General features: G+C 37.9%; 3 protein-coding genes across 4 annotated transcripts; all 3 read right to left on the reverse strand.

The window, feature by feature from the left end:
- Window positions 1-1470: 1470 nt before the first annotated feature.
- On the reverse strand, window positions 1471-174124 carry LOC150079833 (uncharacterized). 2 transcript variants are annotated; one of them, XM_090382470.1, is made up of 13 exons: window positions 173587-174124; window positions 107871-107995; window positions 91651-91724; window positions 81747-81855; window positions 76241-76265; window positions 70449-70530; window positions 63314-63399; window positions 47055-47199; window positions 34945-35120; window positions 28448-29019; window positions 23794-23847; window positions 11287-11372; window positions 1471-1978 (listed from the first exon to the last, which is right to left on the reverse strand). In XM_090382470.1, the coding sequence occupies exons 1-13, from the start codon at window positions 173604-173606 to the stop codon at window positions 1730-1732; spliced, it is 1803 nt and encodes a 600-aa protein (XP_090238596.1). In that variant the 5' UTR covers window positions 173607-174124; the 3' UTR covers window positions 1471-1729. The 2 variants fall into 2 exon arrangements, with proteins under 2 accessions (XP_090238596.1, XP_090238595.1); XM_090382469.1 differs by having other exon boundaries at window positions 70449-70533.
- Window positions 174125-212191: 38067 nt separating this feature from the next.
- On the reverse strand, window positions 212192-217942 carry LOC150079834 (uncharacterized). The gene is made up of 4 exons (XM_090383618.1): window positions 217895-217942; window positions 216673-216897; window positions 215254-215301; window positions 212192-212896 (listed from the first exon to the last, which is right to left on the reverse strand). The coding sequence occupies exons 1-4, from the start codon at window positions 217902-217904 to the stop codon at window positions 212277-212279; spliced, it is 903 nt and encodes a 300-aa protein (XP_090239744.1). The 5' UTR covers window positions 217905-217942; the 3' UTR covers window positions 212192-212276.
- Window positions 217943-240583: 22641 nt separating this feature from the next.
- On the reverse strand, window positions 240584-252524 carry LOC150079835 (dnaJ homolog subfamily C member 24-like). Its single transcript, XM_090383750.1, has 4 exons — window positions 252421-252524; window positions 248486-248603; window positions 244511-244579; window positions 240584-240722 (listed from the first exon to the last, which is right to left on the reverse strand). The coding sequence occupies exons 1-4, from the start codon at window positions 252505-252507 to the stop codon at window positions 240586-240588; spliced, it is 411 nt and encodes a 136-aa protein (XP_090239876.1). The 5' UTR covers window positions 252508-252524; the 3' UTR covers window positions 240584-240585.
- Window positions 252525-262803: the final 10279 nt, after the last annotated feature.

Raw genomic sequence — 262803 nt, forward strand, 5'->3', positions numbered from 1 at the left:
AATCTCAGCGATCATCAGTGAGGATGAAACTTGGCTGAAATGCACAGCATTCCCAAATGTTGCATTAAAATTGATTGACATGTCCCATAAGAAATACCAATTTCATTAGCAACTTCACGGATAGTTAAACATCGATCACTTTGGATCAATGTTTAACAATGATTAAAGGAGAAATTTAATCATTGGTTTTTGAAGTTGAACAGAGGGTGGTTAGATCTGTATCTTTGATGGACTTGTCTTCTTATATACTCATCTTCGATGGACAAGAGGTCCTCTTTAAACTTTGCAAATTGCCATAAAGTCTTTGAACGAGGCATAACATCCTCTTCAAAAGCTGTTTTTAAATGTTTTGTGCCTTTGCATTGCACTTTTCCCTAATTTGAAACAAAATTTGATTTTTAATAAAATCATTCCTTTTAAAATGCACCATCAATTGAATCATTGGTTTTTGAAGTTGAACAGAGGGTGGTCAGATTTGTGTATCTTTGATGAATTCATCTTCTTCAATACTCATCTTCAATGGACAAAAAGGTCCTCGTTAAACTTTGCAAACCACCAAAAAAGTCTTTGAATGAAACATAACATCCTCTTCAATAGCTTTTTTTAAACATTTTGTGTTTCCATTGCACTTTTCCCTAATTTGAAACAAAATTCGATTTTCAATAAAATCATTCATTTTAAAATGCAACAAACAAAAAATAAAACACCTTCTAATGCAGATAAACAGGTGAGTCATGCATTGCTTTGTAAAGTTGAGTCACTGACATATGACAAGTCACAATTTGCTACGCCACAATTTCAAGATACAAACTCACTCTCCAAGCTTTTTGATCACACCTCATAAATTTCACATTAAAACTCTGAAGGCCAAAAGATAATAGACATCTTGAAAGTGCCTCACATAATGTGACACCAGCTTCAGAAATAATTCTGCATTTAATATTTCCACAACAATGATTAAAGTTCAACAGTTAAGACACGGGCACATACACAGATCTGACTTCAACTAATATTTACACATTCAAGAGATGATAAATGTACACAAACTGTAAATGAGACCTCATAAGAAATGCCAAACAGGGCTCTGGGGTCAGAAATTTTAGTATACAACATTAAGAGAAGAATACTACATCCTTAGGTTGTTTAACAACTTTTGCACAAGACTTCAACATTTACATAAAAGAAGACTAAATATACAAACTCTGGCTTGCTTATATATGTATAATATGTAATATAGCTATATAACACATATATTTAAATCTGCTGCCAACATTATACACAAAGTATATCTATCAGGAAATTTAATGGAAGATTAATTTGTTAAAACACCATCAGAAATCTTTTAAATTTGCATAACAGTCTGTTTATATTTTTTATTAATTTAACTAACCAACATTTATTTACAACAAATCTTTGAAATTTGTACATGATAATAAAATATCGCATGATATCTTAAATTTTCCTATTGGTGTATAACAGTATATATATCTCTATAACGTATATGCATCATTTATATTACTCTAAATATACAGATCTGTAACTGAAAACAGCAAGATATAATTTTTTTAAACATATAAGATATGCCCTCACAAAAATATACAATAGCTATCAACATTACTTAATATTAACATCTCTCTCTCTCTCTCTCTCTCTCTCTCTCTCTCTCTCTCTCTCTCTCTCTCTCTCTCTCTCACTCACTCACTCACTCACTCCCTCCCTCTCTCTCTCTCTACAAACGTGTATTCCAAGGAGAGATTTCAACAAAACTGCTTGGTTCGGAACAGGACTGCCGACCTTCACAAAAAGGTTTCCTAGGTGGTAAAATGTCAGGTTCGTAGGTTATTCTAAATGATACACTACCACTGCTAGTCAGGCTATCTTCCTCCTTAAGTGTAGAATTCTCATAGGGTGGTTGATGAGAATTACTCTTAAGCCTTGAAGAAGGCTGTTTGGATGTTGATGGTCTACTTAAAGTCAACTGAAAAAAAAAAAAGTATTTACTTTAAAATCATTATAGTTGAATAATTAAATAACAACTAGTTATTATAGCTAGTGGAATTGGCACTTTCTATGGCTTTGAGGTGTGGACACTGAAAGAGGGTGATAAAAAGAAGCTTAGGGCCCTAGAGATGGACTACCTTCGTCAGAGTGCTAGAGTCTCTAGGCTAGAGAGACTAACTTACAAATGAAGAAATAAGAAGACATATTCACACAGATAAAGATATTATAAAATGAATAGAAAATAGGAGGTTAAGATGGTTTGGACATCTTCTATGCATGAATGAAGAGAGGTGGCCTAAAATTATGTATGAGTGGATACCACAAGGGAGGAGAAGGCTAGGATGCCCTAGGAAAACATGGAAGGAAGGTGCACTATCAGCCATGAGAAAGAGAAATTTGAAAACTGAAGATGCCCAGGTCCGGAAACTTTGGAAAATGGGAACGACAGGGTGGTAATTTGTTGTTTAAAGTCCAACATAGATAGAAATAATAACTAGTTACTGTTGTATTAAAATGCTAGAAGCTATACAGGAACAAAGTCCACCCATGTATCAATGCCACAGGTGTAACGAGAATACTACTATCGACTCGAAATTTTTCCCTCTCAAATATTGGTGTTTTACTCCAACACATACACAGAGAGAGGGGGGGGGGGATCACCAAGAAAGAAAAAAGCTCAGGACCCTGGGTGTGCCAAGCCCATACTCACCAGATGTTAGTCCCTAATACCTCGGCAAATCGTGAATGTTGATTCACGATGTGAGATACAATTACAGATCACTACAAGCAAAACATAGTGCAAAAGCACTGACTGTTTATTAGTGAATCTTAATTGACATTGTAGAACACAATGGATTACAAATGTGGGTCTTACTGTCGGTCATGGAGGATGTAATATTATCATTTAGGAAACAGTAGGGGTCAAACAGTGGATATAACCCACTTTTCATCCCCACATGGACAAAAAAAGTGGTTGTCTGTGGAAAAGACCATTCAAAACTCTTGAATGCCGTGTTTAATTTTTATTGGCTTTTTTTTGAATGTGGCTGAATTAGTATGTTTCGTGCAAGGATTGCTTGGTTTTTATCTCCCCAAAGCTTGTGATTTTTCTTTCAGCAAACAGGCGTTTTACAGACAATACACTGAAGCCTCATAATGCTTAAACGCACACACAAACAAACTGTATATAAAGGTGAGTGGAAAGGTGCATCTGTTTTTAAATTCTGGGAATTCTTTCACCTAGGGATAGAGAAAATGTGACCAGTGACAGTGACTAAAAAGGGAAGCACCTCTACATACAGAAATGAAAGTAATTTTTAAAGGCATGAATGCACATTCATTATTTTCTAGATTTTAACAGCAGTGATGGTCTTCTTAACCCATTTATGCCTAGCATCCTTTGTATAGTCCACCTAAAAAAATATTCATAGAAAATGTGCCCACATAGAAAACAGAAAACTACTATGTCTATGTGTTCCAGGAGTCTTTGGAGAAAATATACTCATTGTTGTTTGTGGCTTTTAAGTTATAGGTTTGTTGTGGCACTTTTTAAGTAAGCAAAATTTTTGAGTTTCAATTTCCACACAAACCCTATTTACAGAGGAAGTGTTTTGATATTTGTCAGCAGTGGCGGATTAAGGATAGTTGGGGCCCCTAGGCAAATTATATTTGGGGAAAAAAATAATAATAATAAAAAAAAAGAATAAAAAATAAATAAAAGTTAGGTGGCAAATAAATGAAATTTTGTACTTTTGAATTTTTTGCTTAAATTTTCACTTAAATTAATCAAAATTTTTATGATGTTTACTGAAAACATTAATCTATTTTAGAACACTATAGGAAAATGTCTTGGCTTGGGGGCCCCCAAAGCCCGGGGAACCCTAGGCACGTGCCTCATTGCCTTAATGGGTAATCCGCCACTGTTTGTCAGTTCTCAAACTATCATTTTTTAATGTTTATTTTAATCAAAAAGCATGACATTTTAACCAGTATAAGTTTCAAGTTTACCAACTGAAATGTGCTTGAGTTATATGCATTTAGAAATCAGTGCCCTATATTTAGGATAAGGCATTTGCATAGAAAAATGTCTGATGGCAAGGATAATATGACTGTGATTCATTTAGTTTGCACATATATGCAATACAAGATATATATTCATTCTTACCTATATACATACATAGATATGTACATACTTATGATACATTCACGTGTACGTACTTACTGTTTTTTTTTCTTCCCCAAGCAGAATGGACCCCAAACAGTTCTACAAGCAAATCCAAAATTCCCTTAAAACTAAATGACATTTTGGATTCAGCTGAATATGGCTCTCTGTCCATGAAGGATAAAGAAAAAGAATTTTTTATTATTATATTTCCATCCGAGAATGCAACCAGGAATGATAATTAATTTGCCTCGAAGCATGCTAAATGCTCAAGCTGCTTTAGACGATTCTTCAATTGAAGATGAGAAATCTAAATCCCCTCAGAAGGAAAAAAGGAAGAAATATCTATGGAAGTGTAAATGGTCCTTGACGTTGTCACAGACATTCTCTTAGATATGCCAGACAAGCTGTTGTTATTTGGTTTTTAGGAGCATTAGCAACTAAGGCCATATTGCTCCGGGATATGCGGTGGTCATTCCCCGACCTTTCCGCATCCTCCGTATTTGGTGGTGACGGGCTCGAACCCCGGTCTAATCAAGAAGCGTGTGCTACACACTGCTGCTCCTTCCCACCTGGCTATGGAGGTGCCACCCAGACAAGCTGTACTTGCTACCTGGGAGTCTAAAACGCTGATGGAACTGATATTCGGGTGACACTCACGTCAAGTGGACCCAATTTCGGCGAAGTCCGGACAGTCTGTGACAGCCAAATCCTCTGCTTGCACCTTCACGATGGTGGGACTGTTAGTAATCCTGGGTGTAACCTCCATGCACAAGTACGTGGCGGGTGACCACCCAGGTGTGAACCAACGTAAGCAGGGGTCGAGGTGTGGTACCCACACCACATGGAGGAATGCGGCCCCTCTATGTTACCAGGCAGTACTAGGTGGTAGATGACTCTCATCAACCGGTGCAATACCACCACTTTGCTTATTTTGGAGGCTTGAAGTGGTGGAACCCATGTTTAGTTTCTAGAGCTAAGTTCTGGTCAACCCTTCCCCATTTCTTCCATCATGCAGTATGACTGATGACTTTTGAGGTTATGATGAACATTGTGGTGAGATCCAATATTCCTTCCATTTCGAGGGTACAGCTCTAAAACGGTGTTCGCAGGCCGGCCGCTAGTTAGTACACCGGACCGAACCTATTGGTAACTCTTTAGGAGGCTTTCGGATCAGCTAGTGTATAATCTTGCTACCTCTACTCTGCCAGATAGTGACTGGAGGGAGTCCGCATAGTGTGTATGCGGGGAGCATTGTCGAGGCCACTTTATGTCAAGGATCTGGGTATATTCTTACCATGTGTATGCCATATCCAAAAATTTCATTACTTCATACAGCTTGTCCCACCCAATTTTTCTTACTATTGAATACACCATGAATTGTCAAACTAATAGAGCAAGTTTATCTGCGAAAAGATCTAAACCTCCCAAACACTTCCTAATTCATTTCACAAATATACGTGGTCTCAATTCTAATCTCAATGATGTCCATTTCCACTTGCAGTCTGCCAAACTCTATGTACTTTTTCTGACAGAATCTCAGTTATCGGTTGATTCAACTACTGCTCATCTCAGATGCCAAAATTATTCGTTGTATGATTCCTTTCGCCTCAATGGTGGTACTTGTGCATATGTCCGTTTTGAAATTCCCTGTCAGAGACTTGGCAATTTGGAATCTCCTCTCTTTGATCTTCTCTGGCTTAAAATCTCTCTACCTCATTGTGTCAAATTCATCTGTTGTCTCTACCGTTCTCCCAACTCCACTAATCACTTGGAGCTCTTTGACTTCCTCTCTTTGCAACTTGACTTTCTCCAGTCCAACTTTCCTAACAGTGAGGTAATTTTCCTTGGTGATTTTAATGTTCACAACTCCAGCTGGCTTCGGTTTTCTAGTCACACTGACCCAGCTGGTCGAGATGCTGAGGCTTTTGCAATTACTAACGAACTTGCACTGGTTGTTCATTTACCTACAAGAATACCGGACAATCCTAATCATACAGCCAGCACGCTTGATCTTTTTCTCACAAACAACCCCTCTAAGTACACGGTCGAAGTGAGAGGTCCTTTAGGCACTTCAGATCACAACTTGGTGATTGTCTCTTCTCCAATGGAGCCGTTATCTCATGGCTATTCCCAACCTCGTGTTATTTGGCATTACAAGAATGCAAAATGGGATGACCTGTGAGATTTCTTTTCTTCTTTACCTTGGTCGGATTACTGTTTCAAAACTTCTGATGTCAACGTTTGCTCAGATCGTGTCAGTGAAATTATTCTTGCAGGAATGGAATCCTTTATCCCACACTCCACTTTGAAATCTCGTCCTTTATCCAAACCTTGGTTTTCCAATAAATGTGCTAAGGCTGTTCAAGAGAAGAATGTTGCATATCGTAATTGGCTTGTTTCTAATTCTCCAGTTTCATTTTCTGCCTACACAAAAGCTCGCAACAATTGTAAAGCAGTTATTAATCAGTCCAAACTAGAGTTTGAACAGGCTAAGAGTAGAAAACTTGCTTCTTGCCCTAATGGTAGCCGAGCATTCTGGTCTCTTGCCAAAGCTATTGGCCGCAACTTTTGCCCATCTCTGCTCCCACCTCTGTCCAAACCAGATGGTTCTGTTGTCACTTCGGCCAAGGATAAAGCTGACCTGCTAGCATCCCATTTTTCTTCCAACTCATGTATTAATGATCTTGGTAAAACACCTCCCACCATTCCCAACATGCTCCATTCAATGCCCCCCCCCCCCCCCCCCGGTCTTCCATCAAAAGGATGTCAGAAAGATTTTGACGAATCTTGATGCTAAGAAAGCTCCAGGTCCCGATGGTATTTCTCCACTTGTTCTCAAAACCTGTGCTCCTGAATTTACTCCTATTCTTTGCCACCTCTTTTTCACTTTCTTATTCCAAAGGTGTTTTTCCTTCTGCTTGGAAATTTGCTCATATCCAGCCAGTTCCTAAAAAGGGTGACAAATCCCTCCCATACAATTATCGTCCCATTGCAATTACTTCTACTCTTTCTAAAGTAATGGAGAAATCAATTAACCGTCAACTCTTAAACTATCTAGAAACCTTCCATCTGATCGACGATCGCCAGTATGGATTCCGTCAGTGTCGATCCACTGGTGATATTCTGGCTTATGTTACCCATTTATGGACTAATTCAATGGAAAGGTTCGGTGAAACACAAGTAGTTGCTCTTGACATCTCAAAGGCTTTCGATCGTGTTTGGCATAAAGGTCTTCTAAACAAGCTTCCATCTTATGGTTTGCCAACTGTTTTTTGTAATTGGTTATCCAGTTTTCCCTCTGATCACTCACTGAGGGTGATGGTAGATGGCTCTCTGTCTTCTAACTTCTCCACTAATGCCGGTGTCCCCTAAGGTTCAGTTCTTTCCCCAACTCTTTTCCTTTTGTATATTAATGACCTTCTTCCATTGACTGGAAATCCTATCCATAGTTTTGCCGATGATAGCACATTGCATTTCACTTTCCAATTTGAGAAACCTTACTCTGCTCAATCAGCTTCAACTTCTCGAAAATCTGCTACCAATTCCTTAAATGCCGATCTTCAGGTAATTCTCCAGTGGGGCAAAGACAACTTAGTTGATTTCAACCCTTCTAAAACTCAGTCTTGTCTTATATCTCGCAAAAAGGATTCTTCTTTCTGCTCCTATGCTTATCTTTAGTGACACTCCGATTTCTAGGCAAAATGATATATTTTTTTTGGGGATTACCCTGATTTCTAATCTCTCTTGGCACAAGCACATTATAAATATTGCTTCCTCTGCATCTAAAAAACTTGGTTTTCTCTTTTGCTCTCAGCATTACTTTTCTTCCAAACAGCTGCTCATTCTGTATAAATCGCAAATCCGCCCTGGCATGGAATATTGTTCCCACAGCTGGGGTGGTGCCCCCAAAACCTCTCTCAGGCTTCTTGATTCCATTCAGAAGAGGGAAGTTAGGTTAATTAACGATTCATCTCTAACAGAGTCTCTCCACTTGCTGTCTCATAGACGTACTGTTTCTGCTGAATGCCTCTTCTACAGATACTTCCATGGGCACTGTTCTTCTGAATTGGCTTCTATAATTCCCGCTCTCTCTTTCAAAACAGTCCGAACACGTGCCGCTATCAGCCAACATCTATTTACTGTCCAACTTCAAACTCACAGAACCAACTTTTCATCTTCCTCGTTTATTCATTCAACGTCTGTTTTCTGGAACAACCTTCCTTCGTACATATTTCCTGAAAATTACAGTCTACAGAAGTTCAAGTCCAATGTTAACAAATATCTTCTTTCGTCTTCTCAACCTCCAACCCAAGCATGGTATTAAGTACTACAGGTTCTAATACCTCTCGTGTTTGGGGTTTACATTAAAAAAAAAAAAAAACACTGAAAGGACAGAATTTGTGGGATACCTGGTTCCTGGGCAATGCGATGCTGTCACCCCTCTTGCTAATGGACGAACCCACTGCTTGGCAGGTATATAGGTACACAGCATAACTGCATTCATGTAGATGGTAATTCAGTGTCAGTATGGATAAACGTCATGACTTAACCAAATTTGAAAGAGGGATGATAGTGGATGCCTGATGCATAGGTCACTTTATCGCAGAGGTGGTACAGAAATTGCACTATCCCCATTCAACAGCATCAAGAGTGTATCGGGAATATGCCATTTCTAGAATAACATCTCATCGTGGACAGTGCTGTGGGCGGAGAAAGGTGGTGGTTATTGTTATTGTTATTTGGTTTTTTTAGGAGCATTAGCAACTAAGGCCATATTGCTCCGGGATATGCGGTGATCATTCCCTTTCCGCATCTTCCGTATTTGGTGGTGACGGGCTCGAACCCCGGTCTAATCAAGAAGCGTGTGCTACGCACTGCTGCTCCTTCCCACCTGGCTACGGAGGCGCCGAAAAGGTGGTGGATGAATGTGGCCATTGACGTCTGTCTCACATTGTTTCAGCCAATCCGAGAGGCGACAGTGGCACAAATTACTGCTGATTTCAATGAGGAAGGTGCCAGAAATGTTTCTAGCAAAACCATCAGGTGATCATTGAGTGCAATAGGTTATGGGAGCTGTAGAACCACCAGAGTCCCATTGCTAACACCACGGCACAGGACTTTACACCTTAACTAGGCAAAAGAACATTGGCACTGGACCTTGAATGATTGGAGACGGGTCTTCTGGTCCAATGAGTCCTGTTTCCAGTTATTTAGAGCGGACAGGAGGGTACATATCTGGTGGAAACCACATGAAGCTATGCACCCGTCATGTCAACAGGGAACTGTTCAGGCAGGTGGACAGTCAGTATTGGTTTGGGGCAGGTTCAACTGGCACACGTTTGGACCTCTGGTATGTCTAGATGCATCTCTAAACAGTCCAGGTTACATGTTCATCCTTGCAGACCATCTGCATCCCTTCATGGTCATCGTGCACCCACAGGGCAATAGACTCTTCCAGCAGGGCAGTGCACCTCTCCACAGAGCCGTGGTGACTAGAACATGGTTCGAAGAGCATTCTGCAGATCTACCACCATGGAGTGACCTCCCCATTCATCTCACATGAACCCTGTGGCGCATCTTTGAGATGCTGTGGAAAGGTTAGTTCGAGCTTTGGATCCTCCACCCAAGAATGCGATGGAATTATAGACAGCGGTGCAGCTAGCATGGATGGAAATACCTATGGAACACTTTTGTGAACTAGTGGACTCAATGCCTCGTCGTGTCTGGGCGCAAGGTGAGCGTAGCTGTTACTAGGTAGGTATCCCATGATTTCTGTCCACTCTGTATTTTAATACATATAAAAGAACACAGTACTCAAAAAGATTTTATTTGTCATAAAATTTGACATATTTTCTAACCGATTTTTAGGTGTCAGCATGTATGCATAATGTGCTTCTTGTTTTCACCGTGTCCATCCATATATATGCAATAACTTGACTCATTGGACTGAGTTTCATAAAATTTTATATTTCTCTCTGTTAGAATGATTTATTGAGCCATCCCAAATTTCACAAAAATTAGACCAATAGAAATTTGGCATTTGTATATTTATTATTATTATTTTATTTATATATACACATATCACACAGGCTATCCATATGCCATATACTGTAGCTGAAGCACTGGATATTATGTTTGCTGCCATGTGCTGGTTATAGGAATGAATGGGCAGTGTGGGAAATAAATAGAAATGAAATTTTCTTGATTCACACATAAAAGTTGTTGATTTTTGCTCTTTTTTTTCTTTTGTTTTTTTTTCTTTGTTATAAATTATCAATTATGACTATTTGCCAACTGACTATACTAACTGCTGTACTTACTATTTACATGTTGTGTTTGTTTGTTTTTTTCCCCAGGTAACAAACTATGTAAACATCCAGTGATACAAGCAAATTGGCAAGATATTAAGTTTAGCAATCTGTCATCAAAAACAGTTAAATATAAAGATATACTTGGAGTAACGGATGCCAAAACAATTCAGAATTGTCATATAAAGTTTATGACCCTGAATTTAGTCAAAGATGGGAAGAAATGTGATAAAGCTTCACCATCAAAAACAGAAGAAAATGTTAACTATTCTGAATTAGTTCTGAAGGGATGGTGCTTATAATAATCTGATTAACCACAATCATGAAACCAGATGGTAAATCCAAAGTGACCCCAAAGGCTATCCTATGACCTCCTTTGCATGTTCTGTCAATTTGGTTTGGATTAAAAAACAAACATTGATTATAAATACTGATTTATTAAGGACAAAGGCCAGATGTAACCAAGTGGTCAACATAAGGATATGGCAATACATGCATTTGAGTTGGCCATGGTTATCGCAAATCATGGTTATTCTGTATTTGATAAACATCTCTGACACTATGTGAACTTCCCAGAGTATAAACAGAAAATTTATTTATTTATTTATACATACAACACACATGAATATAGACAGTGATCTCACAAGCCTTCGTTTCTACTGGAAAGTAACCTAATAAAAAAGATGTTTGTTTGTTGCATTAATATTGACAATTTATTCTGCCAAATGATATGAATGCAACTGGTATATCATGACTAACGTGATAAGAAAACAAAAGCAGAACAACACACTAAGAAGAGATAAGTAATCTCACCTCTCCATCATCTTCACCATCTAAAACATCATCTTGACTACCAAACATTTTTCTGTGTGCTAGACGAAATTCTTCCATTAGCATTTCTGTAGAAAAATTATTTAAAGTAAAAAAAAACAAAAAAAAAAAAAGGAAAAAAAAAAGTTAATTTAAAAGTAATACAAAATTATACATTTGACAATAATACTGAACTCATAGATACTCTGCTACAATGAAAATATATTATGGTACAGTGCTGGTCAGAAAGAGTTAAAGAACAGAAACTGTTAGTACACCATGATAAACTTTAAAAGTAGCTTTCAAATATGAATAAATAAAACAGAACGGTCCCCAACAGTCCTTTAGGTTTCAGCAAGCAAATTCCATGCACCATGCACATACTTATATTGTATAGTGTGGAGTGATTCTGCATGGTAGCATAACACGTTCGCTGCCACTTATATTGAGAGAGTGCATTCAAATAAGACTTCGAATATGTGGGTTGCAGAGTTTGGAAACAAAACGCCTTAGAGGAGATTTGATTCAGGTGTTTAAGGCTCTGTAAAATTAATGAGGATATCGATATCCATATTCATTCTAGCATCATTTATAATCTTAAAATTTTCAAGACTATAAATGATGCTAGAACTAGGGGACATGAATTCAAGTTATAGGGGGAAATGTTTAGATTGGACTGCAGGAAATTTTATTTTAGCCAGCGAGTTAAAATTACTGGAATAAGTTGTCTACATGGGTGGTAGAGGCTGACAGTTTGGGGAAATTCAAAGGTCATCTGGATAGTACCTTTAGGTGAGGGAAGCACATAGGATGATAGGTTTAATTTCCTTTTCTTTTATTAATTATTATTATTTATTTATTTATTTTTTTTTATCATTGTTTTATTCGGGTTTTTTTTTGGCTGGTGCAGCATAAGCCATAGGCTTTCTTGCACCATGTGGCCATTACTAATACTAAATACTAACACTAATGTATTTTTGTTACATTGAATGCATTCTCTCAAATACATGCTGAGAAATAACAACATTCCAAAAAGCTCATCTCATAAATAATGGTTGAAAAGTAAAAATCTGGAATTCATAGCTAAAAGAAAACACTTTTGGGATAAGCTGTAGATCAGAACAAAACTCAAAATTTTATCAAAAGTTATTCAGTGTGCATAAACTAATCACAAAAAAAGCAAAAAATAAATAAATAAAAATGTGTACCAAGCTATAAACAAAACACAGAGCACTGTCACTAATAGTCTTGAGTTCAATCAGTGTGCCGACACAATTGAACAGGTAATTTAATGTGCCTTCATTTTTAAACCAGTTGTATATTGACTGCTTAAGAATGACAACCTATATACATTATAGCAGGGGTGGCCAACTTAATTTGTGATGCGATCTACATTTTTTCTTCAAAATGTGCCGCGATCTACCATCTCAAGAATTTCATTGCACATGGTTAAAAAAGTTAATCAACACATATTGAAACATGTTGTTTATGAATTTTAAAATTAAATACAATTCAGAATTCGTATTTTAAATTCATACGTATTTAAATTTTTAATTTATGTGAAGTTTGTGTCTTCGTGTAATCTGCCAAGCTTTCAAAATCGGGGATATACTTCATAAGGCCAACAGTAAGGAATCTTCTGTTTTTATGTAAGTCTGTAAGAGAGTAGTGATTCTATGTCTTTGTTTGTTTCAAATGCAAATACTATTCATACAGATATGTGGAACCAAAACAGGAATTTAAAAGTTCACTGCATTTTTTTACATTTGGGTACTTTTCTCAGCAAACGTATTTCCAAAAATCTTTTTCTGATGATCTGGCATTTAGGAAGATATCGTTTTTCAATGTAATAATTTCATTTTCGAGTAATATTTTCTCCATGTGAAAATCTCGGCGAATTTTTCTGCAATTTGTTTTGTATCTAAGTCAACATTAAATGGATAAGACTTATACTGAACAGTCTTCAACTGTTTTAAACTCACTGAATCTGGTTTCAAAATCATCCACAACTTTCTGAATTTCAGAAACATATTTCTCACTATTAAATTCAAAAACAGGATATTTTTGCATATGATCTTGCATATTTGCAAAAAGGCGCCTCCATAGCCAGGTGGGAAGGAGCAGCAGTGCGTAGCACACGCTTCTTGATTAGACCGGGATTCGAGTCCGTCACCGTCAAATACGGAGGATGCGGAAAGGTCAGGGAATGACCACCACATATCCCGGAGCAATGTGGCCTTAGTTGCTAATGCTTCTAAAAAACCAAATAACAAACATAACAACAACATATTTACAAAATGATCAAATTTTTTTTCTTTTAGATCCTTAGCCATTGCCAAAAATTGATATTTATATGCAGAAATACTACTAATCATGTCACCCACATTTTTATTTTTTCCTCATAATTCCAAATTCAGACTAAATTCAAAAATAGCAAAGGCTTAATTTATTCAGTACTCACCTTGATCGATCTGCAATTGTTATTAGGGTGAAAAATACAAGAGCTTATTATCATTACAATAGTTTTAGAACAGGACAATCCAGCACTGAACTCACATTACATGTTCACTCAAACAACCATACCCCCCCAGTTGATTCAGCTATTACCATATTAAAATTAAAAAATAGTTACAAAATCCTACAATACGAAGCCCTTATTATAGAGTGGTTCCGTCACCACTCCGACTTAAACATTTTAAATGCGAAACTCCTCTTCAATCTTTCTCCGATTTGGAATCTCACCAATCTGAGATTCCCGCATGTGGCAAAGTGCATCATGGGATTACAAAATTCTTCTTAAATACAGTACACAGTTCCCTTTCACTTAACCAGCCAACTGAAGACATTTTAACGAAAGTCCACCGTTACGACTATTGGCTTATTTACAATTTAGAATATTAATTTAAATCAACTTCATGACAACCAAGGGCAGAGTAAGTGCACTTCTACTTCCTTGTGCATATTTTAATCCCGTTTCCATTGTAATTATCATTTACCCATAACTTATCCCCTTAACTTAAAAACTAATCACCCTAAAATTAGCCAATCTCTTATTATTCACCCTAATAACAATTGCAGATCGATCAAGGTTAGTACTAAAAAAATTAAGCCTTTGCTATTTTTGAATTTAGTCTAATTATACAGTACTTTAAGACTTACTATAACTATCTAAATTACAAATTCAGATTACTTAATTTACTGGTAAAATCTGCCAAAAAAAGCCAGATTACATAACTGCTCCATATCGTGTAGCTGCTGATATCATCTCCCCAAAAAAGTTTGTTCAATAAATTTTTTAATTTCATTTAGCAAATTTCGAAATCTCTGTAGTGACTTACTCCGACTCAGCCACCTCACATCTATGTGTAATATCAGATCTGGTTCATTTTCATCGAGTTGCATTTTGAAAAGTCTCCTTGAAGAGATTGTCCTCTGATGGAATTCACGATTTTGAAACCGATGTCCATTAACACTTTTAGTATTTAATCCTTTGCTGGCTAACGCTTGTTGCTGGATGATACAGTGGTAACTCAAAATATCTGGGAATTCATCATCCTTTTAACACAATGTGATGAATCCGTTAAGATGCTCCGTCATTGCTTTAGCTCCATCTGTTGTTATTAATACGAGCTTAAAGAGTGGTAATTTAATTTTTTCAATAAAATTTTTGAATGCGTTAAACATATCAGGACTTCTAGTTATATTTCTTTTAACGAAACTATACCCAGCAGTTCTTCTCCAGTGGCACAATCATCAAAAACCATACGAATAAAAACAAGCAATTGAACTGTATCACTGATTCATCCAGTTGTAAAGAAAATGACACACAATTAGCAATATGAACAAGCAATCGTTTGCTCACATTTTTACTAGGCGCCTCTGTAGCCAGGTGAGAAGGAGCAGCAGTGCGTAGCACACGCTTCTTGATTAGACCGGGGTTCGAGCCTGTCACCACCAAATACGGAGGATACGGAAAGGTCAGGGAATGACCACCGCATATCCCGGAGCAATATGGCCTTAGTTGCTAATGCTCCTAAAAACCAAAATAACAAACAAACAACATTTTTACTCATTATTTTGATGCATCGCATCACAGTATTTGGAGATAATTGCTGATCTTGAAGAGCACTTTTATTTCATTTTTGTTCTTAATTTTCAAAAAGAGAATCTGTTATTTCTAAAAATGCGTCTTTGACGAACTGACCATCATAAAATTGTTTGCATTTTTTTGCAAGAAAATGACTCACTTTAGATGATGCTACAGTTACTGCTTTAGATTGTAAATTAGGTGTCATGAAGAAATTTAGTGGAACATCCAACTGGTATTTACCATGGAGTGTGTTGAAGTGCCTTTCTAAATTTCCTTTTTTGGGTATAGCCACGGAAGCGTTGCAAATCAAATGTTTCTTTTATCATTACAAAAAAGTATTCTATTTCCCACTCTTGATGAAAATTATATGTTTTATTCTTTTTTGTAGTATTCATTTTAAATCAAATTAATGTATAAGTACTGTCCAGTTATTAATTTAGTTTACTGTCCGGTAAGTTAAATAACAATTCGACAAGTACACTATGCTCTCCACAATGTAACTGCGTGAATTTTCACTAGACAAGCCTGGCGGCTGCGCGGCGACAAGAGTAGTCACGTGATTCAACTGATTTTAATAAGTGAAGTGTATGCAGTGGAGCGCTTAATAATAATAATAACAACATTTAGATTTCAACTAATCTATTTATTATTATTATTATTACTATTGGCCATATGATACAAGGAAGCCTGAGGCTTCTGCTGCACCAGCCAAAAAAGAAAAAAATTTCTGAATTACCCTGAGAGAGAGAGAGTCAGAAGTAGAAGGGAATCACCAAGAAAGAGAAAAATTATGATATCCAGCTCGGAACACTGGGTGTGCCAAGCACATGCTCACCAGATGTGAGCCCATGGGGATCTTTTTATATATATTTAAAATTCGTCGTGATCGACCCAAATTAAAGCTGCGATCGACTTGTTGGCCACACCTACATTATAACATAGCACTTGAGCACTTTTTTAATGTTTATATATATTACAGCACAGCACTTGTAGCATCAACTGCAACAAGTTTGTTGCAGTTGATGGTATCTGTTATAGCTTGAATAACTTTTTAGTGGAAATAAAATTATAATTGTGCTTACAATATTGCTAACTGTTATTTATTCATACATTGTTATAAAACAAAGCTCTATGCAGTGGTTTTGTTTGAAACAAAGTTGTTTGCCAAACAGTCGTGTGTGTGCAACTATCAATTGCATGTAAGAGGTAGTAATTCACAAGAGCACCACCATGTATAGAGATTATAGGGAGAATTCTCTCTGGGAAAAAAAAGGAAGTAATCACAGTCTGAAATGGAATACAAAATGTTTTATGGAGTTAGTCTAAGTTTATTTACCTGTAAAGGGGCCTTACATTAAATACAAGGACAGTTAAATTATTATACTAGTTAAGTGAATAATGCATAAATACTGTGAGGAAAGTCTTTATATTGTTAAAGTTAGATATAAAATGGTTAAGTTTAGAACTCTAACAAAAAGCTTATGTATGCTAAAGAAAAACAAGTGTTTCTAATCAACAACCGTTAATGTCTTCTTGAGATAAGTTGTGCTGATGCTCTTTCCAAAGTGTGTCAGAGCAAGAAAGGCATGTTTTTAACAAAAGTAATTGATAACTCTGTAGGAAAAGATTTAAATATGTTCCTGATTTAGCGAGGAATGAGTTTCAAGAATTAGTAATAAAGGTTTCTGAAGGAACAGTTTTGAAGACTTAGATCAAAGGTTCAAGAACGCACTCAGTTTATTTTGTGTTATTTCAAACCAAATACTCTAACAAAACCACTGGAATAGTGGTTTTGTTAGAGTATTTGGAATAAAACTAAAATTAATGTTTTAGTTTTATTCACTCCTGGACATAACAGCTAACCCCATTACCTGTGACAGATGTGGTTGTTGAAAAGAGAATACTGTTTGTTGCTTGGAACTTAAGTTGGAGTATAAGTAAGGGGAACACAGTAGCCTTGGTTTCTGTACTTTTTAAACTTTCATACATGTAGCATCCTCTGTTAGTTGGTGGTTAAAACAATTGGCCTATACTTAACACCATTATGAAGGCAGGCTGAAATAATGCCTCGAATTCATAATCTCAGTGCTAGGTGGCACAGCAAGTTCCAACTAGATTCTCCACGAAAGAAGTGTCTAGTAGTATTTCTCTGCAGTTGTTTGTTTGCAAGATGCACTGTTTTAAATTGAAGCATCTTTGAACATACAGTTCAAATAACATGCAGTTGTTGAATTTTTTACTACCAAAACTGTTAGACCTGTTGAAATTCACCAAAGATTACTAGTTGTGTAGTGTGACTAGAGATGAATCCTGGATCACCACTATGATCCAGAAAACAAGAGACAGTTCAATGAACTGGGCTATAAAATATCATGTCCAAAAAAATTCAAAGTACAAGCCACTATTTCAAATATCCACATTTTCATTTTATGGTTTTTAGGTTCCCTTTATTTTAACACAAACCATATCTTGATAGTGTTTTGCACAAATGGTCTACTTGTGACTTATTCTTTGTTTGTATACTGCAAACAGGATTGCAGGCTGCAAATAGGTTTGCCTGAATTGGTTCCTGACAGATGCTATTGTAATTGTAATTACAAAGTATCCTATGCTTTCAGGGGAGTCTACAGCCACTAATTCAATCGTCAGCAGTTTCACTTTATGGTTTTCACATTCCCTTTATTTGTTTTTTTTCACAGCAAGGGTTCACTTGTGACTAATTCTTCCTTTGTATACCACAAACAAGACGGTTTGGTCGCAGCCTATGAACAATACATTCATAGCTTACAAAAATAAGCTTACAGGGCCCAAAATGAGTTATCGGAAAAATTAATAAATTAAGTGATCGATACACATGCAAAGAAAAGAGCAGAGAAGAAGAATAAGATTATAACAATACAGTACTTGCATGTTCGATTATAATTTGTATATATATATATATATTTTTTGCAAATTTTAATTGGTGATTTTCATATTATTAAACTGTGATTATTGTCAGTAAATGTGGTTTTTGTGAACTGACTATTAGTATTTAGTCAGTTCACAAAAACCAAAATAGGAAACAAAAGGAAATAAATATTTCCTTTTGTTTCCTCATATTCTCTTATTATAACATTCATAAATATGCATAATCTGTATACAGTCAATTCCGGTTATTTGGGACTAGTGCATTTTGGCCCGATTAAGCAACTGCCCCAATTATCCGAAGTTTCACGTAAATAGTTAAAGATACAATGGACTCCCACTTTACAATTGGTTCACTGTACAATAAAATCACGTTACGATGGCATCACCATAGTAAAGTACCATTCACTATAACATGTGTAGTAAGCGCCGGTCATTGTGATCACATTTGTGAATTGAATTTTAATTCTATTAAACAGCAATTCTAATTAACAAAAATAGGAGGAATGTTATCCACAGGCTATAAAAGTAAAGATAATCGGTAAAAAAAAAATCGGAAGAATATACATGATAATTGGAATAATTAATACGTACTGGAATATGTACATACTGACTAGTTGACATTTCTGTTCACTGACATTTGTGGGTGTGGGTTAAAATTTAAAACAGTAAAAAGATAAGCAATCAATAACAAAGAACACGGCACACATAAATTTCAAGTAACACGATGCACGCAAGTGAGAGCGGAGTAACAAGTTACGAAGCTTTAAAAATAGGAATGAAGAGAAGATTTTTAAAATTAATTTTTTTATATGATTGAAGATTCCATGAAAGTGTAAACACATTTCACCATAATAACCCACAGAATTCCAGCTGTCAGTATTATCGTAAAATCAATAAGATCACGTTTACTATCCATTTATGATAGATTTCACTAACAAAAAAACCCAATAAACAGGTGACTGCTAATTGTTTTATTGTTTTATGGTTGTGACCTCCAGAAATCCGACCGAACCACGTGGTTTCGGTTGGAGACAATCGTAGGGTAATCTCCGGTGCTGCGGCCTCCTGCCCCGATTAAACAGCATGTTGTCCCAATTAAGAGAAGTAAACCCTGGCTATTTTCTCAATTGGGTTCTGTTTTTTTAAGATTTGCCCCAAATAAACAGCTGTCCCGATTAACTGGTGGCCCAAATACCTGGAATCCACAGTATTTATATTTATGCATGGTATGCATATTTATGCATATACAGATTTGCTTGTAACATATACATATGTTGCAAATATTAAATAATAATAAAAAAATATATATGTACCCCTGTGCATGTACCCCCAAAGTTTACATTATTAGTGCCCCCCACGGTGAAAACATTCTGGATTCAACGCTGTGTCCAAGGTAAGTAAGGCCTGAAAATACAGTAAGTCCCCGACATACTTAAGAGATACTGTTGTTGTTGTTGTTTTTATTTGGTTTTTAGGAGCATTAGCAACTAAGGCCATATTGCTCCATGATATGCGGTGGTCATTCCCTGACCTTTCCGCATCCTCCGTATTTGGTGGTGATGGGCTCGAACCCCGGTCTAATCAAGAAGCGTGTGCTACGCACTGCTGCTCCTTCCCACCTGGCTACGGAGGCGCCCCTTAAGAGATACATTCCAGGACTTCTTACGTAAGTTGAGTTTTACATAACTCGGGAACAACTAATAAAATATTGCTGCTATATCCCTAATATGCCAAAATTACAAAAACCACATAATATCCTCAGAAGAATAAAAGAAAAATAGTTATATATTTTTAATTAGTTCAATTAAAAACTTTATCTGGGGACAGCAGTGAAGTAGACAGAGTGGCACATAAGAAAAGAAAACATAAAAGTCTTTGTCCTTTGTTATTGTGTTCACTGTTGACACTGACAAATATAAATTGCACACAATACTTGTTAATGTTTGACCATTTTTATACATCCTTATTATTTTAATTTTCTGATCCAAATCGATCACTTTCCTTTTCTTGGTAGATTTACTAGTACCGCTGTCAGTTATAGTCGGCACCGTGATAACGGTCAAAATGAAATTTTCTTTAAATAACTTCACAGGGTAAGGCAGAAACACACCATATCACCTCATGCGAGTTGTAAAATATCCTCATTTTACTTAAGTAGGCCTTTAAGGATAGTCACCCTATATTTTTGTCACGACTGTATTTAAAGAGTAGTAACTACACCTTACCAAAAGCTATTTTATCCGAACAAACATGAACCCCTTGATGCCACAATAGGGAAGTGGCAATCGAAGTGCTATCACACTGTCACGAGTTCAGCTTATTCACAGCAGGAAGCTGTCTCTCAATCAAGCCGAACAAACGTCACAGAGTTAGATTTCATAAAGACGGTGGGGAAAAATGTGATTCTCGGCGGAGAAATTAGAGTATCGCTAAGTAAGGAACATACCTTTGAGGTGAAACCTGAACCTCCTAACTACGAAGTGATTGTTATCTGGAGATTGGCATGAATAGGAGATTTGAGATTTAGCGACTAATGCGGAAGAATCTAGATATGCCACCGCATGCAGATGCGAAGTCCCTCTTTCTACTCATAAGATTCTATTTTTAATTGGGTCAGATTTCCAGGACAATCATTTTCGTTCCCCCACACAAAACTTGTCTCCTGACCAATACCAGGATTGAAACCTAGGGGGAGAGAGACAGGTATATATCTTGGAGAGGGCAAAAAGTTGTTGGTTGTTTGGTGAGAGAGTGGTTTTGTTCATCGTTCTGTTGGTTCCTAGAAGTCGTACCTTGGAAAGGTTATCCACCATGGAACGCTGTTGGGAAACTTATAATTCTGGAGGAATGCAGAAGTTTACTGGTAGGTTTGTTTGTACTTTAAATAGCGAATTAAACGGAACGATCCAACATACAACCTACCTTCCCCTGCACTGTCGATGATTACTTACATTCCTCCTCCCAGATTTACACGTCAGCATTTTACCTATTGGCGATACTAATCACTATTAAATGGAGTGTTGTCAATCATTGGTAAACATGAAAGCTAACTTTACACAGTTGCCTAAATATTCAGACAGCAAGATGTTTGTCAATTCCTGAGAGAATGAGTAATAGCTGTTTACAAATGTCACACGAAGAACGCCAACCAACTGATATACATGTACCATTTATATTTTAACCCATAGTACATTGTGTAACTTTCAGTATATAGTGACGAAGGTATAGAGTTATACTCTTTTAACATGAAGATGCAATAAGTCATCCCGTATATTCATTTAGTGTACTATGTGCTTATGTTTAATAAATCATGTTTTGTTTGTTTACTCCTGCTTCTTGACCATTCTCTAGTTACACATAAGTCACTGAATAAGTTATTGTAAAAGAACCATAGTTTTGCGGTACTTTGGAGCCCAATCACATAGAAAGGAGCCCAAAGTATAGACACAACGCGAATCCTCGATGCTGCGAGCTTGCTTTCAGTGTCAATCTGAGTGAGTCTTGAGGGAACAGGATTTATTGTCCTAATATAAATTGCGAGACGATCATATAAAACCCAGGTTTCCTGGAATACTAATGTTAGTGATAGTCCTGCCCTGTAGCTTTATTTTATGCATTGAATGTTGAGTAATTATTATTATTATTATTATTATTATAAGCCAATTGTATGAGTTGATTGTCTTAATCGTTAGATGAAAAAGGTTATCCAGCAAGCACACTATAACAGGATTACCTGCAGTTTCCAGTTTATTGGGCTTTTCTGTTAGTGCAATTCATTATAAACAGGTAGTAAACTTGATCTTATTGCATTTGTGATAATACCGATAGCTGGAATTCTGTGGGTTTTTACCTTATTATGGTGAAATGTGTGTCCCCTTCACTGAAATCTTCAGTCATATAAAAAGAACATAAATAAATTTTCAGAATCTCCTCTTCATTCCTATTTTAAAAGCTTCTTACTCCCTATCTCACTTGTGCAATTTGTGCGTGCCGTGTTCATCGTTACTGATTGCTTTTTTTTTTTTGCTGTTTTAAATTTTGCAGTACTAAAAAAAAGAAATTTTTGAGTGAAGAAAATTTACATAAGTCCAAAGTTACGTAACTTGGGGGACTTATTATACAGTAATGTTGGTTCAGCACAATGTGTGACCTCACTGCACCCATTCAACATTGGCAAAAATTTTTTTGCTGGGATTTGAAGTTTTTTTAAATTTTTGCTATAGATCAAATTCAGACCCAAGCAATTTTTTTTTTTCTTTAGTTCCCATACCTGAAAGAGCATATCCGAGCCATGAGATATGATTTCAATGAAGTAACAGAAAGTATGAAGAGGTGGTTGGTCCCACAGCTGAAGAATTTTATTTGAATAGCATACAAAAACTTCTTAATCACGGAAAAATGTATCGAATTAGGTGGGCACATGTAGAAAAATGATGTCAAAGACAATTTTTTTTTTATTACAAGTGTAGTTTTTTTTTTTATTTATCTCTGTTCCTTCAAAAGTTATGCAATAAGAGACATTATTTTTTAGTTCATCCTCATATAATAATCATATAAGATTCTCATCAAATTGCTTCACGAAGAAGTAGATGCTCTTCACAACTATTTATGCCTTTCTGAACATAAATATTTATGGAAATGATTCCCCCCCCCCCAGTATTTTATAATCTGACTATATATAAATACTTCTCTTTCTTATTTCTTCCTGATTGATATAGCTCTGCTGTAAAAATATATCGTATTTATTTATTTTTAAAATTTTCTATAATCTAGGTAGCAGCTTGGGGTGGTGACAACATCCAAATACTAGAGGCTTATGATGTGGCCATAAGTGAATATTCAACTCTCCTTTCCTCCCTGCTCCTTGGTACTAATGGTTCAGAAATGCTATAATAATGATGTAAAGAAAACTAGTAACAGTTATTTTAATGATCACATGGCTTAATTTCTCACTTCCATCACATGCTGCTCGAAAAATTATGCTACACCTTAGTATCAAATGAATTCTCATACTGCCCTTAAAAGGTGCTGAAAATTATTCCAGCTGGGTGATAAAGATTATTCAAACACAGAGGAAGACTTTTACTGCACATTGGAAAAAGACAGGAGGATATTATTATTATTATTAGCCATATGGTGTAAGGAAGCCTAAAGCTTTTGCTGCACCAGCCAAAAAAAAAAAAAATTTCAAAGTTACAGTTTGAGAGAGAGAGAGAGAGAGAGAGAGAGAGAACAAACAAGAGTAAGAAATAGAAGGGAATCACTAAGGAAAGAGAAGAATGATGATATCCAGCTCAGGACCCTGGGTGTGCCAAGCCCATACTCACCAGATGTGAGCTCCTGGGGTTATTTCTGCAATGTGACAACTAAATATTAAGAATGATAACACAAAGGTCAATGTAAATGACTAACTGAATGATCTAATTCAACAATCTGTACACAAATAATTGTAATTTACCTATATACAAAATAAAGATTTGAAATAGTAAAGTTTAAAAAGTTAATTTGATTACCGTGCTGCTTTCGCCTGACTATTTCTTCTTGGCATTTTCTGTTGTTTGTTGTTCCTACAATAAAAAAATATGCTAAAATAAATATATGTGAATACAGAAAAGCATATATTTTTATTATAACTTTCTCAAATTGCCAAATTTTCTATATACCATCACAATGTACTTTATATTTCTCATATCTGCTAACGAATTTGTAATGTCTTCAGACTGCAAAGAAACCACTTGGTACATATTCACAGGTACATTTAATTATTCAAGCTGCTTTGCAAATAATGTCTTCATAATGTCCATCATATATGTAATATATGATGGACATTATCTGTTCATATGCTGAACTTCCTTCTGCTGATGCTATCTCATCATATATTACATATTTTAGGAAGCCATCATCAGTTCATTTGCAAAGCAGCTTGAATAATTAAATGAGATCATTTAATTTTTCTTAGTAATTTAAATTTCTTAGTTATTTTCTTAATTAAAATTAAATGAGACCAGTTAATTTAATTTTATTAGCCTTATGAAATCAATGATTTTTGTCTCCATTTTAAAATGGGTTTCTATCATTAACTTATTCAGCATTTTCTGTATGCCTTTCAGACATTTTTTAGGTTTTCAGGAATGTTAAGTATTTTGGTGGGGTTCTTAGGGGTTGTAATTAGATGTAATTAGGGGTTCTTTAGGAAATAAACAAATCCAGCTTTTACTTAAAACAATTAGATAGAGACACGTCTCCACAAAGAATTAAATATCTGAAAAGTTTAACCCTTTGAGCTTCCTTCATCTTTGTATTTAACAAAGATGAGAGAGAGACCATAAAATGGGCAGTGTCCAAGAAATTTATATTTTGCCTCAGTTAACTTAGAGACAACTATATGCTATTCGATATGATTGCTGTATGGGAAGTGTGTTTAAAGGATTTATACAAAGCTACTAACACATTTATTCTAGTGGCGAAATACTGAAAAAGCAGGATGTCAAAATGGATGATGAGAACTAAAACAATTTAAATAAGGAAAAGAAAAAAGCATGGTACATTTACACTCTTCTGTGAGCCATCAATTCATATAACAATTATAAGCACAACGAACTACTGTGGAGGTAAATCAGGTTAAAGCTGAGGTTATAAGAAATCAATCACTAGTGGAAAGAACAGGAACAAGGAATTCTATATGCATGTAGAGACATCTACACATCTCCCAGCAGATTGGAGATGTGTAAAAGTCTCTTCTCCTCAGGCCAGGAATGCACCAATTACAATAGAGGTAAGGGTTTGGCATCTGTCACATGACTTCCTTTAACATCACTAGATAAATCCCAACTCTTCAAGCCTTTTCCACATTTGAATGTGGTAATTTCTCTTCAAATCCATTTTCAATGATCACACAATTCTACATCCAATACCTGCTATCTGAGCCAATAGAACTGCCCAGCCTAAAAGAATGCCGATGTGAATTGATTTAAAAAAATATATATTTAGTTCAGTAATCTGTTTATGGTCATAATGATGTTTCCAAAGTGATACTGTAGTTGATATTTGGTTCAGTCTCTTGCATATCACTGTGCAAGTTGACTGTAATTGGATCTTTTTAATAAGCTCAATGTCTTTTTTAGGTGACATCTCTATACTTAGACAAAGTATTCAAAATGCTGTCTTACAATTGCCGTATACAGTGGGAAAGCGTGTTCAAGTCATCCAGAAGGAGTGTTGCTTGGCACTGATCATTAACAGCTCTCCCAATCTTGACATCGTCTGCAAATTTTGACATCACTCTCTTTATCCCTTCATCAATGTCATTTATGTAAATCAGAAACAACAGTGGTCCAGGAACCGATCCTTAGGGGACCCCACTTCTGATGTTACACCAATCTAAAGAATAGCCATTAATCACAACTTCTGTCTTGCAGTCACCTTATAATCCATCTTAAAATCTTTCCAATAATCCCAACAAGTTCCAACTTATACAATAACCACTCATGAGGGCCTGAGTCAGATTCCTTGCTAAAATCCAAATAAATTATCTTGAAATTGTTCCCTGCATCTAGCTCACGAGTAATTGTGTCAAAATAGCTTACCAGGTTAGTTAAACATGATTTTCCCTTAACAAAACCATATTGTGTGTGTGTCATTCAGAGTGCCATTCTATCTAAATATCCCTGGATTGCATGCACTCTTAATCATTACTTCTCGGATTTTCCCTATTACCAAAGTCAGACTAACTAATCTGTAGCTGTCTTTATGTATTGGAGATACGTTGCACTTCTCCAATCCAAAAGAATCATTCCCCAAGTCCAAAGATGCCTTCATAATTAATCTCGGTGGTTCAATATACTCTCTGGCTGTCTCCCTCAAAAGTACTAAGTATATACCATCAACTCCAGGAGCCTTACTTGCCTTTAGGCTCTAAAGATTTTCTAGATAAACATTCATTTGTAATTTCATGTGGCTCAACCTCACGTGCATAGCCTCTTCTCAGCACGAAGTCTTTTGTCAGTAAGGGCTAATGAGGTAAGGGCTAATGAGGTACCTATTCAGTTCATCAGCTGAGTTATCTAAGGCTTTCTCACACCCAGTACTAGGGTGCGATCTGATTCATTTTCTTCTTCTTTGTATTTGCATACATTAAAAAGTCCTTGTTCCATTCTTTGCTCTCTCAGTCAGTGCTTTCTCATACTCAGCTTTGGCGTCCATAACCTTATCTGTGGTAATATCACAGATCAACCTTTAGCCACTGTAGGCTTCAGTACTTTTCATCACTCTATAACTTTTCCATGCTGCTCTTTTCTGCTCTGTTAGACTCTCCAGTTTCATATTTATCCATCTCGGCATCCTCCTCATGCTACATTTTTCCTAATGATACCATTAAGAAAATGTATATATGCATTCATGGCTTCTGTGATTATTGCTTTAAAAGTATTCCATGATTCTAATATATTCACCCTCCTACTGCAATCTACCCAATTAATAGATGCCAAGTAACACCTTAAACTGTCATAGTCCCCATTTCTGAAATTAAAACCCATGCCTTCAGCTTTAACTACTGAAAAAAGAAAAAGGATGAAGAGTCAAATCCCATTACTTTTAATAGTTAAAAATTTTTTAAAAGAGTCACATTTGTTATTATATTAAAAATAATAATAAAAAATATCTCAGACCAGAGTCATAAGAGCTTCAGACGCTCTAATTTGTTTTTCACACCAGTTAATATCATAACTACTGTAATATTGATTACTTTTTACTGCCACATTGTAACACTAGAGATTTATATAAATATAGAATACACTGATGAGCCAAAACATGACCAGCAAGTCATCATGCAAATCGAAGCAACTGCAGGTGAACTACGGCGCATGTGTGAGTCAGGACACGGTATAAAAAACACCTGATACTGAGCTCCATTGATCAGTGTTACTCTTGTTCTTTAGATGGGAAAGGCAGCGGACTTAATCAAGTTTGACAAAGGCCAAATTGTAATGGCCAGATGACTGGGTCAGAGCATATCCGAAATGGCATGGTTGGTGGGGTGCTCATGGTCAGCTGTGGTTAGTACATACCGAAAGTGGTCCGAGGAGGGAAAACCCATGCACTGCTGGCGAGGTGTTGGAAGACCACAGCTCATCGATGCTCGAGGTGAGCGAAGGCTCTCCTGGATGGTATGTGGCAAAGGAGACTGGTGCAACTCGCCGATAATTGGAATGCTGATGACGAGAGTAATGTGCCACAACACACAGCACATTGAACCCTGCTGTAAATGGGGCTGTGTAGTCACAGGCTGCTCCGAGTGCACATGCTAACCATGGTTCACCGGTAACAGCGCCTACAATGGACACGCAAGCATCGAAACTGGACCTTGAGTGATTGGAAGAAGGTCGTCTGGTCCGATGAATCACATTTCCTGTTGCACCATGTGGATGGCTAGGTACGTGTGCATCGTTTACCTGGGGAAGTGATGGCACCTGGATGCACCATGGGATGAAAACAAGCCGTGGCGGCGATGTCATGCTTTGGGTGATGGTCTGATGGGATACCCTGGGTCCAGTCATCAATGTGCCGGGCACTGATGTCTACCACCTACCTAAACATCATTGCAGACCAGGTATACCCTTTCATGGCAACGGTCTTCCCCTCTGGTGGTGTCATCTTTCAGCAGGATAATGCACCATGCCACACTGCCCGGATTGTTCGAGAGTGGTTCACGGAACATAAGGAAGACTTCAAGGTATTGCCCTGGCCTCCAAATTCCCCAGACATCAATCCCATCGAGCATCTGTGGTTTCTGTTGGAACAGCAACTCCGATCTGTGGTGTCTCAACCACAGACCTTACAGGAATTAAAGGATCTGCTGATTACGTGTTGGTACCAGATACCACAAGACACATTTAGAAATCTTGTAGCATCCATGCTTCGCCAAGTATGAGCTGTTTTGGCTACACCTGGAGGACCAACATCATATTAAGTAGGTGGTCATAATGTTTTGGCTGCACCTGGAGGACCAACATCATATTAAGTAGGTGGTCATGATGTTTTGGCTCATCGGTGTATATCCTAATAGGAAATTATAGGATGCACCATTTGAAACAAAACAAATAAGGAAATAAAATGATCACTTATAACAAAGTTTTCTGTATAATATTATATCTACTTGTTTAACATTACCTTGTAATAAAGGAATTTTTTGAAGCCTGGTATTTGTAATATTAGTTGCAGGAGATCTCTCTTTTGTTACTACATCTGCATCTACTTCTTTTGTGTTTATCCTTGCTGCAACTCGTTGAAGTTCAGATAGGAAATTTCCTCTTGCAGCAATTTCAAGTGTGTCATGACTGGGAGTGCTCTGTAGCCGTTTTTCTAATTGTAACCTTTGTTTCTCTTCTTCTAGATGTTTCTTTTCTTCTTGAAGTTTCCTGTGTTCCTCTTCCAATTTTCGTTTTTCTTCTGCAATCCATTCTTCCTCTTTCTTTATTTTTCCTTCATCAATAGTTTTAGTGCTACCATTTGAAAATTTTCTGTCCTTTTTTTGCCACTGTTCTTGATGGTTTTCTTTTTGTCTAATTCTTTCACTGCTCTCCAAATCACTTTTTGTCCCATTTTCACCATCTTCCAGTTCTACTAAGGAATAGTCCCTTTCTGAACCACTTGAACTACAGCTAACTGCATTACGAAGGAGCAATTCTTCTTTTATGGCCGATCTCCCATTTGTATAACCACACTTTGTGCTGTATATCCTCCTGAAAATAAAGTTGTTACATTTTATAAAAACTAAGTTACTGCAAATGAATATAAAGATTATTTTACAATTTTATTTTATTCTATACTTTGATATGCAGTTATGTGTTTTATTTTTCATAATTCATTTCAAATATAAAGTCCCAAATATAATGTGTGATATTTATTATAATAAATAAAACTGATAATAAGCATGATACACATTACAAAACAGAGAATTGGAGGGGGGGTAAAGGACACTGTTACACAACTGTTCGATAATGTGATTAGCAAGAGATAATGGGAAATAATGCAGAGTGCAGGAGATTACAATATGAGCACAGACAGAGAAGGATGCAGAGTGAAGATGAGCTTAGACAGATTTTGTGTAGGGTTTTAGAATAAGCAGCTTTATAAAAAGATATAGCATTTCATTATAATAAAATTTAAAGCTCTGTTAGAAACGGAATATCTTCACAAATTATGATTTGTATATTAGGACCATTAAAATCCTAATGATGATAAGCTGATAATTTCTAATGATATAAGATTTGAAATTGAATGCAACTGAACTTCAGTTATGAAATCACACTCAGAGTTCACCACAGTCGTCAGCAATTTCAGATTTTGGGTAATCTTAATAAAGAGCTTAAATTCATTATATGCAGTACTAAAATTAATTTTTTTCATTTTTGTAATTTATTTATTTTTTCATCGAAGTTATGTTGCAGACATCTCCCACTTAAATATAATAAAATACACGGTTATGTATTTCATTACTTAACACATGAAGATTGTTAAAAACTAGTTGCAGAATGGTAGTTACAGGAAAAAAACTGTTTAAATATCATAGATAACAATATTCCCTCACTCTGAGGTGCTGCCTGCTCAGAGGTTCTTTCATCTTAAGAAGGGGCATTGTTTTTTACAATTTGGAGAATTGTAGGAAAGGCAGCATTTCATCCGCAAAGAATATTGCACAATGATTTGGCATTAGCTCTGACCAGTTAGCATTTGAGTTGTGATCAGCCAGAAGGAAAAAGCATGGGTCGTTCTGGGCAAAGTGAAAACAAGAATTTAAAATAGGAAGAGTTGCAGTTTATGCAGGAATTATATTTTTTAATAAACTATGAGTAGTGTAATATTTTTTCCTTTTGTATCACTCATGGTTCAACAATTTATTTTTAACCATTTGATTAGTGCTCGATATTTTTATTGAGTGAGCAAAAAGTTCAAAGTTGAAAAGTTAGAAAACAGATATACTGGGCAGAGAAGAAACTAGCTAATGTTTCAAAAAAATGGAGATTACAACAAGTGTTGCTTAGAAAAGCTTTAGGCCAAACATGGCTGAAACCTCAAAAATGGAGCAAACAAGTGCTTGACTTTTTGAAGACTTTTTCACAGGATTTATGCAAAGATAAGTAGCATAACTGAATCAACACTGATGAAATTCATATTACTGATTATTAATCACATGGAAAGTGTCAAGATAATCTATAAGTTGGTTGTTGAAAGATTTTTCTATTACGAGAAAGAGTTGGACTAAATGCAATAGGGTGATAATTGAAAGGGAGGAATTGGCTAAATAAGAGAAAATTTTCGTGCAGAAGAAAAACAACAACAGAATAAAGAGTGTGAAAAGGTGACACAAAAAAAGCAAATAACTGTGATGATATATTGTAGATTTCATACACACTCAAAAATTTCACAATTTGTTGGTACCCTTTAGCTATAATAACGTCCCCACACCTGAATAGCACAGAATTGACATGCTCAATAATTTTAATGTTTCTATACAGCTACTTTCATTTTTCAGCTCAGCCCAGCAATTTTCACTTGGATTAAGGTCTGGTGAATAAGATAATCAAAGCAGAATGATGATGTTCTTATTTTCTAATCAGTATTCGACAGCTTTATTTGCACAACATGGTGTAAAGTTTTTTTCACTTTACAATTATCATTTTGTAAAGTGAAAGTTTATCCAGGAAAGGATCTTTTAGAGGATGGAATCACAACTTTTTTTCTGGAAGGTTTTTGAATATTTCCACATTAATCATTCCCTCAATAGCATGGACATATCCGATTGTCTGACTGCTAATGCAACTCAATAAAATAATATTTTCTGGCAAGTTTACTGCAAGTTGTGCACTGGTTTTTAATGATTTATCAGAAGAGTGAAAAACATTTAAAATCACCAATGGCACATCCACTATTAATTTCAATCTCATTACTAAATGTTATTTTATACTAGTCATTCTCAGTGTAATGGGGTCACATTTGCACATCTCCAGCCCATGGGTACCTCCCATGGACTGGAGATGTGCAAATGTGACCCCAATCCACAAAGGAGGATCAAAAGGAAACACAGGTAATTACAGACCTGTTAGTTTAATTCCTGTTGCAGGGAAATTAATGGAGGAACTGGTTAAAGAAGCATTGCAGGATCATCTAGACAAGACTTCAGTTATAGCTCGGACACAGCATGGGTTTGTTAAGGGGAAGTCTCGTCTAACCAATTTTATTGGATACTATGATATAGTCACAAAGGAACTGGATGCAAAGAATAACTTTGATATCATATATTTGGATCTAAGAAAGGCCTTTGATACTGTTGTATGTGGAAGACTGCTGCACAAATTAGAGCAGTGTGGCACTGGAGGCAAATTGCTGCTATGGATAAAGGGATGGTTGAGGGGGAGAAGACAGAGAATGGTAATCAATGGACATTGCTCATTGTGGACTAATGTTATTAGTGGAGTCCCTCAGGGTTCAGTGTTGGGTCCATTGTTGTTTTCTATATTTATAAATGATACTGATGATGGTATATCAGCTTAATGTCCAAGTTTGCAGACGATACGAAGGTTGGCAGGGTTGTTAATGACACTAATGACAGTATGCTGTGCAACAGGATCTAGAAAAGTTGAGCAGATGGACTGAGAGGTGGCAAATGAAATTTAACATTGACAAATGTAAAGTACTACATATGGAAAGCAGTAAATCCAGAGTAACGTATCAACTTTGTGGTACTACACTGACTGTGGTAGAGAATGAAAAGGACCTGGGGGCAATTGTGAAGTTTTCTGAGCAGTGCAGACGGTCTGCAAGAGTAGCTCATGGTGTCTTGTCAATGATATACATGAATTTTTTTTAGCAGGGATAAGGAGGTGATTATCCTCTTGTATAAGACAATGGTCAGGCCACACCTTGAGTACTGTATACAGGTCTGGAGGCCTCATTTTAAGAAGGATATAGAGCTGTTGGAACGAGTAGTGTCTGGAGACTGGGCACCTGCGAGGTGATCTGATTGAGGTGTATAAAGCCTAAAATGGTCTGAGCATGCTCAATGCTGACGGGATTCTTCCTCTTGTTCAGAATAATTGCCTGAGAAGGCATAAATTCAAATTGAGGAAAGATGGTTGTAGGATAGATGTGCGGAAGTTTGCCTTTAGCCAACAGGTGGTTGATTGTTCGAACAAACTTCCATCTGTCATTGTAGAAGTTGATAGCTTAAATAGATTCAAGGCAGAACTTGACAAACATTTGGAGTGAGTGGATGGGTGAAATAAGGATTTTTTTTTTTTTTGGCTGATGCTATATAAGCTTGCTGTCTTGCATCATGTACCTTTGCTAATGCTAATGCTAATTGATATGATCCTTTGTCCATTATAATCTGTTTTAGCATTGAGATTTACTCAGAAGAGCGTTCCTGACAGTTTTGCAGACTTTTAGACAACTTCCAACCATTTATCTCTAAACTCTTGTAGGAGAGACAGTAGCATAGCCAGGATCTTTTGTCAGCAGGTACGTTCACAAAAAAAAGGTGTCAATTGCCTAATGCTAAAAAGTGCCACAATACCGGATTTCGGCATCAGGGGTAATGTACCTGCTGACCCTACCCTGGCTACACCACTGAGAAGACACTTTTGTGATTGATAGTGCTTTTACTCTCAGGAAAGTTCAGTGAATGACATACACCTGGTTTTTTTTACATAAATATTTTCACAATTGCACCTGCTCATTTCTTCTCTAACACAGTTATACATTTTTTTTTTATGTGAGAACATCTTTGATGGTATCTATTAAATTTCGAACTGAAGTAAAACCAATTTGTCACAAAAATGTGAAACTGAAATGACACAAATTATGTCACTAAACGATAACTCAGTTACTAATGTTGAATTGGTAGAGTAAGTAGCAGCCGTGAGCATAAAACGATACATCGTTCATAACTTCAGTTCTAGCTGTTCGATTTTAAAATGGTTCTGATTTTTGTCAAAGATGTTTTCACATAAAACATCTTTTGTGCATATATGATACACATCCGGTTTTTTTTTTCTTAATTTTCTACAATTTTTCCATCTTTCTCCATTCTTAACAGAAAAAATTTATTTACACCAATCATATTAGCAAATTTGGTTCTTTATATCAGTTTTCCACTGTTAATACAATTAATAATTTTACTTCCTTTTCTAGAAGTTATATCCATCTATGTACACAAAGAAATTGCTTAAAATCACTTTAAAAATAGCAGTTCTAAAAAATATACAGTGTGTGTGTGTGTGTGTGTGTGTGTGTGTGTGCGTGTGCGTGTGTGCACGCACGCTTACAGAAGACTAAGCAACAAATTGCCTTAATGTATGTAATCTGCAAAAGATCTGGCAACAGGCACTTTTCTATGGAATTACAATAATGCCAATTCTTGTGTTGTTGCAGTTAATTTCAAATTTGAAAAAAAAACCAAGCATGTATAACTTTTGTAACATAATCCAAAAGAGCACAGTTTATACTGCCACTAAATAAGTTGGATTAGTGTAGCATTATTCTTTTAGATCTTTTACTTTCATGTATCATTTTTAAATTAAATTCAGGCTAAAATCATGCCTCAGACTAGAGCAGCAAAGAAAAGGGTTCAAAGAAGTGGAAAGGCTTTGGTTTGGGGGAGAACTTTCAAAGACAGTTCTACAAATCAGGATTATGTTATGTGTATGTTAACTTGGGCTCTTTTTGCAAATCTATCTCTAGCAGGACATGGTACAGACATAGAGGATGCATTTGTGCATATTGTTGCAAAGGGCACGAAGATGTACACAAACTTGGAATTTTGATGGGATTATATAAGAGTTTGAAGAATAGGTTTGATGCCCTCAAAGGATTAAAAAAGAGGTATCCATCAGGCACTCAGCTGCTCAGCACAATGCTTGAGCCCATGCTCCAGCATCAGACAATACAAAGATATTCTCTGCAGCAGAGATCCTTGGTCCTACAGGAAGCAGCTATAGCTGGTTTGATTGTCAGGGAAGTGAGAAATATATTGTGCAAAAAGGACAAGTGGAACAGGACTAGGGTATATCTGCCAGGGTTAAAAGTAGTGATGTTGTAAAGATGTATCATCTTTTAAGGGCACAAAAGGTTATACACATTGGCACTAAAGATATTAAGAGTAGGAGAGCTGAGGATTTAATTAACAAGTACAGAATAATGCTGGGAAAAAGTCATGAATTAGGATTGAAATTGAAAGTGTGTGTAATTCTGCCCAGACATGGTAGGAGGAAGTACATGATGTGAGCCTTATCAATAAATTTGGCCCTGGAGAGACTGTGCAAGGCTCATGGAATAGAATTTTTCACAGCATAATCTGTGCTTGTTAACAGGAGAGACTGTTTATACGGGGATGGAATACACTTATTATTTAATTCGACTTGTAAATTCTGCAGAAATTTAAAAATTCTTAGTAAAACAAAGATTATATAAAAAAAATATGTTGCAATTAATTTTTCACAGCATAATGATTACAAGAATCATAATTCTTATAATCATTCTTCATATAATCATAATTCTTATAATCTTATAATCATAAGAATCATAGTAATCTGAAATAATTCATAATCTTATAATATAATAATCTAAAATAATTAGCAATCTCAAATAATTAGCATTTTTAAACCTACTTCTCACTAGATTCTTTCCCGCACGTGCACTTTTTCTCAGTTTCTTGTGCATCATGTCTGTGACCATTTATTACTTGCTTTTGTTGACAAAATCCTTCATCATTGAATAAACAAAGGCCAGCACCTTTTTTAACTATTAAATTGAGCTCTTTTGATGATTTTATCATTGAAACAGCCTGAAATAACAAATTGGACAGTATAAATATATATATATGAATAAGGTATATGCATAAATTATGTATGCAGATATTTCACTGAAATGTAATTTGAACAAAGCTTTGGAAAGTACTTACAAAAGGATACAAGGCTTGCTAAGACCATCTTGTCTCCTTTGGGACGGTCTAGAGACGGTCTAGAGACTAGAGACGGTCGTGTTCCAAGCCGCTAAGTGGATTTTTCTTATTTATTGATTTGAAATTATTGTTTTTCTAAAACTTTTGATTTAAATTTAGTAGTATAACATAATTTTGTGATTTTCTGATTAACTTGGTGTATTTATTCTTTACTCGGCCTTGTAATTGCATAAAAGTATCGGTAAAGGTTTCCACGTGTTTCAACTCCGCTAGCGTTCGTAATTTTCCCGCCATTGTGATACAATAGTTGTATGCCGTACTAGATAGCGTTAGTTGAACTTCGTTAGCAGTTAAATTGTACGTTTAAATAAATACATATAACGACTTAGATTACAAACGTAATATAATTAATTATATTTAACATAATTAATAACATAACATAATTAATTATAATTAATTAATAAATTAATAGAATCATGACTCAGACCAGAGCAGCAAAGCAAAAGGCTCAAGCTAATGGAAGCGCTGTGGCTCAGAGCAGAACTGAGGGGGGCAGTTGTCCTCTGACTCACAGCCTTATAAAATGCACTGTTTGCTTGATGTTTGCAGAGCAATCGGGTACGGGACATGATATTGCCAAGGGGGATGTCTTTGTGTGTGCGCGATGCAAGGAGTGTATCGATATCAGGCAACAACTCGGCGTTCTTGTGGGCCTATATGAGAGCTTGAAGGACAGGGTGGATGCCCTCGAAGAAACTAAATTGAGGGGCCCATCAAGCTCTCAGCTGCCCACATCAACGCCAGAGCTTGCACTTGGGCATCGCGTGACACAGAGACAACCCCCAAGGCAGAATGCGCTGGTCCCGAAGGAACTAGTAGTTGTTGGTGACTCTATTGTCAGGGAAACGGGGAACATGCTTTGTAAAAAAGATAGGTGGAACAGGACCAGGGTATGTCTGCCAGGGGCAAAGGTTGATGACGTTGTAGAGCGAATATCATCTTTTAAGGGCACAAAAGGTGATATAGTTGTACACGTTGGCACTAATAATATTAAGAGTAGGAGACCGGCAGAATTACTTAACAAGTACAGGTCACTGTTGAACAAAAGCCGAGAATTAGGGTTGAATTTGAAAGTGTCTGCAATTCTGCCCAGACACGATAGGAGGGAGTATATGATGAGAGCCTTGTCGATCAATTCGGCCCTGGAAAGATTGTGCAAGGCTCAAGGGGTAGAATTTTTTTCAGCCTGGACTGTACTTGTTAACAGGAGAGATTGCTTCTACAGGAATGGGATACACTTAAATAGAAAGGGTGCAAGAATATTTGCTGATGCTATCGAGGCAGTGTTAGGTGGGTCGGAAAACTGCTAGCTTGGGGGGAGACAAAGACCAATAGATTGACAGTAGCCACTGGCAGAGGTGAAAGAGATTCTTGCACTGCTTCTATTAGAATGAGCAGAAGCCTGAAAAACAAGATGCATGGTATTTCAGAGACTGCTGCGAGCCATTGCGGTACAAATAAACACATGGGTTGTGTTAGGGTAGCTAAGAATAGAAACAGGTGCAGGTATACTTGCGTGTACACCAATGCTAGGAGTTTAGTAAATAAATTTGATGAATTTGAGGTATTGCTCAAAACATCAAAGGCAGATATTGTTGGGATATCAGAGACGTGGTGTCACACAGATATAAGGGATGCAGAACTGCAATTTGGGGAGTACAACGTCTACAGAAAGGATAGACAGGATAGGAAGGGGGGAGGGGTTATGCTATTAGTAAGAAACACATAAAATCCAAGGAAGTGAAGCCAGTCGACATCGCTGGACAGTGCAGTGTTGAGTCAGTTTGGTGTGACATAAGCATTGGGAGATCAAAATTGAGAGTAGGAGTGTGCTATAGGCCTAATGACTCTGATGAGTATAATAAGGAACTGTACAGGGAAATAGAGTGGGCCAGTAAATCAGAGAGTCTTATAATGGGAGATTTTAATTTCCCAGATATTGACTGGAATTTGGGGGCTGGTTACTCACACACTAGCAGGGCTTTTGTGGATTTATTGGATGATTGTTTTCTACATCAGCATGTTCAGGAGGCAACTAGAGGGAGTAATACTCTTGATTTGATTATCAGCAGTGATTCTTCATGCATTAAGAATCTGCAGATAAATGAACCACTAGGTGGCAGTGATCACAGTGTGCTGAAGTGGGATTTACTCAAAGAGGTAACTACCATTAGGGGTAAAGGGAAGGGTTATTGCTTCCGTAAAGGCGACTACGATGGACTGAGACAGTATTTAAATTCTATACAGTGTGACCAACTGATGATGTTACCAACAGCAAATTCAAAATGGGAAGCATTCAAAGAACATATCTTGGAAGCTACTAGGCTTTACATACCAACTAAGAAATATTGTTCAAGGTTTAGGCCAAAATGGATGTCAGATGAACTAATGAGGCATATGGCAGAGAAGAAAAATGCATGGGATACTTACAAATTAACACATGACACAGAAGCCTATGATAGATACAAGTTGATATGCAACCAAGTTACAAAGGAGGTTAGGCAGGCGAAGGCAGATTACGAGAAATCCTTGGCAAGGGATGCAAAGAAAAACAGCAAAGAGTTCTTTACTTATGTAAACTCTAGAAGGAAGGGGATGAATCAGATTGGTCCACTTGATATTGATGGGTCAACTGTTGATGATCCTGCTCAGGTAGCTAACAAACTAAATGAATATTTTGCATCGACATTCACACATGAGGAGTTATTCAGCAAGGGGAATGCCAGAGGTGTATTCAACTCTAGCAGTAAGCTACAGAATCTTGAAATAACTGGGAGTAAAGTGGAGGAGAAACTGTTGAAGATAAACACAAGAAAGGCACCCGGGGTGGATGGGATCTATCCAGTTATATTAAAGGAGGCAGCAAAGGAAGTAAGCAAACCCTTAGCCATAATTATGAGAGCTTCCTTGGACTCAGGGGAGGTACCCATAGACTGGAAATGTGCAAATGTGACCCCAATTCACAAAGGAGGATCAAAGGCTGACACAAGTAACTATAGACCTGTGAGCTTAACTTCTGTTCCAGGAAAATTAATGGAGGCACTGGTTAAAGAAGCACTGCAGGATCATTTAGACAAGACTTCAGTTATAGCTCGGACACAGCATGGTTTTGTTAAGGGGAAGTCTTGCCTAACCAACTTGATTGGATACTATGATGCAGTCACAAAAGAACTGGATGCAGGGAATAACTTTGATATTATATACTTGGATCTTAGAAAGGCTTTTGATACTGTTGCACATGGAAGACTGCTACACAAATTGGAGCAGTGTGACATTGGAGGCAAATTGCTGCTATGGATAAAGGGGTGGTTGAGTGGGAGAAGACAGAGAGTGGTAATCAATGGACACTGCTCATCGTGGACTAATGTTATTAGTGGAGTCCCTCAGGGCTCAGTGTTGGGTCCATTATTGTTTTCTGTATTTATAAATGATATTGATGATGGTATATCAAGCTTAATGTCCAAGTTTGCAGATGATACAAAGGTTGGCAGGGTTGTCAAGGACACTACTGACACTACACTGCTGCAACAGGATCTGGAAAGGTTGAGCAGATGGGCTGAGAGGTGGCAAATGAAGTTTAACATTGACAAATGTAAAGTACTACACATGGGAAACAGCAACCCCAGGGCAACGTATCAACTCTGTGGTACTACACTGACAGTGGTAGAGAATGAAAGGGACTTGGGGGTGATTGTGCAGGCAGATATGAAGTTCTCTGAGCAGTGCAGACGGGCTGCAAGAGTAGCTCATGGAGTATTGTCAATGATATACAGGAATTTTTCCAGCAGGGATAAGGAGGTGATTATTCCATTGTATAAGGCAATGGTCAGGCCACACCTAGAGTACTGTATACAGGTCTGGAGGCCTCATTTCAAGAAGGATGTAGAGCTGCTGGAACGAGTACAGAGAAGGGCAACAAGATTAGTGAATGGAACAAAGGGGTGCTCTTACGAGGAAAGGCTTAAGTTTTGCAAATTACAGTGTCTGGAGACTAGGCACCAGCGAGGTGATCTGATAGAGGTGTATAAAGCCTTGAATGGTTTAAGCATGCTCAATGCTGATGGGATTCTTCCTCTAGCTCAGAAAAATCACCTGAGAGGGCATAAATTCAAATTGAGGAAAGACAGATGTACGATAGATGTGCGGAAATTTGCCTTTAGCCAGCGGGTGGTTGGTTGGTGGAACAGACTGCCATCCCTTGTGGTGGAGGTTGATAGCCTAAATAAGTTTAAGGCCCAGCTGGACAGGTATTTTGAACGAACAGAGGGGTGAAGTGGAAGTGGGTTTTTTTTTTTTTTTTTTTTGGCTGATGCTGCATAAGCTTGCTTTCTTGCATCAAATGCCTCTACTAATGCTAATGCTAAAAAATGCTTTGAGACCAACTCTTTCAAGGTTTGAATAAAAATAAATATGATAACATAAAATCACAATAATTTTTATATAAAAGGGATTCATCCACTTTGCCCCCCCACTCCCACCTTGTCAGCAACTACGAGACCTCAGTGAATGAAAAACCCAAGAGGCATTCTATTACAAGCCCCACCACAGGGTTGATAAAAATCACATTGTCTTACCAAATTGTTGAGGACTAAGGAACTAAAGAAAGAAAATACAAGAAGAAATTTATCTCATTAGAGGAAGAGGGGAAGCTTGTACAGTACGTTAGATTTACAATGAACCCACCTAATTATAAAAATTAAGACAAAATAATCCGAAAGTTTAAAAAAAAATGTGTACCCACACATATCTTTCATCACTAGTTTATATTTAATAATATTTTATTTTTATTTGTTATCAGTATTGTTTTTTTTTTTTTTAAATTCTAAGGAATATACCATGATCTTGAAATGCTAAAAAATTAACACAACAAAAACCATGGTGTTTTCATTCACTGGGACTTCTGTGGTTCCCGACAAGATGGGAACTCCAGCAGATGAATCCTTTCTTTAGATAAAAATTTTTATTCTATGTTATATTACCTCTATCAAATTTCAGAAGTATTAGCTACAGAGGTGATAAGGAAGCTTCAGCAAGCCTTGTATACTTTCATAAACACTTTTCAAAATTTCCTTCAGATTCCACACAGTGTAGTGTAAAATGCATACAAAAGGTTTTTTTTTTGGGTTATCCAAGCAAGCAAGGATTACATTTGCTAATTATCCGAGTTCAAATCCCAGTAATAACCCCAGGGGCTCACACCTGGTGAGTATGGGCTTGGCACACCCAGGGTCCTGGGCTGGATATCATCATTCTTCTCTTCTTGGTGATTCTCTTCTACTTCTCTCTCTCTCTATCTCTCTCTCTGGGTAACTTGGAAATTTTTTTTTAGCTGGTGCAGCATAAGCCTCAGGCTTCCTTGCACTATATGGCTAATAATAATAATAATAATAACAACATGAAAAACTTATGCGTTTTTTGATACCATGACCAAGTTAGCTGATCTTGAGCAATGGCAGCAGTTTTTTTTCTCACAGAAACCAGGTTTTTTCATTCAGCAAATGAACAAGCTAGCCAGAGAACATGCATAAAAGTATACATAAATATCCTGGACAGTCTCCATACTCACGCACACATGCATTCATGCACACACCGAATTTAACTTCTTGTTAGGTGCAAGGAACTCTGAGACCATAATTATTCTGAAACTTTTGGTACCTTCAACAAATTACTGACCTTTCATTAGATACTTAAATTCCAGTTTCATCTCACAGAAAAGGAGAGAGAAATACATTGGGAAGAAATGTGCTCATTGGAAAATATAGCTTCGGCAGTTTTTTAGCATTAGCATTAGTACAAGCATATGATGCAAGAAAGCAAGCTTATGCAGCATCAGCCAAAGAAAAAAAAAAAAAAAACCCTTCCACTTCACCCCTCCGTTCGTTCGAAATACCTGTCCAGCTGAGCCTTAAATTTATTTAGGCTATAAACTTCCACAGCAAGGGATGGAAGTGTGTTCCACCAAACAACTACAAGCTGGCTAAAGGCAAATTTCCGCACATCTATCCTACATCTGTCTTTCCTCAATTTGAATTTATGCCTTCTCAGGTGATTATTCTGAGCAAGAGGAAGAATCCCATCGGCATTGAGCATGCTCAAACCATTCAAGGCTTTATACACCTCATCGGTGCCTAGTCACCAGACACTGTAATTTACAAAACTTAAGCCTTTCTTCGTAAGAGCACCCCTTTGTTCCATTCACTAATCTTGTTGCCCTTCTCTGTACTCGTTCCAGCAGCTCTACATCCTTCTTGAAATGAGGCCTCCAGACCTGGATACAGTACTCAAGGTGTGGCCTGGCCATTGCCTTATACAAGGGAATAATCACCTCCTTATCCCTGCTAGAAAAATTCCTGTATATCACTGACAAGACACCATGAGCTACACTTGCAGCCCGTCTGCACTGCTCAGAGAAATTCATATCTGCCTGCACAATTACCCCCAGGTCCTTTTCATTCTCTACCACTGTCAGTGTAGTACCACAGAGTTGATACGTTGCTCTGGGGTTACTGTTTCCCATATGTAGTACTTTACATTTGTCAATGTTAAACTTCATTTGCCACCTCTCAGCCCATTTGCTCAACCTTTCCAGATCCTGTTGCAGCAGCATACTATCAGTAGTGTCCTTAACAATCCTGCCAACCTTTGTATCATTTGCAAACTTGGACATTAAGCTTGATATACCATCATCAATATCATTTATAAATAGAGAAAACAACAATGGACCCAACACTGAACCCTGAGGGACTCCACTAATAACATTAGTCCACAATGAGCAGTGTCCATTAATTACCACTCAGTGTCTTCTCCCCCTCAACCATCCCTTTATCCATAGCAGCAATTTCCCTCCAATGCCACAATGCTCCAATTTGTGCAGCAGTCTTCCATGTGCAACAGTATCAAAAGCCTTTCTAAGATACAAATATATAATATTAAAGTTATTCCCTGCATCCAGTTCTTTTGTGACTGGATCATAGTATCCAATCAAATTGGTCCGGCAAGACTTTCCCTTAACAAAAAACCATGCTGTGTCCAAGCTATAACTGAAGTCTTGTCTAGATGATCCTGCAGTGCTTCTTTAACCAGTGCCTCCATTAATTTTCCTGGAACAGAAGTTAAACTCACAGGTCTATAATTACTTGTGTCAGCCTTTGATCCTTTGTGAATTGGGGGTCACATTTGCAGATCTCCAGTCCATGGGTACCTCTCCTTAGTCCAAAGAAGCTCTCATAATTATGGCTAAGGATTCACTTACTTCCTTTGCTGCCTCCTTTAATATAACTGGATAGATTCCATCCACCCCATATGCCTTTCATATGTTTATCTTCAACAATTTCTCCTCCACTTTCCTCTCAGTTATTTCAAAATCATCTAGCTCAGTGCCAGAGTTTACTTCACCTCTGGCATTCCCCTTCCTGAATAACTCCTCATGTGTGAATGTAGATGCAAAATACTCATTTAGTTTGTTAGCCACCTGAGCAGGATCCTCAACTGTTGAACCATCAATATCCAGTGGACCAATCTGATTCATCCCTTTACTTGTAGAGTTTACATAGGTAATGAACTCTTTCTCTCTGTTTTTCTTTGCATCCTTTGGCAAGGATTTCTCATAATCTGCCTTTGCCTGCCTAATCTCCTTTGTGACTTGGTTACAGACCAGCTTATATCTATCATAGACTTCCATGTCACCCATTAATTTATATGTATCCCATGCATTTTTCTTCTCTGCCATATGTCTCATTAGTTTATCTGACATGCATTTAGGCGTAAACCTTGAACAATATTTCTTAGTTGGTATGTAAAGCCTAGTAGCTTCCAAGATAAGTTCTTTGAATGCTTGCCATTTTGAATTTGCTGTTGGTAACATCTTCAGTTGGTCCCACTGTATAGAATTTAAATACTGTCTCAGACCATCATAGTCACCTTTACGAAAGCAAAAACCCTTCCCTTTACCCCTGAATGTAGTTACCTCTTTGAGTAAATCCCACTTCAGCACACTGTGATCACTGCCACCTAGTGGTTCCTTTATCTGCAGATTCTTAATGCATGAAGAATCACTACTGATAATCAGAGCAAGAGTATTACTCCCTCTAGTTGCCTCCCGAACATGCTGATGTAGAAAACAATCATTGAATAAATCCACAATAGCCTTGCTAGTGTATGAGTGACCAACCCACAAATTCCAGTCAATATCTGGGAAATTAAACTCCCCCATTATAAGACTCTCTGATTTACTGGCCCACTCTATTTCCCTGTACAGTTTCTTATTATACTCATCAGAGTCATTAGGCCTATAGCACACTCCTACTCTCAATTTTGATCTCCCAATGCTTATGTCGCACCAAACTGACTCGACATTGCACTGTCCAGCGATGTCGACTGGCTTCGCTTCCTTGGATTTTATGTGTTTCTTAATTAATAGCATAACCCCTCCTCCCTTCCTAACCTGTCTATCCATTCTGTACACATTGTTCTCCCCAAATTCCAGTTCTGCATTCCTTATATCTGTGTGACACCACATCTCTGATATCCCAACAATATCTGCCTTTGATGTTTTCAGCAGTACCTCAAATTCATCAAATTTATTTACCAAACTCCTAGCACTGGTGTACATGCAAGTATACATGCACCTGTTCCTATTCTTAGCTACCCTAACACAACCCATGTGTTCACTTGTATCGCAATGACTCCCAGCAGTCTGAAATATCCTGCATCTTGTTTTCCAGGCTGCTGCTCATTCCAATAGAAACAGTGCAAGAATCACTTTCAACTCTGCCAGTGGCTACTGTTAATCTATTAGTCCTTGTATCCCCCCAAGTTAGCAGTTTTCCAACCCACCTAACACTGCCTCGATAGCATCAGCAAATATTCTTGCACCCTTTCTATTTAAGTGTATCCCATCCCTGTAGAAGCAGTCTGTCCTGTTAACAAGTACAGACCAGGCTGAAAAAAATTCTACCCCTTGAGCCTTGCACAATCTTTTCAAGGCCGAATTGATCGCCAAGGCTCTCATCATATACTCCCTCCTATTGTGTCTGGCAGAATTGCAGACACTTTCAAATTCAACCCTAATTCATGGCTTTTTTTCAACAGTGACCTGTTTTTTTTTATATTTAACAGCAACAGTTTTTTTTATATTTAGATTTAAAGAAACTGCTTACGTCAGTGCAGCCAATAAAGAAATACCCATGCAGAAAAGTGCGGATTGATGATTTTAGAAAACTAATTTAAATCGTGTGTGAGTGAATTTCCATTCTTGCTCTATATCTCAAAAGTGTTTAATCTCTTATCATGTCAGGGATCTAAATCCAGCTTATTAGAATAGTGAGGTGAATGTAAAATGCTTTGATAATATCAGAACATCTGGCAATATTCTTAAAGGCCATTATCTTGCTTTATTCATCCACTGCAGAAAACTGACGTGTGAAGTTCATCAGCAATTTTACATACATACATACAGGCTCCCATGTCAATTGTGATTTAGCAGCAAATTTTCCACACACAATCATAAAAAAACAATTAGGCCTGGCACTTACGACAACTAGTTTTAAAACAATATAATATTTTGTGGACTTATGTGCCCAGACTAACTAAATCTGGCACTGAGATGCATAGATGATAATGGGATGCATAAATCCGTGTCTTTAATAAGAGTTTAAAGTGATTGCTGTTTTAGCAGCCAGAATGCTTTGTTTAAAATGGGTAAGAAGACTAGCAATATGATTTTGAAATGAAAAAGCAGAATAAACATCATACCTAATCCTTTTAATTAAAGATAGTTGGAGTTATGGCATGTTTAACTCTGAGAGTGAATAAGGTCTAATGGCATTATTTGATCCTTACTATATGGAATCATTTCATCAGGTGGATAACTGAATTTTTTACAATGATTCTACACCACTGCTCTCTCATACCAAAAAAGCAAGATTTTTGGTATTTTGGTTCTATTCATTAGGTTTTTTAAATGAAGTTTTTTATTCATTAAATCAACATTCCATCTTAATTTTATAAATATTCAAATAAGATTTGTTTTAAGTCAAAAATTATTTGCAACAATATGGTGTTTCATATTTAACCTATGCATGGATATGCCAGTTGTTTTTTCAACAAGTAATCATACACTCAGAAAAAGAAACCCCATTTTACAATCTTAAAAATCAGCAAGAATAATTCAATATTTTTAAGTTTTTTTATTCCACCTTTATTTTCCATCTGTTATGGACACAAATTTAAAAATTAATTTTTTGTATTGAAAAAGTATATTTTTAATTAATTTTTTAAAATACCCCCTCCCCTTCTGGCACACTTTAGACATGCACATCAGCCTGTGATCCAAATCATCACCCACATTTGAGCATACCTTCACTGTTACTATGTGGAGAAGAATGTGCTTCCATACCTAATGTCACTCTCACTAGCTGCCTGTGTAAACTGTGAAATGAAAGGCCCACATGTTTCAACAATTGGATGCCAGCCAAACACTGCAGTAAAACAAAATTGATATACATATGCCAAATACTTTTCATCCAGCTAGATGAAGACCCAGATTGCTGGATTATGCCATAAATCAGCTAACTCAGCTATGGTGTGAAAAAATCACTGTACCATTCATATCAGTAATCTCTGAAGATAACATAAACCACCATCAGTGGAGATTTATCATTGAGGTTTCCTCACTCTTGATTAAAAGTACCTATTATTTTATCATAATGGGGTTAAAGAAACAACAAACCTATACAAAAAAATAATTTAAACAAGGTGGGTGACTCTTTCAATTGAGCACATTTATACATGTGCTGTCTCTAACAATTTTATTAATTATTTATATATATAACACTGATAACAGAGAATTCACCTAATAAATGGTTAAATATTTTGGGGAAAAGTGAAAATTTAAACACTTCAACCTGTGAAGGGTAAAATCTGTCTTTAACTACTAAAGGAATTACATATACAGGTAATTCTCCAACATTTCACTGTACTTCCTGTACGACTCATTCAATGACTGGATTGCTGTCACTATTACTGTCAGCTTCACACACACACACTAAACAGGTTTACTGTGTAAAGTTTGTATAGAGTGCTACTCTGCATTATGTTTTGTCTTCACTGTCTAGGGAAAGCTTGGTTTACACCCACTTTAAAAAGCCACATGATCCACAAATTGACCCAAAGTTACCAACGTCATTTTTAATCAAACAGCACCACCAGGGAAGTGAATCTGTTATTCATTAAAAAGTAGAACCACTCTTTTTACCCGTTTCTGGAGTTACCTGTTCAGAGCTACCTTTCTGAGGTAGCTCTGAACAGTGAGCATAAACCCAAGTTTTGTCACTGCCATGGAGGGACAAGAGTAGCTAAGAGGGCAAATACAGTAAATCATAATGTAGAACAGTTCATTATGATTTACTCAAACTTTTCTCTTTTTTCAATATTTTTTTTCCTACACTGAAATAATACCCTGTTTGTTTACTAATTTAAAAGACAGATTTTACTCTACACAAGATTGAAGTGCTTAAATTTTCACTTTTCTCCATTTCGATTTACTTTTCACTATGTTATCTATCACTTAAAGAACTTTTAAAAAATTTTTAGCCAATTTTTACTTTTAAAAACAAGTGTCATTGCAAACTGAAATACTATTTAATAACATAGTACAACGATATACTGTATACAGAAAGGCAAAAGAAAACCCAACAAACAAATGATAAATATATACTCTTTTCAAATAAACATATGCAAAGACCTAAGCATATTTACCTCGACTAGTTTTATGCTGAGAAAGCTGTGACCATTCAGTTCAAGAATCTGATCACCAACATCAAGACCTGCTTTTTCTGCTAGTCCACCTTTTTTGACTGTGCACATGTAAATACCTGGAATTTCTGGAGGACCTTTGGCAATGCTAAATTTATAAAAATATATATTTACGATCAGTGGATTAAAAAATAAAATATCATTAGATGGTTGTTTAGGGATGCTTGCCCTTGGTGAGGACATCCCTAAGCACATAATGTGGTACTGTTTACACTGCCAAGCATTTCTACTCTGTAATTAGTTTCATGTCTTTTTAACTAATAATCTAATAGTATAGAGACTATCTGATGATTTTAACTAATGATCTAATAGCTATAGAGACCATCTGATGAGCCCCTTGGCTCATCAGATGGTCTCTATAGCTATTAGATATGTTTTGGACTCAGTTTCCTAACTATTTGATTTATAATTCTTTTTGATATACCAAGTAATACCAAAAAGTACTGCAGCCTTGAGTTTGTGAAACTGTTTTACTTTATTTTCTGGTTTTGCCTTTCTTGGTGTATTGTTTGATTTAGTTAATTGTTGGCACATCAGCTTCTATGGCCATAATGCACCTCCCAAAATTTTTGCAGTACTCTGATCCAAGCCCGAGGCGGGATTCAAACCCGCAACCTTTGGGTTGCCAGGCAAGCACTTTACCCACCCGACTACCTGGTTGGCTCTTGGTGTATCAGTTGCATTTCTATGCTTCTTACTCAAAACATAACATGTAACTAATAGTTTTTCTTGAATTTCATCTAATGCATTAGCTTCCATGAATCTTGTTTTTATTTTTAAGTAGCATTACTATGTTAGTTTTTTGTTAGCTTAGCTTATATGGTGTAATTTAATTTTGTAAACTCTACTGAGTTCTCATGCTGTGGGATGCCTCTGTATTCCTTTTTTGCAACAATAAATGAGTTTTATATATATCAGAGCAGAGTTTCTCAACTGGTGGTATGTGTACCACCAGTGGTATACGGAAAAAGATTTGGTGGTACGTGAATAACAGACAGTTGAATTTTTTAAATTTATGAAATTATGAAAAATAAAACATTAAAAATTTTCCCTCTAAAGGTAAATAATTACATGTTTTACCTAACTTTTTTCAATCTAACAGGAGTTTGCAAATCATGTGTTTTGTGATTTATTGCATTTGTTATTAATTACAATTGAATCACCATGTTAATCAAGTATTTTATGGTTTATTTTCTATTGTTTTATTTAATATTTGTTATTTAGTGTGTTCAATTTTTGTATTAAAAATGAAATAAAAATATGTATAATTTCTAACATAGCCTTATTATGCAAATATTCTTGACTTTTCCTCTTAATAAAAATACATATTTTAATGAGTGGTACCAAAATTTTTCAATTTTGGTTTTGGTGGTACAAGTATTAAAAAAGGTTGAGAACTGCTGTATTAGAGTGATCAGATTTTAAAAAACGGAAAAACAGGATACACCTACCAAACGAGCAATGCAGTATGTGTCGTTATACAGTACATATGCAAATCATGATGATCATCTGATCCACCTCCCTATTTTATGGAATCCCCAAACATGAAGGGCATTAGAACCTAGTACTATACATGGATTGAAGGCTGAAAAGCAATGGCAGAATTGCTATACTGCCAGGTCTGCCACCACAGGGAGGGGGGGGGGGGGCTGATAACTAATTTGATAATGGTTATTAGTGATCACACAGGAAACTGCAATATGGAAATTGTGGGAGCAGAATTTATAGTTTTGTCACTTTAGAAGACAGAAGATACCTGCTGATATCAGAATTGAATTTCTATAGATTATAATTTTTGAGAAATACATGTGAAGGAATGTTGTTCCAGAAAAACAAAGTAGAAGGAATAATAAATAAGGAAGAAAAAAGTTGGTTCTGTGAGTTCGGATTTGGACAGTAAAGGGACATTGGCTGGCTGAAGGACATGTTCACACTGCTTTGGAAGGAGTGGTGAAATTACAGTAGTAGTAGTAGAGGCATGTGATGCAAGAAAGCAAGCTTATGTAAAAAAAAAACCATTTCATACATCCATTCCCTACAAAAGTTTGTCCAGTTCCTCCTTGAATTTATTTCAGCTATCAACTTCCACAATGACAGACGGAAGTTTGTTCCAGCAATCAACAACCACTGGCTAAAGGCAAGTTTCTGCACATCTATTCTACAACTGTCTTTCCTCAATTTGAATTTATGCCCCCTCAAGGTTTGTAATGTCAGGCCACACCTTGAGTACTGTATACAGGTCTGGAGGCCTCATTTTAAGAAGGATGTAGAGCTATTGAAATGAGTACAGAGAAGGGCAACAAGATTAGTGAATGGAACAAAGGGTTGCTCTTATGAAGAAAGGTTCAAGTTTTGCAAATTACAGTGTCTGGAGACTAGGCACCTGTGAGGTGATCTGATTGAGGTATATAAAGCCTTGAATGGTTTGGGCATGCTCAATGCTGATGGGATTCTTCCTTTTGCTCAGAATAATCACCTGAGAGGGCATAAATTCAAATTGAGGAAAGACGGTTGTAGGATAGATGTGCGGAAGTTTGCCTTTAGCCAGCAGAGGAAGAATCCCATCAGAATTGAGCCTGCTCAATCTATTCAAGGCCTTATATACCTCAGTCCAGCGATTCTCAATGCAGGTAGTAGTGCTCCCCTGGGGGGTGTTAAAGCCTTTCGGGGGGGACTACAAACTTTAGGGGGGAATTTAGGTTCGTTAGGGGGCTTTAACATTTGGGGGTTTGATGTGACAGCAGAAGCATTTAAGTTTAATTTTATTTAATATTGTAATATCTACTGGCAAAAACTGCGATATCTACTTTCATCATGAAGCTGGAGTTGTTTAAACATAACATTGGCAGAAGAGTTTTTTTGCAGTTTCTTACCATGAGCAGCATAAAAACATTCCATTTAGACTGAGTTGGAAGAATACTGCTTACATCTGCAGTCACTGAAAAGTGACTTTGAGAAATTGCTTTAAAGATTTGATTGATTTGGAAATACCTGTCTGGATAATAAATCTATTCATTTGCAAAGCAGAAGACCAAGAACTTAGTTTGCAAGAAGAAATTGTTAGCTTCAAAATAATGAAGAATCAAAGCCAATCTTCAACAGCAGAGGGCATCAAGTCATGTGGCGAAAACATCATGTGAAATTTCCTGCTCTGTGGAGAAACACAAACCTTCTTTATACTGCCTTTCCATCTTATCTAGTCGAATGAGGATTTAGTGAAATGAATCGCATACTAGTGAAGAATCGGAACCGTTTGGATATTGTTAGTCATGATGACTTAAGACTACAGGCATACCTCGGTTAACGTTACCTCTGATAACGAAGCTTCGATATAACGAAGTCCGCAATTTCAAGCCCCATTTAACATAAAAAAATATTCCAGTTTAATCACCTGAAATCTAAACAAACTGAAGAAATTACAGAAACCTTTGGGGCTTCTCGTGGTTGGTTCGAGAAATTTAAAAAAAGGGCCAGGATTCATAGTATAAAATTAACAGGAGAAGCTGCAAATAAGTTTCCAGAAAAACTAAAGGAAATAATTGAAAGTGAAAATTTTCCACCAAATTTGGTGTTCAGTGTTGACGAAAGCGGTTTGTTCTGGAAACGGCTACCAACAAAAAGCTTCATTTCTATTGAAGAAAAATCAGCTGCTGGGTTCAAAGCAGCAAAAGACCGTTTAATGTTACTCTTTGGATCAAATGCCTCTGGCGATTATAAATTAAAATTGTTATTAGTTTACCATTCAGAAAATCCGAGGGCGTTAAAAGGTAACATAAAAATGAATTTACTTGTAATATGGAAAGCAAATAGAAAAGCATGGGTTACCAAGGAGTTATTTACTGATTGGTTTGTTAACCACTTTTGTCAAAAAAACAACTTTGAAGAAAAAGATCTTTTGTTGTTAGACAATGCTCCGGGACATCCTACTGATCTTAACACATTGGACACATGCATTCCTGTCAAAGTTGTGTTTCTTCCAGCAAACACAACTTCCCTGATTCAACCATTGGATCAGGAGTAATAGCATCATTTAAAGCTTATTATCTGCGTCGAACATTAAGCAATTTAACTGAACTAGAGGATAAAGAGGAAATGATAGTTAAAACTTTTTGGAAAAACTACACCATTAAAAACACAATTGAAAACATTGATAGTTCTTGGAAAGAAGTCACTAAGAAATGCTTAAATGGAGTTTGGCGCAAAATTCTAGTTTGTACTAGAAGAAGAAAATAACATCCAAGAAATTAGAAATTAAGTTATCCAGATGGCTCAATCAATAGGTTTCGAAAATGTCGATGAAGAGGATGTTAGAAATTTATTGAATGCAGAAGATGATGGTTTTTCAGTGGAAGATTTAGAAAACCTTGTTAGCAACGAAGACAAAGATAATGAAGACGAAGTTAAAGAAGTTCCTGCCGAAAAAGTGTTAACAACCAAAGATTTAAAAAGGTGCTTAAATGACATTGAAAACGTTTTAAATTTTTTTAGTGAAAATGATCCTGATTTAGGAAGAAGTTTTATTGTTAAGCGATCAGTGTTAAATGCAATAACTCCGTATAGGCAACTGTTAAATGAAAGAGAAAAAAAGCATAAGCAATCAACTTTAGACTCATATTTTAAAATGTGATTTCACTTTGTATGTAAGTTGACTGTTTATTTAATAAAACTTTTCTTTGTTCGAAAAAAAAGCTTTTCATTTTCTTTACGTAGGAACGTATCCCTATTCTGGCCATAGTATTTTTACCTCTGAAAACGAAGTTTCGCTTAACGAAGTAATTTCGTGGAACGCATCCTATTCGTTATTCGAGGTATGCCTGTATTGCTATTCAAGTATACTCCGGATATTGTGAAGTTAGCCAAAACTCACCAAGCTCAAGGATCACATTAGTATTTTATAATAAATCTCATTTTATTTACTTTTCTATAACAATGTTTGTATATTAATAAATCATACTAAGAATGCAATGTGTAATCTAAGTGCAATAAAAAGCATGATAAAAACAATCAGTAATAATCATTGAAAATACCTTTTATGCATTACTTATATTTTAAGGGAAGAATAGGAAGCATTGGCATATACTTAAACTGAGGGGGGGCATTGGGCAGAAAAAGATTTTGTAAGGGGGCATTGGATCGAAAAAGGTTGGGTAACGCTGCCTCAATCAGATCACTTGAAGGTGCCTAGTCTCCAGATGCTGCAATTTGCAGAACTTAAGCCTTTCTTGGTAAGACCACCCTTTCGTTCCCCTCACTAATCTTGTTGCCCTTCTCTGTACTCGCTCAAAGCAACTCTACATCTTTCCTAAAATCAGGCCCCCAGACCTGTACGCAGCACTCAAGGTGTGGCCTGATGCCTTATACAAAAGGATAACACCTCCTTTTCCCTACTAGCAATATTCCTGTATATCAGTGACAATAATCCCATGACCTGCTCGGACTGCCTGTCTGCACGGCTCAGAAAACTTGATATACCTAACTGCACATTTACTCCAAGGGTTTTTCATTTTTATACTACCCTAAGTGTAGTACCACACAATTGGTACATTTCTCTGGGGTTACTTCTAACCACATGCAGTACTTTGCTGCATTTGTCAATGTTAAACTTCAGTTGCCACTTCTCAGCCCATTTGCCCAACTTTTCTAGATCCTGTTGTAGTAGCACACTGCCATTACTAACATTAACAACCCTGCCAACTTTGTATCATCTGCATACTTGGATATTAAGCCTGATATACCTTCATCAATATTACTGATAAATGTACAAAACAACAGAGTGCACAACACCAAACCTTGTGGGACTCCACTAATAACATGTCAATCAATTTGGCCCTGGAGAGATTGTGCAGGGCTCATGGGGTAGAATTTTTCTCGGCATGGTCTGTGCTTGTTAACAGGAGAGATTGCTTCTACAGGGATGGGATACACTTAAATAGAAAGGGTGCAAGAATATTTGCTGATGCTATCGAGACAATGTTAGGTGGGTCGGAAAACTGCTAGCTTGGGGGGATTCACAGACTAATAGATTAACAGTAGCCATGGGCTGTGTTAGAGTAACTAAGAGTAAGAACAGGTGCATGTATTCTTGCATATACAGCAATGCTAGTAGTACAGTAAATAAATTTGATGACTTTGAAGTGTTGGTTAAGACATCCAAGGTGGATACTGTTGGGATATCAGAGAAGTAGTGCCACTCAGATATACGGGATGCAGAATTAGAATTTGGGGAGTACAATGTGTACAGAAAGGATAGACAGAATAAGAAGGGAGGAGGGGTTATGCTGTTAGTTAAGAAACACATAAAACCTAAGGAAGTGCATCCAGTTGACATAGATGGACAGTGCAATGTTGAGTCAGTTTGGTGTGACAGCACCGGGAAAGAAAAATGAGGGTAGGAGATTGTTCTAGGCCTAATGAATCTAATGAGTACAATGAACAATTATATAGAGAAACAGAGTGGGCCAGTAAATCAGAGTGTCTTATAATGGGGGATTTTAACTTCCCAGATATAGACTGGAACTTGTGTGTAGGTCACTCACACACTAGCAAGGCTTTGGTGGATTTATTGGATGATTGCTTTCTACAGCAGCATGTTCGGGAGGCAACTAGAGGGAGTAATACTCCTGATCTGATTATCAGTAGTGATTCTTCATGCATCAAGAATCTGCAGATAAAGGAACTACTAGGTGGCAGTGATCACAGTGTGCTGAAGAGGGATTTACTCAAAGAGGTAACTACCATCAAGGGTAAAGGGAAGGGTTTTTGCTTTCATAAAGGTGACTACGGAGGCCTGAGACACAGTATTTAAATGATATATGGTGGAACCAACTGATGATGTTACCAACAAGCAAATTCAAAATGGGAAGCATTCAAAAAATTAATCTTGGAAGCTACTAGGCTTTTCATACCAACAAAGAAATATTGTTCAAGATTTAGGCCTAAATGGATGTCAGATGAACTAATTAGACATGTGACAGAAAAGAAAAATGCATGGGTCACATATAAATTAATACAAGACAACAGAAGCCTATGATAGATATAAGCTGGTCTGTAACCAAGTTACAAAGGAGGTTAGGCAGGCGAGAAATCTTTGGCAAAGGATGCAAAGAAAAACAGCAAAGAGTTCTTTACTTATGTAATCTCTAGAAGGAAGGGGATGAATCAGATTGGTTCACTTGATATCGATGGTTCAACTGTTGATGATCCTGCTCAGGTAGCTAACAAGCTAAATGAATATTTTGCATCGACATTCAAACATGAGGAGTTATTTAGTGAGGGGAATGCCAGAGGTGTATTCAACTCTGGCAGTATGCTAGAGAATCTTGTAATAACTGACAGTAAAGTGGAGGAGAAATTGTTGAAGATAAACACAAGAAAGGCACCTGGGGTGGATGGGATCTATCCAGTTATATTAAAGGAGGCAGCAAAGGAAGTAAGGAAACCCTTAACCATAATTATGAGAGCTTCCTTGAACTCAGGGGAGGTACCCACAGACTGGAGATGTGCAAATGTGACCCCAATTCACAAAGGAGGATCACAGGCTGACACAAGTAATTATAGACCTGTGAGTTTAACTTCTGTTCCAGGAAAATTAATGGAGGCACTGGTTATAGAAGCACTGCAGGATCATCTAGACAAGACTACAGTTATAGCTCGGACACAGCATGGTTTTAAGGGGAAGTCTTGCCTCACCAATTTGATTGGATACTATGATGCAGTCACAAAAGAACTGGATGCAGGGAATAACTTTGATATTATATATTTGGATCTTAGAAAGGCTTTTGATACTGTTGCACATGGAAGACTGCTGCACAAATTGGAGCAGTGTGGCATTGGAGGCAAATTGCTGCAATGGATAAAGGGGTGGTTGAGGGGGAGAAGACAGAGTGGTAATCAATGGACACTGCTCATTATTATTATTATTATTAGCCATATGGTGCAAGGAAGCCTGAGGCTTATGCTGCACCAGCCAAAAAAAATTCCCAAGTTACCCTGTGAGAGAGAGAGAGAGAGAGAGAGAGTCAGAAATAGAAGGGAATCACCAAGAAAGAGAAGAATGATGATATCCAGCTCAGGACCCTGGGTGTGCCAAGCCCATACTCACCAGATGTGAGCCCCTGGAGTTAAATCGTGTACTAATGTTATTAGTGGAGTCCCTCAGGGTTCAGTGTTGGGTCCATTATTGTTTTCTGTATTTATAAATGATATTGATGATGGTATATCAAGCTTAATGTCCAAGTTTGCAGACAATACAAAGGTTGGCAGGGTTGTCAAGGACACTACTGACACTATGCTGCCACAACAGGATCTGGAAAGGTTGAGCAGATGGGCTGAGAGGTGGCAAATGAAGTTTAACATTGACAAATGTAAAGTACTACATATGGAAACAGTAGTCCCAGAGCAACGTATCAACTCTGTGGTACTACACTGACAGTGGTAGAGAACGAAAAGGACCTGGGGATAATTGTGCAGGCAGATCTGAAGTTCTCTGAGCAGTGCAGACGGGCTGCAAGAGTAGCTCATGGTGTCTTATCAATGATATACATGAATTTTTCTAGCAGGGATAGGGAGGTGATTATTCCCTTGTATAAGGCAATGGTCAGGCCGCACCTTGAGTACTGTATACAGGTCTCTGGAGGCCTCATTTCAAGAAGGATGTAGAGCTGCTGGAACGAGTACAGAGAAGGGCAACAAGGTTAGTGAACAGAACGAAGGGTTGCTCTTACAAAGAAAGTCTTAAGTTTTGCAAATTACAGTGTCTGGAGACTAGGCACCAGTGAGGTGATCTGATAGAGGTGTATAAAGCCTTGAATGGTTTGAGCATGCTCAGTGCTGATGGGATTCTTCCTCTTGCTCAAAATAATCAACTGAGATGGTTGTTGTTATTGTTGTTGTTATTTGGTTTTTAGGAGCATTAGCAACTAAGGCCATATTGCTCCGGGGATGTGGGGTGGTCATTCCCTGACCTTTCCGCATCCTCCATATTTGGTGGTGACGGGCTCGAACCCCGGTCTAATCAAGAAGCGTGTGCTACACACACTGGTGCTCTGGTGCTCCTTCCCACCTGGCTACGGAGGCGCCTTACTGAGAGGGCATAAATTCAAATTGAGGAAAGACATGTGTAGGATAGATGTCTGGAAATTTGCCTTTAGCCAGCGGGTAGTTGGTTGGTGGAACAGACTTCCATCCCTTGTTGTGGAAGTTGATAGCCTAAATAAATTTAAGGCTCAGCTGGACAGGTATTTCAAACGAATGGAGGGGTGAAGTGGAAGTTTTTTTTTTTTTTTTTTTTTCTGGCTGATGCTGCATAAGCTTGCTTTCTTGCATCATATGCCTCTACTAATGCTAATGCTAATGTTATGTACATTTTTGTACCGTATTCATTTTTTATAAAACACATGATGAAAATCTTAGGCTGCAATAAATGGATCGTTGCTATTGTACAGTAACTTCATTATGTGTGGCAAGTGGAAGAGAATTAACATTAGCAGAATATGCAAACATTAATTTTGCGTATAGTGTATGTGAAGAAAATGCTAGATCTGCAGCTACCAAATACTAGCATTGTTTTCCAACAAAATGACACCCCAAACTGACATGTGTGTTTGTCAACATCTACCATAATTTGAGGGAGTGGGATACAGTGAAAGGGCATCATGATTGAGGCTGGCCCTGATCACACTCTACAGAAATAGAGGAAGAAGTGCTGGATATCATGACATCAGATCCCTCTGCTAGCACATGAAGAGTTGCTGCAAGAATGGAGCATCATTGTTTGGCACACTCTATACAAACACCGAGTGCATGCATAGCATATGCAGAGAGTTCAGGCATTGTAAGCAGGAGATTCCCTTGTGTGTGAGCAATTTTTTTATGGATACTTAACAGCCCTGACTGTCTTGTTAATATCCTGTGGACCGACAATGCAATGTTTATACAAAATGGGATATTCAACATGCACAATTTCCATACATAGTCAGTGGAAAATCCTCACACTATTCAGCAATCCTCTTTCCAAATGGAGTTTAGCATCAATATATAGGCCAGAATTGTAGGAAATAATATTTTTCATTAGAAGTTCCCTGCTTGCCTAAATGCTTATCATTACTTAAAGTTTTAGCATTAGCATTAGTAGAGGCATATGATGCAAGAAAGCAAGCTTATGCAGAATCAGCTAAAAAAAAAAAAAAAACCCTTCCACTTCACCCCTCCGTCCGTTCAAAATACCTGTCCAGCTGAGCCTTAAATTTATATAGGCTATCAACTTCCACAACAAGGGATGAAAGTCTGTTTCACCCGCTGGCTAAAGGCAAATTTCTGCACATCTATCCTACATCTGTCTTTCCTCAATTTGAATTTATGCCCTCTCAGGTGATTATTCTGAGCAAGAGGCAATATCCCATCAGCATTGAGCATGCTCAAACCATTCAAGGCTTTATACACCTCTATCAGATCACCTCGCCGGTGCCTAGTCTCCAGACACTGTAATTTGCAAAACTTAAGACTTTCTTTGTAAGAGCAACCCTTCGTTCTGTTCACTAACCTTGTTGCCCTTCTCTGTACTCGTTCCAGCAGCTCTACATCCTTCTTGAAATGAGGCCTCCAGAGACCTGTATACAGTACTCAAGGTGCGGCCTGACCATTGCCTTATACAAGGGAATAATCACCTCCCTATCCCTGCTAGAAAAATTCATGTATATCATTGATAAGACACCATGAGCCACTCTTCAGCCCGTCTGCACTGCTCAGAGAACTTCATATCTGCCTGCACAATAACCCCCAGGTCCTTTTCATTCTCTACCACTGTCAGTGTAGTACCACAGAGTTGATAAGTTGCTCTGGGGTTGCTGTTTCCCATATGTAGTACTTTACATTTGTCAATGTTAAACTTCATTTGCTACCTCTCAGCCCATCTGCTCAACCTTTCCAGATCCTGTTGCAGCAGCATAGCATCAGTAGCATCCTTAACAACCCTGCCAACCTTTGTATCATCTGCAAACTTGGACATTAAGCTTGATATACCATCATCAATATTATTTATAAATACAGAAAACAACAATGGACCCAACACTGAACCCTGAGGGACTCCACTAATAACATTAGTCCATGATGAGCAGTGTCCATTAATTACCACTCTCTGTCTTCTGTCACTCAACCATCCCTTTATCCATAGCAACAATTTGCCACCAATGCCACACTGCTCCAATTTGTGCAGCAGTCTTCCATGTGCAACAGTATCAGAGGACACTGTCAACACTTCTGGAATATGTTCTACAATAGAGCAACTCCACCACATTTTGGGTAACAAGTAAGAACATTCTTAAATGTTCATTACCAGAATTACAGGATTTGTTGAAGAGGTCCCATTTCTTGGCTGCCATGCTCTCCTGATCTTAACCCATTGGAGATTTATGTGTGGAGTCACATGAAACAAATTGTGTATGCCACAGAGGTTAACAACTGAGATGACTTGTAGAATCACATCTATGAAGCTGCCAATGCTATTAAAAATAACATAACATATATATTATATAAATCATGTGTGGTTTGTAAAACAGATAAAGTATCTGTGAAGATTATTTTGCTTCTTAACAGTTGTATATTACTACTATATATATATATATATATTTGAATAACGTTTAAAATTGTTGAAAACTGAATCTTTCATGATAAAAATAAAATAAAAAGGTACAGCAAACATCAGAGCCAGCAAAAAGCATATTCCTCTACATGATGCTTGAAATATAACCATACAAATAAATTAGAATGAGAGTTAAAAATAAAAAAATGCCAACAGTATGGCAGGACAAGAGTGAAAATAATCGAAATTAAACTTAAGAATAAAACCAAACAGGGAGGGAAGAGTGGGATAACAAGAGTAAAAATATTGCAGCAGAAAATCTCTAAGATAATTTAGAACATCTAATTATAAGAATAATAAATAATAATTCATTAAATTTTGAAAGCCAATTAAAATAGAAAATTAACGGCGCCCCCTCTGACAGGCACCAGGTCCAAATTTATGTGAAATATCGCCAACAGAAATCTAGACCACTACAGTAAAATAAAACAAAAATAAACGAAAAATAGACTGACCATTACACTCCATCATCTCAACAGAGAACCACAAGGCCAATAATCGTCAGGGAATTGCTGCATTTCAATCGCTAGACAAATCGCCGCAAAAGTGAGTCGATCGAAAGACTCACTTTCGCGGTTCGATCCCCAGATCGAACCGCGAAAGTGAGTTTTTTCAAGTCATCTGCATTGGCGGTTCAATCCCCAGATCGAATCGCCAATGCAGATGACTTGAATAGCGGTGGTCCTAGTTCATTTTTCGTCTATATAAACTGGTTAAGATTACTTTTGTCAGTAGTGTGGCTTTGTGCTGGAGTACTTGTATCTGTTCTATTTTTAATTTTCGCTGCATCAGGACTACCGCTATTCAAGTCCTCTGCATTGGTGGTTCAATCTAGTGGTGGACTGATCTTTCGATCGACTCACCTTTGCGGCGATTTGTCTAGCAATTCCCTTACCATTATTGGCCTTGTGGTCCTCAGTTGAGATGGGGCGTAATGGTCAGTCTATTTTTTTTTTTTTTTTTGTTTTATTTTACTGTAGTGGTCTAGATCTCTGTTGGTGATATTTCACATAAATTTGAACCTGGTGCCCATCAGAGGTGGCACTCTTGTCTTGCCATACTGCTGGCATTTTTTTATTTTTAACTCTCATCCTAATTTATTTGTATGGTTATATATATATATATATATATATATATATATATATATATATACGGTGCTGTTTCTTGTATTCTCTCTACCTTGAGAACTCCTCTGACCGTGTGGTCATCCCGGAGTATAAACAGAAAATTTATTTATTTATTTATTTATATATGTTGAATAGAATAACAAGAAAGTGAAAACAAGAAGGCAGATAAATGGAAAAAAGATAACAGGAAAATATGGAAGTAATCTAATGCAGTCAAAGGCAACAAATGCTAAACCTATGCAGAGCATGGACAATAAAGTGAGAAAAAAAAATGAGGGAGATAGAAGTGATAGAAGGGGTATATAAGGTAACAAAAAATATTTATAAGAGATGAATAATTACAAAATTGACAAAATAAGGATGCTTGCCACACAACTTCCAGTTTTTAATTTCCCATCTTCATAGTGTCAACAGTAAAGTTCACAAGTCATTTTCAAAAAAAAAAACCTTTTAATCCTTGTAAAAAAAGTTATTCTGTTTACATATTTTTATTTTCATTTTCATTTATTTTGGTAAAAATTTTATTCTCATTTTTATTTATGTGTATGCTTTTTGCCCTTCATTACATTAGAAATGAAGACACATGTTGCTATTTTGCTTGAAATCCTGGTCATTGACATCTGATAATAGGCCGGTTTTATAAGTTGTGTGGCAACATCCTCATTTTATCAATTTTGTAATTATCTATCTCTTACTCTACATTTTTTTTTATCTTCTCCATCATTTTTTTTTCTCACTTTATATATATATATATATAATGTAAGCGATATTAAAGTAAGACAGTAAGAAGGAAAAGTGCTGCACTTAAATATATGGTATATTTGTCTTTCATTTAAAATATTCAATGTTTTTGGTACATATTCTTTCCACATTATTCTTTTCTCAGTTTTTTTCCCCTCTCTTCCCTTACTTTTGTTTTTCTAATTGGTTTTAGCTGTATCCACTTTTTGCAGAGCTTATCCTTCTTACTATCTTCTATCTTCCTTTAATTTAACTTACATTATGTTTTAGGAAAAATATTTTTAGCCATGCTAATGATGCCTCTTATGTTTGCCATTCTTTATTTTTTCTCTTTCTTAATTTGACTTGTAATTTAATGTATATTATATATATAGTGTGTGTGTGTGTGTGTGTGTGTGTGTGTGTGTGTGTGTGTGTGTGTGTGTGTGTGTGTGTGTGTGTGTGTGTGTGTGTGTGTGTGTGTGTAGAAAGAGAGAAGAGGACATATTAATATATATTTATTGATTGTTTTTTTTTAAATTTTTATAATTATGACGAACATTGCCAAAGTGGGACACCATAATGGTCTTCAAGATCATATATTGTTGATTTAGTAATGTGTTTTATGTTTGATGTGACCTTTCCAACCATGGTTGTGTCACAACCAGGAGAAATTCTATATATTTTAATATGGGAAGGTCAAGTTATAGAACTAGACACTGGCGGTGCTATTCTTGGCTCAATTTTTAAAGGAATTTCCTGTAATGAAGCGATTTTAATAATAGAGATACAGGAACGTGCTATCCAGTATTAAAAGTTGAAGTTCTAATGAAGAAACAGTAGAGCAAAAAAGGAACAGAAAGAAAAATTGGGAGCATGGCTCTTTTAATGAGTATATTCACTCTTTTGGAATGAGTCTGCTGGTATATATAAGATGTGTCAATAAAATTCCTAAACTGGTGCTTTTGTGGTCATGTTCAGCAAGTTTTGAAAATAAATGGAAGTGGTATGTTGTAGTTCACACTTCCTCCAACAGAAGGTGGTACAGAAATTGTCAGGTAGGCTGACAGGTTGCAAGTAACAACCAGTTTCGTTAATAGCATTAACATTCTGTGTCACAATTTTGCAATGAAGCAACGAATGAATATCAAAATTTGCTTTAAATGAATATCAAATTTTACTTTCAATGTATGAAATGTTAAAAACTGTTTATGGTGATGAAATATTAAGTTATACCAGTATGTTTGAATGGTATAAGCGGTTCAAAAATAGCCATGAGGATGTTTGTGATGACCCAAGAAGTGGACATCTGTCAACTTCTTGAAATGAGGATACAGTTCAAAAGTTTGGGAAATTGTAACAAGAGATCATCGTTTGACCCTCAGAATGATGGCTGATGAGTTGGATATGAAAAATGAGATGATTCATCAAATTCTACATGAACATATTTAGGAAAAAGGATGGTGTGTGCAAATTTTGTGCCACACAGCCTCACTTTTATTATTATTAGTAGTAGCCATATAGTGCAAAGAAGTCTGAGGCTTATGCTGCACCAGCTAAAAAAAAAATTAAATTCTGAGTTACCCTGAGAGAGAGAGAGAGAGAGAGAGAGAGAGAGAGAGAGAGAGAGAGAGAGAGAGAGAGAGAGAGAGAAGAAGAAGAAGAAGAAGAAGATGGGAATCACCAAGAAGAGAAGAATGATGATATCCAGCTCAGAACCTTGGGTGTGCCAAGCCCATAATCACCAGATGTGAGTCCCTGGGGTTGATGAATGGGCAGAAGGAACAAAGCACATCATCATGCAAAGACTTCATCCAGACTTGTCAAGAAGTCTGGATGAAGACTTGTCAAGAAGTCTGGATGAAGACTTCTTGGGTATTCATCAATTGGGTATTTCAGTACGACACAGAGACATGCAGACAACATCAGAGCATGCAGTGGACTTCAAAAAAGTTTCATTTAGAGATGTCCAAGAGCAAGACAATGCTGTTCATGTTTTTCAACAGTGTAATTCACAAAGAATGTGTACCTGAAGGGGAGAAACACAATGCTGCATTCTATGTACAGGTGCTTCAAAGACTATTGAAGCACATTTCCTGGGTGAGGCCACAATTTTGAATGACAATGCCCTACCCATTCCACACTTGTTATGAAGACATTTCTGATAAAACTTGGCATTGTACAGATCAACCATCCACTCTACTCTCCCAATCTAGCATAAGCAGACTTGTTGTGTAGACACATAAGACACTTGTTGTGAAGACATTTCTGATGAAACTTGGCATTGTACAGATCAACCATCCACTCTACTCTCCCAATCTAGCATAAACAGACGTCTTCCTCTTTCCTAAGGTAAAAGCTGCCATTAAATTAAATTATTAAAGAAAAGATATTTCAGGATGTTGAGGACATAAAGAAAAATGTAACAAAACTGAACATCATCTCTTTGGATGCCTTTGCTGACTCTTTACAGACACTTTTAGAACAGTGTGATAAGTGCATTCATTCAAGTGTTGATTACTTCGAATAAAAATAAAACTATTTTTCAGCTCCTTCACTTTGTGTTCTTTTTTATTGGTACCAGTCTGGAGACTTCATTACCACACCATATTATTCAACATAATTCTATAATAAAATAAAAATTATGTTATTTTTTTCAACTTACAAATGTGAAATTTTAAAAATGATAATGTGGAGGAAAAAAAGTACATACTAACCTGCAGCCTAGACTAGTGGATCCAGCAGTAGAAATTTTTAATTTTACTATTGACACATCACTGGCAGTAGATAAAGTGCTTCTTTCCTGAGAGAGTGACAAATTGTTTAAATAAATTTTTATATACTAAATATAACAAATACAAATATCTATAAATAAATATAGCCATCTATATATAAAAAAGTTTAAATAATACCATTGACAAGCCACAAATTCCAACTACCCAAGTCATCCTAAAAATGTTTATTATCAATTTCTTAACTTTAAGTGTTATGTAACCTAATCATTGTTCTTTGATATCCACTGAAAAGCATCCTTTGACAAGAGTCAATAAATATAATTTAAATTAAGTTATTTTGTTACTAAATGCAGCAAAGTTTCATCAAACACTGCAGTTAACTAAGCACTATGTTGTTGCATTTTGTTTTTCACAGCCTCTATGAATGACCTTAATTAATTTAAAATTTTATAATAATATACATTTGCTCAAAATATTGATTAATTTGCTTATAATGTATATTGAATTAGAATCACCTGTCCTGATGGGAGCAAATAGACTGCACCATGGGAATAAAAGCTCAGTAGTGTGTTGGAATGCAGCCAACAGTCCATTTGTGAGTATGTACAGCTGGTATGTAGTGTTACAAGTGACAAGCATGAGAAGAGGCTGCAGTATGACAAACTTTCAATAAGAGGCCGAATTGAAAAGTGGGAAAATGTGTCCATTTCTAAGACAATGTATCTGGTGGACTGTTTATGACCTACTATTATGCAAATGTACTAAGAGTGGCAGACAAGGTGTAAACCTGGAGTTGGCCCATGGAGGGATGCAAAGAGTACAATGCATCCGTCCCTGACTGAAAAGAGTTCCAAAATCCCAGGATTCCAGAGACTGCAGGGAGTTATTGTGGAACAAGTAAATACATGGGCTGTGTTAGGGTAGCTAAGAATAGGAACAGGTGCATGTAGACCAATGCTAGGAGTTTGGTAAATAAATTTGATGAATTTGAGGTGTTGGTCAAAACATCCAAGGCAGATATCGTTGGGATATTAGAGACATGATGTCACACAGATATAAGGAATGCAGAACTGGAATTTGGGGAGTACAATGTGTACAAGAAGGACAGACAGGATAGAAAGGGAGGAGGGGTTATCCTATTAGTTAAGAAACACATAAAATCCAAGGAAGTACAGCCAATCGACATGACTGGACAGTGCAGTGTCGAGTCAGTTTGATGTGACATCAACACTGGGAAAGCAAAATTGAGAGTAGGAGTGTATTATATGCCTAATGACTCTGATGAGTATAATAAACAACTGTACAGAGAAATAGAGTGGGCCAGTAATAGGGGATTTTAATTTCCCATATATCGACTGGAATTTGTGAGTTGGTCCCTCGCACACTAGCAAGCCTTTTGTGGATTTATTGAATGATTGTTTTCTACAGCAGCTTGTTTGGGAGGCAACTAGAGGAAGTAATACTCTTGATCTGATTATCAGTAGTGATTCTTCATGCATTAAGAATCTGCAGATAAAGGAACCACTAGGTGGCAGTGATCACAGTGTGCTGAAGTGGGATTTACTCTAAGAGGTAATTACCATCAAGGGTAAAGGGTAGGGTTTTTGCTTTCGTAAAGGTGACTACGGTGGTCTGAGACAGTATTTAAATTCTATACGGTGGGACCAACAGGAAATTCAAAATGGAAAGCATGCAAAGAATTAATCTTGGAAGCTACTAGGCTTTTTATACCAACTAAGAAATATTGTTCAAGGTTTATGCCTAAATGGATGTCAGATAAACTAATCAGATATGTGGCAGAGAATAAAAATGCATGGGATACATATAAATTAATGGGTGACATGGAAGCCTATGATAGATATAAAATTGTCTGTAACCAAGTTGGTATGTTAATCTGGAATAACTGCTATCCATATGCAATCCTTGCATTTGTCAATATTAAATTTCAACTGCCATTTCTCAGCCTATTGGCCTAATTTTTCTACATTCTGTTGCAGTATTTTACATTGATTACTGTCATTAGCCACCCCCTTGCCAACCTTTGTATCATCTGCAAATTTAGCATTAAGTCTGATGTTCCTTCATCAATATCAATAATAAATACTGAAAATAACAATGGGCCCATTATTGATCTCTGGAGGACTGCACTAATAGCATTAATCCATGAAGGGCAGTGCCCATTGATAACCACTCTTTGCCTTCTCTCATTCAACTATCCCTTTATCCATAACATTAACTTGTGCTTAATGCTATATTGCTCCAGCTTATACAGCAGTCTTTTATTAGCATTAGTTGAGGCATATGATGCAAGAAAGCAAGCTTATGCAGCAGGGGTGGCCAACAAGTCGATCGCAGCTTTAATTTCGGTCGATCATAACGAATTTTAAATATACATATATAAAAACAGGTTAGTCAAAATCTAAATATTATTATTATTATTATGCTTCCATTATATACACTTATTACAAATCTGTTGAACTACGTGACTACTCTTGTCACTGCGCAGCCTTAGACTTCTCTAGTGAAAATGCATGCAGTTACATTGTGAGGAGCATAGTGTATGTGTCAAATTCTTATTTAGCTTATTTAATATCAATAACTGGATGGTACTTATATATAACCCCAGGGGCTCACATCTGGTGAGTATGGGCTTGGCACATACAGGGTCCTGAGCTGGATATCATCATTCTTCTCTTTCTTGGTGATTCCTTTCTCTCTCTCTCTCTCTCTCTCTCTCTCTCTCGCGATAACTCGGGAATTTTTTTTTTTTCTTTTGCTGGTGCAACATAAGCCTCAGGCTTCCTTGCACCCTATAGCTAATAATAATAATAATAATAATAATAATTTAAACCCTTTGATTTAAAATGAATACTACAAAAAAGAGCAAAACGTATAATTTTCATCAAGAGTGGGAACTAGAATACTTTTTTGTAATGATAAAAGAAAAATGTTGTTTGATTTGCAATGCTTCCGTGGCTAAACCCAAAAAAGGAAATTTAGAAAGGCACTTCAACAGACTGATTAGTAGTAATTTTTGGCAATGTCTAAGGATCTCAAAGAAAAAAAAAATTCCAATAATTTTGCAAATATGCAAGGTCATTTGCAAAAATGTCCTGTTTTTGAATTTTATAGTGAGAAATATGTTTCTGAAATTGAGAAAGTTGTGGATGATTTTGAAACCAGATTCAGTGATTTTAAAACAATTGAAGACAGGGTTCAATTTATTTCTTATCCATTTAATATCGACTTAGATACGAAATAAATTGGAGAAAAAAATCGCTGAGATTTTTCTCATGGAGAAAATATTACTTGAAAATTAAATTATTACATTGCAAAACGATATCTTCCTGAAAGCCAGATCATCAGAAGATGACTACTGGAAATATGTTTGCCAAGAAAAGTACCCAAATGTAAAAAAAATGCAGTGAACTTTTAAATTCCTGTTTTGGTTCCACATTGTCTATGTGAATTGGCCTTTTTGTATTTGAAACAAACGAAGATGAAGAATCACTCTATTCTTACAGACTTACACACAAAAGATTCTTACCGTTGGCCTTGTCACGGTATATTCCTGATTTTGAAAGCTTGGCAGATGACATGAAGACACAAACTTTGCATAAATTAAAAATTTAAATAAGAATTCTGAATTGTATTTAATTTTAAAATTTATAAACAACATTTTTCAATGTGTTGATTAATTTTTTTAACCAGTGTGCAATGAAATTCTTGGGATGGTAGATCGTGGCACATTTTGAAGAAAAAAAGTACATCGCATCACAAATTAAGCTGGTTGCCCCTGTTATACAGCATCAGCAAAAAAAAACCTTCCCATTTCACCCATCCAGTCACTCCAAATGTTTGTCTAGTTCAGCCTTAAATTTATTTAAGCTATCAACTTCCACAACAACAGATGGAAGTCTGTTCCAGCAATCAACTACCTGATGGCTAAAGGCAAACTACCGCACATTTATTCTACAACTGTCTTTCCTCAATTTGAATATATGCCCCCTCAGGTTCTTAATCTGAGCAAGCAGAAGTATCCTGTCAGCATTGGGCCTGCTCAAACCATTCAAGGCCTTATAAACCTTGATCAGATCACCTTGCAGGTGCCTAGTCTCCAGCTGCTGCAACTTGCAGAACTTAAGCCTTTCTTCGTAAGCGCACCTCTTTGTTCCTCTCACCAACCTTGTTGCCCTTCTCTGTACTTGTTTTAGCAACTCTACATCCTTCCTAAAATGAGATCTCCAGACCTGTAAACAGCAACCTAGGTGTGGCCTGACCATTGCCTTATACAAAGGGATAATCACCTCCTTGTCTCTGCTAGCAAAATTCCTATATATCATTGACAAAACTCCATGACCTGCTCTAGCAGTCTGTCTGCACTGCTCAGAGAACTTCATATCTGACTGCACAATTACCCCAGGTCTTTTTCATTCTCCACCTCCCTGAGTGTAGTACCACACACTTGGTACGTTTCTCTTAGGTTACTGCTACCCATATGGAGTACTTTGCATTTGTCAATATTAAACTTCAGTTGGCAATTCTCAGCCCATTTGCCTAACTTTTCTAGATCCTGTTGCAGTAGCATACTGCCTTTAGTGTCATTAACAACCCTGCCAACCTTTGTATCATCTACAAACTTGAACATTAGGCCTGATATACCTTCATCAATATCATTGATAAATACACAAAACAACAATGGGCCCAGCACCGAACCCTGGGGAACTCCGCTAATAACATTAGTCCACATAGAGCAGTGTCCATTTATTACCACTCTCTGCCATCTCCCACTCAACCATCCTTTTATCCATTGCAGTAACTTGCCCTTAATGCCATACTGCTCTAATTTGTACAGCAGTCTTCCATGTGCGAAGCTTTCCTGAAATGTTCAACAGTATCAAAAGTATTCCTGAAATTGAAGTATATGATATCAAACTTATTTTTTGCATCCAGTTCCTTTGTTATTTCAACATAGTATCCAATCATATTGGTCAGACAAGACTGCCTTTTAACAAATCCATGTTGTTACTGCAGTATAACTGCATTGTAGTTTAGATGGTCTTACATTACTTCTTTAATCGGTGACTCCGTTATTTTCCTTGGTAAAGGTTAAGCGTAAAGGTTTGTAATTACTAGTGTCACCTATTTATCCCCATTTACGAAGTAGGGATACATTAACACATCTCAAATTCATAGGGACCTCCCCTGAACCCAAGGATGCTCTCATAATTATGGCTGAAATGGGATCGAAATGACCTCAACCTGTTTTCAAATTTTAAATGGATGAGAAGTCCAGCTTGCATGACTTGTAGCTGGAGGGAAAGATGTGAGTTCCCAGTGGGCCACTTTTGCTAAAACAGACTAATAATTATGGCTAAGGGATTGCTTACCTCCTTTGTAGCCTCCCTTAATATAATTGGATAGATCCCATTCATCCAGGTGCATATTTTATTGTTAATTTTTTAACAGTTTCTCTTCCACTTTCCTTTCAGTTATCACAAATCATTTAATTCCCCACTGGAGTTTGATAGACTTCTACCATTCCCTTCCTTAACGAATTTCTTTTATATGAATGTAAATGTAAAATACCTATTCAGCTTGTCAGCAACCTGAGTAGGGTCAACAACAATTAAACCATTGACACCAAGTTGCCCAATGTGATTCAACCTTTTCCTTCTATAGTTAATATAAGCACAGAAGTCTTTTCTGCTGTTTTTTGGATTCTATGCCAGACTTCTCATAATTTGCTTAGCTTGCCTAACTTCCTCTGTGACTTGATTACAGATTAGTTTATATTTACCATAGACTTCTGTATCAACTAATAATTTATATGCATCCCACACATTTTTCTTCTGTTACAATTCTCACCTGTTCACCTGACATCCATTTTTAGGTCTAAGCCCCAAACAGTATTTCTTCATTGGTATGAAAAGCCTAGCAGCTTCTATGACTACTCCCCCTGAATACTTCACATTTATAATTTGCTGTTAGTAACATCATCAGTTTGTCTTGCTACACACAATTTAAAAACTGTCTGAGACTATTTTAGTCACTTTTATGAAAGCAAAAGCCTTTCCTTTTATCCTTGACAGTAGATATAATAAAATAAATTCCAAATCAGTACATTGTGATCACTGCCACCAGTGGGTCTTTTATCTGCAAATTATTTTATAAAAATACTGTAGATTCTTTTATATGCAGTACTTTTATAAAAAGGAGAAGCTTTTATAATAATTGATTTAAATAACAACAGTTGTCATATTTTTAAAACAAATTATAAATTCAGTTACTTTAAGTCTTTAGTTCCATTCAGGTCCTAATGATGAATTGGTGCATGTGGCCAATTGTTAAACCCATCAATATCAATAAATTCTGTAAGAGTGTTATTTTCCAATTATGTTGTGTCCAGGAATGGCAACATTCCCTGATCAGCAAGATCACCTGATTTGACAAAATTAGATTTTTTTTTTTTGTGAGACTATTTGAAAAGCAAATAGCTTCCAAAAAAAAAAAAAGAAAGAAAATTAATTCCATTGATCATGCATGTGCTATTATTAAGCTTAAACTCAAAATTCAAGAAGAAATAATTAGAATCCAAATTTAAATGCTGCACCACATAGTGGGCAATATGCACTTATGACTGGAGATGTGTCTGTACTGAGATGAAAGCTACCTCAAAGATACTGTCTTAAAAATATAAAATGCTTTTTTTCTGTATTTTAAGCTGGTATGCTTGTAATTGCTTAAATAAAACATTTAAATGAGTTTTGGGCTTCTATAATTGCTTGCTTCTCTGCCACAACCTGTATTTTTAGTATTTTAGATTTTTATGCTTAATTATTAACATAACTGGTAGGAACAAGTTGGATGTACCAATAATAACACATATACCACAAATTTTTATTCAACTATCCCAAAATAAATTACTATAAATGTTCAAAATCAATTACCATAAAATAAATTTTCATAGAATACAAACTTATTTAACAATCAATTCATAAAACAAAAATCAGAGATTTTGAAATTTATTTTTGTTTGCAAGAATATGTCTATCTGTTCCTTTCATTTATTTTAAAATTTTAAGATAATTGTATTAAAATCATCAGTCTATACTTACTGATCCCTCTGAAACTGATCCTGGTGGTGGCGGAGGCAGGGGTTCAGGATCAACCATTTTCCACCTTAAGGGATCTTTCCTCCTGCTGATAAGATATAGTTTTATTAGCAAGTATGCTTAAAATTCTGTAAGACTGTATAGAACTCCTCTTTCTCACTTATAGCTATTAGTGGGTTGGGGGACAGTGTTCATTTACAGCTATCTCCAGCCCTCCTACACTCCTATTGGGTAATTAATCCTAATATAGCAATGTTCGTTCTCTGTGTCTGTGTACTATGTATATTTTAAGACTGGTTTTCTTTTTCTGCTGGATAAAAAATCTCATCTTGTGGGTGGAAAAAGGGAGAGATATATTTTTGGAAACCATCTACTTTGAAGCTACACCTTGAAAAGTAACTGTGCTCATGCTTAGTTACTAACCTAATCTGAAAATTTGAAAAAAAAAATAATAAAAATAAATAAATAAATAAATAATATAAAGAAATGACAGACCATCTCGCAGAGATTTCAGTTTTCATATTTGGTTAGTAACAGTTCGCATCACTTAAAATTGGACAATGCTTTAATGTATGAATTTAAATCAGCACTTCTTACAAAAATCACTGAAATTTTGAAAGGCTCATAAGGACTTTACTACTCACATAGTTTAATATTTAAAATATCATAATCCATGGCTTTCTCTTTTTTGATGATCATAAAAGTGAAATATACTTTACTCTTTCATAACAATATATGAGACAAATTATTGTGAAACACCATTTCACAATACTGTACTTCATTTCTCATAGGGCACACAAATATTTTTTGGTACTCTTCATCAGAATTAGCAAATTTAATAAGAGTTTTGAGGTGCCTTCTGGATTCCTGTAATTTAACTTTTAAAATAAATAAATTTCTGTTTATTCTCTGGATGACTGTAACCAGAAAAGTTCACAAATTCATCATGACTGCATACATACTGAATATAATAGAAGCTAGATTTTCAGCACCATAGTCAAAATGAACAGTGTATTTTTGTGGCAACATATGAGCTGAAACCCATAACCCCAACCTCCTTACTTGTTGGATGTGCACACTAACCAACAGACCATGGCTGGCCTTCAGAATTATATCATTACTTTTCTTTTTTTTTCTTATTCACTTCCTGGTTCACCTCAAATCCTTCCTCTTGAACTGCTGCTGCTGTTGTTTCTTACTTGGTTACTGCATAATACCTGACATCATTCTGGCCCAGTTCTTACATTCCCCAAATTAACATCCTTTTGCCACTGTTGTACAACACATTTTAACCCTTCATTGTTGATTTCACCTTAAATAAAAAAGTAAATTGTCTTAATTTAACAACTTTTTTAGTATTAGTAGTGGCAACAATGCAAGAAAGCAAGATTAGACAGCATCAATAAAAAAAAAAAATTTTTTTAAATATTCTTATTTCATGTTCTTATCATCATACTCTGCTTTATTTTATTCCAACTAGCAGTCCAGTTGCAAATAACATTCAGAATCATCAAAAACTACTCTTCCAATTGTTTCATTCAATACTAAATTTTGCAGCTGAGTATGGCTCTGTGATTCATAGATTATACGAGGGCTGTGGTATTGGAAGGCAAGAACATAAAAATATGAAACAAAATAAGAGTGCATCAAGTGATGATAGCAAATATCAAGTGATTTGATATGTTATCTAAGAATAATAATGCCTTAATATTTTTATTTTCATTTAATTTTTCCCTTTGAATTATTTTATTCTTTCACAAATAACTCTGAAACCAATCTGAAAAAAAGTTCTGAATTATATCATTAAATTCTCATTTAAGGAAAATCTCCAATCTTAATAAACAAAATACATACATATACAGGCAACCCCCATATAACACGGTACTTCTACAACACAGTAGAAGTACCGTACAGAAATATCAATTTCACTCTAACACGATTGATAAATTGCGGCAATCCTCGCACAACACAGTACTTATATGTATAACACAGTTTTGCTCTAACATGGTTTGAGAATTATGGGGAATCTTGCATACCACGGTATTTTTGAGCTTTTGTGCTGGGAAAACCCTGCTATTATGTTAGATGTAATTTTCAACGTTTCCATTCCTTTCTGTGAATCCCTGCTGTTGACTCACTAGTCATTATCGCCTTTGTGATATTTTTCGAAAGCACATTTTGGGAGGTCACTACCATAAAACAATAAAAACAATTTGCAGTTTCCAATTTATTGGGCTTTTCTGTTAGTGTAATCAATTATAAAAGGGTAGTAAACTCGATCTTCTTGCATTTGCTATAGTACTGATAGCTGGAATTCTGTGGGTTTTCATGTTATTATGGTGAAATGTGTTTCCCCTTCTATGAAATATTCAATCATATAAAAAACATAAATAAATTTTCAGAAACTCATTACTATACTCCGTATTTCACTTGTGTGTATCGTGTTTGTTGTAACTTGTGCGTGCCATGTTCTTTGTTATTAATTGCTTATCATTTCTACTGCTTTAAATTTTACAACAAAAAAAAAAAAAAAAAAAAAGTCAGTAAACAGAAATATCAATTAGCATGTACATATTACAGTACATATTAATTAAGCTATGTATGTAAGCAAAAATTTATTGTTATTTTGCTAACTGGAAAATATTTTTCCGATTTTCACGTATTTTGTTGGGAGATCCCTGGATTAGGTTCTGTGCTATTGAACTTGTGCTTGTTTGAGACCATAAAAAAATAATTGTGACTTCGAAGAGTGCAGTTTGTAACTTTTAAAGAGCGCAGAAGGTACACGAAATCTAGATGCTGCAGAAGAGATTGTGCTTATCAGCGATGAAGAGGAAGAAAATTAAATGAATGTACATTATCTGACATATAAGTATCACAGTTTGTAAGGTAAGGCTTACTACTATAAAGTTCAGTTTGTTCAGTTATTACTACTATAAAAATTAATTTTCCGATAGTTATAAAAAAAAATGGCGTATTTTGGTTAGCTTTTGGAACATAACCCTCCTTTTTGTACTGGTTCTTAGTCCCGTATAACACGGTTTTGCATTACACACGATTTTGTAGCAACCAAACTACCATGTTATACGAGGGTTACCTGTATACACAAAAAAAACATTCCAAATTATAGAGGGTCTAAATTAATGAGGTTTAACTGTATAAACAGCCAACTAAACTACAGGGACACATCACTTAATGTTACATCATTTAAATTATCCATATTTTTAACTAAAGAACTCTCGGTGTAAATACACGATACTTTGTTCACAATCGTAAACTACAGTAGTAGTGGGAATGGCATCAATTTAATTGTATCTCATATTGTGGCTACCTTCACACTGAGTTACCATGTATTGTACTACCTTGAATAAATAACACTTCACCAACAGAGAAGACTACTGTTACTTATCCTCAGTGTATACCACCATCCAGATGGCACCGTTTCAAGGCTTGTTTGGCCTATCATCGCTGGGTGGGTAGGTACCCTGGTGTTGCAATCATGCCAACCCGGTGCCTCTGTACCAAGGTAGGCAGGAGCGGCAGTGCGTAGCATATGCTTCTTGATTAGACCGGGGTTCAAGCCTGTGACCACCAAATACAGAGGATGCGGAAAGATCAGGGAACGACCACCGCATATCCCTGGAGCAATATGGCCTTAGTTGCTAATGCTCCTAAAAAAAAAAATCCCACATATCAAAAATATCAACCATGCCAACCCAGTTATGAAGTATAACTTCACAATGGTCTTCTCCATTGGTGAAGCGTTACTTATTCGAGGTAGCGCAATACACGGTAACTTATTGTGAAGGTAGTCTCAATATGAGATACAGTTAAATCGATGCTGTTCACACTACTACTGCAGTTTACTATTACGAATGAAGTATTGTGTATTTACACTGATAGTTCTTTAGTAAATTGCAAGTTCATAGTACATTATACCTTGTAGATTTATTTTTTATTAACAGTATTTTTAAATATTTTAAAAAGAACCAAACAAGAATATAAATATACCTATTCTTATTCATGACAATGAATATATTATCACAAGTCAAGAGAGGACAAATTTCATGACGTTCAAAGATCAACAACCTCCATGCTTGTAAATAAACTGCAGTATATAACAGAAAGCACAACTTACTGTGTAGTATTTCATAGTTATGCCACTGATTTCAGAGAAGCATAAAAACACTTCACATTTGTGTTTTTCCACCTGATACTGCTAACTAAAAGCAAGTTAAATTTGCTTTATTCATAAAATATTTTAAATTATATAAAATAAATTGATAAATGCATAGCATATGTGGGTAGTTCTTTATGATAATTCCTTGACTGGTTCATATAAATAATGTTTCACTGAATACCAGTTGACATGTCCAGACAGATGAAATGTACCCACACAAGACCAAACAATCAATTGCATTAAATGAGGGTAGTTTCTTTTACTTGGATGAGAATCATTTTGCAGAAGTGATGATCTAAGGTCAAAGATGGCCAACACACAGCAAGCATGCCACTTGTGGCCCACACAGGTCTTGATAGTAGCCTGCCTCCTGATGTGAAATTTTTTTAAAAAAATTATACAACTGGTTTGAAAAATCAGAAATGAAGCTATACATATACAGTATAGTTTTTAAAAGGGAGTGTATTGCATCATGTCTCCCAAAGGATATTGCCAAATTTTAGCATCTGGACACGTTTTTTCTCTTTGAAAGCTAATAACTAACATAGCTAATTTCAAACAACCCTGGTTAAGTTTGTGCCTAGTAACACACATCTTCCTATTCTCTTAGTCTTGTTTACATGTTTTTGGAAACAAGGGAAGTTTTTACCGTTACATTTACCATAAACTTAAAGATAAGAAACAAAAGGGTGGAGTGTCAATTAATTGCAAACTTCTGGGTGATGGGATGTTGAATTATTGTTGACATTGGCACAGTGTGTTGGCCTCAAAAAAGTTTGGAAAGCATTGACATACAGTTTAAATTCTACTTTTTATTGCCAGAAATGATAATCAGGTTTCAGTTTTATGAAAACCGTATTTACTGCCTTTTAACATTAATTTAGCACAAGCAGTGGTGATAGTGAGCTTCCCACAATATAGTGAGCTTCCCACAATATATAGATTCTGCGAGGATGAATTATAAAACTGTTTTCAATTTTTTATTACAGTCACTTAGCATAAAATCCTTTATGTAGTTAGCATAAACATTTGACAGTGCCAGGTATAGATCAGTGGGGAAAGGGTATTAATTCCAGTAGCTTCTGGACCCACCTTAGGCAGTACATGATGCATTTTCAACACTATGTGGCACACTGCAGGAAAAGGTTGATGACCATTCCTAGTATAAGCCATCTTCAGTCAAGCTATGTACTAATAAAATTTACAGCTGAAATTTTGTGGCATAACACTGGTATTTATCTAATACCTAATTCCACAGAAGTATGGCAGCTTGATTTTCTTATTAGGCAAAACTCTCTACAAAGAATGTTTTATACCTAACAGTTTTCACTGTGACTGGTCTTCCACAACACTGTGCATCCAATACAGATCCAGTGGTTCCCATTTTGTCATTCAAAATGGGAACTTCCCAACACATACAGAATGCTGTGATACTGGTACCACCATGTTTGGGAAAATGCCTCCACATTTCCAGTTTTCCATTACCATTTAATTACAAATATCCTTTTATCCATGATTCTAGGTATCTCAAGTTGTAACAACAGAAAAATGCAATTAATACTGAAACAATTATCAAAAAAGAGAAGGTATAGTTCAGATATAATAAAGAACTTACTCTTTTATAGGAATCATTCCAACACCTAGGGGGGAAAAAAAAGTTATCCAATTTAACTTTGGTTTTATGCCATCTATTAATGATTTGAAATTAGCACAATTAATTAATCAAATATTTATTTAATTTATTTCAATTATTCAGATTAACAGCTGATGCCCAAACTACACATAAGGGGGCATAAATTCAAATTGAGGAAGGATGGTTGCAGGACAGATGTGTGGAGGTTTGCCTTCAGCCAGCAAGTGGTTGATTGCAAGAACAAACATCCATCTGTTTTTATGGAAGGAGGTAGTTTAAATAAATTCAAGGCATAACTACACAAATTATTGTTACAACAAATTATTGTTAAAGAACTATGACCCGATCAGTGCCAGATATTCTATTTCCTAATTTAGTAACATTTCATTGTATGAAAATTAATATATATAAAGAGCAGAAAATCACAACAGCAAACAAAGGTACCAAACACAAAAACAAAAATAATTTTAGTTATTTCAGTTTCTTTTGTTTAGTACACAGATAAAAATTTGCACAAAGATACAGCTTATTACTATTGATGAGTATGAAAAAGAAGAAAGTTTGGACTAATAATAACAAAATTATTATTATTAGTCCAAATAGATACACATTGACTGTTAAGCATATGCTTAAAAGTGGAAGTGAATGGCAGTAGCCAGGTGGGCAGGAGCGGCAGTGTGTAGCACACGCTTCTTGATTAGACCGGGATTCGAGCCCGTGACCACCAAATACGGAGGATGCGGAAAGGTCAGGGAATGACCACCACATATCCCCGGAGCAATATGGCCTTTGTTGCTAATGCTCCCAAAAACCAAACAACAACAACAATGGATATTTAACTCTCACACTGCTGTTCCATGCCCAGTTCAATACTGTCCACCAAAGAGCAGTATAAGAAATCCTACTTCTCCACAAGGGCCAATATCAGTCCATTGGGAAATCTTTAGAATTAACATCACTAGTTACTATTGTTGAATATATTTTTAGTTTCCAGATGTTGCTACACCAGATGTGCTAGAAACTTTGTCACATGTTGTTATAATTGAACTCAATTATAATGAATACAGATATAACAAAGTTATGGCTTTGTTCAAATAAAATTCTTCCATATATTTCCATTCCTTTGTTAAAATAAAATTCTTCCAAACATAAAATTCTTCCTTATTTTCTTACTGCAGTAAGCAAATAAGGAAGAATTTTATGTTTATAATGAGCATGGTAATTGAAAGCTTCAAAGAAATAACAAAAAAATTGTTAAACAAGGGGTCACTTTGTTGTGGTCCAAATCAGACCAGGTAAGAGTGGCCATAAGTGTCCAGGGTACTAAGATTTTTTTCCTTTTTTTATAACCTTCTGACAGTGCACAAAACTGCTTCTCACTGACAGATGCATCTTGGGATTAGGTATACATTTTATAACTTCAAAATTGGCATGAAAAAAATCATTTACTTTTTGATGCCACCCTTTATTTTCAAAATTGCTACAATCCATTTTTTAATATTAAAAGTGTATATTTTAAATTATTTTTTAAAATAAAATCCCCTTCCATGCTTTAGCCATGTTTTTTTTTTCCAATGTTAAAAAAAATGAATGCCTGCATTTGGGTGTTATGTTTACTGTTGCAAGCAAAAATTTAAAGAAACTAAAATCAAATATTCTGTTTCATGTAGTTAGGGTTCATCACACTGAACCATAAACAACAGATGAAGCCAGCCAGTGCTTCAGATGGGAGATGCATGGAGCAAAGATGATGGTAGTGCACTACCATCATCTTTGGATGGGAAAGATTGAGCCCCTTTTAAATTCTTGTTTTTCAACACAAGATAATTAATATACATGAATAGGCTTAAAATGCACTCTGTTTTTATTTTTTTGAGGCCAGACTTCTTCAATAACAAAATTAATGATGCAGATCGATCTGAAATACTTCAAGATCGATCATATCTTCAGGAATTCATAAACTGGAATTGACATCACTCATATAGATTTTGTTTAAATTAGAAAAACAGCTCTCACATACTTTATCCAGGGGTGCTCCCATCATAAAATTAAAGTTGCATTGGTGGAGAAAGGCACTCAAAAAGCTAACTGAACTTTTTTGCATGCTTACAAGGACTATACAAAAAAAAAATAAATAAAATAACTTAAAAATTGAAAAATATAATAAATTTACATCAGTGTGGATTTAAGTATTCTCCATTATTTTTATCTACAAAGGCTTCTCCATATTTTTAAGCATGTTTTATGGTCACTGTGATCGATAGAGTTTTTTTCTTGTACCAAGATGCACAACGTTAATTAATAGAGGCATACTGCTAAATAAAATTGTACTAATGTACATCTAATAACATGTTAGTAGATGTACATTAGTAGAGGCATGTGATGCTTTCTTGCATCATATGCCTCTACTAATGCTAATATGCCTTTGCTATCCTGACAACTGTTGATTTTATGCATCCATGGAAAGCTTCGCCAATTAAACTTGTGCAGCAATATGACTGGATGATACAGGTACTCCTAACCACAATTGGCAGCTATTGTCATTCAAACTATAACTTCATATAAATGATATATATTCTTTTAACTTGCAGCTTAGAATGTGGTGTGTTAGAGAAGTAATTCTCAAATACAGCAGAAATGATTTTTAGAATTAAGAAATGAAAGTGAAGTGCAGCAAATATTTTTTCCCAAGGGAAACCCTACACTCAAAATCAAAAATTAAATATTTCCAAATTTCTTTATGTAATTAATTTTTATTCCTATATATACAATATAGGAACAGCAATAAGAATCCCTTTGGAATATTAGTCAAAATTTGGAAAATAAATTCCACAAAAATTAGAAATGCATGTACAATGAAGTTGCCAAAGCAACTACCAGAAAATATGTTTTGATCGTGACAATCTTGTTTCATGATACACATAGCTGGAAAAATAATAGCAGTTTTTCATGGTCAGGAGTAATGAATGAGAGACATAACTGGAGAAGGAATCTGATACTAGTGGACTGTTCAGTCATATCACAGGACAAGTTTGACATAAAAAAAACACACTTCTTTGTAAAGCAACAGAATAAGTTTTCTGTGGGTTCATATTAAACAAATAATTATTCTTTGTTGCAGATAAAATTTACACCTGCAATATACTCTTCACGGCCAACTTCGCCACAAAACAAAATACAGGACCCAACAGGTTAGTGCCTACATCTAGATAATTGGCAAGTGTATCAGATGTAAATTAACACACTGGCTACCATCTATATCTGAGAGGCCCATTCAATGTGCTGTAATTTTTGGGAATGTTGAGAAATAACAACATTCCGAAATCCTCAACATTCCAAGAATTTGTAAATAATGGTTGAAAAGTAAATGTTTGGAATTCATACCTAAAAGCAAATGCTTATTTTTGGGATAAGCACTGTAAATCAGAATAAAACTAAATATTTTATCAAAAAGTTTATTCTATCTATATAAACTAGCCTCAACACAAGCAAAAAACTAATAAAAATGTGTACCAAGCTATAAACAAAAATGAACCACTGATGCTAATAACCCAAAGTTCAATCAGCGTGCCAACAGAATCAAGCAGTTCATATCATGTGCCTTTACATTTAGACCCACTCATATTGACTTTTTAAGAAAAACTGCCTGTGTGCATTACTGCATGTTCAGTGGTGCTGTGCCATAATGTATATAAGTGTTACAGCAGCACTTGGGTTACAGTTGAATGCTTAAATAAGTTAAATTGATTCTGATTGCATAATATTTTCATGATAAAGAGAGAGAAGGGGATAGGGTTCCACAGTCCTTCATCATAAGGCACTTTCTACATGATGTCAAACATGCAGTGAGGGTCTTGATATTATACAGGATGTTTCAAAAGTGATGGTCAATAATTTAAAGGTGAACTGTACAGACTACATATGCAAAAAAAAGCCTAGTAAACATGGGTCCTTAAGTGAATTGTTTTCGAGATATTGCACATTTCTAGTTGGGATCCACCACTGCACTGACAAGGTGAACTGTACAGAGTTGGGATCCACCACTGCACTGACAAGGTGAACTGTACATAGTTGGGATCCACCACTGCACTGACAAGGTGAACTGTACAGAGTTGGGATCCACCACTGCACTTGACAAGGTGAACTGTACAGAGTTGGAATCCACCACTGACTTGTTTGTTTAGGTTATGCTCATTCTCTCCATTTCCCCTCTCTCAATGCTCTGAGACATAGCAGGCATACTAGTACTTGTTAACGGATAGTCAACACGGAAAGAGGTTACAGCAACGAAGAGGATGCGGACATGCACTTCACGTATGGTAAAGCCAACGGCAGTGCACACAAGGCTGCATGTTTGTACCGAGAAGCATTTCTCTGCCGAAGGCAGCCCCCACAGGTGCACATTCATCAGGGTACATCAATGCCTTAAAGAACACGGGCGCTTTGCACATGGAGTAATAGGGCGCCTCCTTAGCCAGGTGGGCAGGAGCAGCAGTGCGTAGCACATGCTTCTTGATTAGACTGGGGTTCGAGCCCGTGACCACCAAATACGGAGGATACAGAAAGGTCAGGGAATGACCACTGCATATCCCCAGAGCAATATGGCCTTAGTAGCTAATGCTCCTAAAAACCAAATAACAAACAAACAAACAAAAAATACATGAAGTACGAGCAGGTAGGCCCAGAAACATAACACCTGATGTTGAGGAAAGTGTGTTAGAAAGAACATCCTGTAATATGTAATGTCTGTAAAAATCCTGTGGGGTTGAAACCAAAAATTAAAAATGTATTATCTTATGTTTAATGAAATGACCCTTACAAAGGATTCACAGCTTTTTGCTAAACTAGTGCTCCCATAGTCAGTGGCGGATCTTAACAGAAAATGTGCATTATCTTGAAAATGGTTCATTCGTGACTTTTTTGCTTATTTTAGTTTGTACTTTTCACCTTTAAATTATTGACCATCATTTTTGAAACACCCTGTATAGGCTGATAGCCACCACTTTTCACAGACTTCAGTAATTTGCATGTTACAATGCATGCATATTAATTTCAATCATTACTGAATAAAATCAACATTTCATATATTTGAAACACATTTCATAGTAAAAATATATAACAACCATACATTCCAAATTAAATGATTTCCCTTATGTGGATGACATTCGAAAAATGTGACAATGGCCCTCTAGGGTATTTTTGAGGCGTTCCAGCAACATTAGCCACTTCAAAGATGATAATATCCATTACTTTGTATGGTTTCTACAGGAACATGGCGACATCCATTACTATATGTGTATACATATATGAATTCCACAGGTATAAACATTTCTTCCTTATAATTTTCAGCAATGGCAACTGCTGAAAACCTTAAGGTAAGAACAATAAAAGTTTTAAAATTGAGCAGGCCCTTTAAATGGTATATAAAAAATAAAAGTTAATCCACTGCTATAAAATACCAAAACTGTTAACTCTGCATGTGACTTACTTTTTACTTTGAGAACAACACCAGGACTTGTGCGTAACAAGGAAAGCACCTCATTATGAATAGCACGATGAACACTGAAGCCATTCACTCGAATAAGCTGGTCTCCAACCTAAAACAAAAATCTTAATTTTCATATGCTCTCCCAATGTTTTATCAGAGCAACCTTTTCAATAAATTCAGTTAAACAATTCTTTGTACAGTTATAACACATCAATTTACTAAAAATCACAGTGAAAACTGGCTTTACTTTGATTTTCTTGGTATGCACACACTGAATTTCATAAAATAATCAAAATTACTATAGCATAAACTCTTAACTCTGACCAGTTAGTTTAACTTCTGTTCCGGGTAAAATAATGGAGTCACTGGTTAAATATGTATTGCAGGATCATCTAGACAAGACTGCAGCAATAATTCAGACACGGCATGGGTTTGTTAAGGGTAAGTCTTGTCTGACAAATTTGATTGGTTATTATGATGTGGTTACAAAGGAACTGGATGCAAAAAATAATTTTGATATCATATACTTGGATTTCAGGAAAGCTTTTGACACTGTTGCGCATGGAAGACTATTGTACAAATTGGAGCAGAATGGCATTAAGGGTAAGTTGCTACAATGGATAAAAGGATGGTTAAGTGCGAGAAGATAGAGGGTGGTAATCAATGGGTGCTGCTCTTCTTGGACTAATGTTATTAGTGGAGTCCCACAGGGTTTGGTGTTAGGTCCACTGTTGTTTTGTATATTTATCAATGATATTGATGAAGGTATATCAGGCTTAATGTCGAAGTTTGCAGATGATACAAAGGTTAGCAGGGTTGTTAATGACAGTAATGGCAGTGTGCTGCTGCAACAGGATCTGGATAATTTGGGCAGATAGGCTAAGAAGTGGCAACTGAAGTTTAACCTTGACAAATGCAAAGTACTGCATATGGGTAGAAGTAACCCCAGAGAAACGTACCAACTGTGTGGTACTACACTTAAGGTGGTAGAAAATGAAAAAGACCTGAGAGTAATTGTGCAGGCAGATATGAAGTTTTCTGAGCAATGCAGACAGGCTGCCAGGGCAGGTCATGGGGTTTTGTCAATGATATATAGGAATTTTGCTAGCAGGGAAAAGGAGGTGATTATCCCTCTGTATAAGGCAATGGTCAGGCCACGCCTTGAGTACTGCGTACAGGTCTGGAGGCCTCATTTTAGGAAGGATGTAGATTTACTTGAGCGTGTACAGAGAAGGGCAACAAGATTGGTGAGGGGAATAAAGGGATCCTCTTACCAAGAGAGGCTTAAGTTCTGCAAATTGCAGTGGCTGGAGACTAGGCACCTGCGCGGTGATCTGATTAAGGTATATAAGGCCTTGAATGGGTTGAGAACGCTGAATTCTGATGGGATCCTTCCACTTGTTCAGATTACAAACCTAAGGGGGGGCATAAATTCAAATTAAGAAAAGACAGAGGTAGAATAGATGTGCGGAAATTTGCCTTTAGCCAGCGGGTGGTTAATTGCTGGAACAAACTTCCATCTGTCGTTGTGGAAGTTGATAGGTTGAATAAATTTAAGGAGGAACTGGACAGGCATTTGGAGGAAATGGTGTGATTTTTTTTTTTTTTTTTTTTTTGGCTGATGCTGCATAAGCTCATACATTTGCTTTCTTGCATCACATGCCACCACTAGTACTACTACTACTACCTGAAATTTGCACATTTCAGGAGGTTGCTAAGTTGAATCATAAAATGTAATTTTCAAGGTCATTATAAAGACCTTGAAAATTATATTTTATGATTTTAGAGAGAAATTTATAATTAGGTCTATTTATGTCACAACTGTGATTTTTACAGATTTCCAAGAAATTGGTAATATTTTTCCCCATTTCTGTGAAATCAAATCATTCTCCATATTTTCATGGTTTTTCCCAATTTTATTATTTTGAAAATTCTTTTTTGTGTCAATTCTCTACAAAACTTGTAGAAAAGTTAATCAAGTCCTTTTATCAAAAGATCCATCAACGACAAGCAAAGGAAAACAAACAATTCATTACCAATGTCAGTAAGGCATTCTGGTGGCAGTATACAGAATGCATTGGGAATCAACTCCTTCAACAGTGGGTTGTCGTATGGACCACATACTCAGTGACATTCATTTGCCAATCTATTTTATGACATCATGTAACCTACTATAAAACTATTGCTTGTAGTAAATTTACAATGTATTTAATTCTAAGTGGTACTAATTGCATTAATCCTCTGCTCTTCCAAATTTTGACCAACATCCCAAGGAGATATTCCAAATAAGCTTTTAACAGCAAATAATGATAACAGTCAGTCAGAAACTTTACAGTAAGGATGTTTCTCTATTATGGAGCACAAGTATTGTTGGTTTTGATTTCCTATTTAATTAATACTTTAGTCCAGTAAATTATTAAAGTATTTAATTAATACTTTAATACTTTTGTTCTCAAACTATGTTTTTGTGGAAACACAGTTTCCACAAAAACCCTATCCTAAAACCTAAAACTTAAAAAAAACCTAAAACCCTACTATAACAACTGGTAGTTGTTATAGTAGGGTTTTAGGAGCATTAGCAACTAAGGCCATATTGCTCCATATATATACCGTCTATAAATTGTGTGTTCTGTGGTCGATTTTCTGTTTGCTGGAAGAAAAATCCGAGCTTCCAGGAAGGGAAACCATGCTACCCTTGCCTGAGACCAACTAACTCAGTGATGATGTAAAAAAGGTTCATAAAAATTCCTGACATCATTGACCAAACTCAAACTCAGGTCTTTTCCACCCAGTATGGGGAGGACAGCAATTCTACCAATTGTGCTACTAACAAGAGTGAATCACTAGTGTTCTGCGATCTAGACCAAGATGTTCTGCCCCTGAATAATGCTAATGAATAATGAAAATAATGCTAATGGATAGAATATTATGAAATATAGTTTTTGATTCCATATATTTTTTTTTAGCCTTTGGTGCCTGCTATTGCTTGTCTACTGGTCAGCACTGTCAACAAAATGGAATGAATGAACAAGCAGCAAAGAAATATTAAGGATAAGAATTCTATAAAGCATTTAGGGCATAAGCCTCAAGCTATGGAAAAGTCTAGATTATGTATAAGTATAGTGCGAAAGCATCAATAATACATAGCCAAATCTGAATGAACAGAATATTAGCAAAGCGGCATCGTTTTAAGTAATATCTCATATTGTGAATACCTTCACAATGAGTTGCCATGATATTGCACTACTTCGAATAAGTAACGCTTCACCTGAGGAGAAGACTAATGTTACTTATTCTCAGATGGATACCATCACCCAGACGGCACTGTTTCAGGGCTATTTGGCCCTGATAGTGCGATATCATGGCAACTCGTTGTGAAGGTATTCACAATATGAGATATAACTTAAAACGATGCCGCTTTGCTAATATTCTGTTCATTCAGATTTGGCTATGTATTATTGATGCTTTCGCACTATACTTATACATAGTCTAGACTTTTCCATAGCTTGAGGCTTTCGCCCTAAATGCCTTATAGTCTAAATACATCATACACCATCAGGCATCTCTCATATTGTGGAGTTATACTTCATAAGTATAACTCCACTTGTTCCTAAATGCCTTATAGTCTAAATACATCATACACCATCAGGCATCTCTCATATTGCGGAGTTATACTTCATAACTGTTTTGCCATCATTGCATCACTTGGGTACCTACCCACTCACCGAAGAAGGGCCAAATAGCCCTGACACGGTGCCGCCAGGGGGAGCCTGATGATGTCCGGAGTTTCCAAGAATAGGTAACAACAGCCTTCTCCACTGGGGAAGCGTTGATTATTCGAGGAGTTTATGAGTTTTTGAGTGGTGTGAGTTGAAGGAGTTATTGTCCCTTTCATTCTTCTGCACCGTTTCTTTCCCTCTACTTTTTGCTTTTCTAAGTCTAATAGGAACAAGTGGATATTCGAGTAGATATTCACATACATACATAAATAGCCCTGAAACGGCACCAGAGGAGCCTGCCTTCTCCACTGGGGAAGCGTTGCCTATTTGAGGAGTTTATGAGTTTTTGAGTGGTGTGAGTTGAAGGAGTTACTGTCCCTTTCATTCTTCTACACCGTTTCTTTTCCTCTTCCACTCCTACTATTACTTTCCCTCTACCTTTTTGCTTTTCTAAGTCGAATAGGGACAAGTGGATAGTTGAGTTATTATCCCACACATATACAAAATAGCCCTGAAACGGTGCCGTCTGGGTGGTGGTATCCATCTGAGAATAAGTAGCATTAGTCTTCTCCTCAGGTGAAGTGTTACTTATTCGAAGTAGGCTACTAGGAGACGGTCGTGTTCAAAGCCGCTACGTGGATTTTTCTTATTTATTGATTTGAAATTATTGTTTTTCTAAAACTTTTGATTTAAATTTAGGAGTATAACATTATTTTGTGATTTTCTGATTAATTTGGTGTATTTATTCTTTACTCGGCCTTGTAATTGCATAAAAGTATCGGTAAGGGTTTCCACGTGTTTCAACTCCGCTACCGTTCGTAACTTTCCCGCCTTTGTGATACGATAGTTATATACCGTACTAGATAGCGTTAGTTGAACTTTGTTAGCAGTTAAATTGTACGTTTAAATAAATACATATAACGACTTAGATTACAAACGTAATATAATTAATTATATTTAACATAATTAATAACATAACATAATTAATTATAATTAATTAATAAATTAATAGAATCATGACTCAGACCAGAGCAGCAAAGCAAAAGGCTAAAGCTAATGGAAGTGCTGTGGCTCAGAGCAGAACTGAGGGGGGCAGTTGTCCTCTGACTCACAGCCTTATAAAATGCACTGTTTGCTTGATGTTTGCAGAGCAATCGGGTACGGGACATGATACTGCCAAGGGGGATGTCTTTGTGTGCGCGCGATGCAAGGAGTGTATCGATATCAGGCAACAACTCGGCGTTCTTGTGGGCCTATATGAGAGCTTGAGGGACAGGGTGGATGCCCTCGAAGAAACTAAATTGAGGGGCCCATCAAGCTCTCAGCTGCCCACATCAACGCCAGAGCTTGCACTTGGGCATCGCGTGACACAGAGACAACCCCCAAGGCAGAATGCGCTGGTCCCGAAGGAACTAGTAGTTGTTGGTGACTCTATTGTCAGGGAAACGGGGAACATGCTTTGTAAAAAAGATAGGTGGAACAGGACCAGGGTATGTCTGCCAGGGGCAAAGGTTGATGACGTTGTAGAGCGAATATCATCTTTTAAGGGCACAAAAGGTGATATAGCTGTACACGTTGGCACTAATAATATTAAGAGTAGGAGACCGGCAGAATTACTTAACAAGTACAGGTCACTGTTGAACAAAAGCCGAGAATTAGGGTTGAATTTGAAAGTGTCTGCAATTCTGCCCAGACACGATAGGAGGGAGTATATGATGAGAGCCTTGTTGATCAATTCGGCCCTGGAAAGATTGTGCAAGGCTCAAGGGGTAGAATTTTTTTCAGCCTGGACTGTACTTGTTAACAGGAGAGATTGCTTCTACAGGGATGGGATACACTTAAATAGAAAGAGTGCAAGAATATTTGCTGGTGCTATCGAGGCAGTGTTAGGTGGGTCGGAAAACTGCTAGCTTGGGGGGAGACAAAGACCAATAGATTGACAGTAGCCACTGGCAGAGGTGAAAGAGATTCTTGCACTGCTTCTATTAGAATGAGCAGAAGCCTGAAAAACAAGATGCATGGTATTTCAGAGACTGCTGGGAGCCATTGCGGTACAAGTAAACACATGGGTTGTGTTAGGGTAGCTAAGAATAGAAACAGGTGCAGGTATCCTTGCGTGTACACCAATGCTAGGAGTTTAGTAAATAAATTTGATGAATTTGAGGTATTGCTCAAAACATCGAAGGCAGATATTGTTGGGATATCAGAGACGTGGTGTCACACAAATATAAGGGATGCAGAACTGCAATTTGGGGAGTACAACGTCTACAGAAAGGATAGACAGGATAGGAAGGGGGGAGGGGTTATGCTATTAGTTAAAAAACACATAAAATCCAAGGAAGTGAAGCCAGTCGACATCGCTGGACAGTGCAGTGTCGAGTCAGTTTGGTTTGACATAAGCATTGGGAGATCAAAATTGAGAGTAGGAGTGTGCTATAGGCCTAATGACTCTGATGAGTATAATAAGAAACTGTTCGGAGAAATAGAGTGGGCCAGTAAATCAGAGAGTCTTATAATGGGAGATTTTAATTTCCCAGATATTGACTGGAATTTGGGGGCTGGTTACTCACACACTAGCAGGGCTTTTGTGGATTTATTGGATGATTGTTTTCTACATCAGCATGTTCGGGAGGCAACTAGAGGGAGTAATACTCTTGATTTGATTATCAGCAGTGATTCTTCATGCATTAAGAATCTGCAGAAAAATGAACCACTAGGTGGCAGTGATCACAGTGTGCTGAAGTGGGATTTACTCAAAGAGGTAACTACCATTAGGGGTAAAGGGAAGGGTTATTGCTTCCGTAAAGGCGACTACGATGGACTGAGACAGTATTTAAATTCTATACAGTGGGACCAACTGATGATGTTACCAACAGCAAATTCAAAATGGGAAGCATTCAAAGAACATATCTTGGAAGCTACTAGGCTTTACATACCAACTAAGAAATATTGTTCAAGGTTTAGGCCAAAATGGATGTCAGATGAACTAATGAGGCATATGGCAGAGAAGAAAAATGCATGGGATACTTACAAATTAACACATGACGCAGAAGCCTATGATAGATACAAGTTGATATGCAACCAAGTTACAAAGGAGGTTAGGCAGGCGAAGGCAGATTACGAGAAATCCTTGGCAAGGGATGCAAAGAAAAACAGCAAAGAGTTCTTTACTTATGTAAACTCTAGAAGGAAGGGGATGAATCAGATTGGTCCACTTGATATTGATGGGTCAACTGTTGATGATCCTGCTCAGGTAGCTAACAAACTAAATGAATATTTTGCATCGACATTCACACATGAGGAGTTATTCAGCAAGGGGAATGCCAGAGGTGTATTCAACTCTAGCAGTAAGCTACAGAATCTTGAAATAACTGGGAGTAAAGTGGAGGAGAAACTGTTGAAGATAAACACAAGAAAGGCACCCGGGGTGGATGGGATCTATCCAGTTATATTAAAGGAGGCAGCAAAGGAAGTAAGCAAACCCTTAGCCATAATTATGAGAGCTTCCTTGGACTCAGGGGAGGTACCCATAGACTGGAAATGTGCAAATGTGACCCCAATTCACAAAGGAGGATCAAAGGCTGACACAAGTAATTATAGACCTGTGAGCTTAACTTCTGTTCCAGGAAAATTAATGGAGGCACTGGTTAAAGAAGCACTGCAGGATCATTTAGACAAGACTTCAGTTATAGCTCAGACACAGCATGGTTTTGTTAAGGGGAAGTCTTGCCTGACCAACTTGATTGGATACTATGATGCAGTCACAAAAGAACTGGATGCAGGGAATAACTCTGATATTATATATTTGGATCTTAGAAAGGCTTTTGATACTGTTGCACATGGAAGACTGCTACACAAATTGGAGCAGTGACATTGGAGGCAAATTGCTGCTATGGATAAAGGGGTGGTTGAGGGGGAGAAGACAGAGAGTGGTAATCAATGGACACTGCTCATCATGGACTGATGTTATTAGTGGAGTCCCTCAGGGCTCAGTGTTGGGTCCATTATTGTTTTCTGTATTTATAAATGATATTGATGATGGTATATTGGGCTTAATGTCCAAGTTTGCAGACGATACAAAGGTTGGCAGGGTTGTCAAGGACACTACTGACACTATGCTGCTGCAACAGGATCTGGAAAGGTTGAGCAGATGGTCTGAGAGCTGGCAAATGAAGTTTAACATTGACAAATGTAAAGTACTACACATGGGAAACAGCAACCCCAGAGCAACGTATCAACTCTGTGGTACTACACTGACAGTGGTAGAGAATGAAAGGGACTTGGGGGTGGTTGTGCAGGCAGATATGAAGTTCTCTGAGCAGTGCAGACGGGCTGAAAGAGTAGCTCGTGGAGTATTGTCAATGATATACAGGAATTTTTCAAGCAGGGATAAGGAGGTGATTATTCCATTGTATAAGGCAATGGTCAGGGCACACCTAGAGTACTGTATACAGGTCTGGAGGTCTCATTTCAAGAAGGATGTAGAGCTGCTGGAACGAGTACAGAGAAGGGCAACAAGATTAGTGAATGGAACAAAGGGGTGCTCTTACGAAGAAAGGCTTAAGTTTTGCAAATTACAGTGTCTGGAGACTAGGCACCAGCGAGGTGATCTGATAGAGGTGTATATAGCCTTGAATGGTTTAAGCATGCTCAATGCTGATGGGATTCTTCCTCTAGCTCAGAAAAATTACCTGAGAGGGCATAAATTCAAATTGAGGAAAGACAGATGTAGGATAGACGTGCGGAAATTTGCCTTTAGCCAGCGGGTGGTTGGTTGGTGGAACAGACTTCCATCCCTTGTGGTGGAGGTTGATAGCCTAAATAAGTTTAAGGCTCAGCTGGACAGGTATTTTGAACGAACAGAGGGGTGAAGTGGAAGTGGGTTTTTTTTTTTTTTTTGGCTGAAGCTGCATAAGCTTGCTTTCTTGCATCAAATGCCTCTACTAAGGCTAATGCTAATATCATGGCAACTCGTTGTGAAGGTATTCACAATATGAGATATAACTTAAAACGATGCCGCTTTGCTAATATTCTGTTCATTCAGATTTGGCTATGTATTATTGATGCTTTCGCACTATACTTATACATAGGATGAGAATTCTATAATGTACATATAATTTTAAGATGCAAATATGCTTTGATTTGCATACTTAGATTCTAACATTTATATAATGATGTACTTTATATAACTAAATAAAAGTACATTTATTTTTACTTTCATTTTTGTATATTATTTTCTTCAACTCCACTGCAATTTTTATCATATTTTTTTTTCCAAATGTCTACTGCTACTTATAATAATCCATAAATAGGTGCATATTCCTCACTGAAAATATTTACTCACCTCCAGTCAAACAGTAATGACTAAAAGATGCCGTAATGATGTTTTAATGATGTTTACAACTTATTTAAATAAAAAACAAATGACAATGAGGATAAGTTTTTTTTTACCTTTTTTTGCAATATTGTTTGTGAATAATCAAATTCTTAACAGTTTACAAATCTGCAATAAAATTATAAATGAGTTGCTAATTCCCTGAAGGGAAATACAAAATCTCAATACAATAATGCTCTTCTACATAGAGCTCAAATGGTTGATTAATTTATGGAAACTGAAGACATCCAGAGAGCGCAATAGCCTGCTAGATCTGACTCCAAACCAGAACCCTACATACAGAAATATGACTAGGGATCAAGCTGATGGCAAATTTTAGCTCATGCAGGATAAGTGTGTGTGGGGGGGGATGATGACTTGTAATTTGCCTCCTCAAAGCTTGTTTTCGAAGAAGAATATTGCACTGACCTCCTGAATAACTTTGCTATCACCACGAGTGTTTTTTAACTGAGCACTTTTTGTAGTCTTCAGCAACTTCTGTCAGAGGAATTTAGAACTGCTGCATTGTTATGACAGCTAAATTAATAGTGCTCATTTTATAATCTGTGCATTTTTTGTTGCAGCATACAGATTCAAATGTAGGGCAATCACATTAATAACCAGATATGTTACCCTAGAATTATAGCCAGCCCAAGTATCCCAGCCATTTGTAAATATCCCTTTTAAGATGCAAACCAAAATTTCTGGTCATGACAAGTATATTATAATTTACAATTCTGGTGAAGAAACAAATTAAATGTAATTTTTAAAAAAATTTCTAATAATTCAAAATGCTGTTTCAGGTACTTACACAAAGTCCTTGTCTGTGAGCTACTGATCCTGCTAGAACCTCTGAAACAAAAACACCAGTTCCATGTTCCCATCCTAAAAAGAAACAAAGTTGACATTTCTAAAAAAACTAAATGAAAATAATAACTTTTATAAACATTAATCGATCATTTTCCCATAATTAAAATACTGCCAATTCTCGTGACGTCACAAAAAAAGTAAGGGGAAGCAGATGAATCCCCTTCCTCCCAGAACAAATATTTTTCTTTCGACACACAAAAATTGTACACATAAAAGAAATATTTCTTGACTTTTCATTCCAATGTCAGTTTTCAGTCTATAAATCCCCAGTCCCCTCACCTGGAGAGAAGGGGTTTACAAAGCCACATGGAGAGAGGTCTGGATTCAACATTATTTAGTTGACTATCATTTATTGCCACCCAAGAGGTAGTGACAAATGATACTTAATTAATTGATATGTTAATATCTTTAAATATTTAGTGTAGTCCACATAAAATAACAATAAAATTCAAGTTTGGCGTCATATAAAAATGGCAATGTACATAAAATAATTATTACAAGCAAAACATAAGATTTGACAAATGCAGTAAAGAACTACTTAAGGAATAACTTGAATACTTCAGATTACTATCAAAAAATGAATTCATGTTAAACAATCTCAAAGTAATGCAGATATCTGCATGTAGTGATATAACACAACTCAATTATCTTGCACTAATGCATAAGTTAAGGGAATTATATAAACATGCAGGTATGTAAACATAAATGACAAGTGTCATTTATGTTTACATATCTGAAACAAAATTTGCGAAAATAATAATAAACAAAAGATAACTGGTTCAAGAGCTTACATATTTAGGGTAAAAGATCTTAAATATTTAACTATTTCTAATTTAATTTGTGTATGATCATGATGGGTAGGGAGGGGAAGAAATGGTCATATGAGTTCTACAAGCAGTTATCTTTTATTTATTGTTTTCTTAATAAATTATTTGGTATCCATGCTGAATATTGCTTGTCAAAACAATTACAGAATGTGCACAGCTCAGAAACACTTTGAACCCCGGGGGCTCACATCTGGTGAGTATGGGCTTGGCAAACCCAGGGTCCTGAGCTGGATATCATCATTCTTCTTTCTTGGTGATGCCTTTCTACTTTCTCTCTCTCTCTCTCTCTCTCTCTCTCTCTCTCTCTCTCTCTCTCTCTCACACACACACACACACACACACACACACAGGGGGGTAACTCGGGAATTTTTTTTTTTTGGCTGGTGCAGCATAAGCCTTAGGCTTCCTCGTACCATATGGCTAATAATAATAATAATAATAATAATAATAATAATAATGATAATGATAATAATAACAGGCACTCAAATTGGCTACTGTTTTTGCTATGATGTGGTTGTCTGTCAAGCAGATAACTTTTCATTAGAAAAGCCATTCTGCATAGACAGTTCTTGGCAGTGTTTTGATGAATTAATATCTGTTTAATTAATCAATGTGTTCCATTTAAAGTTTAGATTAATTAAAGAAGTAATGGAGGTTATACCCATAAACAGCAAAAGAGATAGCAAGAAAATCTTAAATAGCAATATAGATACTATGCTATAATAGTAAACACTTGATTAAGTCCCATCAACCATATCTGGAAGTCAACTTTTTGCAAACCCATTTTGTGCAATATAATTCTCCAAGTATACTGGGACTAGGCCTCTCCTATGGTCCACTGCCACCAACACCCTTCCACTAACAGCTGTTAGTGGAAGGGTGTTGATGAAGTTCACAATTTCAATTAAACTGTAGGATTTTATCACATGTCACTAACATCCTTCACTACATCTATGTTCTTGAAGCAATTCTTTCCACCTGGATGGAACATACATGAGGTCATGTCTACATGCACATACAATCCTTCCAACAAGCCAGGACAATTTCAGGTCAATAGCAAATGTCTCCTGCCTAGTTACATTATTAGAAATCCTCCTATCTGTGTACATTATCCATGCAAATTCTGCACACAAATTTTGCATAACTGTAATGAGCTCTTGAAACATCAATTGTGCAGTATTGTTTTGACTGGATTAGTAATCTACTTCATGTAAATTTGTTTTTTTATTTTGTAGCAATAATACTCTTCACCATATTCTGATAAAAATTTTAATACATGTATAAAATATTACTGATTTATTGATTGGAAGTTAACTAGTGTTACATCTTAATGTAACTAGCGTTACATTAAGATATTTCAATGCAATGTTATAACACAATGATATTTCATTTTATCGTAAACTCCACTAGGTTAGTCTGTTCATGGATATTGCTTATATGCAATTTTTTAAAATTTTATGTTCTTTCCTAAATTGGCAATAAAGGAATTTATATATATATATATATGACCAAAAGCATTTGGACAATCTTGGAATTTGAAAAAAATGAAAAGTAACTGTATTCATGCTAAAAGTAGGCAGATCAACATAGTATGATAGATTGGTCACGGCATCAGCATAGCCACCCAATGGGGAGTCACCTAGAATGCCAAATTACCAATTAATCCATCAGTTTCTTATGAGCAAAACCACAACACCCTAGAAAAATGGTGGTTAATATAATCCCAAACAAAAACATCACAGTACAACTGAAACTAGGAAATGCCCAGCAGGCCATAGAAATTGATGGAAAGAGACCAGAGGGAGCTTAAAAGAGTGCTATGTAGATCCTACCAGAGTCCTAATTGAATATTAACCAGGAGTTTAGGGATGTCAAAAGAACTGATATTAGTACAAGGATATAGGATCTGCATCAGATTTTACAGAAGGGCTGCAGCATACAAACCAAACAACACAGCACCCAATTTACAGCATCAAACTGCTTGGTGCACAACCCATTGCAATCAATCCCTGGAATGCTGGAAAGCTGTTTGTGGAGTGATTAATCATGACATTTAGTTTTCCAGTTGATGGCCATGTACAGGTCTGACAGATGCCTGGAAGAAGCACCTCTACCCATCGCAGTGGTATCCCAACTGCAATGGGTGGAAGTTCTCTCACTGTCTGGGGGTGTTTCTCGTGGTTCAGGCTTCAACCATTGGTTTTCATTCTTGATACAGTAACATTCCAGACAATTTTACTTTTCCTGTGGGTGGTACCCACATGGGGAAGACCCTTTTCTATTTCAGCATGAATATACACCACATCATATGGCACAGACTGTAGTGCGTACCCTGATTTGAAGGCACTGGCATGCAAAAGCTGGAATACCAGGAGCCCAACTTTAATCCTTTTAAATGTCTTTGGGATGAAATGGAATGTCACCTTCACTAATATGCCTGCAATTGGTATCTGAATTGATCACTATGGTAACAGAGGAATGGACCAAAATAATGTCTTCCTGTTATCTGAAACTGGTTCTGAGTCTACTGATGAGGATACAGTATGTAATTGCGACTAAAGGTCCAAATAAACTATTCATACACTTTGTACACCACAATGAAAAATAATTTTAATAAATGAGCATTACAATACAAACCCTTACCCTTAAAGGTTAAAGGGTTTATAATGTGAAGAGTTAAATAATAAATCAGCATTATGTTACTTTTAAGGATTAAAGGGTTTGCAGAGTAATGCTCATTTATTAAAATTATTTATCATGGTGTAAAAAATGTGTGAATAGCTTATTTCTGGATGGATAATACCCACAAAGAAAATGTTGCATTTAAAGTCATGATTAAAGCCATAACAATGAAAGGTGTTATTAAACACTGTATAATAAAATTTTTTTTGAAATATGCTAGCATCAAACTACTTTTGGCAACATGGTGTACACAGAACTTACAAGAATTAATATTACAGTTAAATTCAAAAGGATTTTCTCAGTCCAGCAAAACTTTTGTGTTCCTTCCTTAGTGGTTAAGTAAACTACTATTTGATTAGAATTAAATTATTTACATCAGCAAAGCGCTTTCCACACACCACAAACATCACTAAATCATGGGCATTTCATTTTACATGAATTTGTTATTAATACTTTACAACTGAAAGGGTAGTCGTGGGGATAAGCACCAGACTGCCAGTAAGGATGACATGGGTTCGAGCCTCGGAAAAATAAAATAAAAATAGAAAAATATGTGGTGCCATCTAGGAAACGAAACGAAATAAGAACTGGCCAACTATCATACTAGGCTGAATGCACCGGTTCTCCTCCGATCACTGAAATTAGGCCCGGTTAGTACTTGGGAGGGTGACTGCCTGGGAATACCGGGTGCAGTTGGCTTTTTTAAGGCCTGACGTAGCCAAGTGGTTAGGAGCGAGAGTGCTTAGCATGCGTTCCTTGAGTGGCCCAGGGTTCAAGTCCATGACTACTAAATACTATAAATATTTATACTGATGATTATGTAAGGGAGTGTAGAGCATTCGACTGCAGATCGAGAGGTCCCTGGTTCAATCCCGGGTGATCCCTGACTTTCATAATGCTAATTCTAACTTATAATTCAACTTCTAATACATATTGTTATTGGGCATACCTGTTGTGTATATATTTTATTAAAATAAAACAGAAAGCTTATTTAACTGTTTTTCAATTTTGAAAAACCAGAAAATCAACTCTGACAAAAGTGCACTAGGAAAAAAAAGAAAGCAATGTTCCACTTGTCATTCAAAAAGGAGAAATAACACATCATACAAAAATATCTCATAGGAACGTTATGTGTCTGGAATGTCTTTTATCTCCCAAAAAAAAGGAGGTTACAGTGTACAAAAGTGAAAATTTAAGCTAACAAAAGCAGATAAGCTTTTGCAAAATTTTTGATTAAAAATAGGACAATCAGATTAATTAATACCCCATCTCTTACATAGTTTCTCCACATCTGTCTCATAAACATTCTGTTCCTGCTGCATGCTTTTTCCATAGATGCTTCCATGGGCACTGTCCTTTTGAATGGAAACCATAATTCCTCCACTCTCTTTCAACCATTCTGAACACATGCTGCAAGAAAACTGCCACAAGGTAGGGCACACAAGATATTAGTGAGGGATGCAGAATTTATCATTCTATGCATTGCAACCAATGAACAAGACACATCCGGAACCATGACACTCCTCCAAGGTGGACTGGCCAGTTTTTGTTCCGATGACTTCCAACAATTTTGGCCTCATCTGAATCACTTATCATGTCATGATATTAGTTGATTACACAAATTTGCTGTTGCCTCTGATGGCAATTACCACCCGGCCACATGGGCCAGTCTGCTCCTGCACTCTTCTTCTCAGTTACATAGTTGGAACAACACAATGAAGTAGTAAGCATTCTTCAAGCATTTTCCATACCCATACACATCCATCAGACCAGAAGATATGTAGTATGACTTGTTGTTTGTATAGGACAGGTTTCAACTGATCCACGGTTCAGGTTTAGTGGGCTATAACTCTTCCACGAAAATTCATGACATACAGCTCTTTCCATGACACTAACAAACTCAGATGGTGTGATGGCAAGATGAGGTAACCAGCCACGAAAGTTGGCAGTTCTTGTCAGTCACTATTTTATAGATACCTGGTCATATCTTGGACTCAGTATCACCTCTGGACTTCCATTCTGGAGCACATTCCTCTGGAAATGTATAACTCCTGAGATACAGCATCACAGACATTAATACATACCTATTGTTTCCCCTCTGAAACTGCTAGCTCTTTTCAGGTGTTCATCATTCAGCATACACACATCTGAAATGAATTTCAGGCTAAGTGCCAATTTGTATTTAATTTTTATCAGTTACCAGAGAAAAAACCAGATGCTTTGTTTCAGCCTGATAATGCATCATCACATTTTCACAATGAGGTTAAGACATAAGTGAACGAGCAATTGCTTGATCTATTTCATAAAGTAGATCCTTGCCCTATTATTAAGTAATCAAATGATTTCTTTCATTTTTATTTTTTGGGCTGTATTGTTTTGTTGCTGAGTCAGCTATGCAGCAACCCAAGACAAAGCAAGAAGAAGTCCAAAAATGAGGAGTAAATAAAAATTTATTTCTTTTAAAAAAATCATTAACAAAATTACATAATTTTTATAATTCATTATGAAAATGTTTGAAAATGATTAGGGCAATGAAAAAAGTGAAGGGGTCACAAAATACTTATACCAAAAACATTTGTTTAACAGTTATATCATAGTTACAAACAAAAGGTAGGGTACCCCGAAAACAACTGTGCACCCAGGCACTGTGGCTTCTATATTGTGAATCTTTGTATCTTTAAAATGATTATTCATTACTGAGAGTATATTTTACTAAGGATTATAATAGGATTCACATTTTAGAACATGGTTGACTCCAAGTCAACCATGATTTTAGATATGGCACTACTATGTACTTATGTTAAATCTTAGCAATAAATAAACTCATACACCAACCATAAGAATAAGTATTTTACTGTAACTGAAAATTTACAAATTAAAATAAAATAAATAAAATTACTACACTATGTATTTACAAAAACTAATATTATAATAAATTAAATTATGTACATTGTGAAAACATTAAAACTGTAATAAAATCCTTGCAATAAAATATACTAAAATAAACTGGATTAAAAGCGATAAAAACTTAGAGCTTTCAGAAGCATCGGCTTCCTTCCTCAGCAGTAACAAAACTTCCTGCAACACTTCCTTATATAACAGGCTCAAGGTACTTATACACGTGGTTCAGTCGGCGCATGGTCTGAAATGGAAGCGGAAACAGCTCGGGAGCATGTCAAGCAAAACCGTTCATCCGTACTTAGGACAATAGTTTCAAACAGAGGATGTATACGCATACCTCTGTCCCTATTCATAATATTGTTGTCGGATGAACAGATTTGTAAGCTCTCGAGCCATTTACGGTCCCAGAACCCATGCACTTGATCCACAATAACCGCATCCTCTGGGGAGATTTGATGCTGCCTCTCCCAAAAATGCTCGGCCACAACAGACTTGTTGTAATCAGCGGTTTTTATAGCATTTGCATGCTCCCCCAGACAATCCTTGAGTCGTCGTTTTGTCTCGCCCACATAACATTCCCCACAATCCGGGCATTTTATCCTGTATACCACTCCACTACTCAGGTCCTTTGCTATTGGGTCTTTTACTTGGGACACAACTGTGTGCAACCTCCGCCCGGGAAGCTGCACACAGCGTGTTTTATAACCATGCAAAATTCTCGCTAGATGCTCAGTAATGCCCAGATAGTAAGGAATGTATGCGGTAGCCACAGGAACAAACGGTTCCTGACAGTTGGACTCTGTTCCTCTACTAAATCTGTCTATGATTCTCTGGGGGTATCCGCATTTTCTAAGATCTGCTGTGACTAGTCTAATTTCACATTCTTTGTCCTCAGAGGTAGTACAGTGTGACCCTGCTCTATCTAGTAGAGCTTTTACCACACTATTCTTAAGTTTTCCAGCTTGTGCTGAACTATAATGGGTGTACTGGCCTCTGCACATATGTTTTTTATACACTGAAGTTTTAAGCCTAGGGCCTATCCTAGAGACCAGTACATCCAAGAATGGAAGGGTACCTCCTGCCTCCACCTCTGAGGTAAATTGCATAAATTGGGAGAAGCTATTAAGCCAATGGAGTTTGTCTGTTATTTGGTTTTTAGGAGCATTAGCAACTAAGGCCATATTGCTCCGTGAATATGCGGTGGTCATTCCTGACCTTTCCGCATCCTCCGTATTTGGTGGTGACGGGCTCGAACCCCAGTCTAATCAAGAAGCGTGTGCTACACATTGCTGCTCCTTTCCACCTGGCTACGGAGGTGCCTAAGCCAATGGAGTGTATCATCCTCTCTCCCTTTCTGGACCACGGTAAAGGTATCATCAACGTACCTCTTCCATTTCTTTATGGGATACTGACATCCACCAAAAACCCTGCCCTCTAACTCCTCCATGGCCAAATTGGCCACGATGGCGCTAATGGGAGATCCCATGGCTGTACCGTGAACCTGTTTGTACATAACACCTTGGTACACCATAGTGGTGCTGGCCAGACAAAGTTCCACACCAGAACAAATATCCTCTACATTTAAAAGTGATCTATTACCCAAAGAGACATCATTACTCAACGCTTTTCTAACACAATATATTCCATTTTTAATTGGAATGCATGTGAATAGTGACACAACATCAAAAGAAATCATGCTCTCATTTTCATTTACAATCAAATCTTTCACAAAACCCACAAATTCTTTGCTGTCTTTTATGACATAGTTGGACTGACCCACTATAGGCGAAATCAATTTAGCCAAGTACCCCGACAAAGTATATGTGGGGTTTCCTATAAATGATACGATGGGTCTGAGAGAGACTTCCGTCTTATGAGTTTTCGGAAGTCCATAGAACCTGTGGAGTTGGCATCCAGTAGCATGTAAAAACCAAAAGGTCTCCCTGGAAATCTTCTCTGCCTTTAACCAAGTCTGTACCAGTTTATTAACGCGCCACTCTAGGCCAACCAATGGGTTTCTCTGAGTAACTTTATACATATTATTGTTCTGTAAAAGGTCCAATGCTTTTCTGTGATAGTCTTCTTTGTTTAGGACAACCGTCGATCTGCCCTTGTCTGCAAGTAAAACCACAATTCCATCGTCTCTTCTCAGTTCATTCAAGGCTTTTCTTTGACTAAAGTTAAGATTCGGAGATACTTTCTTCACCTGGCTCAAAATAACGGCAGACTTCACCCAGATCTCATTAGCTAGGGCCTCCGGTAGCTTGCTGATGGCCCGTTCAATACCCATTGCTATCTCCTCAATGGGAGGTACAAGCGTAAACTTAGGACCTAGATTTAAAACTCCCTCTTGCTCTTCAGTAAGTTGCCTATTACTCAAATTGTGAACAAAACGAGTACTTCTATCATTACGTTGTACTGTACCTGCTCCCAACAACCTATTAAACTTCATAATTTGTCTCTGTCTATATGAGTACGCTATTCTAATAACTTTATCCGAAACCAATCTTCTAATGAGAGCCAAATGACCGGAAGATACACTGCTACTAATAACATCTAGGTACAAACCTATTTGCCTCCTAGTGTCTTTTAGCTCCTCATGTAACTTGCGGATCCAAATATTCATGATCTTCTTTTGGTAACACAAAGTAACCCACCTTAATCGGTCATCCTGAAATGGTGTTTTGACTCTAAAGCCATATGGTATAAGTCCATGCGTTTTACAGCGGTGCGCAAACCTTAGGTGCTACTTCTGTCTGGCTTCTTTTATACAATACTTTTGGAATAGTTGGACATGTTGCACTACAAATTGGCTATAATTACTAACGATATCCTGGAAAAGGCCTCTGAGGTTGAGCAAATTCATATCTTAGCAATAAATAAACTCATACACCAACCATAAGAATAAGTATTTTACTGTAACTGAAAATTTACAAATTAAAATAAAATAAATAAAATTACTACACTATGTATTTACAAAAACTAATATTATAATAAATTAAATTATGTACATTGTGAAAACATTAACTGTGGGGATTGTAGGGAATGTTATGTGGGCGAGACAAAACGACGGCCAAGGATCGTCTGGGGGAACATGCAAATGCTATAAAAACCGCTGATCACAACAAGTCTGTTGTGGCCGAGCATTTTTGGGAGAGGCAGCATCAAATCTCCCCAGAGGATGCGGTTATTGTGGATCAAGTGCATGGGTTCTGGGACCGTAAATGGCTCAGGAGCTTACGAATCTGTTCATCCGACAACAATATTATGAATAGGGACAGAGGTATGCATATGCATCCTCTGTTTGAAACCATTGTCCTAAGTACGGATGAACTGTTTTGCTTGACACGCTCCCGAGCTGTTTCCGCTTCCAGTTCAGACCATGCACCGACTGAACCACATGTATAAGTACCGTGAGCCTGTTATATAAGGAAGTGTTGCAGGAAGTTTTGTTACTGCTGAGGAAGGAAGCCAATGCTTCCGAAAGCTCTAGGTTTTTATCGCTTTTAATCCGGTTTATTTTAGTATATTTTATTGCAAGGATTTTATTACAGTTTTAATGTTTTCACAATGCACATAATTTAATTTATTATAATATTAGTTTTTGTAAATACATAGTGTAGTAATTTTATTTATTTTATTTTAATTTGTAAATTTTCAGTTACAGCAAAATACTTATTCTTATGGTTGGTGTATGAGTTTAATTATTGCTAAGATATGAATTTGCCCAACCTCAGAGGCCTTTTCCAGGATATGTACTTATGTTTCTTGCAGAAAGTGATTTTAGATTATACATAATGCACTTTATGTAATATTAACAGGAATAAATTTAAACAGAAAATAGTTTTTCTGTCCGTTTCTTATGAAGTCGTAAATATTAGACAAGCATCATTCTTCTCAATGACACTTTGTGCAGCACTTCTAATGTATTTTACAGTTTCTGCTTATTCTTTTATAGATCTCTTTTGGTGTCCCTCAAGGATCATCACTTGGTCCTTTTTTTTTTCCATAGTATTCACCAATAACCTGTACTCTTGTGCCTGGCCATGATGTTCAAGGTCAATTATAGACTAATAGCAACAAAAGTTCCAAGGTCACTCCTCTCCTGCAGACTACATTCAACTACAGTATGCTATAACTTCCATTATAAATTGGATCAGCCTTAATCTCATGTCGGTCAACCCTATTAAAAGTATTTCCTGTAGTTTCAACTCTTGCCACCCTAACTGAAAATCCATCTTTTTTATCACCTCATCAGGAATTTCAAACAGGTTGGAGTCTACAAATCAACTTCCTATGCTATTTTCTTATCACTACAAGAAAAACGAGGAGCAGTACAAAAGTAATGCCTCCTATTATTTTCCTCAGAAAATTTAATTCCTACAACTATGACTTTTACGTCAATTAATCCTCAATCATTAATAAACACAAAGTCATCGGCGCCTCCATAGCCAGGTGGGCAGGAGCAGCAGTGCATAGCACACGCTTCTTGATCAGACCGGGGTTCGAGCCGGTGACCATCAAATATGGAGGATGCGGAAAGGTCAGGAAATGATCACCGCATAACCCCGGAGCAGTATGGCCTTAGTTGCTAATGCTCCTAAAAACCAAATAACAACATAACAACAACAACAAAGTCATCATCATTTTTCTATGCACTTCTGCCATTTCTGAGTCAGATGCTCTATTCCAATCCTGTAAAAGTCTCTTGCTCTGGAGGGCTCGGTGAACACTGTGCTTGAGCTGGTTGTCGTCTGCAAAATGGGTTCCACAGAATGCATCCTTCAGTGGGGCAAAGAGGTGATAGTTGGAAGGTGCGAGATCCAGGCCATGACAGGGTGAGGAAGAACAGTGCACCCCAGTTTTGCAATGGCCTCCATCATGCTTGTTTGTTTGTTTGTTATTTGGTTTTTAGGAGCATTAGCAACTAAGGCCATATTGCTCGGGGGATATGCGGTGGTCATACCCTGACCTTTCCGCATCCTCCGTATTTGGTGGTCACGGGCTCGAACCCCAGTCTAATCAAGAAGCGTGTGCTACGCACTGCTGCTCCTGACCACCTGGCTAAGGAGGCGCCCCTCCATCATGCGTAGACCAGTCTGTGATCATTCATTGTCATGCAGAAGAAGTACCTCATTAAGGTTTTTGTCCAGTCGAACTCTACGGATGCGGGCTTTCAACTTTCAATGTTTCCACATATCAATCTAAGTTGATTGTGGTGCCACGCTCCAAGAAGTCCACAAGAAAGACCCCATATTTGTCCCAAAACACTGTCACCATGATTTTACCGAACAGAAGGCTGTCTTTTGAACTTCTTCTTGCGTGGTGAATTTTGATGGTGCCACTCCATTAACTGTCTCTTTGTTTCAATGCTCAGGTTTAGTCACCTGTGACTATGCGTGAAAGAAAAAAAAAAAAAAAAGGTAAAGAAAGCCTGCATGAGAACGACGAGAAACGTCAGATAACTTACGCGGAAAATTAGTTTCCCGATATGGCACTCTAGCGCTGCTCACTCGGTCAGTAAACAGACGGTAGGTGTTATCGGTCTGGAGCAAAGTCGAGAATGATATATTGATTGACAGGTAGGCGTGGCAAATGATGTGCTGATTGGTGCGCGAACACAACACACGATAACATCGGTTTAGTATCACTTTAGCAGCACTAATGGTAACTTGTCCTAATCGCACATACCCTAACCTGTTTTCACCATTACAGTATTTCGTAATGGTGAAAAAAGGTCAGGTTACCTCGACTTGAATCCCATGGGAGCTTGAAACCCTCCCAAAATGGAGGGGGTAATCTAACCTTTTTTCTTTAGAATCAGTCATATGTAGAAATACATTCATAAAAAATAAATTTTTTATGACTGTATTTTTATTTTCTTGATCAATAATATGCCCTAATGGTGAAAAAAGTCAGGTTACCTCCATTTAAATCCCATGGGAGCTTGAACCCCTCCCGAAATGGAGGGAGTAACCTAACCTTTTTTCTTTAGAATCATGGGTGGACTAGCACATAAATTGTTTATTAACAAAATATTAATTTTTATTACTGTACTTTTATTTTTAAAGACACTCGTGCGGATACACACATATCATAATGTCAATGAGCACCTTAAAAGATTCATCGCTACTATTACCTGTTCACCGTTCATTACAAAACTATTATGCACCGTTCTTTACTGGTAAATGGTAAATACACATCATAATGCCAACCAATGACTACATAGTAGCTTGTCGTCTGTCGCACCCACCACCAATCATTTCATCGTTTGCTACCTGTCAATCAATATATCCTTCTTGATTTCTGCTCCAGACCGATAACACCTACTGTCTGTTTACCGAGCGAGCAGCGCTGGAGTCCGGTGTCGGGAAACTAATTTTCTGCATAAGTTATCCAATGTATCTCGTCGTTCTTGTGCAGGCTTTCTTTACCTTAGCCGAGACCTCTAGTGACCACTCGGTGACATGCGAAATGAGCCATGGCTAAGACTAGGAGGCATTACTTTTGTACCAGTCCTCATATTTAACCCTGGGGGCTCACATCTGGTGAGTATGGGCTTGGCACACCCAGGGTCCTGAGCTGGATATCATCATTCTTCTCTTTCTTGGTGATTCCTTTCTACTTTTGACTCTCACACACTCTCTCTCTCTCTCTGGGTAACTCAGGAATTTTTTTCGCTGGTGCAGCATAAGCTTCAGGCTTCCTTGCACCATATGGCTAATAATAATAATAATAATAATAATAATAAAATAATATTTAAGTAACCTATGTAAGAGTGTGGTTTATTACTTGTTGTATGTAGGCAGAAACACGGACTGCAATTTATCTACAATCTGATTTATTCCTGAGTAGATTCGCCCTCCTTACTCTATGAACTTCATTTTCTTGTACCTCAATTTTTCATACTGTTGGTACAGCATGTTTCTTTGTTTCTTATTACAACATTAATCTAGCCATGTGGGCAGGAGTGATTATCTGGTGTAATCAAGAAGCGTAGCACACATTCTTGATTAGACCAGGGTTCGAGCCCGTGACCACCAAATACAGAGGATGCGGAAAGGTCAGGGAATGACCACCGCATATCCCCGGAGCAATATGGCCTTAGTTGCTAATGCTCCTAAAAAAAACCAAATAACAATAATAATAATAACAACATTAATCTCTCTTACTAAGACCCAATTGCATTCTTATAGAGACTCATTAATCACCTTCATTTAGATGTTTCACTCCTCTCGTTTCACAAAAGAAGTTACACAAATAAAATTAAAAATAAAAATAAAATTACATAATTATCAGTTACTCTCACTGTTATTATTATAATGTAATACATTCTGTATTGTAATTCAGTAGAACCTCGGTTATCCAGAAGTAAGTTATTATTATTATTATTAGCCATATGGTGCAAGGAAGCCCGAGGCTTATGCTGCACCAGCCAAAAAAAAATTTCTGAACCACCCCGAGAGAGAGAGAGAAGTAGATGGGAATCACCAAGAAAAAGAAGAATGATGATATCCAGCTCAAGACCCTGGGTGTGCCAAGCCCATACTCACCAGATGTGAGCCTATGGGGTAAATTATGTGGAACAGCAGTCATCTGAATTAATATTTTTGGCTGATTTTTCTTCTTTTTTTGGTAGTATTTGAAACAAATGTTTATTATGTTACGAGAGTATTTCTATCTGTTTTTTTTTTACTTTGTATATCTGGCGAAATGTTGAATTAGGAAACCATGAGTGATAGTTTAGTCATTTGCTTCCATGAACTAAATTTCCCATGACATATTTTGTTCTCTTCATTTCATATTATGTTTAGTTTAGTTTAGCTCCAGGTTCAGTAAGAATAATATCACCCCAAAACTGTGCAATTTATCATTTTTCTCAGTTTTTTTATAGTAAAATGTCAATGAAAAGAAACAGCACTAAAATAGGCAGAAAAACAGGAAGAATGCAATATAATCAAAGTGACATTAGCATTGGTAGAGGCATATGACACAAGAAAGCAAGCTTAAACAGCATCAGCCAGGGGAAAAAAAAAACCTTCCCATTTCACCCATCCATTCATTCCAGATGTTTGAATTTATTTAAGCTATCAGCTGCTTGAATTTATTTAAGCTATCAGCTTCCACAATGACATATGGAAGTTTGTTCCAGCAATCCACAACCCGCTGGCTAAAGGAAAATTTCCACACATCTATTCGACAACTGTCTTTCCTCAATTTCACCTTATGACCACTCAGGTTTGTAACCTGAGCAAGAGGAAGAATCCCATCACCATTGAGCCTGCTCAATCCATTCAAGGCCTTATAAGTTATACATCTCAATCAGATCACCTCACAATTGCCTAGTCCCCAGACACTGCAATTTGCAGCACTTAAGCCTTTCTTTGTAAGAGCACCCCTTTGTCCCCCCTCACCAGTCTTGTTGCCCTTCTCTGTACTCGTTTTAGCAACTCTACATCCTTCCTAAAATGAGGCTTCTAGACCTGTATGCAGTACTCAAGGTGTGGCCTGACCATTGCCTTATACAAGGGGATAATCACTTCCTTATCCCTGCTTGCAAAATTCCTGTATATCATTGACAAGACCCCATGACCTACTCAGGCAGCCTGTCTGCACTGCTCAGAAAACTTCATATCTGACTGCACATTACCCCCAGATCTCTTTCATTCTCCATTACCCTGAGTGTAACCCCACCATTTAACACCACCTTATCTACATTTCTCTGGAGTTACTGCTACCAATATTCAGTACTTTGCATTTGTCAATGTTAAACTTTAGTTGCCACTTCTCAGCCGATCTGTTCAAGTTTTCCAGATAAATAATAAATAAATTTTCTGTTTATACTCCTGGATGACCAAACGGTCAGAGGAGTTCACAAGATAGACAGAATACAAGAAACAGCACCATATTTATCAGTCACAGGCTTGAACCCCAGTCACTCAAGGCATGTGTACTTATGCACCTGTGCGCCTGACCACTTGGCTACGGCGGCTATCCTGTTGCACAGCATACTGTCATTACTGTTATTAACAATCCTCCCAACCTTTGTATCATCTGAAAACTTTGACATTAAGCTTGATCTACCTTCATCAATATCATTGATAAATATACAATACAACAATGGGCCCAACCCCAGTACCTTGGGGGGGCACTACTAATAACATTAGTCCATGAAGAGCAGTATCCATTGATACTTGCCCTTAATGCCATACTGCTCCAATTTGTACAGTAGTCTTTCATATGCAACAGTATCAAACATTGTTAAGAAACTTGAGATTTAGTAGCAAAAAAGAAAAAACGTAACAACAAAAGAAACAAAACATGATTGAACATTATTTTAAAAAATTACTTTAAATTTTTTTCTACATAGAATTTGCAGTAAAATACCTATTCAAATATACATACTTATGTAAATGTGCAAATTTTTATGTATAAGTTATTATTATTATTTTTTTAACTAAATAAATTCATTTTTTCACGATATTTAGTCTTTTTCCTTTACCTTAATATATTATAACAGAATTTATTTAATCGTATCTTGCATTCGATTATCCAGAAAATTTGACTATCTGGAAGAGATCTGACATTAATTATTCCAGATAACTGATGCTCTACTGCATTTGCATTATACTGCACTATTTATTTTTAATTTTCTTACTCACTATTTATCCTTCTTCTATACATTATAATTTAAGTTATTCCTGTAATGTATGTAGTGAACAATAAATAAATAGGTGAATAACATTCATACCTCCTCTTATAGAGAATCCTAAGGGCATATTCCCTTTCCTCCGGAGTGTGACTATCCTTATCTGGCTGGTATGATATGGCTCCAAAATTGAAAAATTTCCTGGATGGTGAGTATAAGGAACTGAACTGAAAATAAAAGATAATAATAAATTAAAAATAAAATCAGCTTAAGTGTACTAAAAATTACATTATCAAGTACTGTACATTACATTTTTATAAAATTTAATTTTTGAACACTGAAATGTTGGTATGATCTATGGTCAATAGAATATAACATGCTCAACAGTTAGCAAGATGAATCATGTTAATAACTAATAGTTATTAGTTTAATACAGAGATTACAGTAAAGTAACATATGCCTTTTGTAAAATGATGGGATAAATGTTATGAAAAAAAAAAAAGAGAGAGAGAGAAAACTGTAGCTGAAATTCATAAAAACATAAATTTAACTTTTTGAAATGCCATCTTCATAAATTCTGTTTATACTTTACTACAGTACCAAAAAACTAGAATTCCCAACCTAACTACTTGTATGGGCTTAACCTGACGGTGTGTATACCTGCATCTACAATACATTACTTAAGGCAAGGGAAGATCCTGTTTTTGGGAGGAGGGGATAAAGAGTATATGAAAGTTGTTCTGTTTACATATTATCCCCAGGGGCTCACATCTGGTGAGTATGGGCTTGGCACACCCAGGGTCCTGAGCTGGATATCATCATTCTTCCCTTTCTTGGTGATTCCTTTCTACTTCTCTCTCTCTCTCTCTCTCTCTCTCTCTCTCTCTCTCTCTCTCTCTCAGGGTAATAGGGAAATTTTTTTTTGGCTGGTGCAGCATAAGCCTCAAGCTTCCTTGCACCATATGGCTAATAATAATAATAATATATGCAGAAGCATAATATGCAAGAACATGATTTTGGAATAACATTGGTGTAGGGGGGGGGAATATCTTAATTGCTCCTAGTGAGGTCTCCAGATCTGCATACAGTACTCAAGATGCAGCCTAACAATGGCTTTGTACAAAGAGATAATCACCTCCTTATCCCTGCTCAGTTTTTGTCAATAATATACAGAAATTTTGCTAGCATGGATATGGAAGTGATTATCTCTTTGTACAGGGCTATGGTTAGGCCACATCTTGAGTACTGTATACAGGTCTGGAGGCCTCGCTTTAGGAAGAATGCAGATCTACTGGAACGGGTGCAGAGAAGGGCAACGAGATTGGTGAAAGGAACAAAAGGGTGCTCTTACCAAGAAAAACTTCAGTTCTTCAAACTGTAGTGTCTGGAGACTGGACACCTGCAGGGTGATCGGATTAAGTTGTTTAAGGCCTTGAATGGATTGAGTAAGCTGAATGTTAATGGCATTCTTCCTCTTGACAAGACTACATGCATGAGAGGACATAAATCCAAGTTGAGAAAGGATCGTTGCAGGACAGATGTACAGAGGTTTGCCTTCAGCCAGCAGGTGGTTGGAACAGGCTTCCATCTGTTGTGGACGTGAATGGTTTGAACAAATTCAAAGAAGAACCAGACAAATTTTTGGATGGTATGGATGGGTGAAATGTTTGGGTACTTTTCTTTTGGCTGATGCTATATATGCTTGCTTCCTTGCAAATTCACCACTACTACTACTACTCCAACCCTTTACCCCAGAATCACAGCTAGCTCACTATTTTGTAATGATTTTTTTGTGCACTAATCCCCCACTACCATCCATAATGTTTTATCTGATGTGCTCAAACCTTCTTCTCCTGATCGAAATAAACTACATTACTTATTTTTTTATTGCTAGCATATAATAATATGTACTGAAAAATAAAATCGATTTTAACATTCAGTTATCACTTTATTTTATCAAAATGAAATCTGAATTTGAAAAATCCAGAAGTTCACAATTTATTTAATCAAAATGAGAAAGCAAAAAGGAAAAGATATGTACTGACTTTTTAAATAAATACAGTAGCTAGAATATGACTACAGAACAGGTAACAATTCCATTGTCAACCAGTGTGAAACTTCATTTACTAACTTGATACAAAACGCAATGATGGTTGCATTAGTAGATGGATATGGGACAGACTTGCCTGGATGAGAGATCTGACAGGGATTATGCAAAATCCTTGTCAGATTTTGCATAATCTTATAGTATTTACTTAAAATAAAATGTTGTACCATACAATAACAAAATTAGTAATTTGAAGTCCATTAACTGATTTGCTAGGCAATGTGTTTTATTCCAATACCAGCACTCCCATAAATCAACTCAAACATCTTTTGTTTGAGTTAGCATTAGCAAAGGCACATGATGCAAGAGAGCAAGCTTATATAGCATCAGCCAAAAAAAAAAAAAAAAAAAACCCCTTATTTCACCCATCCACTCGCTCCAAATGTTTGTCAAGTTCTGCCTTAAATCTATTTAAGCTATCAGCTTCTACAATGACAGATGGAAGTTTGTTCCAGCAATCAACCACCTGCTAAAGGCAAACTTCTGCACATATATCCTACAACTGTCTTTCCTCAATTAGAATTTATGCCCTCTCAGGTGATTATTCTGAGCAAGAGGAAGACTCCCATCAGCATTGAGCATGCTCAAACCATTCAAGGCTTTATACACCTCGATCAGATCACCTCGCAGGTGCCTAGTCTCCAGACACTGTAATTTGCAAAACTTATGCCTTTCTTCGTAAGAGAAACCCTTTGTTCCATTTACTAATCTTGTTGCCCTTCTCTGTACTCATTCCAACAGCTCTACATCCTTCTTAAAATGAGGCCTCCAGTCTTGTATACAGTACTCAAGGTGTGGCCTGACCATTGCCTTATACAAGGGGATAATCACCTCCTTATCCCTCCTAGAAAAATTCCTGTATATCATTGACAAGACACCATGAGCTACTCTTGCATACCGTCTGCACTGCTCAGAAAACTTCATGTCTGCCTGCACAATTACCCCCAGGTCCTTTTCATTCTCTACCACTGTCAGTGTGGTACCACAGAGTTGATACGTTACTCTGGGATTACTGCTTCCCATATGTAGTACTTTACATGTCAATGTTAAACTTCATTTGCCACCTCTCAGCCCATCTGCTCAACTTTTCTAGATCCTGTTGCAGCAGTGTACTGTTATTAACAACCCTGCCAACCTTCGTATCGTCTGCAAACTTGGACATTAAGCCTGATATACTATAAACACAGAAAACAACAATGGACCCAACACTGAACCCTGAGGGACTCCACTAATAACATTAGTCCACGAAGAGCAGTGCCCATTGATTACCACTCCCTGTCTTCTCCCACTCAACCATCCCTTTATCCATAGCAGCAATTTGCCTCCAATGCCACACTGCTCCAATTTGTGCAGCAGTCTTCCATGTGTAACAGTATCAAAAGCTTTTCTAAGATCCAAATATATGATATCAAAGTTATTCTTTGCATCCAGTTCCTTTGTGACTACATCATAGTATCCAATCAAATTAGTCAGACAAGACTTCCCCTTGACAAACCCATGCTGTGTCCGAGCTATAACTGAAGTCTTGTCTAGATGATCCTGCAATGCTTCTTTAACCAGTGCCTCCATTAATTTCCCTAGAACAGAAGTTAAACTAACAGGTCTGTAATTATCTGTGTCTCCCTTTGAACCTCCTTTGTGGATTGGGGTCACATTTGCACATCTCCAGTCGATGGGTACCTCCCCTAAGTCCAGGGAAGCTCTCATAATTATGGCTAAGTGTTTGCTTACTTCCTTTGCCGCCTCCTTTAATATAAGTGGATAGATTTTATCCACCCCAGGTGCCTTTCTTGTGTTTATCTTCAACAATTTCTCCTCCACTTTACTCTCAGTTATCACAAGATTATCTAGCTTACTGCCAGAGTTGAATACACCTCTGGCATTCCCCTTCCTGAATAATAACTCATGTGTGAATGTTGATACAAAATATTCATTCAGTTTGTTAGCTACCTGAGCAGGATCGTCAACAGTTGAACCATCGATATCAAGTGGACCAATTTGATTCATCCCCTTCCTTTTAGAGTTTACATAAGTAAAGAAGAGTTGATTTGAAACATGATAACATAGAGCTTTTACACTTCTGGTGTGACTTACCCATCAAGTACTATTTAATATATGACAATGTTATTAATAAAAAAACTATATTATAAACTAAAATAATTATTGTAAAAAATTATTGAGGCCAAATTAATTAGTGCCCAGGACAATCATCATTGTTGCCCTGCCCTAAAGCACAGGAAAGTTAAAGCTAACATTCTTTTTATGATTAATGCAGACAACAACAATTGAGAGTCTAGTTTTCCCATGGTGCCACAGTTATTGTCCAATGCTAGAGCAAAATGTACAGAAACAATTGCGCTGGACCATAAAATGCTATATAAGCTTGCTTCCTTGTATCATTTGCCACTACAATACTAAAAGCAAAGTGACCAAGTAATATAACTCTGCAACTGCAACTTCTATCCCTTCCTAAGATGGTGCTCAAAGATCATCACTTTCTTTTAGACAATGAGGTGTAGAAGAAGACCATCACATAATGGTGATAGTCTTCTTCACCTCATTCTATCAGCTAATAACATTGTACACCAAGGATATGTCTTACCTGATGACAAGGGATCAATGTCTTAATGCCATTAATTATTTCCTCGGGGGCTCACATCTGATGAGTATGGGCTTGGCACACCCAGGGTCCTGAGCTGGATATCATCATTCTTCTCTTTCTTAGTGATTCCTTTCTACTCTCTCTCTCTCTCAGGGTAATTCAGAAATTTTTTTTGCCCAGTGCAGCATAAGCCTCAGGCTTCCTTGCACTATAGGGCTAATAATAATAATAAAAATTTTAATTTTATTATTATAATTAAGTGGATATAATCTTGGACATATTCCCCCAATAGTGGAAATTGTTTTTGTATTATTATTTTAATATTTATAAATGAATTAACTTTTTAAAATTAATGTGTATTATTTCTCTTAATTAGTAAATAAAACTATGTACAGAAATTCATGGAGGGTATCTTATAAATGCTTTCAGTAGTTCCAAAATTAGCATATAGATGGCAGCTTCAGTATTTTTGCAACAGGAAATATTCAGCTGAACATGGACAAAATGTCAGCAAGCAGTTACTAACCTGGTATTGTTGGTGATTTGTGACTCTTTATATTAGTTTATTTTATAACTTTTTTTTTTTTTTTTTTTGCTTGCAATTGTAATAAAGTACTGATGTCTATCTTTTTCTGCTACCTTCTGATTCTCAATACCAACCAATACCGCCACAAAAAAGTAAAATAATCAAATTGTCAAATAATCGTACCTCAGGTAATGACAGATTTAGATAGTATAGGGCCTTGACGCATATACATGTAGAACTATTTACTATTTTCATTAGGGTCACCTGGAAATTTAATTTCGACTACCCATGTGTATTGTGTCAGGAAATTGCGTGTGTACTCTGGTCGATTTTCCTGCTTTGCTGGACGAAAAACCCCAGCTTTTTTGGGGGGGGGGGAAACCTTGCCTGAGCCACGGAGTGAAAAAAGCCCGTAAAAGTTATTCGCGTCATCGACGGGATTCAAACCAGGGACTTTTCCACCCGGCGTCGGGAGGACGGTGACGATACCACGTGCAGATGATATACGTGTAGAGTCTCGGACGAAAAATAAAGTTGTGGGGGACTTGGACCAACAATAATTACACTGTTCCGCAACCTTCAGGCCCTGGAACAACTGCGCCACAGAACCTCGGTAAATCCAGCCTTTACTTCATGATTAAAAACTTGTGTATTGTACTCAACACGTGTTTACCAAAAACCTCACCAAGCGACGAGAAGGTGAGATTTGTGTGAAAGTTCTCTTTTTTTGGAAGGTGGTATAATTCCTGTGTCTGTTAGACTACTCTCAATTCCCTAAGAACAAAGTCTCTAAAATATACTGTATCTAATTTAAGCCGTAAATTTTGATTTAGAGCAGTAATTCTTGCAGATGATCAGGCCGTTCTAGCAGGTTGCCTTGCCAAGCTGCAAAAAATGATCAAAAGATTAAATGAGAAAGAGCTAAAGTATGGAATGAAGATAAACGTGAAGAAAACAAAGGCAACGATGACTGGTAGAAGGGCAATTTCCTTCTGAATTGAGATTATGGAGAAAGAATAGAACAGGCAGATCACTTTAGGGCAGTTACCGACACAGGACATTTCATGTCAAATAGAGATTTAAACCAGAATTGCAATGGCAAAAATCTTTCAAGAATAAACTGTCGTTGATTACACATGCCGCAGGAAATCAGGAAGAAGATAATAATGCATATATCTGGTCGGTGGCACTATATGTAGCAGAGCGTGAATTCTTACAAAGGCAAAAAGAGAATCGAGGCTTTCGAGATGTGGTGATGGCGCAAGATGGAAAAAATTAAATGGACTGAAAAAGTGTCAAATGAGGAAGTATTAAGACGCGTCCAAGAACAAAGAAAAATTCTAGATAGAATAAGATCAACCAGACTCAAATGGGTGGATCACATGATTCGACATGGTGGTTTGCTTCTGGATGCCATGGAGGGGAGTGAGAGGGAAAACACCCTAAGCGAAGACCAAAACAATACCTTCATCGGGAAGTTACTAGATGAAGCAGGACTTCGAAATTTTGAGGAACTAAAACAAACAACACAGGAGAGACAAAGGTAGAGACAGCTCATCAGAGGAATTGACCAGTCACACGACTGAATTACTGGATGGAGCAGTAATTCTGTACGCGGGAAAAGGAGGCTATGAAATCGGGTGAACCCAAAACTTCCTCATGGACCAGCAAAATATACTCAAAAAATTTGTAGTGTTAAACCGTCATTTGCTACTCAAGTAAAGCCTAAACATACAGTTATATACAAGCAATAAACTCTTTAAAATCAGGTTTTTCATCGAGCATAAGCAAACCGATCACAGAATATGAACAATTTGCTGAAGCAAAAGAGAAATCACTCGCGAATAAAAAACTCCATGTCTGCTGCGTGGATCACAAACACCAAGTCTCTTTTTTCCGTCTACTGTTTTCGATTCAATTTTCATAATAACGTTATACAAGTTTAAAGTGGAGTTGCTATTTCCAAGGTGTCATACAGCCACCCGAAAATTAATTCATCTGCCCATGTTTATTATGTCCGTAAAGTGTGTGTGCGTGCACGCGTGTTTTCTCTCTGGTCGATTTACCTGTTCTGCTGTGGGAAAACCTTGTTGTCCATGCCTGAGACCAACTAACTTAGCAACTTAGTGAAAAAAGCCCATAAAAATTGCTCATTATTATCCTCTTGATCTTCATATTGTTTGCTAATTTAATCACACGTTTCCAGTATCTTTATGCTAATATCATTTGAGAAAATCAGAAACAGGAGCAATAGCAGCATCAATCCCTAAAACATCTCACTTCTGACCCTAGCCAATTATGAAGAGTAATTATTAATCTTTGTCTCCTGCTAAGCAGCCATCCTGTAAACTATCTCAGGATCTTACCTGTAACCCAAGTGATGTTGCATATGTTCCAGGTAAAATTGCAATGTCTCCTGCGAAGCCAATTCAGTAAGGGTAATGTACGATGGCTTTTGGTTGTTGTGTTATTTTAGATTTATGAAAAACTGCTAACGCAATTAGGTTGTTGTTTGTTTAAGGGCTTTACGGCGCAAGGACAGTAAGGCCATAATGCGCCAACGCAATTAGGAGTTTGCATATTGAGTATAAATCGCGTGTATGGTATAATTTACTTGTTTTCTTGATGAAATTAAACATTCGAGTTTCTGGAATAAAAATCATCCTTCTCTCGCCAAAGACTGAATAATACAGCCAAAGTGTGAAAATAACCCATATTCCAGTACCAGTGGTATTTTTAATATCCGTTACCCATCTATAAGTAGTAACTGTGACCCAGATAGCTGGCCTTCGTAACCAACATATCAATTATTGTTTCTCTTCCAATTTTAACGAGTGTTCTATTTCTCTCCATAAGTTCCTGCCCATTTATTGCTTCCAGCCCACATATCAATCTCTTCAGCAGAGTGATATTGGTAATATATAATTGATTCTGCAGTAATTGCCTATTTCACCAATTCCCGCTGTCATTTAGAGCATAAATAAACCCGTTTCTATTCTAGTGTACTGCTCTTCCTTGTTACACAATTAATATCAAATAACTATTCCTTAACATTTTCCATTTCACTAGCTGCTGCATTAATGTAGACGTGTGGGAGAGCACCTGCTCATCACCTGTTGCATAAGCAGATGAGTAAGTATTTGCACAACAACATCTGTCTCTCATCTCATCTAATATATTTTAACTTTCGGGGCGTAATCTATATGTACAAAAAGTGCAATACAGAATATTGTTGCTACAGAAGCACAATATTACCCATTTCTACCAGTTTTTTATTACACTTCAATAATTCGAGTATTTTGTTAATACAAAAATTATCGGCAATAATCTAGTGACAGTAGACGCCATTTATGTACTGTAACAATTTCCTGGCTAGGTATTACGAAAATTGTTCATTGAAATTAAAGAACGTTGGAAATAATTGCGGATTTGGAGGGGGATGCAAGGGGGATCCAGTCTAAATTACAGCTACAGTTTCCAATAATTTCGTTTAGGTTCGTGAATGCACAAAACGTTCGTCACTGCACAAAACAGAAGGAACTGGAAAGTTGCTGGAGATGTCATCATCCTGCAGTGGATTGAAAATGGCTGATGATGATCAGCATCCCATCAGCATTGAGACTGCTCAATGCTGATGAGATACTTCCACTTGCTGAGATTAAGAACCTGAGGGGGCATAGTTTCAAATCGAGGAAAGACAGTTGTAGAATAGATGTGCGGAAGTTTGCCTTTAGCCAGCGGGTAGTTGATTGCTGGAACAGACTGGAACAGACTTGGCTCATTGGTCTATATAAGCTTGCTTTCTTGCATCACATGCCTCAACTAATGCTGATACTAATGCTAATGATCAAAGGAAACTACTGCAGTAATTGTATTTACATCGACATATGAACAAGGAACGTAAACAGCTTCTTATTATAATCGGTTTTATATACTGTACTGTATTTCCTCCCACCCCAAAGTGGCACACGATCTGCCACTGATTGCAAAAGTTTCATTTTTCCGTTTAAGGGAAGAATTAGCAACTTTAATTCACTGATAGAAAAGCATAACATACCTGACAAAGCTATATACAGGGTAGTCATTAAGTTCTGCACCGGTTTTAAATTTTAATAACTAAAGTTATACAAATGATAGAACCATTTAGTAAAAATTATATGGAAGTTCAAGTCTTAAAAGTTTTTTATATAATAACTTCATCCATGTAAATCTGATTTTTCTTTTGTTGTATTTATATTTTATATTTTATGAATTTCTCTTTTATTTTATTTATTTGCAGATACTGAATGACCCCAAATGGTGACAATTGAATAAAAAGTTATTTGCGTGCTTTGGCTTGCAGAGTTTAAATCAATAACAGCTGTCAGAAGACAGTTCACTACTCATTATACAAAAAAAAAAAAAAAAAAAAAAACACTGCTCATTATGAAAAACATGCACCCCATAAAAAATCAATAAGTAGTTGGATGAAAAATTTTAAAGAAACTGGATCAGTTAGGCTTGAAATATGTATCAACAATGATGGCGGCCAAGTTGAAGTGTTATAATTAAAAACTGCATTAAGAATAAAACTTTAATACTTGAACTTTCATACAGTTTTTACTAAATAATTCCATTATTTGTATATATTTAGTTATTAAAATTTAAAACCGGTGCAAGACTTTATGGCCACCCTGTATATAACTATAAAAAATATATGGAAAGGAAAGGGAAGAAAGAGTAGAAAAAAAAGGGGGAAAAATTTATGGACAAGGGCCACTGATAGAAAGCACCCAACGACCATAATTGTATAACGTATAAATAAATAATAGTTGCTGAGAAAAGAAAAGGGGTCAAAAAATAGTATAACTACAAAAAAAAAAAAAAATTAGCACTATATAAAAATAAATAAATACATATATACAAATTACAGTCATATATCGTACAAGCCTGGCGTCTCATCAAGTGTCAACCACCAGAATTTCACGATAATATAGTGTCCTCTGTTTCTAATATAAAGTCTGTGCCAAGGCAAAGAAAGCAAAATTAATACATAACATTACAGGAAAGAGAGGAAGAAAAAAAAATTAAGACATCCAAAGTAAAAATATAAGTGAAAATAAAAGTATAAAGGAGGATATACAGAAAGCCGGCATGGAATTTACGGCTGACACGACAGAGGACCATAACGTAAGTTATTTGCATAATCGTAAGTTATTGCCATAGCGCCACTACTCAGCTCTACTCTACTGTATAAAAGCAAAGCAGTCTCTTCAAAATCATACAGTAGATGTTTGCCTGCAGTACAGCAGCAATGCCAACAACGTTGCAGGAAAAGGCGCTATTGGTGAAGCTGTACTATCAGAACAGCAACAATGCAGATGCGGCTATCAGAGAATTCCGACGTCAGAAGCGCATAAGGCGTGGACCTATGACTGTTTGTGCTGTCTACAAAATGGCTGCGAAATTTGAAGCGACAGGTGTTCAACCAGGTAGTCTGCGCGAGTACCACAGTGGTATCTCACCGTCCTCCCCACACCGGGTGGAAAAGGCCCGGGTTCGAATCCCGTCGATGACGCGAGGAACTTTAATGGGCTTTTTTCACTCCGTGGCTGAGTTAGTCGGTCTCAGGCGTAGATAGTAAGGTTTTTTTCCCCAGAAATTGGGTTTTTCGTCCAGCAAACAGACAAATCGACCATAGAACACACTCAATTAACAGACATAAGACACAGCACGGCAGATGAATTTAATTATCGTGTTGAAGATGTGGCTATGGCTCTCGTGGATTTATCAAGTCAATCTCCATGTGGCAGCGCAAGGTGTGCCAGCTGTTTTTCGTGAAGTGGACATGCCGTATTGCACTGTAAGGCTAGTAATGCGACAGGTGTTGCGGTACTATCCTTACAAGATGCACATGCTACAGCAGCTAAAGCATGGTGATGCAGATTTCATTTCACACACGCACTTCAGTTTCGGGAGCGAATGACAGTGGATATCACTTGGCCATGGAACATCCTTTGGAGTGATGAAGCCCACTTCTGCTTAAATGGACAAGAATACACACAACTGTCGCATTTGAGCAACAGAAAACCCTCGAGTTATCAAAGAGGTCCCGTTGCATTCTCCAAAAGTGACAATGTGGTGTGGATTTACAGCCACATTCATGATTGGGCCTTATTTTTTTGAACAGGTAACACCGACTGGACCCTGCACCTGTTCTGTTACTGAATAGCGATATTATGAAATGTTGGCAAATTTCGCAATACCAGAGCTGCAACAATGTGGGTGCCTTCAGGATACAATATTCATGCAAGATGGTGCGCCACTCCACATCCACCGTTGTGTCCAAAGGTTGCTAAGGCAACACTTTACAGACGAACGAGTCATCAGCCGTTGTTTCCAGACATCTTGGCCACTCTGATCACCGGACCTCAAGTGGAAAGAATGACGTTGAAGTAAAAACAGTAAGCAGCATTTGGCAGATGTACACATTACTGAGATAAAAGCAAATGGAAAATAAAGAGAAATAATGTAGAACGCGGTAAACGGAATATGCAAATAAGACGATAATTAAAACTAAACAAAATATTTTTATAGTTTCTTTTATATTAGGTGAACTTACCTAAGTTCACCTAATATGAAATATTAGGTGAACTTACCTTTCATATTAGGTAAGTTCGCTTCTATAACCATTCAGTCCATATTTTGTTTAGTTTTAATTATCCATTTCACTGTCTTAATTAAGCATTCTGTTTATCGCGTTCCACATAATTTCTCTTTATTTTTCATTTGCTTTTATCTCAGTAATGTGTACATCTGCCAAAATTGCTACTTTTGCTACTCCTTCATTTATAGTTTTTTTAATTTTATTTTATTTAGTTTTTCAGCCATATACAGTCAAAGCTTTATAGCGACCCTCTTTTTAACGTCTCGTGGTTGGTCCCTGCCAATTTCTCATTAACCTAATGCTATTTTATGAACAATCGATATGCCCTTCCGATACAACGACCGTTTTTTTTTTTCATTCCCCTGGGGAGGTCGTTATATAGAGCTTCGATTGTATATATATACAGTAAAAGCGCTTTATAGTGACACTCTTTATAACGTCCCAATACGTTATAACATCCTATGTGGTTGGTTCCGGCCAATTTTTCATTAATCTAATGTATTTTTCAGTATAACGACATTGAAAATAAAATGATTTCTCTATAACGACCATAAATTTCTACCTCTTAATTTGAATTTTTACTTTTTTATTCCTGTTTAAAAATGACAGAACGTTCAAATATACTGAAGCCTGCTCGTGAGAAAGCATGTTAAGATTTCCAACTCTTTTCTGCGGTAGTCAAATAAACATCGGCCAGAAGTTCATTACATTATTTCGAGTATATGTTTATTGGAATGGCGCCAGGAAAGTGGATAGCTTTGTCAATCGCTGATAAAATTAGGATTTTACAAGTTATGTGTGCATTCTAAGATATTGGTGTGCATTCTAAGACTGACATCGCCAAACAGTTCAGCATTCCTAAAGTAATCTGTTCACTATTCTGAAAGATCGAAAAACATTGAAAGTTTAGAGAAATGGGTATGATTTGAGCACAAAAGGCGAAGTATCCCGATCTTGAACATGTCCTTTTGGAATAGCCAATGATGGTGCGTGCAAAAAACGTTCCCATAGATGGTAAATCTTTTAAAAGTTAAGGCTAAATCGTTTGCGAATCGAATGGACATTGAAGAATTTAAAAGTTCAGATGGAAGGTTTCAGAAATTTAACGCTCGTCATGGGTTGTCTTTCTAAAAAGTGTGACGAAAGTGCAGTGGTGGACATTGACGCTACAAAGGAATGGAAGGAAAATCGCTCAAAAAATGTTTTGCTGACATATGACCACAATGACATCTTCAATGCTGATAAAACTGGACTCTTTTTTTTGAAACTGCTAAAACACATTTAAAGGCAAGAAATGCAGTGGCGGACAAAAAGCCAAACAACGAATTACCGTTCTCCTATCAGCAAACATGTCTGGCACAGAGAAGCTTCCTCTTTTAATCATTGGGAAAACCCAGAAGCCTGAAACCTCGATGCTTTAAATGCTTGAAGACATTACCGACTATGCATCGAGCAAACAAAAAGGCATGGATAATAATCACAAATCTACGAAGATTGGATCAGAGACTTAGATCGCAGGATGAGTGAGAAGAATAGAAAAATTTTGTCAAGTAAAAGTCCTACGTGCAGTCACTGTCAAGTACCTACCACCAATTATGACATCAGTTATTCAGGCACTTGATCAAGGTGTAATCCAGTGTTTTAAGAAAAACTACTGAAGAATGCTATTAAACAAAATTGTGCTGCCTTGGAAGCAAAATTCAATGCAAAATCGGCATCCTGCAAGCAAATGTATTTATGTTTCAGCATGAGATAAAGTTGATGAAAAAAGTGACCGTCAACTGTTTCAAACATGCTGGATTTACCGCCTTGAATTATGAAATGTGTGAAGTTTCGCATGATTCTTCCTCTATTTATTGCGAAGAACAGTCCGAAGAAATATTTGAGCATGTGCGTCATCACCAAAACTTACAGGAAACTTGAAGCTTCAAAGATTAAGCAGAAATGGTGCGGACATTGAATGTTTCAGGATATGCACGAATGAAGAGGAACTCATTGCAAACGTAATGGAATCTTCCGAAATTTATAGTGATGAAGATGAGGAACCTACTGTGGTTGAAGAAGAAGTTTCGGTGAAAGATGCTCATCAAGGATTAGAACTTGTACTTCGATTTTTAGAGAGAATTTATAATTCTCTCTACCATTGAAGCAGCGTGTTTTGATTGATTATTTTAAGTATGAAACAATTCTCTTGTTAAGTCTTGATAGGTATGTAGTGAAATTCATAATTTAATTGTAACCTTACTGCGCTCTACAAACAATGCAAAATTTACAATAATAATTTTGTTTAATACTTTAGTACATATTATAAATATGATTATACTATATTGTATTAGCAGAATTACATTAAATGTTCAAGCTTTTGTTTTATTGCTGATTTCATAAACGATCTATATAACGTCCTTCCGATAAAACGACCGTTTTCTCATTCCCAGGGGGTTATTATATAGAGCTTCGACTTTATATATTTCTTTTCTTTTCGCAAGTTCTGTATCCCATGTTTATTTATTTATATTATAATAATAAAAAAAGTATCAAAAACATATTTGAAATCACAATATTGTATTTGGTTTTCGTCAATCACGGATTCGCAACTAATTTATTATCTGTACTGGCTTAAGAAAAATATTGTACTGTATTTTTCTCATTTATTTTTATATATTTATTTTTATGTTAACAAAATAAACGTTGCTTAGGTCCCTCAGAATAAGTGCGTGAAATCGCTTAAGAGAACTACTACAATTTAAACCACTGTTACACTTCGATAACTACCTTTATAAACATCATCCCGTCTCAGAACTTATACCGATCCCTTGATCACATGAACAACTCCTCTCTGTGGTAGATGTCCAGGCAAGTAAGAGAACGAAAATGACGTAGCAAGAGAGCGACTGACGCCATCTCTCTCTTCTCTTACTTGTTTGCATGTCCTGACCAAAGAGAGGAGTTGTACATGCGATCTAGGGGTCTGTACAGGTTCCGAAACGGGATGGTATTTATAAAGGTAGTTATCGCAGTATTAACAGTGGTTTTAATTGTAGTTATCTCTTAATAATCCACAAAAGGTAATGACTTGTTTAAAGTCATAATTACGGTACTTTATTTTAATAAATGAGAGTTATAACACGTTCACTACATTACAAAATGTTTGCTTGTTGTTGTTGTTGTTGGGTTTTGGGAGCATCAGCAACTAAGGTCGTATTGCTGTGTATACTGTCTGAAAATTGTGTATGTTCTGTGGTCGATTTTCTGTTTGCTGGAAGAAAAGTCCGAGTTTCAGGGTGGTAAAAACTATGCTACTCTCGCCTGAGACCGACTAACTCAGCCACGTTGTGAAAAAGGCCCATAACAATTCCTCAAGTCATTGACGAGACTTGAACCAAAATCTTTCACGCGGTGTGGGAGGATTCTACTAACTGTGCTACCCACGAGGCCTTGTTTTATGTACTCTTCTCTCCATTTGCAGATAAGGTATCCCTAGTTATAGATACAATGCTGCAGACACAAAGATTAAAAATATATAAAAATAGATTATGAACATAATTTTTTGGAGGTCCTCGGGAAGAGCTTGAAGTGGCCACTTAACTTCTATTTATACTGGCCAAAGCAGCTCTAGCCCATGAGTCATCGAGTGCAGTGTATTTGTAAAAATAACGTGTTCTTGGGCCGATTTGCTTGTTTGCATGTGGGGGAAAGAAGCCCCAGCACCAGTGGTTACTCAGATACCGCTTTAAAAACACCACAATAAGTTACTTGCACCAACTGGTGGATATTACTACATTTATCTGAGAAGACCCAGTATAAAATCAGCATTTCCTATATAAACCTCAGCATCTCCTATATAAACCTCAGCATTTCCAAATGAGTGATAAATGCACTTAGCCACGAAGGTTTGCACTTAGTCGTGGCTAAGTGCAAACCTAAAAAAAAAAAAAAAAGAGTTCTTATTATCAGAAACACTTGGGTTATTTCTGATAATAAGAGTACTCATTTTCTTGGGGATATTTCTAATAATACTAGAGCAGCAAATAAAAAATAAAACAAAAACATACGAGTAAAATTCAGTCTTTGTAGAAGTTGAGAGGCTTGCATGTTAAACACTAAAGCAACTAAGGCTATGATTGCGTGTATTCTTTGGTCGGTTTGCTGTACTAAAAAACCCTTCCCAGAAGATAAACCCATGCAACCCTCGTTACAAACTTATAAACTCAATCACACTGTGAAAAAAGTCCATTAAAAGTTCTCGCGTCATTGACAGGATTCGAACTCCGGCTTTTTCCACCGAGTGGGAAGGACGGTGATAGTAACCATTTTGCTATCCATGAGTGAAAATTAAGAAATGAAGGCAGCGATAGCCTAAAAGGGTTACAATTCGAAGCGAATCAGACAAATACCTGCTAGCCAAAGGTTTTCGCTAAACTTCACAAGAATATTTATTAAGTGGAGGTTGAGAGAACAAAATAAAATGTCACTTCTCACATTTCAAAATAAATAATATGGAAAGTTAGAGCCTATTTCACATTGCTAATAAAAAAGTCTAAAATTATTATATTAGGGTTACCCGTAATTTAATACAGTAATCCGTATTTGTGTTTGTAAATTGTATGTGTTCCCTGGTCGATTTGCCTGTTTTGCTGGGAAAAAACCTTGCTATTTACGCCTGAAACCGACTAACTCAGCCACGGAGTGAAAAAAGCCCATTAAAGTTCCTCGCGTCATCGACGGGATTCGAACCTGGGCCTTTTCCACCCGGTGTGGGGAGGACAGTGACGATACCATTGTGCAACCCGCGCAGACTAATATAAAAGTCTATTCCTGCAGTGGACAATCTTTTCCTACAGCACAAATTATGTCGGAAATGCGCGTGTGCCACCTAGCAGCAGATCCAGAAACTATCGCACTAGGAACCATCAAATGTTTTTGCTAAATACGTAATGGAACTTTAGGCAAGGTGCTTAAAAAAAAAATATATATATATATATATTTTACACTTACAAAATAAATTTAATATAGGTTAATTGAATAAATGTTTGTCTTTACAGAATCGATGTCGCGGGATCCCACGAACGCTCCTACTTCTACTAAATTAATGCTGAAAGACATTAAATATGAACCGTAGGTTCCAGTCATTTTGAAACCAATCATATCTAGAAATAAAAGTGGTATTTAACTGCCCATACGGGTGTAAAAGAAATAAGTTTGAATCCCATCAATGACGTGAGGAATTTTTATATGTCTTTTTCACAATGTGGCTGAGTAGTGAGTCTTAGGCAAGAGTAGCATGATTATTCCTTCCGGATATTCGGTTGTTCATCCAGCAAACAGCACATCAACCACAGAACACATGCAGTATGAGCAATATGTCGCCAGAAGAATTTGTACACCCTGTCAGGCCTGTCTGAAGAAGGTAAAATACATAATATTCTGCAATGGCGACTGCGGCCGATCCCTATGCAGAAATTGCTCAGGACGGTCACTAATTTCTAAAATGACAAAGACAGCTAAAGAGCGTTACGTTTGTGCCCAATGCCAGTGCAAACTTGCCCCAAGGGCCGACACAGAAGCAAACGTGCTGCCAGAGCAGATTGACGATCCCGAAGACTCTACATCACTGAATACAGATGCTAACACCACACAGTCACCAGATGGATCTATAACAGAAAAAATTCATTCACTGCGCCTAACCCTGGAGGCGATAAAGGCAGAACAGAGCAATCAAATCACTACCGTTGTCAAAAGAGAAATCATACAAGTATGGTCACGAATGGAGCATATTCTGGTAAATTTTCATGTACAACATGGGAGAACCAAGGCTATGATAGAAGCTTACCTTGAAGGAAGGGGAAAAGAAATGCCACAGCCCCCCCTAATCCTACGCCCAAGCGCTGAGGACAACTCCAGATACAACCGCAGGTATCAAACCACCAGCAACAAAGAAGAAATCACTACTCAGCACGCCACATTTGGTCATAATAAAGCCAGCGGAAAACTCGACAGTAGCGAAGCAGTAAAAACTACAGTTGTCCGGAAATTTCCCAAGGACTTTAAAACCACAAGAATAAAGTCCATCCGAAAAAGCAGAAATGTTGGAATAATCATTGAAACAAAAACCAAGCAAGAGGCTCACTCTATCATCACCAATCCAACAGTCAGTACCCTAGGTTTCACAGCAGAAATCCATACGTATATTTGATGTGGACAAGGATATCACTCCAGAGTACATCACAGATGAGCTCTTCAACAGAAACAAGAATTTGTTTCTGTTGAAGCTGTTGTTTCTGATGAGCTCTTCAACAGAAACAGAAACTTCAACCAAGAATTAACTGACATAAGTAATGCCAAGGAACGTCAAACCAAAATATCACCTTAGCTCCAAGTCTCCCCAGCTATACAATTGGGTGGTGGAGCTTTCTCCACAGGCATGGAACATCCTCAAACTACAGGACAGAATCTTTATGGATTGGAGCAGTCACCGCTTCAAGGAGCACGTGCCTGTTCCAAAGTGCTTCAGATGCTGCCGTTTCAGGCACACCACCCACACGTGCATGCAAACCGTGTCTATAATTCTTCCTCGAACAGGTCCATAGATGCAGTTTGTGCAAACTGCAAAGCTAGATGAAGCACATTCTCTCCAGGACAGTAAGTGCCCCATTTATCTAAAAGCTAAGAGAAACCAACAAATAAAGACCGATTATGGAAGCACGCCCTAAATCATTCAACAGCAACATCATAAAGTTTATCCAACTAACAGTCCAGTGAGCATATGCAGTAAGTGCCCAGATTAGAATCAGAGCCGAAAAGGAAAATGCTGACATATTAATTCTACAGGAGCCATATACCCATTCAAAGCTAGTCAGGGGATACCCCCCGACTTTCAAAACCATACATACAGATGAAAACACACCCTGGGCTGCCATAGTTATCCGCAACCCTAACATCATGGTTATAAGGATTTCCTCCCTATGCACTGAGTGGGCAGCGTATGCCCATGTAATTGGCCCCTTAGGAGCCTTTTACCTCATCTCCCTCTACTGCAGCCCTGGCCAAGATATCACTACAAGAATAAATTATCTACGTACAGTCCTTGCTACACTTCCAAACAGCAAGATTATCTTTGGGACGGATGTAAATTGTCTCTCTCCTACCTGGTACAGCCTAACCACTGATCGCTCTGGGTGACAAAATGGGCAGCTTCTTGAAGATTTCCTGGCCACTTCTCTCTTCCTGGTCCTGAACAAGCCCAATACCCTACCTACCTATTCCAGCACTTTGTGGGAATCCACAACAGATACCTCCATAGCCACACGATCCATTTTCAGCAAAATTTCTGGGTGGCAGGTCAATGAGGCCTGGACCACCTCAGATCGCAGATCTATTACATTTCAATTCACAAGATCCATTGATCCAACTCCACCACCTAACTACAATATTAATCGCTATGCCATTAACAAGGCCAATTGGGAAATCTTTTGCTCCACACTGCAGACCATGATCCAGGACCACAACTCTTTTAACCTTCCAGCACTGTATCCCGACGAACAGCAGAAGCTCACAAGAGAAATCATCATGCAAGCCTGCAATCAATCAATTAGAAAGAAAAGACCAATGCCTAATGCCGTCCCATGGTTGTCCCCAGAGCTGGAGCGCCTTCACCGAATTGTACACTCCAAAAGAAAAGCCTTTCAGAGATCTCGTAACTCTTGGACCCTAAATGAGGTCAACATCCTCCGTGAAGAATATTGAAGAGTCAGAAATGACTTCTCCTCCCTTATAAGGCAGCGTAAAAGATCATCTTAGGAACGACTCGTGAAAACGACTGGCAATACTGAATCCTGGGGGGGGTACCACATCACCACCACCAAAAAGCTCCCCAGGGGCGAAGTTATCCAATCCACTTTCACACACCAGGGCACTATGACTACATCGTGGGAGCATTCTATGGTAAATATTCTGGACACACATTTTGACACAGATCCTCTGACAGCACAACAGCAAGAAATATGCCAGGCAAACAACATCTACTTCAAGAATGCTGTAGAAGACCAATTTACCACCATTGAAATGCAGCAAGCTCTTACCAAAATGAAGGAGATGAAATTCCCCAGACCAGACCTCATTGAACCTGAAGTCCTTAAAAAGACCGCCCAAATCAACACCCAGTTTCTACTCGACCTCTTCAATAAGTGCTTGTCCCATGAAATTTCCCATTCTTCCTGTAAGAATGGGAAAACGCCAATGTAAAGCTGATCATAAAAAAATCCGTCTAAACCGCTCCAACAACCAGAGTCATATCGACCCATTGCTCTTTTATCCATGGTCAGTAAACTGTTTGAACGTCTACTCCTAGTACAGCTCCAAAACTATTACACCAAAGCCGGGCTCCAGTCCAACTTCCAGTTTGGATTTCGACCGGGGTGTTGCACAGAAGACGCACTGCAAAGGATCATCTCTGCAGTCTCAGCTTCTACCTTCAAATACTACCTATTAATAGCAACAGATTTCGCTGGAGCCTTCGACAGAGGATCTGGTGGGCAAGTATTCTTTGCAGACTTAGGCAAGCAAATATTCCATTAAATTTATACAAAGGCATCCAAAACACTACTTATCAAATAGGAAAATTACAATCTCCTCAACGTACCGAAGAATCATCAGGTCTGTCTATCTAAGGAGGTTGCCCCAGGTTTCAGTCTCTGGTCTTTTCTGTGGACCATAGTCCTGGATGAGCTCCTTGGACTGGACCTAGGTCCTGTAGCTATACAAGCCTTTGCCAATGATGTCACCATCTCCATTAAGGCTGACAGCAGGGCTTCTCTGGAGGCCAGAGGAAACCAGGCACTTCAAATCCTTCCGGATTGGGAAGCCCTACGCAAGCTAAGACTCTCACCCCAAAAAGACATAATCCATTCTCCTGAAGGGATCCCCACAGCCTACTTGAAACCCCACTATCAAGCTTCAAGGCCAAACCATCAAGCTTGTCTCCACGTTAAAACTACTGCAAATAGTACAGTTACTCTCCGCATCTTGCACACCTTCACACGAAAATTAGAAACTACTCTGCACTCATTGCACGGGTGAGTCGTCGTGATTGGGGATGAATTGACGCAGCCTTATGGTTCTGTACAAATCAATCTTCCTTCCCTTCATAATATATGGATCTGGAGTCTGGTTTCACAGGGAAACTCTTTACAACAACAAACGTAAACTTGGAACCATCCAGCCCACCATCCTTCTTACTATTACAAAGGCATGTTGTACGGTTAGCAACCCAGCCCTTCAGATTCTTGCGGGCGTCTTTCCGCTCGATGTGAAGGTTATTCGAAGGGGCCTACACTACTATCTATCAAGGGATATACCAGCAACTATCCTTGGACACTCCATCAATAACCTGAATAAAATCAGGCAGGAAAAGAAACAAATTGCCGCCCTACTACACTGGTGTGCAAAACGTTTAGGACCAATCAGGTTTTCACCTGTAGCTTCTCATAGGATTGGCCTGGATATGGGAAAAGCATACCAAAGGAACCTCGCGAGGTACAGAATTGATGAAGGAAACAACACCGACACAACAACGGAAATAAAACGATACAGAGGGACTTTATTCAAAAATGGCAACATAACACTGGCTGCCATGATACAGATGCATCACTACCAAAGATGAAACAAAGGGAAGAGGTGATCCTATGTAGGAGATATGGCTACCCCTAATGTCGATACAGGCTTTGCACCGCCTGTCCATACTTAGAACGATGTTGTTGATAAGTTCTTGCGGTAACATCGTCCATTCTTCTGTCAGCGCCATCTTCAGCTGGTGAACATTTGCTGGTGGGTGTGGACATGCTGCTAGGCGTCTCCCCAGAGCGTCCCATATGTGTTCGATGGGATTTAGATCGGTTGAACGGGCAGGCCAATCCATACGAACAATGTCCTCACTTTCCAAAAGCATATCAACAGCTGCAGTGCGATGGGGTGTTGCGTTATCATCCATAAACACGAACTCGGGGCCAATGGCACCTCGGAACAGATGCACATGGGGAAGGATTACCTCAGTACAATAACGTGCACCGGTTACAGTATCGCCTTCCAGTATCTGGAGTTCTGTACGTCCATCTAAGATAACGCCTCCCCAGATGAGAACACCTCGACCGCCATATCGATCCCTTTCAGTGATGTTGCAGGGTGATACTGTGGGCAAACTTCTCGCCAGATCAGCTGACGTCCAGAATCGTTGCTGAGACTGAATCTACTCTCATCAGTAAAGAGTACCTTACCCCATTGCGCTGCTATCCAGTCCTTGTGTTCGATGCACCACTGTAAACGGTTTCTCCGATAGGCAGGTGTTAAAGGGACACAGCGTACTGGGCATTGGGCAAACAGTCGACCTTTGTGGAGTCGTCTCACCACAGTAAACCGCAATATCCTGCGTCCCGTGCTCCTGTGCAGCTGGTTTGCAATGGATCCCGCTGTCTGGTGTCGGTCCCTCTTGGCCTGTAGGAGTATATAGCAGTCATCATTGGGCGTTGTTTTTCGTGGACCACCACCACTGGTCCTTTGAACAGCTGTACCTGTCTTTCTGAAGGCCGACCACGCACGTGAGACGATGCTATGGGCGATACCGAACTCTGCAGACACACTCCTCGCACTTCGATCTTCCTCGAGCTTCCCAATTATTGGACCCAGGGTAAAGTCATCCAGATGTTGTCTACTTGCCATTTCGTTGTCTGTAGCACTATATGAAACTAATCGAACTTGAGTAACAATCGTGCTCAACATTCGGTAATTTGCACATAACTGCTGAACTGCTGCTTTTATCTGTTTATGTGAGCCCTCTCATCACGATTCAAATTTTTGCGCGTGCACCAGCCTTCTACTGAACGGCCAAAGTTATGCAAATCGTCACAGGCTGTTTCGTTTGATTTTGTGGTTGTAACCTTTAGAAATAGTGTTGGTCCTCAAGTATTGCACACCAGTGTACTTCAGACTTGGCAGGACGAAGTCTCCAAATTAGTTCTCTACTGGTCTTTGTCCCACCTACCTTATTACCGGACACGGATCATTAAATCACAAACTAACATCCAGGGAATTATTGACAACCCCTACTGTGCATGTGGTGAAATAGAAGACTGGAACCATCTAGTATATACCTGTCAACGCTATGAGGACCTCTGGAGCATTCTGTTTACTCGTATACAAGACAATCCTCAAGGAAATTAACACTTATTCATCACAGAAAAAAACTACTACTAAGAGTTTGCACAAGCCCTCTTCACAAGACTCCCTACTGCCAACGCAGAATAGGAACACTCCAAACATCTGATCCTAACTTAACTGGCCAACCGATCTTAACCTGGATAGGATTAACTGGCCCACGGGCCACCTGATTCGCCAGTGGCAACTTACACGCAGCTCTCTTGCTGTGTCTTATTTAACCTCCTTCCCGGGTTCCCCTTTCACCTGATGGCGTTTATTGCTCCATTGATAACTTGGAGGATGCCTTCGTCTACATCCTCCATATTTCTAGCTATACTCTCCTTTCTTGCGTACACTCTGTACTTCCTCGATTCTACCTTTTTTTTTGTCTCCGTCCAGGAAGCTCTGGCGACCCTGGCGGGCAACGTAGAGTTCAACCAGGGGCTCTGCAGCCAAATGTGAGGATATACAACAGAACCTAACGCAATATGTCATATGCAACACACAATAGTTTTCTGGCATTTAGAGTAATACTGTATTTCTTCACAGCTTACATATGGCGCAGATGTGGGAAACCACAGGTGGCGCCTGACCCTAATATTAAAAAAAAAAAAAAAAAACACGTGCAGTTTACAGACATTATATACGGCGCAATATGGCCTAAAATGTGTTGCGCCTAAAACCCTACAACAACCTACCAATACCTGTATGTTATTTATTTTGCCTTGCACACGAGTAAATAAACATAGGAGTTATTTTATGTTAATTCCAGAAATTTTTGTATGTAGATTTTTTAAACTAGTACTGGTAAGAAGTTTAAATAATTTCACTTTCTATTATATAAAATTCTACTGACGTTCCTTAGCTGATAAAAAGAAAATCAGTATTTGCTCTGAAAAAACGAATCTGTTCTAGCAAGTTCTATTTTATCAATTATTGTATCAAGGTTGAGTCAAATTGTAATAACAATAATAATCTTAAATAGGCTCTACTACTGCTTGCAAAGTACACCCTGGGGGTGGGGGTACTACTGAAGATGCCTATTACGTATGGTTGATAATTCAGAAAATTTGTATTCTGTCTTCAGCTCGAGATGATTATCTACTTAATGTTCGTTCAAACAAGCAACAATCTATGCATCCATGGTCGCTTTTGAGGAAGCTAGCTCCAGTATAACGATTTCAACACCTCAATGCCTTGTGTTATCTTTCGCAACTGAACGGTTTGTCTAGCCAGTTATACACTGCAATAGCCTAGCAGATCCAGCATGTATTTAAAATTTAATGAGAAAGAAAACTCGTTTCTCTCGAAAATAAAACCGGCTTTAATAACCATACTTGTTAAAGAGAAATTCTGTTAACAACAGTATAAACCCACACCACTGCAAATGTTGCGCAAGTTCTTACATTTATCGGTATTATTTTGAAACATTTCTGTAGACAACAATCTGGAACAGTGCATGACTTAATATAATTTTAAATTAACACAAATCGATAAAAATAATGCTACGTACTTCAATATGTTTTTCTGTACTTTTAAATCCTAGAAGAGATATTTCTTAAAATATAAGCACGACTATAAACTCTGTTTCTACCTAAGTTTGTACCACTAAGATACATGGTCTCTTCACACAACAAATGAAATAATGTATTAAAACGCCTTGCTTCTATCCGTAACAGCCCTCACGGGTAGAACAGTTGGTAGAATCACCGCCCTCCCCACACCGGGTTGAAAAGACTCTGAGTTCGAGTCCCGTCGATGACGTGAGGAATTTTTATGGGCCTTTTCCACAACGTGGCTGAGTTAGTCGGTCTCAGGCGAGGTAGCATGGTTTTTTTCTCTCTGAAACTCGGATTTTTCGTCCAGCAAACAGAAATTCGACCACAGAACATAACGCAATTTACAGACAGTATACACGGAGCGATATGATCTTAGTCGCTGATGCTCCTGAAATCCTACTACAACCGATTAGCATTAAATTCACGGATGGTGTTTTGAACGCAGTGCTCCATTCTATCCGAAAGTCAAAGAGAACACCAGTCAATGGGATGGCCTTGCTAAGTGTCTAATTGTTAAGCGTATCACTTCTTCAATAAAAATGTACTGATTCAAATTCATACAAAGTTAAATGTTATTAATACCAATGATTTTTTTTTATATGTCTGAGCGGAGTGTTACATAAAACAGGTGGAGGTGAACTTTTTATATGTGTTTTTTTATTTTTATGTCTATGGAGAAGAGGTTGATCTCTAACAAAAACGGTTAAACATGTTTATTATCTCTACTTTGAATGGCATCTGGAAAAACAGAAGCAAAAGAATGGAAACTAGTCATTGGTTCTTCTGAAGTAAGATTATCCAGTTAATCACCTTTGATCCCGAGGTGTTGGTCCATCCATGAGCGAAGAGTGAGGAACGCATTTAATTTAAAGTTGTTTTTTTAACTATTTTTAATCGATACTATTTGGAGAGTATGTTGTAATGTTGTAGAAGACATCCTATGAAGCTATAAGGTAATCTCTTATATATTTTAAAATTAATAACTGCATTAGTAGTCAAAATGATTAATTAGGAACTCCTCTGACCTGTGTGTGGTTGTGACGCAGTCCACTGTTACATGCGGACGGACATGGTGAAAAAAAATACGCTCATATATGCACATACACTGCCCTACTATTAATATCCGGCACACCTGCCTTTAGACAAAAAAAGAGCTTTTATTGTGTCATTTAATATTTTGTGCTGAAACCTTGTACTTTCATGACAGTCTTCAATCTTCGCAGCATACTCTCAATCAGCTTTTTATAAATGTCAGGTGATATGTTCCTCCATTCGGCCTTGAACGCAGCCACCAGTTCGGCCTTGTTCTTTGGGCGATATCGATGTGCACGTACCCGACGATCCAATATATCTCGAAGATGTTCGATCGGGTTCAGATCAATATTCTGGGCTGGCCAATACAACTTTTCTATACCCATGTCCTCAAACCACTCTGTTACGACCCGAGCAGAATGGCATGGCGCGTTGTCTTGCTGATATAGGTAAGGGCTTTCCCCGAAGTATTGCTATAATGTTGGAAGTGCATAATTGTCCAGGCTGTCCTAGTATTGCACAGCATTCATGGTTTTGTCGATAATGGGCCCAAGCCAAACCATGAAAGCAGCTCCATACCATGACACAGCCTCCACTAAACTTCACTGTTTGGAGGATACAATCAAGAAGGAACTGTTCCCATGGCATTCGCCGCACCCAGGAAAGGCCATCAGACATGGTAGAGGGCGAACCTCGACTAGTCTGTCCATAGGACTGTTTTCCACTGTTCTACAGTCCAGGATTCACGCTCCTTGCACCATGTTAATCGGCGTCTAGCATTTGTTGAGGTGATAAATTCTGTTGAACTGTTGAGGTAATTCTGCTGAACATGTGATCTAGCATGTCCACTTTTGCAATTGTCTGTTCGAAGCCCAGTGTGCATATTTATAGCAGGTTCTGTGACGTGTTGCATGCATAGGACCTGTTAACCCATCCGTGAAGGGCTGTCCGGATATTAATGGTTGGGCAGTGTATATACTGTATATATAAACTCAGTGATTATTGACTCACCTACCTAATGCCGCAATGAGCCACCCACGGATAACAACCGCTGTTCTCCTAAGCATTGACTTCACTAGATATCTGATCTGAAGACGTCCGTAGGGATCTGCAGCCAAGCTGCATGCAAGGCTTTCCACAGTGTCGGAATAGATGATGGTTGCATGTCCATACGCCTCACTCAATTCCAAAACGTCCCACAGGTGTTCGATTGGACTGAAGTCAGACGAATTTGGAGGCCAATGAAGATGGTGAAATCTTCACTGTGTTCCTCAAACCAATCGTGCTCAGTGTGGGCCCGATGACATGGAGCATTATCGTCTTGGAAGTTCCGGTTTCTGTCCGGGAAAAAAATTTAACATTGCAGGGTACACTTGGTAAGAGCTGCCGGTAGACCTCACCAGTGAAACGTTGGTCCATATGCACCAGGGGTATAGTTCTTTCCAGAAAAAAACATGCCCCATATGAAGCAACCATGGCCACCTGCCTGGATAGTGGGCACCATGCATGATGGGTCCTTGAACTCGTGTTACTTGGGCCAAACCGTCGGCGTGTTGCACCAGTTATTTATCCTCATCCTACTAGGTCACGTGTTTCCAGCCTCCAGCATTCGCCATTGACGATGATCAGCAGTGAAGACAGGTGTCTCTTGGGTCGTTTTCTGTGGAACCCCCATGCATCTGAGTGTGTAGCGCATATTCATTTGCGATACTGTTCTTGCGTTCCCCATATAACTGGATAGCGTTAGTTTGTATAGTATAGTATATAATATTATCAATTAATCAGTAAAATTTATTAATCTTGTTAAACTTCACTGTCAATTAAATTGTACTTTTTAACTAAATACATATAACGACTTATATTTTACAAACGTAACATAATTAATTAATACATAACTTGATACGGAAGTTATATAACGGAACTCGGAGATAATTATCGATCCTGAAAAAAAATATATATAGTACAAGTTTAGGGTTATAATTTTGTACTGAAATTGAAATTTTATTGAAACTGAATCGAAATCATGACTCAGACCAGTGCAGTAAAGCAAAAGGCTCAAGCTAATGGGAGTGCTGTGCCTCAAGGGAGAACTGAGGGGGGGGGGGCAGTTGCCCTCTGAATCACAGCCTTTTAAAATGCACTGCTTGCTTGATGTTTGTGGACAATCAGGTATGAGACATGATATTGCCAAGGGAGATGTCTTTGTGTGTGCACGATGTAAGGAGTGTGAGGAAATCAGGCGACAACTCAGCGTTGTTATGGGCCTATATGAGAGCTTGAAGGACAGGGTGGATGCCCTCGAAGAATCTAAATTAATGGGCCCATCAAGCTCTCAGCTGCCCACATCAACGCCAGAGCTTGCACTTGATCATCACGCAACACAGTGGCAACCCCCAAGGCAAAATGCGCTAGTCCCACAGGAACTGGTAGTTGTTAGTGACTCTATTGTCAGGGAAATGGGGAACATGGTGTGCAAAAAGGATAGGTGGAACAGGACCAGGGTATGTCTGCCAAGGGGCAAAAGTTGATGACGTTGTAGAGTGGATATCATCTTTTAAAGGTACAAAAGGTGATATTGTTGTACACGTTGGCACTAATGATATTAAGAGTAGGAGACCGGTGGAATTACTTAACAAGTACAGGTCATTGTTGAAAAAAAGCTGTGAATTAGGGTTGAATTTGAAAGTGTCTGCAATTCTGCCCAGACACGATAGGAGGGAGATATCATGAGAGCCTTGTCGATCAATTCGGTCCTGGAAAGATTGTGCAAGGCTCAAGGGGTAGAATTTTTTCAGCCTGGTCACCGTCCTCCCCACCCGGTGTGGGAGGATGGTGACGATACCACTGTGTTACCCGCGCAGACTGACTATGAATGCAGTGAACGATGATGGGAGAACCAGAACATGGCGACATCATGAGTCCATGAACACATTCCAGGCGTCAACAACACAAGTTAGCGGTAGCAGTGTAATAGTGTGGGTAATGTTTTAGTGATGCACATGATCCCCTTGATACCAGTGGAGCAACATCTTGATGCCACAGTTAATCTAGAAATTGTTTCTAACCGGCGCATTTTTTAGGCGTGTTAGCATATATGCATAATACGCATATCGTCTTCACCATGTCCGTCCGCCCATCCGCATATAATAACTTGACTTATAGTTGATAGATTTTCATGAAATTTTATATTTGGGCCTTTTAGGAAGATTTATCGTGCCACCCAAATTTAATTAAAATCAGACCAAAAGGAATTATTATTATTAAATTTTTTATTTGTATATCTATATACTGTAACTGAAGCATTGGATGTTATGTTTGTTGCTATGGGCTAGTTGGAGGGACGAATGAGCAATGGAGGACGCACATAAACGAAGTTTTCTCGGTTCGCGCATAAAAATCGCTGCTTTTTGCTCGTTTGTTTCCTTAAAAATCATGAATTACAACTATTTGCTAACGTGCCTGAAATATAACACACTGTGTACATTAACAGACCTTTCTTTGGCTGCAGCGTATCCGCCTGTAATGAGCTATGTCACAAGGCGACAGAACTGGTTCCAGGATTATGAGAGTAAACTCGGTGTACTGTGGTAGCCACTCCGGTCATCAGATCTCAATCCAATTGAGCAACCGTGGAGTGAAATAGAATGAGCTCCTCGAAGAATAAAAAAGATCAACCATCCAATTTACGTCAATTGTATCAATGACGTGAGGAATTTTTATGGGCCTTTTGATGTGTAAACATCTTTGGCGGTACCTACTAAATTACTGACGGTGGTAAAATCAATTTGTCACGATTTTGCGACGCGGAAATGACGTCATTTCAGTTATATAACAAAGAAAAACGGAGTCGGGAGAGGATCATGGGCGGCAAAGGATCATGGGAGGTGATCTTGGATGTGCCCAGAGCTGGCATAAACCAGCTGGCTGCGGAAAAACGTTTGGGCTAACCATTGTCACGCATGGCAGAAACCTTTTGGTAACCAGAGAAATGGATATCTTGCGGGCAGTGATCTTGGATGTGCTCAGAGCTGGCATAAACCAGCTCTGAGCACATCCAAGATCATTACATGCACTTCAACCTTACCAGCTGAAGTGCATGTAATGTAGGCCTTACAGTACCCGTCTGTATTAATGAAGCGGTTGTATATTCCCATAAAGAGGCGCATCATAAACGTTTTCCCGCAATTAGCCGGGCCGGTCACGAATATTTGAATCAGTTCGCGATTGGGAGATAACAGACTCCAAATTACATGTATGAGTAGAATCTTTTGCTTGTCATTGGCCATTCTCATTAAGTTGAAAAAGTCCTCGTTGGTCATCAGGTTTTAGCGTTTATTTGCAATTGTGCTGGGTCGGTTGAGCGTGGCGAGCTTTAGATCCTGATGCTCATTCATCTCGTCGCTGTTTGGATGATCGTAAAAGTTGCACAAGGGGTCTTCTTCTCGCAGTCGTGTTACAAGGCTATGCAGGTCATTACCGCATGCTTCGTCAGGGTCACCGTCGTCGTTGTCTTGACACATCGTCTTACATATTTCAATCGTTTTGCGAATGTCCAAGTCCGATTCATACAATTTACGATTTAATATGAGCTCTGTTTCCTCATTGCCAAATGGAATGTGCTGCGTTACCATCTCGCGCTTGTTCTCGTTGAGATCCTCAGCCAAGTCATAGTTTCGACAGCGTATTATGCGTGGAAACTGTCGTTTCTTGCAGAACTCGTTAGCGCTGTATGTGTAATTTGCGACAACGCATGACAGAGTAACATGATCCAACATGGTAGTATGATTGTAACAATACAAATACTTGTATTGTCAATCATACTATTCAACAAATGGCTACAATCAAATGGGTAATTAGGCTATTGGCCTAACCTCTTCCAACGTTGATTCGTAAAGTAAACTGCGGGCGTGTTTATCCTATTTAACACTAACATTGATTCGGTAGAGTAAGTAGCGGGCGTGAGCATAAATTACATCGTTCATGATTTCGGTTCTAGCTGTTCGAAATTTAGAAGGCGTCGTCAAAGATGTTTACACATAAAACATCTTTCGTGCGTACAGGGTACACACGCGATGTTTTTTTTTTTTACACAACGAACGTGGCTGAGTTAGTCGGTCTCAGAAAAGGGTAGCATGGTTTTCTCTCCCGGAAATTCGGGTTTTTTTTTTGTCCAGCAAACAGAAAATCGACCACAGAACACACGCAATTTAGACAGCATATACGGAGCAATATGGCCTTAGTCGCTGATGCTCCTAAAACACTACAACAACTGTGCAAAGCAATTGATTCAACATCGACTAGCATATCTGTGGCACGTTTTCACACCTTTATGTCCATGCTACGATGAATCCAGGCTGTTCTGAGGGCTAAAGGAGACCTACTGTTAAGTAAGTATACTTAATAAAGTGGTTACTTAGTGTACATCGGAACTCTTTTGCTCAAGTTTCTTTGTTGTGCTCTAAGGTTAAGTAGATTTTATTTCCTTTTATATAATTTGTAAATTAATATGGTGCCGGATTTAAGTAATAATACATTGAAATTATTGTATAGTTTTTAATATGCCCATATTTATGGGCAGGAAATAAAAATATGCATTCAATCTCAGTGCTTTACATAAATAATATGCATATAATAGACAATTATTCAGAAATTGGGATTGTTATGCACATGCGCAAGCATTGCGTGACGTACTTTTGTACCAACATCAACTTGTAACATAGTCTGAAAACTCCATGATTACAAGAAGCCAATAACACCCATTCTTATGAAAGTGGGCCAACAAGGAGGAAGGTGAAATTAGCGTCCTTTGTAAGAAACTCTGGGAAATGGGAGGATATGTGAAGGTACAGGGTAGGACTAATTTAATAAGCTTGGACAAGAAAGGAAAAAAAAAAAAAAACCTTGGGGAGAGAGGGAGGGAAGGAAGAGATTTTGTACAGCACGTAATCAGGAGCTCCTTTGCTACCAACAAACTACTGATCTTATAATCAAAGAAATGGACGTGACTCTCTCTTTTTTTTTTTTTTTTTTTAAGAATGTATTTCCCTAGCGGCTGTTTTTAAAGACTAAAGTCGATCAGTTTGGCTGTATGATTTCAGATGTGTAAACTGCTTTAAAAATCAATCGTGGAAATGTCGAATAATTAAAAATTAACTATACATACTAAATAGTTCGATTTTTAAATTAAAAAACAAGTTAGTTAATGTACGCAGTGCGTAACCATTCAGCACACTGTATTTTTTTTACTTAAAATTAACTGAATTTTTTTATTCTCTTTCTGCTATTAACTGGATTGAAAAGTAAATATACGAGTAGTTATTTCTTATCAATTAATTACTAAGATTATAACTTTATAGAACACTTAACAAACCTTTATAGTTTTACTTTCTCTAAACTTAGCCGTTAATTTAATTACAACTGTATAATATTTATTACTCTTCTCCCATGCACTTTTCTCTATATATTGTGTATCTCTTCACAAGCGACACCACGTTGAAGAGCCAATAAACACGAAGCGTGCACAGACTGTCTAAAGCTAATAATACAGCATTAAAACTACATTTAATGTATGAAATTCTCTTTTTTAAAAAAACAGGAACATCAACTAGAAGAGATCGGTGTCTGGCTCAATAGCAAGACGGAACCCTACGATGTCCTGTCATCAACTGTCTCTTGAGGTTGCTGCGGCCACAGCTGAAAATATTTCCAACGACTGTGTCAACAAGGCTCAATTCAAGTGGACTCTACGTAAGGAAGGGAAGCCAGTGGTTTGTATTTCATTAATCCCAAACCACCGCAGAGCTCGTCGAAACTAATGCCATGAACATGTCACTTGGAGCCCGACAAATGGGGTACAGTTCTGTTATCTGATGAGTCCCGTTTTAGCCTACAACAGATTCTGGACGTTATTTCATCTGAAGACAACGAAGAATACGGTACCATCCATCCAACATCATAGAAAGGAACACTTACGATGCAGCCGGTGTTCTCGTGTGGGGCGGAATAATGATCAACGGTGCCCTTGGGAATCGCATTGCACGCCGACAGCGAACTCCTCGGTTATTTGGTGAGCTAAGGTCTGCGCTGGTGGAAGAATGGGATTTGTTGCCACAGAATCTTATAGACAACCTTATATCGAGCATGGTTCACCGCTGTCAGGCCTGGTTAGCCGTTGGAGAGGACCATACACCGTACTGATGTAACGTAGCCATATTTTCGAGCATCTTGTATCGACTTCTGTAATGTGACCTTTTTGGTAATTCTTATACAATCCCTATAAAAGTCTCTTATACACTGTGCTACTACTTTATTAGGTACACCCCTGCTGTGCACACAAATGGTTTGTTACACAACGTTGCAAGACACATGACCACAGTTGTGGATATAAATGCAGCAGAACAACCTTTCTAGTATCAGTTAAGCCTACAAACCGTAGCAAGAATGGAGAAAAGGAGTGATCTAACGGACTTCGAACGTGACATAGTAGTAGGTGCAAGACGTGCTGGACAAAGCATCTCTGAAACGGCAGTTCTCCTGAACTTTTCACGCACCATAGTTTCAAGGGTGTATTGAGAATGGTGCAACGAACAGAAAACATCCTCAATGGCTCTCCTGTGGAAGAAAATCGCTTGTTGATGAGAGTGATAGGAGGATGGCTAAAATTGTGCAAGCAAACAGACGGGCCACAATGTTGCACATCACGTCAAAATACAACCTTGGTGCGCAGAACAAAATATCACAACGGACCACTAGTCGCACTTTGTCCCGAATGGGCTACAACAGCCGACGGCCACATCGCGTACCTTTGTTATCAATGAAGAACAAGAGAGCACACCTCCTGTGGGCACAGCAACACCAGCACTGGACTATCGAGGATTGGAAAACAGTTGCTTGGTCTGACGAGTCGAAGTTCTTGGTGCATCAGGTTGATGGAAGGCTCAGAATTTGGCGAAATCAACATGAATCCATGGACCCGTCATGTCTGACGACTACTGTGCAAGGTGGTGGGGCACTGTTATGGTGTGGGGAATATTTTCTTGGCACACGTTGGGTCCATTGATACCCATAGATTGAATGCCATAATCTGAATGCCACATCGTTGCTGACCAAGTGCATCCGTTCATGTTGACAGTTTATCCTCAGTCAGATGGTTACTTCCAGCAGGATAATGCGCCAGTGCACAAAGCCCGAATCACTATGGAATGGTTCCAGGAACATGACAATGACTTTTCTTTGCTGCAGTGGCCAGCTCAGTCCGTAGATCTCAATCCTATTGAACATCTTTGGGATGATTGTTGTTGTTATTTGGCTTTTAGGAGCATTAGCAACTAAGGCCATATTGCTCCGGGAATATGCGGTGGTCGTTCCCTGACCTTTCCGCATCCTCCGTATTTGGTGGTGACGGGATCGAACCCCGGTCTAATTAAGAAGCGTGTGTTACGCACTGCTGCTCCTTCCCACCTGGCTACGGAGGCACCCTTTGGGATGAGCTGAAAAGGGCTGTTCGCTGCTTTTCCCTACACCTCCGTCGAATCTCAAGGAAATGCGTGACACACTCATGCCTGCATGGTACTCCATTCCTGCACAACGTTTTCAGCATCTTGTTCAATCCATGCCTAGACGAATTCAGGCTGTTTTGAAGGCTAAAGGAGGCTCAACACGCTACTAGATAGGTGTACCTAATAAAGTGGCAGCACAGTGTACCTCTCCGAAGTTTCATGCTGTCTCATCATGTTATCGTTATTCTAGGTGACACCACCATACCAAACTTTGTCCCACTTCATCGCACGCAGCATGAGTTGCACCACGTTTTCTACGTGTTCTGTTAATTTTGTCGAGCAGTGTAGCAAGACGCAATCTTTGATTGAAGAGTGGCGGTTGGCACAAATTTGATATTTATCCACAGGTCCAAAAATTACAGTGCTGTAGTAATAATTGCTGGATATTATTTGTCTAATAACAAGGAACTTGTGACCATAGCACGTTACAACTTATATTTGCATACCGTACGCCAAAACGTACGGTATGCAAATGCAGTGAGACCAAGGTCACAAAGTATATCATAAAATCAGGTGAGATAAACTGCAAGGATTTTATAAAAATCTTAATAATGTTTGTCTAAGATCTACTAACTTGGGCATGATGTGAAAACTTCAAGAGAAATTAAATGGGTATCATTTTACGTCAATAGCAAAGGATTTCTAATTTTTTTCCCAGTGGGTGTATGTCCAGTTTCACGAGGTGTAAAATTTTAAATAAACATTGTGCATTAACCTGTACAACAATACAATATTACATCAACGTAATAGTAATAGTGGCATGTGATGCAAGAAAGCAAGTGTATCAGCTTATGTAGCATCAGTCAAAAAAAAAAAAATTCACACAACCGTTCCCTCTAAAGGTTTGTCTAGTTCCTCCTTGAATTTATTTACGCTATCAACTTCCACAATGACAGACTGACGTTTGTTCCAGCAATTAACCATCCGCTGGCTAAAGGCAAATTTCCGCACAACTATTCTACAACTGTCTTTCCTCAATTTGAATTTATGCCCACTTAGGTTCGGAATCTGAACAAGCGAAAGAATCCCATCAGAATTCAGCGTGCTCAACCCATTCAAGGCCTTATACACCTCAATCAGATCACCTCGCAGGTGCCTGGTCTCCAGCCGCTGAAATTTGCAGAACTTAAGCCTCCTTGGTAAGAGGACCCCTTCGTTCCTCTCACCAATCGTGTTGCCCTTCTCTGTACACGCTCAAGCAAATCTACATCCTTCCTAAAATGAGGCTTCCAGACCTGTACGCAGTACTCAAGGTGTGGCCTGGCCATTGTCTTATATAAAGGGATAATCACCTCCTTTTCCCTGCTAACAAAATTCCTGTATATCATTGACAAAACCCCATGGCCTGCTCTTGTCATCTCGTCTATAACGTTTTGTTATAGATGTTTTTCACCATTATTAGGACAGAGCAGACGAAAATGAAATTTTTAATGAAAAATTAAAATAAAATTTTCATTTATGTAGACTTAATTTAGCAATATAATTTATGATATTTTTATTAGCAACTGCCACTTAACTCGTGCTTAGGAATGTATATTTAGAGAATTTCATTCGGAAAAAGAAAACAGAAGTAACCAAAAACACTATTTATCGGCTGCATGAGGTCTATGGACCGGAACTTGCTCAGGCATAGTTGAAATCTTCAGCGTGGTACAGATATGATAATAGCATCTATATTTTATGGGAACACGGGAGGGAGGAATTGGAAAAGTTAATGAGGGCATAAATTATTGACACCCCAAAAGCACACGCCAGCAATCGAAGGAGACCGAGCGTGTCCATCTTAGATATACGATTAACTAGGCGTGAGACAGTCAGAGAACTCACAGTATACAGGAAGTCTACCGATTCGATAAGGACTAAATTGCGACCATCTCTAACCACCCACGACATGTAAAAAGTAGGTACGCATTATAAAAACCTTAACTCACAGGAAATTAAGAACACGTAACAACTGAGTTCACTGAAGTAACAACCAGAAATTAAATCAATTTTAAGTTAATCAAAAGATCAATTACCATGCTACCCTCGCGGTTGCATGGTAATTGTGGTTATAATCACTATCTTTCCTCACCGGATGGAAAAGACCCAAGTTCGAATCCCATCAAAAAGGTGAGGAAATTTATAGGCTTTTTTCACAACCCGACTGAGTTGTCGGTCTCAAGTGAAGGTTACATGGTTGTGCAAAAAAAAAACAAAAAAAAAAAAAACAATTAAGTTCTCGATATTAACAAGATTCGAACTGAAGTCTTTTCTATACGGGTGATTATAACCACTGTGCTACATTCGAGGAGCACAAATATAGTGGCATGAAGGTAAGGAGTAAAACGAGATTAACTTCTCCTTTTATATCAGAAAGATAAAAATAAGTTTCGGATTCTAGTCTTGTAATTTTTTTGGCACATCAAATAAAGATAATTAATTTCCAATTTTTCAATTTATGGATTGTTGTAATAAAACTAGAATAGTACATGGTATTATGGTTAAATCGCCATGTTTATCACTTTTTTTTTTTTTTTTTTTCATACCAGCGCAGTCGATGACTGTACAGGGTGATACAGGATATACGACAAATCCGGACCTTGTCCCTGAAATAAGTGAAGTAAACTGGAGGTTGCCTTCTTTGGGACAAAAAAATAAAAAACTATTATAAAAACATGGGATCAGAAATACTTTATTGACGGCCTAGAGCTATTCGAAAAGTTTTGATGCAGCAGTAGGTCAATACAGCTTCGTTTCAAAAGTTGTTGTTGTAGGCTTTTAGGCGCATCGGTGACTTGGGCCATATTGCACTGTATATGTATATATATATATATCTGTAAATTGCGTGTTCTGTTGCCGATTTGCCTGTATGCGGGACGAAAAACCCGATTTTCCGGAAGATAAAACCGTACTAATCTCGCTAATCCCGCATGAGACCAATTAACTCAGCCACGCTAGAAGAAAGGGTTCATAAAAATTTGTCGTCATCGAGGAGATTCGAACTCAGTTCTTTTTCACACGGTGTAGGGGACGGCGAATCTACCAACTGCGAGGGTATTTAAAAACTACCTTCTGCTAGGAACACTCTTTAAGTGAGAGTTAAAGATGCAAATGACTAATTGCGTCCCAACATTACCACCTTTCTCATTCAACAACAAAACAGGAGCAAACAGCTTCACCGGACTGGCCCGTAGGGGAACTCAGATTCACTGCACTCCGATTAACCCTGAAATTTACTGCATTTATTTCAGTGGCACACCGTATATGCCATTATAGACAGTTTCTCTTTCCATTAAAGTCTGCTTCTTTCAACATAAACTATTTTTTGTGCAGTCCAATATGAAGTTTTCTGAACAGTGCAGGCAGGCAGGCTGCAAGAGTAGCTCATGGGGTCTTGTCAATGATATACAGGAAATTTGCTAACAGGGATAAAGAGGTGATTGTCCCGTGTATAAGGCAGTGGTCATGCCACACCTTGAGTACTGCATACAAGTCTGGAGGCCTCATTTTAGGAAGGATGTAGAGCTGCTGGAACAAGCGTAACGAGATCGGTGACGGAAACGAAGGGGGTCCTCTTACCAAGAAAGGCTTAAGTTTTGCAAATTCCAGTGTGTGGAGACTAGGCACCTGCGAGGTGATCTGATTGAGGTGTACAGGGCCCTTGAACGGTTTGAGCAAGCTCAATGCAAATTAAACAAGACTTAACGTTTTCTAGTTTTGTCTTTAGAAGCAGGGGCATAAATTGAAATTGAGGAAAGAGAGTTGTAGCATAGATGTGCAGAAATTTGCCTTTAGCCAGCGGGTGGTTGATTTCTGGAACAAACTTCCATCTGTCGTTGGAGAAGTTGACAGCTTAAATAAATTCAAGGCAGAACTAGAGACGAGCTTTTGAAGCGAATGGATGGGTGAAATGGGAGGTTGTTTTTCCCCCTTTTCTCCTTCTTTTTTGGGGGGGAGGATGATGATGTATAAGCTTGCTTTCTTGCATCATATTCCTCAACTAATGCTAATACTAAAAACTAGTCTTTAATGGGGCTGGTTACCAGTGGCTTGCACGGAAAGAGAAATTTTTCTCACTTTATTTAGTGGACAGAAAGCTTGACTACTGGACTAAGAGAGAGGGAAAAAAACCACACAGAGCATTGCATTTCAAGATTACAAAAAAAAAAAAAAAAAATTGTCAATCTACGGCCATCCGGAATATACTTTCAGTAAATTTAGTGTGTTCTGTTCTCTGGTCGATTTTGTCTGTTTGCTAGACGAAATTCTGTCTGTTTGCTCGGGTTTTTCACCCGAGTTTCCGGGGGGGGGGGGGAAGAAACCTTGCTGTCTTCGCCTGAGACCCAGGCGAGAGCAGCATCCCTTTTCCTCCCGGAAACTAGGGTTTTTCGCCCAGCAAACAGAAAATTGACCAAAGAACACACACACAGTTTACAGATAATATATACGGAGCAATATGGCCTTAGTCGCTGATGCTCCTAAAACTCGACGACAACGCCTGAGACTGATTAACTCGGCCACGGAGTGAAAAAAAAAAAACTCATAAAAGTTCCTCGCATCATTGATGGAATTCGAACCCGGACTCTTTCCGGTGTGGGAGACGGAATTTCAAGATTAAATAAGCCACCGTTTTATAGTTTTTTTCTTTACAAATATGACAAATTACGAATGACTGTGCGTATCGCGCAGTGATGGCAAATCGCTGTCATTCCGTACCATGTCGAAAAGGCACTGATTCGAATTCCGTGGTCAGAAGGAATTTTTATGCGCTTTATTTCACACTGTAGCGGAATTAGACGGCCTGGAGTTGCACGCACCGCCCTACCAGAAAACGCCTGTTTTTCATCAAGTGGAAATTGGCAAACCAAATAGAAATAGAATGGCAAAAAGAATACTGTACATGCAGGACATGCCACAGAATACAAGACAACAGAAAATACTTTTAAATATACGGTAATATTTTCACCGTTCTTCTTTCTCATTTCGTCCCCCTTAAAACTAATTATAAATACACAAAGTTTTGTGAATGACTTTATTAATGACTTTTTCTGCATCTGCATCCTATTTCACATGTTCCAACTGAAAACGATCGAAAAATGCGGTTAGCGTTTTTGATTGAGTACAAATGCACTACTCTTAAGTTCATCTTCAAGAACAATGCTCTCAGAATTCATGACGTTCTCCAAGTACAATGAACTCTACACTTCAATGTTGCCCCATTCACGAGACATTAAATTCCACCTTATAAACTTGCTCGGCTTTCGTTCTGTCAAGAGCCAATACTAATGGTACTGGTTGGCAATCTTTTTCATCATATAAGCTACTTTACAAAATACACAAAGTGTCGAGATCTACCTATTACAACATTTTTTACAAGTGTATCTCTACCTTAAATAAAATATGTTGGTTGAAGAATAATTTAATTTTTTATTATAAAATCCACTTTTGGTGGGTACATAAAATTTTAAACTACCGTATTTTCCGGACCATAATACGCACTTTTCTTCCTAGAAAATGTAGCCTTAAATTTTCCCTACGTCTTATGGTCCAAAGGCATACTAGATGCGTGCAGTTTTTTTTTTTTTTTTTTTTTTATCAGACTGTATATTGTTCTTGCCTAGCAAATGCAAAATCACTCCGATTTCTAGGCAAGATGATATATCTCTTTTGGGGATTACCTTGACTTTTAATCTCTCTTGGCACACGCACATTACAAATATTGCTTCCTCTACATCTCGTGGCGCACTATGGCCATAGTTGCCGATGCGCCTAATAAATCCCTAGACCAACAACAACAACAACACTCCTCTGCATCTAAAAAAACTTGTTTTTCTCTTTCGCTCTCGGTGTTACTTTTCTTCCAAACAGCTGTTCACTCTGTAAAAATCGAAAATCCGCCCCACCATGGAATATTGTTCCCACATCTGGGGCGGTGCCCCCAAAACCTCTCTCAGGCTTCTAGATTCCATTCAGAAGAGGGCAGTTAGGTTAATTAATGACTCCTCTCTAACAGAGTCTCTCCACTCGCTGTCTCATAGACGTACTGTTTCTGCTGCATACCTTTTCTACAGATACTTCCATGGGCACTGTTCTTCTGAATTGGCTTCTATAATTCCGCTCTCTCTTTCAAAACAGTCCGAACACGTGCGGGAATAAGTCAACATCCATTTACTGTCCAAATTCAAACTCACTGAACCAACTTTTCATCTTCCGCGTTTATTCATTCAACTGCCGTTTTCTGGAACAACCTTCCTTCGTACGTATTTTCTGAAAATTACAGTCTAAAGAAGTTCAAGTCTAATGTCAGCAAATATCTTCTTTCGTCTTCTCAACCTCCAACCCCTGCACGGTACTAAGAACTATAGGGGCGCCTCCGTAGCCGGGTGGGCAAGAGCAGCAGTGCATAGCACACGCTTCTTGATTAGACGGGGTTCGAGCCCGTGACCACCAAATACGGAGGATGCGGAAAGGTCAGGGAATGACCACTGCATATCCCGGAACAATATGGCCTTAGTTGCTAATGCTCCTAAAAACCAAATAACAAACAAACAAGAACTATTGGTTGTAATACAAAAAAAAAAAAAAAAAAAAAAATGCGAGTGAAATTTTACGTATGTCTCACAAGAACTTGTCCTTTATTCCCAATAATAATAATAATGAAAGCTATTTCCTTTTAAAAACCGAAGGCTTTCAAAAATTTAGAAATAGGCAGAAATCTAGGCAGTAAAGATTATGCCCTCTTTGAAGAAAATAAAAGTTCTGATCATAGCGTCGATAATTACGAGTGTAATAGCAGCGAATTTTTCGGATTATACCATGCGAAAATTTGTTCTATATTGATACAGTATTTTTTTTGGTAAGTACAGGTAGTTCTCGACTTTACGAATTATTTCGTTCCTCGCGCGCTCGTAAAGCGAAAACTTGTAAAGCGGAAATTTATTTCCCAAAGACATAAGGTTAAAAATAGGGGTTACGTTCTCAACAATGACATTAGTTAGCTAATTAGTTTATGTTTAAACAATGATTGATTTTTCGAAAGAAATGAAAACGTAGCCTGTAAAATCAAACAAATTATAATAATAGAGAAATTATTTACGACTTACAAATGTTAAAGAATATTTATTTTTCATCATCGTCGACTAAAATGTACACACGTTGATCACTCATTATTGGCTCGACACTCGTTGGTTTGTTGCACAAGGAGTCGTCTTCTTCAGAAATGTTTCAAGAGGCGTTTGTTTCCAAGATAATCTTCTCTTTTAATTATAAATTTCACGATTGCATGCATAAGCATTTTTTAACGACACACACAAATTGCAACTAACATGATTCGCGTGGAGTAACAAGTTTACGAAGCTTAAAAAAAAGGAATGAAGAGAAGATTCTGAAAATTTATTTATGTTTTTATACGATTGAAGATTTCAGTAAAGGGGAAATATATTTCACCATAATAACGTAAAAAAACACAATTCCAGCTATCGGTATTTTCGCAAATGCAATAAGATCCAGTTTACAACCCGTTTATAATTGCTTGCAGTAACAGAAAAGCCCAATAAACCGGAAAGTGCAAATTGTTTTTATTGTTTTATGGTCGTCACTACAAATGTGCTCTAGAAAAATATCACAAAGGCGTTTAAAATTGATTCTTATAACGCAACATACGATAACGATGAAAGTCATTTGAATTGGTAACTAATACAATTTACAAACCAAGCTCACTACCTTTTATATGGCCTTAAGGTCAACCTCGTAACCTTAAAAATGACATTTTAGAGAGATAAATAGCTTAGTTATACAGCGAAAATTTCAACTTCCGAGATCTTGAAACGAATTGTTTCGAGATCTTGAAACGAATTTCTGTGACAATAACCTCTACAAAAATGAAAATTAAATATCCGAATTACCAAAAAACAATGTGTTATTGGGTTCACATTACGGTATTTTAACGATACGATGGTGTCTCTGGAACTGATTAATATCGTAAAGCGGGGTACACTGTATTGTATAGCTACGCACGTGGTTTGGATTGTGGTATTATGAATGGTTAACATTCATTTTTTGCAATTAATGTTAATATTTTCGATTTTGTTGATACTTGAGGAGAAAAAAAACTCGTAAACCCGGGAACTCGTAAAGCGAGAACTGCCTATACTTATGAGTTTCGTTTCTGTTATGTGCAGCAAAATATTTTTTGTTTACCAAAATTCGCCTTCTAAACCTGGGTGCGTCTTGCGGTCCGATGCGTCTTATAATCTAGAAAATACGGTAATCAGGCAAGCAATTAATGAAATTTCTGGCATTGGTTTTCTCAGAGAATTATATTTTATTTTTATATCTATAAACCGTGATCGACACCAAAATATAATGGGAATAATACCGTCCCACTGACCGAAACTCAGTGTATTCCTTATCACAAACATTTATTTCTCCTCCTCCCCTCCTCCAATTAAAAGTAGTTACGCACCTGTCATCACCAAAAAGGAAACGATCTCCCATATTCGCTAACAAGTATCGTCAGCAGCCAACGTCAAAACCGGAATCGTTAAGTAAAAGTTGTGAAAGTGCACTGCACCCATCCCAGCAGTGGGATGTTGCGGTCTGACAGGTCGTGAAACGCATACAATTTCATAGTTCAGTTTTCATCCCCTAGTGTGAAATTTTAGACGGAGTAAAATAACCCACCTGCCTTTGAGACACGTAAAAATAACACAAGGAAGATCCCACTAACGTTTTAATTTTCTCTAAATTGCTGGAGGAGTTAATTGGTTGTAAAGCAGTGGAAATAATTAGCTCCTTAAAGCAGCTGAATAAAAAGTCGTTTGGAGTATTTCAGTCTTCACTGGAATCTCTTCCTGGTTGTATCTTCTGACCCCCAAGCCATGTTTTTATAATCCTATTGTCAAAGGTGTTATTCTCACACTAATAACGCCTAGAATAATATCACTATATACGCTTCACAGTATCGTTATTCTGTTGGATCCCTTCTGTGTCAGAATGCCAAAGTTCATGAGCCAATCAGCTATAACTTCCACTTCCGTGCTGAGAGGATTGAACTATTACTTTTCGGTGACAATAACCTCTACAAAAATGAAAATTAAATATCCGAAAATAGAAATAAATTATTCAACTAAAAGTAGCTTTTTTATTATAACGTAACTAGAATTGGCCAATACATTATAAAAGAAATAGCAGAAATCATTTAGAAATTGTTTCTATTTAAAAGTTACCTGAATAAACCTGAGTGCGGAGAGCATGGGCTGCGGATGTCTCTGCTGCAATTATTTTATCTGATAAATTATTAACGAACTTTTTATTAACGATGAATTATTAGCTACAATTATCTGATTATTGCATACAACCATTACAATACGCTTGAATGGCGAATGGAGCGCCGTCTGCTATTTTTCACCTTAACATTTTTAATCATATTAAATAAATTGAATAAAAATATCTGCGCAAAATCAAATTTAAAAAAAAGTTCGATTAAAATCTGTGCTTTAAAACCGTTATTAGCTGTTATTTTATTAATTAACTTTCATTAAATTTTTATATTAGTTTTTTTTCTGAAAAATATATTATAATTTGTTTATAATCGAAAGATATCATCAGCACGATTGTATGCTTGCGCATGCGTCAATGTCATTAGGCCATTTGCAGTACGTTGAACTTCGTACATAATTTTAATTTTACTAAGCAGCTTAGATGATTAATCAAGATATTGGTATCTTTTCAGAAATCAGCAGAATTGTTAGATGAACAGCTTATTTTGAAAAGATAATTACATCATTATCATTCGTGTCTCGTACTCGAAACAAAAAAGGTACGTTGACTTGAGTATTTGTGTTGTTCATGTAAATAAAAATATGACATCGATAAGCTTGCTTTCTCAGAGTATGTCTGTAAGCGAAAAGCACTGTGTTAGTAGTAGCTGATTAGCCGGAAAGTTAAGTTTAAAGGAAAGTTTCTACGCAACACCGTACTTTTTATTTATTTAGGTTAAGGTGGAATGCAGGATATAAGTCAACATAAATAACAACAGTCTTTTCCATCTGGGCTGAATGACGTTCAATTATATGAACTAGAAAGTCATTAAATCCACAAGACTTCCGTCATTTTTTTTAACAGAAACTGGCTAATAGCAAATTAAGTTTGCAAAAGAAAAGATTACAAGCATCTCTCGACTTACTTGATTATGTTCCTGGAAATGGTTCGCATATTTTGGAGATGATTTTCACAGAAAATAATGTAACACGGCTAGATGTATTCTGAATCAATCTATCGCCCTATTTTTTTCAAGGATGTACTTCATATTAATAATTTAATAGCGTTTTAATTAAAATACGATTAAAGTAAAATATAAAATCATTATAATGTACTGTTATGCCATGTTCAGTATGTATTCAATTGAGTAATAACTGATCATGCAGAGCAGTAGCGTAGCTACCCTTTTTCGGGCCCGGATGCAAAGAACATGTTCGGGCCCATACTTAATTAATGAAAATTGCAAAAAGTGGAGACAGCCAATGACGCCAAGCCCCTAAAGGGCCCGGGCCCGGAGGAAATTGCCTAGCCTGCCTACATGGTAGCTACGCCACTGATGCAGAGATAAGTTGTACTATATCAACATGAATGGTTGAAACAGATGTTGAGTTTGCTACCTTCAATTGATAATACAACTGCGACCCAAATGAAGAACCTTGTATTTACCAGCATCAAACCTAATTTTAACTTTTTTACCACTTTGTAACATATGTCTACCTTAATATTATCAGCAAATTTTGATATTAAACTTGTAACACCTCATTAATATCATTAACGAAAGTTAATGGGCCCTTGCAGCAGATCCCTGAGAGATACCGCTCATAACTGGTCCACTGGAGCACTGCCCATTTATAATCACTTTCTAATCTCTACCAGCAAGCCATCCATTCACTGTACAAACACCCTCAGTGCTACAATTTTCAAATTTATACATAAGACGTTCATGTACCACTGTGTCAAAAACCTTTTCTAAAATATAAATTATAAATAAATTATATCAAAGTTGTTGTAGTTGGGTTTTAGGAGCATCATCGTCTAAGGCCATATTGCTCGTGTTTTGGTCTGTAAATTGCGTGTATTCTGAGGTCAATTTTCCGTTTTATGGAAGAAAACCCCGAGCTTCCGGAAGTAAAAACTATGCTATCCTCGCCTGAAACCGACTAACCCAGCCACGTTGTGATAAAGGCCTATAAAAATTCCTTTAGTCATCAACGGGATTCGAAGTCAGGTCTTTTTAAACCGATGTGGGGAGGACGGCGATCTTACCAACTGTGCTACCCACGAGGGCCATATCAAAGTTATTCATTGTATCCAATTTCTTTATGGCAAGTTGGTCAGACAATGAATATTCTCTTAAAATAACTGTATATGTTTTAATATATACAGTGATTTTAAGAGTTTAAGAGATTTGCTCAGTACACCATTGAACCGTGCAGGTTCAATGGTGTACTCAGGAATTTTGTTTAGGGATTGGTTGTAGTAGGCGTTTTAGGCGCATCAGTAACTTAGGCCCGCATTGTGCATAACGTGTCTCTAAATTGCGCGTGTTCTGTGGTCGATCTGCTGTTTTCTCGGCGAAAAACCCCAGTTTCCGAGAGAATAAACCATGATACACTCGCCTGAACCCAACTAACTCAGCCGCGTTGTGAAAAAGATCCATAAAAATTCCTAGATTCATCGAGGATTCGACCCAGGCCTTTTTCACCCGATGTGGGGAGGACGGTGATTTGTTTAGGTAATGGTCTCGTACGTTCCACAATGGTAGCTTTTATATGCTACAACAAGTACCAGCGCAAGTATACACAGTAATATAAAACAAACCGTTCTAAGGGGATTTAAACCCCTCTCTATGATTAAGGACAGGCGCACTCCCAGTGGGTGTATCTGTCTTTAATCATAGATTACATACTTTCTTGCCACATAAGTCAGAATTGCAGGTCCATAGTTTCACGGATCATTTTTGGAATCCCCTTTGGAATGGAGAGATATTTGCACATTTTAAATCTTTTGGAACCATATCCAAGTTTAAGGGTCCATCCATTATTATAGATAAGGATTCAGCGACCTCAGCTGTTTCTTTTACTATAACCGTAAGAATACCGTAGTTCTTGTCCTTCCTTCATTTTTAAACCTGTTAATTTTTGTTCCAGACCTTTTCACTTATCACAAATTTAATGCTGAATAATTATTAGCTGAAAAGTATATTCGGTATGAATACAGAAACAACGAACTTGTTCAACTCATTGGCCATGCCACTTGCTTAGAAGAGTTTGTACTGATCCCGCTGTTACCTGTAATGAGCCAATATGATACAATCCTCTTGTTTTCCTCTAGTACCAATATTTTGACAGTTGAAAGTTTTGTTTTTGAGACATGCCCTTTTTTCGCTAAGGGCCAAAACAGATAAAATGCCATGTTCCACATTGGTTCTTGCTGGCAGAGGGTCATAAGAACATTTCCTCACCACTAAATACTCATTTTTTCCGAATTTAATATTTGTTATCAACGTTTATATTTACTGTTTAATTATTATTATTATTTTTAACATTTAATAACTAAATCAGAAATTTCAATTATTTCATGACACTAATAGTATTCTTATTATAAAGTTATAATAATATTGTTAAATACTAAGGAAAGAAAATAAAATAGCATAATACACAAAAATCGAATATTGCTATAGACGGACATTTTCAAAAGTCAATGTGGGATCCTCTATTACTGGGGAGTCACACAATGAAGACCTACTAATTCCTAATTCAACTTCCGCCAACAGTTTTCAGAATTAGATGCGAAATCTGGTGAAGAGAATGACTAGGATTACACCTCAGAAGTAAAGTACCACATTTCCGTAATTATCAAGAACTGGATGACTTAGTGAAGAATTTGAATCTAACCAAATGCAGTGCAGTGTTCCTGACACCTCGTTTGAAACAGTGGAACATACTGAATCCCAACTGCAAGTCTTCCACATACAGAAAAAGACTCGTAACATATAAACGTTTAAGACTGCTGCAGAATCATTGTGCTACTGCGTTGATTTGATTGGTCTTTATGAAAAAAAAAAAAAAAATGTTATCAGTCACAATTCAGAAGAGCGGCGTATTTTCCTATACATTTCAACTAAAAGTTTGAAGCTCTGTTGCTTCACATTGGGAATATCAGCCAAATAATCTACCGACCTTCTCAAGTACTCTCTGGGAGGCAACAATAGACATAAGCCTAGCCACTCGCTCCACAGCAGGATACATATCCTCATGGAAGGTCAGAAAGGACTGGACAACCTCTGACCATAGAGTAATAACTTTCCAGATGCACCGTGCCCTCAATAGACCACCCACACCCAGAACAATCCTCAACAGATTTGCTATAGCCAAGGCAAACTGGGAACAATTTCGGGAGGCACTGACATACTCTGTTGAAGCATTCGACAGCACAAACCTCACCCCAGACCAGCACCAGCGTGCTATAGTAAGTCTAATCACAGAGGCTTCAAACATAGCTATAAAAAGAAAGAAACCATCTGCAGGTTCAGTCCCATGGTTGTGCTCTGAGCTTGAGACTGCGGAATGAAGTAAATACACGCCGTAAAAGCTTCCAGCCAGCGAGAAGATCCTGGCCGGCGGCAGAGGTAGAAGTCCTCAGACAACAATACCGTGAGGTCAGAAACAAATACACAGCCCTAATAAGAACCCAGAAAAAATGTTCATGGGAATTCAATTGTCTCCACAATCAGTATAGTTAATTAGTGCTTGGAAACTTGATCAAAACCTTCAGATTGTAACAGCGCGCTATTCGCAGTGCCCCCCTAGCAACTTGAGGAGCAAGTTCGCAGCAAGTGCAAATTAAAAATTATCTCCTCAGACAGCCCAACCTCCAGCCCAACAAGCTGCTGGTTTTTGTCAATGCTACATCGCTACACTTGTGCTTTGCTTTTCATCCTGCACTCCCTTCACCTGACATGAGCCGGAGGGAAAGTTCCAGTTCTGCTAGTGAGGAGGAGCCTGAAACAGTTCCAGAGAATCCCCCTCCAACTAGTACCCCGCCAAAAATCCAGCTCAAAAGTGGATATCTCGCGAGGAAAAAAGAAAAGAAAAAGAAGGCCAACAAGAAAACTAAGGAGACCATGGAGACATGGGCTGCTCTCCTCTGCTCGGAATTTGTGACCCAAGATGAGGGGCAACCACTGGCATTGGCCCCTGACCAAAGCCCTGTTGCTGAACCCACTAATGCTGCTCCACCTTCTGGGGCAATAGCCTCCACCCATACAGAGATTAAAAGTGTCTCCCAAACTATCACACCGACAGCCCTTGCCAACGCTATCGCAGTTGGGTTAAAACCCTCTCCTAGACTGGGGATACCTCCTCCATCTAGTGTCCCAGAAGGTGAACCCACTCCAGAGCCAGCTACCCTTCAACAAACAATCTCTCGACTTCGTAGGCAGTTGATCGCATTCCTAAACCACGACTCCAGTCGCTTCACCAGAAGTGCAGGTAACCGTGTGCAGGAGTTGTGGTCCACCCTTGAGTCAATTACAACTGAGCTCCTCATTGACAATGAGAGGTTCAAAGCTGTGAATGAAGAACTTCGATCCAAAACTGATGTCCTGGAAAAGGTCATTGATGCTATTGGCAGGCCCCAAAATTGTACTAATGCTGACCCTGACTATATTGAGACTCCGTGCCCCCCTGAGCCTGCTGCGGATGTCACTTCCTATGCTGATGCAGTGAAGTCGGGACAGGAGCCCCTTGCCCGTGGCATGATACAAACTCTCCATGTGCACCACCCAGAGAAGAAGCCACAGCATCTACTACTGTTGAGAGCAAGTGATACCTCAGAGCTCAAGACTAGCAATGACGTCAAAGATCTGGTGCAAAGCACTATAAGGGCTGATTATAAGAATCTAAAAGTGAAATCCCTGAGACCCATTAGGAACAAAGGAGTCCTACTGGAGACCGCAACAAAAGAAGACCTAACAAGTATTGCCACATGTGGTACTCTCACAAATGCAGGAGTGGTCATAGCTCCTCCTAAAAAGTCAAATCCGTCAATCATAGTGTACGATGTTCCAAAGCACAGTTCCAACGACGAATTACTTGAAGATCTGTTCCACAGAAACCTACAGGACCGGGGATTCGCCTGGGAGGAAGTTAAGGCTGAGACCACTTTTAGGTTTGCAACAAAATCAAAATCCAACTCTACAGAACACAAAGTAATCAGCTTCTCTCCACGGATTTATAGAACTGTCCTCTCTACAGATAGATTATTCCTTGGTTGCAGTGCACACCGATTTCGCCCGTTTACAATTGTCACAAGGTGTTTCCTATGTCTGGGATATGGGCATACCTCCCAACGCTGCTCCCACAAATCTCCATCCTGCGGGCATTGTGCCAGGAGTGGGCATGTCCAAGCAGAATGTCCCTACATTGACGAAGAGCCCTCTTGTGTGAATTGTAAAAGGAACAGGCGAGCACATAACCATTCCCTCCGGGATATTTTATGCCCAGAATACCAAAGGGCTCTGGAACTCGTAAGACTAAGGACCGCTGATGCCTAAACCAACAAGAAATCCCAGTTGTGTCCCCGCTCCAGTCCTGCCCACTCTTTCTGGGAGCCTAAGAGGAGCCCCTGTATCTCAAACTAAATACTTGCGAATGATGCAAATAAATGGGCAAAGGTCCCGCACAGTTGCGGATGAAATACGCCAGGCCACTGAGGAGCATTCAATTGATGTTGTTCTGATTCAAGAGCCGTATGCTGCAAGAATACAACCCCATCCAACCTCTAAAATTACTGGCTTTTCCATACACACGCGAGTCATTCAACCTGTCCCAGTGGACCCAAAAACATGTATAGCAGTCATAAATAGGGATCTCGATGTCCTGATTGTCCAGGGCCTCTGCAATCAGTTCTCCACCTGTATCCAGATTACATGTACAGATCAATCATTCTACCTGATGTCACTCTACAGCCCTCCCTCAAGTAACATCAATGAAGCACTAAACATTTTGGAATTCGCCCTGAATTTTATTGGCTCCAAACAACTCCTGGTTGCATCTGACTTGAAAGCAAAATCCCCCTTCTGGCACAGTGCAGTTGCCAATGGCCGAGGCCAGCTTCTTGAGGACTTCATCCTCAGCCAAAATCTTATTATCCATAACCAGCCTAGCCAGTTCACTACTTACTCTAGCTCCACCGGTGAATGTAATATTGATTTAACCCTCTCTACAAAAGACCTACGTCAGTCAGTTAGTTGCTGGAAGGTAACTCCGGATCTGACTGTTAGCGACCATAGAGCCATACTGTTCCATCTTGACTTGGTTCCACCGAGAAACAACAACAGAGCAAGGCCAACTGACTTCATTAGATTCTCTTCGAGAAACGTCAATTGGGAAGCATATGACAGCTCCATAGAACTGGACTTTCCAAATCCAGACCCATCACAGATGGACTCGCTAAATGCACAGGACTTGACCACCTTTATCCAGCACTCCATACTCAGAGCCTCATACAGGTCCTCAAGGAAGAAGGTGTTCCGCCCAGCAATCTGCCCATGGTGGACCCGGGAACTTACCATCCTTCGTAAGGCAGTCCACTCTGCGCGCAGGAACTACCAGCGACACCGTGATTGGCCAGCTCCTGATGTCGAACGCCTTCATAGGGATTATATCGCCAAAAAGAATGAGTATACCAAGGCAATTGCAGCCAGAAAGAGAGAAACTTGGGCAAATTTCGTAAAAGAAACCAACCGTACAAATCCATGGGGCCTGGCATATAAGATTTTGAGAGAGAAAACCTTCTCCCCAGAAATATTCAACACTGTTTCAGTAGACGCTCAGGAAACTAAGTGTTGGCAAGATTCTGCCAACCTTATTCTAGACAAACTGTTTCCACCTGATGACATCTCTGAGGATCATCCAGAACACTCAGCAATTAGAGCTGCCAACAGCAATTACATAGCAAAAGAGCAAGCCAACCCATTCACACTAGAAGAACTGGGAGCAGTCCTTAAAAACATTAATGCCAAAAAGTGTCCAGGCCTTGACCTAATAGAATACATCTTCATCATCCGCTTTCACACACTGCGGCCGCACCATCTACTCCTTCTTTTCAATAAATGCTTGGAAGAAGGATGCTTCCCAAAAGAATGGAAGTTTGCCCTCATTCGCCTCATCAAGAAGCCTCACAAACCACCAACAGACCCCCGCAGCTTCCGGCCTATTGCCCTGCTGGCTAACCTTGGTAAGGTCCTTGAGCGACTCATGGCTCTCAGGGTTGTCTCCATGCTACAAATGCACGATTTGGTCTCACCATGCCAGTATGGCTTCACCCGTGGAAGGTCGTGTGAAGAAGCTCTGTTCGATTTGGTTTTACATATTGAAAGTTCTGAAGAAAAATTCGAATTGGCCATCTTCATAGACTTCGAGGGAGCCTTCGATACCGTCTGGTGGGATAGTGCCTTGGCACGCCTTCGAACTGCCGCTTGCCCCCAGCAATTATACAGCCTCTTCCAGAACTATTTTTCCGACCGAGCAGTTATTCTCAAGTCAAAATTCCAGCAAGTCACAAGATCAGTAAATCGAGGTTGTCCCCAAGGGTCAGTCCTGGGACCCCTCATTTGGAACATAGTCCTCCAAGACTGGCTCTCCCGCACCTTCAGGAATACCAAAATTGTGGCCTTTGCCGATGATCTCACAGTTGTGGTGTCAGGGCATTCACGGAAGGCCATTGAAGAAAATGCAAACCAGGTCCTCGACGATCTCTCAACTTGGGCCGCACTTAATAAGTTGCATATCAACCCAACAAAAACTAAAATGATGCTATTCAAGAATAGACTGGATCTCAGGCGCCCACCGCAGGTAAAGATATGTAATGCTCAACTGCCAATCGTCACCGAAACCAAAGTACTTGGAGTGATTATTGACCACAAACTCAGCTTTCTTCCACATCTTGTTAATTTAAGAAACAAAGTTAAGAGATTCTCAGGAACCATCATACGCATCTCTAAGAATGATTGGGGACTCTCCAAAAGGTCCCTGCGGTTGTATTACAACGCAGTATTTTTACCAATTGTGACCTATGCAGCTGGAGCCTGGTTCCATCGGGTAACTCTTGTAAAGATGCGAGACAAGCTTGGAACCATCCAGAGGTCAATGTTAATGGCAATCTGCCGAGTGTGTAGAACGGTCTCCACTCCTGCCATTCAGGTCATTGCGGGAGCACTTCCGCTCGATCTACATGTCACCTTCCGAGGGTTGTGCTTCCGAATTACGAAAAATATCCCAACAAGGATCCTTGACATTGAGGTTAATCTGGATGCTGACCCCAAGGCTGAGATGACACGTTGCTACAACGAGCTCTTCAACATTTGGCAAACTCGATGGCATAATTCAACAAAGGGCATTGTCACAAAAAGATTCCTACCTGATGTAACCTACACTGCTACTAAATCTGTACAGTCTTGGTTCACCCCTTCACTAGAAACATCATACCTAATTACCGGACACGGATCCATGAATGAAAAATTACACCATCTGGGTCTCCACCCAACAGATCTCTGCCATTGTGGAGCCAAAGAGAACTGGTGGCATGTACTATTCGAGTGCATTGCGTATGCTGATCTGAGACACAACCTTGTCAGCTGTACACAGATCTCTGGCGAGCATCTAGAGCTCTTCCTACAGAACCCTAACAACCTCCCTGCACTGCAAACCTACTCAGCTGAAGTCTTTAGGCACAGAAGAAGGATTAACAGACCACCAGTGGCAAACATCGATGACCCAGCAGTGGACTGAAACCGACCATGTATTTCCCCCCTCCCCCCATCCTGCTGCATGGGCTGTGGAGCTTGTTTCTGCGGCCTGTGTTCAGGAAGGAAAACATCTCTCTCTCTCTCTCTTCCCCCCCTTTTTTTTATAGATATATATGTATATATATGTTTTTTTTTTTTCTATCGCATTCTACAATCAGTCCATGGCTGTTGTTTGTTTTTTTTTTATTATTATTTTTTTTATTTTATTTTTTTTTTATTTTTATTTTATTATTTTATTTTTTTTATTATTTTTTTTATTTATTTTTTATTTATTTATTATTTTTTTATTTATTTTTTATTTATTTATTATTTATTTATTTTTTTTTTATTTTTTTTATTTATTTATTTAATTTATTTTATTTCTTTAATTATTATTATTATTTTTATTTATTTATTTATATATATATATTTTTTATTTATTTAATTTATTTTATTTCTTTAATTACTATTATTCTTATTATTTTTTTTTATTTATTTTTTATTTATTTTTTTTTTTTTCTTTCTCTTCGCGTTCTAAATCAGTCACATGGTGTTTTTTTTTTTTTTTTTTTGCGTTCTTCAGGGTTGCTGTCACTTTTTTTTTTTTTTTTTTGCGTTTTACAGTGATATTATTATTTTATTATTATTATTTTTTTTTCCTTTTGCACCACGGGAAAATCTAAATAAATATATATGTTTTTTTTTTTTTTTTTTTTTTCTTTTCTCTCCTCTGGAGTGGGCCCCTAGAGGAATCTGGCCCACCTTTTGGCAACATCAGGTGGATCAGAGTCTCGTATTGAGACAGTACGTGATTAGCTGAGACTGGCCCACCTTCCCGTGGTGTGGACGAGTACCCAGAATAATCTGTTCAGGTGACTGATGCTTCTGGGTAGCCAAGTGGCCAGAACAGAACAACAGAACACACACATAATACACACAAACCGACGTCACACACATATCTGGCCCATTTGTAGTGATACTGTTCTTCACAGAGATACGAGGCGGAGTTGAACTAACGTTCTAGGAGCCGCCCATTACAAAAACACATGTCCACATGGGAGACACTAGTCTCAACAATAGGGAATAAGGACCCCTGGGGGGTTGTATACAAAGTGGCAACTAATAAATTACCAAAAGGAGAAGTAATATCTTCAACAAAGACACCCGATGGCCACTATACCACATCCTGGCACCAATCTATAGACAATATTCTGAATACCACCTTCCAGAAACTGCCCTCAGACCACACTCCTGAGCAACTTCTGCTCTGTGAGGAAAATACTAACTACTGCCCAGCACATCGGGAGGACCCGTTCACACTTGAAGACCTCTATCTGGCAACAGCAAAAATAAGAAATAAGCGAACACCCGGCGAAGACTACCTGGAGCCAGAAATTGTAAAAAAGACCGTGGAATATATCCCAACAACTATACTAAACTTATATAACCACTGCCTATCTGCAGGATATTTTCCCCATGATTGGAGAGCAGCACGAATTAGACTAATACTGAAGAACCCGAAGAAACCACAGGAACTCCCGGAGTCATACAGACCCATAGCCCTACTGCCAGTACTAAGTAAATTGTATGAACACCTACTACACAGCAGGATACAAGCTCACTACCAAGAAGCAGGCCTCCCCTCTCCCAAGCAATTTGGCTTTCGACGAGGATGTTCCACCGTGGATGCCCTGGAACGTATAATAAATGCAGCTACACACAGCAATAGTAAATACTTCCTTATTATCTCCATCGACTTTGCCGGGGCATTTGACTCACTTTGGTGGCCAAGTGTCCTCGGCAGACTCCGGGAGGCAAACATTCCCAGCAACTTATACCAATGCATCAAAACCTATCTTTCGGACAGAAGGATCTCAGTATCTACACCCTATAGCCAACTCACCCGGCCGGTGTTCCGGGGATGCCCACAGGGATCAGTCCTAGGGCCTCTCTTCTGGAACTTGGTGTTGGACGGCTTCCTCAACCAGGATCTAAACGGAGCAGATGCTCAAGCCTTCGCAGATGACCTGGTCCTGATGCTGGAGGCGGACAATCGTGCACAACTTGAGGCTATTGCAAACAGGGCCATAGATACCCTCCAAGAATGGTCAAAAAATTATCACTTAAGAATATCACCTTATAAGACATCCTCAATACTTTTAAAAGGCTCCCTTGATATCAGGAGGCCACCTCAGATAAAAATAGAAGGAAAAACCATAAAACTGACCACGAATTAAAATACCTAGGAATCATCCTTGACAAAAATCTTTCATTCACCCCACACCTCGTATATCTACAAAAAAAGATCAAAAACTACTCAGCCCTCATAGCAAGAGTCTCGCGAAAGGATTGGGGCTTAAGGAAAAGAACCCTAATCCTCTTTTACAAGGCTTTCTTCATTCCAGCCATCAGCTATGCAGCAGGGATCTGGTTTAGAAAAGCCACCACCGCAGTCAATAAAAGAAAGCTAGAAACGATACAGCGCAGCATCTTACTCACTGTCTCCAGAGCATGCTGCACGGTCAGCTCACATGCACTGCAGGCCCTTGTGGGGCTCCTACCCTTGGACCTGGAGATTGTCCGCTGTGGCATGCTATATCAACTATCAAGAGGGAACAGTGTAACTTGCATTGGCTTCACCACAGACCCGACCAACAACAGCTACGCAGAAAAGAAACGACTAACCAAATATCTTCAACAAACCTGGCAGTCCCGATGGGCGGACTCAACTAAAGGTGAGATAACTCGGAAGTTCATCCCGGACATTACCCAAGTGTATCCCGAACAGCCAAACTGGTTCTCACCGGGGCTCTACACCACCTTTCTTCTAACAGGGCATGGCTCTTTTAATGCCAAGCTGTCAACTTTCGGCATCAGGGATTCCCCATTATGCCACTGCGGAGAAAACCAAACATGGTCACACCTAATGCACGATTGTACCCTCTTTGAGGACATCAGATGTCATTTCATCACAAAGATACGCTTTAATCCGAAGGAACGGGAGCACCTTATATTACATGAGGAGGAGCACTACAAGACCCTCTCGTGCTTTGTACATGAGCTGTTTACCCGGCTAAGGGCAATGACCCAACCTCCCCAGGCCTGATGCAGGACCTAACTACAACTCATCGGACGGGACTCTGCTCTCATGAGTGCCATTACTTTGTCGACTGTGCCAGAAAGATCAAAGTACCACGATATCGTACGGGACTTTGCTTCCACGAACATTGCAATCAAACACGAACACCCTGTCAGCTGGACCGACAGCGCATGTAATGTACCCAACGAACTATCCTAGAATGTGACAATCACCATATGCAGGAGTGACAACACTGCATCGACGCCCAGATAACAGAACAAACAGTGAAAGTGACCACATACCAACAATGACCACCCAAAATGGAAATAGAAGGACCATGACCACGACCAAACTGGATGAGACCTTGATCCCATGACCAACACCGGCATTCAACTGATCTGTGAACAAGTCAGTAGAGACCTTGTCCCTGGATGTACCTCCTGGTGGGGCTAGTGTTGTGATGCTGTCCTGAACCTGCTGGCTTAGCCACCGCTCTGCAGCCAGACTGCACACACGCCATATTGGCGACCTGTGCCGGCTCCCTTGTCCGGCCCTTTCTATCCCACCCCGGCAGGGGGGTGGAGACGGTCATACTGTTTCCTCCCCTCCACGCCACCCCCATTCTTCCTTCTGGCAGGGCATGGGCATGCTCTGCTGACACCAAATTGAGGCCTCCTACTCTATTGGCCTTATCCTTTCTCCTTTAACCCCCCAGTCTTCATTCTCCCCCCCTCTCTATCTTTACACAAGCGAATTCCCCCACACACATAAATTCAATGAATCCAAATTAACTGACGCCCATATTTTGGTCTATCCTTATTCAAACGACATCACCCTACGCAATCGAGAGATATCACACATATGTCTATACATATATGTGTAAAAAAAAAATTTTTTTTTTTTTTTTTTAAGGTCCTAGCCACTGAAATCTCAGGCAATTAGGTGGCAGGACCTGCCAGAGTGAACTAAAGACTATCGGGTACCTGGTCTGCCTCCACGGGGCGTAAGTGGGGCAACGTTGGGCCTCAGAAGAGGTCCAGCGGCTAAATGGCCAGAGGAACAACGGTACAAAACACCACACTTCCATAATCCATACACTTTTAAATCTCTGGCCTTCCCAGTGAACTGGTACACCCACAATAAAAGCAACGCGGAGATGGGGGAAAACCCCTGGTGCCGTTAGACACTGAAAACACTTACACTTACACTTACACTTACACTTACTATTCGTATTAAATAAGACTATAGAAATGAAAAGCATGTGTAAGAGAAGATCAATCATGACAAGTATAACTGATGTGTCTGTGGTGACTTAAAGATGCTACTATTCCTTCCGAGTTTGCAAGGTAGTTTCACTAAGTTTTCTTGCTTTCTTTTGCTTAAGGACACAGGACAGTAGATCAGCCTGGCACACACAATGTAGCAAACAACCCCTTCGTTCCAAGAAACGAAATCTTGCTTCCACCGCTCCATACCAAGATGAGACTAATCAAACAATCTGTTGAAATTCCCGAACAGCGTAAACAGATGGCGAGAAAGGTCTATAGTGTTCTATCCATGATTTATCGAACATTTGCTTGTAGAGACAGGGAGTTCATTATTGCACTGTATAATGCTATTGCAAGACCGAATACCGATATGCAATATGGAAACCACACCTAAAAAGTAATATCAAGCATACTGAAAGGGTCCGAAATTGGGCAATCCGCTTGGTGAGATCTTCAAAGGGGTACGCATATGAGGAAAGATTTTGAATACGTGGGCTTTCGGTGTTCGACAACAAAGCACCTTAGAGGGAACTTCACTGAGGCTTATAAGGCTCTGAGAAGAAACAGTAAAATGATTGAAGGAGAAATTTTCACTGTTGTAAATGGTTCCAGAAATAGAGGCCATAAATTCAAATTAGGTAGAAAGAGTGACCGGACTGTAAGAAGTTTTGTTTTAGCCAGCGAGTTGTTAATTACTGGAATAAGTTACTTTTAGTGGGTAATTGAGGCGGTCAGCTTGGGAAAATTCAAAGATAAACTGGTTGGTTATTACCTAAGTGATGAGAGAAACACAGTTTGTTTAATATAGTTAGGGTAGAACGTTACGTGGTTGTTTTCCATTAAGATTATTACTAAATATAATACCATTCTTATACCACGTGAAATTAATAAACTATATTAATTTCACGTGGTATTATATTTAGTAATAATCTTAACAGGTTGTTTATTTTTTCTTTTTCTTTTTATATTATATTATTTTTTATTTTTATTATTAATGTCATTATATTAAAGATTAATTTAATATTATCATATTTTATATTCAAATAATGAAATATACGGTAGGACACAACTTTTAAATATTCCTCGTAATATGTCTGAAAAAAGATATTGGTTTTATTTGTATGGGTTTGTATAGCTTTTTTGAAATGAATAAAGGAAAAATATATAAAAAAATATTTAACATACAAAAATATTTGCCGGTAGAGGCGGTCTGCGACTATAAAGATAAAAATAAAAAAAAAACTATTCGACTTGGGGAATTTTCACATGATTATAGCATTAAGCTAATAGGGGCTCTCGTGCAACCTGATTTTACCATCCATTGTAAATATTCCAGATTTATTTACAGCACTCATGTTATGCAATGCCGACGAAAGGGGTAGGCAAGAAGGGGGTAAATAAATGCTGTAGTTCGAATGCCGAACGTGTCTTTCTTTACCTTTAGCGTGACCCTCAGACTAGCGAAGATGAGTAGTGAGACTCGGAGCGTACCATAACTACCTATTGAACTCACCTTTACCGAAATAGGACGCCAATAGATCTTTCGTATTTGAGGGCACAGTCGGCGTAACAAAACACAAAGAAATAACAAGCGATTTCTATCGGGCATTCCATTCTCGTCACGTTAGATAAATCTTTTCGATCTGGTAATCACAACACGAAAAAGGACGAGCGTTATCATTAACACACAAAACGCGCCAATTCACAAATACGGAAGCAGGAAACACTGGTCGCCTTGTAGTTGGTGTAGGACACCGATGTTTATTATGTAAGTTCAAAATCATAATCTTCGATGGTTTGCCAATTCTAAAAAAAAAAAAAAAAAAGAAATTAGCCGACGAGAAGAAAAAAAAATATAATAAAAACAGGTTTACTGGTCCTTGAACCATAACATTTACCCTCGGTCGGTTCATCTGTTGCCTGGTATTAGTCGTTTTGCTATAAACGTTAAGTCTCCAACGGAATGTGGTAATTGTACCTCCCAGCAATCCAAAACATTTGAAACTGGTCTTAAAACAAACGCATCATTGCGCTAACCTCACAAATTAAGGGATTCTAAATAGTCCACATGACCGGATAGTTCCGTTTTTTTTTTTTCGTTTCTTTCTTGTTTTTTTTTTTTTTTTTTTTTTTGGTAACAATAGTACATTCGTGAGATAGAAGACATACAAACAATACTAATGGAGTGACTGACCAAACAGCCAATCAGATTTAGGATTCACTCTGAATATTTCAAAACTAAGATGAAATACTCAAAATAACAACACTGCACCCATTGGCGTAGGGGATTTTGCGAGATCCCCAAGCAACTGATCGGGAGGGGTGGACCCCTTCAAAAAAATAATAATGTATATTCTCCTTTAAGTGGAACAACTACGCTGCTCGACAAAATTAACAGAACAAAATGTTTTTCATGAATATTTTATTGTGAGCAGCATCGCCAAAGACACAATTCGCAACAAAATAGGAGTCCCGTTTTAGTCTAGAAACAGATTCTAGACGTTATTTTATTTGAAGACAACGAGGAATGCAGTACCATCCCTCCAATATCAGAGAAAAGGACACTTAAGATGGAACGAGAGCATGATCAACTGCTGCACCTCTCTTCATGTTTTTGTTAGGGGTACCGTAACCGCACCGAGACTTCTTAGGTATGGTTGGTCCAGATCTTCTTTTCATGCACGACAAAGCCACTGCACATAGAGCTCAAGTGGTGGAGGAATATCTTGAAACTAAAGATATCCAACGACTGCCGTGGCCAGTACAATCGGCAGACTTAAATCCGATCGAATAAGTGCGGGACGCCCTTGAGCGTTGCATTTCACGCCGACAGCCAGCTCCTCGGTCACTTAATGAGTTAAGTCTGTGCTGGTGGAAGAATGGGATTTGTTGCCACAGAATATTATAAACACCCTTATATCGAGCACGGTTCACCGCTCTCAGGCCTGTTTAGCCGTTGGAGGAGATCATACGCCGCAATGATGCCATGTGACTATATTTTCGAGAATCTTATATCGACTTCTGTAATGTGACCTTTTTGGTAATACAGTACAACCCCTATAAATGACCCTTATGTCTGTCTGAAGTTTCTCGCTGTCTTCTCATTCCATCGTTATTCTATGGTACATCACCAGACCAAATTTTTTTCCTGCTTCATCGCAAGATGCACGAGTTACACCACGTTTTCTTCGTGTTCATTAATTTTGTCGAGCAGTGTATACGTTATACTTGTACAAGTGCATGATATTTTATTTTATATGATATTTTGTGGTAAACCCCTCACCTCTGACAAAAAGGGGCTCGAACAATATCATTATATCAGTCATCAATGGATACAGTAGTTTCCAGATTCTCTGGAGTGATTAGGAAAAATTTTTTCCGGATAATCGAAACCCTGGATAATCCGAATATGACAGAAAAACTTGTAAACGTGACAAAAAAAAATATATTATACTCGTATTTATAAAAATATATTATAAGTATATATTTAAATGTACTATACTACACTATATAATATAATATATATTAAAATTGGACATAAATTTTAATACCAATATATATCGTTTTCAAAAAAAGGAAAACAAGGAAGTTAGCTTTGACACTTTAGTACCTTTTCATGTTTATTAATGACTGAAGTTTTTATTCAAGAGTCTTTTTTTCACTCTACACGACTGTCGTGTAAGTGTAACCCCCTGATGAGTTATCAAATTTATGGGCGTATATTTCCATGCATTATATCCTTCCTTTCTTCCCATTTTGCAACATGGTTACTACCTGAATTATTCATCTAGCTCAGCTTAAATTTAGTTTCAGTATTTCGTTTTTATATTGGAGTTACTCATTTGTCCATTAGTATATTATCTGGTCAAAATTGAGCTAGGTTACTGGACAACGTATATTTTTTATATGATATATATACACGAATTTTGGCATTAGTGTCAGTCATCGACCTATTGTAAAAAATAATAGACTGTCATTCGCAGCAGGACAGCAAGGAAGCCAACATTAATAATATGTGGACACGCTTCAGCAAGTTACAAAAAAAGGAGACTATCGTAAAACTAACCTTGTCCTTGAACATCAAGCGGAAATAGTATTCATAGATTCAGGATAACGACGGTTTTATACTCATTAAAGAATTGTATGTATAGTATGTGTAGCAATAAAATTCTGAATAATATTGGCAGATGAGATAAGGAAAGAACAGATTAACTTGTTTCGAATTTAATGAAGTTTCTTACATCTGAACGGCGAAATGGAGATAAAAATTTTATTTCTTGAATTATGTTTTAATTTAAGGAAAGTACTTCAGATAATAATGTCTTCTTTTATTATATTTCCTTTATGACAATGTCACTTTTAAATATAGGCCTATAAAGCGTATTCGACACGAGCTGCAATACGCGTGCGTAGGTTTGACTCTTCTCAGATGTTTTACTTCGCGTCAGTTCATTTTTGAAGTTCAAATGTTCAAATGTTAGATGGCAGATACGAAAACTTTGCATAAATTGCTCTATTTATAATTCTGAACTCCTAACGAGAAGTACTACAACACATGTAGCATTTTAGTCCCAGTTTATCAGCTTATAAGCGTATCCCAAAAAGCTTCCAATACCATTAATCTTTGATATTACCACTCGTACATCTAACAGTGTTTCATCAAATCCTCACTATAAGTTTGCTGTACGAGGTAAGCATTTTGGCAGACTTTTTCAACAGTACACAAACATAACGACTCTGTACGCTGCTCACTAACCGACATTTTGTTATTACCACGAACGAAGTCAAAATGCTAATTCTAATCGTACAGAACACGACATGACATGTTTTGCGTTCTCCTATCTCCGGAAATTAATTATCATGTAATCCTGGAACTTTTTTTTAATATGCTTTGTATATTTAGCACAACATAAATATTGTGATAATAACCAATAGGAATTTAATATTTGATATTCGCATAATGATTATATTTAATGCAATTAGCAAGATAAACTCTGTCCTGGTAGAATCGCCTTCCTCCCTACACCGGATGGAAAACACCCGAGTTCGAGTCCCATCCGTGAGGAACTTTTTAGGCTGTTTGCACAACGTGGGTTGTGAAAAAAGCCCAAATACAACGTGAGTGAGTTGGTCTCAAGTGAGGATAACATGGTTTTTTCTTCCAGAAACACCGATTTTTTTTATCCAGAAAACAGAAAATCGACCACAGAACCAAAGAAATGTACAAATAGTATATAAGGAGCAATATGGCCTTAGTTGCTAATGCTCCTAACACCCTTTTACAACAACAAGACAAATTCTACTACATGTACCAAAGAATTGTAATCATTTTATAAAGTGTTTTAATACATTTAAACATTCGGTACTGCTGTATGGGGCTATTACGGTCTATAGTTCCAGGTAGTGTAATGGACACTGCTGGGTCCATTTGCACGGTCTGAAGATCCTGCAGTTTATTGTCTGGGTACGGTACATTTATTGGACATACTATTATCGAATACTTCTTTTCGCCGCATAGCTTAAGTAAATTTTGTCTCATGACCCTGAAACTTTAATGCACACATTAATACATAATTAATGCACACATACGTCACTAATGGACTCCATGAAAGTTCTCCCCATGAAAACTTTCCTAAATTTTCTATACATCATACTTCGCAATGATTTTTTTTTATTTTTGCATTTATAATAAAAAGTATTCTCATAATGTACTTTACTTTTTATGTTTCTTAATGCTATGGTATATCACAGCTTAAAAATATTTTCATATAATATGGTTCTAAAGTGACTGAATCAAAATAAGTATAGGCACATTATCCAGCAGGTATTTTGGTGACTTATGAATAAATAATATTCGTTATCTTCACTTTGTACTAAATAAAATATTGTGAAATAAATTTATTTATTCGAATATAGATAGTACTTAAAAAGTGTTTCCTGATCTGAAGGAAAGATAGATAAAAAGAATGAAAAGGAAAGTGGAGTAAGAAATATATATAAAGGCAGAAACCCAAGAGAGAGACAACTAGAAGGAAGATCAAAGAAAACAGAAATAAACAACAGGCATAAAGACTGAAAGAAATAAATAAATGGGGAAATGACTGAAAGAGAGATAAATAACAACCAGAAAGATAAACAGAGGGAGAAAGATAAAAGAGAGAGAGAAGCATATGGAGAAAGAGAGAGAGAAGCATATGGAGAAAGAGAGAGAGAAGCATATGGAGAGAGAGAGAGAAGCAGATGGAGAAAGACTGAAAGAAAGAGAGAAAGAGGGGAAAAAGACTGAAAGGATAAGAAAGAGAAATAGTGGGAAAAACAAAGAAAGAGAGACTGAATGAATGAGAGAGAGATAAAGAACAACGAGAAAGACTGCTAGAGAGATAACAGAGGGAGAAAAAGAGAACGAGAGAGAAGCAGAGGAAGAGACAAAGCGAAACAGAGGGAGATGGACTGACAGAAAGAGAGAGAAACAGAGAGAAGGGCTGAAAGGATAAGAGAGAGTGACAGTGGGAAAAAAGATACAGAAGAACGAAAAGAAAGAGAGAAAAACAGAGAGAGAAAGGCTAAAAGAATGGGGGAAGGGGAGAGTGAGAAAGAGACAGAGGAAGAAAAACTGAACGAGAAATAGAGGGAGGTGGACTAAGAAAGAAAGAGAAACGGGGAAAGACTGAAAGGATAAAAGAGAGAAATAGTGGGAAAAAACAGAGAGAGAGAGAGAGAGAGAGAGAAACAGAAGAAGAAAGAAGAAAAGAAAGAGAAAAACAGAGGGAAAAATATTGAAAGAATAAGAGAAGGAATCGAGAGCAGGGAGAGACTGAAAGAGAGGGAGAAACAGAGGGAGAGAGAGAGACTGGAAGAGAAAAACAGTGGGAAAAAGACAGACTGAAAGGATGAGAGAGAGAGAGGTAGACAAACAACAAGGAGAAAGAGAGATAAACGGGGAGGGGAGAGAAAGAAAGAGAGAGACTACTGGAAATAGGTAAACAACAGGCAGAAAGACTGAAAGTTCAGATATAAAACAACAAGAAAGACTGCATGGAAAAGAAAAAAAACAGAAGGAAAAAGATGAGAGAGACTGAAAGAATCAGGGAGACAAAGAGAGAGAGAGAGAGAGAGAGAGAGAGAGAGAGAGAGACTGAAAGAAAGGTAAGCACAGAAAAGGAGAGAGTAACAGAAGGAAGGACTGACAGAGAAAAAGACTGAAAAGTTGAAAGGATGAGAGAGAGACAGAGAGAGAGAAGAAGAAGAATAGGAAGACTGACAGAAAGAGGAGGGAATGGCTAGAGGGAGAAGAGCTGAGAGAAAGAGAAGAAACGATGGGAGAAAGACTGAAAAAGAGAAAGAGGTGATTTTAAGTGAGTTCAGTGACTTTGTAGCGATGCGGTCATCATTTGTGGGGTCCCACTTTCCATGTTTAAATATCGTACGTATGTGGGTTAAGACATCATGAATCTTAGATGTGTAAATTTATGCTGCGATCTGTTTTCTTAACACATTTATTCCTTATTTGCGTTCCTGTGGCTGTTTGAGTTCAAACACCAGCTGTGAAAGCCTCCAAACTGCGCGATGCTAATTGATGCCTTTTGGTGGCCTGGCCCCTTGGCCTTCTTCGGGGTGGCCACTCGGGACAGCATTTCTTCACTCGCTGAAATGAAAGAAACACCAATTAGACTCACGTGACAGTTCATCTGTCTTGTGGTTTCAAGCGATCAGAAAGAACCGGATCCTCGCAACTACTGTATTTGTGAAAACTTAACATCCGCATAGGATTCTTAAACAGAGCCAAGAACGCAGTACGGAAGTCGCTCCAAGCAATGTGAGTCCGCATGGGGTGTGCGCTTAGCCACAATACATGAGAATAACGGGCAGAAGTGCGCTTGACAGCTACGAAATGTGATGTCTTAACACACCTACATTTAATGCGTGAATAACAAAAGTAGGACACAAGTAAAAGGTGGTGCTGGGACCATTACAAAGTCACTGAACTGACTGGGGTGGGGTAGGGGCGACCAATTCCCCCAATGTGCAATTATTCAAGGAGAAAAAGCCTTCCGTTGTGTTATGTTTGTTTCAACCCAACTCCTTTGTTTTTTCCTCTTTCGGAGTAATATATATAAAACATGCAAAAATATTGGGAACATTTGTGTCATATTTTAATCACAAATTCCAATTCCGAGATTTTCAACAAGACGACCCATTACAGTTATAATATCTAAATTTTCGATGTACCACAAAAAATCTGATTTTTAATCAGAGATCTGGGAAATTATTTTATGGATGCACAGAAGTACCCGAAATTTCTATGAAAAAACACCCGCAAAATTCGCGAAATTTAACGTTGAGAATTCTGATTTCAAGGAATCATGCGTACTGTCGATGCCTTATCCTTTCCTACGTCATCCTAATTAGTCATTTTAAAACAGCAAAAGACCAAACTTACCTGCCTTCCTTGGGCTTCATGGTTTCACAATCACAATCAGCCGGAAATAGTAAAGTAAATTTCCTTTGCAGTGGTTCCGGTTACTAGAATCACTTCCTCATGAAAACACACCACCAACAACAACAACAACACTAAAAAGAAACCAATTCTTCGATGTTCAGCAATCCAGTGGTACCAAGCGGCCGCCGGTCCCGTACGACAAGTTACGGACGGAAGTCTTAGAAAAACGTAACAGCCCTGGCCATCTTTTGACAGTAGCAGCTTCCAGTGAACGTCATCATTATCATCCCATGCCGAAATCCAATGCCGAGTACTCCAGCTCGAAGAAACGCGAGCGACAGTCTGGCCCGTATGACAGTCACGGTCATATCTCAGGCGTAGCCCGGGCCTGCACGGTGGCTGTTGCATTAGTCTGTAGGTGACGCTTTGCGGAACCAGGCCATCCAACTCCCCTGCAGTAAAATCGAGCACCGCTGTACGGAGGCCGAACTGTGCAACTCGTTCTTCGCTATTTACGGCGAAGCATCAAGGAGAGGAGGACGCGTTTTAATGTAGGGTGCAGCCGCTAACCTGATCCTCGTGTTTGAAGCTCGCGACGATGTGGCCTTGCAGTGGAGGTGGAAAGAGATCGTGGGCTTCTTTTAACAGGTACTGACCAAACGGTGCCGGTATCGTTGGATGCATTATTCATGTTTTGCTCTATCTCGTCTTTGTGGCTTTGCCAGCTTGATTATGGAAATCACGTGGGTTATCAATTTTTCTTGGCAGCATTCTGAACGTTTGCAATACACGCCATATCGGCGTGAGCTTTAAAATTAGCTACTTGAATTTCTCTTCATTTTCTTATCATCTCTGTTTTCAACATTTCTAAAATATCTCTTTCAATTCAATCAAAAATTCAATCGCAATATATAGTTTCTTTCGATGTCAAGAGACAGTGCTGAATTCATTATTCCATACTTCTCTATTATCGTAAATCCAATGACCTTGGAGATGTACACACAATAAAAAATGGCCGCTTCATCAGAACTATAACGAAATACTCAGAATCCCTTTCTCTTTTTTTTTTTCTCTCTCTCTCTCTCTCTCTCACACACACACACACACACACACACACACCGGTCCATTTGTTGTTCCATGTAGCTTTTGCTGGATGTTCAGTAGCAGCTGGTTACACATTAGTCCCGGTACCTTTTCCAGGAATAGCATATCGATCAACGTCTGCCACAGCACAAGATACAACTTGTATCGTGTAGTTCAATTGCGTTATCTAACGGCGAGATATTTTTGATGCAATACGTCATTCAGATGGTGCGCGTGTGTTGCAGCAAAGCCAATCGAAAATTAATTAAAACGATATACGGCACTTGAGATTGACTTTGTCAATTAAGGCAGACCTTTGACAGATAAAGCTTGAAGAACTTCGAATTTACAACACCATCACTGGGACTTAATACCCAAAATCACTATTTTTGTATTCACAACCACAATGTGAGATAACGCACTCGTATTAAAAAGAGAGAGAGAGAGAGAGTATGCTGAGTCGGTTTGTTTTAAGGCAACTAAGGCTATGAAGCATCAGCATATTGTGCCGCTAAATTATGTGTATTCTACGCCGGTTTGCTTGTACGTGGGAAGAATGAAGGAGAAAGAACGTTTCCAAGTGGGAGGCATATAAATTAATCATTAATTAAATCTTGCTCTTATATCTGGTTCGAGACATAAGATCTACATAAAGAATTCAAGTCAAAACATGGTGAAATATTGAAACTAATACATTAAGACCGCAAGAACCGGTATGTCCTTCACAGAAATGAGAACGCTACAATCATCACTGCATTAAGCAGGACACATCTAATATTATGAAGCCATATTTGGAGAACAGGAGGAATGCTACTTCATTAGATTATTGAGGGGTCACTGGTTATGATTCTTTGTTATCTTACCATGGTTAGCGTGAAACCTTTTTGGTACCCAGTTACTGGGTGCAGCTTTAAGCAAACTAAGCTTTGTAGCGTAAAAATATAATATACAAAGGGGAAATAGAATTTTTTTTTACTCAGAAATAAATACATTTTCTGATAGAAAAAAAAATCATATTGTGCTTCAAAAATCAGAGGCTTGCACAAGTTAAAGCCACCTCAGACTCTGGACAGTATAACTTTTAGGGTTCTATGATATATATTTTTTTCTATTTGCTTAAAATTTATCAAAATTCTTTTAATTCATTAGATTATGGAGGTATTAAATAAAGCTTATTCAAAGTTATGTTTATTTTTTATTCATTTAATTATCGTTTTAAATTAAATTATTCTCATAATTAATTAATTAAATAATTATTCTGGGAAATAATCATTTTTATTTTAAATAAAATTCAGAATAAATTCAGATAATGCAACGCTCAAGGAAATCTAAAGAATAGATAGTTTCTTGTAAATGCTTTTCTCCACATTTTAATAAATATTTTTAAAAATTCTAAAAAAACTATTTAATATAATAATAAAAAATTTAAAAAAAATTGTTATATACGTATAAGAAACAAATTTCGTTGAAGCTATGACGTAAAAACTCGTTAGGTGGCGCAAATCGGCAACAATTACAATTAAAGCTGTAAAACGTTTTTCACAAACGTACATTAAAAATTCTTTTCCCCAAATTTAAATAAATATTTCGAAACAATTATTTGATGTAAAAAAAATATATTTAAAAAATTGTTAAATATGAGAAACAAATTTCATTGAAGCTATGGTGTAAAAACTCGTTAGGTGGCGCAAATACGCAATTACAGTTAAAGCTGTAAAAGGTTTTTCACCAAACACAATAAAAAGCTGTTAGCAGGTAATGTTTGTTTCTCTTTCTAATTTAAGTTTATAACTATTATAAACGTTTCTCCAATAAAATATTTAATCAATTTTTATAGTTTTTCACATTATCCGATTATGTTTTCCACAGCACGTACCCTTTTAAGTTATCACATTTTTATTAACTTTTATCTTAATGATGTTATCGCTTAGAGAAAAAAAAAAAAAAACTTGCTGAAGAGAACTAGTTAAAAGTACCTCACGGATAGTATTAGCATATTTGTTCCTGTTGGCGGAAAAGTGATGGCTCCTTAAGCACGCCCAAATCCAGCCCATACCTTACAAGCTCACCTACTTTTCTGAATAGAAGGCGTTAAACGCCATTATCGTTTTTTTTTCTCCCACTACATCACCAACTATATTCCACCTGGGATCGCAAGAAACGTTATAGAGATATCAGGCATTTCTTTTTGAATTAGCTTATTCAGTTTAAATCAAGATGTCTGAATAATCTTCACTCCTGAGTTATTATCATCAACCTTTTCCACAACGCCCCAGTTTTGTCGGAGCAAATCAACTTTAATGTGCCTCATGAACAACAGAAGGATTTGTCGTCTAGAGTGTTCGTTGTTCTTCCTGGTTATCTTTTCCTTGTTCAAATGTTTAAAGAGCTGTCCTTTCATACTGTGTAAAAAAATATTAAAATAACTTTTCTTAGGCGTTAGGGAGTTCCAAACTATACAAAATATGTTCAGAGAAGCGAAAGTAGTGCACTCCAAATTTCTTCACAAATGTTTATGATATAATCATATATAGCACAGTATAAACTCGCTAATACTGAGCCTTCGTAGGTAGCACAGTTGGTAGAATCGTGTCCTCTCCTCACCGGGTGGAAAAGAAATGAAGTCGAGTTCCGTCGATGACGTGAGGAATTTTTATGGGCTTTCTTCACGACGCGGCTGAGTTAGTCGGTCTCAGGCGACAGTAGCGTAGTTCTTTTTCTCCCGGAAACTCCTGTTTTTCATCCAGGAAACATAAAATCGACCGCAAAATACGCAATTTACAGACAGTATACACGGAGCAATATGGCCTTAGTCACTCAGGCTCCTAAAATCCTACTACAACACCAACTAAGACGGACTAAAGGGGGGGAGAGATGCGCTAGACCAAATTAGTGAAAGTCGAATTACAGAATATAATTACATGTACTGTAAATATCTTCAAGCCATACTTCATAAATTGGGTAAATGTTCGAATTACCACTAGTATTATTGCTTTTATAGGTATTGCATCAATCTTCCATGTAAAACATTATTTCTATTCGCTAATTGCAATAGAGATATTAATAAATAATGCACAAATTGAGTCCAAATAACCTTCACGTAAATAAAAAACCAATAATGCTGAACATTCACTCACTGACCAAAAAATTAGAAACCTTGTGCAAAGTCGAATTATAGAATATATTTACATGTACTGTAATTAGTGAAAGTCGTATATACTGTTTATAGACAGTATATAAGGAGTATATACTGTCTATAAAGTGCATATGTAAATATTTTCAAGCCATAGTTCATAAATTGGGCAAATCTTCGAATTAATGCACAAAATTCAGTGCAAATAACCTTCACGCAAATAAAAAATCTGTAATTCTGAACATGCACTCACTGACCAAAAAAATTAGAAACCTTGTGCAACTGACGTCAACAGATAATTAAACATGCTATATTCAGATGTGTCTGCGCGGGTAGGCACAGTGGTATCGTCACTGTCCTCCCCACACCGGGTGGAAAAGGCCCGGGTTCGAACCCGTCGATGACACGAAGGAAACTTTAATGGGCTTTTTTCACTTCATGGCTGAGTTAGTCGGTCTCAGATGTAGATAGCAAGGTTTTTCCCCCAGAAACTGGGTTTTTCGTCCAGCAAAACAGACAAATCGACCATAGAACACACGCAATTAACAGACATAAGAGAAAGCACAGCAGACGATTTAATTATTCGGGTGGCATAAAAATAATATATACAGTATATAGTATTCATATGTAGTTGTCACACGGTATGATCAAAAGCTCCTTGCTATCAGATCGACTGAGAAGTCGCACGCTCTTGTGGGACTTCTCAGTCGATCCAGTCATTGGGAAGGTAGGTTTCTTCAGGTTACGTTAATTCTAGAGAGACAGAAAGCTTGAGGTAGACTGCTAGACTGGAATAGCTGAACTGGTACGATTGTTTTTATAATTCATTAGAGGAGTGTAGTTAATCGGGATTAAGAATTAACAAAGGGGATTGTTGTAGTAGTAAAGTTTTTAGGAGAATTATTGACTAAGGCCATATTACTCAGTATATACTGTCTATAAAGTGCATATTTCTGAGGTCCATTTTCTGTTTACTGGACAAAAAACCCTAGTTTCCGAGAGAAAAAGTATGCTACCCATGAGACTGACTAACTCAGCGTTGTGAAAAAATCCATAAAAGTTCCTAAAGTCTTTTCCACCGCGTGTGGGGAAGGCGGCGATTCTATCAACTGTGCTACCCACGAGGGCCCAAAGATGTTTTTCATTCTTCCCCTTTCTATAACACCAGGTGGTCCTTGTGGTTTCCAAATTTAAATTCAAATCTTCTCGATAGTCCTTGTGGACAATTCCTCCAATTTTAATTTAATTTGATGTAATTTTATAAAGAATTTTTAAGTGATTTATCTTAATCACCAGAATGCCACTGTATTGAAATTCATTAATGTAACTTCATAATGCAATCCTGTTGTTTTAACCCTACAATTGCTAATTTGATTTCTTTCATGTTTTAACTTCTCTTATAGGCCTAACGACGTTCAGTTGAACGTCGAAACGTTGCCAAAGTATTAAGTGTAACTTGATGTATTTCACTTCAATAAACATTTTAAAAAACCTCTATCACCTGGTGTAACAGTTTTAATTTCTTTTAAATTATAGTTAATGGCTAACGACGTATTGCAATAATACTAGTTCAGTGGGATAATTTAGTGAACGGATAGAAATTATTTGAGTCCTAGAAATGTCATACTTAAAAATTATCGAGTACTCTGACTACACTTTCCCTCTCAAATGAATAACTCATAATTCAAGCTCTTCCAGAATCCAAATAACATACTGATGCAATCTGGCCAAGCCTGCTACATCCACCCTGCTACAATTTCCATCAGTTCCATTCATCTATTGTTTACCTTAGGTGCCCTAACGCCTCAGCTCAAGAATTAGCTTTGGACATATTTCAAGAAATATTACATTTAATGCACGACATGTCTGCAGATCTACAGGTCAAAATTCTAACAAATTCGTCACGATATTATTGATACCTATTCTGTGAAGAATTTACAACACTAAAATAAAGAACACATTACAGGATTTATGCCAATTTTTTAGGTCACATGCAACTCCACTCACAACTGATCCAAAAAGAAAATAACCCTTGACTATATACAGTTCATGCAGTATACAGGCTCACAACTAGCGAACGTACATTTATCCTTTAACGTTATTTTCAACGTTCAATTCTGAAAATAACCTCAGCTGACATTCAAACTAGTAAAACTCACCGAACCTGATTCGATGACACTGTTCCTTGCGTCAGTTAACTTTCTTGTACAACGTGTGTAGTGTCTGAACTTCACTTGTTTTAGGGTTAGACCGGTAAACAACCTCTTTTCACACAAGCCACAAGAAATCTGGAGAGGGAGTAATACATGTGGAGATAAGAAGAGGTCAAAATTCATGAAACAGTAGGTATATACTCAACAGTATCACTGAAGAAAATTGATCTAACCATTTCTGTACCGGTATTTAAATTTTGAATTTCTAGTCAAAATAATAAATATACTTCCAAAATGAAAAACGTTACGTTACCAAACCGAAATACATGACGAGATGCAAAAAACCATCATGATATTTCCGCTTTAGAAACCACCACTCGTTGTGGTAAGATTTTCGGCACATCAGCAACTTGGACCATACTGCACCGTATATATTATGTCTGTAAATTACGTGTGTTCTGTGGTCGATTTGCTTATTTACTGGACGAAAAACCTGAGTTTCCGGGAGAAGAAACCATGCTACCTCGCCTGATTTACTCAGCCACATTGTAAAAAAGCCCTTAAAATTCTTCCCGGCAATAACGGGATTCGAACATAGATCTTTTCCACTGGGTTTGGGGAGGACAATGATTATGTCAAACTGTGCTACCGGAAAGGACAAACAACCACTTACAAGCCAAGAAATAAATACAAAACTGCCCAAAATATACGTCAGCGTACCATTATACCACATTATTTGTACATGTGTCGTGGTGTTGTTTTTGATAGTGTACCAAAGGAACTAAGGATATGAGGTGTCGGCATTCTCTCTGTAAATTGAGTGTATTTTATGGTCGACCTCCTCCCGGTTTATCTGGACGAAAAACCTAGTTTATTGGTTGGTTGTTATAGGGTTGCAGGTGCATCAGCAACTTAGACCATATTGTGCAATATATAATATGTGCGCATAAACTACGTGTGCTCTGTGGTCTATCTGCTGTTTGTTGGACTAAAAACATGATTTCAAGGAGAAAAAAAGCCATGCTATCCTCGCCTGAGACCATTGAGCCACGTTGTGAAAAAGACACACAAAAATTCCTCGCGTCACTGACGGGATTATGTCTTATATATTATGTGAAAAAAATCGAGCAACCGTTACCCTGGATCAACTAACTCGATTACCATGTAAAAATATATATATAAAAAAAGTCGAAAAATTTCCTCTCTGAGTTCAAATCTTGAAGGGATTCGAACCGAGACCTGGGAGGACAGGATTGCAACCACTGTATCAACCAAGAGAAGTATATACTCTTGAGAATATTTATTTGTGCAATGAAACGTACCACAAAATGTGCAGGTTTTCTAAGAAAATTTTCTGAATAGATCATTCGTTGCTTGCAAGTTCTTACTGGCAAGTTAAAATATTTATTAATCAGGTAGCAAAAAAAAGTTCGTGAACGCGTGCGTTCATGGAGGTTTGTGGCACTTATATCTAAAAGTTGCTCAAATCATAAAATAAAAATGGGCCACCTGCTGAATGGACCTATTGATGATTTATTTAGAACAGCTGTCTCCTCTACAATGTCTGCCTTATGGAGAAATTTTACAGTTCATAAAAGAAAACACTGAAATGAAAGTTTCAGAATCCGACTGTTTGATCGAAGAGCACCCCATGTTATTTATTCCTCAATAAAAAACAACAAAATGCAGCTATTAAGTTGTGAAGCGCGAACATTCAATTAAAAATACTTATTGGATTTTAGGGTTCTCTGACAACCATTCTATAGATGGATTTGATGAAAGTGAGGCCCTCATCCCGAAATTGGGTCACTTGATGATATACCGCAACAACGAAGCTCCATTCCTGATAATTACTGTAATTCTGTTCTGATTCTACTCGTCTTATCTTCTTTAATGATATCTGAAACGGTGATTTGTCATTCTAGAAGGTATCTTCAGTTTGACCCCTCGAACATCACAGGCTTTTTCTGTGCGTGTAGGTCTACTGATCCTCATTAAGAAAGTAGGGTACAAAAAAGTGAATGTGCCAAATCAAATTAAAACTACTCTTTCACTCTCTGGTACAGTCTTTTTTTTTTTTCATTAGAAGACGCTTATTCTTCGTCTAACCTCTGCTAACGGCTTGACTTTGTCTTTCTGAGCGTGAAGTTTGTTAACCTCTCCTTCCACCTCGGGGGCATTTTCCCAACCAGTTAAAGTGCGCATGAAAAAATACATCAAACGGGTCCACAATGTCCGTCATGCACCACTCTGACATACCAGGAGCGCTCACCTTTCATACTGCCAAGTTATAGCTTACATGGGATAGATTGACAGAGTGTGGATGGCAGATTAAAAAGAATCCATGTTCCTGTTAGTACCATTCACTTCCTTGACGCAATAATGAGTTCTTAAATATTTTTACCCACGTGTGTATGTGCATGCGCGCTTACTGAGAATCCATTGTGGACAAGATTTCCCAGTCACAGATTCGTCTATCATAATACCTTTCCTTTTTTTTTTGGTCATCCAGTGAGAACAGAGTCAGTTCTTTACAGGATGAACTTCTGCAGTGACATTTAATGTGGCCATGAAAGATAAACAGAGCACAGTAATTACAAATATTTGAAATCGGCCCTGAACTGTATAGCCTATGATTGGAGTTTCACATCACGCAAATACAGAAATAAAATCTTATATTATTAGATATTTCAGAGAGAGAGAGAGGGAGACGAGAAATGCTTGTAATCAAGGAGAAGATTGAAGGGACGGAGGTAGAATTCGTCAGAAGCAAAGATCTGAGAAGTATGCAGCTGATATTTCACTGATAACCATCTTCATTGCCCAGAGCATAATCCTTTGTCCTTCATTTCGGGTTGATTGAAGTTTAATCTTAACTATGGATGCCGTGTAACTGTTGTTGCAACTTGAGATGATGTTTGTCGAAAACTGCAAGAAGACAGAATGCTGATGTGAAAATCCTTTTTATATTTGTGTTAGCTGCCAACATCGAAACTTCGGCTCCTTGCTGTACACAACAGTGCGTAATTTGTAGTGATATTTAAATCATAGGAGCAGATGGGTGTTGCTTTATTTGCCAGCTTGTGAGACATGTTTTGCCAAGAATGTGATGTCTAAAGCTCAGCTTAGAATGAAAACACAGTTCCTAAATGCGAGTTTTTTTTTTTTTTTTTAAATGGATTTGTCCTGCCATACAGGGATGATTGGATCTCCGTCGATATAGGTTTGAAAGAGACCACAATTACAACTAATTTAATCAGGTTGATTCTGAGCTTGAATTGGAGGAGATAACAGGCGAGTCCGGCGGCTCTGACACTGATGGATGCAGTCGTTTGGGTGCTGTTGTCAGATGACGATATCCTCCTTAAAAGTTTGATATCATCTGCACATGAGCTATTTTTAATTTTTCAGTCACCACAGTAATAAGAACGCTTAAAATGGTCTATGAGTCTACTGACCCCGTGCTCAATTTCAACAACGCTCCGATTTGTAGACAAAACAAGAATGTTAAATGTTGTTACTAAAGTCCTGTTGTTGTTTAAGGCGCATCAACGAGTTAGAACACATTGCAGCATAAATGGCTGCGCCATAGTAATAAAAATTGCATGTGTTCTGTGGTCGATTTGCCTGTCTGCTAGACAATAAACCCGAGTTTCCGGGGTGAAAACCATACAACCCACGCCTGAGACCGACTCACTCAGTCATGATGTGAAAAAGGCCCATAAAAATTCCTCAAAATTATTGACCGAATTCGAACTCCGGTCTTTTTCACCAAGTGTGGGAAGGACCGTAATTAATAACTGTGCTACAAGTGAAGGCAATATTTCCAATGATATCTTCCGAATTAGCATCCGTAATTCCACCCCTTTCTTCTAAACCAGTCCGAAAACGTTCCTCAACTAATCAACATCCATTCACGGTTCAAATTCACAGAATTAAATTTTTTATCTTCCTCATTTATCTCTTCTGCTTCCGATCGTTAGAATAACCTTCCTTCACATATATTTCCTACAAAGTAGAATCTACAAAAATTTAAGTCCAGTGCCAAAAAATACTCACGTCCTCTCAACCTGCAACCCACACACACACAGTACTAAAGTAATATGGGTTCCAGTTGTCTTTCGTGTTTGGGATTACCATAAAAAAACGATAAATAAATAAAATCAAAAGAAAATTATAAAAGAAATGAAATTAATTCAAGTTGCACAATTTATTTATTTGTGCAATTTTACATATGTTAATTACTGGACAAAAATATCTATGACTGAGCATAAAAATGAATGCTAATCTTATCCAACAGTTAGTCCAATGCGTAACACAGAGGTTTTGATTACTGTCTTCCCACACCAGCTGGAAAAGGCCTAGGTTCGAATGTGGGATTTGTTTACACGCTGTGGCAGTGTTAATCGGTCTCAAGCAGGGACAGCGGATTTTTCTTTTTTCTTCTAGAAATTCATATTTTTCTCCCAGCAAAACAAGCCAAAGAACACGTCCAATTTGTAGACACCCTACCTATATATTGCTGGATGAGTTTATTCTACGCTAACCCTAATATGACCATTTTTTTTATCTAATCCTACCTTTAATATCTTATATTAATACCGGAGTAATACCTAAAGTACATCATTAGTTCGTTCAGATGCATTAAATTATAATGTCTGAAGTGCTTTTCATAATCCAAGCTGTGGAAATTCAACATACATCGATTTTAAGCTCAATAATGGCAAATTAGCATTGCTCTCTGAAACAGTGTCACGATTGATTCCCGGAATTACAAATACACCAAGCAGAAATCTGGGTTATCAGATTACAACGATGTATAATACAACAATCTATTTTTTTGGCGAGATGGTATATTTGAAGAAATATTAGCCTCGTATTTTAACCAAACGTGAAGGGCTATTGAAGTTCTTCCTCGTTGAATCCTTAAGCAATCAATCGTGGTTTTTTTTTTTTTTTTTTTTTTTCTCCTTGTTAATTCCGCTTGTTTAAGGACTTAGACTTAACAGCAAAGAAGAAGAGCGTATCTGAGATTCCACGGACTGAAATGGGACGAGCAGGTCATTTGCTTCTATCGTTCACACAGTTCACGGACTAATGCGTTTGTTAGCCTTCGGTGACAACACTTTTTGGAAGGCGGTCACTACAAGCATTTGCTGCTTGAGTGGCCAGGATGTCCTCAGACTGTCTGTAATATGGTAATATCGTGCATGACTGCAAGGATACACTTAGCTATGTAACACGTGCGGTAATTTCCCCACCAAACTTCATCACCTAACCTGTCTTACCCACTAGAAATAGCAGCGTTTGGGAGCGTCATCATGGAAGGATAGCCCTTACTGAACTTTACGATGTCGCGCGTCGCTTATATGCTACAGCAGTGGTTTTCAACCGGGGTGCCGCAACAGCATTCCAGGGGTGCCATATAATTTGGGTTTAAGTTACTTAAACTTTATTTTTTTTTAAATTTATAAGTTTATTTCATTATAAAAAGGTGTACAGTATCTTTTTAATTTTGTGGTGACCTATAATTGATGTTTACTTAGTGCCTCTATATAAAGAATAAAATTATTATATACTCTCTATATATAATTTTTTTGTGTTTATTAGTTTACTACGTTAAATTTTTCATTTGACTGACTTTAATATCCTTAAATGAAAAAGATCCACAAAGATTCCTTCCTTCCTAGCTGGAAGTACTTTTTCAATTTCAGCGTTCAGAATCGACCCAATCCCGGTCCTTTACATGGTGTAAGAGAGCAAGTAGCGCTATCCACTATGCAGCCCTCCAGGAAACGATGCAAATACAAAATGCAGAAACAAGGAGAAAAAAAAAAAAAAAACAGGTTTTTGTAAGTTTTATATCAAATATACAGAGAGTGTAAATAGTGTACGAATACAAGCTTTTAGAATTGTTTTTATTTATACATTTTTTAGGCTTAAAACAAAAGAATTTACTCTGAGAGAAATAGATAATAGCGATCCACCGCCACGTGTCTGGTAGGGTAACTTGGTTGTTTAAGCCTGAATATTTTTGGGTAGCGACAAAGGCGAAGCAGGTCAATGAATTTTTTAAATTTAATTATAGCCTGGAAGAACCGTTAGGTTCAGGGAACACTTAGAGTTAAAATATGATGTTGATGTATATCAAATATAGCAAGATTGCTTATTCCACAATTATGGTGACCAGCATATCTTTTTGTTTTGGTGTACCTATAAATTTAGGATTCAGCAGCCTTTGTGATGGGTACGTTTAAATTTTTCTTAGCGTTTTACTTTATTTTTATTACTGTATAAAACTCAATTACTGGAATAAATAAAGAAAATTAATTTTCGGATAGACCTGGGCTCGAATCCTCTCCACAGATATTTGTGGCCTTTTCAGTCGGTCTTCGGGATCCCAGTACATTCAATAGCATTTGCAGACGTCTCTGGAAATTTTTCCTAACTGCAGCTAGTGGTTTCTTGAATAATACTCTTCCAAGCAGCTGTAATTTCAGTTTTAAGTCTGCAATCCAAAGTTTATTTTTTCTGTACACATTGCCGTCGCTTATAAATCTGTCTTCGCGCGTAGTACAGTGGTTATAATCACCGTCCTCCCCGCACAGAGAGGAAAAGGCCCGGGTTCGAATCCCGTAAATGACGCGAGTAAACTTTTATGGTTGTTTTTCCACTCCGTGGCCGAGTTAGTCGTTATCAAGCGAGGACATCAAGGTTGTTTTCCACGAAACCTGAGGTTCAGAGAAAACGTCCAAAGAATATACACCGGTGATGACCAGGACTCTCCAACTTCATGGCATTCAAGATGACCTGTATCATGAAAATGATCGCCAAGAAAATCAAGAACCGCATTTCCTGTATGTGGTCTTGCTCCATCTTGTTTAGTGCAAATTGACTCCAATGAAGGTGTGAAAGAGTGGTCTTGAAGAACTTTGCAGGTAGTGCATAGAATTCCCTGTGGTGTCTTAAAAAATTGTTCCTACACCTCAGCCCAACCATGTACATATATATTGTTTCCTGATAGTAATTTAGGTGTGCACTTTCCTCATCGACGAACCAAAATGTCATGAACGGCTATTAGACTGTAGTCCGAAAATCGCCGAAATAGACGACACTCAAGTGGAGTCGCCTCTCTATGCCATCATAAGTCAGAGATAGCAGTACATGAATTTTGTAAGGAAATTTTGTAAAGTTAATGTTTGTTTTAAACCAAGTTATTGAGAGAGCCTGTTTTACAACTTTCCATGACTATGACTAACTGCTTCCTGTATACGGGCAGTATTTTCTAGCGTTCTCACACTTCTTTGTTGCTAACTCCCTTTTAATTGGCATACACACAGCAAGGAGCCTCTTCAAATATTTTAAATTTATCTGCTTACCCACTCTCAACTGTTAAGTCTTAATCGAAATTTGCGCTGCATCCAAATCGTAAGTTTGTAAAACGTTTTCACAAAAAACTCACGCTGCTCAGTAGGTGCAAACTATTTTGTTCACGACTTCTTATGGAAGTTTCCAATAGAGGGAATCAAAGACCAACCATAAACTACCAAATTTAACGTGTTTGCGATACCGAACTAACTACGCTAAGTTAAATAAATATCGATGCTGTGGTGCAATTAGTGACACTATACGCTCCTCCAGTCCGATTAATAGGTTTAGATAAAGAGGATGACTGGAGTGTGTTGTTCCAATTGTGAAGATGGGAAGGAGTCATAGTCTGGGAATGTTTCTCGTAGTGGGGACTAAGTACATTGATCGCAATGCATGGAACATGAATGATGCATCCTATAATGGTGTTCTGGAAAATTCTGTGTGCTTCCCTATATTATGAAACTTTTATTGAAGCGGACCTTGCACTTACCAAACAACAACACTCCATGTCGCAAAGTAAGGATTGTGAACACGAGGTTTGGAGAAAATAACATCGGAACAACACAGTAGCCAGCACAGAGCTCAACCCAACTGAGCATCTATAGGATAAAATGAAACGCAGAATTAGGAAAAGGTCAAGACAGCCACCCCCACTTCGTATGTGGAGCTCGCTAATACATTAAAGGAGAAATACAACACAATTTCCAGCTTTATACGAGAAATTGTCTTTCACGACGATGGTGATGTGCTCAGGTAGCTAACAAACTTATTAAGTAATTTGCATCTACATTCACACACGAGGAGTTATTCAGGGAGGGGAATGCCAGAGGTGTATTAAACTCTGGCAGTAAGCTAGATGATTTTGTAATAACTGAGAGCAAAATGGAGGAGAAATTGTTGAAGATAAACATAAGAAAGGCACCTGGAGTGCATGCGATCTATCCAGTTATATTAAAGGAGGCAGCAAAGGAAGTAAGCAAACCCTTAGCCATAATTATGAGAGCATCCTTGGACTTAGGGGAGGTGCCCATAGACTGTAGTTGCGCAAATGTGACCCCAATTCACAAAGGGGGGATCGAAGGGTGACACGAGTAATGACAGACCAGTTAGTTTAACTTATGTTCCAGGTAAAATAATGGAGTCACTGGTTAAAGATGCATTGCAGGATCATCTAGACAAGACTGCAGTAATAATTCAGACACAGCATGGGTTTGTTAAGAGGGCGTCCTGTCTGACCAATTTGATTGGATACTATGATATGGTCATAAAGGAACTGGATGCAAAGAATAATTTTGATATCATATTTTTGGATCTTAGAAAGGCTTTTGATACAGTTGCACATGGAAGACTGTTGCACAAATGGGAGCAGTGTGGCATTGGAAGCAAATTACTGCGGTAAAGGCGCCTCCGTAGCCAGGTGGGAAGGAGCAGCGGTGCGTAGCACACGCTTCTTGATTAGACCGGGGTTCGAGCCCGTCACCACCAAATACTGAGGATTCGAAAAGGTCAGGGAATGACCACTGCATATTCCCGGAGCAATATGGCCTTAGTTGCTAATGCTCCTAATAACCAACAAACAACAACGAATACTGCGGTAATCAATGGACACTGCTCTTCGTGGACTAATGTTATTAGTGGAGTCCCCCAGAGTTCAGTGTTGGATCCATTGTTGTTTTCTGTATTTATTAATAATATTGATGATGATATATCAGGCTTAATGTCTAAGTTTGCAGACGATACGAAGGTTGGAAGGGTTGTTAATGGCACTAATGACAGTATGCTACTGAAACAGGATCTAGAAAAGTTGAGCATATGGGCTGAGGGGTAGTAACTGAAGTTTAACATTGACAAAAGTAAAGTAGAGCATATGGGAAGCAGAAACCACAGAGTAACGTATCAACTGTGTAGTACTACACTGACGGTGGTAGAGAACGAAAAGGACCTCGGAGTAAATGTGCAGGCAGATATGAAGTTTTTTAAGCAGTGCAGACTGTCTGCAAGAGTAGCTGATGGGGTCTTGTCAATGATATACATGAATTTTTCTAACAGGAATAAGAAGGTGATTATCCCCTTGTATAAGGCAATGGTGTGGCACACCTTGAGTACTGTATACAGGTCTGGAGGCCTCATTTTAAGAAGGATGCAGAGCTGCTGGAACGAGTACAGAGAAGGGCAACAAGATTAGTGAATGGAACAAAGGGTTGCTCTTACGAAGAAAGACTTAAATTTTGCAAATTACAGTGTCTGGAAACTAGGCACCTGCGAGGTGATCTGATTGAGTTGTATAAGGCCTTGAATGGTTTGGGCATGCTCAATGCTGATGGGATTCTTCCTCTTGCTCAGAATAATCGCCTGAGAAGGCATATCCAAATTGAGGAAAGACAATTGTAGAATAGACAAGGCAGAACTAGTCAAACATTTGGAGCGAGTGGATGGGTGATATGAGGTTTTTTTTTTTTGGCTGATGCTGCATAAGCTTGCCTTCTTGCATCATATGCCTTTGCTAATTCTAATGCTAATTTACAGACGTATTATATACGGCCCAATATAACCATATAACCTAAGCAGCTGATGCACCTAAAAACCGTATAACAACCAATCAACGAATCACATACATTTTGATATAAATTCATATTCGTATATTTATAAAATACATTTGTTGGACAGCAGCAAAAAATACTCAGAAAATGCGAAGCTTAACGAAAAAAAAAAAATAATAATAAATAAATAAAAGCTATCTGTCATGCTAAGTGCTTACTGACCATGAGCTTCTCAGTAGCATAATGAGTGACGGAAGTCACCAACCAATAAATTGCAATCCGGTATGATTGACAACTCCTTGGGTGCTTGAAAAGGTGATAATGCAGGAAAGAGCTAAAAGATTTTAAATTACGCATTCTAAACTTAAATGATCGCAATTTTCTGCCATATAAAAGTTTCACAAGCTCCGAACTGGAGGCCAGCACTCATCTCCACAGCCCAATGCGTAAGCAAAGGTCGCTCCGTGCGACTTCCAATTAACGTTTCGTTGAGAGCAATCTAAAATGTACCCGGACAGTACAAAAACCTTATACAGCATCTAATGTGAAGGCAGAAACAGATAATTACACAACTGTTCATTATCCCGCCATGCCAGCCTAAAATTAGTTTCCTGGTCGTTGTGGTACTCAGTCAAGTGTTGCCTGTTGCTTCCCACCATGTCTCTCTCTGTCCATGCGCATCTCTCTTACATGGTCCGGCAGCCTTGCGTAAAACGTATGGTATCTTCGCAAAGATGCGACGGCATCCACAAACCTGCCTAGTCGGTTGACCTCGCTGGGGAAGAACACAGAGGAAGAAGTTGACCTGTCAAAGTTGTTTGCGGAAGCTGGAATGACGTCATAGAATCGCTGCTGGGTGGATTGGAGGTGTGGCTTCTACAGATGGATGTTGCTTCTACAAATAATTCCCGTTTTGCTCCGTTTGGGTGACAGCATTCCATCTTTTTTTAAACTTCAAGAGACGTCGATAGGCAGCAAGGCGTACACGAGAGACTAGCGACACCTACCGTAAAAATGCTGAATATTCTAGGGTGGTCGCTCCCACGTTGCGAACCCCTCGTTCAAAGTTTAAATTCCTCACACCCATCGTAGTTTGCATATTAACCACACCAGGTACCGTCGGGGATGGGTTTACCCAAGGTGGAACTTCGTCAACTTTTGTAGGTGGAAAGTTTCCTAACATTCTCAAGGTCATTTTCAATTTCTCGAAGAGCAACAAGACACCCGGATGTACACAGCACGCTTCCCATCAAAGATTATGATAACAAGAATTTAAATTCTTGTTTAGAGAACGGGAACGTAGATAAAGGAAAGAGATACAAAAACCGGAAGTCGTTTGGCCCTGATGTCCTAGAAACTTGGAGAGAAGTAAACAGATTACGTATGACATCGTAAGGACAACCAGAGATAATCGATTGACAGATATGGGTAAAACTGATTGCATAAAAAATTCCCGAAGAAGCCTTTACTTTACCCTAGTAACTTTTATAATGCAGCTCGTATGCAATGCCTGCTTCCCTAAATTTTCAATCTGCTAGTATTAGTCTTTCGTTTACTTTTAGTGACACATTTTCATAAACTTGATGATCTTAAATGGTCCACTGTATCCTTTTGATATTTAGCCTGCAAGCGACTTATGAGTGGCAATATTGAGGCATACACTAAAACTTGATTACCTTCAACTGCACGAGCCAACTATTACATATGCTAATAACCTTCCCCCACCCCTTCATCCTTATCTGCCATGCCTTGAAATAAGATAAAGGCTGCACAAGACAACTGTATTTATTTTTCTCCAAGTTCTTAATGGCTGGGGAAGTTGGAGACAGTCTTTCATTGGGATGCAATAAAAAAACAGATCCACTAATTACATGTGGATTATGAGTAAAAAGAATCGCTCAATCTTTCTGTTTCGGTGGAGTGGCGCATTTACACATAGGCGCGTACTATTTTAACTTTTGTGGCCCCCAATATTTGGAGGCCACAAAAGTTAAACTATACATTCAAATATAGAAAAATTTATAGCAGTAGGGTTTCCAAAATCTTTCGGCGCCTAAAAGCTTCAATTATTATAAACGCACCACTGAATCGGTGCTGTTTATTTGAACTGCAAAGCCAAGACAACTCCCGATGATTTGTTTCAAAATATTAGACTGATGCATTATTAATGAGGCTTTTACTGTCCCATGTACAGTATATAATTTTAATTATTACTTCAGATGACCTAGTTAAGTAAGTTGTCATAAGCCGCAAAGATATATTCCAAAATTTTGCTGAAAAGATATAGATTTTGGTGGTCGTCCAACATTTTTTACATACTTGAATGCATCAGCCATTTCCCTCGTTGCAAATTGCTTTACTTGTTGCACTTCTTCATCATCCTGGCTCTCTTCTAAAACCTGCTGCGCCTCCAAGCTCTATTAACTCCTCTTCAGCATCATACTCAAGGTCCAACGAGCAAAGATCGATGACTTCAGTGATCTCTACCGTATCTGTATCCTGGAACCCTTGAAAGCTGTTAAGACACAGGTTCTTCCAAACACCATTCATATTAGTTGGTAGATCTCATCACAAGTTACCGCAATTTTTTTTTTTTATGTTGTACACCTTCCAAGAATTCTTCAAGGTCTTACCATCCCTGCCTATAGCTCGAATAGTTTCAGCAAATGTACTGCGTAGATAGTACGCCTTGAAGGCAGTTATAGCTCTGATCCATTGATTGCAGCAATGAAGTTCTGTTTGTTAGCAGAAACACAACTTTGATATCAAGATGCCATTCATCCAACTTTAGAGGATGATCAGGGACATTGTTAAGGATCAAATGGATTTTGAAGATGTCTTTAGATTGGCAATAGTCGAACTAATTGATGAAACAGTGCTCAAAATATATATTTCGAAAATGGCAACTGTAACCAAGGCCTTTGGCACTGATATTCATATAACAAAAAAAAATAAATATTTTTTATCTATTTTTTTTGTTAAATATATATATATATATATATATATATATATATATATATAGAGAGAGAGAGAGAGAGAGAGAGAGAGAGAGATAGCAAACAGACAAATCAAATACAGAACACACGAAATTTACAGACATAATATATACGGCGCAATATGGCCTATAAGTCACTGATGCACTTAAAACTTACTGACAAGAGAATATCCTCAGTCAGCACATTGCTTCCTAAGTACATCGATCCCATACGGTGAAGGCACTTACCACGAGTTCCCTTGGTATTTGCACTTTAAATAAAAAAAAATAAATAATAATAGTTAATAATAGTAAGATCCCACGAAGAAATATATAATCCCACGAAGAAATATATTGCTGTTTGTTGAAAATGTAATTTTAAATCGTAATATATCCCTCCAGTGGAACAACGTTTTATTTAGGGTGTGAAGTGCAATACTTTTCCCCAAATTCCTTTTTTTTCCCTTCTTTTCGATATTAAGTGAAGTCGGAGACTACCTATACAAAATGACAGCTACTGATAAAGAACTGTTTCACAGCACAGAAAAAAAAAAAAAGTTCTGTTTATACTCTGCGCGACCATTAAGTCAGAGGAGTTTACAACTAATCATTTTATCAATTATACAGTCAATACCGTATGTAGCAATTACATAAACTTGAATCACGGTAAATTCAAACGCGTGTACTATTGCTCTCCTGCCCTAACCGCTTTTCATACATGTTTTTCATTAAAATTTTGCAATTTTTTTTTTGCTTCTGTGGCTTATAATTTGTTTCTGCCTAATTTTTTTTTTCTTTTTTCTTTTTTTTTCGTACTTTTTTTTTTTTTCGTCTTATCTTCTCTTTACATTATGTAAAAAAAAATCAAGGGATGATTTCAACTTTATGTTAGTAAGGATCCTTGTAAGAAAAACTTTTATTCAAATATCTGAACATCTTTTAGTTTGTTTGCTATAACGTTTCTATCAGTAAGAAAAATAAGCCAGATTTTCAAAAAGTATATAGGTATTTAAAATCGTACAGAAAATACCTCGCTATGTGGCCATTTAAATTGATCACGTGAATACATCAATGCCTGTACTTCAATCATCTCTTACGAAAATGCTTTGGTCCTTGACTGGTTATAATTATCACGTGACTATACAGTCATTTCTTATTTAGAATCAGATAAACTGGGCCAAACAGCTTTAAAAGTCTCATCTAATGTGTTAAGTCAGGTTTTAGAATAAGCATAAGTTACTGGGGAATCCTGATCCGGTAAACAGGGCCAATTTTAATGAGTTCAAATGGAGCATTTCTAACAGCAGCACTGCAAACAAAAGGAAAAAATCTGATCCTCTGCTGATAACCGTCATGCAAACATCTTTATAAAAAGGTAATATAAACCATAAAATTTGGTACGATCTAAAATTCTATATTCATTGCACATAAATCTTAAAACCAATATTGTAGTTCTTTAATTTATGTTTATTATTATGATGGGGGGTTACGAAATAAATGGGTATTATCTATTCCTTAAATAGTCAAAATACAAACGTTTTGAACGATCCTAGTAGAGTAATCCCCCCTTCCCCCAATTACTCTGCACAAACACCACTTTCGGATACTTTTGGACTGATCCTGCTGCACCACGAAACTTCTAAATGTAACTTATACAGAACAATACAAGAATCAGATAAGAGCCCCCCCCCCCTTTTTTTTTTCAACCATACGTTTCGTTGCTCACCTAACACCCCAGACTGCTTTTCTGATGCTAGCACAAAAGGATGTTAAAAAAACACTTGTAAAAAAAGTCTTGGCTATTCATTTATTTATTTTTTTTAGCACATTATAATAAACTGTCACTATACTACATAATAACAAGCCGCCGTTGCTGGTTCAAAAAATAACTAAAATATTTAACGAAATTTAAATTATTAAAATTAATTTTGACTAGTATTTATCAACTTTCGTATGTAAAGACAAATACAAAACAACTTATGAATTGTAAATAGGCCTTACCTCATTCTGACTCTTTAATATAAACAAGAAGCAATCATAACCAATACGATAATGTAATTTATTTCCGTGTAGTACTGTACACATAGTACATATGCACAACAAGTAATCCAAAACAAGATTTCTATCTACTGTATACTTAACTTAATTTTCAAAGCAAAATTTGCAGATAAGTAGTTCTAGACCATAATAATTATCGAAACTCTTCTTCGGCTGCTATCGACACGTGTTCCCCCTGGTGTTGAAATACGAAGAAATATAATTTTATTCACAAATAACTTATTAATATCTTGACTGTTTTTCAACACATGTAAGAGGCTGTCGTGACAATGCATATTTCTAGAAACGGTATCTTAGCAACTAACCATGACAATAACGTCACGCCACCTGTAATGGCAGAGATTTGGAATACCAAACGATCACATAAAATAACGTAAAAATATTTAATAAATGAATGAAAGAAATAACTTGAAACTATATTTCCAGAAAAACAAACTATAACTAAAAATATTAATGCACAATTATTTTTTGGATAAATTGAGAGATCACGTTAATTTCTTTTAGTAATAACATCGGAATGGGAACTTAATGGGATATCGCTAAAATGCTTCAGTTGATTACCATTAATTTGACAGCAGGGAATACATTTCCAGATGACTGCTGAGCAATTAATATTGAGTAAAAGGAAGGAAAAACTGTTTGCTGCTTTTGCCAACACTTCCTTGAAGAAGGTGGCAGTTATGAGTGGGTATTTAAACTATAGGGTAGAGATTCTTTTTATTTTTAAATCACCGCAGAAAGGCTTGGTCTGTGCTTCTTAGTTGCGTGCATCAGATAGTATGGCAGCAGTTACCAATGGGAGAGAGAAAGAACATTCATGTTGAGCAACTTTACAGAACTAGTGATAGACAGATAATATTCGAACTGCTCTAGTTTGCGTGTGTTGAAGAGGAGTTGTCGAATTTTTCTTTTCTTTTCTTTTTTCTTTTTTTTTTTTTTTTTTTTGCGGTTATTCACCAGAGACGACATAATACCCCCCCCCCCCATCCCCAACCGAATAGTTTGTTGGTAACCACAAGAAATGTAGCCGAACAAATTAATTCCCCAACTTCCGCGATGAGAGTGTACAAAGTTGCACCATTACCGCTTGGCTTCGGGCAGTCATTGCAACAGCTCGCGATTCTCTTCGACTCTGCCAGAGAAACAGGTTATGTGGGAAAGTGAGTCGTAATTACATGATTGTACGGGAAGTACTAGCTCCTGATTTTACTAGTTTTGCTTGCGATTTTTTTTTTCTCCCCTTATATATCATGAACGACCTTTTAATGCATGTAAAGCGAAAGGGCAGAGGAATGAATACAAAGGCACTAGAAGTAGTCGTGCCTAACCTTAATCTCCGAAGATCTATTTAGCGAAAAGGCAATGACTATTTATAACCAAACCACTACTTCAGGATCGCCACGATCTGATTTTATCCTTCAAACTGAAGAGGTAAACTTCCGCGGTTGTAGAACGAGCGTACTGGAACTAATATATTTTAAAACGTATCCGGATAGTCTGAAGCGTTTCTATGCAGAAATTTCTACGGTAACATTACTGGAAAATTTGAAGTTCTTTGACACAGTTGTTATTTTTTCTCACTCATCGGGACAGGTTTCAGCTGTAAAAATCACTTCAACTCGTATTTTGCAGAAAATAAATAGCCCAGTAGGCCTACTTCTCTAAGTTATTGTGATGCTCCATGAATCTGGTGCACGATAACAGGTTCTTCTTCTAATTTAGGTTTAGAAACAAAAGCTTATATTATTCAAGAAAAACTCTTTTGTTTTTTTTCTTTCTGTAATAAATAAATAAATTTTCTGTTTATACTCCTGAATGACCACACGGTCAGAGGAGTTCATAAGATCAAAAGAATACAAGAAACAGCACCGTATTTATAACCAAACCACTACTTCAGGATCGCCAGTATTTAGCAGTCACAGGCTTTAACTCCAATCACTTAAAGCGCCTGTACTTATATACCCTCTCGCCTGACCACTCGGCTACTTTAAATAGCACTTTTCTCTTTTTCAACAGGAAAATGATACGAGGTGTGACAATAAAGTTCCCGACTATTTCAATAAAAAGAACACAAAGCGAAAGAGCTCAAAAATGGTTTTATTTTCATTCAAAGTAATCAGCACCTTACTGAATGCACTTATTACACCGTTCTAAAAGTTTCTGAAAAGAGTCAGCGAAAGTGTCCAAAAAGATGACGTTCAGTTCGGCTGTTACGGTTTTCTTTATGTCTTTAACATACCGAAATCTCTTTCCTTTGAGAGCAGCTTTCACCATGGGAAAGAGGAAGAAGTCCGCTGGAGCTGTACAATGCCATATTTTGTCAGGAATATTTTCACAAGTGGGAAATGGGTGGAGGCATTTTCCTGCAACAAGAACCAGCTGCCTTTCTCTCGAAACTGCGGCCTTACTCAGGAAATGAGCTTCAATAGTCTTTGAAGCATTTGTACGTAGAACGCGGCATTGACTCTCTCCCCGTCCAGTACAAATTCCATTGAATCACACCGTTTGTCGAAAAATATGATCAGCATAGTCTTGATCCTGGACTTCTGTAAACAAAACGTTTTGGGCCTTGGTTTTGAAGTCCACTGACGCTTTGTCTCTGGGTTGTACTGAAACACCCAAAACTCATTTATAGTGACAATGAAGTCGAAAAAATTAGGATTGCCATGACAAGTCTAGCGATTTTTTGCTTAATTTCCTCGCCATTTTAAATAAATAAATAAATTTTCCGTTGATACTCCGGGACGACCAAACGGTCAGAGGAGTTCACAAGATAGACAGAATGCAAGAAACAGCACCGTATTTAGCAGTCACGGGATTGAACCCTGGTCACTCAAGGCACGTGTACTTATGTACCCGCGCGCCTGACCATTTATTTTCCTGCTGACATTTACACACGTTTTGATAGCACCTTCATATTCTTATATGAGGGCAATAACAGACATGGTATTGAACGTTCTAGTGAGCAGATCAGTTTGACATATTAATCGTTTTACGTCCACATACACCATGAAGGTAGAAATGAGCCACGGCTCATTTCCTTTTCTTTTCAACAGCCGAAGATCATTTCTACCCTTCACGGGGTAAGTGGACGTAAAACGATTAGTAAAACTATTTCAATAAAAAGAACACGCTATAATCAACAGGAAGGTAGAACATGGCTAGCATATTTGTTGCTTCATATCACACAACTAGTGGCAGCTGATAAAGTAAACACATTATGCGAACTGTCAGCTTTCTACCCAAAAATGAACTCCGCTATTGAGAAAACCTTTGAGATTTTTTTTTTTTTTATTATTATTATTTTTGTTTTTGTATGGGTGGCTCCTAGAACAGAAGTTCATCTCCGCCTCGTTGCTCTGTTCAGTTTTTACAGACTCTGTCAAGGGAAGGCCAATGTGTATCCTGTTAAAAAAAAAAATAATAAATAAATAAATAAAATAAAATAAATAATTTTTTTTTTCATTCCACACAGGATTTTCCCATGTTGAATGAAGATAGATGAAAAGGAAGGCGAGAAAGAAAAAAAAAATTTTTTTTTTTCATCCCTCACGGGAGAAAGTGATAGGAAAGAAAAACTGTGTTTGTGAGCTTCTGTGTGCGTTCTGTAGCGTGATGTTGTGTTTTGGCCTTTTGGCTATCTGGAAGCAGTGATCACCTGGACGACTTCCTCCAGGTACTCGTCCCTAGCAGAAGGAGGGCAAGGCCTCCCCTACTATCTGCACGCCCTACTCCCCGCGGAATGAGTTCCCAGGGAGGAAAGAAAAACTTGTATAAGATGAAGAGAGGGAAGGAGTAAAGAGAAGGACTGTCCCGGCCCAGGGAAGTCCCAATCCAGGATGGATTGCTAGAACAACAACGCAAACAAAACAAAACAAAAAATAATAATAATAAATAAAAAAAATAAACATATAGTGTGAGAGAGGAGCTTTCCTGGTCTGGGGAGCCCCAGCACAGGTCAGAACGCGAAAAAAAAAAAAATAATAAAAAATTTAAATCCCACAACATGGTCAAGGAAAGGAATAGAGCGTCGGCCAGGATGTCAGCAAGCAGAATGATGGGTAAAAAAAAAAAAAAAAAAAAAAAAAAAGAAAGAAAGGAAGAGGGTTTTTTTTTTTTAATATATATATATTAATTATCCCACACGGGATGGATAGAAAAAGGCTAGCAAGACATTGCTAGGGCTACTCAAGGTCCGGGAACAACATCTCCCACCCAGAACAGATCACAAGATGAGAGAGAGAAAGAGAGAAAAAAAACAAAGAACTAATTTCTTCCCATGCAAGACGAAAGAAGTAGTGAGTCGGCATTAGGCCAATCGGCCATTATTTATAGATTTGCAGAAGCTTCTAGGATGATCCTCCTTCTACGCTTGAATACCTCTGCCGCAAAGTGCTGTAGTGCACCTAAGTTCCTTTGGGATTGTACCAGGAGTTCTACTTGGTCAGGAGAAAATCCCGGAATTGCTGCCTGGAGTTGTTGTCTATGGTCCTCGTAGATAGTACATTCAAAGAGTAGATGTGCTCAACTCTCTACAGACCCACAGAAACAGAGATTGGTATTTAGTAGACCTAGTTGGTGGAGTTTGTGGTTGAGGGATTCATCTCCAATGATCAGAAAGGAGGTTTCCATGCTGATTGAGAACCACTTGTTGACTGCATTGCAGGTTTCACTTTACATCCGGTATAAATGTTCTCGTAACAACGCCTTTTGTGGTCTCGTCCCATCTTGTCTGCCATAAATTGATTAGCTCGTTATAGCAACGAGCTCTTTCCTGTTTGGTATCACTATCCAGGTTGAGTTCAATATCCAGTATTTCAGTTGGGATTCTTTTCTTCAGGTGGTAGGCAAGTCCTCTATAGATGAGGAATAATGCTTCTCTGGATGGAGTTAAGCTTCTGTTTGATTTTGCAACTGGTCGCTCGGTGTAACCACGCTCCTGCAGCATAGGTGGTGATAGGTAAGAAAACAGCTTTATAGTATAACTGTAAGGTACGCTTAGAGAGACCCCAGTTGCTTCTGGAGATTCTGATAATTGAGGCAGGGAATTTTCTGATTTTGGCACATAAATGTTGCAAGTGTGGTAAGAAGGATAGCCGGTGATTGAGATGGGAGAAATGTTTTAATTTTTAAATATACACTCGTGAGCCAAAATATTATGACCACCTACCTAATAGCACGTTTGGCTACCTCTTGCCGTGATAAACGCTTGCACCTGGTGTGGCATCGGCTCCACGAGAATGCAGAAAGTGTCCCGGAGCGAGACACTAGCGTAGGGTGTAAGGTGTAAGGTATGTTAGTGTCTAACGGCCCCTGGGATATCTCCCATCTCCGCGAGTATACATTGTATCGGGCCAGAGATTTGAAGTATGTGGGGGTCATGTGCTGTATATTGTGTTGTGCCCTTTGTTCCTCCGGTCTATTAGCCGCCGAGACCCTAGTGGGACCCGAAGTTACCACACCATGCCTCAGGGAGGCTGACCGGGTGCACCACTGATGCTAGAGTACTCTGGCGGGTCCTGCCACCTACTTTCCTGGGATTTCAGTGGCTAGGACCAGATTTGAGAATGAGACGATCGCTGTTTCTTGAGCAACGGTTGTAATTTTAACAGAGCGTAGGGTTGTTCGCTGATAACTTGTTCTAGGGCCAAATAGGTCCGGCAATAATTTTGATGTATTTAGATTTAGACCTGTGGGGCATGTATATATATATATATATACACACATATATATATATATATAAAAAAAAAAACCTTGTGCAAGAGAAAAGTAAGGGAGGTGGGCAGAAGACTGGAGGGTAGGAAACAGAAGAAGGGGGCCAACAGGGAAGATGGCCCCTGATGACAGTGTGGCATGCCCAGTGCCCCACCAGAGAGGAGTGGGGTGGACAAAAAAAAAAAAAAAAACACCACCTCGCCACAAAAAAAAAAAAAAAAAAATCATTGTGTAAGAGAAAAATAGGGGGGGGGGGAGTAAAAGGACAGATGGAAGGAAACAGAAGAAGGAAGCCACAACAAAAAAAAAAAAAAAGAGAGAGAGAGAGAGAGAAAGAGAGATACCCCGCAAGTGCAGGGTAGGTACAGCCCCAACTGACTGGCTAGCACGGCCAGTCAGTTGGGGCCGACACTTGGTGGAAATCCAGCAGTGTGAGTGCTGCTATGGTGGATGGATCATGTTCAGGAAGGTCTAGTCCAGGTGTCGTCATTGGAACTCCATTTGGTGAGTGTGTCGCATCCAGACTGAAGGCTGGTCCAGTAGTCCATAATAACGAATAGTGGGGTGGTCAAAACCAGGAGTCCAAGATATGATGGTCAAGTCCAGGGATCGATGGTAGGTCTTTGCTTGATGAGATGTGTCACGTCTGGTCGGGAGAAGTTGGTCCAGGAATCAGTGATGAGGAATTTGTCAAGGTATGTGTGGACCCTGTCTTTTATTGCAGTGCTAGTATTGTCCCAACCAAGTGGGGAGACCAGTTGACTACTTGAGATGTGAGGGATCAAGTTGGGTTCTGTTCTTCGGATGGTTTGTTGGTCAAGTCTTGTGTAAGTTGGTCGTAGGGTGGCGAATACTGCGTTTCATCGCATTCCACAAACGTTCGGTGGGATTGATGTCGTGGGAGCACGCAATATGTCTGGACATGATCCGCGAATCAGTTTGTTTGTTTGTTATTTGGTTTTTAGGAGCACTAGCAACTAAGGCCATACTGCTCCGGGATATGCAGTGGTCATTCCCTGACCTTTCCGCATCCTCCGTATTTGGTGGTGACGGGTTCGAACCCCGGTCTAATCAAGAAGCGTCTGCTACGCACCGCTGCTCCTTCCCACCTGGCTACGGAGGCGCCGCCGCGAATCAGTCCTGCACAATGCACGTGTTGTGACACGGGTGTTGTTGAACGTATTCCAGTAGCATCTGGATAAACGGGACCATGTAGGGCAAAACTTGGTCCGAAACAATACCGAGGTACGATCTGGCAATGAAGGTGTGTTCAATGGGAATGAAAGGACCAGTAACGTCCACGAAAACATCCTAAACACTGCCGTCACCAGCCTGTTTTCGTCCAACCATGCAGTCTGGTTGCAACTGTTCACCCACTCGCCGTCGAATACACATCCGTCCATCGGCATGCTGGAGCTGGAACCGTGATTCATCAAAGCAGGTGACTCTTTTTCAGTCTTCCAATATCCAGGAACGGTGGTGTTGTGTCTACTGCAGGCAGAGGTGTCGATGACGGTCAATCAACATGACCACTCGAACAGGTCGCCTACTCTGTAGGTATGTATGCAAGAGCGTCCAATGAATGGTGCACTCTGGTTGTAGTCTACAGTTAATCGAAGAATCGTCTGCTGTCCCGGACAGCATGTACCAAACACCGTTCGCCTCGATATTCAACCAATGTTGATCTCTCCAACCCGGCACATTGTGTAGTGGTGTGTTCTTCTTCGCACCATTCCCGCCACACCTTCGCTACAGCAACCTCGAATAGCCGACAGTGCTCCGTCAGGTCCTTCCCTTTTCCCATTGCATGCGTTTCTAAAATCGAACTGACAAACACTACATATGCCTCGCCGTCCGGCGACGTCACCCCTCGGTGGTGTGAGATGCGCCCACTCGTAGAGACAGAGGTGCCGGCCATAATGTTTTGGTCATGAGTGTACATGAACCTCGTAGAAAAATTTTCAGGCCTGAACTGAACTTCTTTAGGGGAAATAACATCTTAAGAAGAATCAGTTTTTAATGTTTTTTTTATTATACAGGTATATTGAAAGGGAGCAAATAGCCTTATGCTGAAAGTTAGACTGAAAGAGGTAATTTTTATTCTACAAGGGTAAATGAAAGTGGGCCAGGACGCATAATATTACAGCAAGTACGTTTTGATTAATTAAAAATAATCAAAGAATCATTTTTAATCAATCAAAATTACTAGTCCTTTGGGTTGCACAGTGTTTATAATCACCGTCCTTTGTAACACCGAGTGGAAAAGGCTCAGGATCCCATCAAGAGGAAATGATGGGCTTTTTTCACTTCACTTGTTAGTCTGTTTTCGTGGCAAGTTAGACAGTCTCTGGCGAGATAGCAAGGTCTTTTTCTTCCAGATTAAAAAAAAAAAAACATATGTAGCTAATGCTAAGGATCATTAGCGACTAATGCCATATTGCTCGATATATGCTGTCTATAAAGTGCGTGTTCTGTTGTCGATTTTCTGTTTTCTGGACGAAAAACCCGCGTTTCCGGGAGAAAAAACCATACTACTCTCGTCTGAGACTGACTAACTCGTTGTAAAAAGATCAAAAAAAATTTCCGCATCTCATCGACGCGAACTCAGGTCTTTTCTACCGGGTGTGGGGGAGGACGACGATTCTACCAACTGTGCTACCCACGAGGGCTCTATATAGGGAACCCAGACTCCAATTCCTTTCTACACAATCTCCAGGAAAGCTTGGCCACCTACCCTGCATTCAGATTTGGGCAGCTTGGGTGCGGGATGTTGGCACCCACCTGTATAGCACTACCTCAGGTGAGTGCGGGATTAGTGCCAATTCGCACAATAAGAGTTTTAGTACACCCAGGTTGGAAAACGTGCCTCGGAAGGGCACCAAGAAGCAGCTGCCCAGGTGTGACTGCTTCTTGGTGGTGAGGTGGCCTGAATATAATGTTCAGGCCACCTGTAATATTCATAGAGTACATGTTCGACAATAATACTAGGTGGATTTGGACGAGAGTCTTGGGACCACCATAGAACAGAAACAAAGATGAAGCTCACCTACCCTAAACCCATCCACGGTATACTAGTCTACTACTAACTTCTTTCAATAAAAAAGTATAGCGTGGTTCCAAACGGAACGTCAGGAGATGCGCATTACCCAGTGGGCATCCATTAATGGTCTCTACTTTGGTCTCTGGAACAACTCCCCCCCCCACCCCGTATGTGTAATTCCTAAAAAATGCAACTTACAGAAGAGAAAGTGGGGCGTGAACAAGTGGTTCTCTTGTAGCCCAATCTTTAACATATCCGTGGTACACTTTTTTTTAAACACGATGATCACCAAAAAAAGCCATTTCCAGGATATCACGTGGATGCTGATAACAGGCTGTTGGCTCCTTGCTTTGCACTTGAAATCGATCAAAATTCGCCCCTAAATGGTTGTTGAGTTATTGAATATTTTCTCTAACGCTTTCTTTCCAGCTTGTTTCAATAAAGTCGATCACTTTTTTGGCTTTAAAATTTACGTGGAGATTTAATGAGAATTATTCAGATTTAGTGTTGTTTAACCTTGTATTAGAATGAATGAAAATAAAATAAAAAAATTACCTCAGTAATCAATACAAAAGGTTCGAGTGGAACTGCACCCAAGGCCTTCAAAGACTTAATCTGAAGATACGCAAAGGTAGTAGTGCTCTCAGTGGATCCTCAATAGGAACACCACTTAACTAACACCTGTATATCATGCTTCTCTCCCAACAATAACGATACGTAGGGATCAGCAAGATTCAGTTCTATCGTGTGTTAGGACTGTAAAAACATATTTCATTTTTAGAATTGCAAAGATTTCAAAACGGTAAAAAATTCAGATTTACATATTCGATATACTGTATATATATGTATATAATAATAATTATTATTATTATATATTATTCTTTTGATAACACTTTGTACAACGGAAGAAGGATTTTCAATGTATGACATTGTCATCTGACTTGGTACATTTTCGCAACGCCACTAGAAACCAGCATTGAGATTTTTTATAATACAGTACAGAGGTTTCTTGAAGGGAAGAACATTGTGTGGACATGCGTTTTTGTAAAGGGCGGCTCCTAGAACGTCAGTTCAACTCTGCCTCGTATCTCTGTGAGGAATAGTATCACTACAAATGGGCCAGATATGTGAGTGACGTAGGTTTGTGTGTGTGTTCTGTTGTGTCTGGCCGCTTGGCTACCCAGAAGCATCAGTCACCTGGAGATAAGATTCTGGGTACTCGTCCACACCAAGGGAAGGTGGGCCAGTCCCATAGTGCTCATACTGCCTCAATTCGAAACTCTGACCCACCTCATGTTGCCAAAAGGTGAGCCAGATTCCTCTGGGGCCCACTCCAGAGGAGGAGGAGAAGAAAAAATAAATAAATAAAATAAAATAATAATAAAAAAAAACTAATAATAATAAATAAATAAAACAACAACAATAATAATAATAATAATAAAATAATAAGGAATGAAAAGGAAGAAAGAATGAGTTCCCGTGGTGTTAAAAAAATAAAATTAAAAAAAATAAATAAAAAATATTAAACAAAATAATAATAATAAAAATAAAATATATCTAAACAAAAGAAAAAAAAAGAAATAAACGTGTATATATATATATAAATATAATAATAATAAAAATGTGAGACAAAATTATAGATTAATAAACAAAAATGAAGGGAGCATATTCTTCTTTACCCACCATATAGTGAAGGCCGTGTAAAACGGAAAAGTTCACTTGGATGTGACGCATTCAGATCCCAATATAGGAGGCGCCGAAACGTTTCTTAAATAGCATCCCCCAGTGGCGTAGCTATACCATGTAGGCATACAAGGCAATTGCCTCCGGCCCCCTTAAGGGCCCGGCGTCTTTGACTGTCTCCTCTTTTTGCAATTTTCATTAATTAAGTAGGGGCCCGAACACGTTCGTTGCCTCCGGGCCCGAAAAAGGGTAGCTACGCTACTGTCATCCCCCCTCCCCACAACTAACCTTGCATTTGTGCTCTTAGATATCATTTCAAGGTTCTGCAAACAGTGCTATTGAAGACTAAAACTGAAGAAATTAGAATGGTGGTATTGAAATAACCACTATCTCGTACAATTCGGATCTGTTGCTATGTGGTTACAAATGATTGCCTTTGTTTTTCAATAATCACAAAGGCAATAACATAACCCCACGAGCTCACTTCTGATGAGTATGGGCTTGGCACATCCAGAGTCCTGAGCTTTCTCTTTCTTGGCGATTCCCTTCTACTTCTGACTCTTGTTTTCTCTCTCTCTTGGGTAACTCAGAAATTTTTTTTTGGCTTCTGCACCATGTGGGTATTAATTATAATATCATCATTTACACTTGGCGCCATCTCTCGAATACTCAGAGAATCATCACACAAGGTATTCAAATCAAAAAAAAAAAAAAAAAACCCTAGAATTTGAATTACTTTTATTCGTTGTAATATAGTATTTCATACGCCTGATTGTTTCTTATACTCATAAAACAGATTTTTATTATTGTGAAAACTTTAATTTATAATCCCTGCGCATAATTCCTCGCTACCAGTCCTTGGGTAACGAGGAATTTCGCAGGAAAACTTTTGTCAAGAAAAGGAATAAACTGGCCACAGAACACACATAATCACACTTACACTTGTTTATCTAAGCTACCACTCGGGTAACCCGTAATAACTTAAAATATACGTTATTTCAAGGGTTGTCTTAGTAGTATGTCTGTACTCATTCTCAACCACTTGAATTTGGTCACGCCTAAATATTAAGTTATTTCGAGATTAAATTACCATAAAAATATGCTGTAGTTGCGCGGGTAAAAATATGCTAGCAGCAATAATCATTATTGCAAGCGAAAATCCGTAGTCAATCACGTGACATCATTACAACAAGGAAGTAACATTGTCATTACTAGACATCGGATTATATGCACTAAAAAACAGGCCAATATACTAAAATATGCACCAAAATATATTAAATATTTAAAATTTTTAAATTTATTACTCGTTTATTAAAATTAATTGAACCAAAGTGGTACATTGTAAATTTGTGGCGTTTATCGTCCAGGATCATTTTATACGCAGAAAATGACCTTTCCTTCTACAGAAATGACTAGTTTGTATTTCAAAATGTTAGCTTTTGAAGCTTCGACTTTGAAATGGAAGTTCATTTCCTTTCCCATCTATAAATTCATCTATTTTCCTTAAAATGTGAAATCTTGGGTTATTTCTAAAACATTATTGTATGTTCTTCTTATTTCTTCTCTTATGCCTACAGGCACGGTTGAAATTTGCAGTTCAACTTTTTCCATGTCTCCATTTGCGCTACTCCAAGAAAGTCTTCACATAACCAGCTGAAATGGGGGTTAGTTCTACGATAAATGTTTTCTAGCCAAAGAATCAGAAAGCATTGCCTTAAAACTATCAATACCCACTGAATGCGTACTATCCAAAGAATCAAAATATTAGGCACAAACCGATGCTACTTGTAACCATGATCCTCATCTTGTGGGAACAGGATCAGGTGGGAGAAGAGTAGGTAGCATATTTCTGTAAGTTGCTGCTCTCGAAGGCGCTTTTGAAAATATACAGTATACACACACACAGTAGAAGAAATAAGTTCAAGTTCACCAAAATTCTCTCCCAAATTGCCTCTTCCAACCTTTGTAAGCCATGGGTCGTGCAAGTAACATAGATGACACTTAGATATTTGGCTAGAAAACTTGCGCAGACGCAGCTTTAACGAAACAGCGTCACTAACAAAAATGCAGACTCTCGCTATGGGTCGATTCTGGCCCTAATAACTGCAAAGAATCCTTACAAAATTGTAAAGTAATTCAGCTTTTCGATGGCCTTACAAGCAAGTAAATACAGACGCGATGGTTCTGCGTCTCATTTCCTATATATAAAAAACGGCATCAGTAAAATGTTTTCCGTGATTGGCAATCCACGATTCCATACGAAGTTTTGTAACAGATTTAATTTTTGGCATGTTTAAATACCACAGCGAAATTAGCTAATTAGGTCTATAATGTATACTGTCCACTCTAACCGTCAAAACGGTTAGAGTTAGCGCTGTTAAAATCGATCGGTATGTCATTTAGGGTATGGGGACGATTTGTAGAAGAAAAAAAATTAGTTCAAATTTCCGCCACCAGGTGAAAACGGCGCTGCACGTATGTAAAAGTTTTCATTTATTTCAAGACACGCTGCTTACGCAAAATTCCAACGCCATCGTCAATAACCATTATGGCTCTTACAAGAAAGGAACGTGCTCTTTTAGTACTCTTCCACTTTGATGTCAGTGGGGCTTCGAAAACTAATAAAAGAAATTTGAAGCGACCGGGGAGTTAGGTCTAATTCCAGGCAGGGAACGACCACGTATCGGAATGGAGGTAGTGGATGAAGTGGTGGTTGCAATGGCCTCCAGGTCAGAATGCAAAACACTACCAGTCAGTAGTGCCAGTGCCAGAGGTGTCAAGAGACTTGAATCTTCCTTGGTCTGCTTTACGTAAAGTGCTTCCAATTATTTTACCGTTTCCTGTACAAGATTCACGTAGGGCAAGAACTAAAGTGTTGTGATCAGCAACAACGAATAGACTTGCTTTACGATTTCTGGCTCGTATGGAACTTAACGATACATGGGTTCGAATGATCTTGTGGTCTGATGAGGCGCATTTCACTTGCATGGGGCTGTAAATGCAAAAACTCTCGAATATGGGGAACTTCTCGTCCATCTGCTGTGCATGAAAGACCACTACAAAGTCCATATGGTACAGTATGGTGTAGATTCACAACAGAGTTTATAATCGAACCATTTTTCTTTGAAGAGGCTACACCTCATGGCCCCCCTCCCCTCATAAGGTGTACGGTAACTAGTGCACAGTACTGCGCTCTTTAGTATTAGTATTAGTAACGGCCGCATGGTGCAAGAAAGCCTATGGCTTATGCTGCACCAGCCAAAAAAAAAAAAAAAAAAAAAAATCCGAACAAAACAATGATAAAAACAAAAAATAAATAAATAACTAAATAATAATAATTAATAAATAAAAAAATAAAATAAAAAATAAATAACAAGGAAATTAAACCTATCATCCTATGCGCTTCCCTTACCCGAAAGTACTATCCAGATGACCTTTGAATTTCCCCAAACTGTCGGCCTCAACCACCCATGAAGGCAACTTATTCCAGTAATCTTCTAAGAGATCACATTATTCCCACTCCGAAAGAAAGGCAATGTTTGGAGACCGTAGTGTTCGTGCAAGATGGTGCCCCACCCCACATTAGTTCACAAGTGAAGGAACTGCTCCGTTCAACATTCGGAATTGATCGCTTCATTTCTCAAGACTTTCCGCAGTTCTGGCCAATCCCACCAGATCTCAATTCCTCCGATTTCTGACTATGGGGATACCTGAAAGACAGTTTACCGTGGCGGCACAGACGCTTGTCTATTTGAAAGGAAGCATCAAACAGCATGTAGCCAACATCCCCAATGAGATGCTACGCGAAGTTGTCTCGCATGCAGTCCTCCGTTTTCAGAATGTCATCTCAAAATGAAAATGAAATCAAAATGAAAGCACATAGAACAATATCTGTACATTTCTAAGTTCTGATATTAAAATATAATCCTGAGTTAAGTATTCCATCTCATGTTTACAGTGCCAATTTCTCCACCGGTGACGGAAATTTGAACTATTTTTCTTCTACAAATCGTTTCCCCATACCCTAAATGACATACCCACCGAATTTCACAGCAGTATCTCTTAACTTTTGACACTAGGGTCTCCTGAATATGGAAACTTATTTTATAATCACCCGGTATATTGTCTGTAAATGGCGTGTTCTGTGGTGGATTTTGTTTGCTGAATGAAAAACTAGTTTCCGGGAGTAAAATCCACGTTACCCTCGCCTGAGACCAACTATCTCAGTCACGTTGTAAAAAAAAGGCCCATAAACATTCCTCACGTCATCGACGGCAATCGAACTCGTCTTTTCCACCAGGTGTAAGGAGGACGGCGATTCTATGAACTGTGATGTCCACGAGAGCAAATAAACAAAGGATGAATCCAAAGGAGTACAGACAGTATTTATATTGTTCCATCTAAACAGCCCACTTCTGCGAAAGCTCTCAGTTAACACCGTGGTTAAAATAACTTCTGCCACACTATGTGGAAAAAGCCTTGATTCGAGTCTCGTATACACGCAAGAACTTGTGGGCTTTTTCACACCGTGGCTGAGTTAGTCAGTCTCGGACGAGGCCAGCATATCACTAAATCTAAATTATTTTCTTGAATTTGAAACATCTGTTAAACTTTGATTGTGCATGAATAATGAATTAAAAAAATTTATATTGTTTAACCTTTAGCGGAAAAGGGTTAAACAATCAAATGATGCTTTAGAATTGGATTGAGCTCGTTTTGGATTAATAATGGTAGCTGTTAATGCATTAAACATAATGAACAAGCTTCCCGTATAAAGTGTTGATGATGGAGTTCACAGTATGCACTCCTGCTTCAATTACCAACCGGTTTATGTGACACATGGAGTTTGGTTTGTTTTTCAAATTGTAGACCAAAATTGAGTTCCCTCGATGAATGCCAGTTTAACCGGATATTTCAATTATTCGCTAGTTTCGGAGCCAAATCACGTGTATAATAAATTGGTGTTTACTGTAGAATACAAATAAATTCTTTAGTAATATATTCGGGGTCGTCCTTATACCAGTTAACTTTTTTTTCCCCTCTTCTTTTGCGTGTTTTGTAGTCACATGACTCCATTCACAGAGCCCTTTTGACGCAAGCTAACTCCTATGAGGGGCAGATTAGACAAAAGGGGGGGGGGGTGAATTAACGTTCCTCCTACAAAAGATTGTCTATCTCTTTAATGAAAGAATTTTCCTATGTTAATGTCATTCATGATTTCCAAGGAACAGTTTTGTGTTCATGTAGCAAGTTTCAAATTTGTAGTACAAGTCAGTTCATCAGACCAGAACAGAGAAATTGTTTAAATATTTTAATAAATTTATTTCAAATATAAAATAAAACAAAAGATTAATATAAATAATTAAATTTACGTTTAATTAAGGTCAACTGGATTATCAGCGTCACAGTCAAAATGCAGGCGTCCATTTTTCTGTGACAGCGTACGGGCTGGGATCCTCAACCTAATTATCTATAGTTGCTCCTAGTGGCGTATCATCGTAAGGGGGGGGGGGGGAGCATGGCTACCAAGCTTTTGAGGTATTTTTTCAGAACGCCTCCTGCGTTCTGTTTCTTTAATTTCAAATTTTTGGTTAAGTGGGCTATGTCCCCTCTGCCCACCCCCGAATACGCCTCTGGCTCCTGCAAACCACAACCACTACCGGCCCAGACATATGATTACGGACAGAACTGAATCAACGTAACGCGAAGATAATTTTAGACACAGTGAGTGCATTGTGGCTAATAATTGATGTCATAATACACAAATCCCTGAAAATTGCAAGCATCCGCGTATTTCTCAGCCACTTCGTATATATTCTTGGAAGAATTTCCTCAGTAGCCATAGATGGCCACTTATGAAGTTCTGTCAAAAGTTATCTCCTGAAATGTATTGTGTACAGGAAAATCGCATAATGAATTAATTATCCGCAGATTTAAAAGGTGTTTTGGCTTCCACTATTAAAACATTGAAAGTTGAATCGGGGTCATTTCCAACTCTGAAAATGAAGCGGTCAGTACGAGTTGTCTCAATTTCATTGTACGAAGGGTGATTATTTAATTCGCGGACTGGTGCAAAATTTTGTTTTTACCGCGCAAACTTTCCACAACTGCCGCTAGAGGCGCTCTCCCCTAATCGCTACTGAGCAGACCATGAGCTTGTCGAGCTAGTGTTGCGTGAATGTTTTATTTTTTTTTAGCTTCGTGTCACTGCTGATCGTTTTGAAGCTAGTATCATGACGGACATACAGATTGAACAGCGATATGTGATTCTTTATCGTGTCAGATGGAGCTTAAATGCATCAGAAACAGCTAAAGAGATGAATGAAGGGTACGGTAGTGTCTTAGTAGGACGGCCATATTCCGGTGTGATAAAACTTTCTGGTGTGAAGTGGTTTCTCCATCAATATGTCAGACAGTGATCACGAAAGGCAAGCGTTTTGTGTCCAACAACGGAAGCACTTTGCAGTCTTTCGAAAAAGGCTTGCAAGAAGCATTTAATGGGTGGGTAGGACGGTAGCGAAAATGTGTAAAGTTCAAGGGAGAGTATTTCGAGAAAGAGAAATCCACTGAAGATTTAGATGATGACAATTAAAATAAGATCTTGCAGAACTGTCCGCGAATTCGATAGCCATCCCTTAGTATAACTTAATTCAAAGGTCACGTGGTATAAGTTTTATTCCTTTATTCTGACATCATATTCGTGCACGGGGTTCTTTAAAGTAGCAATTTTTTTTATATAAATAAAAGATTCCAATTTTCTAAAATTTATTTTTCTTCCTGTTATAACACCACTGAAAATACAAATAACCAGCTAAAAAAAAATTTACAAAAGACATCGAATGTAGGAATCCAACTGTTTAATCCTCTGAAATCGAATAAAATTATAAAAAGGAGTAAAAACATTAAAGCAGAGATATAAAAATTAAGTTTTAAAAATGTTTCAATTGACTTTAACTACGTCTTTTCCTTCCTGGCGTTTCCGTTGTTTTCCAGTTGTCTTGCTGGACGCTGCACTTTTGGACGGGGCCGATTTCACACTTTTCTCCTGTCCCGTTGCCGCTTGTTTCTTGGGCTTGGCAATTTTCTTTACTGCAGTCTTCGGAGGTTTCACTTTACTTCCCAAGTCGTTTTCCGATTTGGATTTTTGGAGTTTCTTCTTCGCTGTCTTTTTGGGCTTTGCTTCGATGACTTCGGTATCGGAGGAAACAATTCTTTCTACGGGCTTTTCCTTATTCTTTTTCGGTTTGGGGTTCGCATTCTCCTGGGTCTTCTTCGCTTTCGGGGGCGTAATTTTCTTAGAAACGGCCGCTCGAGGTTTTTCAACTTTGGGTTTTGCGATTGTTTTTGGTTTCTCTTTGGACTCCTTACCACCCGCTGCACTTTTACCCTTTTCAGGTTTCTTGACGACTTTCTTCTTCTGAAGAAGATAGCGACCAACACTAGCACCCTGTGCAGCATTGGAATTCGCTGGTCTTCGTAACATTCCATCGTTGATGCCTTTAGCGAAGGCTTTTTTTAACAAGAGGTTCAGTCGAGTGGCATCGAGGTGCATATAATTTCCTAAAAGAGAAGAGGCGAAATATAAATCGAATAAAATGCAATATGGGTCAACATACTGCAATAAATGTGCCAAGAATTTAAAAGATCCGCAATCGATTAAAAGTTTAATGGAGATTGAAAGTTCGATTCTTATTGGAATGGGACACTCTTCAATGACGAAGATCATTGAAGAGTGTCCCGAATCACCTTCAATGATGAAGGTGATCCGGGCTATCAATTTTTTTCTGAGGGAGAGATTGCAGAAAATGTTCTTCACGAAGAACATGAGGACGTGATGACTTAGAATCAGTTGCACCTCATCCTAAATTGTCTGTTATAAGACAACATATGGGTGACATCATACACTGGTGTTAGAAGAAAGTGCATCACCCCTTAAAATTGTAATTGTCGTCCGAATAACGCATGTATATGGCAATATTTATTACAGATTGCATCAGATAAGATTGACACGCGTAGGTGATGACGTAATATTGCATCAGCTGTTACTTTCAGCTATATAAGCACACTCTGCAGGAGTTAGTCATTCCTTGCTTGTGTCATGATGGAGAGTTATGTGCAGTTGACACCAAGAAGAAAGAGTGCTATTGTTGCTTTACGTGAGGAAGGATGTTCTTTCCGTCATATTGCTTATAGAGTGTCTTGTAATCACTTGACAGTCAGTAGATTTGTTTTCAAACTTAAGAATACTGGTTCTGCTGAGAGGAAAAAAGGAACTGGACGCAAACGAGTCTCTGCGGCAAAACAGGACCACGTTTTGAAGCGCTTGTGCCTTAAAAACTGTAAAGCTTCTTCGTCTGAGCTGAAAAGAGAATGGGAAGAACATATAGGAGTGGTAGCAAGTGCAGTAACAGTCAGAAGACGCCTCTTCAAAAATGGACTTGTACCCGTCGTCCTAAGAAGAAGCCTCTCCTCACACAAAAAATGATAAAGGCCCCATTAATTTTGTATAAGGAGCGTGTCAAATGGATCCCCAAGCAGTTGAAGTCAGTTATTTTCTAGAAAGAGAAGAAATTCAACCTGCATGGCTCTGATGGGAGACAAACGATTCGCCGTAGATGTGGTGAAGAATACCATCCAGACTGTATGGTGTCTACAGTGGAATTCCTTACCAGCCAAATGATATGGGGGTGCATTTCGTATCTATGGCATTGATCTTGTCAATGCGTTGACAATGTCATCAGGGCCAGAGGCGGTTCAACTAAATATTAGTTTGCACCTGGTGAACGTTACATTATTTGTTTTCCATTTAAAATGATAAACTGAAGCAAACTGAGGACTTCTGATAATATTTCAGCCATAATTGTCGTGTTTACCAAAACTGTGGTATCATCATCAACCATTTTCAATCCACTGCAGGATGAAGGCTTCTCCAGCAACTTTCCAGTTCCTTGTTTTGTGTAATGGCCATCCATTTACTACCCACAAACTCATGAATTTCATCTGTCCATCTCCGCCGTTGTCTTCCAGGTTTTCTAACTCCTCTTGGGTACCATTCTGTTATATTCTTAGTCCATCTGTCATCAGGTATTCGAGCTATGTGTCCTGCCCAAGATCATTTTAGTTCTTTAGTTTTGATAAGAATGTCCTTTACTTGAGTTTGCTACCTAATCCACGTGTTTCTCTTCTTATTTAACAGTCAATATTAACTTAATCTTTTATTAACGTTATTTCTTTGTCGCATTCTGTTTTGCCTTCTAAAGAATCTAGTCCGTGATGTGGGGGTATAGGGATTGCAATACTGTCATCGTGAGGGATTGGCCTCATTGCCGAATCCAGGTTCGGATAAACAAGCTTTTGTTTATTCTTCTGAAAAACCAGTAACAACATTCACATTACAAAAGCAACAATCACAATCGTGATCTTTTGGCACATTCCATATCTTGTGGGATAGTGCAAACGACAATGACTTTTTCTTTTTGTCCCTGGTCCGGCTTCACGTAACTGGGATTTTAACCAACTAGTGGAAGTATGCACTGTATTATATTATAGTATTGCATAAACGGTATTTTATATAGATCGCGTGGTTGCCAGGAAAACTGGATGGGGAGACCAAGTTTAATAAATAAAAATAATAAAATAAATAATTTAAAAAATAATAAATAAAAAAAATACGGTAGATCGCATTTTCTCCTTAGGCCGGTAAAATTAACTGCTTTTGTAAGAGAAATTTATCCGTTATTTACCCCTTATTTTTTTCTACATTTTACTTTATTTTACCACTTAGTTTTTTCTACAAATGCACTTTGATTTAAACAGATTGGTCGTAATACGTAAAAAGATACATAAATTATCTGCGCAAACAGCAAAATTATACACTCAAATAGAGAGAGAGAGAAAAAAAAAAGCATTCAACTTACCAAGGATCCAGTTTTTGATAGCTTGAACAGAGGCTCCTTTGCGCTCACCTGAAATAAGGATAGGACATTATTTACAATAGGGCATTTTTCATCTCGAATGAACTCCTAAGGATTCGAGGGAAGTATCGGAAGTGACAGTCCACAGCCTTAATTTTGAGAGGGGGGGGCGACAAGTGGCAAAAACCGCATTATAAACAAAGAAAATTTAACAAATTACGTCTCTTAAAATCAAAACTTTTTTTAGTTAACAATGCCATCTGTCCAATGCATCCCAAAGATACTCATTGGGACTGAGATCGAGGATTCCTCTGGCCAGAGCGTTGCTCAAACCATTCTTTGGCAAATGTCATCTTGAACACCATTGAGGATCGGGTACATTCGACCAGGTTTCGATGTACCTGATCCACATGATGTTCAGGATATCCGCCAGACGACCATTGGAATGTCACAAAAACATGCTTCAAATCATTACACCCTCCCCCTGCGGCCTGCAGGAACACAATGGGATGGTTCCAGTAGTTTGTTTTATTAAACTTCCTATACTTTAAGGTAAAAAGTTCAAAGATCACCAATTTTTTTTATAGATGATCCTTCAACTCATCGATATAACATTTTACATTCATTTTTACGCAATTTACTTTCCATTTGTTAAAAAATGATCGTATTCTTTAAACGTTTATCATATTAATTTTTTTAACCTTAAAAATGTACGAAGAGAACAAATCGAATTATGATTGAAATAATTGTTGCGCTAAGTTTGTCCTTTATTTTACTTTCGATAAATGTAATTTTATTTTCGTAATAAAGGCTGACAATGAAATAATCCATCTTTGCATTAATAATAGCCGACCACGTCTTGAGAGAAAGGCACACATGAGAACTCTTCTACAACCTTTTTCCCACGTTTCGAACAAGGACACGCGGTCAAAAATAACAGCCACGAAACATTTTTCTGCGAGATCAACCCCCCCACCTGTAAAAAAAAAAAAAAAAAAAAAAAAAAATTCATTATCCAAATTGCCAACAGTTTCTTACCGGCCACGGCACTTCTCTGCTATATACCAGAGCAATGCTTTATTCCATCGTCTGCTATCTTTGACCAAACGGCAACAGTATTTCAAAGACCTTCTGATGAGCTCCATATGGCGAAAGGGCTATAAAGATAAGCCTACTTTTTGATTAAATTCGCGTGAAACTACATCGATATCCAAACCTACTTAAAACGCGGGGTGGGGAGAAAGGGCGATCTGTTATCTAACATACCACGGGCCAGTCCTCCACTTCCTTCAAACCATAACGAGCTACAACCTATTAAAATATTCATTTTAATTAATCTTTAGAGATGAGAAATTCTCGCTAAATTAGGCATACTCATGCGCAGAATCAAAAGTTGAAAAGAAGAATAAATTATTCATTTACCTATTGCTTCAATTGCTTCGCAGACCATATTCAGGGTGGACGGATGAGTGCCCGACTTAGGTAAACTGAATGTTCCATTACCAAGTAATCTCTTCTTGGAAATGGATTCGGTGGATTCCGAAGAAGACGACGACTTCGTAGTATCAACTTCAACCTCCACTTCGGAAATTACTTCAGGTTCATCGTCATCTGAATCGCTTGCTCCATTCTTGACCATTTTGGAACCTGGTAAATATAGCAGTGAGAAATTATTATTCTAAGTATATTAAATATCGTGTAACGATATTTAAATATACACGAAACAAAATCCAATTCCCTTCAGATTTTTTCAAAACAAATCCACCCACCTCCCAAGCTTTAATGACAACTACATTAAACACAATTTTAAAGTTAGTACACAATACTTGTTTCTGAACCACCATTTTAATTTTTTTCTTTATAAGTCTACGAAAGAAAATAAATTATTATAAAATTAGCCTGGATGTTGACAATTTAACTTATTTTGCGAGGGAAGTTCGGTTTATTATAGACATTGGAAATACAGTAACGTATTTATGTACTAACACTCTGCTGGAATTAAGGGAAAGTTTCACTAAATAAATCGGTATTTTCGACTCAATTAACCAATTATGAAAAACAAATACAATCAGTGCACTGTTAGTCAATCTGGAAACTGAGAACAGATAATGGCTAAGAAATAAAATTCAAATACTATCTGCAAATTAAAACCACTTTCCATTACAATATGCGTAACTTTACATACACAAGTGGTTTTATAGAAACCATTCTTTACATAATTAATAAAAATAATTGAGCAACTTATCCCATATTAATAATGTTGAAAAAAAAATATTGTTTTTTCGTATTTAACAACCAAAACTAGAATGCAGTTAACACAATCAACAATGTGACTAATTTAAAGGATAATGTTATCTATAATCGTGATTTACAATTGAACTTATAATGAATGTACTTGTGCCATAATGGCTGTCAATAATCAAGCTAACGAGATAAATTTACGAATTTGAACTGAATTAGCCTAACATTACTACCTGCTGAAAATGTTAAACGTACTTTTTTTTTTTCTTTTGGTTTTCTTATGTCGAAAGGTTGGGTTGTTAGTGTTAACTTAAACGTATAATGGTAGTACTACTAAATTACTTGAGAATGCAGGAAAAAAATGAAAATATTTTTTTACAAGTAATAGGAAACACAAACGTACCTGATTCCATTAATCGAGTATCGAATAAAACTCGAAGAGGATTAAATACTTCGAGAATTTAACTTTAGCAGTACATCACCCACAAATAATACAATTCTGTGTATGCAGACGTAAAGACACCAATACTCTGCGTTCCCCCAAAAGATTCTCGCGTACTAAACCAGCGCCACAGGTAGACGAAAAATAAAAACAGTCTTAATTTTTCTGATTATTTTATTTTCTGATTATGTACTAACTCACTTCACTAATTTCTTTAAATTTTGTTGGGTTCACTAAATTGTTTTTTAACTCTCAAGTATTATATCGCTTGTGAATTTAAGGAGGGTGTGAATTTAAGGAGTTTCTTTTAATGGCTGAAGATTTCCCAATCTTTGCTATCATAGCCTAAAGAACATTACGTCATGAACCCGGGAGTGAATATTTTAGGTGGAAACCTTTGAAACGAGTAATAATTTTTTAGGAGAAAATAGTCGAAGCAATGGAAATTAGTATTAATGCATTTTATTGTCATTAATTCTCTAATGTCTCACTAATTCTATTTACTACACTCACTGGCCAAAAAATTAGAAGCCTTTTGCAATTTCATCAATAGATAATTAAACGTACGGTATGCAAATATAAGTTTTCACATGGTGTGATCACAAGTTCCTTGGTATCAGATATACACTGTATGCTTTATTACGGTTTCTTAGTACGGCTTCTTGGCTTATCTTCCCCGTGTCCGGATCGATATGGGAAAGAAAACCTGTCTTCTCCATGTCGATCCGGATTTGGAGAAGAGGGGTTACCTTTCTGATTTTCAGAAACGTTTCGACAAACAAGCGAAATATTCGACTGGAGTGATAACCGCCAACGTCAAGAATAGACTGTGGCTGTTGGTTGTTGTAGGGTTTTAGACACTTCAGCAACTGAGACCATATTGCCAACAGAACTGCGTGTTCTGTTGTCGATTTACTGTTTGCTGGACGAAAAACCCGAATTTCCTGGAGAGAAACCACGTAACCTTCGTCTGAGACCGACTAAATCAGCCACGTTATGAAAAAGATCATTAAAAATTCCTGGCGTCATTGACGGGATTCGAACTCAGGTCTTTTGTAGCCGGTGTCGGAAGGACTATGATTTTACCAAATGTATTACCCTACGAAGGCTGTGGAGCAATGGAAAAAGATCATTTAAGTCTGAGGAGTAGATTTACATCTCTTTGTGCCAATGGTAGGAGTGAAAGTGTGGCGTGAACCTTATGATTGGTCATTGTAAGCTTTTAGGTGCATCAGCAACTTAAGCCGTATATAATGTCTGTAAATTGCGTGTATTCTTCGGTCGATCTGCTGTTTTCTAGACAATAAATCCGAGTTTCCGGGAGAAACAAAACTATGTACCAACGCCTGAGACTGACTAACTCAGCCACGTTGTGAAAAAGGCCCATAAAAGTTCCTAGCGTCGTTGACGGGAATCGAACTTAGGTCTTTTTCACCCGATGTGGGGAGGATGGTGACGATATCAATTGTGCTACCAACGAGGGCTGCATCCAGACTGTCTCGTGTTCATCACTCAAGAGGCTGTATGTGGTATCATGTTATGGAGTATGTTCTTTTGAAACGGTCTGGTTTCTTTATTACCTCCAAGTAATATCTTTCTGTCGTGGCGAACCAACTTCGCCACGAAATGCTTCATTTTTACCCCGATTTCGATGAATTCTCTTAAAACGACAACACAACTATCCGCTGTGCAAAGTCGGTATCTGAATGGTTCCCAAGATATCCAAAATCTTACCTGGCCGCCTAATTCTTTAGATCTGATTCCAATTGAGAATGTTTAGGTTATGTTGGAAAGGATTGTTCGGCTTAGCAATTTTCTATCGATCACATTACAACAGCTGATTAATATCCTGAAGGAAGAATAGTCAAATAGGGAGCAAAACTCTCTCAAACACGTATACGGGCTATAATTCGAGAAAAGGTGGTTCTAATAGATAATGAAAAAGGTTTATAATTTTTTGGCCAGTGACTGTATTATTATAGGTACTAGTAGCTTAAGTAGGTAAAAAAATGACTACTCGACAGATAACCACTTGTTCAACAAAGAGTGAACACCGGACCACCAAACCCAACTTTGTTATAACTCTGAAAATCCTGCCCACGTGGGTAGCAACGTTGGTAGAATCTCCATCCTCCCCACACCGAGTGTAAAAGACCTGATTTTGAGTCCGGTCGATGACGGGAAGAATTTTTATGGGCCTTTCTGACAACATGGCTGAGTTAGATGACAGCATGGTTTTTTCTCCCGGAACCTCAGGTTTTCCCTCCAGCAAAACAGCAAATCTACCACAGAACACATGCAATTTACAGAAAGTATACACGGAGAAATATGGCCTTAATCGCTGAAGCTCCTACAACCCTACTACTACAACTGAAAAGCCTCCATGCGTAGAGGAATGTGAATTTATTGCCAAAGGGCCGATCAGATAACTAAGAATTTGATGCCTATGGGCAAATATCGGAAATGCGCTTTAGCTTTTGCTTATTATTATTTTTTAATTAATGGTTTGGAACAATTGAAGACAACGTTATCTATCTCAGTATGCTCTAAGCAAGAGTTAATTATTGCGTGCGACTACTGTAGTACCTTCTCCGTTATTGTTCAGGACTGGATAAATCGATTTTTACAAGACGACCTTGAAAGGTCCATCTTCAGTTGAAAGAGGTCCAGTGATGCCGTCGACAAAGCCCTTATCATTAGCCTTGTAAAGAAATGAGAGCTCGTTGTGAGAGTCGTTTGGGTCTCGGGAACCATCATACCCATTTAATCCCTCGAATTCATTTCAGATTTGGGTTTCCATGATCTCATGTTTTCTTTCCAAACTCAGTACAATTGAGGAAAATAAAAAGCACTCTTCCACAGAAGATTTTATAGGATTTATACAAAATAATATTTTCTTCAAATCTTAGATTTTATTGTTGTAACCTAACTTTTGGACATCAGTGTACATTTGATGTTTTTCCGAAAGGATGTCAGTGCAGTGGAGGTCATATTTTCTTCTGAACCTGACTGAAAGAAAGTTATTGGAAAGCAATTTTGAATTTTAAATGCTTAAAATAATATAATTTATTTATAAACACGATATAAATGACGCCACCTGGCTTCAGCTGGATCGTAATTTTTTTCTAAACAACCGAATATATTGTTTGATATTGTTTTTGAAACATTGTTGATAAGTCATATATCAAATATAAGTTGAACTACTTGAAAGTATTTGCAGTGTTTCAATAATTTTATATCAATAACTGGGAAAAATCTAGAGCAATAATTTTCTTCATAATTTAAGGAATATAAACCCATAAGGATATTGGTACTGCGTATCTGCACTTTTATTAATTAAGTATTGGATTTTTGAAAATATATAAGGATCTTAATTATTCTTAGAGAAAATATAAATACACTGCTGAACAAAATTAACAGAACACGTAAAAAACGTGGTGTAACTCGTGCAGCTTGCGATGAAGCGGGACCAAATTTGTTATGGTGGTGTACCATAGAATAACGATGAAATGAAGATACAGTCAGTTCAGACAGGTAAAAGGGATATTTATAGGGGTTGTAAGAATTACCATAAGGTGATATTACAGAAGTCGATACAAGGTACTCGAAAATATATGACCACCATGACATCAGTACGGCGTATGATCCCCTCCAACAGCAAAACAGGCCTCCGCGTACTTTACATTGTGGGTGTATCAGTTCACTGGAAATGCCAGAGATATAAAAGTGTATGGACTCTGTATATGTGTAATGTCATGTACCGTTGTTCTTATGGTCCTTTAGCCGCCAGACCCCTGCTGAGGCCCGACGTTGTCCCACTTGAGCCCCGTGAAGGCAAACTAGGTACCCAGTAGGATATAATTCACTCTGGCAGGTCCTGCCACCTAGTTTCCTGAGATTTCAGTGGCTAGGACCTAAAAAAAAAAATAAAATAAAATAATAGTAATAAAATAATAAAAATAAAATGAAATAAAATAAAATAATAGTAATAAAATAATAAAAATAAAATGAAATAAAATAAAATAAAATAAAAAATAATTAAATGAAGTAAAATAAAAATAATTAAATAAAATAAAAAGAGGGAACACTAGAATTGGTAGCCAAAAGTCGTTGTGCGAGGTTCAATTTTGCATGATTCAATTTTGACGTGTGGGGTGTACTCTGATGTATAGTTAGAGTTGGGGAGGGAGACTGAAGACTGGGGGAAAAGACAGAAGAATGGGGTCGATAGAGGAGACGACTCCGGTGATCAATGGGGCCTGCCCAGACCTTACCAGAGGAAAGGAGGGGTGGCAGGCAGGGGAGGAGATGGAGAACCGTTTCAACCCCCCCGGGGAGGAGGGTATAAAGTAAATCGAGACAGGGAGCTCGATTAGATCGCCAATAAGGCGCTTTGCAACAGAGCTGCACTGTCAGGTTCGGTGGTATCCGTCTACCCTCCACAGAGGTCTGATCAGGTAGCTTTCGTTCATGATACTCAGGTCCGGTCCATGCTGTCTTCAGTATAGTCCCTGCAAGTGGTAGTCAGGTCCAGTGTTTGTCACGTTTTCATCACTCTTGTCCGGGAAGTGATGTTCAGGTGTGTGTGTGTGTGTGTGTGTGTGTGTGTGTGTGTGTGTGTGTGTGTGTGTGTGTGTGTGTTGGGCTGCCTGAGCAGAGCTCGGAGTTTCCCCCATTAGCCGCTTCATTTCTTCTTGTAATATGCATCTCTCTTCCGGCCGTTGTTCTGTTGTGTGTAGTGGCCGGATTGGCGACCTAGCAGGTGAGGGTCAGAGACACTGAATCGCCACCTCCACCCCCCAACCCTGCCACGTGAAGGCATGCCGGGTTCAACTATCGTCATGCTGAGCACTCTTAAAGAACTTTAGGAGTGCTTTAGGTAGAGGAAGGAGAAGTAGGGGGTTGGAAGGGGGCAGGTCTAAGGGAAGATCGGCCCTAGGTAGAAGGAATAAGTGTTAAGCAAGCAGAAAGGTTCCCCCACTCAGGATGGTGGGGGAGTAGGGGAAAGGTGTCCTCGCTTAATTATTGTGCAATGGTTGGCGATTGTCAGGTCCAGTTCGGGAGTCCTCTCTTCTAATAGCCTCTCTTTTTTTGAAGGCCTTCGTGGCAAATGTGTTAAAGGCCTTGAAGTTACTTTCTGTTGCAATCAGGTTTTCTTTATTCATTGGCGGTATGGCATCCACCAAGGTTCCTGTCTGAGGTCTTGATAGTAATAACATTCATCGAGGACGTGGTCAGCTGTTTCTATTTCACCACAATGGCAGTGCAGTGCTTCAGCCAGTCCTAGTTGGTGCAGTTTGGCATTTATGCTACCATGTCCCGTCATAAGGAATGCTGCATGTAGGCCTGGTGCCATCCATAGCTTTTCTTTCTTGGTCAATTCTCTTGCTTCCGGGATGTATCGCCTAGTCATATCCCCCACTTCAGCTGTGGACCATATTTCCTTCCATCTCTCCTTCAGTTTATTTCTTATCCTTGTAAGTTCCTCTTTCTTTTCTGCTTGTAGGCTGATGGTGATGTCATCCAAGGTGGTGGGTATATTCTTTCTTAGCCTGTATTTAAGATACCGAGATTGTATTTCCAGATGGGCTGGCATCTTCCCAGCAGTGCCTGTAGGGCCGTAGCAGAAGTTGTCCGGCAGGCTCTGGACATGGTTAGTAGAGCTAGCCATTGCGCTTGATTCAGCTGCTTAATCAGAGCCACCTTTTTCGCTCTATAGGAGAGAGTTGTGAGAAAAATGCAGTTGTAATAGAGCCTTACTGTGTGTGAGCTTTAAGGCCCCAATCTCGTCTGGTTATCTGTTTTATAGCAAACAAGAAAGTTTTGGTTTTTTCTTTTATATATTTGACGTGAGGGAGGAAGCTGAGTGTCTCATCTACTATTATTCCCCAGTATCTGTTTGTTTGGGTATACTTGATCCTTTGATCCATATATTTAATTGCTGGCGGTCGCTCCCTGTCAAACTTTCCTTTGATGAGCATTTGTGCTGTCTTTTTTGTCGACACCTTTAGTTTGTTGTTTTCTGTCCATGTAGCGAGTTCCTTGAGAATTAAGTTTGTCCTATTCTCAATTTCTCTCCTAGAGTTACCAGCCATGAGTATGGTGAGATCATCTGCGTAGGCAATGAAGGTAGATGATTGAAAGGTTTTTCCCAGCCAGGAGTCGAACACCAGGTTCCAGCATAAGAGGCCCAATATCGAATCCTGTGGGCAGCCCCTTGTGACTTTCCTCCTGATTTCACGAACTCCACTTCTCACCATAACTTCGCGGTCTTTAAAGTAGTCAGATAGCAGGGAGTAGAGGGGCGCAAAGATCTCGGCCTCCCTGAACCTCGCGGGGGCGCTTTGCCACCATAGTGTGTCAAAGGCCCCCGCGAAGTCCACAAAGAGAGCAAGGAGGTATTTGCTGTCGGTGTTGTCTCTGGTTGTTATTAATTCAGCGATTGCATCCTCAGTGCCGCGTCCAGGGGTGAAGTCATTGTTTCGGCGAGTAAAGTATGCTTCCATCAATCTGGTCGCGATGACTTTCTCTAGGACCTTACCCAAAACCGGAAGGACGTGGGATCCTGTTCTAGCCCTTTCAAAATAATTTTCAGATTGGCTAGTTTCCAAGTCCTTAGGAAGGTGCCAGAGTGGAGGCAGGAGTTCAAGGGCCCCATTCATGGGGCATTTAACTCGGTTCGGGACTTTTGGGTGCAATGTGCCACCTGGTGTCCATATCCCAGGCAGATGAAGCAGCGTAGCACCACTGTATGGTCATTGACTATATAAGCCCTCCAGCCTATGTAGACTTTCCTCATGTTGGCCAGTAATTTTCTTCTTATATCCCCAGTTACCTGGAGTATCCAATTAACGTTTAGGTTATTATAATATAGGTCTGCTATAATTTGGTCATATGTAATGTCCTTTGGGATGTCATATATGCGGCTGCGGGCCTAACTTTCTAGGAAGTTCAGCTTGGAGTCCTGCTTGTTGTAACTGAGTACAGTTTTGGATCTTTTTCGGGTCTTCTTGGCTTGGCGCTTCTGTGATTATGCCATTGGCTCTAATTTTCCTAATATTGGATATTTTTACATCCTTTAATATTGGGGCTAGTTTGGATTTTACTTTTTCTTTTATTTCTTCACTCGTGACATTATGACCACCACCAGCTTTAATGATGATGGCATGTTGTTTGCTGCCATTAGGTAGATTGGGTCTTGCTCTTTGCATTGTTGGTCCAATTTTGGGCGTGTATATATTGGCAATTTGGGCAAACGATGTTTGGCTTTGGTTGTGTCCGGTTCTTCTGTTTAGCTTGGGCCATTGTGGGTCATCAGTCGCCATTGGAGTTTCCAGTAGGGGTTCCTTTTCTGCTTCGATTGCTCCTTGCACACTTGGCAGTTTGATTTGTGCCATGGTATTCACCCTTGCCCGAAGTTCTGTTACTCTCACTCTCCATCTTTCATTATCCACCAGGAGTGCTGTATTGAGAGTCTCCTGCTCAGCCCACAATGAAAGCACATGATTTGCTGTATCTCTTGAGATCAGGTTGTATGTTGTGAGGTATCTGCACAGTGCAATTTTAATGCTTTTGGTTGCACTATGGATCTTGTTTCCATCAATGGGTTTATTTATGTTTATGGTGTCCAGTATTACGACATCTTGTGGGTCTATTGTTTCTTTTCTGCTCTCTTTTTGTTTCAGGTCTTCTCTCTGCTGTTTGGTCGAGGGTTGTTCCTCTTCAGCTTCTATTATAGGGTCATCACATCTGTTTAGTACTATCCTTGGTCTCCTGTTTGGTTTGTCCAATGGAGCCTTGGCTCCTGAGTCAGTGTCCATTGCTTTCAGATCAGGGTCAGGATGTGGGGCAGCTGAATCTTTTCCCCTCATTTGAGATTGGTTTTCAGCCCATGTAGTGTCCTTGTCTGTGACGCCTCTAGCTCCTGAGAGGTGTTGTAGGGTTGATGATGTTGATGTGGTTGTGTTTTCACTCTCTTCTGTTTTTTCTTAATTACTCTCTGGTAGTAATTTTCTTTTCTACAAGGCTGCTGTTGATTTTCTCCTTTGCTAATGTGACTTCATCGATCAGTTTTTCCATATGAGTCCATGTTCTTTGGGCTTCATTGAAGGTCCTTTCAGTTATAAAGATACCCATTTTAAGGGTTCCCAGCCAGGTGGCCCGCAATGATTGGATCACATCAATTATTGATGAGTCCAGGTCTGTTGGTTCGTCTTCTTGAGCTGTATTAGGACATCTTTGCCATGTGTTTATGGGTTCTTCTGTATACTCCTGCATGGGGGATATTTGCTGTGCCATTATATCTTCAAGTTTATCAAATGGATCCTGCAGTTCAGTCAAGTCTTCTTGAATGGCATCCTGGGTATGCTTACTTTCTAGTGCCTCTGCTAGATTCATAGCCGTGGTGTTTTGTTCTGCTTCCGGGTTTGGATTGCCCCTGCTTGAGTTTTCGGTGGCATCGTGTTGTTGTCTCACAGCTCTGGTGCCTTGTGAGTGAGTGGTCTCTGTGAGTCCAGCTGGGGTTTTCCTCTTTCTGGGTGAGTGATGCATCATATGGTGTGGTAGTCACAGTTCAGTCAGTTACATTGTTGTCACGATATGTCGCACTTGTCACTATGTCACACTTGTGTCACTAGTATGGAATATCGTGAAGATCAAGATCCTGTCGCCACTTTACTTTACAACAGCGTGGGTAAATGAGGTTCAATAACTCAAGGAATATTTTACAATAAGTATGGGTTAATAAGGTTCAGAATTAACTCAAGATAACACTATTCAATGCAACAAAAGGTAGCAGTCCGTGAAGCACTGGGGGGAGGGAAATCCCGCATGCACCAATGAGGTGCATGCCAGCAGTTTTAGCCTCAGGAAGAAGTCCTAAGGTTTTTTTTTTTTTTATAGTGATACAAATAAAATATGATACATCTTTGTTAGGTGCAGCCAGTGCCACGTTAAACCACCTCCCCTGCTCCACAGGCTACAGAGGTGGCTTAGTCAGCCATATTGTTACAACACAGAAAATTAAAGGATTCCATAATTTCAGTAGCGAAAATATTATATTGAATTACCATAGCTCAACTTTGACATTTGGGGTCTAATGCTATAGTTTGTGTGTTACACAACAAGATTTTGGTAGACTATTCAGCAGTTATTCAGAGAGACAGAATATTAGTGTACTATTTCACTAGTTAGAACAGTTCTGGTGTGTTTATTACAGGTAATATACCAAATTTGCAGCGTCACGTGATCGTCTTGGCGTCATGTTTGAGTATTGATATCTTCTCTTATTTTGTTCCTAAAATTTTTGAAAAGTATCTCTTAATAAAGGGAACCTTCTTTTTTTAAAAAGAGCTATCGGGGACTTAAATCGGTTCACGATAACCTTCTCTGAATGTATTGTAATTTTAAATTCACATTAGTTAACAACATATCACTAGTTTTGAGCCCTTTACTCGTTTCCGATCCAAGATGGCGGCCAATATGGCGCTGCTATTGTAACCGATAGCAATGGATGGGGAACGCCTGCAGGAGAAAAGAAAAATACATTTTAATTACATTTAAAGTATCAAAAAGAGCTAATTATAATCTACTGGAGTTAGAATCTGTCACAAAGTTTTGTATGAGTTGTTTTTCTAGCATTCTAGGGATTCATATTCAGCAGAATCTAGACCAGTAAGTAATCTACCTATACTATAGGTAGATATAGCGTTATTATTATATGGCATGTCTATCACATAGGTTTACATAGTAATATACAACATCGTTCATAATTCTGAAATTAGTAACTCTAGAGTCTTAAAAATTCACCTGTTTATCTAGTTTTGTATGCTCTTTTGATTGACATCCTTCTTTTGGTTTAAATCACAAGATTTCCTGAAAAATAAAAACTTTTTGACAGAGTTAACTTTACACACGTCTGAATGCCTGGCACCATCAATCTGATCTCTCTAACGTTTAGGTGTGTGTGTTCGGTTGCCTGAGCGGAGCCCGGAGTTTCCCTCATTAGCCCCTCTGATGTCTGATGTTTAGGTAAGTGGTAGACGTCAGAGTGCCAAGCACATGAATGACTGGACCCAGGGTATCCCAGCAGAACACTGTCCAAAGCATGATACCACCACCACTGGCTTGTTTTCGTCCCATAGTGCATCCAGGCGCCATCACTTCCCCAGGTAAACGACGCACACGTACTCGGCCGTCCACATGGTACAACAGGAAACATGATTTATCGGACCAGACGACCTTTTCTAATCACTCAAGGTCCAGTTTCGATTCTGGCGTGTCCATTGTAGGCGTTGTCGCCGGTGAACCATGGTTAGCATGGGCGCTCAGAGTGGCCTGCGGCTTTGCAACCCCATTTTCAGCAGGCTTCGATGTATTGTGTGCTGTGACACATTACTCTTGTCACCAGCATTCCAATTACCGGCGAGTTGCGTCACAATCGCCCTTCTGTTGCCACGTACCATCCGGGAGAGCCTTCGCTCACCTCCAGCATCGATGAGCCATGGTCATCTAACACCTCGCCAGCTGTTCGTGGGTTTTCCCTCCTCGGAACACTTTCGGTAGGTACTAACCACGGTTGAGATCCTGAGCATCCCACCAGCCGTTCCGTTTCGGATATGCTCTGACCCAGTCGTCTGGACATTACAATCTGGTCTTTGTCAAACTCGCTTAATTCCGCTGCCTTTCCCATCTGAAGAACAAGAGTTTTTGCATTTTTAAACCATAAAAAGGCGTCCCCCAAATTTTTCACCCAGGGCTCTCACAGTTAGTTATGCCACTAGCTGTGAACTTGTTTCACACTTTTAGGGAATAAATGGATTTTGATTGAGTGGTTAATAAAATTCTTCAGATTCATTAATTTAATTTATTAATGAGAATTTAAACCTATTAGAAAAAAGTCTAAATAAACAAGGAACGCATTAACTTGGTTTTGCATTATTTTCTCTTTAATTGAAAATAAAGTTAATTTAGGAGTGTTTTAAGGTAACTGCTTTAACCTATTATTCACTTCAATGCTGCAGAACTCAATTATAACACAAAACCATAGTTTCGTTATCATTGCATTTCAGGCTTTTTTCACGAGCAGCTCATAAAAATATGTAATTGAGTGGGTTAATCACTTTAAAAAAATAAAAGTGGCTGGTGATAGATCTTTTTGTTAACGCCAACTACAATACTTGAGGACATTTTGTTGCTGCTGTAATTTCAACTAGGTCACGGTTAAACGAAAACAGCGATTTTATCGATTAGTTTAATAACAGTTTATCCTTTCAGGATTTTCAGTCGCCAGTGAATTCAGCATTGAGTCAATCAGCAATGACTGAATGTCAAGACTGGAATATTTACAATTATTATTATTTTAATAAAAACTGAAGGCGAAGTAGGCGCTTAATTTTTTTTTTGACTCATTGTAAACCTGTCTGACTTCTTTCATTTAAATTTCGAACTAAAATCGTCAAAGGCAAAATACAAAAATTGCACAATTTTGGTACTGGTCTCCACTTGGCATCACCATTGATTAGTTTCGTCTCGTTTTCCTTTTCTTTTTTTAATTTTTTATTACTAGTTGGTTCTTGAAATGAAACAAGTTTTTCTTCTAGATTAGTTAATTAAAATTGTTCTTCCACAGAGCACATTAAAAAAACAAAAGTAAATCAGCAAACTAATACTATATTTCAATTTGGCCAATATTTTAATAAATATTTAGGTTGTTAGAGCTTGTGCCGCGGAAATTAAGGACATGAGGCTTCAACATCACGCACCGAGTACGAGGGTAGCCTTGTGCAGGCGCCTGGAATAGAGAAGTTTTTTCTGTTTTATTAGCTCAAATTGGGGGGGGGGGAAGTTGCCCTCTGAATCACAGCCTTTTAAAATGCACTGTTTGCTTGATGTTTGTGGAGTAATCAGATATGGGACATGATATTGCCTTGGGGGATGTCTTTGTGTGTGCGCGATGTAAGGAAATCAGGCGACAACTCAGCGTTGTTATGGACCTATATGAGAGCTTGAAGGATAGGATGGATGCCCTCGAAGGATCTAAATTGAGGGGCCCATTAAGCTCTCAGCTGCCCACATCAACGCCAGAGCTTGCACTTGAACATGACGCAACACAGCGGCAACTCCCAAGGCAGAATGCGCTGGTCCCACAGGAACTAGTAGTTGTTGGTGACTCTATTGTCAGGGAAACGGGGAACATGCTTTGTAAAAAGGATAGGTGGAACAGGACCAGGGTATGTCTGCCAGGGGCAAAGGTTGATGACGTTGTAGAGCGGATATCATCTTTTAAGGGCACAAAAGGTGATATAGTTGTACACTTTGGCACTAATGATATTAAGAGTAGGAGACCGGTGGAATTACTTAACAAGTACAGGTCACTGTTGAAAAAAAGCCGTGAATTAGGGTTGAATTTGAAAGTGTCTGCAATTCTGCCCAGACACGATATGATTCATCACAAAATTATGATTATGATTCAGTCACAAAAGAACTGGATGCAGGGAATAACTTTGATATTATATACATGTATTTGGATCTTAGAAAGGCTTTTGATACTGTTGCACATGGAAGACTGCTGCACAAACTGGAGCAATGTGGCATTGGAGGCAAAGTGCTGCTATGGATAAAGTGATGGCTGAGGGGGAGAAGACAGAGGGTAGTAATCAATGGACACTGCTCATCGTGGACTAATGTTATTAGTGGAGTCCCTCAGGGTTCAGTGTTGGGTCCATTATTGTTTTCTGTATTCATAAATGATATTGATGATGGTATATCAAGCTTAATGTCCAAGTTTGCAGACGATATGAACGTTGTCAGGGTTGTTAATGACACTAATGATCGTACACTGCAACAGGATCTAAAAAAGTTGAGTAAATGGGCTGAGAGGTGGCAAATGAAGTTTAACATTGAGAAATGTAAAATACTACATATGGGGGAACAGTAACCCAAGAGCAACGTATCAACTCTGTGGTACTACACTGACAGAGAATGAAAAGGACCTGGGGGTAATTGTGCAGGCAGATGAAGTTCTCTGAGCAGTGTAGACAGGCTGCAAGAGTAGCTCATGGTGTCTTTTCAATGATATACAGGAATTTTTCTAGCAGGGATAAGGAGGTGATTATTGCCTTCTATATGGCAATGGTCAGGCCGCACCTTGAGTACTGTATACAGGTCTGGAGGTCTCATTTCAAGAAGGATGTAGAGCTGCTCGAATGAGTACAGTGAAGGGCAACACGATTAGTGAATAGAACATAGGGTTGCTCTTATGAAGAAAGGCTTAAAATTTTGCAAATTACAGTGTCTGGAGACTAGGCACCGGCGAGGTGATCTGATAGAGGTGTATAAAGCTTTGAATGGTTTGAGCATGCTCAATGCCGATGGAATCCTTCCTGTTGCTCAGAATAATCATCTGAGAGGGCATAAATTCAAATTGAAGAAAGACAGATGTAGGATAGATGTGCGGAAATTTGCCTTTAGCCAGCGGGTAGTTGGTTGGTGGAACAGACTTCCATCCCTTGTTGTGGAAGTTGATAGCCTAAATAAATTTAAGGCTGAGCTGGACAGGTGTTTCGAACGAACGGAGGGGTGAAATGGGAGCGTTTTTTTTTTTTTGGTTGATGCTGCATGAGCTTGCTTTCTTGCATCATATGCCTCTACTAATGCTAGCATGCCTTGAGATATAGTTTTGCACTAGGAATATTTAGTTACTGGCTACACCAACTTTCGCTTGCAGCACAATCTAGATACGTTGTGGCATAAAATCCACAATGTGGAGTATGTTAAGTCCCAAAACAACTAAGTCTATGAGGCGAGAGTATAACAAGTTACCTGTTTGCTGGATGAAAAATCTGAGATCCAGAAGGTAGAACTCTTGTTTGAAATCTACGAACTCAGCTACATTGTTGAAAAAGCAGATAAAAATTCTAGGGGCCTTGATTGGATTCAAGAATCCAGTCCTTTTCCACCCAGTGTGGGGAGAACAATGATTATATGCAGTGTTAGCTGTGAGCAGTGGCATATCCAGGTATCATCGTGGGGATATGGAGACCAGAATTTTGAGTTTTTTTTTAAAACACCTCCTGCGTTCATATTCTTTAATTTCAAATTTTTGGTTAAGTGGAACATATGCTCCCTCTGCCCACTTCTGAATACACCCCTGCCTGTGAGGGTTCTCCACGAGGCGGTGGAGGATGTTCACAGGCATAATGGTGTAGTGTATTTCAATTCATTAACATAGCAATGCATTTTTTTTTTTTAGTTTTATGACATTATTATTGTAATGCTTTTAAAATTGTATGTCTCTAATTGTAAGTATAGGGGTACTTTATTTTACTTTTGAAATATTTTGATACTTTGCAAAAAAAAAAAAAAAAGGCACTTGTGGCGAGCACGTACCGTAGATGGTTTTATGTGAAACATCCTTCGTGTTTCTTTTAGGTACAGGGTGTCCCATAATGAATTGCACTTTGTTTTCTTTATAACTCGAAATGAGTGATGGGGAGGAGGAACATGCGGCTTTTGTTAGACCAGTTCTAGGAAATTTAGTATCAACGGATCACTTTGCGGGACCAAAGGGCACGTTTTGCATAGGTACATTTTACCAAAACAATAATTCAATCATTACCGTTAGATGTAGATTTCGTGATCATTACAATTTACATATTTGTAAAAGTCAAAGTGTAAATCTGATCAAATCATGGGTCAAGAGGTTTAAAGGAACCAGTTCAACAATAAATCAACAACCGCCGAGCTGTCCAAGAACTTCAACGAGCGATAAGAATGTGGAGAGCATAAAAGTTTCAATATGCCAGAATCCGTGCAAATCAGTTAAATTTGCCCTGAACGTCTATACACCGAATATTGAAGAAAGATTTGATTCTGCACCCTTACAAAATCCAGTTGGTTCAAGATTTAAAACTCTGACTTCATTGCAAGAGTAAATTACGCCAGTGTTTCAAAATATTTACCGAATTTGGGAACATTTTGCTCTCTGATCAGGCTCATTTTCATTTGGACACTGTAAACAAACAAAATTGTCGTTATTGGAGTGAGAATAATCCAAGACTGAAACACCAGAGAGTTTGTCCTAAAGTTACTGTTTGGGCTGTAGTGTCAGCTTCGGGAATAATCGGCCCATACTTCTTTGAGGACTCGCATGGACACACAATAATGGTTGCGCAGTAATGGATGCTATGTTCGAATACTAAGAGATTTTCTGACCTCATAACTGCAGGAATTTCCAGGATACAATACCAGGGTATGGCTACAGCAAGATGGGGCAACTTGTCACATTGATTGCAACATTACCAGGGATTCACGAACTGTTTGCAGAAAAACTAATTTTATGTATAGGTGACATCAACTGGCCTCCAAGATGTCTTGATTTATTCTCACTTGATTTTTGTTTGCAAGGATACCTCAAGAGCATCGTTTACTCCAATAATCCAACAAGGGAGCAATTAAAAGAAAATATCTGCTACGAAATGGCAAGCATTCCCCCGGCAATGTGTTGGCCATCTTCGAAAATTTGAGGGTTGCGTTTGAAGAGTGTCGTAGTCATGGGGGACATCATCTCGATGATCTGATTTTAAGAAAATAATTTTCCATTAAGTGTAGAATATCTTTCATAAATAAATTGTTTTTTAAAATGCATATTTTTTTCATTATAATTTTTTTCAAAAGTGCAATTGATTATGGGACACCCTGTATTTTGATTTGTATATGTTGATTACGACATAAAAGAGCTTTTGAATTTAAATATTTTATTGATCTTTCACAAATTTCCATAATTTCAACTGGAAGACTAGATGCAATGGATGTATGACTTTTTGCATTTAAGACTACATGCAATATATTTATATTTATGATTTATTACATTTAAGACTAGATGCAATGATTTATTAACTGCCGCTTTCATTCTTTCTCGATATTCTCGAGAATGCTCTGCACTTGACTTGACGAACACCTTTTCCAAAATCATTAATGTGAAAATTTCTATGACACCTAACAATGGAATGTGACGAAAATGACAAATATTTGTATTGTTGCAATCATACTATTCAACAAATGGTTACAATAAAATTGGCTTGGATTTCGCTAACCTCTTCCAAGCCGCCTCCGTAGCCAGGTGGGAAGGAGCAGCAGTGCATAGCACACGCTTCTTGATTAGACTGGGGTTCGAGTCCGTCACCACCAAATACTGAAGATGCGGAAAGGTAAGAGAACGACCACCACATTTCCCGGAGCAATATGGCCTTAGTTGCTAATGCTCCTAAAAACCAAACAACAAACAACAACCTCTTCCAAGCCAAAGATGTTTTCACGTAAAATAACATATCTTTCTTGCATACAAGGTAGACAAGCAGTTTCTTTTTTTTTGTTTTTCTAGTGCAGTTCAACGAAATTCAAACGAATGGCGTTTAAATTTTGTAAATCGGTTCACTAGAGCTCAAGATATCATGCCGGTCACGAAAAATGCATCGCGCACTCTGATCACATTACTAGCGAGTGCTCGGCACAGACTCGGCACAGTGGTGGGAGCGTAGCAGAAGCCATGGATGATGTCACTTCCATGACGATCAGATATACTTGGTTGAGCCAAGATTGTTTCACATAAAAAAAAAAAAGGTAGAGAAACACTGCACATTTGCCTACTCCTGGCTTTGCAGAATGGTCAAGTAATGAATGCATTTTAAACCTTGATGAACTATTTATGACAAATTTTGTACTGCACAGAAGTCAACTGAAGAATAAAAGATAATTTGAAAATAACCTATTTCTTACCTTGTGGGTATTTACTGAAACAGGCAAATCGACCATAGAACACATGCAATTTATTGACATAATACAGTAAACCCTCGCTATTCGTGGGATCTGTATTCGCGGTCGCAGATTTAATATAAAATGAAACCTAAGAAAATGTGAATTTTAAAGCGCCATGAACATTTTCCACCATAAAAAAACATGGGCATGGCTAAAATTATCTTTCCCAGTCAAAACAGAGCTCAGTGAGTGGGAGGAGAGGGGCGACAAAATCGCGAGTGTGGATGGTTCTTGCTAATCCTTGTTCAGTATGTGTTATGCGCTTGTCATGGAAGGTTTCGTCGTTTGTTTTTAATTTATATGCTTATAAATTGAATAAATTTATCAATTTATAAATTGATATGCTTACAAAAGTGATAAATCTACTGTTTTGTGTAAAACAGACTTTTTCGAGTGTGTTAATGGAAGAAAGTGACTTTATTGTGGACAAGTTCTTTCTAACCCGTACAAAAATATGGCTACGAATAACAAGGGAAATGTGAAAAGATCATAGAAGGTGATGACATTAGCGAATAAAATTGAGTTATCATATAAAATTTCTAATGGTGAAAATGTCTCCGCAGTGGCAAAACATTATAAAATCAATAAGTCAATGATACGATCAATGAAGAAATCAGAAGAAAAAATCCGCCGTAGTGTCCGTGAAAACGTGCCAATTGCTTCAAAAATTTGCTCTGTAACTCGTGATGTTAAATTAGAAAAAATGGGAAAAGCTTTAAATCTGTGGATAGAAGACTGAACTCAAAATAAAATTCTGTTAAGTTCACTCATCATTTGTGAAAAGGCAAAACACCTTTATCAACAATTTAGCGAAACTGGTGATAGCACTGGCGGGATAAGTTTTTTAGCTAGCAAGGGTGCTGGTTTGAAATTTCTAATAAATATTACATTTAATATTAAATTGTTTCTTATTTTCATTTCAATGCCATATGCTTGCATTTCACTATGTACTGTCTATGTACATAGTCATTATGAAGGTACATATAATACATACATAGACAAAATTTTAAACTAGTTTTTCTTATATATTTCATATTTTGGAATGGAAGCCCTTTATTACTATGGGAGCCATAACTCAGTATTCGCGGCATTTGTGAGGAACGTAACCCCCACGAATAGCGGGGGTTTACTGTACACAATGAATGGCAGATGCATTTAATTATTCGGGTGGCCTAAAAATAAGTTTGGTTTTTTTGTGGGTGTTTGCTGAAAATTTCTTTGTACACAATATTGTGAATCATATTAGTCTCCATGAGATTGTCACCTGTAATTTGAATTTATGCCAGCTATAGTTTTATGAGACTGAACCACATACTGCTCCAAAGATCAGCTCATTCTGAACTACACAAGATGATCATTTAATTTGCAACTTCTCAAGTTTCAGTAAACTGTCGATAGACAATATCTATTGGCAGTTTACTGAAACTTGAAAGGATTGATTGCCATACAGCAGTGGCAAATCTTTATAAACTTGCATGTCAAAATTGGGAAATATTTTAAAAAACTACCCTCGCGTGCCCCTTTGGAATTTTTGCTGTGCTCCTTGAAGCTGATATTCAAAATATTTAATCACAATTTCGTCAATACATCTCACCACTCTGACTTCAAACAAGTCACTGCACGAATACAGCTATTTACTGAATGGTGGGATGTCACTACATGCCTGGCAGAGAGAATGGGTGTGCATAGGTCACGACTCATGGTGGATTCCTGGAGTGATGTTTCGAGGTTTGAAATTTTTTTGGGATGCTCTAAATGCCGTGTGCCCAAAAAATTTGTAAGCATGCCATGGGTTTGCCACCCCTGCCATAGAGTATATGTCCAAGGATATGATGACAGTTGCAAAGTGGCCCTATGTGCCATTAGTGTGAACCATTCTGCGAGCTTCATAATGGAACGTCTGAAAACTTAGCAACATTCTATTGCACTTAACGAAAAGGTTAGTGCAATTGCATCATGTTGTTTCGTAAGTGAATTATCAAATTTGGTAAAATGGCATCCTTTTTAACATATCTCATATTGTAATACCTTCACGAGTTATCTGGTGTTGCACTATCTCGAATAAGTAATTCTCCACCAACGGAGAAGACTATTGTTACTTAGTCTTGGTGGATACCACCACCCAGACAGCCATTTCAAGGCTGTTTGGGATATCATCATTTTATTGCTATTGTATTTGATGCAGTATGAGTGGTACAGACTGTGAGAAATGACAGAGTTTATGGAGACACGTTTTTAAGAAAACTGCAATTTTTAAGTGGCACAGATACATTAAAGAAGTTCTTAAATAGTTTTTTTATTTTATCTTATTATTTATTCATTTTTTGCCACAGCAAAAGCTTGTGGCTTCCTTGCATATAGGTCAAGAATCTCTGGCACCAAAGGCCACGCTTGAAAACTTTTCAAGAAATGGTGTCTTGGAATGCTTCTACAAGTGTGTTCATTGAAGGAACGTGTGTATACAGTTTGAGATTATTCCAAAAAGGAGAGTAATGGCAGACCTCAGCAATGAAGATTAAAATCAAGGTATGTCCGTTCCACAAGTAAAGTGATCAAACTGTGTATTGAAGACTAACGATATTGAATGTGTTCCTTTTCACTGACACCAACATTTGTTGATTGTCATAGCAAAAGCCAATGCCAACTATACAAGAAATGTATAGTTGGCTTTCCATTGAGAACAAAAGGTAAATTGTGGCTATCCTTTGTATTTAGTTCCATGTATGGAAGAGCAGTAATGTTATCTTGTTTCTACCTAGTTAAGGTTGAACAGTAAATAATTGATTTGTTGACTTTTCAGAACAATCAACAAGGTTCCATGACAGAGGATATACTGATAAACTGAGGTGCTGATCTGGCTGGAAAGTAGTCCTCAGTAAGTTGCTGTTGCCAACCTTGGGGAACTTCTATTGGTCACTTGATGCAGAATAACTTGCATGAAGGTGAAAGTGCTGCAGTTCTTGATTAGTTGTCAGCTTCCTAGGCTAACTTGCAAAGCTTATTGAAATACTAAAACCAAACATGTGACTGCGTTAGTTACTAATGAACCAAGAAAAAAAATAATATAAAGAGATTCATAAAATTTATTTAAATTGTAATATAGAGAACATAAATTCTTTAAATTATACTGATTAGATGGTGCAATATTTTATTTTATCAAGACTATTGTTATGTTCTTAATATAACAGCATACCAAATAGTATTGTTAATTTTCTTATCAAATTCTTGGAAGGCAAAGAACGCTCAACATTGTTGTAATATATAGCCTTAGTTGCATTGGCAACTAAGGCCATATTGCTATGTATATACTGTCTGTAAATTGCATGTGTTCTGTGGTCAATTTTACATTTGCTAGATGAAAAACTCGAGTTTCCAGGAGGAAAATCCATGCTACCCTCGCCTGAGACTAACTCAGCTACGTTGTGAAAAAGGCCCATAAAAGTTGTCCACATCATCAACGGACTCAAACTCAGGTTTTGTGTAGGTACGAATAGTCATCCTCTCCACCCAGTGTGGAGTGGATGGCTATCTACCTACTGTACTACCCACGAGGGCAAAGAACACTTAACTGGAAAGCATCACAAGTTTTGAAATATAATTTGTAATCAGCTATTTTGGCTTAAATTTGGTATTTCTAAAAGTGGTAAAGATATTTTTTGTGCAGTGCCCAAATAAAAATTATAGATATCACATACTGGACAACAAATACCTGTAGCTGAACGACTTGATCTGGATAACTCATTTCTGTATTTGACATCAAAAACCAGATTGATTACACATACTCATTAATTGAATTCCCTGGTTATGTTGCTGAAAATTAAAACTAACCATTATAACTAAAAAATCTACTAAAGCAATAACTTTCGAAACAATAGAGCATATTACTACTTAAATACTATACTCCTCCATTTTGCACCTTGCTACTATATCCATCTGGTGCACAACACCACCCCACTTTGCTTCCTATAAACCCTACTTCTGACATTTTGCCACATATTTACAATTAACATCCCTTCTAACCAACTGCAATGTTGCCACAAGGTGTGAACTGGCCATAAGCTCTACCAGATAAAGGCTGGTATATTTGGAGCTGCTTTACAGGCAAACATATGGCTGTTGGGCCAACCACGTATGGGGTCTGTTGTACCAGAGCCCAGTAAGAAAACAGTTCCCAGTATGCCGCTGGTTGCCACCTACAATCTTTCTCCAAAATCTGGCCAATTGGAGATCAAATGATCCAACACCTCCTAATAATAATGCTGCCATGCAGAAAGATCAAGTTCCAGCAACCCTTTCTAATGCACCAGGACAAATGGAATAAATGCTTTATTTGGGCATTCAGTGTTGGCCTGGATAGGTGAGTGAGACAATCTGGTATCCAATGTTGAGAATCAGAGTGGCACATGAAAGTGAAATGAGTGTTTTCTAAAGAACATTGTGCCATTCCACATTTATCTACCTCTCTTGTTTCTTGTTGTTTTTATTCATTCTTAGTTTGCTCAAATCCTTCACAACTGACAGTGCGTTCTGTTTCTTTCTTAAGTAATTTATTAACAGCTTTGTTTTAAAAACTGGCTAATTCCTTTTATGTGAAGGATTGTCATTATTATTGAGCTAATTTTTTTATTTTTTGCCATTTTTAGTATTTGGATTCTAGATAATGAGTTTTATTCTGTAATACAACTTCAAAATTGAGCAGGCTCACATCTGGTGAGTATGGGCTTGGCACACCCAGGGTCCTGAGCTGGATATCATCTTTCTTGGTGATTTCCTTCTACTTATCTCTCTCTCAGGGTAACTCAGAATTTTTTTTTTTGGCTGGTGTAGCATAAGCTTCCTTACACCATATGGCTAATAATAATAATAAATTTTCAGAGTTAATACACCCTTTGTATCTAGACAAAGTTTTATTCTTAATTTTATGGTTGTGTAATACAACCATAAAATTAAGCATAAGGTTTCAGATCTACACTTTGATCACATTCAGTATACACTACACTACATATCCAATTTTCTATGGCTGTTGCTTTGTGTAAGATCCTGGTAGTCAAAGGAGTTAACAAAAGCCCTGAAACATTATGCTTAATTTTATAAGTATTACAGAATAAAATGGTTTTATTTATTGTCTCAACAATGTTATCTGAAATATGATTAATTATCTCAACTTACAAACTATCTCATCCTTTAACACATTAACCACATATTGATGCACATGTACATCATGAGATTTTTAATCCACCTGGAGGGAAACTACCTCACTTTAAGACCCATTTTATTCTGATTTGATGGAAGAAAAACCAGATATTTTTGTCCAGCAACTCTTGCCAGTGGTCGACTAATTCAGCCATTGTGAGAAAACCCAAAAATGTCTCTGCTCCCCAATCCAGATTGATTGAATCCCGTAATTTTGGAATTTGGTTCATAAAAGCCATCAGTAAACGGGTTAAAGATATCATTTTTAAAAAGTACTTAGAGAACACTGAAGATGTCCCATGTTTTTTTCCTTTGATGATTGCTTTTCATATGTGGAATACTTTTATGTTGATGATATTACTTTGTCACACCAAATGTAACTAATGCCTACATGATTTAATCTTAAAACTCTTTTCCAATATATTTAATGGAAACAACACAGCAACCAATAACAAATAATGTTTTAATAACTCCACTTTGAAAAGTACAAATTATATAAATTAACAATCTCGAAATATTCTTTTTACAAAACAAATTCGCTTAATGAATTACTGAGGCTGGAATTTGTTAATTCTCTGCAGAAAAAATTCATTAAGTTCATTTAACAGACAAAATTTAAGACATGCAATTTTTTAGCAGGCAAATTATTTTAGACAATTACTCACTAAAATACTTAAAGAGCAACTGTCACAACCTAAAATAATTTCATCATCTTCAATATCTTCCTTTGTTATGCAGTATGAACCTCCACAGCGGCAGTGCCATTCATAAATTTCTGTACCTGAAATCAGTGACAAATTTTAAATTCAGATTTTATTAATCATCTATATTTTAAATATTTATAGAAAAAAAAAATCAAAAATAACTGCGACTCTTTATTTCTACTCTTTTAACATTCTTAATATCACTTGCACTATATGCTCTCTTTATGTTCAATACAATAACTTCAGTTCTAAAATTTTTATTTGAAGGTAATAGCTATTTATACCAGATGCACACTTTGCAACTTTCTATAATAAGGAATTTTTTTACCCTGAATGAGATATGCTTTTAGACTTTAACTGACAAAAAAAAAAAACAAGAATCTGCATTTAAAACTATAAATAATATACAAAAGGAAATCCGATGTCATTCTTAGAATTTGGGTCCACCAGATATAATACTTTCTGAATGTAGTAGAAGGCTGATGCAGCATGGACCCTACTTCCTTGTCCAATGCTGACTACGCTCTTTTGGCTCATTCACATATAAAAAACATAGCATTTCAGTTTAACCTGACTTTTGACATAGTGGCATATACAGAATCTTCAAATGTGTACAAAGTAGCTAGCTAATTATATTCTCTATATATTTAACTTTATTAAGAAGCTTGGGGTTTTTATGTCTGCTATAAGTGACAAATGAGCAATCAGAATAGAATAGAAGCAAAAATGTTCCCCTCTTAAAAAAAAAAAAAAAAAGGAGAATGTCTTCTAGTTATGTTTGGAGGAATCAATGACCAGTCTCTACTCAAATGACAAAAATAAAATGCCTTTCAAAAATCACATAAGCCTCCACTCACTTGGTTCATATACTGGAGCACCTATGATAGTCACTAATCCAGAAATATTGCTGCTACAGACATGAAAATCTTCCTGAGAGAAGTACTCAGTGTCTATACCAAGAAAATAGGTTTTCACCTTGGAGTCTTGATTTCAGAATCTCTGCAAGAGATTTTGGAAGAGACAAATCTCTTAAAAAATCATTTATTTATTTTTTTGTGTGAACTGTTATGGTTTATGCACATTTTTATGCTAAAGGCCTTTCTCATTTTAAATAACTTGAAAACTAGAGGTAATTTTTGCATTATAATCAGTATATGGTTTTTCTTAAACAATAAAATAGTTCTAAATTTGACCAGAAGGGGGATAAGCAATTTATTCACTCCAATAAACAAATTAACTTTTGCATTTGTTATAAAAAGAAATGATTATGGGATTAGAGAATGAATGTTTACTCATTGCAGTCTTATTCTTCATTGTCAAGATAAGAAAGCTTGAAGCTGCAGCACATAACTTAAGTAACCAAGTACAGTCAAGTTACTTTTAAAATGTTGCCTAAGGGTGCAGCATTTTTAATCAAACATTATTACAAGAATGGCAATAGCATTATTGCTATTCTTGTAATATTACATCTTATTATTGCAACCTTTACAGAAATCTGTTTCAAATCCTCCATTTGTGAGAACTGTATTAAATATTGCAAGGCACTTTGAAGAACGCTATACCTAATACCTAAGGATAAAAGTCGTTGTCTGTTAGTATCACAAGAAGTGATTCAAAGGAATGAGGTGAAACAACAACCCTTTCAGATTTGAAAGAGTAGAGATCAGATTTCTTACTAATTAATTTTATTGTATACATTAAAAACCTCAGATATATAATTGATTACAATGTAAAATATTGCTTTTTAATATGACCTACAGTTTGAGTTATTAATTTTAAAAGTGAGAAAGGACTTTTATAACCAAACTGTACATTATATTCAAAATTCGATGAAACAATTTTGAGAGTTTAGGGTGGAGAAGGTGTAAGCAGATAAAGTTGCATGATGGCTCATAGCAGATGGTAGATTCAGATAAAACATCCTTTTTAGTTTTAGAATTATATATAGCCTTATGCTTTAGATAAGAAAAGTAGGTTTCTCAGTCCATGGGAACAGCAAAAGGAGGAAAATATTTCTTACCTTCACCTCATTTCCTCAACATTTTGATATAATCATGAACCCATGGTTATTTTGTTTGTTTGGTTGGTTGGTTGGTTGGTTATTGTAGGTTGTTGCGGCTTTTGTTTTAGGTGCACCAGCAACTTAGACCATATTGAGCCATATGTAACGACTGAAAATTGTGTTCTGTGGTCAATTTGCTAGAAGAAAAAACCATGCTACCCTTTGCCCTAGACTAACTGAGCCAAGATGTGAAAAAGATCCATAAAAATTCCTTGTGTCATTTATGGGATTCAAACTATGGTCTTTTCCACCTGGTGTAGGGAGGATGGTGATTATACCAACTGTGCTATTCGTGATGGCTCATTTTTTTTGCCAAGTTTCATTCAGAAATATGTATTTTTAACGATTTCTGTAATTCTTTTTTTTTGCTTTTTTAAAATAAAATTAACATAAATGACAAAATTAACTGTAACAGTCCATTTGAAGGAAGGCAGCCAGGTTAATTAATAATTCTCCACTTACAAACTCATTCACTTCCTTTCATACAGTTGTTCAGTTTTTGCAGCATGCCTTTTTCTGCAGATATTTAAATGGATGCTATTTCTAAATTAGAATCTGTAATTCCATTTTTTTTCTTACAAACCAGTCTGAATTGACCCCAACTAGTCAATATTCATTTACAATTATCCAAATTCAAAGAACTAACTTTTTCATCTTCCTTTATCTATTCTATTTCTGTTTTTTGGAACATTTTCCTTCATATGTATTTCCTGAAAATTACAATCTGCAGAAATTCAAGTATAATATCAAGAGATACCTTTGGTCTTCTCAACACACATGGTACTAGAGTATTATAGGGTCTATATATATATATATATATATATATATAAACAGGGTTAGGCTTATTTATACAAGCTCTCTTTTACTGCACTACTAAACTTCCAAGCTCAGAAATAAACATTGTTTTACATGATGGGCTATTCTTTGTGTATCAAATCATTAGAAAAACTGGAAACCAGTGGTTCTCAACCTTGTAATAATAAAAATACACCATTTTCGAATATTTTATTCCAAAACATAAAAAAGTATGATATTTCAAAAATTCTGTATGTATTGAAGAAAAATATATAATTTTTGAACTCATACACAAATTATCAAAGGACACATATCAATCAATCAAATGCAAAACCCACTCTATGCATGTGTAATCTAAAGAAACAGACACCAAAACTCTACATTTTTTGAAGTTACGTAACATCTGTTTGTGGAATAATTTAAATCACGGACCCACAATTATTTTTTAAAATATGCTAAATATATGAGAGGCATTTTTACAGTATAAAATTATGAAGTTTACAGTACACAGCAGAGGGCTCGAGGTACTGTGACAAGTATTTTTATTTCAATTTTACCCTTTTGAAGATTGAAGTTTTGTTGTGTGTGCGCATGCGTGCACGAGAGAGAGAGCAAGCGAGCGAGCACAATTCTTGAACTGAGATGAGGGCATAGTATATCAAATGGTATGGCATGCATATCCTCAGTGATCAGCATCACTGAATAAAACTCCTGAAAATTAGTTCATCTAACTGCACAAAAGCAGCTGTATTTTTGCCATCATGGTAATATGTTCTAAATAGAAAAACTTCTGTACACATCTGTAATCCAAATAAATGAAATGTCAAAGCTCTATATCTGCTAAAGCAACATAACATCAAACATGAGTAATAACAAAAACATACGGTGCATGAAAATTCTAAACAAGGGGTTGCTGAATTAATTATGCATTTATTTTTATTACATTTTTAATTAACATATTCTGATTTTCAGGATCTAATAATAATGGAAATTGCTTGAAAAAGTTACCTGCATTCCAAATCATCTCTGAGAAGGAAATTTCTCCATGCAAAGGCTGTATTTTACTCATTTCCCATGCTGAAATTATAAAATAATAATTACTATTTTAAACTATTCCTTACAAAGGACATATAGCAGGGTTGACTACATATGTGTTAATACACCATACATGTATTAACATGTTCACTGCCTTTATGCATATATGCATAAAATGGCACTAGGGGTGATATACCGCAACATATATCTGCATTAAAAATGCACCCAAGTGCTGTGCCATAAGAGCAATAATTCTTAAGCAGCGAGTGCCATAAACAAAGGCATATGAAATTAACAGCTACTCAGTACTGCCATACTGATTGAATGCTTTTCAGTAATACTTGACTTTTGTTTATAGATTTGGCACACTGTGTCATTTGTTCTTCGCTTTTGTTGATGTTAGTTTATGTACACAAATAAACTTTTTATAAAAATTTTAAGATTTGTTCCGATTTATAGCTCAGCATAAAAGTAAGCATTTGCTTTTAGCAATGAATTAGAAATTTTTAAACTATTACGTATGAATTTTCACAATGCTGGAGATGTCAGAATGTTGATTTTTTCCAATATTCTGAAAATTATGGCACATTGAATCAGTTCTTCATTTAGGTGGCAGCAAACATGTTAAATTAATAATTAATGCACACATGAGATCTGTTTAAAGTCATCTAATTTATTCATCAGAAATGATACACAAAAGAGAAATGAAATTTACATATTTCAGCATTGTACCCAAAACATTCTACATATTTCCTGCTTTGATGTCTTATTTGTGGCAGCAGATGCATGAAAGTTAATAATATTTAACTTAATGCCTCTAAAAACTCAGTTGGTAACCTACTCTTTATTAATGTGAAGGATACTCACAGCATGACATTGTAAAGGAAAAATCATGTTTAACTAATCTGGTTAGCTATTTTGACAGGGTCACTCAAGAGGTGGACTTAGGGAATAATTTCAACACAGTTTATTTGGATTTCAGCAAAACATTTGATTCAGTCCCACATGAGCAGTTACTTTATAAGCTGGAACAGGTAGAGCAGAGCTTCTTCAGAGTGACCTAGACAGACTTCAGGGATGGGTCAGAAAAATGACAGCTATGCTTTAATCCAGCAAAGTGTATTACACCTGGGGAACGGTAAACCCAAAATAACTTATACACTTGGGTGTTATGATACAGTCGGACATGAAGTTCTCCGAGCATTGTAGACAAGTTGCAAGGAAGGCCCGTGGTGTCCTATCGATAATTTATCGAACAATTGCTAGTAGAGATAAGGAAGCCATAATCCCATTATATAAGGCTACTGTTAGACCATGCTTGGAATACTGTGTTCAAGTATGGAGACAGCACCTAAAGAAAGACATTGCGCTTCTTGAAAGGGTCAAGACTGGTAACTTGCCTGGTGAGATCGGAAAAAGGGTGTCCATATGAGGAAAGACTTTGAATATGTGGGTTGCAGAGCTTGGAAACTAGGCACCTTAGAGGAGACTTGATTGAGGTGCCTAAGGCTCTGAGAGGCATAATTAAAGTGAACGAGGATGAAATTTTCATGGTTATAAATCATTCAATAACTAGAGGCCATAATTTCAAGTTATGAGGGAAGATGTTTAGACTGGATTGCAGGAAGTTTTATTTTAGCCAGCGAGTTATAAATTACTGGAATAAGTTACCCATATGGGTGGAAGGTGACAGTTCCTCCAAACTGTCAGAGGCTGACAGTTGGGAGAAATTCAAAGATCAGCTGGATTACCTACAGGAGGAGGGACATGCATAGGTTGTCTATTTCCTTTTCTTTTATTATTTATTTTTTAAAAATTTTCTTCTTATTTTTATTATTATTTATTTTATTTTATTATTTTATTTTATTTTTTTAATTATTTTTTGGCTGGCGCAGCATAAGCCATAGGCTTCCTTGCACCACGTGGGCATTAATTCTGTTTGCAGCCATCAGACTTTTATCTTAGGAATTCATGAGAGAAAGTTAGCAGGCCACCAAAATCCATAATTTACCAAATTTATTCATAAGGTCGCAGAGCTTCTGCCATGAGGGTATTAAATATTTGAAGTGCTAGCATTTTGCTGGATCATATCAGTACACAAATCACCTCAATGCCATACTGACAGTAGAACTGAACTAACATTTTTTTACCCTATGTAAGAAACACTTACATTAAAGTTTGGCAGAAATGTTATGGCATACTACTTATCAGTGCATCACCTGTCAACCAGCTTTGACATTTATGATGTATTGACACTGTCACTGGTCTTTTACAATTGTGACTGCCAAGGAAGGTCTTTTACAATTGTGACTGCATTTTGACTTTTATTTCTAGACTCTATTGGCAACCCGAGTTAGAGGAGTTACCATCCTGTGTATACGTATTTTTTTTGAAAATAAATCTTTATTGATATTAGTTTTTAATACTTTAAATTCTTTTATTAATTTTTATTGCTTTCTAAATTGAAAGAGGGTATCACCACTGGGCTTTCATATGCATTGTACTCAAAATGAAAAATCTGCAGAATAAAATTGCCTTTTTTTTTTTTTATGGCTAACTGAACAATTACAGGAAACTACTCTCTGGTCCTTATTAGGGCGATATTCATTAACAAAAATTGGAATTGAAAATTATAGAATTGAAATTTATAGAATATAGAGGAAATCCTGATTTCAAAATAGTTTTATTATTCGTTTGAAAAAAGAAAAAGACAGAAAAAATTATGTTACTTCAAGAAAGGCAGATTCTCCATCATAAACCAGAGAGTTGGCAACTATTGGTACCTAGTTTCTTTTTCTAGGATGACACAGATTCAGTTATTGAATATTCAAACCTAAGTTGCCAACTCACTTTCAAACCTTTGGCTATAATAATGAGAGCATCCATGGATTAAGGGGAAGTCCCTATGGATTGGAGACATGCAAATGTCTTTCCTACTCACAAGGGTAGTTTGAAAGGTAAAGTTAGTAATTAGAGACCTGCAAGTTTCACTTCTGTGCCAGGGAAAATGAGATAAGATAACTCCACCTTCAATTGAAGAGGTCTTTAGGGGTTCCTCCAATTTCTAAGGGATTAGAGCCCAGACCTACAAATAAGTAGTGACACAAGATGGTAAGTGGCAAACTCACTATACTGTCATCAAAGACATTGGAATAGAATCTAGTAAAACACTCATAACACTTACACATTAACCCTTTAATGAGTGAGTTCTGCCACAGATGTATGCCCCCCCACACAGAGAATTTTCATTAGTTTTTTCACAGACTTTTGAAATTTTTTAAAAATGAAAACTTTGTGTATAAATGCAATAAAATATTAATTTGTTCTTATTTTGACTTTTATTGTCCAATTTTTCCCCTACTTTCTTTTAATTTCTATCAAATTCTGGATCTGAATTCCAGAGAAATTCCTAAATTTTGGCATTTGTAAACCCAAATCAGACAACTAAGGTTAGAAGACACATCTCATTGTCTAATTTTGAAAGCTATTTTCATGCCTATATTATAAACTGTGTCTACAATTAGTCAGAAACACAGAAAAGAGAGAATGGAACATACTAGAAAAAGTTCAAGACAACTATATATTAATGAACACATAGTTTGAAGCAACTTCCAAAATGAAGAGCTACTCTCCAGGACATACACATGAAAAATGTAGATCTACAGATACTTCTGAAACGGTTAAACGACACTTCAGAGTTCTGGAGTAATTTTCTTTGAGATAAAAAATATCTGCATTCTATATATTATCAAATTTCAGTGTTTTTTTTTTTAACAGTAAAGCATTCCTTGAATAGTAAAAACATTTTTATTGGTTATACCTGAAATATGAGTATTCAGTGAAAACACTGTAAACTAAATAACATGAAAAATTTACTCTGATTTATAATAAGTACCATAGTAAGCACAGTTAGGAATTTGCTAAGAAAATACAATGTCAAAATCATACCTTTTAATTGTGCATCATATGTATTTCTTTCTTGATCATCTCGCAAAGTTTTCCATGCTTCATCAATTTTGTTAAATTTATTTATAACTGATTTATCAGGATCTTTATCTGGGTGATACTGTAAATAGAATAAACAAAACGATGAGGTGGTGTCATACATTCGTTTGGTATACCAATTTTAGTAGTCCTAATTATAATATAGTAGTTTCACCATTCATAACTCATTTGGGCAGATCTGAGTTAAGAGTTGTGGAGGAATGGTTAACTGGAGGAACTTCTAAAGGACTCCAGTCAAGGCCCATCTCAGGTAGAAAGGGTAGGTTTCCCCCAGTGAGTTATTCTGGGTTTGTCAACCTACACAGAATGCAAATTGGCCATGAACACACATTTGTACAGAATTGTACACAATTGCATGATATGGTTTAAGTCACTGATGCATCTAAAACTCAACTCTTTTTTTAGTGAGTGGGAGGGGGGGGCAGGTTAGTGGCCTGATTATTTATAGTAAACAGAACAAAAAAAGTGCTTTAATAGTCAAATATTTGATTAATAATAAAATTTACTAATTTTCACCTGAAATATGAAGGCTGATAATTTTTTATTTTTATAGTTAAACAGAGAAGCAGATGTTTATATCTAACTTACCATAATGCATAATAGGTATGTACATCAATGAGTGGAGATGTCTAAATGCCATTCAACTGAATGGTATGAACAGCCGATAATCCTAAAGACAGTTTTTATATTTGCACATGTTCCACTAAAATAAGCTCTTCAGTAACTTAAGATAATCTAATAGTTAGGTTATACAATGGATGCCATTTATTATGATCACATTGGAACACAACTGATAACAATAACTCAAGAAAAAAGAATGCAACTGTTCGGCACTGTTTATTGATGCAGATTGGAAATGTGTACATAAAAAGGTCAAAGTGCACAGAAAGAAAACATTAAAATAAGTAACAAAATATTTTAATTTGATTGTCTAGTATTTCTTTGAGAAATTCATCAACAAAAATGAAACATAACCATAATGTTTCTGGAAACCCATACAAACCATTAAAAACAAAAAAGAAAATATTAAAATCAAGGATTATAAAAGGGTTAATGCTCTACTCTAAAACAGTCAGATTTGTAGGAGTACACAATACTTTTTTTTTTTTTTCACAGAGTAACAACACTAACAACCAGATGAACTGTACAAAGCAACAGCATAAATGGACAGAACATGTCAGAGTTCGAGAACAAGCTGAGATGCTATGTAATCATTTTTGCTGCACATGCATAAGCCACTATAAGGCAAAAAAAAAAAAAAAGCAATAACATAAACCAAAATACTGATTACAATAAATATAAGTTTGTTTTTCCATATATTCGTATACACATGATCGGGACTTCATAAATGTGATAACATTAAACAAATTGTAACAATACTTGTGATCATAATAAGCAGTGCACACTGAATAATCTAATAGCAAATTTATTTTAATTTATGTGCTGTAACTTTAATAATAAACATACTATTAAATACTGTTAGGTTACCTATGATTATTAACCTATCCTAATGATTGAGTCAGTCAAGTCACCTTAAAATAATTTTATTAATTAAAAATAGTACTTGCTTTCTTCTTTTATGAAAATGTATTGGGATAACAAAAATTAAATTTTTATTTGTAACAGAAGATGCGAAGGCTGCATCAATCAGGCTTAACAGCAGTTAGGTGAACTTATGCAACTGGTATACAGGTCTATTATATACTGCAGCAAAAAGCCATTATATCTAATTATTAAATTTTCCACAGATATAAGTAAGCAAATAAAAAAAAAACTGGAAATTGTGAATGTCCATCCAGAAGAGTTTCTTGTAGTCAGTTGCAGTTATTTGACTGACACCTTGTTCTCATACTGGTTTCTGATGGCTATTCCTAATCAACTTTTTTGTTTAGCATGTGGGCTAGCACACATCAGGAGAACAAATTATAAAATACAGTCTGCAATTCTGTGTTCAAATCTTTAACATTACTGCAAATAACAACATAAATAAATCAATAATAAAGGCTGTATGGCCTTTATTATTGATTTCAATATAGGCATTAAAAACTATGCATATCTTTGCTAAATTTCTGCCTTTGTAGATGCTGGATTTTCCAATGGCAGCAGTCAAAAGCTGGCCAACAAGGTTTGGATTTATCCACAGGTCAATCTATGGTATTAATATATTTAAAAAAAATACAATCATCAAAAATTAACCTGCTATTTGTTTAAAATCCAAAGCCCATCATGGTAGTGTTTCACAAATACTGGTGTCTCATTAGATAACAAGTAGTCTTAATTAGCAAATGCACGTCAACCCGTGAATAATATATCCAACTTAAGTGAGCAACCAAGAGGTGTATGGAAGCAATTTCCAATTAAACATATAACAAAAGCTATGTACATCTTTATTTCAATATTATTATTATTAGCTATATGGTGCAAGGAAGCCTAAGGCTTATGCTGCACCAGCCAAAAAAAAAAAAAAAAAAAAAATTCCCCAGTTACCCTACGACAGAGAGAGAGAAGAATGATGATATCCAGCTCAGGACCCTGGGTGTGCTAAACCCATACTCAACAGATGTGAGCCCCTGGGGTCAATAATAAAAGGTTGTTGCATTATAATTTAATGTGCTGGCAGTGAAATATGAGCATATGCTTAAGCCTCCTCCCACCACTACCATTAAGCATAAGCTCAAGCCTTGATAATGCTCTTTTCACTGCTATCACTGGAAGGGTGGACAGGTATATGCTTTGAGGCCCAGGCAGCATAAACATACATGACTGTATACACTCACTCCTGCAAAAGGTAACAGGTTCTTTTCAACAACTAATTTTGATATACGTCAGGAGTTTTAGCTCTCAGCACTGTGCCTTAGATAACATTAATTTCAGGGGAATCCCCTAAATTCTGAGACCCTACGCAGCCACACACCATGCTTATGCTTAAATCTACTACTGAGTCAAATTAGTAGGAACCAATGAGATATGCATCATGAAGCCCAACTGATAATAAACCACCATCCAAATAACAGTGACAGTCAGCAAGAGCAACAATGGTTTCAATAACCATCGAATTAAGAGAATAATAAACTTGTGCAAAGTGACTTGGCATAATTTCAGGAACATTATTCCCAAAATTTTCCACAAGTTTATCAGAACACTAACATGGCATATGAAGACAAATCTTTGACTGAATACCTCCAAGATTGTTTCATTGAGGTTAGTAACACTGTTTTACAAGAGCAATATGGAGCCTCATTCTCTGTTTCCTTCATCATCTGTGTGATTTCTTGAGCTTGAAATTAAAATTTGCAATAAAAGGGGGAAATTTTCAATTCATTCAGGAGATTCCTGAAACCCCTCGATTCTCTGGGTTCTCCTGCGGGCGACAGACAAGCGGCATGGCAGTTTCGCCACTGCTTTGGGAGTAGAACCCAAACCCCAAGGCGCCTCCGTAGCCAGGTGGGGAGGAGCAGTAGTGCGTAGCACAAGCTTCTTGATTAGCCCGGGGTTCGAGCCCGTCACAACCAAATGCGGAGGATGCGGAAAGGTCAAGGGAATGACCACCGCATATTCCCGGAGCAATATGGCCTTAGTTGCTAATGCTCCTAAAAACCAAATAACAAACAACCAAACCCCAACATTTCCTGATAGATTTTCCCAATATATCATGGATGCAAACTTCTGTCAAATTATTTATACAACTGTATCAACTATCTTAATTCTTTTATGCTAATCTATAATTTTGTTTACTGAGAGTGACGGGTTGCGGTATTTGCCATAATCTCTACTTTTTTTTTTTTTTTTTTTTTTGTATTTTATAAATAAAGCACCATTCTCTTTTCATTAAGATCACATTCGCCAATAAGCACGTTGACAGGGACACAAAAACTTACCTTTAATACAAGTTTATAATATAACGCTTTAAGCTGTTCCTTTGTAGCAGTTCTATCTGCTCCGAGAATTGAATAATAATCTTCCATACACGCATATGTTAAAAAAAAAAAAAACAATCAACCCTACAGACCAAACAACGTTTCAATTACACTATCACCCAGACAGAAGTATGTTACTACTCTGTGCTATCAGCCACGTTGAAATAGCGACCTCTCACTTTATTAACATGGATGAAAATGTACTACAATCAGCTGATGTTTTCGATAACTTCGTTTCTAAAATAGCCAATAAATCGCCCAATGCCTACTAATTGAAATTATGAAAATTTAAGTCAGTGATGTGCCTAAAAACTCTACAAAAAAAAATAATAAATAATAGAATAAATAAATAAATAAATGTCTGAAGGCAGCAATACAATAACACAATCCACAATGGCATCAATACTAACTTTTTTTTTTTTAAACAAATTCAGAAAACCTTTGTTCAATTGGTTGTTTCAGAATTTTCGCCAATTTTCCCTAAATAAGCATGAAGTTTCTGTATTCATTAGATGGCCACTACAGCTGAGGAAGGTTTGGCTAGACAGAAGAAACTGACGAAGAGAGAGACCAGAGGGCGCTCCGAAGAGTGTCTGGAAATTCTGTTACTATATATTAAAGGGTCTGAGCGCGGGCACTGTGATTATAGTCACCGTTCCTCCCACGTATGCCGGGGTTCGAATCCTGTCAATGATGCGAGGAACTTTTATGGTTTTTTTTCACTCCGTGGCTGATTTAGTCAGACTCAGTCGCGAAGAGAAAGGCTTCTTTTTCCAGAAATACGCGTTTTCCCACCAGAAAAGACAACTCAATCAGAGAACGCACGTAACTTATGGACACATTACATATGGGCAGATAAATTAGCTCTTGGTGGGACTAATATGACAGAAAAGAACATTTCGGGGAGGGGGGGGTTACAGGAACCGATAATTGTGAAGTCAGAGGAGCAGACAAGCTTCTAGTTCAGCTCATGGGGCTTCATCAGTGATATACAATAACTTTTCCAGCAAGGATAAGGGGATAATTTTTCGATTTATAAAGCGGGACTGCATACAGGATACTCGGAACCTTATTTTAGGAAGGATAAGAATCTATTTTAACAGGCGCAGAAAAGAGCAACAACAATAGTGAGTGGAAAAAATGGGTACTCTTAGCAGGAATGGCTTCAGTTCTGAAAATTACAGCGCTGGAGACTAGGCATCTCCGAGGAGATCTGATTGAGTGTTTCAGTCATTGATTGGATTATGCAAGCTCAATGCTGGTGGAATCCTTCGTTTTGTTCAGTCTACACACGAGGGAGCACAAATTTCTTTTTTCTCGGAGCTGGAATATCTAGTTAGCGGTTTGGTAATGATATCTTCAGTAACAAAAAATGAAGACAGGACCGTAACTATGTGCAGTAGTTGCTTTAACAACAGTTGCAAAGGATTACCTCTTCACAGATTCTATCTTTCTTTGTGATACCGAAGTATAAATAGAAAGCCAGTAAGTCAGTGAGTAATCGCTTCTCTGTGTCACGTAAAAGATAAATAAATATCAATGTTTGAAAATGGACCAGAGCTTAGAGGAACGCCGTTTTCTGTCCATCGTATGCATTCTTAATGACATGCACATATTTTTAGCATTAGAATTAGCATTCGTAGAGGCATATGATGCAAGAAAGCAAACTTATGCAGCATCAGCCAAAAAAAAAAAAGAAAAAAAAAAACACTTCCACTGCACTCCTCCGTTTGTTCGAAATACCTGTCCAGCTGAGCCTTAAATTTATTTAGGCTATCAACTTCCACAATAAGGGGTGGAAGTCTGTTCCACCAACCAACTACCCACTGGCTAAAGGCAAATTTCCGCACATCTATCCTACATCTGTCTTTCCTCAATTTGAATTTATGCCCTCTCAGGTGATTACTCTGAGCAAGAGGGAGGATCCCATCGGCATTGAGCATGCTCAAACCATTCAAGGCTTTATACACTTCTTTCAGATCACCTCGCCGGTGCCTAGTCTCCAGGTATTGTAATTTGCAGAACTTAATCCTTTCTTCGTAAGAGCAACCCTTTGTTCCATTCACTAATCTTGTTGCCCTTCTCTGTACTCGTTCGAACAGCTCTACATCCTTCCTGAAATGAGGCCTCCACACCTGTTACAGTACTCAAGGTGTGGCCTGTCCATTGCCTTATACAAGGGAATAATCACCTCCTTATCCCTGCTAGAAAAATTCCTGTATATCATTCACAAGACACCATGAGCTACTCTTGCAGCTCGTCTGCACTGCTCAAAGAACTTCATATCTGCCTGCACAAATACCCCCAGGTCCTTTTCATTCTCTACCACTGTCAGTGTAGTACCACAGAGTTCATACGTTGCTCTGGGGTTGCTGTTTTCCATATGTAGTACTTTACATTTGTCAATGTTAAACTTCATTTGCCACCTCTCAGCCCATCCGCTCAACCTTTCCAGATCCTGTTGCAGCAGCATCCTGTCAGTAGTGTCCTTAATAACCCTGCCAACATTTGTATCGTCTGCAAACTTGGACATTAAGCTTGATATACCATCATCAATATTATTTATAAATACAGAAAACAATAATGGACCCATCACTGAACCCTGAACCCTGAGGGACTCCACTAATAACATTAGTCCACGATTATCAGTGTCCATCGATTACCACTCTCTGTGTTCTCCCTCTCAACCATCCCTTTATCCATAGCAGCAATTTGCCTCCAATGCCACACTGCTCCAATTTTTGCAGCAGTCTTCCATGTGCAACAGTATCAAAAGCCTTTCTAAGGTCCAAGTATATAATATCAAATTTATTCCCTACATCCAGTTCTTTTGTGACTGCATCATAGTATCTAATCAAATTGGTCAGGCAAGACTTTCCCTTAACAAAACCATGCTGTGTCCGAGCTATAACTGAAGTCTTGTCTAGATGATCCTGCAGTGCTTCTTTAACCAGTGCCTCTATTAATTTTCCTGGAACAGAAGTTAAACTCACAGATCTATAATTACTTGTGTCAGCCTTTGAGCCCCCTTTGCGAATTGAGGTCACATTTGGACATCTCCAGTCTCTGGGTACCTCCCCTCAGTCCAAGGAAGCTCTCATAATTATGGCTAAGGGCTGACTTACTTCCTTTGCTGCCTCCTTTAATATAACTGGATAGATCTCATCCACCCCAGGTGCCTTTCTTGTGTTTATCTCCAACACTTTCTCCTCCACTTTACTCTCAGTTATTACAAGATTATCGAGCTTACTGCCAGAGTTGAATACACCTCTGGCATTCCCTTCGCTGAATAACTCCCGAGTTTGTTCTGAGTAACTCCTGAGTTTCTTCTGTTTTCTGTCCATCGTATGCATTGGTAATGAAATGCACATATTTGATTATGAAAATCAGATAGCTTGTTTAGGGGTTTTTTGTTTCGTGAAATTTTCTATTTCGACTTGGGTTTATATTCTTTGCAGCTATCATGCTTTGTGAAATTGTTTGTGTTCATTCGTGAAAGCGAAAATTTATTTATTTGATATCTGTGAAGCATATCCCACTTTCTGCTGTCTAGTGTAGGAGGTATTGACAGTTCTATAAGACCAGCAAACCGTTAGAGTAGATGGATAGGTGAATGGGTAGGGTAATTTTTTTTATATTTATTTATGATTCTGTATAAGTTTGCTTTCTTGCATCATTTCCCACTACTAATACCAATATTAATATTAAATTGTAATTGAGGAAGGGTGGTTGTAGAGTAGACGTGGAGAAATTTTCCTGTAGCCAGTGGGTATCTGGTTTTTGGAACAAAGTTCCATGTGACGTAGTGGTAGAAGTGGATAGTTTGAATTAATTCAAAAAAGAACTAGACAAACTATTATAGTGTATTGACGAGTGATATGGGACAAGTTTTTTTTTTTTTTTTTTTGTGATTTATAAGGTTGCTTTTTTTCATCACTAATATTAAATATTACTATTTAGTAATGACATCCTTACCCTTTATCCGACAAAATAAAGAAAGAGCCATAACCTTAAATTAAAAAACAACGGCTGCTGGAGATGTGCGAAAATCTGCTTGCAGCCAGAGAGTAATCGTTATTGGAACGAAGTTGTATCTGGTGTTGTGGAAATGGATAATTTGAATAATGACTCAGACCAGAGCAGCAAAGCAAAAGGCTCAAACTAGTGGAAGTGCTGTGGCTCAGGGGAGAACTGGGTTGGGGGGGCGGTTGTCCTCTGAATCACAGTCTATTGAAATGCACTGCTTGTTTGACATTTGTGGACAATCAGGAACGGGACATGATATTGTCAAGGGGAATGTCTTCGTGTGGGCGCGATGTAAGGAGTGCGTGGAAATCAGGCGCCAACTCGGCATTGTTATGGGCTTATATGAGAGCTTGAAGGACAGGGTGGATGCCCGCGAAGGATTTAAATTGAGGGGCCCATCAATCTCTCAGCTGCCCACATCAATGCCAGAGCTTGAACTTGAACATCACGCAACACAGCGGCAACCCCCAAGGCAGAATGCGCTGGTACCAAAGGAACTAGTTGTTGTAGGTAACTCTATTGTCAGGGAAACGGGGAACACATTGCGCAAAAAGGATAAATGGAACAGGACTAGGATATGTCTGCCAGGGGCAAAGGTTGATGACGTTGTAGGGCAGATATCATCCTTTAAGGGCACAAAGGGTGATATTGTTGTACACGTTGGCACTAATGATATTTAGAGTAGGAGACGGGCAGAATTACTTAACAAGTACAAGACAATGCTGAAAAAAGCCGTGAGTTAGGGTTGAATTTGATATTAAGAGTAGGAGACCGGCAGAATTACTTAACAAGTACAAGACAATGCCGAAAAAAAGCCGTGAGTTAGGGTTGAACTTGAAAGTGTCTGCAATTCTGCCCAGACACGATAGGAGGGAGCATATGATGATGAGAGCCTTGTCGATCAATTCTGCCCTGGAGAGATTGTGCAAGGCTCAAGGGGTAGAATTTTTCTGAGCCTGGTCTGTGCTTGTTAACAGGAGAGACTGCTTCTACAGGGATGGGATACACTTAAATAGAAAGGGTGCAAGAATATTTGCTGATGCTATCAAGGCAGAGTTAGGTGGGTCCGAAAACTGCTAGTTTGGGGGGATAGTAGAGTGCAGAGTGTGCTTAGTGTCAAACGGCACCAGGGGTTCCTCCATCTCCGCGTAGTATACATTGTGGGTGTGAAACAGAACACTGTCAATGCCACAGGTTTAAAAGTTTATGGATTTTGTATATGTGTAGTGTCGTGTACCGTTGTTCCTCTGGCCATTTAGCTGCTGGGCCCCTAATGGGTTCTAACTTTGTCCACACTCTACCCCGTGGAAGCAGACCAGGTACACCAGTATTATAGTTATTTACTCTGGCAGGTCCTGCCGCCTAATTTCCAGAAATTTCAGTGGCTAGGACCGAAAAAAAAAAAAAAAAAAACCGCTACAGATAGGGTCAGCCAAAAGGATGACTGGTTATACGATTTGATGTTGTTATTAAGTTTTCCGGTGTAGGGCGCTCAGGCAATTTAGAGATGGTTCGGACGCTGGTTATAAGGTAGAGACGGGAAAGGTAGACTGAAAGATGGGGGAAAGACAGAGATAAGAGCTCATATAGATTAACAGTAGCCTCTGGCAGAGGTAAAAGTGATTCTTGCACTACTTCTATTGAAATGCAATTGAGCAGCAGCCTGGAAAATAAGGCAATGGGAATTTCCAGGACTGCCGGGAGTCATAGTGGAACCAATAAATACATGGGCTGTGTCAGGGTAACTAAGTGTAAGGGAAACAGGTGCATGCATACTTGCATGTACACCAATGCTAGGAGTATAGTTAATAAATTCGTTGAGCTTGAAGTGCTAGTCAAGGCATCAAAGGCAGATATTGTTGGGATATCAAAGACATGGTGTCACACAGACATAAGCAGTGCAGAATTGGAATTTGGGGAGTACAATGTGTACAGAAAGGATAGACAGGACAGGAAAGGAGGAGAGGGTTATGCTGTTAGTTAAGAAACACATAAAATCTAAGGAAGTGCATCCAACTCATGTGAGTGGATAATGCAATGTTGAGTCTCTTTGGTGTGACCTAAGCACTGGGAAAGGAAAAATGAGACTAGGTGTGTGTTATAGGCCTAATGAATCTGATGAGTATAATGAGCAATTGTGCAGAGAAATAGAGTGGGCCAGTAAATTAGAGTGTCTTATAATGGGGGATTTTAATTTCCTGGATATTGACTGGAATTTGTGGGTTGGTCACTTACACATTAAAAAGGCTTTTGTTGATTTATTGGATGATTGTTTTCTACAGCAGAATATTCGGGAGGCAATTAGAGGGAGTAATATTCTTGATCTGATTATCAGTAGTGATTCTTCATGCACCAAGAATCTGCAGATAAAGGAACCACTAGGTCGCAGTGATCACAGTCTGCTCAAGTGGGATTTACTCAAAGACGTAAGTACCATCAAGGGTAAAGAGAAGGGTTTTTGCTTTCTTAAAGGTGACTACCGTGGTCTGAGACAGAATTTAAATTCTATACGGTGGAACCAACTAATGATATTACCAACAGCAAATTCAAAATAGGAAGCTTTCAAAGAATTAATCTTGGAAGCAACTAGGCTTTTCATACCAACAAAGAAATATTGTTCAAGATTTAGGACTAAATGGAAGTCAGTTGAACTAGTTAGACATGTGACAGAGAAGAAAAATTCATCGGATATATATAAATTAACATGTGACACAGAAGCCTATGGTAGATAAAAGCTGGTCTGTAACCAAGTTACAAAGGAGGTTAGGCAAGCGAAGTTAGATTGCGAGAAATTTTGGCAAAGGATGCAAAGAAAAACAGAAAAGAGTTCTTTACTTATGTAAACTCTAGAAGGAAGGGGATGAATCAAATTGGTCCACTTGATATTGATGGTTCAACTGTTGATGATCATGCTGAGGTAGCTAAGAAACTAAATTAATATTTTGCATTGACATTCACACATGAGGAATTTTTAAGGGAGGGGAATGCCTGAGGCGTATTCAACTCTGGCAGTAAGTTAGATAATCTTGTAATAACTGAGAGTAAAGTGGAGGAGAAATTGTTGAAGATAAACAGAAGAAAGGCACCTGGGGTGGATAGAATCTATCCAGTTATATTAAAGGAAGTAAGCAAACCATTAGCCATTATTATGAGAGTTTACCTGGACTCAGGGGAGGCACCCATAGACTGGAGCCGTGCAAATGTGACCCCAATCCACAGAGGAGGATCAAAGGGAGACACAGATAATTACAGACCTGTTAGTTTAACTTCTGTTCCAGGGAAATTAATGGAGGCACTGATTAAAGAAGCATTGCAGAATCATCTAGGCAAGACTTCAGTTATACCTCGGACACAGCATGGGTTTGTTAAGGGGAAGTCTTTACTGACTAATTTGATTGAATAGTATGATGTAGTCACAAAGGAACTGGATGCAAAGAATAACTTTTATATCATTTATTTGGAACTTAAAAAAGCTTTTGATACTGTTGCACATGGAAGACTGCTGCACAAATTGGAGCAGTGTGGCTTTGGAGGCAAATTGCTGCTATTAATAAAGGGATGGTTGAGTGGGAGAAGACAGGAGTGGTAATCAATGTAGACTGCTGTTTGTGGACTAATGTTATCAGTGGAGTCCCTCAGAGTTCGGTGTTGGGTCCATTGTCGTTTTCTGTATTTATAAATGATATTGATGATGGTATATCAGGCTTAATGTCCAAGTTTGCAGACGATACGAATGACACTAATGACAGTACACTGCCGCAACAGGATCTCGGAAGTTGAGTAGATGGGCTGAGAGGTGGCAAATGGAGTTTAACATTGACAAATGTAAAGTACTACATATGGGATCAAGTAATCCCAGAGTAACGTATCAACTCTGTGGTATCACACTGACAGTGGTAGAGAATGAAAAGGACCTGGGCGTGATTGTGCAGGCAGATATGAAGTTTTCTGATGGCCTGCAAGAGTAGCTCATGGTGTCTTGTCAATGATATACAGAAATTTTTCTAGCAGGGATAAGGAGGTGATTATCCCCTTGTATTAGGCAATGGTCAGGCCACACGTTGAGTACTGTATACATGTGTAGAGACCTCATTTTATGGATGTAGAGCTGCTGGAACGAGTGCAGAGAAGGGCAACGAAATTAACCTAAGGGTTGCACTTAGAAAGAAAAGGTTAAGTTTTGGAAATTACAGTGTCTGGAGACTAGGCATCTGCGAAGTGATCTGATTGAGGTATATAAAGCCTTGAATGCTTTGAGCATGCTTTGAGACTCCCATCAGTCCTGATGGGAGTCTTCCTCTTTCTCAGAATAATCGCCTGAGGGTGCATAAATGCAACTTGAGGAAAGACAGTTGTAGGATAGATGTTTGGAAGTTTGGCTTTAGCCAGCGTGTTGTTGATTTCCGGAACCAACTTCCATCTGTCGTTGTAGAAGTTGATAGCTTAAATTCATTCAAGGCAGAACTTGTCAACATTTGGAATGAGTGGATGGTTGAAATAGAGGTTTTCTTTTTTTTTTTTTTTTTTTTGGCTGATGCTATATAAGCTTGCTTTCTTCCATCATGTGCCTTTGCGAATGCTAATAAGTTTGAGGAAGCATTAGACAAATTGTTATAATTGATGGAGTTTGATGAGTTTTTTTTCCTTGTTGATGCTGTATATATTTTCTTCCTTGCTTCATACTTAAACCTGTGTATATGTAAGGGCGACACCTAGAGAGTTTGTTCAACTCCGCCTGGTATCGCTGTGAAGAACAGAATCAACTGCAAAAGGGCCAGAAATGTGTCTAGTTTGGCTTTAGTGTGTGTGTGTGTGTGTGTGTGTGTGTGTGTGTGTGTGTGTGTGTGTGTGTGTGTTGTTCTGTTCTGTCCTGGCCTCTTGGCTACCCAGAAGCATTAGTTACCTGGAGAGATGATTCTGGGGAGATGATTCTGGAGAGATGATTCTGGAGATATGAAACTGGAGAAATGACATTGATACTTGAATTACGTTAGTATTGGTATTTGCCACTGCTAATATTAATATTACTACTAATATTTGCCCTCGTGAGTAGAACAGTTGGTAGAATCGCCGTCCTCTCCTACATCAGGTGAAAAAGACCAGTGTTCGAGTACCGTCAATGACGAGAGGAATTTTTATGAGGTTACTTCGAGGTGCCCCTATAAAAAAGGCACGAGGTACCTTTTTCAAATCATGGCTGAGTTAGTCGGTCTTAGGTAAGAGTAATATAGTTTTTTCTCCGGGAAACTCGGATTTTTCGTCCAGCAAACAGAAAATCGACCACAGCACACATGCAATTTACAGACAATATACACGGAGCAGTCTCAGTTGGACGAATTTGTTAGTGGCCACAACAGTTCTTCAGCGATCTATATACATATTTGAGTTGTCTGGTATTAAGGGTAAGTTGCTACAACGGATAAAAGGATGGTTAATAGGAAAAGACAGATAGTGGTAATCAATGGATACTGCTCTTTGTGGACTAATGTTATTAGTGGAGTCCCACAGGGTTCGGTGTTGGGCCCACTGTTGTTTTGTATATTATTCAATAATATTGATGAAGGCATATCAGGCTTAGTGTCGAAGTTTTCAGATGATACAAAGGTTGGTATGGTTGCTAATGACAGTAATGGCAGTGTGCTACTGCAACAGGATCTCGAAATTTTGGCAGATGGGCTGAGAAGTGGCAACTGAAGTTCAACATTGAAAAATGCAAAGTACTGCATATGGGTAGAAGTAACCCCAGAGAAACGTACCGACTGTGTAGTACCACACTTAGGGTGGGAGAAAATGAAAAAGAACTCGGAGCAATTGTGATATACAGGAATTCCAAAATTGCTGTAAGATATACAGGAATTTTGCTAGCAGGGAAAAGGAGGTGATTATTCCTTTGTATAAGGCAATGGTCAGGCCATGCCTTGATTGCTGCATACAGGTCTGGAGGCCACATTTTAAGAAGGATGTTGAATTGCTTGCGCGTGTACAGGGAAGGGCAACAAGATTGGTGAGGGGAATGAAGGGATCCTCTTACCAAGAGAGGCTTAAGCTCTTCAAATTGCAGTGGCTGGAGACTAGGCACCTGCGAGGTGATCTGATTGAGGTGTCTAAGGTTTTGAATGGGTTGAGCACGTTTAATTCTGATGGGATTCTTCCGCTTGCTCAGATCACGAACCAGAGTGTGCATAAATTCAAATGGAGGAAAGATAGTTGTAGAATAGATGTGCAGAAATTTGCCATTGGTGAGAGGTTGGCACACGGTATCATCCCGCAAATATCACTGAAAGGGATCGATATGGCGGTCGAGGTGTTCTCGTCTGG

This window comes from Mastigoproctus giganteus, chromosome 10 (assembly GCF_048544385.1).
Source record: "Mastigoproctus giganteus isolate SK-2022 chromosome 10, ASM4854438v1, whole genome shotgun sequence".
Classification (NCBI taxonomy): domain Eukaryota; kingdom Metazoa; phylum Arthropoda; class Arachnida; order Uropygi; family Thelyphonidae; genus Mastigoproctus; species Mastigoproctus giganteus.

Bases quoted from the DNA above. Each gene is read 5' to 3' on its own strand.
- LOC150079833 (XM_090382469.1), bottom strand. From the start codon at position 173,606: ATGAAGCCCAAGGAAGGCAG. The intron at 63,400-70,448 runs GTAAGTATAGAC...TCACTCTCTCAG, and splicing joins GATCAGTTTCAGAGGGATCA to GAAAGAAGCACTTTATCTAC. The intron at 35,121-47,054 runs GTAAATATGCTT...TTGTTATTTCAG, and splicing joins TCAGCATAAAACTAGTCGAG to GCTGTTTCAATGATAAAATC.
- LOC150079834 (XM_090383618.1), bottom strand. The intron at 215,302-216,672 runs GTAAATGAATAA...TCCTTATTTCAG, and splicing joins CGAAGCAATTGAAGCAATAG to GTGAGCGCAAAGGAGCCTCT. The intron at 212,897-215,253 runs GTAAGTTGAATG...CTTCTCTTTTAG, and splicing joins TATCAAAAACTGGATCCTTG to GAAATTATATGCACCTCGAT.
- LOC150079835 (XM_090383750.1), bottom strand. From the start codon at position 252,507: ATGGAAGATTATTATTCAATTCTCGGAGCAGATAGAACTGCTACAAAG. The intron at 248,604-252,420 runs GTAAGTTTTTGT...TTCTATTTACAG, and splicing joins ATTATAAACTTGTATTAAAG to TATCACCCAGATAAAGATCC. The intron at 244,580-248,485 runs GTATGATTTTGA...TTATAATTTCAG, and splicing joins ATATGATGCACAATTAAAAG to CATGGGAAATGAGTAAAATA.